The 288,358-nt window shown below is 43.0% G+C and overlaps 1 protein-coding gene and 1 pseudogene across 2 annotated transcripts; both read right to left on the bottom strand.

Moving 5' to 3' along the window:
* Positions 1 to 89,152: 89,152 nt before the first annotated feature.
* On the bottom strand, positions 89,153 to 241,016 carry OLFM3 (olfactomedin 3). 2 transcript variants are annotated; one of them, XM_045203936.2, is made up of 6 exons: positions 240,758 to 241,016; positions 116,233 to 116,379; positions 112,221 to 112,376; positions 107,160 to 107,379; positions 93,141 to 93,247; positions 89,153 to 92,051 (listed from the first exon to the last, which is right to left on the bottom strand). In XM_045203936.2, the coding sequence occupies exons 1-6, from the start codon at positions 240,824 to 240,826 to the stop codon at positions 91,374 to 91,376; spliced, it is 1,377 nt and encodes a 458-aa protein (XP_045059871.1). In that variant the 5' UTR covers positions 240,827 to 241,016; the 3' UTR covers positions 89,153 to 91,373. The 2 variants fall into 2 exon arrangements, with proteins under 2 accessions (XP_045059871.1, XP_024426100.2); XM_024570332.3 differs by lacking the exon at positions 240,758 to 241,016 and adding an exon at positions 125,748 to 125,981.
* Positions 169,729 to 170,662, bottom strand: LOC128779614 (calponin-2 pseudogene; annotated as a pseudogene).
* Positions 241,017 to 288,358: the final 47,342 nt, after the last annotated feature.

The following is a 288,358-nucleotide window of genomic DNA, read 5'->3' on the forward strand; positions in this document are numbered from 1 at the left end:
TATAAAAAAGGTAACAAGCTTGAGTGTATTTACAAAGTTTTTTTTAAATCTCAGAAATAAGTCAAAATGATAAAATAAGGCCATTTTATAGAACAGGGAAAAAAGATGGCATCGATTGGAACTGGGTTCTGTCAGAAATTTGAGTCAGAAAATAAGTGGCAAATATTTTCCAGAGCTTATTGCAAACTGCTTTTTATAAAAGACAGAATGACATGTTAGAGAAATGTTATGTTCAAATCTGAGACGATAGCCAGAATAAATAAAAAATAAGGTTTATCACATTTTAAAATTCTGCAGTTCAATTCTTATAACAGTATTGGAGTGGGCTCTGAAATAAGCCCACTATTTCGTGAGAAGCTGGGCATTGCTAAGTAACTGGAGAGTTCAGAGGAATCAGAACTTTGGAGCTGGAATGCATGCTACGAATATAATCTAGCCCACCCTCTTTATATAGTTGAAGAAACTGAGGCTCAGAGAATGACATGAATTGTCCAGGGTCACCTGGGGAATAATTAACAGGGCCAGGGCCCAGAGGCAGGACGTTAGGGCTCAGCCTGTGACAGCGTATGATGCTGGGTTCGGTGCCAGTACTTCCTTTACTAGGAATTATGTGTGGACTTGAACTGCTGCCCTGGTCCAATAGACTTCCGTTCTCGAGAGTGATGAAGTACTATTACCTTGAACAAGTCTTTATTCCGCACATCCCTGTGCTTGGCGCTCAGAAAACCTGAAATCTAGCAGAAGAGCTCGTTCCCGCTCTGGTGGTGTATGGGAGTGTGAGAACGTCATACAAGTGTGCAGTGCCCAAGGCCTGGGGCGTGTTCCGCCCAGTGGCTTCTGAGCACACACTGGACAGTCAAGGACGCCAAGTGCCTGCCTCCCTCTACCTGGAGAAACACCGTTTCTCCCAGATCGCCCAGTGGTGGCCGTGGACTGGCCCAGCAGCAGTTCTCAGCAACCACCTTAGAAGAGGTGGCCTCATCACGGGGTGGCCTGTTTGCTAAGAAATGGGGAATTTCTTCAGATCACATCCAATTCAGTGTTTACCCTCTTACAATTCTCGTAAAAGGAGGGGAACATAGTGAGCCTGGAAAAAACTCCAGCTTGCTGTCTTTGCAGGCTTGCACCACACTGGAGCAGCAGGCAGAGAGACAAGCTGTTTCCCAACAGCAAAGTGTGACAGCACAGAAGCCAGACGACGTGTGAATGACCCCTCAGAACTCATGCCAACGCGGGCAAGGGAGTGGCTTTCCCAGCCCAATACCAGGCACTGGCTGAGGGCCACGGCGGGCCGAGGGTCTGTGGCCTCCAGGGACGTCTGGCTCTCTGTGTTTGTGAGCCAGGTGATTCCAACAGCCCCAGGACACCCCTCTGAAGAGAGTCACAGGAAGGCAGCTGGAAGTAAAAGCACACAGCAGCCAGGAGGGGCACGCAGACTTGGTAAAGAAAAGGGGATCTGGGTAGAGCATTAATGACATTTATATCCCTGGACTCAGCAAACTTTCTGTAAAGGCTCAGACGGTAAATACTGAAGATGTTCCGGGCCATGTGGCCTCTGCCATAACTACTCGACTCCACCCTCACGGTGAGGAAGGAGAGAGACCCAGTAAACGAGCGAGTCTGCATCCCAGTCCAAGTTCACGGTGGACAGGGACGTGCTCGTTTCATAGAATTCCCACATGTCACAAAGTAGTATTCTTGCTTTGAGCTTTTCCCTCCCAACTGGTTAACCATGCAAAAACCATTCTGAGCTGGCAGCTCGTACGAATGGGGGCAGTAGGCCCTGGCTATGGTTTGTAACTGTACTTTGTAATTGTCAAGTAGCAACCGGTTAACCAAGTTCAAAGTATTATTCTAGGCACTATTTTTGCCACAGAGACTCAAGGAATGAAAATTTCTGGCTTCAGTGCAGGTGTTGTCACACTTTTGAAATTAAGTGTGCCTTCTATTAATGTATAAAGTACCCCCAAAGTTTTTAAGGGTATGATGCTTTTCACGATGGTATGGATGGTGTTCTCTAATGAAAGAATTTGGTTATTTGATTCAACTAGTTTTTGGCAAAGGCCAGTATTCATCCATGTCCCAGCCTTCATTTAGTTCCTGGGAGGCTGACTTTGAGGAGTTGAATCTTTCCCACATGGCAATCTCTATTGAGGGATATTCTGAAGGGAATTTAAAATGCAATAAATTCATATTTTTATCAGGAAAAAAATCCTATAGCTCTAGCTATTACAGAAATGCAAATCAAAACTATAATGAGATACCACCTTGTACCTTATACCTGTTAGAATGGCTTTTTATCAACAAGGCAAGTAATAATGAGTGTTGGAGAGGTTGTGGAGAAAATGAACCCTCACTCACTGCTGGTGGGAATGTAAATTGGTACAGCCACTGTGGAAAACAGTAAGGACATTCCTCAAAAAATTAAGGGTAGAGTTACCATATCAATCCCTCTTCTGGGTATCTGCTCCCCAAACTTGAAAAACATGTATCTGCAAAGATATGTGCACCCCTATGTTCACCGCAGCATAGTTCACAGGGGCCAAGACACGGAGACAACCAAATGCCCTCCGACAGAGGACTGGGTAAAGAAGATGTGGTCCATAATATACACAGTGGAACACTGCTCAGTCATAGAAAAGATGAAATACCGCCACCATTTGCGACAACGCGGATGGACCTTGCGAAGGTTATGCCAGGCGAAGTAGGTCAGACAGACAAAGCTAAGAATTATATGATCTCATGCCTGTGTGGGATATAAAGCTGAAACTCATGGACACAGACAGCAGTGCGGGGGTTACCGGGGAAGCGGGTGGGGGTGTGGGCATGTGTGGAGGGAGCCAAAGGTCTGGTGATGGAAGATGGGTTAGGGTTAGGGTTAGGGTACACAGTGCAACATACAGATGACGTATCATAGAAGTGTACACTTGAAACATGTATGATCCTGTTAACTAATGTCATCCTGATACATTTAATAAATTTTTTTTTAAAACAAGAAACAAAAAGCCCTTAAAAATCTAATTACATCCTGGATTTTGGGAGATGTGCCTCTGACTTTCCTGTTGAAGGCAACCCATGAAGCAGTGTTACAGCTTGAACAGAGAAAGACCGGGAGCCTAATTGGGGTCACTTTTGCTCACAAATCAATTTTAATTTTAAAGAAAGCCTGAAAATAAGCTGAAACAAAAAGTAACAGTGCAAAAGCTCATTGTTCCTTTTGCTCTATTTTTCATTGTGCTTTGGAATTTGGTTTACTTGGCTATAAAATTTCTAACAGAGTGTTTCTTGCTTTTGCTTGGGAAACTAACAAGAATATGTCACTTTAGAGGTTAGCTGATGGAAAGGAATGGAATGTCTTTAAAATGCGCCAAACCCAGGTGTACCTACCGAACTGTTCACACAAGTGATGCTTCTTTTTGGGTTGGAGGTCTTCTACGAGGCAAGGAAGGCCCCTCCCACGTATGGGTAAAACTTTGATAAAAGACAGACCTTTAGAGCCTTCCTACTCTACTAACGTTAACGGCTAACCATACTTGGAATTTGCCTAACATGGCTTCTCCAGAGGGTTCGAAGTGCTGATGTATGAAGCATTCTGCTTTATTAACCATCGGGGTCTCGGAGACCAGAAATAAATTTGTGAATATGGATAAAACAATAAGCATTCTTGGCTTTTAGTTCACTGTACCTAATCACCTCAGTCAAAATAGGGAGAAAGTTGGTTAAAAAAACCAAACCCAACATAATGTGTATGTCATTTTTATTTCATTCAAGTGAACTATGTTCCTGGAGGTCATCGGTTATAATAAAATAAACTTTTAAAACATAAGGCAAATTTTATTAGCATGTGTACATTGTTAGAATTTTTTAAAGATTCTACATTTTCTACCGCATGGTAATACAGAGGTTAGTTTCTTAACAACGGGCAAATGTTCATGTTCTCTGGTTAATGAAGACCCAGGCAGCACAGAGATAAACGCAAGGTAGGGAGGAAATCTCGTGTTCCTGGAAAGCCAGAGTCTAGATTAATGTGAAAGATTCTATATTAAAAAGGTTTATTGCATGTTTTCCGCATTTTCGCATCTGGATGATAAAAAGTGGTGCTCAGGCAGCCAAGTTTTATCGGCACGCTTCGGAGGGGAACTCAGACCATTTACATTCACGGTTATGGACTATCCGTGCTACTCTGTATATTTAAAATAAATTGCCTCTGGCGCTCTACTTCCATCTTCATGCTAAAGCTGTTGTTTTCTTCCCGTTTTCTCCCTCTTGGAAAATACGCCATGGCTTTCCAGGAGCATTTTCTCCGATTCTAAGGAAGCAGTGGTTCGGGCTTCTCCCACTATTCCTAGTCAGAGATGCTGGTTGATTTGTTTTAACTTCTCATAATGACTGAGACTTTGATATCACCCCAGTTCTAGGTGGGATTATATTACTCATAGTTTCCCTCAATTAACAAATGAGGAAACAAAGCATGGCGGCCTAGTGAAAATATAAAACTTACCGCAGCTAAGTGGCTGCGAAGTGGTGGAGTGGGGGTTTGAACCCTGACAGTATGGACACGGCAGAGAACCGGCCCCCACAAACTACCCTGTGCAGCCTCCTGGGTAATTAAACATTACTCAGATTTACAACCTGCTCAGACTCCCAGTTTCTCAGGTTCTTGCTTTCCTTATTTAGTAATTTACAGTCGACTATTTGGGTTTTTATCAGCGGGCAAATGTGTCTCTCTTTCCTCCCACCCCTGACCATCTAAGCACATATTTTAAGCAGAACCACTCTGAACTCTTGCGCTCAGAAAATTTTGATACATGAAAAGAACGTTAGCACGTATTAGATAATACACAGATTCGCTCCCCTTTCCCAGTGGGATTAACCTTTGCACTCTGTATGTATTAAAACAGAGTTTATTTTTTCCGGCATTATGATGTATTTCAAGCACATTAAAAATGATAATCATTTAAGAAGGACCCAGATTCCCACCACCTGGCTTTGCCAAATCTTATAATTTTTACCTTGTTTGTATTAAATCATTTAAAAAAAACATAATGAAACAGAAATAGCAGATGCCATCTCTCTCCCTCCCCCTCTCTCCCCCTCTCTCTCTTCCTCCCTCTTTCTCTCTCCCTCTCTCTCTCTCCCTCTCCCTCCCTCTCCCTCCCTCTCCCTCCCTCTCTCTCTCCCCCTCTCTCTCTTCCTCCCTCTTTCTCTCTCCCTCTCTCTCTCCCCCTTTCTCTTTCCCTCCCTCTCCCTCTCTCTCTCTTCCCCCCTCCCTCTCCCTCCCTCTCCCTCTCTCCCTCTCCCTCCCTCCCTCCCTCTCCCTCCCTCTCTCTCTCCCCCTCTCTCCCTCTCTCTCTGTCTGATAATCTCTCCTCTCTCCCTAGTGGCTTACACTATCTTGGATGTGGTATCTACTCCATCTATACATTTCTTCTATTGTCCACTTTTATTACAGATATAAGCAATATATATGAATAAACAATATATAGCACTCCTTGGGATGCTTTAGACTTCATAAAAATGTCATACTATATGTATTTTCTGCAACTTGATGGGTTTTTTTTTTTTTGGTCACCATTACGCTTCTGAGATTTGCCTATGTTGACAATGCAGCTGTGGTTCATTCAGTTTTGCTGTTGTTTTAAAACAACACAGTTCATTCTCTGCTCCCTTGCTGTTTGTTGCTGAACAGGCTGGTTCTCATCCTTTCGGGCAGGTGTGAACGTTCCGTTGGACCGCCACATGCCTTGGAACGGAATTACCAGGGGGGAGGAGGGCATACGCATTTTCATCGTTCTCGGGTTTTGACAACCTGCTCTTCAAATCTGGTTTTACAAATATTGTATAATTTTACATTTAGAACATGCACACTCATTAAAGAATACCTGGAAACTGTAGGCGGGGGAGCAGACTAAAAATATCTGTATTCCATCTAAAACCTTTTATTCTACGCCTTTGATTTACAAGAGCATGACCATATGGTACTTGCAACTTTTAGTCGCACTTGTTTTTTGTGTGACAAATGTACTCACACTAATGTCATTTTTAGCAACTAGACAACATTCCATGAGACCAACATACCAAAGCTTACATAACCATCTTCCCGTGGTTGGATATGTCGAATTTGCTACCACTTTGGATACCATGTATATAACGTGTATAGTTTTAAGGATGTCTTTATGTTACTTCGCGGTCTGCTTTCTTGTCTTAGTGTTACATTTTGTACATAGTCTACGCCCACCATCGAATGCTCCAAGCCACGCCATAAGGGGAGATCACACAGGTGCGTTTTCACCTTCTTAGGTGGAGAGAATTCTATACTAACACTCAGAATAACCTAAGAAATAGAGTAATTTGAATCAAATGGTTAAAGATCTTCATAGGAGCCTACTGAGTAGTTACCACAGAATTTTATCTGAATAGCTGCCCCCCAACTCCCTGCATTTTAACTGTCAGATTTTGGGGGGTTTCCCATGAGCTGCTGACTCTTGAAATGGCTGAACTGATGCTTCAGAAATGGTTGGCTACTATGTTTCTCTTCTACCACAGCAGCCTCCCGCCAAGTTTAATGTTGGCCTGTTGTGGAGACCAGGTGTGCATGTAACAGGCACAATTTCTAAACTTTTCCCTGTCCTTTGCCTCTTGTAATTTTGAACAAGCTGTCATCATAAGGTCACAGAAACGGCTCAGCTTTATGCTGACAACTTCTTGGAGCTGAGATAGAGTCCCCGGGGGGCCTCCGCAGCTGTGTGTGGCGTGTGAGCAGAAACACATCAGAAGAAAGAAACGCCCCATTTTCCTGGGGTGGGTGTGCACTCTGCCATCCAGACTCAGGAATATTAATTATAAGGAGGAAGGCAGCTGAGCCTGAAAGTCCACCCGGAACAGGAAAGTGGATTTCTAATGCTGCCAAAGCCAATTCATTTCCCCACTGGTTCCACTGACTTAAAAATAGGCCCTAGCTCTGGACATGCCTCAAGAGAGACTCCCTTCCTAGGCAATTCTTGGGATATAATAACAAATAGACTTCGGGGGAGAGAGTGCAGGGCAGGTTGGCAAACTCGGTGAATTTGGTGTCATAAGCCAGGATAGGATGGGAGAGAGACAACGGATGAAAGCAGCTAAGCTCTGCCAGGGAGAATGGAGCAGGCCCTGAGCCGCCACCCTCCCTGCGCGAACCCAAGGCACCCAGTGATCATGGAGGCTGAGTGTGGGCAGGGGGGCTGGCGTGCTGGCGACTGGAAGAAGGGAAGAGAGGTGGGGGTTTTGGGAGGCTGCATTATAAGTAAAAACATAAGCCTTCTGGGCCTTGCAGTCTCCCTGGTCATCTTTAATTTGGGGCACAGTGGACAAGTTCCACCTCTCCAAATCCCCTCCACCAGCCGGATCCCATCTCTGCTCCAAATTCGTTCTTGCGGAGCTATCTCTGCTTATTCTGATTCTCCAGCCTGGAGCACCACTGTTTTATTTACCCTTATTTACCAAACCTTACTCATCTTCAAAGATCTCGTCTGGACCTCCCTTCTGAGGATTTCTGAAAGCCCCTTTTTGGGGGAGCTGCCTATGAGAGGGGGTCACTTGTTTCTGTCCGGTTGCCTCTATCCCCGTCTATGGCTGCCACAGTTCTGAAAGTCCCGACCTCAGGAACAGCGCTGGCCCGTCTCCCCCCAAGGTCACTCTCACAGGAACTGGGATCATCAAGATGGAGAAGCCCCCTGCAGGAGGAGAAATGAAGGTAAGCAGAGAGCAAAATGGCAGACAGTAGGTCCCGGCCTTCAACGCCAAACACATACCCAAGATCAAGTCAACTGTGAGCAGCCTGCATGCATCTAGGGGAGCCCTGGGGCAAATTAGGGCCTGCGACATCCCAGAGGACACCGAGGCCCGTGACAGCCACACGGAAAGGAGTCAGAAGCATTCTGCCTTCCTCACCTCATCCCCCAGGTGGGTGTGATGCTGCGAGGAATCCCCTTGGGGATGAGTTCCGCCCACAGTAGGAGAGGGGGACGCAATAACCTTGCCATCAAGGACCCAAGGGGCCCTAGCTGCCACAAAGGACTCCTGGGGTCTCCCCTGACATGGATCCAAGCCGCCAGGGCTGCCCACAGCTAGAGCTGCTGGGTCCCCCGAAGCCAGGGTTTCCACGCACTGCCACCCTCCTAGACTGGAGGCCCCACCCTGCCCGCCACGTAGAGCCCTGAGCTCTGCCCCAGTCTGTGCCTGGACCTGTGCTTGTGGTCCCTCCACTCCCTGGATCAGCAGCCACTGCAGCGGTGTGTGCGTCCAGGTGCCCACTGGACCCAACCCCGTGCACCCTCTGCGACAGTGCCCGCATGCCCCACCCATTCCGGTCGGCCTGTACGTTCCCCGATGCTGACCTGCCACTGGGGCCACTGTGAACCTCACCCAGCAGAACACTGTTGTTTTTCCTTTGAAAATCAAAATTTTGTTTTAAGTTTCCAGGAACAGAGAAAAGTGGTGATTTGCCCAGTGCCCTGTGCCTTATAGGTAAGATATATAATGGAGATCTTGGACGTTAGAGTTGCAAGGTCTTGAACGTGACGTGTGGCGTTTCTGATGATTACCTATGGTACGGACTGATGGGAAAATGAAACCGACCTCGCGTGTTCTGCCAGAGGCAGTGCGCTTTTATTCTATGTGCCCCAAGGAGTGGTGTGAAAGGCAATGCACGTAACAACAGTGTTACTTAATGTCTTTGGTTCCTCACGGGTGCAATGGGCACAAGGATCTCATGTATGTGTTAAAGTCCTGGAGTGGTGGCGAAGGTCCAGCAGGGTAACCCAGGAGGAACATTTGCGTTGGGCTTGTCAATGAATGCACATCGGCCATTGCGAACGTTATTGTCATTTGGTAGGTGGATTAACAGTTTAAAAAAACCAAAATGTATTTTTAAGCAAAATACAGATGTAAGGCCTCCTTGCGTGTGGTTGGTAGGGCAATAATATGGGTGTAATAATTTATAGTTGTAATTTGCACATTGCACCTACAGTGTCGAACGGTGTGCTTGAGTGTGATATTGTCATGTTACAGAGTGACATGCTTATGATTGTGTCATAAAAGATTTGTAATAAGAAGGGGCGTTACTTGTGCCGGACCCTGTGAATGATGTGTGGTGGGGTCTCATTTAGAACCTATCACGCAATTCCACGTTCTAGGCTTCCCTCCAGAGTCTGTGTGATTACAGAAGGCCCCAGATGAAGGGGCTGACCCCCCCTCCGCCCCGCCCGCCCCCCCTGCCGACTCCCACTGCTGCATCCCTAAATAAGAGGCTTGGGCTGGAAGGCACATTAGAGGCATCTTCTAAATGAGAGAAAACTCTAATGCTTTTGTTTTAAAACCACCAGCGATGCGAACCTATTTATAAGCTAGGCTGCTCGACTTAATAACAGACATAATCATTAAGAAGTTTTTCCTTATATTGAAATGAAGTCTGGCTCCCAGAGAATAATCCTCATTGTTCTTTGTGTTCCTCCTGGGGGCACAAAAGAAAAAAAAGAGTCTAATTTCTCTTTGTTGTAATAGATGAGGCCAATTACGAACGAAGTCCTGCACAAGCTTTCCCTCTGCTGGGACTTTAGCCGCAGCTGGTGTGCCCTGCATTGGAGGTGGGCTCCTCCTGGATGCTCTGCTTAGCTCCTGCTCTGGTGCCCCAAAATCTTATACGTCCTAATGCCCAGAACTGCCGCCGAGTGCGTTCTGATTAGCGCAGGGTAAAGTAGGATTGATCATCCTTTTTCTTCTGATACTATATACCCAGTAATGCAGATGAAGTAGGATAATTTGGGGCAACCTCCACATTTTGAAGATGAATTAAAGTTGACCACACACTTTAGAAACATATTCCATTTCAGGATGCAAAAAGTACACATGCATTGTTGACCCTTATGAATCTTGTACAAAATTAAATCCCCAAACGGTTATGGATGTGCTCCTATACTTTTGGACTTGTGCTCTAGATTTATTTATCTGTGCTAAATTCTAGCCAGATGCAGCCCCTAATTAGATTCCATGGAATCCTTTTTGGTTCCTAAAGCTAGCATCCAGCATGTTAACTTTCTCTCTAGTTTCATGCTTCCCACCAATTTGATTTCCATGCTATCCATCTTGGCTTGGATTCGAAAGAAAGCCATATTCGTTTAGATGTTCTATTAATGTTTAAAGGCTTCGAGAAAAGAACACCAACTGAAAAAAAACAATCTAAGGTTGGGTTAAGTGACAGCTTTGGACTGGAAACCCGAGACCTTTCGGTTGACTGTGAATAAATGAAAGGGCGAATGGGGAGAGGTGCTAACGTTTTGAATACATGCATTTCATGCCAGATTCATGCTGTAAGTACCATGCACATGTTAGCTTCCAGGAGCCCTGCTACCATCGTGTGAGGTAAGCATTAAATAATATCCTGTCGTAGACGAGGGTCGTGACCCTCAGAGATGCTATCGGACACTGGGCTAACGTCGTGTAAAGAACAAACACTGCTGGGTTTTGAGCCGGGCTGGCAGCCTCGCTTCTGTCTTTATGAGGCTGAGACCCACCCCAGACACTGTGGAGGGACTCGCTGTCTCTTCCTCGAACGGTTGGACAAACAGCCTTCCTTAGCTGCAGGTAATTACTTCACTGTATTTTGGGACAGAGGAGGAAAGGCTCCAGAGAGTTCCGTTGAGTATACTTCCTGGCTGGTTTTTAATGAATACCTAGCACGTTAGAGTTAGGAAAATTACCTGACACGACCCAAGCGTTCATTTCCCACTTAATTAAGTGAAAATGCCCCAGTCAGGGAATGATTTTTTCCACTTGGACTTCGCTTGGGGAAGGCAAAGTGAGATTAGAGATTAGTCTCTCTGTTCCCAACAAGGTATTAGTGGCAGCTTTATTTCTAGAACAGGACAGTTTAGCTGAGGCCGGGTGCAGCTCCACCAGGCGAGGATGGCAGGGGCTGAGGGAGCACTTCTGACAGTTCCTGGATGACTTCCTCCCCACACCAACTAGACACAGGGACACTTAATGCTTTCTGTTGGTTCCACTCCAGGCAACATGATATGAAAGAGTTCTTCTTTGTGTTATAAATACTCTATCAACTTGCCAATGTCTCAGAAAATACTAGTGTGGCGAAAAGAAGATACTTGGGTCCTGATGCCAGACTGTGTACAAATGCCAGTCCTGCCTCTTACTAGTTGAGTCGTCCTTGGATACATTTCTGACCTTGGCCAGGCTCCAGCTGCAGTAAGGGTATCATGATGAGTACTGCATAGACTGCTGTGCGGATTAAAGTGGACCCTCTGTAGCAGGTCCTTGAATAGCATTGTTTTGTTCAACGTCACTTCATTGTGATGCTAATGAGAAAAAAATTGATCCCCCACCGGGGCGACCATCCATGTGGAGTTTGTATGTTCTCTTCCCCGTGTCTGCTTTACATCTTCACTGATGCCTGGGATTGTCAGTCTTGAACTTCATCTGTCCTGACAGGTGAGAAGTGGTTTCTTGCACTAGTTTTAACATGTGTTTCTCTGATGACTAATGAGACTGAGAACTTTTTCTTGTGGTTATACACAACTGAATATCTTCTTTCATGGAGTGTTTGTTTAGATTTTGGTTAGCTGTCTTTTTGTTACTGAGTAGAAAGTGTTCTTTATAGATTCCAGATACAAATGTTTGATCTGATATGTTTTGCTGAAAAGGGCGAAGTGGTGTGACGCAGTGCTCACACTAGGGACTCTGAACCAGACTGGCTGGGATCCAGTCTTGGGTCTACCACTTGCCAGCTGTCTCATCTTGACCTGTTCCTTTTTCCTTTTTTTAATCCTCACCCGGAGATACCTTTATTGACGTTAGAGAGATAGGAAGGGGCAGGAAGGGAGACAGAGAGAGAAGGAGAGAGAGGGAGAGGTGAGAGAGAAACATCAATTGCCTTCTCTACATTCCCTGATTGGGGATCCAACCCACAACCTACTTATGTGCCCTGACCGGGAATCAAACCTGCAACAGTGGGGTGCTTAGGATGACATTCCAACCAACTGAGTCACCTGGCCAAGGCTCACTGTGACTTGTTTCTAAACTCCTCGATGACTCAGTCCCCGCTGACAGTGATGACAATGATCATGACGATGACAATAACGGCAGCAATAATAGGACCCCCTGCGTGGAGTTATTTTGAGGATACCATGCAATAATATATTTAATATGATGACGACAGAGCCCAGCATATGGAAGTACTCAGTAAATATTTGCCATGAGTGGGAAAATATGTGACCAGCACAAAATGAACACCACAGGAGCAGAGGAAAGTTTCTGTATGCTTTGATCTCTATTGGATCTGCAGTGCCTGGGACATAAAGCTGTCCCATGAAAAATATATTGACCAAAGAAATGTAACATCACTTGCATCTAGGACTGATGGGTTGCATGTTATTGGTAGAATTAGCCCCATAACCTAGCAGTTTAATGGATTGGCCCTCGCTGGGACAATAGCCTGCTGAACTGCACAGATGGTGGGGGTGAATGCTGGTACTTGCCCTCCGACAGGTTTTTTCCAACCTGGAAATCTCATGCTTTGGTTCAGCATGATTCTGCAGAGAGCCACCATATACACTGTTACACAAACCAAACACTTGAGAACAGAAGGGGTGCCATCCATGGTACCAGGAATACAGGTGCAGGTGGGGACTGTGTTGGACCAACCAGGACATATGGCCACCCCAGTTCAAACTGTCACTGAACTGACTGGATGAGGGGTTGGTGGACTCCTCCCAGAGTAGCTGTCTATTGAGTGGACAGCAGCCCGGACGTGGCACTCTGTGCCTGCGGCAGAGACCATCTGAAGCAATAGCATTCTCTCACCTGGGCATTTGTAATGCAGAATAGCCGGGGAGTCAAGCAGTGGCCAGGGAGGTAGAAAGAGGCAGACCAGAGAATGGCTGAGCCCTCTAGAGGCCGAGCACGGCTGCAGAGGGCAGAGACCCCCGATCTCGGCAGCCGGTGCTGTGTCTGTTCTCAGGTTCACGCCGTGTTTACCCCATGACTTGGCTGTCTCGTGACTGGGTGATTTTCTGTTCCTGCTTACATCCCTGATATTACAATCAACTTCCGTTGCTTGACAGGAACTGGATACATCTTCGTGCCTTACAATCTAAAAAAGCCTAACACATATATACAACTACTAACAGTCGTTTGCAGTTCCCCGGCCCCACCTGCCCCAACCCCCTTGGCTCCCAACCCCCTTTAGCCCCAAATACCAGGATGCTCTCAAAATTCTTGTCTGCCATAAAATCAGAGTTGACTTGTGGACTAATCAAGAAGGTATTCACTAATATTAATGGCACTGCATTCAATGACCGGTTAAATGAGCTTTGAGTCTCGCCTGCGAGTCTTAGCAACATTTATACTATTATTTCCATGAGAACAAGGCATTTCTAATTCCAACCGCGAGTGCCAGGGCATTATGTTAGAAACTAAAATCCAGGACATACGGTTTGATAAATACGAGTGCATTGCAGAGGACAATAGGGCAGAGTATTTGAAATGGGGACTCTTCCGAAAAGGCAGCACAGAATGGGGACCAAAAAAGAGCAGGGGCGTGGGGTTGGGTTCCAAGTCATCGTAATGGGGGTGTGATGGTTGAAACTGTCACCGAGACCAACAGAACTGTGGGAACGTCAAATGGACCAGCAAAGGAAATACTTGTGTGCTGGTGAGGAGTCGTCAGAGGAGGGCAGGACTTTCCAGAAAGGGAAGGAGAGATCTGGAGGTCTGGAGGGAGGGCAGGGAGAGCTGCAGGTCTGGGGGATTGGTGATGGACGATCAGCAGGGACGGAGCGCCTGGACCCTCACCATAGGTGTTCAGCCGTGATCGCATCTGTTGGCTGCCCCAGCCCAGAAGGGACCCGTGTCTCCCGCCGGCCTCTGCACTACCTCCGTCCATCCTTAGCACAGAAACACGAAATTAGGTCCAGTAATTGCTGAAGCCTGAAATTACTTCAATAGGGGAACAATATAAATATTCAGATGCGAAATGGAAATTCATATCTGTAGCAATTAAATGTTCTTTTGCAATAAAATGCGATTAATCTCACATCAGCAAACATAAGCTGTTCATCAGAGACACTTCTCTGTCTTACAAAGCGCAGTGGTGGAAAAAGGTCAGACCAAGGGCACTGAGAGGCCAAGGGCGGGGTGTTGGGATGTGAGTCTAATGGAGCTCTGCAAGGCGTGGTCTAGGCAAAGAGAGGAGTTCCACCCTCAGTGTACCGTCACCTGCCCTTCACCACCGTGGACTAACAGAGTCTGCGCTGGGCGGAACTGCAGCGCGCCTCGCGCCGGGTCTGTGCACGCGACTGGGAAGTGTGCTGCGGAAGCACGTGTGTGTCGGCACCATTTCATGCGATTTAATGACGTTTCCTTTTTAAACTCAGCTGACTTTTTTTTTTTTTTGACAAGCAGGGTCATTTCAGAATTTTCAATAATTCTCTTTATATAGTCTTTATGTGCTTCGTATGTGTGGCCTCTAAGCAAACATAACTAAATTAAACTAAACAAGTGACAACTTTGAAGTTCTAAGACCACATCTTTTAGTCCTGAAGCCATTTTGAACAAATCCACCACTTTAATGTGCTTCGTTAGGGTGAGGAAAGGTCGCTGGCTCTTTGAAAGTTTGGTCTAAATCTGTTTTAAAGACTCAGGTCTATCCCATCCCAATTATTTAAATTGATGTGAAATCTAAGATAATTAAAAAGCTGATTTTCCTGAATAGCCTTTTAAAATAGTTGGCAACGCCACTGAGGTCAGATGCAGCGAGATGTTTAATTCTGAAGTGAGAGGACGGTAATTAGAAAAATTACAGCCATCACAGTGAGGATGAACTGTGAGGGCTCCAGAGCCTTGCAGGTCTGCTGACCATTTACAGAGAGAGAACCAAATCCCAGCCGTACACATTTCTTTGCCTCTTTAATTGTTTTCTCAGTTTCCTTCTCTTTGTTAAATGAATTCAGGGGAAATCCCATCAAACTGTACTGTAGCCTTAACGTGAAAGTGGACTTTGCTAAAAGTCCTTGAGAAACTTAATTTTTTCCCCCATAGGTTTTATTGGTGTTTCTCTCCACATGTGTGATGTCACGTAAAGTATATTTGTAATATATGTTATGAGGGGTTTTTGAAATCTATAGTTTAATGTAACAGTAGACTCTGATATAAACATAAATGCCCAGTTAGTTTAGTCAGTTTTTAAGGGAAGTAGTCATTCCTCCAAGTCCTCAATATTTATGGCCATTCTATAAATACATGAATTTTTTTTTGCCCACAGAGAAATCCTGAGAGCCCTCTAGCCTCTAACATTCCTTTAATTCATGGCTAAAACCTAATGCAAAGTAAACTTAGACAAACACAATTTCCTATGTTTCCATACATCAAACATTAATAGTAGATATAAACTCAACCGTGTTACGAGTTTTAAAAAGCTAAGGTGTGATGCTGTGATATAGTAAGAAATAAATATTTTCATCTTCAGCCAAGGTGATTCCAGGAGCACAGCTCCTAAAACCCTTGGAGCGTGAAGGACTGTGCCTCTTCCGATGCTACCTGCCAGAGGGTGACAGGTGGCCAGGCTGCTGAGGGGCCTCAGGGCTGGGCTGGTTGCTGGGGGCAACCAGCCTCCGGATTAGAGGGCTGGAATTTTAGCCACAACTTGCTTCTCCTTAGGAGTGGAGGGGGTTGGAGATAATTGCATCACCCATGGCCTAGGATTTAATCAGTCCTGCCTATACAGCGCAGCCTCCTTAGGAATCCCGAAGAACAGGGCTCCCAGCACTTCCAGGTTGCTGAATTCTTGGAGGTGCTGGGAGCACGGGGCTCCCTGGCACCATGGAAGCTTGGTGCCTGTTCCTTCTCCCTTCCCCGATGTCATTCTTCCAACTGGCTGTTCCCAAGTTGTATCTCTTTATGATGAATGAATAATAGTGAAGCACTTTCTTTTCCTGAGTTCTGTGAGCCTCCCTAACACATCACTGAGCCCGAGGAGGGATTGCTGGGAACCTCCAACGTCTGGCCACTCGGTCCCAAGCACAGGTGAGAACCTGGACTGGCAGCGGGCGTCTGGAGTCGGGGAGGGGCAGTCCCGTGGGACTGAGCCCTCGGTCTGTAGGACCTGAACTCATCTCCAGGTAGATGGTGTCAGAATTGTGTTACATTGTGAGACAGCCCGCTAGCATCTGTGGAGGACTGGAAAATCAGTGGGTGAGAGAAAAACACGCAAATACTTGGTGACCCAAAGTGAAATATTGAGTGACTAGTGAGCAGAGCGTGTTGAAAACAGCGTGTTTTCCCCAGTGCACAAGGCAAGGCTGGCTTCACTTCAGATGCTTCTGTGCAGATAATTAGGGTGAATGCAGACACTGAGTACTGTTGGTCACCTCGAAATAAAGTCTCCCACCTGCCGTGTGAGGAGGGACATGCTGAATCAGCACAGTAACTCTCAAAGCCGTTCAGTTTTTCACTAAAAATTTCCCTTTTTTGTGATCAGAAATCCAAAGCGATATGGCTAACTTAGACATTTAAAAAACTCTGAAAAATAAAGTGTTGGGGAATCAAACAGAAGACATTTATAGGTACAGGTGCACCTGATTTACCTTTTAGCCAGAGGTGATTCAAAAATAAATGTGACATATTAATAAAAAATGTTTACTGGACTTATTTTAGAAGCGTGATGCTGAAGCCCAGGGTTTCTAACTTTACGGCTCTGCCTGCCACAGCAGACTTCTCTCGAGTTCATTATACCGTGTATTCTGCTTAAATAAAGGGTACGTTTACTTGAGACCAGTGTGGGGGCAAGATCTGCTTCCACTCTTCCTCCTGGAATAGGATCCTTCTGGGCTGTGATAAGTCATTCTGTTTTCCTCCATCTCCAATTGCAGCTGGCTGCTGTGGAGGGGTATCTGCTCTTTGGCACCTGGGCTGAGATTCGGTCAACGCTTGGGCTGCTGGCCCTGGGATCCAATTCTGCCCGCAGATGTTCTATGCCCTGTTTGGAGAACCACTTTCTGAATACCGTGGTTCAGAAGCAGCCTTCATGTTGCCTTCTTAATCTATATTTTTACTCTAATTTATCTTCAGGCTCTGCTGCTTCACATTATCTCTTGAGAAAACGTGTCCATAAACCTTGGAGCTAGAAATGCAGCAATGGAGCGACATGATTGGCTTCCCAGTGAACTCAATTTTGTCTGAGTCCCTGTCTGCAGCCCCACTTTTACCATCTGCGCTCTGATCTTGGAACTTCTCCTGCTGGACTGACAGGAGGTCTTTTGCAGAAGTTATCGCTTAAGAAACGGGTACAATCTCCAGGCACGCAGTTTGCCTGCTCTAGTTCGTGGCCAGCATCCTCTGCAACCAGCCAATGGTTAAGCAAGACTTGTTGTGTTGGTGCTTTTAATCTGCAGCTGATAGCATGAAGGCTTTCTTTTGCTCAAGGAAACTTTAATGTGTGATAACTCCTTCTCTATCTTGTTTGAATGGCAATTCCCAAATTCTTGCAAGTCTTGCTTTTTCCCTTTGATATAAGAAGAATGATAATAGTGGCCCCATATTTTTCTACATAGAGCTAGTAATGTAGTTATACTGAGCTCTAGTATAATTAATTTTGAACCACAGTCAAAGAGTATGAGCAAAACATCTCTTCAGGTAATTTCTAAATCACTCCTAAGATATTGCATGCAATTTTTAAAAATAATTTCCCATTCATTAAATATCATTCAGTCTGATTTTATATTATGTTAAATGGTACAATGGATTTTGAAGATTTAATTAAGGTCCCAAAAATCAATTGACCTTCAGATATGGAGATTATCCATGTGGGCTTGGTCTAACTGCACGTGTCTTTTAAACGTGGGTCTTGAAGTCAGAGATGGAGTGGGTCAGAGATTCAAAGAGGCTCAGAAAGATTGCCATTGGTAGCTTCATGATGGGCGAGGAAGGGGGGGGGGCATGTGGCAAAGAACGTGAGAGGCCTCTCATTGCTGAAAGCAGCCCTTGACTGAGACAGCAAGGAAACAGGACCTCAGTCCTACAAACAGAAGGAACCGAACTCTGCCAGTGCCAAGATTGAGCTTGGAAGAGGCATTTCCTTCAGAACCTCCAGAGAAGAATTCAACTAGTCTGACACTTTGATTCAGCCTTGCGGTTCTCTGAGCAGGGAGCCCAGCCATGCCAACCAGGCTTCAGATCTGCAAAACTGACAGCTAACTGAAGTTTGTGGTGACGCAAACTTAGGACATTTTATAAGCTTAACACAAGTTCAGAGTTTTTGGAACCCTGGTTTATTTGCAATAATAATGATTTGCTCACTTCATGATCCTATACTTTTTAACTTACATATTTATTAGCAGTGTAAAATATTTCTGTTCTAAATTGCGGAGTATTCTATGTACTAGAAACTTCAAAGTCCTAGATGGAGAAGATTAAAAATCAACCTCCTTCAATTTAGTTTATTAAATATAGGTTTTTCCTAAGGATTTAATTTTTCTCCAGATTCCCATGTACTGTAGAAAGAATGGAGGGGAAATGGTAAATGCCCAACCTTCTCTACCTATAGCTTCTAGACCCACATTTAAGGGACACATGCAGTTGAGTCAGGGCCCACATGGATGGTCCCCGTGTAGAGACCACAGGAGCAGTTCCAGAGGTCAGGATTAATAAGCTGTTTCCTATACATGTGTGCACACATGTGCACAAGCACACACATACAGAATCTGCTCACACTTGCAGGCCTCATAAAACGTGGGCCATCTCCTTCTATTCACTTGTAGATGGGAAGGGAATCTAAGCCAAAGAGCTCAATTAAGAGAAATGATTAGGCATCTGTGTTGCTGTGGCTCTTCAGTTCTCTCTGGCCTCGGTTTGCAGTGCCGCTGCGATGAAAGAATGGAGAACATTGGACGTGAACATGGGAAAATCAGCAAGAAAAGATGGCCAAGGAAGAATATGAAAACAAAAAAGAGAATATGGAACAAGCGTTGAAATTTTACATGTCTGTTTCATTGATATTCCAATGAAAAGAGCAGCATTTTGTCTTTTGCACTAATCAGGGTAGCGCTCACTTTTTAAGTGAGTCCCTTATTTAGAAGGTAGCAGGAAGTAGGTCAAAAGCAGGTAAAGAAAAGGGTTAGTTAAATGGCAAATGGCAGGGCAGAGATCCCACAGCATCCAATGTGATAGGTTCTCTGCACACCAGGTGCAGGGAAGAAGCCCGGGGACATCTGAGATAACAATCAGTCTCCAGGAAAGATCATGGAGCAAGGACACAGTGCTAGGGGCCCGAGGGCCTGCAGTTTCTCAGTTCCTACTCTGCAGTGCTAGGGGAGGCTCGGAAGCAGTCTTCCCCAACAGTTTTCAGTCTGCAAATCACTTAAAAAACCCCAAGAGGAAGATATACGATGGTGAAATATCGCCGGTGCTTGCAGCCAGACACGCTAGGAGCTCTTGGCATAGGCACAGCACAAAGTAGCTTTAAAAAATACTGCGGTCCTTTACAGCTCCCTGTTGATTTACAGAGTGGTGCTTCCTTCAAAGTTTTGCTCATTTACATCTCCTGTGTGTGTGTTTTGTGCCTGGAGTAGCTTGGCATGATGAGAGCTGGTGTCGGGTCAGGGGACAAGGTGACCTGATGATTTCCTGGATTCACAAGGTGGAGAACAGAGACAGCTGGCAATGGTGCGGGCCAACACGAAGTAGTCCCCAGAGCTTTCTGACTGCTGCCACTGTGCCGTTTTCTGTATCCGTTGTGGGGGCTCAGTTATGAATGGAATGACTGACGTGTAGGCTACGAACTGCTGGAGAGCTACGGCACCTCCAATAAGCTCAGAAGGGCCAAGGACTCAAAGCTATTTCTGGAGAGTCCAGTTCTAATGAGTGTGACTTTGCACCTCACCCGGATAGAGTAGGGATTGGATTTTCTATTTCCTGAAGGCAGAGCTGGTGTTATGTGTAGGTGGAGTAAGCAGCTGCCTCTGTACTGGGATTTGAGGGGTAAAAATATCTTTTCTCTATCTTGGAAGCTGAGGTGCATATTTTTTCTATCTGAGTGTTCACAATTAAGGAAGGAAAGAAATCTGGGTATTTTGTAATCCGATTTTCAAGTTCTGGAATGGAGAAACAGATCCAGGGAGGCCAAGTAATTTGTCCAATATGGAGTTTTCCCTAGAAGTTTATAAAGTTACATAAAATAAATGTAACAGTGAATCTATAAAGCCTGGGGCAAAAAAAATCAGAAAAAAATGTCAACATGTAGACTATAATGACCTGTTTAAGTATTTTTTTAGCCCAAAATATATTGGAATTTTAACAGCTTAAGCAAAAAGGAAAATCCTTGAGTCACTGGATTCATAGCAGTTGTAAGAAAAAAATCATTTATCCTGTAAAAGTGCAATTAGCAGGCAATATTAATATTCTGGTCAGACAGAAATCTCTCCTGGGAAGTATTTCATGAGAAGGACCACTGATGATGTAGGAAAGAACCTCCCTCACCGATCCCGAAAATGGATGTAACTGTGAATTTCAGAGAACCGTTTCATAGAATCACCGTTGACATTGATTGATGACCATACACCGAAGTGCAATTAAGTGAAAGTAATTCTGTTGGGGACCAGGATGATGGTATCCTGCTCTCAGCTGCTCTGTCTGGATTTTGGAAACACAATAAGATATGTGCTTAGCGCAGCTGAAAATGATTTTCTCTAGAATCAATAAAATATTAACAGTGGTTGGCATGTTTGACAAGCTGTGACCTTCTCACATCCTGGTGTAAGTCAAATGCTTCTCTGAAAATGGCTAATTTTAAAATCCATTTTCAACAGTTACATGCATTGTATACAAAGAAGAATAGGAATTCAGCAGCTAGAGCAAAAAGCTCAAGAGAAAATGAAGATAGATCATTTTCGCCAGCCAAGAATCTGGAGATTAGTTTTATGATGAAATCAGTGAAGAATTGGACATCGAGAATCAAATATGTTCCCATATATGTTGGGTGGGGGGTTGCATTTGCATTTAATGCCACAAGATGAAGCAGATGAAAACTTCCAGTAAATTTCATTTTGGAAGAGTTTGAAAGCTGTCTCTCATAGACTGACCTCCACTTGGCTTGTACAGAGATCTCTAAGTGTAATTCTTTTTCTGACTACATGTCTTTGACATATGGTCCTTATAAAGATTTCAAACAATAGAAAAGGGTGTAAGTGGAAAATGGAAATCACCTGCATCTGCCAGCTGAGATTGCGGTCACTGATGTTTTTGACCATCCTTCCGTTCACCTCTCTAGACATGCCTGAAGACACCTACCTCATTTGACGTGAATGATTGTATAAGAAGCATGTATTTCGCACAATAATTCTTTTTGAATAAGAGAAAATAAGAAAGGCAATGGCTTCTTTGGAACTTTCTACTCTGGCTGTCAGTGTTAACTTTTGATGTTCTATTTGCTGATCCTGCTTTTTTTTCTTTCATCTTTTAAAAATTTTCTAAGCTACAGACACGTTGATTATACTTTTTCTTAACTCTTAGCAATACAAAACAAGAAGAAAACTCACATCACTACGTTCCTCCATTCCATCCATGGGTACATCCTTTTTTCTCGCTAGAAGTAGCTCAGTGACCAGCTCAGCGAGTACTTTATGGCCTGGGGCAGCTGCTTATGTGATAGGGTGCAGTTTCTGTAACATCCCATATGTAATCCATCAAGAAGTCTTATTGGTGCTCTCTTGAACGATTTCCCAAATCTGATCACTTCTCAACATCTTTACTGTGCTGGCGAAGTTCCATCAACTCTCACTTTTACTCCCTCAGATGTCTCCTAACTGATCTTTCATCCACCATTCCTGTTTCCACCCCAACCCCCAAGGCCTTTTTCCAATCAGCGGCCAAAAAGATTCTCCTAAAATGTGTGTCAAATTCTTATGATTCCTTTTCGTAGGAACCTTCCAAGACTTTCTCCTCATTATAATTTAGTCCCCAGTTCCTACCTGTCCCAATGCTGGAGCATTTCCCATGGATCTTTGCTCCTCTCCTTCTCTGTCTCTACATTGTCCTTCTCTCTTCCCTGGGAAGGCCAAGTGTTAGCTTTCCCAGAGCCTTTGCAACTGCAGTTATCTGTATCTGGAACCCTCTTCAACTTCAGGTGTCAAACTGTTTTACCATTCGGGTCCCAGTTGGATTGCCAGCTTCTTGGAGAGGCCTCTACTACAGCATCAGGGACTTGCAACGTTTTTTATAACCCTATTGTGTTTGCCTCTGAAGTTTTATCATTTGTGCATACGGGAGGGCTGTCTGCCTCCTCCTTCTAGAATATAAAACTCATGAGTTCAGGGGTTGTATCCTGCTCATGCCTTTGTATACTGTGAAGCAGGGCCTTGCACCAGTTGATAACTGTCAAATGAATATGTGGACAAGAAATGATGCTCTTGTTATATAGCCCTAATTCTGTTGATTTAGAATTAGTAGGATATGTGCAAGGTGGAATTATTAAGAAATAATCATAACAACAACTTCTGACTGGGTTTTGTTGTCACCTAAGGGAAATATTTCAAAGTGGTTTGGGAGAGAAGACAATCGAGCCATCGAGGGGTGTAGTCCGTGGACTTGGAATCGCATTCACGATTCTCTGCTCAGTGGGCTAGTTGCTGGAAAATGCACCTAGAATTGGCAAGTTTGCTGGGACATTGAATACCGTATATTGGGATGGCCAAAAAGTCCATTTAGTTTTTTCTGTAAAATCAAAGACACATTTTTCATTTTCACCAATACCTTTATTGATCTGAATATTTTGAATATGTCGGCTATCTCCCACGTGATAAAATGTTGATTGTTGTCAATTAATGTCTCAGTTTCGCTATCAGCTTCAACTGGTCCACCTGACCGTGGAGCATCGTCCAGCGAAAAATCTCCGCACGGAACTTCGCAAACCACTGTGGACACGTTCTGTCAGTCACAACACCCTCTCCACACACTGCACACGTCTTTTATTTTGTGTTTCAGTTGCCTTTTTACCTTTCTTGAAATAATAAAGCACAATATGTCAAAAATGTTGTGTATTTTTCCATCTTCATTATTAAAATGGCTACACAAAAATTCACCATTTTTGATAATTTTTTTAAAAAACGCACACTGATAGGACAGCTGTCACAACATAATCTAACAAAACTGTTTCAAACGAAGTGAAAGGTAACTAAGTGCTGCCAGAGCCATCTTACAGAAAAAACCAAATGAACTTTTTGGTCAACGCAATATTTAAATTTCTGGCCAGCTCACCTGATTACAGAACATATTATCAATGCAGAGTAATAATAAAACTTTCTCAACATTGCTTCATATCAGGGTTCAAGACCAACACGACTATGTTGGTCTGTACCGGGACCAGAGACCTGCTGAAGTTGTACTTGGCTCCTGGTCTCCTCCCTGATGATCTTCTGTTCTTTCTTCCTGAGGAAGGAGGTTCTTGGGTCCTGGGATGTGAGGCTAGCGTGGTTCTGATGCTGATTTACACAGCTCCGAGATTTGTAAACCACTTAGGAAAACTGTGAAGCTCATTAGAATCCAGCTTTAAATAGCTCTGCTTTGTTGACATGAAAATAGAGTATTCTTTAATCCATGCACAGCTTATTTCTGATAAAGCATTTGTCAACAACCTGGCATTAACCTTTGAAAAAAAATAGGACATTTTTTAGCACTTAAAATTTACATGTGTGGAGATGTCAGGGTATAATAAATGTTTACTAGCTCTAACTACAGCCTTTAACAGAGATAACAGAACGTTTATAAAAAATGATTACCCTACACTTATTTAGCACTTTCTAAAATGGATTAGGTTACAGACTAATAAATTATCAGTTGAGGATGCTTTTTGTTAGTCTAAAATGCAGCAGAGCCTGCTCAGAGCTGCTGGGAAGGAATGCTGAGCGAAGACCCTGAGGGAAGATCCCAGGTGGTCTCGGACACCCTGCCTTCCTGAATGTGGGCCTGGGGGGTGCAGATGTGCCAAAGTGACTCCAAGGAGACCCTGTGCCCGGGACAAAACTGCAAAGTCACTACGGTGGTGATGTGATGCCTCTAGGCTCTTTTTCCTGTGTCATTTGCTCCTTCCCTGATGCTTGCTGGTCTTCGTTTCACAATTTGTGTTTCCTCCCTCCCCGTCAGCTGTGTCTTCTCCTGTCCCTCAGCAAAAGCTCAGGGGAGGCTCCCTGTGAACATGCGCGGCAGAGATTCGAACACCAGACTGTCCATATGCAAATCTCAGGTCCCCCACTCCCAGTGTGGACATGCTAGGCTTGTCACTGATCCTCTCTCTGCCTCGGTTCCCTTGTGTGTAAACTGGAATACTAGCAGCTTGTCTGTCTGAGGTTTGTGGTTTTGGTTAAATGAGCTAAAGCCCGAAAGGCAAGAAAGTCGCTGTCACGTAACAGGTGCTCAATCAATGTGAGCTGTCTCAGGTGTTTCCGCTTTAATTATGGAAGGAATAATCTTGCTTTTTGTTGAGAGAATTTTCGACATCCTTGCATGGTAGGAGTTATAAATCTGTGTAGTGATTTAGGGAATTTTGCATTTTCTGAAGTGAAAAGAAAGAAAAACCAATACAGAAGCAGTACTTTACTTTCTCGGACTAGAAAAGAGTAGAACGATCTGACCGGCCCGATTAGGATTACAGTGCGGTTTCCAGACGGGGAAGCCTGCTGGTTAGACCCCGCCAGGCTACCCAGAGTGCTTCCGAGAACTCTTCCCTTGAATATGTTCACTCTTTTCACACATGGTGTTCTTAACAGTCCCTTGTCATCCTATCACTCCAGGGGTGTGCTGGGGAAGGGGTGTCACTTGGTGCACTGTGATTCTCAAACTACGGTCAACACACGTGACACAGAGTGGCCTCTGGTGGGTCTTCACCCACAAATCAACGTAAATACCTGCCCTGTCGTAGCCAGAGGAAACACTGTCTCTTCTCCACTGATGCCCCTGCAACACGGTCTTTTATTATTTTTTAAATTAATTTGAGGATAGAGGGGGAGGGAGAGAGAGAGAGAGGGAGAAAGAGATTTGTTGTTCCACTTATTTGTGCGTTCACTGATTGCTTCTTGTATGTGCCCTGACTAGGGATTGAACCCTCGGTCTCGGCATATCGGGATGATGCTCTAACCCACTGAGCTACCTGGCCAGGGCTGCAATATGGCCTTAACTATGATTTCTAAAGAGGAAACCAACATATGACAGAAGTTTCAGAAAATATATCTTTCGATATTACCTACCTTTCTATGTCATCTGTGTATCTACATGTCTATGTGCTCATGTTCATGTGTACGTGTATGTACCTGTCACTTTCCGGCCACCCATGTCCATCTAGCTACTGATACGCAACCCTGAGGAGGTAAGTGACTACATGCAACATGATGTGGAATGTTTTTTCTCTCCTTTGAACACACTCTACTATCAGACTAAAAAAATACCGTTTCATGAGAACGGCGAGTCCTGTCCTGGGTTCTCCTGCATAATTAAAATCACAATTCACGGAAGAAAGTCTATAAGAAACTTTAGAAATATTTTATCACAATCTCTAATTTTGCCTTTCTAGACTATCATCTTCAACCTGCCTCTCTCCTCACCCTATTCTCGCATCACATCAAACTCACACCATAGCCTGAAGTTTCCACCTCTTCTTATGATTCTGCGATTTCCTTATGCTGTGTTTATAATTAGAAACCACGCTTTCCTTGCTTCCTTATGAAACCTCCTCCCTCAAATCCTAAATAAAGTGTCCTGTCCCCATACGCCCCTCCTCCGCCAGACTCATCCCGTTGACTTTCAATTTATTCCTTGCTTCTTCCACCTGAGCGACCTGGCCGTGGGTACTGTGCCTTAGTTTCCTTTGTACCTGTCGTGACTGATACCTTTTGCTGTAGAAAGTACTGTGTTGAAAGGTGGCACTAAGGTTTTAAGGTTTCTTCGCAGTCCTCCACTTGTTTGTAGTTCGGCTTGGATTCTCGAGTCCTCGGGTCCTTCTCCTTTCCTCCCATCCTCTTCTGGCCCAGCTGACAAGCCCTCATCCTCCTCCCAGGAAAAATAGAGTGGGACTCACTGAGTTCGCGTCCTCACTGCTATTCCAGCATTCACTCCCACCTTATACAAGCACCTTCGTGTTGCTCCCTTCCAAGGCCAAGCCTTTTTTTACCTTGTATTATCTGCCATTCTCACACCTACTCTCGTAACCACTCAGTGCTTTCTGTTATCTGTTTTTCTCTCCCTTTCCATCTTCAATACTACTTCCTTTCTCCATTTCTAAGAGAAAATAAAACAAAAACAAGTCTTTAGAATGAAAACAAAGATCAAATGAAAATCCAAACCATTAACTGAGCGTCACCTCCTGCGTTCTTCCCCATCTCCCTCCTTCCTTTCTGCACCATTTTTAAACACAACCTGTCCCCACCGCCTTCACTTCCTCAAGTTCCCCATCCCCTTCTGAACCTGTTGCATCTGGCTTCTGTTCTCATGAAGTTCTCTTGATTAGGTCGACAGTAGCCTGATTCCGGTGACCTTGGACTTCTTGCCCTCTCTTCTGCCATTTTTCCTTTCTGTTCATCTCTGAGTGAATGAGCAGAAAAGAGAGCCTTTTTGTCTCTATTTTTGCGTCCTTCTCTGCTTGCCCCTGGATGCTGCTGCACTGAGAGTTCTGTCTTACCCTTATCAGCCACTCCCGTGGCTTCCACATGCCATCTGTCTGAGAATGGCTCCCAAAGTGGGATCTCTGTTCCAGACTTTTCTTCTTAGGCACAATCCACATTTCCATTACTTACTGAAATTCTACAAGCAAAAACATGCCTTTATTTTTCTATAACCAAATTTGCTGTCTAGTGGCAGAAACTCTCAGATTGGTTTCAGTTGATCCAGAGTCAACTGGGATTGTCTGTCTGCTCCAGCGGCCTAAGTAGGCCTGTTGGGTGGGTGGGGGTGGCAGGCTTTGTCTGATCGGTGCCTATTCTCTCTGGTGTCTGCTTTGCAGCCTCATTCACATTGGTTCAAGGTCATCAGAGTCTGTCCTCATAGGCTTCTGCTGAGATGGCTACATCTCTGTTTGGTCTCCAGGACTCACCAGACAGATCACGCTCCAGCTGTTTGGAACACAAAACAGATTGCTTAGCCCTTTGTCCTTGACTTCTGCGACCTTCCCAATGAAGACATGGAAATTTTCGGAGGCTCTTTCCTGCCAATCTGGAGACATGGAAGGTCGACGCCTTCATTTGTATTCGGCTAATGCTAAGCCAACCTGGCATGGGTCTTTTGGTCCTCCCTGCTCAACAGTGCCCCCTCTGGGTGGTATATTGTCCTCACTGCACTCCCTGTCTAAGGTTTCAATCTGGGGTAGAGATAGGGGGTGTACTGCTCTCGGTCTCACATGGGTATATAACTATTAGTTTCTTGTCTGAACATTTTCGTCTTCAACGGCCCCCCAAAATCATACTCCTCTCTGGTAGGTGGAAAAGATTGGCTGTGACAGAGCTCAGGTTTTTCTGTGTTTGTTTTTCAAGGCGTAAACGTTCCATCCTTCATCTGGCTTGCTTTTGAGCCTCCAAATTTAGGATCTCACAGTTTAAAAGCCTTTCCATCAAAAACTATCAGACTAAAGTATTAGTCTGATACTAATACTTTGCAATACTTCAATACTTCAATACTTTGTATTGCATATTTCAAAATTCTATTTTGGAATAAGAAGTGAACTCTTCCCCCACCCCTCCCCTTGCCTATTTGCTGGACTGCTCCAACTCTGCGTGGGGTGGTGTCCAGTGCCCTGACCAGAGCTGAGCACAGGAGAGAGGCAGGCTCGTCGCTTCAGCATCTCAGCCCATCCCTGTTCCGTTCCTGAATGTTCAGAACGTCTTGGTCTCCCGCGTTCTTCAATAACGGCATTGCCTTTTGCCTTGTCTTACTGTTCTATCGCTCCTCCTTTCCCCCCTCCCACTCTTTCTGGGGAGGAAATGTGACGATTCTTATAAGAAATGTTCCTCCATTTGGCCCTTGTTTCCATACCCTATTGTCACCAGTTCAATAAAGCTTTCATTACCTCCCTCTTGGGTTACTGCAACAGAATCTTAATAGGTTACGAGTTTCAATTCACTCCAGCCTGTCCTCTGGCTTACTGTAAATGATGTTTCTAGAACACAAAATCATTCCTGATTAGAAACCTCTGTTGGACACCACTGACATTGAAAACAATGCAAATTTCTGGGGTTGTCATGGGAATTCTTTTACGATATGACTTGCATGTATATATTTGCACATACTTTTCTTTGCTCTCTGTGTTCCACCTCTCTCAATATTATCTCTCTGTTCCCCAGAACACTGGGCTCTTTCATGCCTCGGGGCTCCAGGGAAGAGTTGTTTATTTTGCTAGGGCTGCCCTATTCTCTGCCTCTACCCTCTGTCGTCTTAGTCTTTTAAACACTCTTTCTAATTCTGAATTCCAATACACCTGTCATCGTTCTTATGCTCTGTTCTAAATGCCTGATTATTTTAAATCTGATTAGACTACGTTGGTCAGGGCAGGTACTTTTTCCGTCTTTTTTTTTTTTTTTACTATGATGCTCCTAACATTGACTGCAGCATCTGCTCCATAAATATGCATTAAGCGAATCATCAGAGGCCCTCCTATCACACTCTTTCTATTTCTCGTCCAACACTGTTTTGTATTATTGTTTATCTCTATACCATTTCTTGAAAAACACAGTGCTTCTCTTTGTCTAAGATCCACTGTGATTTAGTGGTAAGACTCCCTGCTTGTCTCTTATAGGTATGTAGTCCCAGAAGGAGTTGGTGAGACCGTAGCAATCCTGACCTCAGAGACCTTGTACTTGAACCTGTTTGTGTGTGTGCACACGCCCGAGTGCACACCTAGTTTCTCCTTCCTCTGGGGCACACAGTGAAGGGGAAGGGGAAGGGGGACACAGAAGAAGGGACATTAGGTGGGTCAGACTGTCAAGGACTCAGCCTGTAAGTATTATACACTATTAAAAATCAGTTGTAACCATTGGAAAATATTTTTTCTGTCTGGCAATAATAAGTTTATTGTTATGATTGGTACTTGAATTTATGTGAGAATTCTTTTAGACCTTGAGGATAAAAGGAATAGCATTGTACTTTTACAGTTGCATTATAAAACCAAGAGTTTTTTTCATTTCCATGCTGTGTTAGCAATTTAAAGCAGTAGCACATACAATGTTAACAGAAATAAAGAAAAAAGGTAGTAATAGAAAATAACCTAGATAGCATAAAACAATGTGGAGCTCATAAAGAGCTTGATCAAGGAGCATCCACCTTTGTCCAGAGAAAAGAGCGTGTCCCTAGGGTCACAATAATTCATGTCTTCTCTTCCCCTTGCCAGGATTATCCCAATAGTGAGTAAGACTCCCGAATGTGTCTTATTTGGAGAATTGCTATTAAGACCATTCAAATGCTTTAAGTTCTAATTCTATCTGCTTGGGGTTACAATAGCTTCCTTTTAAAATTGGATTATAAGGGAAAGAATGCTGTGGGTGCATTCTCTGAAGTTCAGGTTTTATAGCAATTGTGTTTCTCTTGGTCAATCAATAAATTACAGTCTGGTGTCTGCCTCAATCTTTAATGCATTTTAGTTGGTTTCATAATCCCAGGGACGGACAAAAATCCCGGGGACCTTTAGAGCACAGAACTCGTTTTTAGAATCAAGCAACCTAATTAATGTGCTTCCTAGTTTTAGTTGTCTTTCTCTGACTCAGTGATCCATATCATTTTGAGGGTCAAGGTCTTTACTCTGACAACCTGATGAAGACTGTGGGGCCTCTCCCTGAACACACCTGTGCACGCTTGCACACACTTACACACACCATATTTCTATATAGTCCATTTTTATGTACAATTTCAAAGGGACGCTGGGGCCCTGAAGCTCCTTCACAGATGGGAACATTAGGAACTGCTTTCTGGTGTTAGTTTGTGCTTAAGCCTGTGAGCAACGCTCAGGCCTTGATTTCACGCCCAGCCATGCCCAAGGGGGGCTTGCGCCTCCTCACTGGTCCACAGTGGATTCTTTCCTTAGTCTTCCTCACATGGAGGAGGAAGAGCATCTCTTCTCTTTCTCTGGTCAGAACTGGGAAAGACAGGCTGGCTCCATTGCCTTACTCATCAGGTGCTTAGTTGTTAGGCCATTTCGTCTCTGGCTGTCTTTTGCTCTTTTTCTCTGATTCTTTTTATCAGTTGCCCCGGGCATCCCCTTCTCACCGTGTTTTTCTCTTTTACTGCAGATGTATGTAACCATAAATAAGAGCAAACAGTTACAGTGATACTATGCCCATCATTTTTCTGGGTGAGCATGCGCACGCATGCTCATCACAATTTAATCTTCACAACCACCCTTTAAGATAGATACCATCAATCTCTCCAGCTTATTAGAAAACGGAAGCGCAAAAATGTTATTACTTGGCCAAAATCACACAGCTAGGAGGTGTGCTGTTTATTAATATGTTGAATTGCTCATTCATAACAGCATGGACGATGGTTTTGTCTTCCCTGAAATATTTTCTTTAACAATTCTTATAGTTCAGGTCGGCTGGTGATGAATTCTTTCAGCTTTTGTATGTCTGAAAATATATTTTTTTGCTTTTGTTTTTTCCAAGTATACTCTCTGGGCACAGAACTAAAGACTGAACTAAAGAACTGAAGCATTTTTACCCCCAGTCCTTTAAAATATGGCCTCACTGTCTTCTCACTTGTATTGTTTCTGGTGGGGACTCTGAACGAAACCCCAGGCCCGTTCCTCTCCACTCACATGTCCTTTTTCTCTGACTGCTCTTAAGATTTCCTCTTCATCACTGATTTTGGACCCATTGCCATTAGCATTATTGGACAAGTTCGGTCTCTAAGGGGTTCCGGTTTCTAAGCTGTCGGAGTTGACGTCAGCGGCGGCGTGGCAGGAGGATTACCTGATGTGTCTCACGCTGGCCACGTGGAGCAAGGCTCACAGGGGACACTCACTAATACTGAACGTGTTCTAACTTGTTTATCTCTTCCTTTTCCTGGTATCTTCTCATTCCTCTGCTAGTTTTCTCCTTTACCTTGCCTTTGTTGATTCATCCCCAGATTAACGGCTATATTAAAACAATCAAACAATTACACGTTGGACAGTAGTTGTGATATAAGCTTTTTATGACATCAGCAGGAGAGAGAATGAATGTGAAGCCAAATAGTTGGGTTGACTGACCTTTTTAGCCTTTAAAGTTTCGGTTGCCTGGGACTCAGCTCTTCTCCTAGCAGCAGGAATCATGAGGAAGACCCAAGGCAGAGGCCACGGCAGTCATTCAAAGCATTTAAGTTCCTTGGAGAGGTTAGAAAGCAGGACCCCAACTCACACAGCCAAGCGGAGCCGAGACTGCCTTTGTCTGTATCTGCCTTCTCTGCGCCTGCAGAAAGGAATTCTTGTTACATTTGGAAACAAATGCTCCATGGACCAACTGTGCTTTTTTCTGACACCCTCTCCCTTTTATTTTCTAGACTTCATTAAAAATGTCTGAAATCAGACCCAAGGGAAACTGATCCTTTGCGCAAAGCCACACAACTAGGAGCGCTACCTGAGGAGTTCCCCCACGCCCACCTCATCTTCCTAAAGCGAACCTCGCAGACAAGGGTGGTTCCCCACTGACCCATGAAGCGAGCACCAGAGCCTCAAGCATCTTTTAAGACTCTTCCAGTGTGATCTATAAGACGTCTTTCCATATTTATGCCTTAGGGCTGTGCTTTCTGTACGCTGCATTTCAACTAAATGGGACTGTTCATCCAGAGTGTTAGAAAAGCAGGAAGGATAAGGGAGCTGACAAGCGGCCTGTACTCCTGTCTAGCTCAAAGCTTTTGGGGCTGTGTCTGCTCAGTGGGGTGCCTTTTTCTAATTTGCACAAAAATGAGATAAGCTAGAGATGGGTCCCTTAATATTCATGGAACACACCTTGCTATTTCCTAGTCTGTGTCTTGGCTATGCTTATTATCTTCTGCAAATTCCTCACCTCTTTTTCAGCCCAGTAAAATTCTTTCCATTGAAGCCACTGAAGCTGTCAGACTCGATGGGAGACCTCCCACTAGTCCCAGTGTTTTTAATGTTTTCTGTGGTCTCTTCTGTGTTGAGCCTCCTCTGAAGTCTCTCTTCTTGTGGTTTCTATGCCCCATCCACTTCTTTCACTTTTCTTCCAAATATCTGATGAGTCATATTTAGGCTTTTTCTGAGTTTCTTCCACCCCACCTCATAGCTTGCCCCTTACATATTATTACTTCTCAGGTTTCTCATCGTGGCCTTTTCCTGCAATGGTCTCTATGTTGTGCCTGGTGGATCCCATTTGTCAGCGTGCCTCCAAGGCTCATAAACGTCTCCACTTTAAAATCTAAACAAACAATCCTGGAATCTTTCTTGAGCTCTAGACCTTTGTCTCCAACTGCCTACAGCTCTTCTCAACAAGCATTCCTAAACCAACCTGTCTAAAAGAGGAAACTATCCGCCTCTTGCCCACCCTCTCGCCCACCATCTCAAACCATCTCGCCCACCTGGATTCCCTGTCTCAGGTCCTGGCAGCACCATAAACCCTTTTCCCAAATTATTCATTGTTGGGTTACCCTGCCCTCCTCTCTCCACTCCTGACAGCCCCCCCGTCATCAAGGCACTTCTACTTTTGAATGTTTCTCGTAAATCTTCCCTCTTTCTATCCCAACTGCTGTTGCCTTAGTTCCAAGTTCATTATCTTTTGGCTAGACTACTGCAAAGCCCGCATGACTATCTCACATTTCTTGGGCTTCTTAATATTTGAGTCCATCCTCCACATTACTGCCTTCGTTATTTTTCTGAAACATCAATTTGCCATGTCATCCCCCTACCCCAGCACCAGGTCGAGAAAACCAAACCCTGGTTAGCTGAGTGCCCACTCTTCTAAGCACAGTGCTAGACACTTCACGAGTACTTCTTATTTCACATAAAGCGTGCAGCCATCTCGACGCGGGGACAATCTAAGGTTGCAGGCCAGGAAGCCGAGACTCAGAAAGGGTCAATTATGTTCTCACCTGGCAGTGGGCAGAGCTGTGTTTCAGAGACAGGGTGCTCTGATCACAAAGCCCTCTCTCCTTCCAAGCTTTACTGCCCCTTCAGAGATGAGCTGTAATCCTAGCCTTTCACGTCCTCAATGGCCTTGTCGAATCACATAAGGTAGTATAATAATAATAGTGACAATATAAAACTCAGAGGGATTTTTTTCTCAAGAGAAATGAAATACATATCAAAGCGCTCCTGAATAAGGGCTGCCTAGATGTGTGATTAGGACAGGTCCTTCAGGCCCTGGCGATGGCTATTTTAGAAAGCTTTCTTGATTCACCAAGTTCAATGGATTCTTACCTCCTCACTGCCTCCATTGCCCTTGGTGCATATCTCAGAGTTTACTGTATTTGCTTTTAAATTTTACCTCCACAAACTGTGAGTTTTCAGGGGAAAGGCTGTGCCTCAGTCATTACTACATTCCCAGCACTTAACCAAGTGCCTCACAGGGTAAACAGGCCACCTGCCCCCACCCCAAAGGAAAATAAAACCTTGAGTCAAAAGCAATGCATTGGCAGGAAAGGTATTTAAATCCAGAAAAATATCTCGTTCACTTTCAAAGCCGTTAAAGGTTCATAGTTAATAAAACCGTATTGGATACTTGAAATCTGCTAAGCGACTAGTTTGTTTGTTCTTGTCATGCACAGATGGTAACTTCCGTGGTGATAGACGTGTTAATCAACTTGATTGTGGTCATTATTGTACAATGTGTGTGTGTAGATATATACAGAGATGTCAAATTATCACATTGCATACCTTAAATATGTACAATTTTATTTATTGATATTGATTATAGCTGGGGGTGGTGGAATTCAGTTGGGTAGTGTCCCCGGTTAGAATCTCCAGCACAACACTGGATAGAAGTGGCAGAAAAGGACATCCTTGTCATCTGCTGGTCTGATGAGGGCAAAGAGCTCAGTCTTTGACTATTAAGCCTGACGTTAGCCTAAGGTCTTTTTTGTAGGTGCTTTTTATCAAGAGGGAGAGCTCTTTTATTCCAATTTTTCCTAGGGTTTCTTTTTTAATCATGAATAAGTAATGAATTCTGTCAAGTGCTTTTAATGTATCAATTGACATGATGATGTGAATTTTCTAGCTAGTGGCTCACATTCATTTTTCAAATATTGAATCGGTCTTGCTTGCACCCCTGGAATAAACTTCCTTGGTCACGGCAGGGGAGAAAGAGGACATGGGAGAACTTTAAATGTGTATTATTAAGGGAAAGAAGTCAATCTGAAGAGTGTGTGCTGTATAATTCCAGCTGTGTGACGTTCTAGAAAAGCAAAACCATGGAGACAGTGGAAAGCTGAGTGGTGGCCCGTGGCTAGGACTGGGGGAGGGATGAACAGGTGGGGCACAGAGGATTTTTAGGGCAGTGAGACTATTTCATGCAATAGGATAATGGTGGGTACATGTCATTAAACATCTGTCAAAACTCTGAATGTACAACGTCAGGAGCGAGCCCTGAAGTAAATGCGGACTTTGAGTGCTGATGGTGTGTCAATGTCGGCTCGTCCTTGTAACAAATGCTCTACTCTGGTGTGGGATGTCAGTAATGCGGGAGCTTGTGCCTACGTTGAGAGAGAGAGAGGCTGTACGGGAACTCTGCACTCTCTGCTCAGTTTTGCCATGAACCTACAATTTCTATAAAAATAATGCTTTTTTTACTTTATTTTTATTGTTTACACTATTATAGATGTCCCCATTTCCCACCCCCCCTTGCCCACCTCCCCTCCACGCTTGCACCCTCTTCCCTCTGGCCATCACCACACTGTTGTGTGCCTCTGGGTCACGCATGCGTGTTCTCTGGCCAACCCCTTCCCCATCTTTCACCCCTTCCCCCACCCCTGACAGCTGTCAGTCTGTTCCATGCATCTGTAAGACAACAAAATGAGTAAGTACAGGATGAAGATATGATTTCATTCTATAGCAGTTTTATATAAAATACCCTGAGGTTTTTCATTGACCACAAATTCAATGCAAACAAAAAATACAATGAAGCTGCTAACAAAAAAAATAGATCTGTCTATCCTTGATTAAACAATAATTGAGGAAATAACAGATATATTTTAATAAGCTTTGACCCCATTGCATCTGGCATTCAGTACTAGACCCTGCATTTTAAGACGGATCATTCATTTTCATGTAAATGAGATTATTGCTAAATTGTGGAAGATTCTTGAGCCTTGCCACTTTGGAAACATTTGAGGGAGTTGAAAATGTTATCTCCCACAGAACTGATACCTAAAGAAGGGTGGAATGTCTGAATCTCAAGATGCCACACCAGCATGTGAGGTCGTATCCACTGTGGCTTCAGATGCCGGCATTTGCATCAATTCGCAGAAGTTAGAAGGGGGTCTTTTCAGCCTGTTTCCCCGGAAGAGCTTTCAGCAAGTGTTGTCGTTTTAGGAAGTGTTGGGAAATCTGTCAAGGAATACATACAAACCAAGCTCAAATCAGCCTGTGCCGGAATGGGTGTAGCGAGCATTTCTTTTTGAGTTAGTTAGATCATGTGATCCCCGAGGCAGTGGTTCCCAACCTGGCGACGTCTTGGCACAAAAGGTGATGATATCTGTGTCACACAGTGTCAGGAACTGATGAGACCGCTTGAGGCTGGAGACAACTGGCTGGAGGTGAGGCCACCATGTTCCCTGTTGTTGGGGACACTCTGTCTCCATCTTCCTCTGATCTGTCCCGGGAGCACCACGTGCTGGGGCACACGAGTTTAATGAATGTTGTCAAAAGTCACATTCAGCTGTAACACTTCGGGATTCCCCATTAGAGGAAGGAAGGATCTGAAATACAGTTTTGTTTCTTCGGCAAGAAACGGCTCCCATATTAGAAATCAAGTGATAGGAAACAGCACAAATGTAGATTAAGGATTCTTCTCTGACCCTGCTGCTCTGATCCGCAATGCTGGCACTGGGCAAAGTATTCTGGACGCTGGTCATTCTGGGAATTTGTCTCCAAAATCAGGCTACTACCTCATGAAGAGTCGATTGTTTTATGTTGAAATCAGTATAAAGAAGCAAGGAGAAGCCAATCAGAATATTTGGTCTGTAGCAAAAAATTCAGGGCTTCTGCAGATAAAAACATGTTGAATGCAATTCCAGAATAACAAGTGGTAATGCTTTTAGCAGAAGGAGTAGGATGAGCTGCAAGAGCTTGGAGTTGTTCATATTTACTTCTTTATTTCCGTTCCAATTTTTAGCTATTTAGATCTACGTTTCATTTCAGCTGGGAGGGTGATGACTGTTTACGCCACGTTCAAGACATCAAGTCTGGTAACCGCCTGGTGGCTGGACCCCAGGTGAATTACATATTCAACCATAAACTTAACCTTAATCCCCTAAAAAGTCTTCCTGGCTAAAAGCACCTCTCGCCTTTTCAAAAAAACCCCATGGCTTTTTGGATTTCAGTTCTTTTGTGGAATCTTTTAAAGGGAGGAGAGGAGAGGAAGAATCTCGTCAGAAAGAGAAAACAGCACTCTCATGCCCAGTGCATCTTTGCTCTGGATTCTCACCCATGTAAACGTTGTTATTTTACAAAAAAAGAATGCAAATTAGCAAGCCTGTCTTAACAACGTTATGGTTGTTTCTTATTTTCCTGTAACAGTTACTACAGTTTTGATGTCTATTGAATGACCATTCATTCATTCATCAAGCACTTTTTCAGAACTTATTCTGTGCCCAGCTGTGAGATGAACGAGAGGAAATCCTTCCCCTGAGACAGGTTAGGTGAGTAGATATTCATACCAATGTTTTCCACCGAATGTAGCAAATACCCTGACCCTGTGTCTCTGGGATCCTGCCCAGGGTGATCAGGGCCTTCCAGACTCAGCTGGGGGCTCAGCCCAGGTGTGACACTGTTCCTCGGAATCATCCTTCCATCTCATCTTCTAAGCCTTCAGGGCCAGGGCTCCTTTTGCTTGATTGCCGGTATCTTTTCAGAAATCTCCCGACCTCTGTCCGCCTCAGCCACTGACCTAGGAACAGAAATTTTCCCTTTTCCAGCAGGTGGGTGGGTCACAGATCTAGTGTCCTTGCCTCTTTCCACGTCCACTGACCTGCTGGTGTCCAGTCCTAACAGGCACCTTTGTGACTTCCCCAGTAGGGCGTAGCACTGGTGACCTTCACCGGCCAAGACTGTCCTGGAGGCATTTTGGCTTCAGCCCTGGGCGTCCTGTCTCGGTGAGGGAGTAGCGTTCCACCCGCAGCCCCTCCTTTCGGGTGAGGGGTGTGAGAGCAGCCCCTGCTACTCCGTGCAGCCCCGCCCAGCCTTTCCTTGTCCGGCCACCCGGACCTGCCCTCACGTCCCTTCTCACACCCGAAGCCACTAAGCGCACCCTGTGGGCTCCAACTGTGCCCTGTATGCCTTCCTGGGAAACCCTGCACTCCACCCACTCCGCAGAGGCCCCACCTGGGGCTGCTGTCCCAATGGTGTTCAGAAGAGGAGACCCTTTCCAGCAGAGAGGCTCGGGTGCGGAGGCCAGGTGCCCCAGGGCAGGGCGGCGGCAGGTGGGTGAGGGCTGGAGAGAGCAATGCCCTGGGGCTGCTCTCCAGGAGAAGGGCTCCCGGAATAGCCGGCCGCGGTTTCCTGGGATGAATTCTAGACACTGCGCTGCAGCTGGAAGGAGCAGTTGGCCCCGGGTCAGTGGAACAGCGTGTTCTGGTCACTGCCCCCTGGACCCTGGCAGCCGAATCCGGGGTCCTTGCACCGACTTGCAGCCTGTGAACGCGAAGTTCACAACCCTTCTGGCCTAGGGCCGTCCTGCCCCTGCAAGGGCCTTAGGCCAGGGTTCCATCCCCTACAGTTAACTGGGCCCCTGGGACAAGGCGCCGCAGAACCGGGGCGCCAGGGGACCTGTCGACAAGGGCTAGGGTTTGTTTGGTAGGTGGTGTCAGCCAGACTCCCCTCGGATGAGGGGGCCTCTGGCACCTGGAGTACCCAGGTGGTTCTCATCCCAGGCCTCCCCGGGTCAGCCCCATAAAGCTCCTGAGATCGCGCGAGATCTTGCTTCCTCTGGCAAGAGTGGCTGTACCCCAGCCTGCAGTCAGTACCTCCGGCCTCCGGGTTGCTCTGTGCGAGGCAGCCCCTCCTGTCTCTTCGCCTCCATGGGGACGAGGGACCCACGCGTCCTTCTCCCCACACACCAGAGTCCAGCAGGTGCACCACCCTGCAGGCTCCAGCTGCACCCTGTTTGCCTTCGTGGGGAGCCCCACTCCACCCACCTGGACTCGACCCCGGCCCCGGGAGCAGGTGTCCAACATTTGAAAAGGTAAGTTACCAGTGCTTCTGTCTTTGCTTCCAATGCTTTTCCTTACGCTAACAGCGCCTCGTTTCTCACACTGTATCTTGAGAGTTTTGGCTTTGTGTGGCTTTAAAGGGAACGGAGCTGATGGGTTGCCTGGCTCATAATGTCGTGCAGTTGAGGCAGCTCCTTTGTCTATGGGAACTGTACCCCCCGCACCCCAGAATTAGTGCCGTACGGCTGGAGTCATAACGTTTTCTCTCGTGGTTTTCGGGCTTTCTGCGTCCCGGCGAGGTGCGTGGGATAGGTGCGCGGCCGTGGGGTCCTCATCCGCGTGCCCTGAATGTTGCCATTAGTGAAAGCGGGGCTCGAGCGAAATGTGGCGTTTGTAAAGCTTTGATTTGTGATGCCATTGCAAGCTCTTGTCTTTTCACGCACCTTTGTGGATTGTTAGCGTGCCTTCTTCTCGCCGGACGCCTGTTAACCTGCGGCCTTGTCCTTTCATCCCTGTGCCCAGTCTGATTCTGTATATATGTAGCCTATTCTGTGAGGTATGTAGGACCCCAAGCGCGCGGGAATGTGTCTGGAGAACAATGGGGTGTGTGCTGTTGCTCAATGCCTTTCTCCGCCTATCTGGCATCAGGAGTTTCACGGCCTTTTAAGTTGTAGGGAAGGGCAGGTGAAACGGGGGGAAACCAACCCCCACGTGGTGCTAGGAGAACGATTAGAAGTTTAATCTTAAACGAGCATTTATTAACCACCTGCTGTGCCTGGGCACTGTGCTGAACCTTTGCACATGTGGTTTCATGCTACCTTCCCAACAGGACCATAAAATTAAAAAAATTTCATTGTACAGCTGAGAAACCTGCCTGTGGTCCAGCTTAATTAAGTTAATTAGCCAAATTCTTGCTGTGAATGACAGAGTTCCATGATGAGGGTGGAGAGCAGGTCTGAACCCCGCTCTGGGTCTGTAATTCACACACGTCCAGCAATGAGAGCGTGAGGGGGATAGGGCCGTCCTCAGACAGACCCTGCAGCCAGACTGCCTGAGTTCAAGTCCCACCTGGCCAGCTTTCAGCTGCGTACCTTGCAACAGGATCCTTAAGCATTCTGCACCTCCCTGTCCTCTTTAATGAAAAAGAAGGAAACAATGGTACCTGCCTGGTGAGGTTGGGTTTTGAAGTTTAAATGAGTATGTGTATGTGTGTGTCATGTCTATATCATGCATATACATGAATGTGTGTTCATGTTATATACCTATCACACAAACCCAGTTTTTGGCAAGTGTCTGCTATTATTGTTATTGATGTTATTCTGTTAATGCTATGATATGTGTGTTTAAGGTGAAATTGTTTCTTGGAGACTTAGAGACACACGTGTAGAGGCCAAGAAAAAAAGGACAGATTATCCACGATAATGTAGGTCATAATTAGAGTCACCGGGTGAGAGGGATGCTGTGTTCTTTTTGGGTTTAAAAGTGATTTTGAATATCTAAAAATCTGAACTTCTGGAGGAAAGCTTTCATTATGAAATGTCTTATGTTTCTAATACAATAATAATTTCTCCAAAGAATATACTTCAGAAATCTTCACTCATGCTTTTCTTATAATATGTTAAAATCCCCTTTGGTGTCTTTGATAAATTAAGTTTATCTGGGTTTTTCTAGAAATGCTTTAGGGACTTGGGGGAGGAGGGCAGGAAAAAAGCAGTTTTTATATGTGAGCGTCAAGCATAAAGCAATCTCTTAATGTAATAAGAGATTTGCTGAGGTCCTCATGGATTCAAGCTTCAGTTCTCCGCAGTATTTCAGAAGAGAATGGTGATAAAGGGGAAGCGTGAGCATCACAGATATACGCACCAGGGATTTGCTTTCAAAATCATCTGATGTGGGGCTGGAACTGGTAATTCTAACCCTCTGTCCACCCTGTTATTACAATAATCCTAGCAACTCTTCCTTTTGTTAATTTAGTACTTGGTGTATCAGCTGTCTCTGGGTCCCCTTTCTGTGTAAAGGGTTCAAAGACGTGGTTGACCAAGGGACTGCTGTCGTGGTCCCAGTCACATGGGAGACACAGATATGAAATGCATCCCTAAGCGTGCAGTACTGTGGAATACAGCGGCCTCCACGTCACAGCATTTTGTTCAATGTACTTTTCTTTGTAATGTTGATGAGATGCCTTAGGAACTTAACTTGTTCCCGCCAGTCAGCCTGTGGTAAAATTGGTGTCTGAATCTACCCAGGAATCTAAGTGAGGACTTAGGGTACAAAGTAAGACCTGTTGCGGGTAAGAAAGCTTTCTCAGAGGACATGCCAGTGGGTGGAATCTTCAAGGACACGCAGGGATAATCGGGTGCAATGGGGGAGAGGAGGGCACGATGGTTTAGTTAAGGGGAGGCAGCGTGATTAAGGTCACACAGGTGAGATGCGGCCTGGTAACGGCAGGAAACTCAGCCCTCCGGTGTTGCTGAAAGTGAGGCCTGGCCGTGGCCCCCCAGGAAGAAGGGGGACCTGGGTCAGACCAGTGGCAGGAAAATTTGAGGCAACAAACATGGCTACATTCTTGTACTCTTTACTCTTCCATGAAGAAGACTTTGTCAGCTAGATACAAAATGCAGAAGACTAAAAAAAAAAAAAGAGAGAGAGAGAGAAACAACCATGTAAATGTATTTTTAATCAAAATGTTTTGTTTAGCAAAAGTCATAAGCCACATACAAGTGACAGAAAAGATCTAAACTTCTTGGCATATATGCTGCTGTTAAAAACCACTAAGGAATACTCAGGCAAAAATGACTCAAAATGACTCTTATTCATCCTGCACCTGGCAGGAAGGGGTCTTAGCTTTCAAAAACTCAGACCCTGGAGAGGGCATCTCTGCGTGATGTGGCCAGAATCCGCTTTCTCGCCTGCTAGCAGCTACGTGGTATCTGCTGGGTAAGATCCTAACTTTCACAAGGAGCATCCCACCCATAATAGAGAGCAGCAAGGAAATAATAGAAAGTCACCCCTTAGCTTACCTTGCCCTCTGAGCAGAGTGATACATGGAGATGATGATGTAGATGACGACTATCCATTTAAATAACAGCAACTACGGGGTAGGCTAACTAAGAAATATGTGCGGGGTGATGAAGAGAGTAACGATACATTAGCCAGAGGGACTAGTAACCTTATCTCTAACCTAGAAAGACTCCTTCTTAGAATAATAATCTTCCTCTCATAGAACCAGAGTTTTCTTTCTTTTTTTATTAAATATTTTATTGTTACTCTATTACAGTGTCTCAGTTTTTCCCCTTTTGCCCTCCTCCACTCAGGCCACCCCCCACTCCCACAGTCAATCCCCACCCTGTTGCCCATGGCCGTGGGTCATTCACGCAGGTTCCTTGACTAGTTCCTTCCCCTTCTTCCCTCTCTCACCCCTCTCCCCTCTGGTCACTGTCCGTCTGTTCCTTATTTCCATGTCTCTGGTTCTGTTTCTCTCATTAGTTTATTTTGCTCATTAACTTCCTCTTATAGGTGAGATCATATGGTATTTGTCTTTTGCCAACTGGCTGATCTCACTTAGCATAATGCTCTCCAGTTCCATTCATGCTGTCGCGAAGGGTAGGAGCTCCTTTCTTTCTGCTGCATCGTATTCCATTGTGTAAACATACCACAGTTTTTTGATCCACATATTTACTGATGGGCACTTGGGGTGTTTCCAGTACTTGGCTATTGTAAATAGTTCTGCTATGAACATTGGGGTGTATAAGTTCTTTTGAATTGGTGTTTCAGATTCTTAGGGTATATTCCCAGCAGTGGAATTGCTGAGTCAAAAGGCAGTTCCATTTTTAGTTTCTTAAGGAAATCCCATACTATTTTCCACAGTGGCTGCACCAGTCTGCATTCCTACCCACAGCGCATAAGGGTTCCCTTTCCTCCACATCCTCATCTGCACTTGTTATTTGTGGGTTTATTGATGACGGCCATTCTGACAGGTGTGAGGTGCTATCTCATTGTGGTTTTAATTTGCATCTCTATGATGGCTACTGATGTTGAGCATCCTTCCATATGTCTATATTTAAGAAGGAGGGTAATGTTCTTTACAGGTTCAATTAATCTTGCAAACTGATGCTAGCTGACTTGTTAAATTTCCAAAATGAAAGTTTTGTTTAAGCCTCGCAGAGGTGTTCTGATTCTCACCCATTCCTATGTGTAACCAGAAGGGAGGAAGGTGCATCCCCGTCCTTAAACCCAGCGCAGGCTCCAGTTCCCCCATCTCTCTTCTGGGAGAAGAGGCAGCGCCCTCTTCCTTCCTGGTCCTGAGATCGGCCTGTTCTTCTGTTTTCCATAGACAAGGCAGTGTACTGGATCTTTGTGACAAGCGTTTTTCGCCAGAACTTTATTTCTATTTACTTTGGTTCCCTTTTGTAAGATAGTAGATACACTTTAATAAAGGAGATAAATTAGAAAGGGATATAAAAGGGAACAATGCTCCATTTTCTATTGCACATATAGTGTAAGGTTCCAATATCTTCTTGTTTCCAATAGGGGATCGAGTTCCCAGGTCCTATTAGTGAATACAGATTGGGTTTGTAAACTGAAAGGCCCTGGAAATAAGTTTGTAGTTTGTGAGTTTAACTTGTTTGTGAATTTTCTCAACTACAATCAATTCCATTCTTAGCATCCACAACGCTCAAAGTGAACATGTATTTAAAGTCTTACTCGCTTGCCATATTTTACACAGGCTCCATCGAAGTGGTCAAATTTGCATATAAAAACAGGGCTTCTAGTGGAAAAAGGAAATAAAACAACAGAAAACAGACAGACAGCCTCAGCAACCGTTTCTCAGCCAGACCCTGCTTAAAAATTCAGGAGATTGTCTCCGGAATACTCGGTACATGTTGCTAAAAGAAGATGCTGTAGCTAATATAGTTACAGAGGAGAAACAGCTGCTCTTAAATGTCATCTCCTTGCCGGACCTGAACTGGGTGAGGACTCAGGTTTGATTCATTCAATTACTGTTCCCAGCGGTGTTCTCACCAGCCTATTGCTTTTTTGGCTGTTTGAGGAGGCCGGAATCAGATTGGGCTGTGTGGAGGCAAGACTGCGGGGGAAGAAAGAGGGTTGCTGGCTTTAAAGACTACCGACAGTCCATTTTATACCTTGTGATGTTTGAACGAATTGAGATAGAAGGTGTTTTCTTTTAACCTCGGAAAACAAGGTTTATAGAAAGAATCATAAAATGGACATGAAAGTCAACACATAAGTCTAAAATTTTGTCTTGTGTATTTCAAAATACAACATTCTAGTTTTATGATACATGTGTATACGCTGTATCATGTGATGTAGAAAATATACAGAAATTAAAAATCAGAGTTAGGTAGACATATTTTCCATCATTATTATGCTCATTTTTTTCCTTGTAAGTCAGATATCTGTAAAATGACTCAGGCATCAAGGCTGTTTTTTAAATAGTTTGCTCCGCTCCTAAAGGGATCTTGCGTGTTAATTTTTATAGCAAGCCTTGTCTCGTATAATCCTAACACTGTAGTAAGCTCTCAGTAAAGGTGCACTGAACTGGAAACATTTGAAAGCTTCCCGACTTTAGACATCTATTCATGCTGAATTTAAAACTAGCACCCTATTCAAATGTTCTTGAACATTATTTACAAATTAAACAATTACCTATTGTGAAATGCTTCCTTTCATTTAAGACACAGACAAATAATTATGTGGCACATTTTCCTCTTCTCCACTGAAATATTTATTTTAAAAGAATTATTCACCGGTGGCTCTAGAACTGTAATTAGAGGGTATTTGTTTCCAACTGGCGCTCACTGAAGTGCAGTGTTAGAGCTGATTGAGTGAATCACACCGAAGCATCGAAGTCACGCGCTCGCTGAATCTTGTTTTCAAGACGGCGCAGACATATGTGGGAAGTATATTTTGAAGGAAGCTGAACCTCTGTGCATGACAAAATACTTCCCATGAGTCATTTGCTATTATATTTTCTTGTAGTGAGTTTTGGAATTTCATCATTTTAATGAATTGGGTTATGTGTGCATATATTCCCAGAGGGTCATTAGTAATATATAAGAATTCTACCACTTTTAACAAATTGAGTTTGAAAAATAAATGTGAGTAAAATGTGGTATTGTTTACAGATTTTTTTCTGCTTGTGATTTTAATTGGGGTGCCACTTTTCTAACTCAGTCATAGTTTCTTATTACCTACAGAATACAGACTTGTCCCTTGTTCTGATTTATCTTATTGCATATCTTCTGATGGATTGCAGATAGAATTACATCTATTAAAACCAAACAGGGCTCAGGAAAAGCCTTTATAAATTGCAGACAGACCATGGAGCGACTGTTAATCTTTCTTCCTCAACAACCATCTTATAGAGGTGTTCCTCTGGGTGGGGGATTAGGTAGAAAAAGACAGACACGTGACCAGGGATATTTTCCCATCAAGTTCTCGGGGAAGATGCCCGCTGACCTTCCACGACCAGCCCTCACGGAGCACATTGCTGCTGCTTTACCTTGACCCCCAAGTTCACCAACCCATCACTGATTATTGTGACTCTCTTTTGACTTGTAATTTCCCAGCATTCCACAGTGTACTGCATGAACTCAATTATACAGAATAGAAGATCAATAGATTTTATTGATCTGAAAGAGCTACTTAGTAGTGACAGGCACACCTCTTTTATTGTACTTTAGAATAATACATTGTAATTCACAGGTGTTGCATTTTATTTTCACATGGAAGGCAAGACCCTCCACCAGCCAAAAGTTTACGACGAGCTGTATCACAACGACTCTGTTTATGATGGTGCTCGGTTTATCGCAGCGGTCTGGGGCTGCAGTATCTCTCAGCCCTGCCTAAAAAGCACGCGCCCAAAGCAAGTGCAGTGCCCAAAGCGAGCCGGCTTTAGGAGACTGGGGAGTTGCTTCAGCTCTTTAAGACCATTGACCTAGAATTCAATAACAATTTAAAGTCTTAATTTTACAGCTTTCCAGGCCATCGAACACACTCACAGACTGGACGCGAGTCTCTATCAGTAGTCATAGTGACTCTACATCTATGATTTTACAGGACAAACACAATCACAGATAGCTGATCCTCACAAACGTCTTCTAAATGTGTTCCAAAGTCATAACGTTAACTGAGATTCTGAGGTCAAATGATTTTGTTGTTGGTGGTTGTTTGCATATTGTATCAAACATGTGGTGTGAGGGCTTTATTGTGTTTCTATACATTATGATTCTCCAAGGCTTACCTGACTGTAGATCTTTATTTATTTATTTTTAAATCTTATTTAGTGCGTACTTGAGGTCAGTCACTTACTTTGGAAGGTAATCTATAAATATTCTTTGCTACTTTTCATGTGAGAAATGGGGTGGCTGTCTACATAGCCCATTTTCTTCACTACAGATTCCCGAGGCATCAGAAATACAGAATTCCAGAGCCCGCACAGTGACAGAGCAAAGCCTGGGCACCCGTGTTCTAAGCGTTGCAAACCCCAGGGCTAGCAATGGGCTTTCCCTATTAAAGAGTGTTCTAGTAACGAACTGTGGGGTGCAGAATATTGCTACAGTGCTGTCTTTGTAATTCTCTCTTACAGCTTTGGCTTTATTCTCTCCAGAAGGCCAAACACTCAACCTGAGATTTGCAAAATATCCTCATGATGCGAGGCTGTAACTGTTCTTTCAGTTGTATGAAGAGGCAGCAAACCTTGCCAAGGATCAAGATAACTATTGTGTAGGGTTCTGCCAGCGCCACAGAGGTCAGCGGCAGCCAGAAGAACAGGTCCTGTAGGAACAGAAACCTTTGACTTAAACACTGAAAACAGCTATAACGTCTCCAGGGAGCTGACCCGCTCTGTAAAGTTGTTTTAAAATAAAAGGCATATTTTCTGGTGGGAATGATCTTTTCTGCCAAATAGTGCTGTAAAATTTTAAATGAGCTTCGACCCAAAGCCTTACATAACAAATGGGTTTGTAATACTCCTGACTCTCTGGCTCCCAGTTCACCTTTGCAGAGGCTGCTGGGAAAGCACATTTGCTGCGCTCGCGGCCGGGCCTGGCTGACTCTGCCAGACTTCAAGGGAAGCTTCTCTCCTGCCTCCCAGAGCGCTGGCCTCCTCCTGTCCTAGAACATCTTCACTCCCCTGCTGATGGTAGCGTTGCCAGCTCATTATAAGACAAGGATGGAGATACTTGGGAGCTGAAGGCCTGACCAGTGTTTCAAACATCACATTGCATAGGCCACCACCTTGTCAGTCTATCGGGAGGTGGGCCTGAGCGAGGGGCCGCCTGGCCCACTTTGAATGGAAAGCTGGGCCATGTCCCCAGGTACCATTCCAGCAGCAGCCTCATAGTCACTTAACTGTGCTAACGGAGTTCATTCCCTTTATTAGACTAAAGTGCTAATGAACCTATTTAAGGTGTCTCACCTGCCTTGTTAGGTCTTCCAGGTGAAGTGGAGGTGAATGAGGAAAGGAGGGACAGGGGACCCAGGAATGCTAAGACGACTTGACATCGGAACACAGCCCAGCAGGTAAAGCAGAGATACTTGCCATGACCCTCTCCCTCTTCTCTCTGGCACCCATGAATGCCACCTGTACTCGTGGGGGCTCTGGGCCTCTGTGTTGCTTCTCTCTGCTTCATAGGAGCCAACGAGAGTTACAGAGGAGAGAGTGTCGAGGGGACCCACAGTCCTAGTTTGCCCAGAACTGAGGACTTTCCTGGGAGGCCAGGAAACCTGGATGGTCTGGGGCAAGCTGGGTGGTCCGCCACTGGAGATAGTGAGCAGCTCCATGTTCTAGATCAAAGCTCCCTCTCCCTCCCGCTGAGGGCTGTGGGAGAGCCACTCTGCACTGGGATAGACTGTAGACCAGCATTCGGATAACCTATGATAGAAGTCCTGTGATGTCTTTTTCTTGCCTCTTTTTCTCGTCTACCTGGAAGCCCGTAACTTACAGGGAATCTATGTAGTTTGCATTTGAATGACTTCAATACACTTCCGTTCCTTTTTTATCTGACCCAGGGAAGTGCTAGTAAGTCTTGAGTGTTGTTGTGTTTTAGAAGCCTGAAGTTGGTAAGATGAAGCCCACATCAAGAATTAGAAGCAAGTAACTTGTGCAGGGGTGGTTCGGCTCGAGCATGATTATAGCATGGTGTATTAACTAGATTCTCTAGTTCTCAAAAATTTAAATTATACAATTTTTTTCATGTGCTATTTCAATTCTGGAGAGAGTGTGGCTTCTAAAAATGAAAAGTCATCACTGACCCTTGTTTGTGACTAACCAAAACAGTGAACAGTTTTGACCCTCCGTTTTTATGTCTGTAAAACCAGGAGGATAATGTTTATCTCCCAGGAGAAAGTACTAAGTACATGTCAGCTTCCTCTCAAGTTCCCAGGGGACTTGGTACGTGAAGCTGTCAGACACTATTGTTTATAAATGCCATGAAAGTCCAATTTCCACGGTCACGCTGACCTCCCCCTGCCCTGAAAACTGGGAGTGATGCCGGAGTCTTGTACTTAAGGGCTATTTTACAGCCCTTCCATATATTCGAACGGAGACCTTTGCCATGTTATATTACATTACATGAACATTTTTTTTTTTCCTAACGAAGTTGTCTACGTAGCATCAGATAACTTTGGTTTGGTTAGTTCCGTAGGAAAAAGTCAATTGCTGCTTAAGTTGACCTCTGGCTTTCTTGATTTCACTGGTAACTTTTGTCACGGTGGTAGATCTGGAAACTCTAGGAATTGCAGAGCGGCTCTGGGTTCAATGTGGCACATGTCAGCCAAGACATACCATTTTATCTCGCTTCCACGCTCCTCAACTTCCCGGGACTGGGCCAGACTCACGGAGTCTGAAAGCATCGCACCTTTCTGGCATGGAAAACAGACACATCTGCTCTGTGACTCTTAACAATGCTCGGTCACATATGTACGGCTCTGACATTGTGGATCCCCCGCCCCTCCTACTCTTGTTGATCATGGATTTTGAGGCGACTTTTATACATAATTAAAAATCTTAAACTAGAAATAAAATCAGGTTTGAGTTCGTCACTAAAAAATCAATGGCCTTTGTCATTCTTTTAATATCTTTTTTTTTCTTTTGGATCCTATTCACATACTTACTTCTCAAAAGTCAACAGAGATCTTACTATTTTCCACAGGCCAGAGACAGGAAAAACTTTGTATAAATCTGTGTAATATGGGAGCCTGGCGTACAGCACTGGCTGCATCGCTCTCCAAAACTCTACTCTTCTCCTGCTCATCACTGCCTCTCTGCTTTTTTCCAGAAATGTCCACACTACAGTGTCTCCGTTACGCGGCAAATTTCTATTGATTGGTCCATACGTAGCTCAAATGATCACCAGTGTCAAGCTTTCTCCAAGAAAATGTAACGTGTGACTTTGTGTTCACACCTGTTTCCTCAATGGACTGTGGTCTCTCTCTGTAGCCTCATTCATTTCTGGCCTTCCAGATCCTTGTTAGAGTTCTGGGGATGCATTAAAAGTAAAATAGGACTTTGGTGAAAGATCAAGCAACTAGGTGAAAGATGTGAGTTTTGGGTTTAGTTCTGCCGTCAACTCACCGGATAAACTTGGGTGGAGTCGTGAACCTCTCTGAGCCTCAGATTCCTTACCTGGAACTATAATGTATAGGTATTGGGACAAGTTGCTCTTTGAGCATACTGTGTCACTGTCCCCAATCAGGTGTCCCTCTTCTCTGCCCCAGAAGTGCCAGGCAGCAACCAGGGCTTCCACAGGGGAGGTGACTGTCCACCATGTTCAGAATGCCAATGGAAGACACAGTGTTCCAGCTTTGAGCAAACACTGCATCAGGCATCCGGTATCCCCCAGTGCTTCTGGTCCATCCCACTGTCCCCAGGATGGAGCGTTCCAAATGAGCGCAGCTGTCGTTTGCCTCCTGCATGAAGCCTCATGGAGCTGAGCTAGAACCTGAGCTACAGCCATAGCTGGGCTGTGACGGACATGTATCATGCTTGAGTGGCATTATCAACTGTTTGATTCACTCCCTAAACTTTACCTTTTGCTCTGTTTTTCATAGTATTCACTAGCAGCCACCGAAACCTTTCTACTACTAGTTATTACTGCTCAGATATTTTAAATGCATTTAGACAAGGTGAATGGAAGACAAGGGGCAAGGCCACTTCCACCCGTAAAGTAGGCCTTCTAACCAGTCTGTCACACAACTTTTAGGCTGGCCCGTACCACTCATATGCACTTGACAACCAGTAGAAACTCATCGAAGATGTTCCAGCCCACGTCCTGATACACAACTTGTTACAACAGGTAGACTCTCAGTTGATCTCCAGCTAATCCCTGCCTCCTGCTATTCATGGCCGGTGTAAGTCACTTCCTGTGGGTCACTTGCACCTAACCAAGCACTGTACCTCAGTGTTGAAGGGGCTCCGTTTCTGTTATTAGATTTCAGAAGATTCTCACTTTGTCTCGGTATCCAACTCTCTGCTGGCTTTGAAGAAGTCATGGGAGAGCTTCCACAGGGCAGGAATGGAGGCTGGTGTCTGGCCAACAGCCAGTGAGGAACTAAGGCTGTCAGTCCATCAACCCATGGGAACGGACTCATGCTACAACCACATGGTCTTAGAAGCTCATGCTTGACAGGCTTTCAGCAGAGATGGCACCAGCCACGGCTGCCTCCTTGGTGGTAGTGATGTGACAGAGCAGTGCTGACCCAGCAAGGCTGTGCCTGCTTGCTTGACCCCCAGAAGCTAGAACATAATCCTTGGGTGTGGTTTTAATCCTCTATGTCTGTGCAAGTTTTTCCCGCAGAAATGTTTGACGGATATACCTCTGATTTATTCATTCAACCATCTGTTCGTTTGACAATGTGGATGAAGTACTGATTATGGGTGAGGATCCTGCTGGAGGTGAGGCTGTGCCAGGGAACAAAGCAGCCGTGGTCACTGTGTCTTGCAGCTTATTGTTGGTTAGTGAGGAAAGCATATCATTAAAGCGTGATAGGAGCTTACAGAACGGGGAGCGTGGGGCACCGTGGGCCTTTATGATAGGCAAACCTGACCAGTAGTGTTGGTGCTGGGCGCCTTTATCTAAGACAGGCACCTTTCATATGAGGTCTGAGGAATAAGAAATGTAGTAGATGGAACATGGGGGGAATGCTCCCGGGAAGAGGGGGTGCACTCCATGACCCAGGGATGAGAGAGTGTTTGAGGAAAGGGTAGAAATTCTCTGTGTTTGGACCTGAGAGCGACAGGCCCATTTAAGTAGCTGGAGACAAGATTGCGAAGGTCGGGTAAGCAATTTGCAACGTTGGGACTCTCTCCTGCAGGTTGTGGGGTGGGGTGTCCCTGACACTGTCAACAGGCAGAGAACATCTTCATTCTTTGTCCTTGGAAAGAGCACTTTGATTGGACTGGGAAGAACGGTTTGGGTACGCGTGCAGGTGAGGGGGCAGAGCAGTGAGGACTTCATGGGATAAAAGTTAGGCTACAGGAGGTGAGCCCTACACAAACAAGTGCAGGAGAAGGAGGGACAAAAAGATCTGGGACCGGAGCTTCACGCGGGAATCGGAGAAAACCTGACGGCCTCGCTCCAGGAAGGGTTTTCGGAAACTGGTCGCCTCTGTGTGGCTGCTTCCTCTGGGTTCATACATGAGAATCAGATGGGCCTGGAGGTGGGGAGAGCAGCTGGCCATTCCACTCTGTTCTCCTCCATCTGTAGTGCTCATCCCTTGCTAACCCACCATATGCTTCCTGTCCTTAGGTTTGTTGTCTGTCTGCCCTGTGGTTGGAGACGCAAGCTGCATGAGTGTAGGGGTACTCAACTGTGTTGTTTATGCACGTCTCCTAAGTCCTCTAGACACAGCCCACGATGGTGCCTGGTTCATAAGAGAAAAATCACAAATAGTAAAATTATATGATTTCAATTTTAGAGTGTATGTGGCGGTTTTGTACATGATCATTCTCCAAATTCATTAATTAGCTCTATTTTACTTATGTTAAAATGAAAAACAGTTGTCTTTCACATAATTACATATATTTAAATATTCATGTCCCAGGGTTGAAAGCATTGTACCCTGCTTCTTAATTTACTGTCTTACTCTACAGTTAATAATCAACTTAACTTGTCAAAAGGATTTTTTTTTAACTTCCAAAATTCAGGTGGTGATGATGATCACATATATTAGAATGAGAGGAAATTATAGTCCTGACTTAGTAGTTATGGGTGAACACAGATCATTTCTCTTTCTGTAACATTTATCTTCAGTTCCTAAGTGATGAATTTATTTTGGGTGATTCACTTTCCAAAACAGGAAGTTCTCCCCGCGGTTCTACATTTCCATGTTATTAGATTGTTTCAGCGATGGCAATTTCCCTAATCTGTAATTCTTGTGAGACTGCTGTGCATGTTCTGCATATTGGGACTTAGATCGGAAAGTAGAATATTTCTGTTTCCATTAGAGATAATGTCTTGTTAAGATAGAATCAATTTCAATAACTTGTTCTCCTGAGATAAAGTCCCTTTGAAGTTTTTTGAATAACTTGCCTTTGCATTTCTCATTATTGGTACTCAACAATTTCTCTGCCTTGGATGCCTCTTACATATGCCGGGTTTTGATTGGTAGATTGAGGCTTGGTGGTTTACTCCCTGCCCCCAGGAGAGCCCCATAGAAAAGGCCTTTGGGCGTATGAGCTGGTTTTCATCATGTGTAGTGATCACCAGGGGCCGCGTTTGTGAAGTGAGTGCAGGCATCGCGGGGTGGGGCTGAGGCATCACACCCAGAACACGGATTCTACTTATGTTTCGTATCTTTTTCATTTGGCTGTTTCTCCTCCACCCCTTACCTCCCACCTTGCTTCATCTAGTCCTGAAGCACAACCCAGTGTGCTGGACTGCCACTGTAGGAAGAGGCTTTGAGACGAGACGACGTTTGGGTCAAATCACATCTCTGCCACCTTTGCCGTTGGCATACTACGTGCCTGAGGGCATTTCACTTCGTTTCATGGACCTCAAGTTTTCTTGTCATGTCCTCTGCACAGCCCAGCACTGACCCAGCTCTTTCTGTGAATTCCGTGCCACTAAACCCAGTGGACATTTGACGTGATTAAATGGCCTCTCCTTCATGAAGCGCCCTCTTTCCCGGGCCTGGAGTTCTTCCTACCTCTTTGGTTATTTTCCATCTTCCTTGCAAGCTCATCTTCTTCCAGCCAACCATGAAATATTATATTGCTTCCAGGCTCCATCCCGGGCTCCGTTCTTCTTTCACACGGGACGTTGCCCTGGGCAGTCTCATTCCTGTGTGTGACATTAGTTATTACAAGGACATGTAATGAGTGCGGGAGGGTGACAACGATGGCTCCCCTATTGCTCAGCTCAGATGACACCTCATTGCTGCCGATGGGCTCCAGGCCAGCCATACTTGTCCGAGTTACTATGACTCACAGATGTGCAGCAGCTGGGATTGGCCTCCGGCACTCATTCTCCCCCGTCTCCTCCTTGAAAACACGGGGGCCAGAGTCACGTTTCTGAGAGGCAAAGCTGAGTTCTTCTCGCCCCTGTCCCGTCAAATCACTTTTCCAGCTTTGCATAGCTGTTCGGATGAAGAACAGACTCCGCCGCATTTCTGCACAGCCTCGCTCGGGGTGGGTCATCTGAGGACTTCTTCAGACCACACTGCCACCGCATTTCCTCGCATTCCATCTGGAGCAGCCACACCAGCCTTAAGCACAATTGTTTCAAGTGCAGGTTTTCTCCTTCCATCTGGTACACTGGCCCTGCCCTCCTCTGCTGTTGCGCAGCTAACGTCCTTTCTGCAGTTCTCCAGAGAAGCAGTCCCTGGCCTACTGGCCACAGCCGTTGTCCCAATTGGAAGTCCTTGCAGTGCCGTGTACATCAGAACACTGGTGGCTGCAGTAAACCCACAGTGGCATGGTGGAGTCTTCCACTGAACATCGGTGCCACTTTAAGCAAGGCTTTGCCTCAACTCATCTTGAAAAGGGAAATAAGGACGATAATAACAAGGCTACCTTTGTGAAGAGTTTACTGTATGAGCCAAGCACCTGACTAAATTCCATGTACAGGCCTCTTCACAATTCATCTTCAGAACCCCTAGGAGATACAGATTAATTTGAAAATAAGAACTATAGCATGTAATTGTCAGATATAGCAGTATGTGCTCAGCAGTCTTTAAACAGGTTGCGTATATTATTTCTTTCACTCTTACTTAGGTTAGCAGGATCACATGAAATATTCACGTCAAACGCTGTGCAGAACATCCATCAGAATACAATGCTCAGGTAAATAGTTGTATCTGTAAAATCCAATTAGAAAGTACATTATGATACAATACGGAGATTAGTTATGCTGTGTGCTTCTTTTGATTTACGTATACAGAATTCGTTCTAAGTTCTTGAAAGTTTCTTGGCTAGGAGTATATTCCTTTCATGCCCTATTTTACTATAATCCACAGCTACTCAGTTTTCACTTGGGAGAATTTTGGCATTTTTGACATTGCGTATTTAGTATTCACTACTCTTTAACGCTGCCTGGTTAGAGGGAAATACTGCTTTACATTCCTACGGTGTGTGATAACTGCAGAGTTAGTAAGTTATTTTTATACACTGGAGGCCCATAAAATTATATTTTAAATGGGTTCACAGGCTTAGAAATCAGAGCTATTGGCATATCATAAACAGGTTTCTTTTACATGTATGCTTGAGATATTTCACTAAATGAAAAATAATTATTCATTTCACAGAACTCTTTGAAGATAGGAGACAAATGACCCATGGTCATTTTCAGCGATTGCGGAAAATAACGGAAGTAGCGGCATCTTTTCTTGGACTATCTAGAATACTACTTTCAACTTGAACGTATTTCCCTATCACAGACTAAGCAGCATCTGCATAAAACCTTGTAGGACATCACAATGGAGGGGAAGTATTTAAATTATGTTTTCCATGAGGACTGCTTTTCTGTTTTTCTTTAAGTCGGAGGCACGCAGAGCTTTCTTCAAGGCACAGGACCATATTTGTGCTAGTCAATCAGCCTGTTAATTAGCTCCAAATATTTCTCCTCTGTCCGTTACAATTTATTTTCCTTGCAAAATTTTTGCAGTCTCCAGTAGCCAGTGGCAGTAATAAGAATGTATAAAATTACACTGAGTTTGCTTCCCAAATAAGGACAATCTGGGAACAGAGACCTAGGTTGCGGTTCAGCTATGTGCGTAATGGGGCGTTTTATATTTCCGTCATGTGTAAAGCAAGAACTTGGCCCTGGAATTTGAATTATTCATGATTTAAACCAAGCAATAGCTAGTGAGTATTACTAGGCACTGGTCACTATTCTAGATGCAGGAGAAAGACAAAGTTCCTCACGAAGCTTACTTTCCAGTGGAAAGATAGACAGCGATAATAATTACATATGTACATTTTAATTTATACAATTTTCAAAAAATAAATGAGGAGCAAAGTCTCAAAGTCCCTATAATCTAATTTTTGAATTCTAGGTACTCCTTAAACTGTCTCTTTACTGTAAAATAAATCATCACTATATGCTTTGTGATTCCTCAAAATCTCACAAACCACCATTTTTTACATGAATATGTTACTTATCCTGTTTCCCCATATTGATTGGTCGTAACCACTTTTTTGGCGATATGAATGTAAAAGACTGAGACATTATATAACCCTGATAAATACTAGTGTGTGACACGTGATGAGTCTTGTATACTTTCTCTCTGAATGTGAAGATCTTTATCTTTTTCTTCTACAGTCTTTATATGATGCTTCTAGATGAAAATTTTACTTCCTGGCCCTGGTGATTTTTGTATTCATTAATTCTCGAAACCTTAATACCTGTAGAAAACATTCTATTGAAGTAGAACATGCGTGCAGAAAAGTTCGGTGACTTTTTACGGACCACATATTGATCTAACCAGACTACCAATCAGGAGACACAATACGTGTAGAACTCCAGTTCTCCCCTCGGGTTGCCTTCAGGTCACTACCTCGCTCCAAACGCGACTGCTGTCTGGTGTTCTACAACCGCAGATGAGTGTGGTCAGTTTCCGGACTCCACATAGGTGCAAGTGCACAGCCCGCGTTCTCTGGTGTCTGACTTCCCTTGCCCCGCATTTACTCCTATTTGTGAGCAGCAGTCCACTGAGCAAGTCCAGCCATTGTCTCCTCACCTCCCTCAACCTCCTCCTCACGTTCTTCTTGAAATCCAATAACATGCATGTTAGACTTCCTCATTTTGGCTTCTTAATCTTCTATGTTACAGTGTATTGTTTTTCTGGCCTGTGTTACCAGTGATTTCTTCTATATATGTCTCAATTCATTAATTTTGTGCGACTGTTTATAATATTATGTTTGATGAGAGCACTTATTGTAACCTATGTGTTTAATTTTTTAAACATTTTTCTAGATTTGTTATTACCTTGTTTTAAAATGTCTTACCTTTTAAAAATAATTATCTTATTGCTCTGAGTTTTTGTTCTATTTTAGTATACTTAAATATTTTAAAATATTCTTTGGCAGTCTGAATCTTATGTTATATGATGTTACGGGATGGCTAAATCTGCTAATGGTGGTTTCTGCTAACTCTCACTGATGCTATCGTATTTTCCTAAGGTGTTTGGAGTCTCAGGTGTTGGTTAATATGTAGCGTGGGTATTTTTCCTCTAAGAATAAAGAGCCCTTGATTATTTTTGCTTCTCCTGAGAAAGTTTGCCTTTGATTCTTCAGAATGCCACCATTTTAAGTTAATTTTATATTGGACCTTGTAAAGAGTAAGAATTTGAATTTCAAGCTTAGATGTGACTTGAAGAAAGTTCCAAGATTTTTATTTTTGCACCTAGATTCCACCTGAAACCTAAAATTTCCTTGAGGTTTTCTCTTCTGCACCATGTTCCCCCCTCACCTGCAGCTTTACTAAGGCCATAGGCCTCTGAGACTTTCAGCTTTATGGACAGATCTCGTTTCGAACATTCCGCCTTTTGCAAGACCCAAGGTTTTGCTATTTGTACCATAAATGGCCCCAAACCTGAAGACTGCTTTGCTGATACCAGTGAATCATCTTGAGCCGTTTTACTTTAGAGTAACGTACATTCTTGTTTCTCCTTTATTTTGCCTCTGGAAGTTTTCTTATTTTCTTAAGAATTCAGCTATGTCTTCATAGTGACATTTGTTATACTTTACAGGTCATTTCAAAATTCTTTCTGTTGAGAGTTTTTGAAGGTATCTATTGTATAACCTATCTACAATACAGGGTTGTCTACATGCTTTAGAATATTCTGTGTAGGTAGCTTCTTCAGTATTACCTGAGTGATCTCGGGGAAATTGCTTAACTTTTTTTTTTTGTACCTTGTTTTTGTTTTACATCAGTGAGATAGAGATGATGAAATTATTTATGTCTTATGAGGCTGTCCGTTTTTAGGGGCACATGGTGTCATGCATGCAAAGTGCTTCCGATGGTGCTGGGTAGACCCCGAGCTGTCAGGAATCAGGCGTGACCACTAGACCCCGAGCTGTCAGGAATCAGGCGTGACCACGGCTGTCTCCACTGTTACTGTTACTGACCCTTTGGGGAGCTTAATTTCCAGGCAGTCACTTATTACATTGACAATAGTATTTGATAATGGATCGAATACATATTAACAATTATTGATAGCTTTTCTATGTCACACTTTTCATGAGACCTTCAGCCCATGTGCCTGCCAGCTTGTCCTCGAATCGTGTTTTTCTCAGAGCTCGAAGGGATCCAAACGGTCATTTATTCCAAAGCCCAATTCATTTATGTGACTATCAAACAGATGGCCACCCAGCCTGAACCGACACATCCAGGGATGATGGGAAAGTCCAGAACCATAGATGGTTTGTGGTTATCTCTTCCTGATAATCTGCCGGTGCCTCTCCTCTCCCCCGGCTGCTGGAAGTGATACGTACCGCAGTGAAAGGAGCCATGTGTGAAGAAAAAGGATGTGATTGCGGATGTGGACCCTTGGAGCCTGACCCAACGTTTCTCAGAGAAGGGAGAAGGAGCCTGGCGAACAAAACCTAGTGGGCTGGTTCAGGTGCTGCTGTTTCTGTCATTTGTCTTTGGCATCTTGCGAGCGGCAGTTCGGAATAGTTTCTTAGACCCCGTGAGACTGCCCACAGCTCCCGGGCTTGTGAAAGGTCAAAGAGTGTTTCTGTTTATTCACTTATGACTTTTTTTTTTTTTTAATTCAGTGCTGTGCTGCAGACCAGGATTAAATATCCTTCGGGATTATGCTCATATAGATGTGGCATGTTTTACTGATTTACTCTTCCCAGGCTGACCCAGTAAACAGGTGGCATTTTAAGGCTGGCAACTTTAGGTTGGTTATAACGTCTGATATTTCTGCTGCTTCTTGTGCTACCTGCTTTGTTTGTGCAAGTGAGAATGAGGAGCACAGATTTTGTTTTATGCCTGTGCTTCCGCATAGTTTAAAAACCCTCCTAAAATAATCAGGGCCATTGTCTCCGTGGACAATTACGAAAAAAGCTATTCAAGCTAACTGCCTCTAAGTGAGGCTTCGAGAATGATGTTCATTAGTTATACGACACATTTCTGATGAGAATTATTATCGAGGAAGGAAGAAAGGCGTACCGGAGTTCTAAAAGCCCTGAAGAAGTAGAAAGGCACTCATGGAACTGCTGCTTAATCTTTTCTCGCCCTCCGTCAAAGGTTTGAATGGAAGCTACAGAAGGCCTCCCATTTTCGCTGGTTGTGTTTGGAATGGGCATGCTCAGATGCAGCCTGGCTCTTGGCTGACGCACTGCCATTCACCATTGCCCCGGAGAGGAAGTGGCTCCCCTTCCTCCACGTTCAGCCCATGGAGAGAATCTACATTTTTCACACCAGCGCTTCGACATTTCTATTCCCTGCTGTAATTTTCTGTAATTTTTTCAAGGACTAGCAACACTATGGGTACTGTTAAAAAATAGTGTTTTTCTCCAATAAATTGCAATCATGTTCTCTGGAGAAATCCCATTGATTACCATTTATTCAGGAATGATTAAAAACCTTTAATTTTGGAACTGCAAAGCTGTCCATATAATGACCTGGCTTCCTACGAGAGTTCCACAGACGGCGTGTCCGCATGTGAATTCTTTGTCCATCCTTGTCTTGTCTCACTGAACTGAGAGCGGCCCTTCTCATGCTGAATGAAGGTTTCCAAGCTGGACACTCCCACCAGCTTCCTGTAGTGAAGAATTGTATTTGCTCCCCGCCTTCCCTGTCACCCTCACCTCCTCTCCATGTTACCTGCTCCCCGTTCCTGCTACAGCTTCTGGGTGTCCCACCTGCCTGCCCTTCACCCCTCCTCCCCCAGCCTGGAACACGGGCCATCGTCTGGGCCCCGTTACGTCTCCTGCCCGTCCTTTTGGATTCCCAACTCTCTTAGGAAATGATGACAACAAGCTCTCCATCCAGAAGGAGGGACAGGCTTATAAACGGGCACTTTAACATAGAGAGACGTGATGTCAGAAGCTCTTACATGATGTTAGAAGCTTATGTCCCTCTACCCTTCACGTTGTGAACTTTTTGAGGTCATGGGCTGTGCCTATTTTCGTATCTGTGTAACTCCGATGTTTTGTTTTCCTTATATCCTTTTTCTTACAGCTGATTTGTGTAAAAAAATCATCGGTTCCCTTCAGAAGGTGAAATGGCAGAAGATCACAGATGACTATGCTCTGGAGTTTTCCCCTCGTACCTGCTTAATATCTGTGTGCAGGCAGGAAGGGCCTGTATTCTTGAAACCAGAAAAGACACTGGCATTCCGGCTTACTGTCACTGCCAAACCCAATCAGCAATGACAGCGACTGAATCTTTATGGGCGCTTTATTCAGATGGCCGGCGATCCGAGAAGATGGCGGGATCATACCCTAACAAACCATCTTTCCTTCTCTTTCCAGGCCAGACTTTTTATAACTGGGAATAAACAAGGTGCAGTGAGGGCTTCGAGATTCAGGGAGGATTAGGTGAAAGAAGCTGCAACATTCCTGTCCTGGGCAGTTAGCTGTTCCCAGGGGCAGGTGGTCATCTGTCTCTCCCTGGAACATAAAGGCCCGGGTGCCTCCACTTGTCCCCAGGTGGTAACCTTTAGCGGTGCCCCAGGAGGTCAGCTGTTTTCCCAGGAGCCAGGACGGGCCTTATCTGTAGTCTCTGAAACAAAAGCTTTAACACACACATTACTTACTAGGCTCAAAACCTTTTACCTTAAACTGAAATTTTCCAACTCTTGAGTCCCCTTATCATTCTGTTCACTGCTGAGCTGTGTGATGGCAGCACACCATGGAGCCACAGCAACACACCGGTAGTAGCTATGTGAGTACACGGAATTTCTCTACGAATCGTCTGGAACTCCAGAACTCTACCTGGGGCAGAATAAAACACCATGCAGGCCTTCCTACTTAGATACATGAAAAATGTCCCTCATTCATTTCTTCTGAGCATCAAGGGCTCTTCCAGATATGCTAGCTAAATGTTCATGTTTTTTACTTTGTTAGCCTTGGTGACTAATATGTTTATTGGTTTTTGTCAGCGAATTCTAGAGACAGCGGTCTGAGCAGGTTGCTTTTCTTGTCGTTACACATGAAGACGCTAAGTCTGGCAGGGACCTCCGCGTACAAGAAGCAGTGTGGCTGGAAGTTTTCAGAGAATGGACGTGACTGTTGAATCCTTGGAAGCAGGAAATAACCTTCCAAGATGCCTGAGTCATTGTGACTGGCCATCCAGTTTTTCAGCAGGTTACTACACAACCAAAGGTGGACACAGCAGCCTAAGTTACTCCATGAGGCCACCAGGTGGCGACCAGGCTGAAGACTGCCTGACTCCAAGACCATCCATCTCTAAAAGGAGCTCTCTGCTGAGGACACAATTTGGAAATGTCTCTTTAATTGTGCACCTTTTTAACCCCGGCCATTTATCCTGGTTCTTTTGTGATTTTTTTTCCTCCATCGCACCTTCTAAGTGTTCGCTTGTTTCAATTATTCATTCAGTCATTCCTTCCATTAACTTTAACGAATGCCTGCACTTTTGGGAGTAGATGCAGAGCCCGGTGAAATAAAGCCTCTGCTCTCCAGGAGGCCACAGCCTGTTGGTGGCCAGGAGAAGTGGTGAGGATTGTAAGTAACGAGAACACAGTTTAAAATGTGGTGCCTGGAGTGGAAATGTGAATACAGGGTTTAAATGCCAAAAGGAGTAAGTGTCTGTCCTGTTTCGAATAATACTAGCTGATGATTAATTAGCCCGTATCCTGCTTCATTTGTTTCCGCCTGACAACTCAGGAAGGGCAGAGCACCCGCAAGCCTCTCCGTGTGGGGTGGAGCAGATGGAAGCCCGGCAGAGGAGGCTCTCCACGAGATTCTAGCCCTCCGTCTCCTTGAAAGCGTCCTTCTACGTGGGGCGAACAGTCTACTAAGGGGGTCAAAGTTGTGTCCTTAGGCCGGTGGGTGTGGTTTCATTATCAGTGGCTCTTTCAGTGTGGCACGGCTAATCTTACCTAAGGAAAATCGCTGCCAACCAATCGGATCACTGGGATGATGAGAACGGTTACTCAGAAATGATTGGTTTAAACCACAAGTTTGTTCGAAAAAGGCTGTAGAGGGAATAACAATTCCAAACGACACGCATGGACGCTGATAATTTTCAAAATGGGTCTGGAAGGCTGGGTTAGTTTGTCTTGGGAATTTCACTAGGTGAAATATTGTCAGGGCTTTGGTAAACTATCTTCTTTTTCAAACACTGCTGCTGTTACTCAGGTGCCAGGGTGCTGGGTACCACCGGCTGGTGCTTGCCCCACACACTCAGTTCACGCACACAGAAGGTGCTTTTCACTTTATAACGGCATCCCTGTCGCCCAGAGAGCAACCGTCTGGGCGAGCCCAGTAGCTTTAAGCACATTAGTTTTCTTTTATTGACATACTATTTAAAATGAAAACTCAGTTTTGTTCTATTTAAAAAAATAGAAGCAAGATTTTTATGGCACTTGCCTGTAGGACAATCCCCAGATTCCTGATATTTTTTCCACAGGACATTTTTCACAGGACAGCATGTCAATTTTGAATCCACAGAAACCTTCATAGGTCCTACTCAAAGCTGACTCCAGATGCAAATATAGACAGTCTCTGTCACATCAGGTTGCCATGAGGCTGTAGAGTCCCCGAGGACAGGGGATCACGGAATGGCTGTTACCTCACGGTCCTGACCTCAGTGGGACCAATGGTTAAATGTGGGGAGCCTCCACCCACAGCCGCCCCCCCCCCCCCCCCCCCCCCCCGCCGCCGCCCACCGGCCGCCACAGATGAGAATAAGTCTACCAAGACATGATCTGCTTGGGGAGGAAAGGTGGCCAATCTCTCAAAGGGGAAGGGCCAAAAGCCTTTTCCTCAATGGGCTTTTATTGGGTTCAATTTGCACAGGAATACAGGTAAAGCTCATCAATCATTGTCAGGCAGTAAGGATCAAACAGTAGATAACAAACAAAGAACTCTGAGGGCTTATTCTGAGTCAGGGTCAGTTAGCTAAAGGGCTATAAGACTTTGGGAAACAAACTCACAGGATTGGACCCTTATCATTTAAATTGAGGGTATTAGCAAAGCAGGTTTCACAGAGTTTTATGCATTCTTTCTTAGGCCTGATCTCCCCAAGGAACCTGCCCTTTTGAGCACAGGGCCGCACCCACCTCAGGCATTGTTTCAGGCTTAAGTCAAGCAGGGGAAGTAAGGCAGCCAAGAGATTAGCAGACTTCTTGCAGACAGAATGAGGACTCAGGCTATGTCAAAGCCAAGGGGCAAGGGTCCGTCACCCCCTTTTTCTATAGCCCCTAAGTCCTTCCCTGTGGGCCTCTTCGTTACCATGCCTGTCTTAGGTCATCCCTCCCTTGAGGAATCTTACCCGTCATTGGCTAAGGGGTCAGATTTAGGGCCAAGCAGGGTAAAGTAAAGTGGGAAGAGGCAGTGCCCCTGCCAGGGAGATAAACTTTGTCTCCTTAGTGGCTTATGGTTCCAAGGTCTCTGACTCAGCCTTAGCCCTGGGGGTTTATAGCTTCTGAAACTAGGCAGGGTGGTTCCCAACAGTTAAACACATACTAGGCTGTGTTAGACAACTGATTTCTCTTGCTATGGGAATATTAAATGCATATCTTATATTGCTTAAGCATTTATGTGTGAAGGAGACCATTGACTAGTAAGAATAATTTATTACTTTGGTGTTAATTTTTAATTTTCTGGATGTTTTATAAGTACAAAAACAAATTTTAGATCTTGAGCCCTTTGCACGTGTAAGTTGAGAGAAAGGAGTGCCTGACTCGAAGCCCTGGACTGCCTGCGTGTGTCTGTTTATACCCATAGGGTGGGCGTGATCACACGCACCACTGCCCATCCCGTCCCTTCACCACTGGACGCTGGTTGACTTCACTCCTTAGGTCTTCTTGTTCCGCCACTATGTTTCAAGGTGTTTCTTTTTTTAAAATCACAATTTACGCTCCATGTTTTCATTTCCCAGCCTCGGAGGTACAGAATAGTGTCCAGACAATCATGTGTGTTACAGAGCACCCCCCTGCCCCCCCATTATTTCAAGTACCCACCTGGCCCTGTACGCAGTCATTACAAAATTGTTGACTCTCTTCCCTATGTCATAATCTACATCTCTGTGACAATTCTGTAGCCCCCAATTTGTATTTCTTAATCCCGTCACCTTTTGTACCCAGTCCCCCATCCTACTGCAGTTATGGGATATCATAATAGCAGTAGTAAACCCAATATCATATGCCTATACAGTGTTAAAATTGTTTTCTCTAGAAAGAAACATCTTAGAGCAAGGTCCTCAATACTACCTTACACCTATTTGGGGATAACTTTTTGAAGTCAATAAGTTATTTTTTTTGGAGCAGAATAAACCAACAGGCATGGGTTACTTACCTTGCGTTACTTACATACAATCCCTGTGGTCTCGTCTACTTGTTGATGCAAAGATTCTATATGTACGTCTGGGTGGAGAGTTATAGATGATTGAGAGAAAACAGAATTTAATGGTGTTAAGTGACAATTTCATTCAGAAGCCTGAAGTCAGGCCAGGAGATCTGATGGGAATTCCTTCCAAGAGATATATTTAATTGGGATTTGAACCTGTTTTAACAGCTGAGATGAACAATTCTCCAAAGGAAAAAAAAATGCGTCTAATAGATAAAATTACTAATTGAACTGCAATGCTGACCTTTCAAATAACATACGGCATTACATGCGTGTTGTCAGACTAGTCTTCCTGTCTAGATACAAGGCTCGTGAGTGTTCGTTCCTCTCTGCTTATTGACTTCGGCTAATGTATTCTGTGGATTTACACTTGATGTCTTCAGGAAAGTAGAAAATAATTAACCACTACTTAGGTTCTTGTCAGGATGATGATGAAGTAAGAGATCCCAGGCTCCCACGGGCCGCTGGCCTCGCACCATTTAAGTCTTCGGGGTCTCGTCAGCAATGCCTGCAGCACAGCGTCTTTGAGAAGGAGTCTCATTTCCACATTATGAAAAGGACACATGTGTCTTGTAAATTCAGCCTGACAGGAACCTGTTTCAACAAAGGTAGGATTTGATTGACAGGTGCCAGCTAAGCCCTTGAGAGATACAAATGTCTGAACCTGAAGATGTGAATGGTCGATAGGACAGCACAATTTTGGGAAACCAATTTTTGGAGAAAGAGGGTCTCATTATTGTCTGTGGAAAGTGAGTTGACTACTGCTGTTTGTAAGAAGGATGCGCTGTGTACTGGGGATGTGCGTGTAGCAAACAGCATCCTCATAACAACCCTATGAAGTAGCATCTATTATTTTTCACATTTGACAGCTGCAAAACCCTTGGCTTGCTGGGTGAGGTTAAATAACTTCCCCAAAGTCGCCATGCTGGAAATCAAATATAGGCCTGTGTGCTCCAAACTGAACTCAGTTCAAGACTCTTAGGCAAACTCAGCAATAAATTGTAACAGATGAGAAAGGACAGGGTTGTCACTTGGGGAACAGAAAATGTGGGGAGTAAAGGGATAATAAGAAGGAACAACTTCGACAAGAATAATGTGAGGTAGGAAGGCTTTGCCCCCTGAGATGTTTCGAGGCTCAAATAGAGTGAGGTCTAGTCGGTGAAGAGCCAAGACGCACATTTCACATTTCCAGCGATGTGCAATTTTAAAAATACAAAAAAAAAAAAATTGGAATAGCTGCTTTCATTTTCTCCTTTGTGTTCTAAGAAGAGCTGTGATTCAAGTCAGGCTGAAATGCGTTCAGTCATTTCCTACCCAGTGCGTGACTGAGCGTTTCTTCTTCTTACATAATTCCGATGGGATTCACTATGGAGCCCCGACAACGGGCACCGTCAGCTGTTTATTAAGATGTCATTCAAGGGAGAATGGGGAGACTTGGATGCTGAGTCACTTCTCATCTTGTAAAGCCCACCCGAATGGACATAAACCAAGCTGTGACCTATTTCAAGTGGGTTGTGCAAGAGAATTATCTGGAAAACAATGACGGTTTGGTGTTCAGTTCAGCCCAATCCACACCGCCCTGAGAACTGGTTTGGGGGTCACAGTACATGTCCCAGGCACTTCCTGGTGGTTTCAGCCTCAATGACTTGCTGCGAATTTGTTATTTGTTTGCTCTGATACTTGCTGTTTAAGTGAAAGTGGAAGAAATGATCGTGAACATGGCCTCAGCCATACATTTTATTCATGGGCTCGCAATTTACTCATATTTGGAGACAGTATTAGTGAAAATAAAAAAAAATGTTTACTGTCACTGAGATGAGGGAACAGCAGCCTTTCCTGTAAAAGGCCAGACTGTAGCTGCTTTCCGCTTTCCCATGATGGGTTTCTGCCAGGACCACCAGACTCTGTCACTGGGGGTGGGAAGTGGCCCTAGGCAAGACATACACACATGGGTGTGACCACGTTCCGATAAAACTTGCATTTGGTCTCCAGGATATCATCTGCCAATTTTGAACTTAGGCCAACAGCCTATTTACTGAAAAGGTGGGGTTCATAGAACCCAGAATTGTAGAAATATAAGGAATTTTATGTTTTTCTGACGTCCCCCTAGTCATTTCTCAGTGAGAAAACTGAGGCCTGCGAAGGAGGAAGGGCAGCACCGACACTCACTCAGTCACAAGAAGAGAAGGTTCCTGTCCCCGCATCATCCACACCTGGTTGCCCAGGCAGCCACGGAGGAAAACGCCCTCCCTGAAAGTGTGGGAGGACACCTTTGGTAGTCTAGCAGTGCATCTTTCTGTCAACATATGCAAATATATGCAAATTTAAACGGGACATTTGGCAGGCCTCAGGGAACCCCATTTAGCTGCTACTAAGGAGGTTATCCCCAAAGAATACAAACTAGAATACAATTGTTCCAAAGCCTGATGAGCTTTTTGAGGTCTGCCTTGAGCTGCCTGCTCATTTATCCGAGTCCCTGAGTGGGGTCTCCTCTGTGATTGTCTCTTCATTTTTGCAAAGATTACACAGAACACGTGCTCAGGCTCACCCCTTTATGTGACCACGCAGCCTCCACGGCTCGCCTGGGGTGTCGTGGTCCCTGGTGGGGGCTCAGATGCCAGAGCTCCTTTCAAGTGGGAACTTTCCATGTCTGGAGATTGGAGTTAAGTGATTTTTAACGTGGAATGAGTTCTGGGGATGAAAGCAGGTGGTTGAGTTTGGAAATAGACTTATTTTAGAGTAGGAAACTGAAAGTTGGAACAATTGTTCTGAAATCTGCCTTTTGCAAAGGAAATGCCTTGAAGATACCAAAGGCGAACTCAATGTTTTGGTCACTTGAATATGAATGTAAATAAGTCAGTCCAACATGAAGCAGAAATCCTCATAAAAGGAACAGTAAATTACATGGTTCCAATAAAGATGTTGATGATGATAATTGATAACGGACAATTATAGAGGGATTACTGTGTGACAGATACAGTGCTAATGCTTTAATATGTGTTGAATGGTTTGTATTACTTTTAACCGAAAAATAAAAAAAGCCAAAATGGGAAGCAATAAGCGTTTACTTGGGGTTAAAAAGAAGTGCAACTGCGTAAGCACAGATTCAGGCAGAAACCCAATAGTGCCCCAGTTACAAGGTGAGAGCAAGGGGTTTCTAGGAGAAAAGGCAGGGAATAGAATAGAGAAATTTCTGTCGGGGCTAACAAGCTGAGTTACTCTTTGGCAATACACGGCTGGTTACAGAGTCTGTCCTCAGAGAGAGAGTCAATAGTCATCAGTCACGTGGTCAGGGTGGAGGCTTTCCTGGCAGCTTTGCAAACAGTTGTGTAGAAAACGCTTTGCAGAAGGTTGGCTTGGCCCCGTCGGAAGACCACGTTGCCCTGTTCAAAGGGTCAGGGAACAGATGCCTGTCTGCTTCTCCCATTTTGTTCCCTACAAAACCCCTCAAAGCTCGCCCCGACGCACAGAACAAACCCACGGTTCTTAACCAGATTCCCGCACATACATTTTTAGTGCTTTTATCTTTCTCTTGCATATACCATATGCCGTAGACATTTGGACTACTTGCTATTTTTAAAAAACTTTTTATTATCTCCCCTGGGCCAGACACAGCTTAGGTGCTGTGAATACAAAACGCAAGAACTACTTTTCACTTTGGAGGGGCTGACTGTCCAGCAGGGGAAGTAGCACTTAGCTGTCCTAGACCCCCTGAAATCAGCTGGAAGGGATGGAGGTTGATAAGGCCTGCATTATGCCCTCAAATGGTTAACTGTCAATCAGAGTGACTACATTTATTACACATTTGATCCTCCCACTTAAATCTTAGATTTCACTTATTTCTTGAATGCTCTCCAAGGTACCATTCAATAAAAGAATACATGTTAGAAGATACTAGCTTTTTAGCTTATCCCCATTTGGAGAAAAGGAGCAATAAGTACATAAGGAGAAGCTATTCCAAATGCAGACGAAAACCCAGGTTGAGGACTTGCATAGACCAAAGGGGAACTATAAGAATACAAATATCTTTTAAAAAGTAGGCTATTGAAGAGGGTCAAGGAGAGTGAGGACAGAGAAAAGCCCCCTTAATTAGTCAAGAAAAATCATCAAGAACGCATGTTTTTAATAGGTTGGTAGTTATAGGAGACGCATGGCTGTGGCCGCAGAGGAAAGGAGGGAGCGTTGAATGCAACTCGCCCAACAGCAGCTGGAGGAGCAGGAGAGAAGGGTGTGTAGACTTTGTTTCCATCAGGAGTCTGTGTTATCCACAGAAAGATCAGAAGCCTCTGTTTATGTCAGTGTTTCTGTGTGAACCATTTGTATTTTTACAATTTCTTACTTTTATATTATAAAGACACTATGGTCAACAGATAGAGTATATATACATTTTTTAAGGAAAATGTACCTTACAGAACTCTTAAAATCATTTTGACATTTGGATTGATGATCCAAAGCCAGCTATCTTTGGAGATATACATGGGTTTGAAGCAGTCTATAGAAAACAGAGAAGAAATGGTGGGATGATGATGATTATATTTTTTTAATCCTCACCTGAGGACATGCTTATTGATTCTGGAGAGAAGGGAAGGGAGGGAGAGAGCAGGACAGAAACATCAATGTGAGAGAGAAACGTTGGTTGCCTCTCACATGCCCTGACTGGGGATCTGGCTTGCAACCCAGGCATGTGCCCTGACTGGGAATTGAACTGGCAACTCTTTGGTTCACAGGATGATGCTCCAACCAACTGAACCACATCAGCCAGGGCAAATGGTGGGATCATTTTGAAGCTCAACCCTGGCTCCTTTTTCAATGGTTAACATACCAATAAATTCTTTGTACTAATTTTCAGTTATAAATATCATATTTAATAAAAGGATGTTTGGACTTCATTTTAAAAAGCATCGGAATTCTAATACCTTTTTTACTTACCAACCACAGAGAACATACAGGTTTCAAGCAATATTATGTCTCTAATTGGAACACCTTTGTTCATCTTCAGTGCAGCCTCATTTAGGAGCAGGGTAGCGTGGTGGCAGAGTATTTTTCTCTCCTTTATTCTCCCAATTGTGATATGAGTATATTAAAATTTAGCTCACAGACAGTAATGTTTTTAATATCTGAGTTGCCTTTGTACTTCAGAATTTAGGGAGGGGGAATTTAGTGGATGTGCTTAGCTATTAGTAATGGAAAGTTGCATTTTGAACTGTCTAAATAGCTGAGAACAAAGCAGGCAACGTCGCACTATTTGCTGCTTGGAATTCCAAAGATTCTCGTGTGACTGACTACTCTGTAGGCGTAATGAAAGTGTACTCATTATCATAACATCAACCTAGCACTTTCTAGCTTGGGGGGTTTGAGGGTGTTCTAGGCTTTTTCAAAAAGTCGGGAAACTGATAGAGCGTTGTCAAGGTGTTATTTTGGCAAGACTAGTGGGTGGCTGATATTTTTGCTTAACTCACTTATTCACTTCCTCTGTGTTAATAGCATCCTGATTTTGTTTGTGGGGGGGCGCCTCTTCCTCAGGGTTACTTTGTTCAGGAGGGTCCGAGCTGCACTTATGGATGGGCCATCAGACCATTGCATCCTCTGGCTACGATAATGATTGGTTCAGGTTTGGTCATGTGACTTAACCACACCCAGGAATACTTTTCTGCAGCTAGTAAAAAGAGAAATTATTTTCCCAGTGGTAGGGCTAACAGTAAGCATTATGTAAACTTGAACCTTCTGAGGCTGTCGCAAAATATGAGAAGAAAGCCTATAAAATATAAAGCAGAGCCAAGAGATGGAGGGGAGAACAGGTTTTGAAAATACCGTTTGAATCCTGGATTCAGCCACATCAGAACCTATGACCATGGACATGTTGTTTTTAATTCCATGAGCCAATAAATTCTCTAACACTCTTTTAATCCCCACCTAAGGATATTTTCACTGATTTTAGAGTGAGAGGAAGGGAAAGAGAGAGAGAGAAAAAACATCAATCAGTTGCCTCCCTTATGTGCCCTGACTTGGGATCCAACCTGCAACCTAGGTATGTGCCCTGACCAGGAATCGAACCCACAACCTTTTGGTGTACTCTCACAGACAGTAATGTTTTCGCCCTAGCCACCCGGCCAGAGCTAAAGTCTCTGTTCAGCTTAAACTGGTCTGAGTGAGACTTAGTTGTGTGCAACTGAGGGAGTTCTGACTGGTGCACCAGGAAAGGTTGCTTACAAATGTAAACAGCTACCATTTTTGTCATCATCATTTTGTTTTTAAAAAAATATTTTCACAAAAAAATAGGACAAATAACAGGCACTTCATTAAAAGAAAAATGATTTACTTTCATAAAATAATGGCTGGTAACATTCTTATTTCTTAATAGACAGGTGAAAAACCTTACATCTTATGGCAGGGCGTCTAGGAACAGATGGCCCAGTCGTCTAGTAACAGAATGGAGACTTGGGAGACAGAGATTATGATTCACTTCTGAGAGTAAGTGTGGCAGAGTATCAGGAAGCCCCTTAAATTGTCTGTGTCTGTGGCCCCTCGGTGTTTAACTGGAACAAATGATTCCTGCACAGCCCACCCCTGTGTGCTAGTTTGTAGCATCACGTTCAAAAGTTCGAAGTCATCGTGATACACATTGATTTCTTGTCTGTCTATGATTATGACTTCAGCCGCCTGAATTAATTTAGTATCTAGTGACTTTGGCCAACTAACTTGTGCCTCTGCATTCACGCAGGATCTTTCAAGATGAAAACATTTGTAGCCGTCACTGCAATATATGGTTCCAATTTTTTACTGACATTTGGGTGCAGTTTGATTTGGATGTTATAAAATGCACATCCACTGAGCGTGTTCGAGTCAACTGAAATAAAGTGATTTTTTTTTTCAAGAATGCTCACATTGTGTGAAGAAATGAACATCTGTTTTATGGGCTAATTACGTGATGCGTAGAAAGCTTTCGTTGTTGTTCGTGGCTGTGTTTTGAAGGATTGGCCAATGAGGCATGTCATAAACACTGTTAAAATGGGATTTTGGTGCACGAATAAATCAAGTTCTTTTCTACACTCTCAGCAGATTTTTTTTTTTTTTTTTTTTAAAGACAGACTGGTTTTTAAATGAGTTTTATTACCAGAATAAAAGCAGTGGCTTTAAATAATTTCAACAGGCAAAATGTCTGATGCTGGGAATTCAGGGTTTTGTTTTGTTGTTCTTCCCCCTCCCCCCCAAAGGTTTGGGCAGGAAACTGAGTTTCCGTGAATTTGGGGCCACAGGCTAGAGATGCAGGTGTGTTTCTGTGAAGGAGAACCTGCTTCCCAGGGAGGGATTTGCGTCACATCCGGTCACACCTGGCAGGAGAAAGGGGAAGAACAGGGAGGCCAGGCCAACAAAGCAATAGCTCAGAGTGGCCCTCTCCTCCCTGGCCCTGCCCCCATCTCCCTTTCCATCCTCAGAGGCTGGCAGGCAGGTTGCCCTTCAGACGAGTGTTTCTCTTTGCCTTTGAAGTTTCCTGTCACAGGGAACAGGGGTAATGGGCCATTTTGCACAATTTATAGAAACAAAATGAAAGCAGCAATTTTTCCTTCAGAGAGCTCCTGAAATCACCTGCCGAGAGCTGCCTTGTTTTGGCAACAAGGTCGTGTACTAGGCCATTGAAACAGCTGGATCAAAACCGAAAGGCCCAGCTTTTCGGAAGGGCTGCAGTGTCGGGGGCAGGGTTGGAGGGTTGTCATGAGTTAGCCCACCCAGGTCAGCGGGGCACAATTTCCTTGAAATAGTTCCCTAGCTGTGGCCTTGCTTGGTGACACAAGAGTCAGCTGCTTTTAGGCCTGTGATGAGCAGAGCAGTCGATCAAGTTCATGGACTCTGAGGCAGACTGTCATGAGGTTCAAATCCTACCACTGTCACTTGTGTGCTGTGCGGCTCCTGGAATTTACCGAATGTATTCGTTCCTCAGTTTCCTTACGTATAAAATGGCGGCAAAGGCGGGTTGGAGGGTTAAACAAATGAACACACGTGTCAGGGCCTGACGCTGTGAGCCCTTCATCTGAACGATCAGTGTTCCTGATGTCATTATCAGTTCTAATTAAACTTGGATACCTTACTCCATCCTTATTTTGCTGATCCAGGAAAATTAATATAATCACAGTGATTGAATGTGGCGTACCTGTTGAATATACATTCTATGTCCATATCGTTGCGATAGGTGCCGTCGCAGGTGATAAACCAGACAATTAGCTCTTGAATAGATATATATAGAATATATATAGAATATATATAGAATATATAGAATATATATCTATTCAAGAGCTAATCGTCTGGTTTATAGATTAATATATCTATTAATAGATTAATATATCTATATTAGATATATTAGTCTATCTATAATAGATTAATATATCTATTCAAGAGCTAATCTATTGACGCCTGGCAGCGGGTTACTGATGACACGGAATAAACACTGGCTGTTTTCGAGGCACCTTTACCATCAGTTCAGTAAAGAAACGAAACATGAGGCCACGTTGAAGACACTGGCAGGTCAGAGGGGTAAGTTAGGGGCTCTCTTGGGTTGAACGAAGCACACCGAAGCTCTGCATCTCATCTCTGCACATGGGGGTTTCACACAGCAATGCCCTGGTTTCGTGGACCATGCCTGACACGTCATGAACGTCTGGTGAACGTCTGCACCTGCCATCTCAGGCACGGCCCCTCACTCTGGACTTTTCGCGGCCAGGTCATCCTCTGTTGTGAGGGCTGTCCTGTGCAGGTGAGAGGTTCAGTGGCATCCCTGGTCTCTGTCTGTCAGACCCAGCCCTTCCCTCCGCTGTGGGAGCCGAAGATGTCTCCAGGCATTGCACAACGTCCTGCGGGGCGGGATGGAGGAGTCAAAATCACCTGTTTGAGAGCCCCTGATCTCGCTTTATCCTCAGACTTCCTTGTGGGAGGGATGGTCTCTCAGGGTTCCAGTTCACAGCTGAGAGGACTGCACTTCAGTGTGTGAGTGGCTTAGGCAGTGCCCTCCAGCTAGTGAGCTGCAGGATGTGGACTCGAATCCTGTGCCGTACAGGTGACAGAAGCAGGTAGAGCTGACATGGCTCCGAGGCCGGGCTGTGTCAGCTGGGCTTTCTGGAGTCGTGGCCACACAGGAACTCTTCAGCTGGGATTCTGTTCTCAGGGTCATCTTTGGGAAGAATAAAAAATGGCCACCGTGGGAGTTCCTGGGGATACTCCCCATGGGAACAGCCTGTCTGCTTTGTTACAGGTCAGCACAGTGTTGGTCTTACTTAGGTGGGAACAGCGGCTCATGACGTTTTCCTGGTGATGAATGCAGCTTCTTGATGTGGCGGGTCATTCTGATTTTGTCTCTGTTTGGCATGGTCCAAGTTCATTTCCTTTTCCTTCTCTTAAGAACAAAATAGTTCAACCTTTCCTGGGGGTTGAGGGGGAAGGGGCTGGTAAGGAAAAGAGCGCCTGGTGCAGACCTGCCTGGGGATACAGTGGCCGCTGCTTCTGGGCCGGGTTACAGCCACAGAGGTCTGAATTTCACACCACTGTGGAAGTGAATTAGGGCATTCTCCAGATGACGCTCCCTGAGCCATACATCTCCTGTGCGGTTTCTAATTCTATCCGAACAACGTGGCAGTAAAATTCATTCCCGAAGATGAGGCGGGCTAGAGCTGTGTCATCAATGGTCACGACTAATACAAAGGCGAGAGAGAGGAAGTGGAAACAAAAGGAGTGGAATGAGGAAGCTGCAGAGAGAGGACACCATGAACATAAACACATGAGAATGATTCATAGGAAGAATTTGGTTGAAACAAGAGATGAGAGCTCTGGATTTTCAGGAAGACCTCTCTATAGGAACCACGGTGAGTGAGCGTAAAGGCACTGAAGACAGATTTTTGGCTAAGGACGTAGACACTGACAGAAGAACAGTTGGCAGAGGTTTATCACTGTTTCCAAAGTTGTTATTAGTGGCATCAGTGAGTGCTTATTTATTGCACCAATACCAGAAGCAAGGTGCTTGAAGCACAGATGTGACTCAAAGCATTCAGACCAAGGCTTTTCCATCAGCTGACCCTCCGAACTCAGAGTGGTGCTTCTTGGGATCCAGCCAACATTGAAGCCTATGGGAGGGCCCTGGAAGCACACAGATTCCAGTTCCCGACCCACGGTTTCTGACTCAGTAGGTGTGGGGTGAGGGCCCAGGATTTGCCTGTATGACAAGTTCTCAGGAGACGGAGGGCCATGCTTTGTGAACCACAGGCTTAGGTCATTATTGGGACCCATGTGGGCCTCATAGAACATGAGCGAAGACTGTCTACCGTGGTGATATTTGTGTATAAGAAGCCTTTTGAAAGTATAGTTAGGAAAGATTCTTCCAGCTACACTCTAGAGTTATCCCACTGGTTTGGCCTACTCGACTGGGAACGCAGTATGATTATTCTAGCACAGCAAGACTGTCAGTGGCACGTTCGATTGCCTTGCTGGGTATTTTGTGTCAAAAACTGGACATGAATTTTATTTGTTTTTTTGAAGGCAGAATGTTGGCTCTCATGCCTTTTAAGATGGCCTATCTCTAGATTTGCTTTTTTCTTGCTTTCTGATAGCTTTTGACAGTTGGTAAGATGGGGAGCACTTACTCTTATAACAGGCAAATTCTGGAAATAACACTTTCATAGAGCATGGATAATCCATTTTCCAACTTCTCAGAACTTCTGGTCACCAACAAAAACTATCCCTCTACATAGTTTTATGTTTTATACTTACATACTAATTTGTAAGCCCAAACACTTTACAAAAGATCCATGGAGACTGCTAATTTAGAGAGTAGCTACCCTGAATTCTAAGAAATTCTAAGGGACCATGATGTTACTAATTAAAAAGTAATAGTGATTTAAATGTTTTATAATCCACCCCTTGATCCTCTGTGTAGTTACATAAAGAAGAAGGGGCACTTCACTTTTCTGGGGAAATCAAATTATTAGTTGCAATTTTGGAGGAATCTCCTACATGTTTAAACAAACATACTGAGCCCTGGCTGGGGTTGCTCAGTGGATTGAGCATGGGCTGTGAACCAAAGGGTCGCTGGTTTGATTCCCAGTGGGGGCACATGCCTGGGTTTTGGGCCAGGTCCCCGGTGGAGGCCACATGAGAGGCAACCACACATTGATGTTTCTCTCCCTCTCTTTCTCCCTCCCTTCCCCTCTCTCTAAAAATAAATAAATAAATTTAAAAAACCCTTATTGAATCATACTTTGTTCTAGGTACCATACCAACTGCTGAGGAAGCACATTTAAATGAATGATTGATCTCAGTTTTTAAGAAGCCAAAAATATATGAGGAAGATAATCTATAAATAACTAATTACATGTAATACAATGAGAAATCTGTGGCAGGGGGATTATGTACAAAATAGTCTGAGAATGGATAAAAGGGAGGAAAAGTACAATGTCTGTGGGAAACTATTTCCAAAAAGACACATCTCATAAATTACCAAGTAAGCTTCTAAAACTTCTTAGGCTATTCAAAGCCACCAAGACTATTACTTTTGGGAGTGCTAGGTGGCAGAAAGAAGAAACTGCCAGAAATTTCTAAGGTATGCTTGTTTTGTGTATCACTCATGCCTAAAGAAGGGTACTCATACGTAAATACTTCATTACCATGTCCTTTCACCCATGCTTCCACCCTTCTAAATGATTCAGAATGGCTCCCTGTGTTTGAAATAACGGCCATGTTTGCTGATGAGAAAAGACCTACCCTGAGGCCGACTATAACTTCTAATTTACCTACATTCCTTAAGTACATACACTGCAGTCTCAGAATCTGTCACTCGTAGATGCTTTGGACTCTGGATTCGATGTTGAGAATTGAAGCTGCAGGGGAAAGAGGTTAAATGTAGTCCTTGAGATGACCATGTCTGAATGTCAGGGACAGGGCGAAATTTCAGATCACTTGGTTTATGTCATGAATGAAATTTCCGCTCTGTGTCTGTGCTTCCTTTTGGCAGTTGGAAGGGAGCTGAGTTTTGAACAGACTCAAAGAGGAGCAGGCTTCGGAGGAGGGTCCCGCGCCCTGGAGTGGCAGTTGTGCTGGGGAGTGGGTCTGGGTGGAGGGGGAGATAAACTGTTTGAAAAGTGAAACTTCAATTAAAGTTTAGCAGCAAATCACGGAATTAACTTCCTTTTAAGGAAGCAAAGACATTTTGTATACATGTACACACATGTGTACACGTGTGCATGTGGGTACATTTCAGTGATGTTCTTCCGGCTCGGGTTACCCCTGTGTGTGGGGGTCCCTGGACACGGCAATGGTCTTTCTCTCCTGCTTCATTGACCAAGGTGGGAGTCACTCATCGTGGACTGGATTTTGTCCCCACCAAATCACCGGTGGAAGCCCTGACCTCTAATCCTCTGATAGGACTATTTGGAGGCAGAGTCTTCACGGTTAAATGGGGCCTAAGGTTGGGCCCTAATCTGATAAAACTGGTCTCCTGACAAGAAGAGGAGGAAAGCTCTCTCTCTCTTCCTGGGTGTGCAGAGGAAAGACCTCACTCGGGAGGACACGGCAAGAAGATGGCCTTCGGTAAGCCAAGGCCAGAGACCTCACCGGACACCAGCCCTGCTGGCACCTTGGTCTTGGACTTCACAGCTCCAGAATTATGAGAAAATGAATATTTGTTATTTAACTCACCCAGGCTCTGGGATTCTGTTAGGGCAGCCTGAGCTGACTAATATGTCACTTAACTGTAAGAAATAGCGCATCTTGATTTCATCCACTTGACCTTATTGGTCTCAGCATCTATACATGATATGACTACCTAAGACTGAAAATTACTTGTCTCTAAATAGATTTCTCTAAAAGTGTTATTTTTTGAAAGGGCTCATGGGCTGCTTGGTTAAAAGGTTAGAAAATAATGGTAAAAAAACTACTTTTGACAAAGATGGGATGATTCTATATAGTAATTTAATAGGCTGGTGACTTTTTGCCCTTGAAAATGTCTAAATATACTTCCTGGCATATTTCAACCTTGTTTGCTCAATATCCTTCCTCAGCCGTGCACCGTAATTGCTGTGACTGATGGGAACAGAGCAGACATCAGCTACATTTCATTAAGAAAAGATTAGACAGAGGAAGGTTCTGAAAATTTCCCATGAAACTTCGATGCACAATTCATTCCTTAATGAAAAACAAATAGCCCTCCTGTTTGGGATTAGGCCACCTAATTATGTAAAAAGAGAGAGAGAGAATATGTTGACAAAGAGTGTTTGAGTAAAAAGGGAAGAAGACACCACCAGCATTTGCCCCAAATGAGTGCCTCCCTAGAAAGTGGGATACAAGGGTGAAAATCAGAAGCATTTTTGAATAATATGTGCCACAGAACCCACCGACAGCACTGAAGTTGTCAGTGGTCCAGCTATAGGCAGGAGTCGAGATGATGAGACTTCGTGAAAGATGCAGCTGCGGAGCGATGATCGATCCGGGCTGCAGAGAACACCCGCCCGAGGTTTCAGATTTATTCTGGCCCCCACCACGGAATCCCTGTGTGACTCAATCTTTTTGTGCCTTCATTTATACCTTTGTCAAATGGCAACAACACCAACTTCGTGGGAGTATTTGAGGCTTTAATTAAATCAGTGCTTTGAGCTTCTTCAATAAAAGTTACTGTAGAAATGCAAAGGGCGATGATTGAAGTCATTTTTCCTTCTGAGTGCAGCGTGATGACTGAAACACATTTATTTTAATTGGAAAATTGACTAATTGCCTTCCTCAATGGCGTGCGATACAAGGGCCAATAGGCCAAACCTCTTTATAATAAATTGGATCAGAATCTAATGCTTTACTTAACAATGCAAAAAAAATCTAATCTCTGGCAAATTTTATTTCAGGAGTCATTCAATATGTAAAAATTCTAATACCCTGATGTAACAGGAATGGAATCCAGCCCAGAACTATGGTGTCTCTTGCAGCACCACCTGCAGGGTTGATTCAGCTCCCCAGTTCTTTTCCGATGAATTGATTTCTTTTTGCTTCTCTCTTTTTTTTTTTTGAAAAAAAAATTAAAAGCAGTGTATTTAAGCAAGGATTATGCCATCTTTCTGAAGAGAGGCCGTTTCCCTAGAAAAATGTTTGGTGTTCATATACTGTTGTGTGGTGGCCCTGTGAGCCCATTGCCCAGGACGAGGTCACTGGGAGAGAGGAGGTCATGGGCCGGAGAGGTGCCAGCATTGGAAGGTCTTCTACAGTAGTTGCGTTGAGAGAGTGAGGCGGAGTCAGGATGCAGAATTCTGGAAAAGAAAGTGGCACCCGGGGGTCACTTTGTAGATGATTCTACAAAGAGACGCACTGGGTGGTAGGGCCCAAGGTCAGCGACTCATCACTGCGTGTGGCCCTGCTGGGATGGGTGGGCAGTGAGGAGCAGAGAGGGCTCAGACTCACCTCTGGACCCAGGTGTCCAAGGGCCACTGGGGGAGGAAACAGCCCTCGTTTGAAAGTGGAAGCTGTGACATTCAGGGAGAGCCAGGTTTCTATTAGGCTCCGCAGAGAGTCTCAGCTGAGAGCACTGATTGTGTGCTCGAATCTTCTCAGAAACCCAGAAAGCAATGCTGCTACTGGGCCCCATTTCATGGCAATTAAATCAGGATCTGTGGGTGTGGGTCCAGAGAACAGAATACAAAAGCCAGCCGAAAACCCAGCACACGTCTCTAGAAGAAACTGATCCAGGTGGAAGAGCTACTATGAGGTCAGGTTTTGTGAGGGTCCAGAAGGTCGGGAAGGGGAAGGCACATTGAGAGCAGAGGTTAGAAAGGGAGGAGGCTTCCCTTCCCTAGGAATATGTCAGCAAATATATATTGCTATGTGAGATGCCTGAATTTTTCCTGCCTATGTTTTCCTCCAGGAGTTTTATGGCTTCGTGACTTACATTTAAATCTTTTATCCATTTTGAGTTTATTTTTGTATGTGGTGTGGGTTGGTTGGTTAGTTTCATTTTTTTGCATATACATATCTGATTTTTCCCAATACCATTTATTTAAGAGACTGTTTTTACTCCATTGTATATTCTTGCCTCCTTTGTCAAATATCGATGGACTGTAGATATATGGGTTGATTTCTGGGCTCTCTGTTCTGTTCCATTGGTCTATATGCCTGTTCTTGTGCCACTACCAGGCTGTTTTGATTACAACGGCTTTGTAGTATAGTTTGATCTGGTATTATGAACCTTCCAAATACCATATCCTCCCACTCTTTTGTGGAATCTAATGAACAAAATAAACTGACAAACAAAATAGGACTAGAGGCATGAATATACATGGAACTGACTGACCAGTCTCAGAGCGGAGGGGTTTGGGGAGGGCCAGAAGAGATTAGCCAAAGAACATACATGCGTATATGCATAGTCCATGGACACAGACAACAATTTGGTGAAGGCCAGGTTGGGGGGACGAGGGCTGGGTGGAAGAGGGCAAAGAGGGGAAAAATAAGGGACATCTGTAATAGTGGCAACAATAGAAAAAGGAAGGTAGATTTTGTGTATGAAGGTGTTGAGTTCTAGGGGACTCTCTGAGTGGGAGTCGGGGGTCTGAAAGTAGATACAACAGGTCATAGCAGACTAGAGTGGCCTGTGGTCCTGGGCTTCGTGGGCTGTAAAGAGTTCAGACTCGATGACCGCAGGCGGTGACCGTTGACAGCAGGGTGAGTGGGCGGGGGGTCCTCGCCAGGGCACATGGTTCTCTGGGTGTCCCTTCACTCTTTACCATCAGTCACAAGGAGGATAGGGGAGGGAAAACTTCCTTCATGCCAGTGGGGAGTCGTGATGAGGATAACCTAAACTCCAGATTTCCTCTTCTGTGTGCTGTGTTTTTGATTACTAGTTTTGGATAGATACCCAAAATATAAGCCTTGCTGTGTATCTGTTTTTATTCAATAGCATTGATTAGAACACCTGGTAAAGAATCGTGAATTCTTGTGCCACGGTCTCTTTTGGGCTTTGAAAACCTGAATCAGATGCAGGTGAGCACCTGGCTCTGACGCATGTGGTCCCAGTCCTAGCTCATTTGTAGATGCCGCTCAGGAAAAGTACGATTCTCTTGGCACAGCCTGCCCGTCCGTGACAGGACAGGCAGAAGCAGATCTAGAACTGAGCCTGGAACTCAGCACAGTTCTTCTGAGGATTAAATTTGCAGTCTAGCTACTGGAATATCCGTAAGTTGCGGGTACAGGGAGACTTCACAACTCCTGTGGCTGTGGGGGTCCATGCTGGATAGAGCAGGAGACCCTGCAATGCCCGCGTGAACCGCGGACTCTGTGGCTTGATGGAGGAATTTGGCAAGTCAATAAAGTGAACGTAGCGTTTAGAAGCAGAGGATGGCTTTTTGGAAATTAGCCTCCCAATACTTACCCTCTTTTGATGCTGCAGTGCTATGCTGGCATTTAGGGAAAATAGAACTTCCATGGAATGTAGCGTCAGCAGATGGCCCAGGACAGGTGCCCGAGTCAGCATCTGTGCCAGCGTCCCACGGAGCACTGAAACGGGTGTCTTCGTCACCAGGCGGCGTTCTGCCCCCACCCTTCCAACACTCTCACAGGGCGTTTCCTTTAGTTTCTGGCTGGAGTGCTGGGTGTAGGCACAGCTCTGCAGGGTGTTCTGGGGAGTCTCTGAAGGCAAGTTACTTAGGACTGCAACAGATGTTGACGGTTTTCAGGGAACTGCGAGCTCGATGTTGAGAATCTGTGTCTCTCTCATGAAAAAATAAGGCATTTCCACTCGCCTGCTGCCTAGAACAGAAGGGCTAAATAGCCGACTACAATAAAGTGGAACACTGAAGTTCTGACAAGGAAAAAAGTACTGAAGACACTTCAGTTCTTATTAGAAAGCAAATTTCTCTCAGTAGCTCATTATTTGGTTATGGCTCCACAGATATGTTTTAAGGAAGAGAGAAAAAAACTTAACCCTAAATCCAAAAATACTTGTCTCTGTTATCTTATTAAAAGAAAAGCTGACCACAGAAGTGTAAATAGACAGTATTAATTAATCTTCCCTACTATTGTTGGTCTAGCATTGCTATTATTGTTACTAGTAGTGGTAAGAGTAGTTACAGAAATTCTTATAATAAGCATACTTTCAACTGTTTCCTCTTGAAAAGTAAAAAACTGAGGTTTTTGACTTGTGTTATTATTGCAGACTCAAGACTTGGAATTTCTCCTAATCACTGTGTTTAAAGAAATAACTATTTAATTCTATTCTGAATATAAATGTAGAACTATCTAGAGCAAATTAAAAGCTAATGAGGAAATAAACAGCTAAACAACATCAGAGGTTAAGGTATATGATCCAGAGTTCTGACTGAGATAATTGTTGATTTTTTAACAATTTATTGTGTCATTCATTCATCCATCCATCCATCCGTTATTTACTGGGAAACCATTGTATATCAGGTGCTAATTTAGGCACTGCAGGTAAAACCATGAGTCAGACAGCTGCGACCCCTCCCACGGTGGAGCTCACTTGCTGTTTGGCAATGTGTGAACAGCAGAGAAAACGAGCAGATTCAGTGACACGAAATCGAATCTTGCAGCTGAGTCTGATCAAGAGGCATTTAACAAAGGGACCAATGTCTACCTCCTGCTCTCGTGAAATTCAAAGCACAGCCAGTCAAGCCCTGTGGACTGCGGAGCTCAGAGCAGTTCCCAAGTCTGCCTTTAATTAATTTCTGTGTCCACAGCAACTAGCCTGGTGTACTTAATGGATCCACCTGGTATTTCATAGACACACTGTAAATATTTGCCAAACGAAGGAATGGATTGTCTTAGCTCAGAATAAACTTTCGTATAACCTGAATTTCTTGTCTTCTTAGTGAAAGCTTTATTCGGTCTTCTCACATTGCTGGGTTTCTTGCCTCCCTTGTTTGGGTGGAACTGAAATACTAGGTTTTCAAGCAGCTTTCATTGAACATAAGACTTTTGAAAATCAGCCCAAAGAAAGACCCAGGGAGCTTAAGGGCTCTAAGGAGGAATTTCAGTCTAGTCTGAACCTGTTTATACTGTAGTAGATACTCCAATTTCCTTTGGGGATTCATTAAAAAAGGTGTTCCCTCTATTTCTCAGGACCATTAGAAAACTGTATCACTCCTCCAGCATAACATACTCAGTGGGAGTTGATGCAGTGAAATGCGGGTTCCAATAGGGGGTTTATTTGATGAGGCTTTTGTAGCACCCTTGGTTAGCTTCTGACAGAGGCTGGTCTAACAAAACAGCTCCCACAGGTTTGGAAAAGTAATTAATTGGACTGTCAGGTCAAGGGCAAGGCTTTGTGTCTGTTTTATCAATGTGTGAACTAGTCTTTTCCTGGAAATCATTTCACCAAAATCACTGTATACTTGTGCAGAGTCAAAACCCTCACGCTCCTTTGCACATCCCTGGGCTGCCTTCTTCCTTCCTTTTTAAAGTTGATGCCCCTCAATCGAATTATTTGGACTGCATGGGTTTCACACTGGACTAAGGAGCGTACATAAAGGTTTTAATAACAAGAGAGGAAAGAGGACATTCAAAACAAAGGCATAAACTTAGAAGGAAGAAGGACTCCTTGTGCACGTAGACCAGGAAGAGGACTCACGAGTGGACTGGGGAGTTGGCTGGGTAATCGTGGACAGTCCAGTTGTGAATGTCAGGTGAATTCAGTCAGAGCAGCCTGAAATTCGTGTGATGGGAAAGAAGAAGCTGTGTTCTTTTGACAACAAGATGTGTCATAATGCTTTATCTAGGTGGGCCTGGCGCGAGAAGGCAGGTTCGATTTTTGTAGGAGAGATTGGAGACAGAGACATCTGCCAGCAACATTTATCGGTACATCGGGCAGATAGAAGAGGGTGAGACTTTTATCACCTGTGCATTAGGGAGTCAGGAAGATGGAGGAGAAAATCGTTTGAAAGAAGAAACAACAGATTTTTGTATTCCAGCGAGAGTTTGGACATTGGGAATGAAAGTGAGGGAAGAGAAATATGTCTGGAAAAGCAGCGATATTAATGAAATATAACGGTTTGGCAGGTCAAGCCGGCAACACAGGGAAGCTGCAGTTTCCCAGGGAATGCTGGGTAACACGGGGGCCCAGGAGATGCTTCATCCTCATCAGGAGGCAGACACATAAGCAAGTACTTACTTGTAGTGAAAGTGCTGTGATGGAGGCAAGTGCAGAATAAAGTAACAGCACAAAAGGGGGGCAAATACCAAGGCTGAGGAAAGACTTAGAAAAGCTCTCCAGAAGAAGGAAAATCTAAGCTCATTCCTGGAACACGGGCAAGAATCAACCAGACAAGAAAGACATGACGGACAGCGCTGTCAGCAAGGCATAGCAGGGGAGGAGGGAGGAGGAGCAGAGCCTGAGGACCAGGAGGTTAGCTCCATCCCCCAGGGCAGGTGAGTTCATTGCTGAATATGCCGCCTTTACACCACAGGGACACTGGCAGGCAAGTATGGCTTAGATGGCTTCAGAGTCCGAACGTGGAGCCGTGACCTGGATTTGGAAGGCATTCAGCATTAGTTGAAGCCACGGGGGAGGATACATTCTTAAAAATGAGTGTAAAAGATAAAAAAAAACAAACCATGAATTTTGAACTGAGTTATGTGAGTGGAATATCCCTAGGGAGGTAGTGAGTTTCAGTCAGGGAAGAGCGAACAATGTGAAATGTTTGCCTCGGCTTTAACATAATGTAGGGAAGTCCCTAGAAACCACTTGCAAACTTCGGGAAGCTGACTTAGGGAACTTTCATTTCCCTCTCTCCTCTCCCTGTGGTATCTTCCCTTTTATCCAGAGCTATGCAAGCAAGCAAGCCCCGTGCAGACACGTCCATTATTGATCTTCAGAACGGCAGATCAGGAGAAGTTAGAGCTGCAAGGACCTTGGGGGCCACCTAGTTAAGGGGTTTTTATACGTAAAAGCACGACAAAAATGTATTCTGACAATAAAAGCATACGACACAGAAGCATTTTAAAAAGTAGATGAAAGTGAGTTTGCTCTTATTGGAGGTGCCAAGGGACAGTGGGCGGTCCTTGTCCCACCTCCGTTGAGTCACTCTGTCCCTTCGTGGCAGACTCTGAGGGCCCCCCTGAGAGACCTCAGGCTCTAAAGGGAACCTTTGAAAACTCCACACTGAGCCGATGCTTTCAGTTACAGAAAGCAAGACACGTGCTCCGAGACGGAGTTGGGCCTATTTTAGAGCAGATGTGCTGCCGTCTGGAAGAGTGGCTTGCGCTGTGTAAGAAGCGATCTTACTAATGCTGCAGAGAAGGCATGACAAGATGCGTTTACTTAGCATCCCTGACTCACTCAGTGAACATCAGGTTTCTTACGGGTGCACCCCTTGCAGACGCAGGATAAGGAAGGAGGGGTAACACCTGAGAGGCCAGTTAGCACACGCCCCTTGGATAAAACCTGTCTGATCTACCAAGGACGAGGTGTACACCTAAGCAAAGTCTTTACTTACAGGGGAAAGAGGCAAAATAAGGAACCCAAAATTGAGTGGGCAAAAATTTAAATGCTTCCTCCTTTAAATGGAGACAACTGTACTTGAACAACAATAAAAAAAATAAAAATAAAAATAGGTACTACAACACAAATAATGATGGCAGGCCTATAAGCTACTTTGTTCTGAAATAAAAACTGACTGTATCACAGAGAGACCAATTCATCTGAGAGTGCAGAGGAAGCCCATTTTTATCTTCTTGACAGTCCAGGAATCTTACCTTAGTAAAAGAGGAAAATTTATTTCCAATAAAATAAATGTGGAAGAGTTAGTTGCTCGTGTTGTTCTCAGAATGGAACAACGTTTTTGGTGTTTTTAGAAACGGGAAGGTGGGTACTTCACAACTCACTCTTACACTTCCGTGGTTAGTAACATTTACTGTGGGATTATTCTGTGTCAGGCGCTGTGCCAAGACATATAAGGAAAATAACTCATTGCCCCTGCTTGTGAGGAGTGCACCCTAATGTGGAGGAAACAAATACTTACAATGTGATGTGCAATGTTTTACGGCACAAGATCAATACTTTGGGAACACAGAAAGATGACTTTTTTATAGGCTTCAGAAATAAGACGGTACTTCAAATGAATTCTGAAGGATAAATAGGAATTTAATGGAAGGCAGTAAGAGGTCAGTCTTAAATATAAATTATGAAGGAAGGTGTCAACCCTTACTTTGACTTGGAATGCGGGGAGCTTGCTTGGTTAGGGAGCAACCCCTAAAGCTGTAGCTGGTGGAAGTCGACCTTAGCCAAAGCAGAAAGTACAACTGATGACAGGGGAGAGGATCAGGGGTCAGGAAGCAAAAGAAGCGTTTCCCAACGGGTCGCCTCTTTCTGGGCATGGGAGATGGAGGTCAAGCAGGGAGCAATGTGCGAACTGAGTGCATTGGAAGATAATTGTTGAGAGCAAATATCTGGGCTAGACATTGATTTAGATTTTAGCATGATTAGATTTTACTTATATATCATAGAAATCTGATAATGGGATTGGAAGGTGCATGTAAAGAGCCAAAGATGTGGTAGAAAGCGAGGCCATGGATAGCCTGGTATTTTTGTTAGCTGAGGTAGAAAGGTAAAGGATTTTGCTTTGGGATGTACTGCATGTAAAATTACCTGTGGAATGGCTCTGGAGAAATATAAGTATTGAGCCATCCCTGGCAGGTGTAGCTCAGTGGATTGAGCACAGGCCTGGGAACCAAAAGGTCACCAGTTCGATTCCCAGTCAGGGCACATGCCTGGGTTGCAGCCAGGTACCCGGTAGGTAGCATGTAAGAGGCAAGCACGCATTGATGTTTTTCTCCCTCTCTTTCTCCTTCCCTTTCCCCTCTCCAAAAATAAATAAATAAAATCTTTAAAAAAGTGTTGAGCCATAAATGTTCTGTTTCCTTATGTAAATCGGGGGTGTTGATGTTCGCCCCCCGTTTCCACTGGGCCGCGTTGCAAGGCCCTACACGGAATGAGAGAAGGGGAATAGCCTTAACAGCTAGAGAGCGGTTGCACTGGATAGGCTTCCTTCGGTGATGTTTGTCTGGTGCACATTTACTGGGGAACAATGGCAAGAAGGCTAATCACAAATTATATATGCTTTTTAACCACTCAGGTGGGCCAAGCTTTACCTGAGAGGCAAGAACTGGAATGTAAGAATTCATTATTTATGGAAGGACGTGGTCAACTTCTCTCTCAATGCATACTTCATCTTCCAAGAGTAGCTTCTAGTGGAGGTTAATGAAGACACTGAGAGAAATTGAAAACACTTATTTTTATTGGTTTTGACTCATGTTGTAGTGGATGCTAATGGGTATCTTCTCAAGGCTTTCGGGCGAGGGAAATGAAAACATGACGGAGAGAAGCAGCCGCAGCACTCTGCTCAGCATGATTTTATCTGCTTAAATGTGAGTCTGCTTCTATAAGTGTAATAAGAAATGCTTTTGCCCTGACTGGTGTGGCTCAGTGGATTGAGCGCAGGCCTGTGAATCAATGGGTCACAGTTCAATTCCCAGTCAGGGCACATGCCTGGGTTGCAGGCCAGGTCCCCAGTAGGGGGTGTGTGAGAGGCAACCATACAATGATGTTTCCCTCTAGAAAGAAAAAAAAAAAAACCTTTTATTTTCTGGAGGGTAGATTACACGCCTATCAACTACAGTAGCTCCCAAACCAAGGCAAGAGTTACCGCCTTTCTTTTTGCTGTTTTTGTGTGGCCGGGGCAGCTAACTTCAGAAGAGGGGATTGCAGTTACACTTGATGAAGCACACCACGTCTGCTCAGTTCCATGTTGATTCCATTGGTGCTGCCCAAAGGCTGCGTTAGAATCATAGGAGAGAATGTTCTCCAGCCTCGTTGTAGAGACTCCGGGTCATCAGCTCTGGCAAGACTGTGCCTTGGAGGCCTGATCACAGAAAAGTAATTGGATTTAGTTCAAATATTAAAAAAAAAAAATCCCTTTAGAGTGTTTGAGTGCTTCTAAAGAAAATAATTACTAATAATTACTAATAATTAAATAATTACTAATAATTAAAAATAATTACTTATAATAAATGTGGTGCTGCTTTCTTTTCTTTTTGAAACCAGCAGGACTTTTGGAGAATTGCAAGACAGATGGCAGACTTTCAGTGCGTTCTTGGAGATGTTTAACACGTTGCGGATTGAATGGGGTCACCTGGACTCGGGCGATCTTTGGGGTCCCAGCTGTCTTTGAGAGTGTGATGGAAGAGTAAATCCCCTGGATGGAAGAACATGTGACCACATGTGCACACCACATTTAGCATGTTGTCAGGTTGCAGTCCCCCCCGCCCCGACCCCAGAAGTGTACCCTGAGCTCCAAGTTAAGAAGAAAATACCACTGCCGTAACAGAGACGTATTGAGAATTATCTGATCCAAGAATTTCTAGGAACAGAAAGGAAGAGGTCACATTTTTTATTTAGGGAGGCATTCTTTGATTATTCCTCTTAACATCACATCCTACCCCTCCCCTGCCCCTAGCAAATACCGTATTTTTCGGACTATATGACGTACCGGACCGTAAGACACACCTAGGTTTTAGAGGAGGAAAATAGGAAAAAAAAATTGAAGCAAAAAATGTGATCCTGTTCCTGCTTCCTGTGACCCCGCTCCACCGCCACCCCACCCCCAGTGAGCCAGATAAGCTACATTCAGGCTATAAGATGTACCCCCACTTTCCTCCCAAATTTGGGAGAAAAAAGTGCATCTTATTGTCTGAAAAATATGGTACCCAATCCCTCTTTTGACAAGACTCGTTTATTTCCTTTACACCAGTTCGTACAGTCAGAACTTACTTCCACTTGGTAATTTTGTTGCAGCGCACGGGCAGTAGACTGTAAGCCCACGCAGGTGCTGCTTATCTGTGGACAGCTAGCCCTGGCCTCCAGAAATTGTCTGGCACGTAGTTCTGCTCAGGGATTATACTTTGAATAAATGAATAAAAATGCCATTTTAACTAGTCAGAAAGCTTATGAAGTACACATTGGTAACATATAGGAATTCATATGATCAACAATGGTATAGAGAAAGAGCTGCTTGGATGCTCATTATTAAGTCCAGCGGTGTGGTATGTTTCTATAACATGCTTGCGTTTAAAATGGCCAATGCTTCTTTTAGTCAGCTCATCCTCTGCTCTAATCTCAAGAACTTTGTCACATAATATCCATTTTCTGGGAATGTCTGATGATAGGCGATATTTTCCAGGGATTTGTGGTAGGGAATGATATGTTACAGCAATACTTTTTTGTAACGCGTGCAAGCTGTTCTGGGAAGACGATACTTTGGTGGTGAGGCAGCGTGGGTCTGAGCTGCGTACGTGTGTGTGGTTCACCAACACACTTCTTGTAGCACTGAGATATTCCTGAGAAGTCTCCCACGGTCCCCATATTGCTTCACATCTCTAGGTAGGAGTCATGTTTTCAGCGGGTTATACTTACGAAAGGTACCAGATGCTCTTGGCAAGGTAAAACTTCCTGTACGCCTTTTATATTATTTTCAAGTCATGCCTGATAATAATTTAGACTTATAAAACTTATTTGGCAATCGACAAACTGAGCTTCAAAGTGGATAAGTTTTTCACCAACCGGTTTGACATTTTGGAGACAAGGGAGTCTCCAAACATGATTAAAATTTCTCTAAGCCAGATGGAATAGTTCAGCCAAAAGAGATACACTGTATAACGTAATTTTAAGATGTGAGTCAGAGAAATCAGCGCGGTAAAGTGAATCGGGCAGGATTTCTTCCTGGTTGGTTAAACAGTGTAATAATTCAAGGGATTGTTATCAACTTCATTCACTATTTCATGGACAAATAAAAGATTTCGATGAAGTTGGTTTTTCTTCCATAACCTAATGCTTTCCTTGAACTTTTTTTTTCCTAGGACGAGTCCAACAATTCAATAGAACATATTTTATTCAGCTCTAGACCCTCTCTGAAAAGCCACTGATTGTGACCCATTATGGGCTAAGAGATTTATGCTGAGCTTACTTGATTTGAGAACCAGAAACTAACCCGTGAGCTTGATTTCCGTGTGGGTTCAGCCCACTGAATTGAGTCGCAGTGGCTCTGAGCCCTTCTAGAAACACTGTTTCTAGCTGTGAGTAGTGAGAGATGAAGGCTTTGGATCATCTTGTAGCTTCTAAATTCTAACGAATGCCCCCTGCCTATATAGCTCTTCTCACAGGCCACGGGCCCTGTGGGGGCGGAGGAGATGAAGTGTGTTTTGTCTGCAAAGAACCATTCTTTTATGTCACAGGAATTGACGTTGTCCGTTAGTAAAGGCTACAACGTCCCTACGGTGTCCTCAGCAAGATGCCACTTTTAATTCTGTTTCCAAAAGTGTATTCTAGATGGATTGGGTTTTAAAAAACTCTGCAATGTCTACATTTTTATATTTTCACTAACTTGAAGGGATAATTTTAATTTTCTGTCAAGTGTATTCAAATTTAGCATTCATAGAAAAAAACTGTGGTAATCCTGAATATTAAGGAGACCAGATAGATTTAAAAAAAAATCTATTCTCTTAAGGACAATGAAGCTGGAGGATTATGATTTATAAAATTTACCTTAGTAGAAAAGTAACTGGTTTTGTTGTTAGATGAACATAACTATGATTTTATATAGTTATATTTTCAAAATAATTCTTCTGTTTGAATGATTTGTACTTGGCTGTACTGATGGGATTATGGGGATGATCTTAAAATATTCATTATTCCCCTCATAAAACTCATTTTGTTTGAGATTTAAAAAAAAACAACAGTGATTAGAGTAAGTTCTTATTTATTTCAGGCACAAAACTGATAACTTATTAAGAAAAATGCTTTTAAACAGTCACTGGTTAATGCAAGTCACATTTTTAGACTCGGGGTGCTCGTTCCAGTGACAGGCGTGGAGTCCAGGCTTGCGCTGGCTGGCACGACACCGGGAGTCGGAGACAGAGACAAAAACCTCACACAGGAGACGAGGAAGTGCTTTACAAGCTGCACATCTCACAAAAGCTGTGACATCCGGCTTTGAATGTACATGACACCACGTCACATCATTTTAAAAGCAGCAAGTAATGAAGACCCAGCTATTCATGAGAGGCCATCGACTTAGAGTCATTCATTTCTGGAGGTGACTTTCTTTTCTTCATACAAACTCTTGATATACACAGTATTTGGCTGATGAGTTCTGTGGCGTGTACAATGACAAGTGAGTCCCCTAAAGTTTCTAACGCTCAAAAGCAGAGAACTGAGACAAATGTTTCCATAGAGAAGAAAGACAACAGTGTAAGAGCACCCAGGAGGCGAGAGAGAGAGAGAGAGAGAGAAGGAAAAGGGGAGAGAGGGAGCTATTTTCAAGACTGGATTATTTCATCCTACCTTTTTGACAGTGAGCTATTCGAGAATGATGCTTTTACTTGTGACAGCTGAAATGAATTACTCTTAAGTATTAGCATTTCTTTACACAGTGCTTTATCAGAATTGTTACATCCTTACTTTACAAAGGAAATTGCAATAGGATGTATGTGTGAAACTAAACATTTACAACAATTTAAGTTATATATTATTTATTATATTCTATACTTTTTAAATTATAAAACCAACCCATACTAGTTTCTGTAAAACTGCGTTAGGTTAAGTGTTTTTAATATATGGAAAGTACATCCAAACTCAGTGATGTGTTTGCATATACTGATTATATGTTTTTGGAGTAATTAACCTAAAATATTTTTAAAGCTGTGTTTTTTGGTTACGTTATTTCTGCACACACAGTGAATCAGGGAAACCAGGAGTTGCCTTCCAGCTTGGCTATTTGCACACTTAAACCACCCACACAACTCCCAGGTCTTCCCATCATTTTCTTTTGCCCAAATCTTGCCGATAACTCCCCAAAGTCGATCACGTAAATCCAGATGATGTGACAGAAACCCTTTTACGACTTTTCCCATGCGCTTCCTGTACTTGTAGACTCCTGACACAAGGCATTACAGTAGTATTGCAAGTTGTGTAACCAAACACTATTTTTAATTATGAAGAACAAACTTTGTTTGGTTGTATCAAGTACGGTCAACTCCCACCTGACTTTTGTGACTCACTGAAACTTTGCGATCCCCTCTGAGGGTGGCCTTCAGGTGGGTGGACAGAGGAACTGCCCCCTCCTCGCCCCATGCCGAATCTGTTTTGCATCCCCTGTCAGCGGATCAGAAAACATGGGGTAAAAGAAAGACTCTGTGTAAGGGACCTGGTTAGACTTTCTTTTTAGCTTATAATAAATACTATGTAAAGGGGTAAGCCGAGAAGATACTTCCTTCTTGACTCCACTTGAAAGTTGATCCATAATAGTTACGGAGATTAAACTTCCGTGTGTTTTATTAAAAATATTACTTTCACAGAAGTGAAGAGCCACAACTGCACAATGGTGGTTGCAATGGTAGAAAGACGTATTGCCGATAAAATGTGAGCAAGAGATTTAAAAATGACTGGAGAGCACCGCATTGGAAGATTGAGGAACCGCAAGGGGATTCATATTATTTTCCCCTATAAATAAAACCCTAGCTTTTTAAAGAAATGAAGAGGGAGAAAGTGGTTTTCCTTTTTTTTTTTTTTTTTTTTCCTGATTCCTACAAGAATGTTTCCTGATGTGGAGCTAGAGACAGTAAAAAAAAATGACAGAGGTTAAAAAAAAAAGAGAGAGAGAGACGTTCATGCATTTAAGCTACCATTAATCTCTGACTCTAATATAAGGCAGACCATTACTCTTTTGTAAAACTACGACTGTAGCCACGTAAGCCTTTTTAGTGCTTTTTATGACCAGGATGTGATAGGCCTTGTAAATGTAAGAATTAAGGTGTGCCTCCAACAGGTTAACTCAGACAGGCTCAGCTGCTGTTTGAAACGCCAGCGTGATCATACAAATGCTTTGGAGAAATGGTGGAAAGTTAGAACAAAGAAAAAACACGAGGGGTCCTATAGAGTTTTCACGAATGACACTGGAGATCAACGAACTCAAGTTACGTTGGCTTATGTGTCATCCTCCGTCTTAATGATGTGGAAAAGGGTGACATTGAACAGGACCTGGTGACCATTGTTCCAGGCATAAAGAGCTCTATCCCTGGCATTGTAGTCGAGCATGGAGATGTGAAAGTATTGGTTATGGAAGGGGATGTCTGTGTACTCGTATGTGGAGGTTTTGGTGGAATAGGAATAATACACCTTGGCTCCGGTTAAGTGTGAGTTGGTGACATAGAGCGTCCCACAGATCATGAACGACTCCCCTGCACTCCTCTTGGGGTAGCCGGTGTTCCAGCTCTTCGTCACCTCCAAGGTGTCTTGGTTCAGCTGACTGATGACAATGTTGCCTGCATTCTGGTTAGTGGCATACACGGCCCACAGCCCGATTTCGTCCGCCATGAGGTCGATGTCGGAGAAACCCCCCCACGTGTAGGGGTAGACGTTCTGAAAGCCGGCGTACTCCAGGCTTCGCTGGGCGAGCACCCTGCCCAGGTCAAAGCTGTATTTGATGATGATGTTACTCTGATACTTGTTGAAATAGAGGGAGCCATTGTACACCACGTGGTTAGTTCCTGCCCATTTGAAAGGGAGGTTGTATGTCCTGGACTCCGCCCCACTGACAAAGTCCGCCATCGATTTGTACTCGCGGACAATTTTGTTGTTAGTGTAACTGTCCATGTACCAGACCTGGGAAGAAGGAAGAAGAAGTAATAAATGGGGTCCGTAAATTCTGTACTTTTCTGAGCATTCCAGACAAGACAGTAAGCGTCAACACTTATTCGTATTGCTATGCTCAGGCTCCCGAAACCACTTCGTCTTAGCGCTGATGCTACCACAGGCTTTTGCAAAAATCACAGTGGCCTGGCCCATGTGGAAAGGAAACAACAGAATGTACTGCCTTGAAGTTGATGTCTTTCTTGCCCCTTTTTTTGACCACTCAGTGCATATGACTGAGTGAACCGAACGTGTATCAGCGCGGATCACGCCACTTCGTTTAGTTACTATGGATCAGTGCGATCAGTAACTGCAAAAATACCGCCTTCAGCAAACTTATCTCTTCTGTAACTTGCTCTGGAAAATGTGTGGTCTAGCTTTGTAGCATTTATTTCTCCTCTATGGACACCACAGAACCTTCTAGAAACCAACATTTGTTCATAGGACCAGCTTATAAGTACAACCACCTTTTCATACAGCCATTTTACTAATCTGCTAGGCTAATCTCATTTGGATCTAGACGTTTGAGAATCTTAATGTACCCTGAGCTCTGCGACAGAACATACACAAAGCTATGATAAGGTTCCAGTATACTGATGTATATAATGCCGGTATTGCCAACTTATGAAAATGCCCCACCCCCAAAGTTTCAGTGCTGTTTCCTTTAAAATTACCTCTAGACTCCAGGATATTGAACTTTGTTTTGTGAATTGGTTAGCTCTTGAGTTTTTCACTTTTTTTTTTTTTTGACATTAAGGAGCAGGTTTTAATAGAAATATATAGAGAGAATTTTGTGTTCTTGTAATTAGCTCTTTAACGTGGAAAGAGTAAAACAAATAAAAGTTAGACTCACCATATTGGTGAATTATAGGGTGGAACATTTTACTAAAATAAGTTGCCATGTATCTGTAGCTGTGTTAATATTATCACACTGAAAATATTTGCAGTGACATAACAGTTTTCAGTTTGAATCCATATCCCTAAGGAAAATGAGTAGCTCGGTAGACAAAGCATATCAATAAAACATTGTTCTAAGCAAAGGCGTTTACGGAGGCAACATACTCTGTTGTTTTTCTCAGATGCTAGAGGGTCAGTCATCCAGGCACCAAAGCGGGTTCCGGATGTCTTGATGGTAATCGGGCCTGTGATTTTCATCAGTTTGCCACATGCTGAAATTAGAGAAACATAAACATGGTAGTGACCACAGCAACGATTCCAATGTACAAGTGAAAAAAAAAATGGCTCCTAAATCACGGGGTTAACATCATGTATTCTGAACGGATGATCCTTCGTGCCGGCAGTCATACAGTTAAGTTTAATGCGAACCATAAAGGGTTGCTTTCTCAATGCTCTAAATCTCAAATATGGCGTTTATTTTTATTTATCTGTATTGTTGACAGCATTACAGATGTTCCCTATTTCCCCCGCTTTGCCCCCATCCACCGCCTCTCCCCCACCAGAGATTAGAGATAGGTGGGGATCTGTACAACCTGCAAAGAAACAAGTGAGGAGAGCCACTATCGTTACACCAGTGCAGCAACTGTATCTTCTAGGAACCAGGAAAGTTAAACAAATTGTTGATGGACCCGTCCACCTCCCCAGAAGCTCCTCCCCTCCCCGCCCCTGGGCTTCAAGACTTTGCACAACTTCTTTGAGTCAGAAACAGCTCTGTAAGCAGGCTTTCAGTTTGTACTGAAGAATCTGCAGTTCCCATGAAGATGTCGTTGTAGGGTATAACAACAGAAGTTCAACCACAGTGGGCCGGCCTGAGAGAGGGTTTTGAAGTGCAAATGCCTGGTGCAGAAGACAGGGCCTGAAGGAGCAGAGGGCCATGGACAAACAGCTCACAGGGCTCCAGCCCTGCACCCTGGAGTCACGTGCTGTGAAAGATACAGAGTATCTACCACTGCAACAGACACCAGGAAAACTAATAGCTTTATGCAAATTTGTAATATTTTTATCAAATAAGATTTTAGGAAGATCCTGGACTGCAAAAATGTCAAAACCCTTGCCATTTCTCTTGGTACTTGAACAACAATAAAATTTAAAAAAGTCAAAACCTAAACCTTACCGAAACCCAGGTGTTCTGTGAGATTTTTAAACAGTGAAATTTAAAAGTGATGGATCGTACCATTGTGAAAGGCAGTGTGAGTGTCTGTGTGGTCTAAACCCAGGAATAGTCTTTCCTATCCATGTACACCCTTTTTTCCTTTCTGCTTTTTCTTACTTGAAATGTTTTGTCCTTTTTGTTCCATGTTTCTTCCATTATCCTCTGCCTATCCTTAGAATTGATACATTTCGAGTTTGTTTCTGTTGGTTCCTGTGTGTTTGGAAGAGAAAGAGCAGATCTCCAAAGCAAATCAAGAACCACAACTAACCCCAGCTTGGAGCTTCCTTGTGTGATTAATTTGTAACTGGCAGAACACTAAATTGTGCAGTTACAAAGATGATGAACAGTAACAGTATATTTTGTACTATTACTTCAGTGATATCTGCAAAGTTGAGTATATCCTCTGAATATTACAAGTGAATGTAATATAACCAACTTAATATTTCTAATATCACAGATGGAAATTATATGAAATTTCAAGTATATTGAAATAGGAATACACCCACCCCCTGAAAATCACCACAAAGCAAAATGTATATTTTCATTTTCCTTAGGCACGAATAATAAATTCAACAAAATAAAAATAGCAAAATTAGAGGGTAAGAGATGCAAAGTGGCTCTGGTTTCAGATGCTAAGGAATTTTCCTGGTTTCAAAACCTAAATATTCCAATTATTAAAAAATCACTGTGAGATTTAGAGGATTCGTAATAAAGAGAAGACACTGGAACTTTTCAGGGAAAGAGTGTGAGTGGATGCAGACGGATAAGATTAGGCTGGCCTCGGGCTTCCCACCATCGACGCATGAGCTGGAAGACAGTCATCAGCGCCTTTACAGTTCAGGGGGAACATCAGAGAGAGGTGGAATAAATCATTCTCTGACACACAACCTTTCCGAAGTTTCACACTTTCTGAAGAAGTTACTTGGAATATATTGTAGCAAAATAAGGGAGTGAACTAAGACAGGGCGAGACACGAGGCCAGGCAGCAGTGACTAGCTGTGCCCGAATGACAGCTGAGCAGGTCTTGTCAGCAATTAGTGCAGAAGGAACAGAGACACCTCCAGGAGGGAGGTCTCAGCAGTGAGAGGAATTGACCTTGGAAATCCTGTATGAGACCCTCCAGGGAGGACTGGGTGTGGCGAAGGCACGTTTGGAAGTACCCGCAAGGAGAATTCCCTGGAACTTGACCCTAGTCATATTCTCCTTGGAAGGACACCGATGCTGAGACCTTGGAGAACATCCGAGTCCACCACTCAGCTCCTAAAGGTCCAGGTGAGCATGGCCACACCCACATAAATGCTTCACTTGTAGAGCCAGCCCCTGAGTAATGACAGAAAACAGATGTTTCATCTGCTGTGCGGTTGTAGAAAAGGTAAGACGCCTCCAACCAAGATGGCAGGTAGGTAAAGGGCGCACTGTGAGAGAATTAAAATGTAGGAGAAGAGATGAGGGAAAGATGGGGTGTAACCAGCTCACATTTAAAAACACGGTGTTGAGAGTTTTCCTGCAGCTGATGAAAAATAATAAAGGTTTCCCTAGGAGGCTTGAAGTTACACAAGTTAAGGGTCGAACAGTGACTCAGCATAGTCATATTATGAGGAGACAAGAAAGAAATTGGCTTTGGCTCGGTGACCGAAATCCTCATTTTGTGGAGCAGAAAGTCGGTAAACAATCGATAAAACTGATTTTAAAAAGAGGGGGGAAATAAGCATATGTTAGAGATAAGATTTAACCATGTCGAGCCCTGAAAGTAAACTTAAATGCGGCTTCCTCTGGGGAGCAGAGCCTGACCGGGAGAGGTTGCTCGGTAGTCTGAGCTCTTAGTCTACACGTATCATTTCTAGCCCTGTGCATACAGTACTTATAATTTTAAGAGTTATAGGAGCTGCTACACGTAATATCCGCCATCGAATGTAAAAAGCAAAAAATCACTTTATATATTGCCTATTGGAAGTCATTTTCAGGTTTTTACATGCCCGGTGAACATTGCAGATGTGAGCAGTCTCCAGAAATGGAAGCTGCGAATATTCTGCATTTTAATTTGGCTTCAGTCCTTCAAGGTCTGGATTGAAACCATGGCCTTTCAACTTCCAGCTCGATCTTATATTGACATGGCAATTTTCCCCCTGCCCCCCCCCATTCTTCAGCCTTTAAAAAATTAGATTCCTTATGATGGATTGTAACATTCCCCCGTTACTTTCTCTGTGTGTTATGAAAAGCTAATAGGTGATTGCTTGGTTAGCCCACATGTAGGAGCTGTACTAACATATTATTTTATGCATGTGACTCGGGCAGAAATGTTGGGCATTTTATTTCAACGAAGTAAGTGATTATGACCTTGGAAAAATAGGCTCCTGTTGAAGATCCACTTTCCATAGCAGAAAAAATTAGTCTAAAATTTCCTGAAAACTGTCTTAAAAGGTGAATGATCTTTCACAATTGTCTGAACAAAAAACAGATACATGGAATCCTAGAAGTCCATTTGAATTTGTTCTGGAAATAGATCAGTATAATATCCCCAAAATGATACGTAAACATAACAAAAGGTTTGCCCCCATAAACTTTACACCCAGAGCTAAGGGCCAAGACGACACGTAGTCAGGAAGAAATTATGGGGACCGCAAGTCGTTTTTGATACCGAGAGTGAATGCTTTGTTGTCTTACAGTTGGACTTAACATTTTAGATGGAGAAACTACACCGCTAACCCTCAAAGGGAGGGTTTGAACCTGCCTTTCAGCACAACCAGTCCCTCTGCCGTCGGGAGCCCCTGCCCCACTGCATAAAGCACAGTTTGGACAAGGCAAGAAGACACGAGGCTCATATTTTCCTCCCATGTGTGCACATTTCAGATGTTAATTCATTCTCTGGGCTTAAATGCCCTTCTAGATTCAGTTTATGCAGACATAATGTTAACAGGAATCGAGTTGGATGGATGAGTTAAAATCTGCCCTGGAATCATCTTTTCCATGAATCTCATGCAATCAACATTTCCAAACAGTGACAGCTTGTGGGGGCATGGGCGTCTCCATTTCTGCGGTGTTTGGATCTAACCCAGCGTTGTGTCCACAGGACAGGTGGGCGCTGCTGAGTCTTAGACTGTGCTGACCAGGAATTGAGACAGAAATTATACGAGGAGTTAAAGGCTTCTGATGCCTAAGTGGAAAATGACGTTGCTTTCTTCTTATAGCAATGGGCATTTTCTCTGAAAAATGTTAGAGGGTAAAACCAATAGTTACTATTGAAATATAAAATACCCAATTTAGTCATCGATCAATATCAATCATTGACTGAGAAGTTACTACGTGCTGGCACTATGCTGGGTGTTGGTGGATGTAGAAATAGGGAGACAACATAGGTTTACATATTGTAGCTTCTCAAAAGCTACATTTGCTGTGGCCATCCTTCCCTTTCTTTCTTTCTGCTTTTCCTTTTTGACTCAGCTGGCAGGGCAAGTGAAGTGAGGCGGTTATTTCAGACCAAATGGATGATGGGAAGGAAAGGATGTAGCATTGAGGGCACTGAGTATCTGTTGCTATTACAATAAATAAATGTTATGGAAATGCAGCCCTGAGTACTCCGATATATGATAGCCTCTCTTCCATTAAGTTAGCCTTCTTAAGGAACTTGAAATTTATCTTATTTCAAGCCACATTTACCCCTACTCATCTACAAAGCAGACCCATAAACTGTCAAATACAGAAGGAAACCAGCAAATGCAGCTTATCTTTCATGTGTAGTTTTCTATAAAAAATAAGTGTGAGGGCCTGCAAAGGGCAAGTTCAATGCACTTATATATTTTTATCAGGTCCTTGCTATGTACCTTAATGGCACTTCTCCGGGCGAAGGAAACTTAGCTCTGTACCCTAGTAAATCAATATAATTCTGCAAAATTTAACTCTGTGAGATTTCAGTAAGGGGCTTTTAAGTTAGATGTAACCATTTCAAAATATGAAAACCATTTTCAAAATATGCATGTGAAACTATGAGAACTTTCATTCCAAATAAAGATGTTTCATATCCAGTCTCTGGCCAGGAAGGTCCTGTGGTCGTTTATGAACCTGTGCTTCACGTTCTTTAATTCTCCCGTGTGTATTCCTCTTTCCCTCGTTTTCCCCTAGGTCTGCCACCCACCAGCTCTCTCCCACCTGCCCAGTAACTCACAGTGTGCAATGCCAGCCTTTGTCTTCCTGTCACCAGCCTGGGTTGACCCTCAGTACACACCATAAGTGGACTTTTTCATCCCCAAAGTCCCATCCTCTGAGTAGCCACTTTTTGTAGTATTCACCTAAGAAGCTCACTTGAAGTGAAGAGTTAATAATCCAAAATATCAACAATTTAAAAATAAGATACATATCTTAAATGAGTCCCTCAGTCTCTTAATCTGAAATAGTATATAGAGAATTTTGAACTACGTGGCAATAAACTTGCTTAAAAACCCCAAATAGGTCTGCGGTAATTGCGTATGGAAATGTCCTTTTCTCTTCGCTGAGTCGTGGATAAGGTGCTGCACATGGTCCCTCCACACTGGGTGATCGTGGTGATTGGGTGGTCATGGTGGGGTGGTCTATTAGCTAATCAACTCTTTTACCAGCTATCTTGTTCGGTGGGCGTATTTCATTCTAATTCCAGTCAGTTCTGCCTCGGAACACTTTGGGTGCTAAAGAAAGGCTTTTGTATGTTGTCTGCAGATGGGGTTCATTTGTTCACTCGTTCATGCATGTATGCACACATGCAAGTGTGCGTCCACCCGCTCATCTAGCTAAGGTTTAATGAGCACCACGCACCACTCTAGGTATTAGCGTTACAGTGGTGAGCAAGACACGAGACCTCTTTTCCGGTGAAGCTTACATTTTGATGAAAGAGCAAGGAATCCACAAATAAGCAAATAAGCTAGACACATCAGGTGGGAATCCATTTAACGCAGGTATTTAAGCAGGGTGGTCTGATAAAGAGCGACTAAGGAGCTGCTTCAGGCCGGGTCAGCAGGGAAGACCTCTCGGAGAATGGGGTGTTTAGTCCGAGATCAGCCATGGACCCAGCAGCGGAAAGGAAGGCCATCCGGGCAGTGGATTGGTTAGGGGTGGAGAAGTCTCATGTCCCAGGTGGGGACCCTGATCTATCACTTATTCTCTGGGCGCTTGGGCAGTATTTACCTCTCAGCGTCTCGTGGGTACAGTCACCGAGATCTGTGTCTCACAGGGATAGACAAGAGCATGGGATGACCGGAGGGAGAGGAGGAGAGGGGGGATGGAGGAGGGTCACAGGAGGATAGATGGTGATGGGAGGAGACTTGACTTGGGGTGGCAAACACACACTACAACACACAGGTGATGTAGCAGGGGTGTCTGGCCTTTGGGCGTCTCTGGGCCACACTGGAAGAAGAGTTGTCTTGGGCCACACATTAAATACCCAAATGCTAACGGAAACTGATGAGCAAGAAAAGATTTTAGGTAAATTTACGATTTTGTGTTGGGCCACATTCATAGACATCCTGGGTTGGACACCCCTGCATGTAAACTAAAGCAGGAGCTGTAGGAGAGACTCTTTCAGGGGAGAAGTGGGGGTGGGGGGGTGGGGTGGGGTGGAGAAATATGGGGTTATGGGAAATTTCTATTGTGCTGATCTCATTGCTTAAGGGAAGACTGTTTGGGAGTAATCTAATAGTGAGGGAGAAACCAATGAGAGAAAAGAAAGAAATAAATGAAGCCTTGAGTAGATGGTAATTTAATCTATTTAGTAACCATGAGGAACCATGAATCTATCTGTCCTTTTAGATGGTCCGTTTTGTCTGTCTCTTCTCCCATAAGTCCCCAGGAAATATTCTCTGTGTAGTACGTTCTGTCCAGGTTAGAATGCTCAGGTGGATGTTAGGGGAGCTGATTTCAAATTTAAGCCACCACATTGCATCATCATATAATATTGGATAGTGCAGTTATTTTCTGGGATGGTTTCTTCCTCTACAAGATGGACGGTCTGAGCTTGATATTTTGTGAATCTAACTAGGAGAATGTCCAATGAATACAAGATCAACAAACTTTTAGATGGCGTTGGGGAGAAGGCAGTATTTGTGGTTGTGGTAAAACACCCACATCGGGATGATAAAGTCACCGTTTTCTTCTTCATCATCAGCAGCAGCAGCAGCATCGTCGTCAGCATCATCGTCATGTATGCTTATTCTCAGGAAGCAAAATGAACAAAGGGCTCCCGTTGTTGGTCTCATCCCAGTAGACGTTTGTCTTACAAACCCTTATTGGATTTCTAAGCTAAAATTCATCTTGTTAAATGCAATTGATAAAAATTAAAGTTGCAGGAATTGATAAACATTGGCTGTTTTTGTAGTTAAAATTTGGGGGATCTTTATGCTAAGTAAACACAGGTACTTTTAGATTTGGATGGAGGGCAGAAATTGTAAACATAAAGTAAAATAAACAGTAAACATCATTTCTATTTCATGGCTCCCTCTGCAAATGAGCTTTTGTTCAAGTAAATAATTATCTTTCTCACTTCACTCTCACTTTCCATGAGGACACAGGATGCCAGGCAGAAAGGACAATTTTCCCAAATGCCTGCAAGACAAATGTTCCTGCAAAAGGGGAAGGCACAGGAAGAAGTTCAGGGTTTTGCTTCATTGATTTCTTCCGCTATGCTCTTGTCTGCGGAGAGACATATGAGAACATTAGCATTTTGTAATACATTTTGTGTGTATGGTTCTGTATAGTCAGAAAATATACTGAGTAGGTAGTGGAAGAATGTGACCTTCCTACTTTCTGATGCTTTTTAGACTCCACAATATCAATTACAATCCATATTTATCAATATGTAGCTCAGGAAAACATGTCTTTTGGAATTCAGCAGGAAGATCAGTTTGGAGCAATGAAGCATTAACAACATCTGTCTTCTCTTTTGTTTATTTCTTTAATATATATTTGTACTCTGTAATGTCCTGGATTAACAGCTTCTGGATTTGAATCCTAAGGCCATGATCATATAAGTAAGTTAAATAGAATGCTGAGTATTTTTTTTTTATGACAGAATGTTATTTCTTTTTACTTAGGGCCATTGAAGAACTCATATAGCAAGAAGTAGATGTGATCTGATTTTTAAAGTCTTATCTATTGAAGTTACTTATAATAAGTTTACCTCTTCCATACATTTGATGATAAAATCTATTTATTAATTTTCTTAAATTTATTGATTTGAGGGAAGGAGTGAGGGAGGAAGAAAGAGAGAGGGAAAGAGAGAGACATCAGTGTGTTGTTCCACTTATTTATGCATTCATTGGTTGACTCCTGTTTGTGCCCTGATTGGGGATTGAACCTGCTACCTTGGTATATCAGGATGATGCTCTATCCAACTGAGCTATCTGGCCAGGGCAACTGTTTCTATTACTGAACCTTTTATTTTCGTGTCTAATCTGACCCACTGTGGTGCTGAAGGAAAGGTTGTGATCAGACTGAATAGAGTAGTTGCCAAACTAGATCGGACCTAGAACGAGTTTGCACTGGGGTGTTTGGTCAACGGGACCAAGAGTAATGGATGTCAAAATACCTCTGTGTTCCAGAGTTAACACAGCTTTACCCCTATTATATTTTTAAAAACTGCCTCAAACATTTTTGGGATCAAGCTTATATTATGAATATATCTTTAAGGCAAAGCTTATTTCTTATCCAAACTGAATGGAGAACTGTATTATGAAATCCCAAATAATCTGGCAATGTATGCCTGCCTCTGAAAACACAGGTTTTAGATCCTTCAAAGGCTTACAATTTAGTTGTAATCTAGGAAAACATAGGATAAAAAGAATGATGTTATAAATCAATTTATAGTAAAATATCCCATTATCTCCAAATGGGCTAAAATAAGAGTTCCAAGGTTCCAGAAGCATAAATCCTCATGAAGCTGGTGGGCACGGGGAACATTGCATCGTATGTCACAGTGCAGAATTCGGGGAGAGCAGACCTGTCTGTGGTACAGGACTCATCTGCAGGTCTTCTGAATGTAACAGGAGACCTATTTTTATTTTCTTCTTTTGTTGGTGTTTTCCCCTATCATATTTGCAAGGTACGTCTCGCCTCTCTCCACGCCGGGCACACTGTTTGAGTTTTAATTCCCATTTGCACTGAGATTTCCGCTGTTTCTTGCTCTAAGTGCTAAGCTGAGCCACGTAGCAGGTGTTTCGGAACAGAACGCTGCACTGGCCTTGCAGAAAGAACAGACGGCCACCAAATCAAAGGGGAAAAGGGCTTCACTTTTGTCATCTTTATCCCCACTCCACCCACTTTTCGTTTTGTAAAAGACAAAGATGTTTTATGTTTGACATGCACTGATTTATTTCTTGAAAGCAACATAAAGCTTTTCAATTTGAAAGTAATGTTTGCTCTCAAAGACCGCAGAGACATTTATTTTTTGCCTATTGCGTTTCAGATGTTTTAGGAGAGTCTACAGAGATTTGGCTGGAACAACATGCAGGGGGCCCTGACCTCTCAGAGCAAGGACAACTTGGCCGTAAGGGGGTAAAGATTAAAAAAAAGAAACACTGTCATTTCCAGTTTTTAGGAGACCACGCGAGGGATATCCAACAACGCTCAAGAGCCGTCTGGGAAGGCCCGTGGACAAGTGGGTGTCTGGTGTGTAACACGGAAACTGGTTAGAATTTGGGTGGGTGAGTGGGAGGAAGTGCTCCCTGCAAGGGGGAGAGGGAGTTCCCAGTCCAGGAGGTGGTGAAAGTACAGATTCACCATGGAGGAACTGAAAGGATAGAACTGCCCAAGTTCAGAGTCAGTGTGTGGTAAGAACTTGAGAGAAAAGCGCTGCAGAGTTAGGCAGAATCCATGTCATCGGGACAAACCACACAAACCTATTTGGATTTCATTTCAAAGGAAAATCACTTAAACACAGGTGTCGTCTGAGTATATGTGCATCTGCAAAGATGACTGTAGGTGCCCAGGGTGGTGGAGAGGAAAGGACTCCAGGTGAGGGCAGTGGGGGTGGGGCTGTCCCAACTGAGCAGGGTGGAGCACGATCCTGGGATTAGGGTTGTGGAGGTGAGGATGCCCTGAAAGGGGGTTTGGGAGATTGCTGGGGGTGTGGGGTGAGGGGACCACGCGGTGCCTGCATGAGAATGAAGTTCAGAGAAGAGTCAGAACAGACTCTGACTTCTTGCTACAGCACTTGGGTTCCGTGGACTGAGCCAATCTTACTGAGGTGTACCGGGAGTTGCTCTGTTACTGTACGCACCCAAGAAAAGACACCTGTGTGGGGAACCATCTCTGCCTTCCAATGGGGGACGATTTGGGTTTAAAGTTGCTGCCTCTACGTGCCTCTGGCAAATGAGTTTCAACTGAGCCATCTGTTTCCAAAAAATGGCCAACATGAGACCTAACCCAGAGTTCTCGTGGCGATTGGAACGATCGCACGTGAGAGCGCTGTGAGCACTGCTCCTCTTTCCCGTGCTTGTTGTCCCCACTAAAGACGAGCTCCGTGGCCGTGGAGAGACCCAGGCTGCTGCTCACCTGTGCAGCCCCAGCACCTGGCAGAGTGCCTGCACACACTGGGGACTCATTGCGTAGGTGTTGAATGTGCAGATATGACAATGACCACATCGCCATCACACTCCCCTTTAACACTAATTCGGCATGAACACGGTACAGGCGAGAACTCAAGGCTCATTACTTGGAACCTTGAGTTTTGAATGTTACTGTCACTGCAGTTGGACGTGAAGCCTCAAAGCCACAGCGTTGGTGGAAAGGTGTGCCCTGCGTTTCACTGGATGGCGCCAACCTTGGTCCCAAGACAGAGCTCACGGGAGGCAGAGGGTGCAGGGTGGGGACTGGAAAGCGGACTGCAGTCTACACCAAATGCCTATGGGTGGCCCCAGGGGGTGCAGGCGCTTTCACTGTGTTTCCAGTTAAATTCTCACATGTGTATCCTTACATTTTGCTTGTCCGGGAATATGGTAGGATTTAATTAAGCATGGGGAACTTTATTTTATTTAGTCTCTCGTAGTGGGAAGCTAAGCTTTTTGGAAAGAGCACTACCGTCCTTCACTCAGGCCACTAGGGTGCATTGTGGTTGAAGCATTTTTTCTAACTTCTATTTTCACCCCAACTTTAATTCTCCAGTAGAAATAAGCGGAATGGTGCTCTTGTCGTCTCAGTCACTTGTGATTCCTCCCCCGTGGGAGGAACTGAGACTTTGTAGGCAATGAGTCTCGTTTGTTTTTTAGTGACCTTAAAATTCATGTGACGTGCACTGTGACATTTTCCCAAAAGGCCAACCCACTGACAAGGTGAGGAGAAATGCATTCATCACGATTGCAGTTTTACTTTCTCTCCCAATCCTTCCCCACTGTGCTGAGCGGTTTTTGTGGAGAAGGAAGAGGTGCGTTTGATGAATGCGCCCTGCTTCTGTGGCTGTGTTGCCGACACCGTGATTACCCAAAGTCCTGCTCAAGATCTCAGCAGCAGAGCGCCTGGGTGTGCGTAGACCCTTTGGGACGCTGGCCCTCTGATATGTTTTCATTTTCCCACATTCCCTGTAAATGGCCCTCATGTTGATTAGCACTGATTGTCTGAGGCCATGTGTTCTGATATTTTGATATTTGGGCACTTACCTATGAGATGATACTAGGCATGGAGTAAAAGGGTTCACAGAGATGATTTGGTTTAATCTGTACCAATTTGCAGGGAGTGTAAATCCTAAGAAAGTGTGAATGAAACTAAAACTTAGTGTTACACTCGAAATGATACGCTTGTGTTTTCTTCTGCAAATATATATAATGTATATTATGTATATTCAAATGCCTTCTTTCAAATTGTGTCAATCTTTTTTTAAGGGAAAATAGGAAGATTCCTTTATTTATTTTCTCAGGGATCACGTGGCTTTGGGTTTCCCGTTATTAGGGCCGTATGTCTTTATCTGGACACATTGTCTACGTTGTAACTAAGGTTAGGGGTTCAGTTGATGAACAGTCTCTCTGCTCAGGAGAATCTCAGTAATAATCTGGATTAACTGACACAGACTCGGTGCAATGGCGGGAAACAGTCAGCCCTTGGGACAGAAAGCCCGCACGCGTTAGAATCTCTGAGGCACTGGCCTCTCTGCTGAGTGAACAGGGATCTGTGGGCTGCTAATGACCTAGAGAGACTTTATGGTGTGTGACGACTATTTTCAGTACTTTGCAAGGTCAGATCAATTAACTCAAATAGCAGCTATCTCATTAAATGAGAAAGTTAAATACTAGTTTTATTGCGGTTTGGTATCTATATTGGTTGCTGGACATTTTTGATTAGTAAAAATAAAAACAAATATTAACTAATTAATGCAGTTTATTTGACAGTCACATTCTTTCAAACTTACTGGCCTATGGGGAAAATTAATAAAAAGATATATATTGCAGGTCACAGTCGTAAGGCCTAAGAACACAGCAGAAACAGTTTTCCTTGTCTAGTAGGAAGAACTAGGATGAATCTGTGTTTACTTAGATTAACCCTCTTTGTCCCAGATATCACTTTCACTAGTGGAGGAGATTGAATGCGGGGCGTTACATGTGGATTAGAGGAGGCGCACTGGGGGTTTAGGGTTCCCAGCTGCAGTAGTCGGTACGTCCAGCTGTGTAAACACAGAGACAGTGCATGGTGGGGCAAAAGTAGGTTTGCAGTTGGGAGTGAGCAAAACACAGAGTTCATTCTTGTATCATTTATTAATGACGGTATTATTTTTCATACAAACCACTGTCAACCTACTTTTGTCGATGTTAGAAGTGAAGTTCTTTTCTAACATTGAGCAAATTCCAAGAGTTTCCCATGTTAATCCCTCAAAAACATCACCAACATGTTAGGTCAGATTCACGGTGTTGATAGGTACAAGCTTTCTGTCGCCCGTCCTTGCTTTGATGGAGTCCGTTTGTACTTCACAGCCCATGGGAGAAGACCCATGCGCCCGGCACAAGCCTGGTCTCAGCGTCCAAGCCTATTTCTCAGGTTTATGGGGCGACGCTAGGAATGGCAGAGTGAATTGATGGGTCTTTGAAATGTTCTTGGAACTCATTCAAAATTTATTTTAAAACACTTACATTTACCCTGTGAAACTTTCTTTACTGGAAATTGTTTTTCTTAAATTCTTTACTCCTCTCCCATATTTATTTCCTGCTCCAGAATGTTTTCTTTACCTCGAGAGAACACTTTTCTGTGGTCATTAAGCTGCTCCCTGTCCCCCTCGCCCCCATTGTCATGTCACATGTCAACAACTAAAATACTGTCCCTAAGTGGGCTCACCACCCCCATTTATCCACTTCCTTACCACTTACTACTCTGCAGTAAGTTGCAGATTCGTTCCATGATGGCTTCAGTTGAAAAAGTCACCCACGGACGCAATGAAGAGTTTGTAAACTCCGTCCAGGTTGGGTCAAGAATTGCAGTCCAAGACCTAGGTCCCCTGATGCTTGGCTCCTCACAGAACAGCGCCTGCCTGTGTTGCCTGGTGATTTCTTACACCGATGGGAGCAGCTGTGGGCGGCTCTGCAGGGTATGGGGGTTGTTTGGGTGGGCTTTAATCACTGCTGTTTTACATCTCCCCCCAGGGCAGCTTCCTCCTCTGTGTTCTCCAACTTTCTCCACAACCAGAATTATCTCCCCTCTCCCCTGGCCAAGCAGTGATTGATCATCACACCCCGTTTGTCTGTATTAAACTTATTTCCATCAGTGTAGCTGAGAGAATCGGCGGTCTTTGCCAGACGGCTTATTTCGAATGTAACAGGGCGATCTGCAAGTCAGGCCCCTGTTCATCAAATACCACTCCGTTCCCAGGGACGGAACGCTTAAGCCATTAAGGAGCACTTACCTTACACTTAGAAAGCAGGCCCTGGTTGCTCTCTAATCAGGCGTTTCTGACTGTTTGCCAAACGTACGAATGCCGTTTTCACGGAAACCACAGAAAACACACGCGAGACGCACGCGGCCGGCCTACTCACTCAGCTTCTTCATGCAGTCGCGGAGCCTGGTCTCCAGGCTGAGCACCCGCTGGTGCAGCTCCTCGTAGTCGTAGGCTCCGATCTCCTCCTGGATGCCCGTGAGGACGGCGGACAGGTTCCGGATCTCCTCCTTGAACTGGGTGATGAGCCTGGCGTCCGTTTTGTACTGCTCCAGCACGGGGACCAAGGGCAGCAGCTCGTCCATCTTCTCCTTCAGCTCCTGCGGAAAGCAGCGCAGTGTTCCCGAGAGCCGTTCCAGCGGCCGTGCGTTTGGTCTGATATACCGAGAGGGGATGATTGAAATGGATTCAAAACGCCTTATTGATTTTTGGTTGCAATTAGGGGTTTTGTGAAAATGTGAAGTGGCCGTGTGGTCATTAGTAGTAAGTCCACTTATCCTTTCAATAGAAGAACCTCTCCTTAAATGGTTACAGGCTTTTCTAGGACACAAATCGATCTTTACCGTAATTACAGAAGCTTCCCATGGTAGCAATTAAGTATGTATGCATCATCTCAGTTTCTGGTAGCGTTTCAGGAAGTCCACCGTGCATTATTTAGTTAGGACGTAGAAGGCGGGTCCACCTTCTACGTATGAATTATTAGAAATAGATCTAATGTCCTTGCCTGATTAGTTATGTCTAATCATTCCTTTACCGATTATTCGTTTTATAGGAAATCTGGGATCCTGGAACAGCTTTTCCCTAGTGGAACTTTCCAGTGGTGGCCTTTTCCCCACCCTGCCTTCCCATGTCGCCCAAGCCTCCCTCACCCTCTTTAGAATCTATCTTAGCAGAGCGTCCTTGGGAAGGTAAGTTCAGCAAGCGAGATCACTCCTGCACTGCTTCTCTAAGCACCAAGAAATGTTTGCTGCTGTTTATTACCATTTTGAATTCTCACCCCCGCTCTTACTTCATTTGCCTTAGCGGAGACCGTATTTTAGAGCTCTTTATGTAGGTGAGGCGGCTGGCTTACCCAGGTGGTGAACTGACCCTTTCGGGGACCGAGATGCTCCTGGGTTAGGGAACAAAGTCAGCTGCCCTGCTGCATAGTTGTTAGAAACTGGTGTGTTGGTTTTTGTCTAGAGGGGAATACGTGCAAGTTGCTGAGACACTGCCCCTTCCTCCCAGCATCACGGGACAGAGGCACCCCTGGGACAGAGCCACACCTGCAGCTCTACGTTCAGCTTCTAGGAGTGTCACCTCCTCGTCTTTTCCTCAAACTTGCTGGTGGGGGTGGGGGAGAGCATTTCCTGCCTTTGATTCAGTTGTGAGTTTACTGCAGACGATCTCATTGGTGGAAAGAGCGGTCACTGCCGCGACCATTTGGGAATACTCCGCAGGTGCTGTCAGAAACCATGCTGCACACCGGCCAATTTAAGGGGCTGAAAACTGCACGTTAAAGTGACATCGAGGAGATACCATTGCTATAAGTGCATCAAAATAGCAGCAGCTCCCATCGCCGCCCTGACATACGGGCTTTTGTTTCCGGTGGGGCCATTTCTACCTGCTCTGTAAGCTCGGGACTCTTTGGATTTGCCTGTGTGGCCGTGTTGAGTGGGAGGAGACAGAGCCTGAGTTAATGAGACAGGTTCATAAATATTACAGTCGAAAGGCAGACTGCAAGGCTTTGCTCCTGTCGGTGGCTCACCTGAAATAAACACTGCTGTGAGCACCTGTGGCGCCCCTAACGGGAGGCACCCGCGCTTCATTAGGGTTTCGAGGAGAGTTAGCTCTGTGGGTACGGTCGGCTGCACATTACATATAGCAACTGTTTCAGGGAAGAGTTTTAGGGTGTACTGAGGGGATATTGAAAAGAGAACAATACTGTGTCACAATTTGGGTGGCAGTTTTTTTCCTCCTGAACTAAAAAATAAATGGTTATTTATATTTTGGGACCTTTTCAAAAGTTCGTAATTTGATTATTGGCAGTCAATTTTGGAACTCTGGATACTTGTCAGAGAGCAATGGAAAGTGCCACCAATGTGCATATCAAGTATTTAAAAAGGTTACAATCGAATAGCACAGACCTGCGTTTCCTAGCCCCTTCTAGAATTTCGCTTTCCGCTGTGCTGCTGATACGGCAGAGGCTACACTTGGCTGCCTTGTCCAACCGTGCTCTCTTCATGGAAGACTGATGGTCTCTCGTACGATAACGAGAACAAACTTACCATCTGAAGAGTGCAGAAGAGTAAACCTACTTAGTGTTTTCTAAATTGAATTTATTGGGGTGATATTGGTTAATAAAGTTACATAGGTCAGGTGTACAGTTCTATAACATATCACCTGTATATTGTCTTGTGTGTTCACCACCCCAAGTCAAGTCTCCTTCCATCACCATTTATCCCCCCTGTACCCTCTGCTACCTCCCCCTTCCCCCCACCCCCCATAATCTTTTGTACTATTGTCTGTATCTGTAAGTTTTGTATGCTTTTTTCTTTTTTTTGCTTAATGCATTCACCTTTTTGGGTAAATTGAAAATGGTATGCCAAAGGTGGACTTCCTTCAATTAAAAGTATTTTTCCATGTTAAACTTACTTTTGGGATGGTCCATTTCTTCTCAAAGATAGCATCTCAGCCCTTAGAGCAGGGGTGTCAGACTCATTTTCACCAGGGGCCACATCAGCCTCGTGGTTGCCTTCAAAGGGCCGAATGTAATTTAAGGGCTATATATATGTAACTCCTCCTTAACGAGGGGCAAGGAGCTCCGCATTCGGCCCTTTGAATGCAACCACGAGGCTGGTGTGTTCCTCGGTGAAGATGAGTTTGAAACCCCTGCCTTAGAGCAAGATCTGACTCATGGTTGGAGGACTCAGTGAGTAAATAAATTCAAAAAACATGTATCGATATCTGATTATTCTTAAATAGGATTTACACAGCTGTGATCTACTTGGAGAGGTGCCTTGGTAATGATAGTAGATGTGACCCAAGAGCTGGCATGGGTGAGGTGTGTGACCCCGGACAGATCGCCCAGCTTCACTGGGCATTATTCTCTTCACCTGCATGGTGGGGACGGAAACAGTGCCTAAGGGATGGGATGGTGGTGAGGGTTACATTAGTTAACAAACAATGTATTTAAATTGCTCAGAGCTCTGTGCCGAGTAATTGTAATTCTTCAGAAACACAATGTTATCATCACTATTGCTATTTGGACTTTGACGTACAACTTCACTCTCTGCTTGGATTACACGAACTAGGAAAAATAAAAATCATTACGTCATGAGGTGCTGCCTGAAAATTAAATTTTTTTATTGGTCACCGGGCTATTGCCAGCCAAATTGATGGAACGGGCCAATTATTTCCTTGTGTGTCTCTCAGCTTTGCATCTTTTTGTTTCTGTTTTCCTGTCTTCTCCCAGGAGTTCCCATAGATGTACCTATGTCATCCATCCTGTGTCCCTGGCAGCCTCAAGCTGTTCCTTGGCGTCACAGAGCTCCGCACTGCCCACCTGAGCTCGGACGATGTCTCTGTGCCTGACACCCCAAGCACCTCTCCTTCTGTCGTCCTTCCTGGGAGTGCTCTGTGGTGGGCTGCCCACTGCTGGCCCTGCTGGTGGCCCTGGACGGGCTCACGTTGCTGCCCCACAGTCCACACTCCCACCCTGAGCAAGGGAAATTGACATGGAAAACCTTTTGGTTTTCTTGATCTCCTCTGGGGTTTAATACATTTCTTTTGCGGGGAGGGGCACTAGTCCAAAATGGTGTTCTGGAATATTGCCAAACCTAACTCTTCTGATCGCTAAACAGAATTAAACAAAATTCCTCTTCCCTTTGTGCTGTTAAGTAATGTTTACACCTCTGTTACTCTCAGTTTTACCTGCCTGTTAGCGGTATTGTATGTGCAGCAGAGGGCCCACCCTGCCTTGCACGCAGTACGTGCTCAATAAATACCAGTGAAAATTAATTCATTTGCTCCTCAGCCTGATGTCCTTCCTGTTTACCATCCCCTCGTGCATTCCCTACTCTTCCAGCTCACTCATTCTCTGATTTCCAATAGTCTTTGAATTTACTATACCTTCTACACTTTGCTTTAATTTGTTTTGATTTCTTAACCTCCCGGCCTTGCTTCCATCTTTCTTCAGCTTAAACCTCATCATTCATCACTTGAGCCCTCTTGTCCTTTTGGGTAAAAATTTAAAAGTGGTTCATCGTAAGCTGTTTTCTGTACTTCTCTACTCAGGCTCCTGAGCACCACGGAAGAACATGACAAAGCCACAGAGTCTCTGCCACCGTAAAATGCGCTCTGCAGAGATCTTGTTGCATGTCCCTGGTAGCCTCTGCCACCACAATTGTGTGTGAGAAGTGCTTCGGATGCTTGACCCGGAACTTGAGTCTGACCCACTCCCTCCCCTTCAGCAGTGGGTCTCACTTCCTCACGGGCAGGGAAAGCCCAGGCCATTATGTTTATAAAACCAGAGTGTGCTTTGTAAATGATGTGCTCTGTCTTTGCAAGGCAGACTCTTTCTTTCTAATAGAGGTTTAGATGGCATCTTTATAGTCAGGTTTTATCTTAATCTGTGATACAAACATATGTAGTTAATAAAATTCCATACAGCATGCTTAAAAGCACCATTTCTCCATTTTCAGTGTTTCTTAATAATTGCCAACAAACCACTTAAAGTCTAAAAAAAGACTTTTTTGTATCAAATCATGAAGCAACCCTCTTCCTATGGCTATTAATAATGGTATTATTGCCTCTTTTAATTATTCATATTCTTGATATTTCTCATATTAGCAGGGCCTAAAGTCATTGGGGAAAAAAAACCTCCGATAAATTTAATTATTAATTTTCCATTAGATTTAACCCTTGCCATCAATACTGAAGTGCAAATCTATCCAGAATCTCCACCTAGCTCTTGGAGGATGAGACGCCTTTTGGTAGCCAGTCCTCTGTGCTTGCCCACCAGCTCACGGTCCGTTTCAGTGGACAGGGGACTGACACCCCCAGGGAGTCTTGCCCCAGCTCATACGGGCCAGCGCAGTTATTTCTAGCTGAGTGCCATGCTGGCTGTTCATCATGGCCCATGTTTCATTTGGATTGACAAGATGGCAGAAGTCAAACCTACTTGAAAATGCTTGGTCATTAGTGTCTTCCGATCATCTTCAATCTGCCGAAACTTGGCCTTCAGCCCTTTCATTTGGGTTTCCATTTTTAGAACGTATTGGAAATCTCTCTGCGTTCTCAAGTTTAAGACTTCAATAGACTGGGACATATTCTGAACCTGTTAAACAAGAACATTGGCTGTCAATTGTTGTCTGTGTACAGGTAGTACAATCACGGCTGACATGGCAAAAGTGGCATTAACAGGGAGAACTTGAAATACCAAGGCCGTAATTGTATTTCCACATGACGTATTTTTAGGACAATTCTTTATGATTAAACATTTGAAGAATTCAGCCAGAGAAAATTATACCTAGGCAGGAAATAATAAAATGGACATCCTTGGATTAGAAATGACTGCATATAAATAAAAATTTAATATATCAGAAAAATGCATTTTAAAAAACCAGAATTTTTATTCTAGGGCTCTGTAAGCTTATCAATGCCCGTTCTGTTAAAAGTTAAAATAAGTTGTTTCTGTAGGTACTAACTCTGACTTCTTCAGAATCTGCGACGCGTGGGGATTGTGAATAGTGGAAATGCACGTCTAACAGACCTATCACGCATTCACTCCAGGACAGTTACTTCAAGCTGCCCTGGAGGTGCCCCCAGAGATGAGGCTGAGTCGACCAAGACAGGTGGTGGCGGTCCTCAGGTCCTCAGACACCTGATGAAACACCTCCTACCTCGCAGAGCCTGCCGTCCTAGAAGCCTGAGAAACGGCATCTGTGCGGGGTGTTTGGTGGGCGGGCAGTGGACACGGGACAAGCTCACAGCACCATCCCAGCCTCGGTGAGCTGCAGGCTATTTAGAGGTAAGAAATAGATGACCCAAGAAGCATGTGGAAACGAGCACAGGCCTCTTTAACTGTGTGGCAGCAAAATTCTCACAATGCAATGAAAGCCTCTAACAGGAGACCTGTTAGAGGACCTGAGGAATGGAATAGGGCACATTGTTTTAAAGGACAAGACAGCTCTCTGTGCCTGTGCTGCTCCTGGTATTGTCTGCAGAGCAGTGACCTGCACCTCCTCCTGGGAGTGTCTGCAACAGGCAGCATCTTGTCCCAAAATCAGAATCTGCATTTTACTGAGACCCCCCGTGACCCCTTTGTTACATTTTGAGAAGCGATGCTTCACATGGAGGGAGTTCCATGAGAAAAGCAAGTAAGAAAAGCAAATGTAAAAAGTGATGTAACTTGGTTTTTAAATTGTAATCAAATTCTCCGTCATGCACCCTGATGCCTGCACATATTTAAAGAAAATGGAGCAGATAAGCAAACACTCATGGGGAAAGGTAGGGAAGGTGTAGAAGGATACATGTTGGGCTGTTAACACTAGTTTCTGGGGGGGCGTGAGGTGTGGGTAAGAAGGAATACATATTGTAGAAAGAGGTCCTGGTAAACATAATATGTATAAATCCTTCTGCAAAGAAGTTTTTGCATAAACAAAAAAATGAAATCATGGACAGCAAAAATATGGTAGTGGGATTTCAGGTGATTTTTACTTGGTTTCATACATATTTTAGTTATTCCATTTATTTTTAATACATATGTATATCATATTTATTATATACATATAAATATTATATGTATATAATAAATATATAAATATTGTATATGCATATTGTATAGCAACATATATATAATGAGTAAAAAGTCATTTTCATTGCAAAAATTGTGACTTACAAATAAGGGAGGGATAATATGTTCAGAGACAGATTTTTGTCATCCAGTAAAGTCGCAATGCTTAGGCCAGCCCACCTTGTGACTTGACAGGATTGACAATGTGCCTCGGAACTGGGACTTGCAGAAAAGCTCAGAGTTCTTCCACCATGGCTGGCGGCAGTTCCTCCGCCCCTCTTCTTAGAGACGATCAGATTTCTCCATTTCTGTTTCTGCTGTGGTGATCCATAGCTCTGCCCTATCTTGTGCGGACTTAGGAACTACAGTCTCGCTTATACTAAAACTAATTGGATAATGAGTGTGTTGGGCGGGGACAGAGAAGTGGCTGCTGTCCTGTGAGCTCCATGAGGTCAGGAGCTGTGTCTTCCTCGTATCTTTTATTTCCAAGGCCTTTCACAGGACCAGGCACAGAATAATTGCTCAGTAAATATGTACTGGGTAAAATTAACTTAGGTTTCCAATGGTAGCAAGTGTGTAATTAGCATTTTAATACTTTAAGGAAAGTTTCCTCCTTTCTTTAGCTAGGTCACAGCATTGCCTGACCCCCAAACCTATATTAATTTCATGTCATTCCTATACTGAGAAAGCATCATTTAAAAAAATCTCTAGTGTGGTGCAAAATTACTGAGATGGCATCAAAAGCACAGTAACTGCCTCTTAGATAAATGTAGTGTTTTCAAAATACTTTTCAGTAGAGAAGTAAAAGAAGATTGAAACTGAGAAATCAGTAATCTGAGGAGAAACACATTTTAATTGAAAAGCAAAATTGGATTAAAGGAGTAAATATTTTTACCAATGTAATTAATTTCCCTAGTAACTAAATAGTGTTAAACTATATATTTGAGATTTTTTTTCATACTGCCTTCATATTGTCTTTCATATATATTTGAGATTTTTTTTTTCATATTGGGATAAAAACCCCTACTTTGTGTCAATCACGTAAAGTCACAAAGTGGGCTGGTCTAAGCTTTGTGACTTTACTGGATGAAAAAAGTCTGTCTCTGAACAAGATTGAAGACAATACTCAAGATGAATCATAGCTCATGTCGTGATTTCTAACAGTTGAGAGGCACATTAACTAGGGTCATCAATTTGAATGAAATGACATTCACTCTTGCCTGGAGCACAGATACCGAAGGGGCAGGGACAATGGGATCTTATCATAAAAAGAGACTTAAGATAGAATCAATATGTGATGATAGCTCTGAGGAGGGAGGAAGAAAAACAGACTAATCTTTCTATAAAAACATGAAAAAAAGTTTTAACATCTAAGGCATCAGTAGACTTCCAATAATGTATGCAGAGGGACCTGATTTTCACATAGGGCAGTGGGAGGAAGCCACTGTGTGGCTCGAGACTGCGGAAGCTCGGAGTGTCTGTAATCATAGCAGATTCGATGCTTTCCTTTTTCTAGCTTCTCTTAGTTTTCTATAAAAAGTTCCCACCCAATGCCATCACTGCATAGAGGGTCGTGGAAAGGAGAGCGCAGGGCGTGAATTGCAGATCGTGAGTCCCCCTAAAAGCACGTGCTACCTGATTTATCTTACTATCCCTGACGGTGTTGAAAACTCTAAGATGCTGTTGTCTTCCACCTATCAGCCTGGCCACCCTGGCTGGCCTACGGTACTCAGAGCCCAACACTGTAGGAGGCGGAATGAGAATAATCGAAAGAACAATGTATTGATTGCTTTGTTTAGGTCTGTTCTCCCCACACTAAACACAAATAACTTTTCATGAGCTGACTTTTATCTGGAAAAGAGAATAAATCAAGGGCATTCTGCATTTGATTGTTAGGGACCCAGCTTAAGTAAATTATATGGAGAGAATGCTCTTGAATGAAATTGAAGAGCTTAATGTTCTAAGGCAGGACTTAGAGAATGATGATAAATACTTGGAATTATTCATTATCTGTCCTGAGAGCTTGCACAGCACATGCCATTATTTTAACCTCCTTGCAAGCTTGATAACGGGATCCAGAGTCTGAGCGCAAAGAGCCTGGTGCAATCCTGAGAGGGGAGGCTCAATTTCTGGCATCAGAATAAGACTTCCTGTTTTTCCTTCTCTTTTCTTAAGGAGACAGTAACTGGATATTAAGATACATGATAGAGAGCCAGTCTTAAGAAAACAAGGTTGAAAAAGTAAAAAGTCACATAAATAGAATACAGTGGGGTGGGAGGTGTTGTTTATTTGAGGAGGGCACATGTTGGGGGGACCCTGATCCCCACTTCCTGCCTTCCCACACTTCCTGTGGTGGACTGCAATAAGAGTATGCCCAGGGGACACCTGGGACACCTACCTTTTCGAGCAGTTGGCGGAGCTGCCTGCTTTTGGCATCCCGGGAACACAGGTTCTGCTCCGGAGCGACCACGGTGCAGATGCACCGCCCGTCGGGGTCCTGTGCAGAGCTGTACACTTGCCATCCTTCCTTGGGACTAATCTGAGTCTGTGGAAAGCAACGGAAGCACACAGAACACAGACCCCATTACAGGATGAAGAGAAGGCGGCTTTGGAGTATTTTAAGCAAAGCATCTTTTTGATAATTCAAGTTTTGCTCCCTTTCATTGAATGTGTTGGGATGCCACTGGTCGATCAACGTATACAGGCTTTGGGCGCACGATTCCACAATGCATCTGTACACTGCATGGTGTGTTCACCACCCAAGTCAAGTCTCTGTCCATCACCCCGTGTCCTCCCTCTACCTTTGTTTCTGCTCTTCTGCGTTAAAAAGAAAGCGAGTGGACAGTTAGCATGGACAGCCCAGCTTCACTGAGTCACACCTTCCTTATCAGTGCTCAGAAGCAGCAGCTCGCTCTGTCTTTAGGCTCCATGTTAATAATTTTGCATCGATCCCACTCCACTCCCTAATGCTTTTGCTGTATTTGGACGTAGTGATGCAACGTCAGAAGCATCTGATAACCACTTAAACACATATGACCAATCTTTCTACAGAAGATCTGTTAGCTTGTCTTTCTCAACCATACATGATATCCGTAATTTACTTTCCTGATTATTAGTCGTGTGTGATATTCTGAAGCAGACCTTTTTCCCAAGGAGCTTCCCGTGAATTGAAAGGCCAATTATTAACATGGCTGGAAAGATATCCTGTGGGAATAGAGGGTAAAAATCAGGAGGCTCGCCATGCGAAGGGTCCAGCGTCCCAGAGCAGCTGATCTCCCCATTCTGTGCAGTTACCCCCCTTCCTCCCTAGGACCTCGGCATCAAGTGGCCTTCTGCTTCCATTGGTCTGCCTCCTATCTGTTGTTAATGTTGCCTCCTGTATCTTCCTACAGGAAACTTCTCTCCAACTAGGTCAGCCTGGTTGTGTCCTGAAAGCATGCCACCCTGCTTCGTACGTGACTTACTCTCCTTCTCCTGCTTTATAAAACTCCTGTTAACTCGGCCCTTGGGGTTTCCACTTCTTCAGAAGGATTGTCTGTATTTCACGAAGCGTTTCCTGTGTGTTGTCTAGTATTGTTAGTTGCCTTTCATATGTCTTATTTCAACAATTTTTTAATATCCAGCATAGAGCGGGTATTTCCTGTCTGCATTCTCACATGTATTGTCCAGAACAAAGATAAGTTGCCTCATTTTTTATCTAGTCATTTCCTGGGGATGGGGGTGGGGAACTGCACTCTCCCTAGACAAAGAGCGGTTGTTAGGGGTGCCCTGGGGCACCCCTTGGCCACCGCTCTTGCTCCGAGCATTCAGGCACTGTGCCTCTCCACCGAGTGGCCCTTTGGGGGTTGCCTGGGCTGAGGAGTGCTACCCAGTCAAGGCCAGGCCCTATTCCAAGCAGTGTCCCCCCATCCATTGCCTTGCCGGTGTGATCGGGGATTGTCGTTATTCCCACTTCACAGGAGAGAACACGATGGCCCTGCCAGGGGGCACACAGCTTGTAGGTAGCAACACTGAGCATGAAGCCAGCTGTGTGCTCCTGAGCAATACTTCCCAATAGAGACATCGTGAGAGCCACGTGTCATTTACAGTTTTCTGGTAGTCACATTTAAGAAGGGAGAGTGAAACAGGTAAATTAATTATAATAATATATGCTATTTAACTCAATATATCCCAAATATTTTAATTTCAACATGATGAATCCATGTAAAAATTATTCACGTGATGCTTTGCATCCCACATCTCCCTTTTTTGGACTAAGTGTGTGACACTGAGTGTGCATTTTCACTTAGGGCGCAGCTCGGTCTGGACTGGCCACGTCTTCAGTGCTCCATAGCCATGTGGCCTCCATAGTGGACCGTGCGGTGCTGTGACTGAACGGCATGATGCTGAACATCCAGATCATGTTATGATGATGTTATAGATCATCAGTCACACGGATGTAGAAGAACTACCTAACAGATGCTACCTGCACACACCATCCAGAGTGCATTGGAATTTGTTTTTCCCATGGAAATAGATGACTCTGTGGGCCACCTGCTCGCAAGTGCTGGCTCACTTCTGCACCTGGGGCCTGATAGCCTTCAGCTGCCTGTGAAGGTGCCAGGGATTCAGCAGAGAGGTGTTTCCTTTTCAATTGGGAGAGGAGACAACGGATTTGGTCTAGCAAAGATGGCGTGCAGTGAGTTAGACTGGAGGGTGAGACAAGAACGGGACGTGAATGGCAGCCGGCAGATCACTGTCTGGCAAAGTGGCCAGAAACACCAGGCTGCTCGGTTTGCCTGCAGACCGGCTGGACACAAACCTGTAAAAGGACCAAACCAGGCTGACGTCTCTCTCCCCAGATCTGCCCTAGTCTGGGACTGACTGTCTCTGGGGTTAGCAGCCAGACATCATATACCAGCAACCAACACACAGAAAAGTTTCTTTTCCTCTCAAGGGCTTTAGCCATAGTCACTAGGGGTAGTGGTAGGCGTTCCACCGTAGCTGTGAACACATATGGAGGAAGCTATAAATTACACACTCAGGTAACTCATAAAGATGTCACAGTCCTTGTCATCGGTCTGTAGTGAAAAGCAAATGGTGCCAAGCCTATCTTTCTAGGCTCCTTCCACCAACTCGGTTTTTGGACAGTGCATAGAAGTCTTTTCTGCCTCTGTTTCCGGGGCGTTGGGTTCATCATCATCTCTTTTTCATCCTCCCTCACCCCTTCCTCCTAGGATTTATACCTGAATAGCCAGGTATATCCAGTTGGTCTAGAAAGATGTATTCAGAATTATATATTATTAGATCAGGTTGAATCTTAAAGATTTTTTTTTTAAAGAAGAAAAAAATGCAAACACTTTATCTACAGAATGGAGATGGAAACAGCTTAGCTGGGTAGTTTCGGTGATATAATTAAAGGGTGAAGCTTAGTAACGGAATGGGATTAATATCTAGTCATAAGTTCTGTAGATGAAACGAGGCTTCTCCTAACATTGGACACAAATCTCAAAAATGTCCAAAAATACTGCTGTCTGTGTCTATGAGGTGCGTGCATGTGTGTGCATGTGTGTGTATGTGAGATTACAAGAGGGACAGGGGAGATGGAAGAGGGCTAAAAGGGGTAAATGGTGATGAAGGAGACTTAACCTGAGGTGGGGAACACACAATACAGTATACAGATGATATATTATCGAATTGCATACTTGAAAACTATATTTTTATTAACCAATGTCACTCCAATAAAGTCAAATAAAAATATTCCATGTAGTAAGTTTTTCTACTCAACAGAATTAAAATTTTTCCATTTAAAAAAAAGGTCAGAAAAATTAAGGCTTGTCACTAGAATACATTTAGCTTTTGGATAAAGGAGCCAGGGCCACTGAATTATAATATTAAAATACCTTTAACGCCAGTGCAAACGGCAGTTATTAAACCTGGGGCATCACTACTGATGCTCACCTGCCAGGCGTTGGCTAACTAGTGAGGAGCTTGTCCTGACAGTGCAGGGTGTCGGTGGGGAGGAGGAAGGAGGGAAAGGTGAATCGGGTTTGATGTTCATTTAGCATCTGCACCCTCACCCCTACCGCCCCAAGTGTCAGCTTCATAAAGTAAAGATTTGTGTGTGCTTCCCTTGTCTCCCTGGGAGAATCACAGACAAGAGTCACGACCTTCTTTGCTACAGAGTTAGTGTGAATGATCTCGACTATAACCAGGCAAACCTCTCGGGCAAGAAAACTGTAACTCAAGAGAGAAAAAAGCCAATATAGGAGCTGAGTGCCTGGCGGCCCCATGGGCTTTGATATAAACCTCTGTTTCAGGGCTCGTGTGAACCGAGGGAGTTTTTTCGAGTGTCTCTAGTGTTGTCTTGTAGGGCACCCACACAGGCTTTAAAAGGAGGATCGAAATAAAACCAGCTTAGACCTGCGGTGGAAGGAAAGTTAGATGGTTTGGGATGCCGATGAGGAAAGACTGGCTTCCGTTTTAACTTGTAAGCACAAGTATCTGGGTGTCAGCAAAACTCGTGGGACCATAGCAAACATTTATGGAGCTCTAGCCATGGCTTGGCTGCTCGCTGTCATTGCCCTTGAATATTGCAGTGGCCCTGTGGACGAGGGGTTGCATTCTGGCCACTTGATGGGCGCAGAAACTGAGACCGAGAGACAGTGAGGAACTCTCTGAGGTCATGGGGTTCATCCGCAGAGCTGCGATTGGTGCCGGCACAGCCTGAGTTCAGATGGGCCCCGGTTACCTGGACTTCTCCTCTGCGACAGGAGGATGACCCTGCTGGCGTTTCCGGAGCGGTCTCAAAGCCCTGCACTTGGACCTGGGGGGGCAGGGGGGGAGGGGCGGCGGGTGTGTAGTTCATTACCATCGAAACACCACTAATCACACTGATTACTGGTGTGGTCCCTTTGAATCTTTCGTGTTAATTAGAAGAATGAAGTGAACTATTTAACAGGTTTTAATATTACAAAATTCATGAAATATTTAAGAGTACTCTAAATAAGAGGAAACAATTTTAACAATTGGATTTCAAGTCTGCATTCTTGGCTTATAATTTAATTGCATAACTGTGCTGTATAAATATAAAGCTACTGTGCTAGAGTAATCCTAGCATCTCAGGGGCTTTGCGCTGGACAAGAAGGATCCTGAGGACTTAGGTCAAAGCAAAAATTAATAAAACAGCTTGCACTTCAGTAAGTTTTTCTGTTTAGAAAATGTCCTGTCTTGTATAAGCCTCATTTCTTTTGAACCAACTACCCTTAGAAATAGATTACAAATAGACAGTATCTTACTTTTCTTATCAGGAAACGGAAGTTCAAAAACTTGAGTCATTTCCCCCCGAAGCCATCCATTCAGTCAATGTCCCACATGGGACTAAACCAGTTTTCTCCAGGGTCGAGCCCGTTCCCTTCATCTTCTGCAGATAAATGCGTGTAGATGGTCTGTGTCCATTTGCCAGCTGTCCAAAAATGCTGTGCTCCAGAGGAGCTGCCCGCAGGTAAGCGGAGGGCATTTTCCAAACTGTGGAGAGAGGAGCTGCTGGACACCCGGGGAGCAGTGGTGCCCGGCCGTGCGAGTGGGTGTTTCTGTGGAGGGTGTCACAGTCACATGTCAGGGCCCAGGCGGAGGGTGGGGCATGGGGACAGAGCTCTGATCCTTTGAAGAGAACAAAATCAGTGGGAGGAACATTGCCCGGTCTTTTGTTTTGTGTTGAGGCTCTGGGCATTTCATGAAAGGGCAGATTGGCGAAAAGGAATAAGGGCTTCGGTACTGGGAGTGGTGTACAAGGCAGGGGAAAGGAAAGCAGGAAAAAATCCATTTACTAAAGCCTATTCAACTTAGAGTGGAGGCATCTCAGTGATGGAAACCCCTTATAAGTGCTCAGTCTGGGAAGAGATTCCGCCTCCAAGTGAAATGTGGTTTCGTATGCTAATGGCTCTCAGTGTGGAGAGGGAAGAGAGGCAAGGACGGCAGTCAGAGAGATGTGGACCCCACACTGAAAGCAGCTACGTGCTGGAGGCCATGTTAATAAAGATGTCCCAGCCTAGCCATCGGCTTCCTGTTTCTTAGGAGACTAGCTGGAACTGAAATACAAATGTATATTCTTCACTCAGGAGAACCCTACGGCTCTAAGATAAAACAACTGTAAAAAAAAAAAAACAAAACAAAACCCTCAAAAACATCAAACTGAGGTTGGTTGGTTACCTCTGCTTGTGGTCTGGAAATTGCACTGACGTAGAGTTGCTCCTGGGTCCTTCCACTCCAGGACACCTTTCCTGTGTCTGCACTTGAACTCTGCATGCCAGGGCCATCACTGCTTCATAGCCAGCCCTTCTCATCAGTGGAAAAACTGTGCCGAATCTGAGCTTCTCTCTGTCCCTCCCCTCTTTTGGTCCTGCTTCTTCTTTAAGTATTTAAACAGGAGTAAATCCACCTTCTCAGTTGTGTCTGTTTTTCTTTAAAAGGCCCTGACCCCATTCTCTGTGGCTCTCAAGATTTACCATTCTGTTCTCTCAGCCATCTCTCCATCCTTAATTTGCTCAGTTGCTCCTTCACAAAATGGGGGGGAACAGTCCTTTCAAAACAGAGAAGCCGGGCGCCTTCCCCCAGGAGTTGCCGCTGAGAGGCTCGGAGCGTGTTGAGAGTTGGCATTAGGCGATTGTGCTTGTTCTGCAGCCCTGAAAACAGACTCACCCACTGAAGCAGGAAGTGCAGAAGAGAAGCCAGCCCGATATTTGAAAACGTAACAAGCAAATTGCTCTGCCCATGAGTCCCTTCGGGGCATTGCCCCGCCTCACCTCAGTGGGGTGGACTTCCTGAGGACACCGAGTGTCTGCTGACAGTCCCCTGTTCAGTGGCTCTTCTCCACATTCTGCCTGGAGTGCAGTCCACAGTGTGGGGGGTTTCTCAGAAGCTCAGCACATCAAGGGCAAGTTACACAGCACCAGAGGGAAGCGTCCGGGGAGCCTGAGCTTTAGTGGAGCCAGCCTGCTGCGCCAGAGGTGGATGGGCCCAGTGAAAGATCAGAGGGGGAAAAAGAAAGGAAGGAAACAGGGCCCAAGAGGAGGATGAAGGGATGTTTCAGGGTTCTAAGAAAAACAAGAGGGAGCTTAGCTCTTCATAAGGAGCTGGATTTAACTACTGACTAATAGAAATATCCTGGAAATTGAAAAACCTTTTTCAACGTTTGACACAATCAAGTTTTATACTGCTGTTTCAGACACACCTGCCTTAAAAAAATTGAATTGCCCTTTAATTATTAATGTTTTGTCTTTCTTATTCTTAAAAAAATTTTTTTTCAGGTCCTTTAAAACTACCTAAAGAAAGTTCTAAAGAAAGACTGTGCTCCTATTGGTGTAAATGTGCACATTTTTCCATGTGTTCATGTCACAAACGTGCGTGGATCCGACTTTAAGAACTACTGTGTGTGCGTGTGCTCCATTGCAGGCTCACCCCATCCATCTGGTCGAACGAGAACACAGAGCAAGAAAACCGGAAGGGCTGGACTTCATTGCTCTCCCTACCTGGAAGGAACTGCCTGCCCTTCAGTAGAAGCGAATGGGAGTCCAGGGTCACGGGAGACCCCTGAGCAGGGCAGAGAGAAGCCAGTGTGGCACCAGAGGGCGGGCCAGCAGTGGTGGCCCAGAGTGCCATCGGGTGACTTGCTTCTACCCTCGGCCCTGTCCTTAACCAGCTGGGAGAAATCTGTTCAGTCACCTACACATTTTGGGTCTGCCTTCCCACTTGTAGAATGAGGCAGTTGGGTTCAGTCAGTCAGATTTGCACCTCAGCTCTTGGGAGTGCTGAGGTTTGAGTGTGCGTACCTCGTCTGGGGCAGGGGTTGATTGTGTGGCAGGGCAGAGGGCAGAGGCCCAGTGAACGCCTCCTTCCATCATTCATTATTTGTGTGACCAGTGACCTGTTTTACAGATTGGATTTCCACTTCAAGTTTCATGCCACAAATATTATTTATTCAGCATGCTTATGTAAGATTTAATTTAAAAAAGTAGGGGGGCATTCCTGCCAAAAACAGTGTGAAAATTACTGGCTTGGATGGTTCCTAAGAGCCTTTCCAGCGTTAACATTTTATGATGTTAATCTACGAAATACAGAGTCATTCATTTTTCACCACGGGAATTCTGGAGTATGAGCGGTTATCGTGAATAATTGAGGTAGGGAAATGCCGTCGCTGGTCCATCGGTGAGGTGTGCCACTTCTCCAAGGCATGCAAAAGGAAGAAAAAGAACATCTGCCACCTGGCTTCTCCACCCATTTCAGAAAATACCACAGTGCAAACTTCCCTGAACTTCCTGGGTTTTTTTTCACCCAAAAGAATATTTGGTCGTGTTAGCACATTTCATAAGCCAGAGCAGTATTGTATATTTTTCAGCCAACAGATTACCAACCAGAGAGTAAAGAAAATAAGTTTACTCTAAAATGACAAGATAGCTAGAAGTCCTAGAGGAATCACGCACCATTTTGGAACTTTGATTCTTCTCCATCAACAATAGGAAGTAAACCAAACCAACCTCTGTCTGCACACAGAATATCTGCCTCAGAGGCAAGGTGCCACGTTCGACAGGGAACTCAGTCCTGGATTTCATTTCTTGAAAGAGTTCATTCAACAACTCAGTTGTTCCAAACCATCAGGCATTTGAACATAGAGGAAATTTGAACATTGAGAAAGTCTCAGTAAATATTAAACATTGTGAGTTTCTTGGTTTTGTCATTGTTTATTGATGACACATTCTGCCTTCACAGGAGGGATGGAAAATATTCCATCGGTCCACCCACACGTGAGCCATGCAGAGAGGCACGGAGCTTTCCTAAGTGACTCAGGGGCTGCCAAACCCTCCGGAGGGGGCCAACGTGCACCTCCAGGGGCCTCTGCTGACGCCCTCAGCGCTGGGTGAATCTGGGAAATTATGTAATTAACTTGACCCGAAGCTACTCAGTTAATTACACATAGATTGATAGATTAATTTTATCAGTGACTGCACTCAAGTCTTGAAAATAGAACATTCCTTTCCTTTTAGTAGCTGGCTTTTTCTGATTCACCGGGGAAATCTTGGGGTTAAAATCAGATAAGACACAAAGGTGAAGACCACCAAGTACTAATTGTTTCTGTGCCTTTTATTTGATGGCGGGGAAATTGCCTTTCTAGGATAGTCCTTCTGTTCGAATTTATAAACCTCTACTGGAAAAACCAATAGTTTTCATTTGAAAGGTTCTAGAGTATTGCTCACTACACCCTGCTCAAACTATCAGACGAGGCTTTGCTGTAATTGGGCAAGGGTTAAAAAACACTGCCAATTTTAGGTGAAGAAGACTACAAGAGTTACACTTGTAATAGGAAAAGTCTGTATAAAAAACTAAACAATGCAGAGAGATGATTTTTGTCAAGCGAGTTATCTATTCTTACTGTTTTTTAGCTTCTTAGGGACTTTCTGAAAGGCTTTAAACTGCTGAGGTTTTGTTCATTTATGTTTAAAAGAGGTTGCTTTCTCTGACTGAATGCATTGCAAAGAACTGTAGGAATTCAATTCCAAGGAAGAACCTGCCACAGCACAACTAGATTAGACAGAAGAGCCTGTTTAGGGAAAATTACAGGGATATTACAGACATTAAAAGAAGAATTAAAATAATTAGAAAGAAAACAAATTTCTTTAAGAATCCTTCCAAACCTCAGGTTAATATAGTTAAATTAAAACTTTTGATGATTAAGAGTTTAATGAGTATTTCCTTTCACAGGTAATATCTTGGGAAGTCTATTTATTTTTTTGATGTAATGTTTAAGGGTTCATTAAAAATATGCCTAAAGTTACCACATAAAGAAGCAAAATCTGAGCCTTTGCAATTTACCAAATCAAGCCCACTGGTTTAATGCACCTACTTCCCGAGATGGCCAAACCCACCCGAGTGACTTACTAAGGTGTCTGGCGTCCACAGCCTCGTGCCGTTCAGTCCTACCCGGGAAGGGAGCATTTGGGACATCCAGTTAGAGATCATGGCCAAGGAGCTCAGCACAGCACCAAGCTTCAGCAGTGGAGGGCTCATGGCGGTGGAGCTAATGAGTTTTCACAGAGGCTGATGGAGATCCCCGGGCAGGGCCAGCAGCGGGAGGCGGGACTGCAGCGGCCACATCTACACATGAAAGGAGATCCACTCTCCAGCTCTAATCCCTGGGAGGAGCCCCCTAAACCTCCGCCCCCACCCACACTGGAAGTGCTCTGCCCTGCCTTGGTCTCTCTTCCCAGATGCTTTGCTCATTCATTCCAGGGATATTCTGGGAAGGGCTTGGTTGGTAAGCCTCAGAGCAGAGGTTGGCGGGAGGGGGAACCTGGGGCTGCTCCTACCCCACTGGAGGCAGTGAGCACCCACAGAGCCCATTTCCTCCAGGGCCTGCAGGAGTGCAATCCACTCTTCGCCCTTCATTAAAAACACACCTTTGGGTGGAGGTCTCTGCTTACTCACACATTTCAGACAGCGGGCTTCTTGCCTGCACGTGTCTCCAGGCACACACAGATCACGGAAGCAAAAGTCTCCACAGAATTCCCAAGAGGAGAGTAAGAGACTTTTAAAAATAGGAACCTAAAATTAGCTTCCTGGCCTCTAAGGAACAGCTCAAAGATGCACAGCTGCTGCCTGTGGGGAACCGGGCACCTTGCAGGTGGACAGGCAGGAAAGGCGCCTCGGAGAAGAGCTTCTCTTACAGAAACTGCATGTGTTTCAGTAGTTGCTCAGGCACCTGGCAAATGCACCTAGCTCTGCTTCCTCCTTGTGAGAAACGGCAGAGGATACCCGATTCCAGAGGTCTGTCTCAGGAGAGAGCGTGTGACTTATGGAAAGAGCACAGAATTGGAATCAGGGGGCCTGAGGGGCTTGTTCTTGTTCTCCTGTAGTTAGTCATGTGACTGGCCAGTGGCATCCGAATTCCTTGGCTTCAAGTTGTTTTCCCCTTTTCTACAAAATATGGGGTTTGGACTCCCTGCTCTCCAAGGTTTCCTTCAGCTGTAAAATTCAATGAATGACCTGTTTATTAGATATTTTTTGTTGGCAAATGTATACATTGCATTGGAGCTCATGGGTAACTTTATTATATTCTTTGCACATACTGCAGATTGCCCCACATCCAAATCCCAGATCCCCATGGAATAAATCAGAGGCCATTGTCTGGTATAACATACATGGCTGCAAATAAAAATTAGAGATAAGACATAAAGGGAAATGTGGCTGAATGAAAATTAAACGAAAAGGAAACTGTTATAAAAAGAAAAAAAAATATTGTTTTGATTCCTTAGGAGAATTCTGAAATTGTTTGTAATTGGAATTTTCAGCCAAAAATATATATTTTTCTTAAACAGTTTAGGCAGGAGAAATAAAGAAATGGCTGCCATAAAATTGAAAGAGATAGATATTTATAGAAACGTGTGCCTCATCTAGTCTGAAAAACAGCCTTAAACCAGGGTGAATACTGAGATACTCCTCAAATCTTCCTTGCATCTATTACCTGGGAACCAGGCTATTGTTTTCCCTTTAAATTATATCCAAAGGATTTCAGTTGACTTTTATTTTTTAACCAAGTGTCCAGAAAATCAGATGTTACTTATTTTTGTCTTTCAATAATCACATCATATGATTAACCAATAAGGATAAAAGCACAATAGTTTATATACTAAACTTGGCATTAAATAACAGAGTATTCATAGAAAGGACTGAATTTTATTTTGGAAATAACAAAAAGCAAAGTGGATTTACAAATCTGATTGTTTAGAAATACACCTGTAACTCTGACTTTCCTAAGGGAGGGGAGTGTCTTTTCAAGAGCTTAATTTCCAAAATTGAAAACAAATATACATGCAATTACTGGATAATTTAAGATGCAACATGGCAGATAGTAATTATGCTTATTAATGAAACTGTCAGTTGACAAAATAATAGTCTCTTTGGAAGAATATAGGTTTGAATGTCAGAGGAAACCAGGCTCTTAATTGTAAATCCAAGAGAAAAGAAGAAATAAAAACCCAGTACAAATGGAATGCTTCTTGTAATTTCCCAGAGATGCAAATAGCCACACTAAAGGCTGAAAGAGAACAATAGTGAACGTTTATGATTCGATGATGTTTATGAACAACATAAAAGCTACAATGTGTTGTTTTTAGAGCAGGTTTAAATGGCACATATTGAAATAGGAAAGCTTTCATTCTAATGATTATTAGTTGTGGGAAATAAACATAACTAGCATTTGTAAAGACCTAAATAGTTTGTGGTGCTCTCATATTCCCGTGAAGTGATTATCATTACGATTTCCATTTTAGACGCTCTAGTTGCAGATGGGGAGGTGATTCTTCTGTGTAGCACTAGCAGCCTGTCTGCAGGGCAGGGAACACAGTGGTTAGAGAAGTTTTACAAGGAAAGTATGAATGGTGGTGGAGCCAATGGAAAAAGACCATGCTGGAAATATTCACAGTGACCAGATGCCCGGTTCTGGGCCCCCCTGGAGGGGTCTGGATATTACCTTGTTAGTAACTCAAGGAACTTAAGCAGAGCAGTGAAATCATTAGTGGTATGTCTCAAATGCTTCCGTTGGCATTTTCATGATGCAGGTTAGATAGGTGGGGACTGCAGGAACAGCGGAACATCAGAGACAGGAGGATCACTTAGGGACATATTCTCCTAGTGGAGGTGAGATGTGACAAGGTCCTGGGGTGTGGAACTGGCAGTAGGGTTCCAAAGGATGGATTCCACAGAGGTTTCAGGTAGCACCCAGTGATTGAATAGATGGGAAAAGTCAGAGAGAGAAAGTTACCTGGGGAAATTTTCAGGTTCGGGGCTTGGGTGGGGAGTGGTGTGCATCAGGATAAGAAGTACACGTAGAAGAAGTATGACTTTAGGGAAAATGTAGAGTTTATTGTCACCCTGGATGTGAGTTGCTGGTGGCAGATGGAGTCCCTGGATCCCTGGATGGTAATGTACCCACACATGGGATTCAGAGAAGGGTCACTCTCACTAGACCACACAACCACCATAGCCTAGCAAAAATCACGTGTCCTAACAGAGATGACAAAAATGTTTAATTTAGCAACAGTCTTAAGACTACTTACCAATGACTTTATTTAGACTTAATTCAAGATAATCTCTAGATTTAGTTACCTATACATAATTACCTATACGCTTTTGTTTAAAGCAACAAAAACAATGTATGTCACTAGTAAATGGTGAAAATATTAGTAACTCTGGTAATTTCACAGAAAATGTGACCTGAGTACGTACTTTCTTTTTACAATCTCAATGTGGATCGATACCTATAAAACCTACAAAGTGTGTTATGGCTAATGGAACGCTGAACGATGCTGATTAATATATTTATTCATTAGATGTTTTGTGATAGCCTGTCTTGCCATTATTCAGAAAGGATTTAATGATAAACCTATGTAATAAATAATTGCTAAGCAAATAAATAATGACCCAAAAGATTTATAGGTGGCTTATGTAATGTCGGCATGTCCTGTCCTTGGAATTTTATTTTTTTTCCCCTTAATCTGGAGCACAACAGTTTATATTGCTTCAATGCTCGATGCACTTTCTAGTTTGGGGGCCCTGTTGGTAGGTCTGTAGGGCTTTCCGCTGAACTCAGCTCAGGCAGATCAGAAAAAGTCAAATGCATAGAAAGACCCTGGTGATCACACAAAATATGGTAGAAAACCCAAAAGTCTGACCTTGAGCAAAATGAGAAAAGAGGCTGTGATTATTTGTGAAACCATAGAAAAATTAAAGGAGAAACAGTCTACATGTACTTCACTGTCATTTAAAACACTTAAACTTGGCAGAAGGTCTGAGGAAGAGAGGAAAGAGGCGCAGGAGACGGGGTTGCCGAGACCAGTGAAGAACATACTGGTGGAGGAGGAGCAGAGGAAGAGCCTGGCTGCCGGGTAGAATGATGACACCTGAACCGTGTGGCTGGCGCAGAGCACAGTTAAACCAAGCGACCCCTAGAGAACAGCCAAGTGGGCTCTTGTTAGCGGGTTAAGCAGGGATGGTAGGAAGCGTGGTGTGAAAGGAGGAAGGTGGGGGACACTGCTTGCATTGCAGTCACTTTGGGGGTGCTGTGGACCCCGGATGGAGGCATGGTCTGTGAATGGTCAGGTAAAAAAAGAGCAGCTCCATGTATGAGTCTCCATTCTCTTGTCTGTAAAATAAGAGATGTATGCAGCTGTGTGGAAGGATTCTCAGAAAGACCAAATGAGAGACTCTATCTGAATGTGCCTGTAGTGTGTCAGGTGCTCTGTGAGAGGCAGCCCTACGCTTGGTGAGAAACGGCATGACTGGGGCAGGGCCCGAAGGTGTAGATCAGCTCAGGCCCTGAGAAGATGGGAAGTTCTATGGTTTCACTAGGGGAAGTGGAGCTGAGCTTGGGCTATACACTGGCTTTCTGCTCGGTCATGGTGGGTGAAGAGAATAATACAATGTTGCTGAGTGACTCAAGTCACTCTGGGTTCCTGGAGTGAAGAGTCCAACTCAAGGTGGAGAAGAAGAGCTGTTGGCCTTGCCTCTCCTTCACTGAAAAGTCAAGGCAATTGCAAGAGAGCTCCCTACAGTCCCGCTGCCACGTGCACTCCCCCAGCACCCCCCAATCCCCCTGGACCCACGCGCCCCTCCTTCCTCCTCCTGCCACGGATCGATCCTTGGTGCCTAGGCAAGGCCGACCCCTCCCCTGTGTGCTGTCCCTTCCAGACACCTTGCAGAAGAGTCACCTGCAAGCTTCTTAAGACCCAGGGTTCTAGGTCCCCCCTGAGAATCTGACATCAGCTCCAGCATCAGGCCAAATAGCTTGTGTTTCCGAAAGTCTCCTAGCTGGTGCTCTGCTGCCACTTTTGGAGCACCCTCTGGGTAGACTGTCCTCAGCCAAGTCCACCTCCCCCTCAAAGATGGCTGTCTTGATTCTGTCCTTTCTTTCTGACAAAAACCCTTTCTTTTTTTAATGGATTATTCCCAGCAGTATACACACACTCCCTGTATCTCTTATCTTAAATACAGATAAATACATAGTATTTTCTTTATACCTCTTTCTCTCTACTTGTTCCTTCATTTCTCACTGTTTTTTTCAGAGCATGCCTTCTTGAAAGAATGGTCTGTACTCATCATCTTTGGCTTTTCTCTTCCTAATCAAGTTTTTCTCAACACTTCTCTACCGATAAGTACTGCTTTTATCAAGACGAGCAGTGACCCACGTTGCCAAATTTAGCAGCCAGTTCTCCGCCCTCAGCTTTCCCGACTTATGAGTCGTATTCATCAGGCCTTGACTTTCTCCTCCTTGAAATGATTTCTTCACGTGGCTTCCAGGATACCTCATTCACCTAGTTTTCCTCCGACTTGACTTTCTGACTCATCTTTCTCAGTTTCTTTTGTTGATTTTTCCCTCATCTATATGCTAATGACTCCCAAATTCATTTCTTCCCCTCAGACCTGCTCTATCAATTCAGGCCTCTTATCCAATTATTTACTTGACATCCCCACTTGGGTGTTTAATAGACATCTTAAATTGAACACGTTAACAAATGGGCTCCTAGTATGCCTTCCCCATCTCCAGCAAACAGAACAAAACCTCAAAGAAATAAGCAAAAAACATACATGGGCATCCATTCCTACAGTCCTATAGTCTTTCCCATTTCAACTCTGTGCTGTAGCTGGTCAGTCCAAAAGGTCAGGTTTCCACCTTAACTTTTTCTTTTATTTTAAACTTTACATCTCTTATTGATTCCATCAGGTCTCCTGGTCTCTACTTTCAAAACACCTCTGGCATGTAACCACTTATTCCCAGCCCCACTGCCACTATGTTGCTCCAAGCCACTTGTCCTGTCCCATTGGGTTTGTCACAGAAGCCAGCAGTGACTGGCCTTGTACCACTTCAGTCTATTCTTCATCCCCCAATCAGAGGCGTCCTGTTAAAATTTAAGTCAGATTATGTTCTGTCTATGTTTAAAACTCTTTCATGGACCCCCCATCTCACTCCTGGTAAGAGTCGAAATATTTAGCATGCACTGGAAGGGTCTACACAGTCTGGACTCCTCATTTCTCACCGATCTCATTTCTTACTACTCCTCACTGGAGTCCTTCTGTCTCCTCAGAGATGCGAGATACTGTTCCAACGCAGGGTCTCTGAGCTTTCTCTCCTCTGGTGAAATTCCAGTCCCCAAATATCTTCTCACTGCCTTTTTGTTTGAATTCCAAGATCGCCTTCTCAGAAGGCCCACGCAGATCACGCCATCTCAAATTTCTACTCTTTTCATCTGCTTGCTTCGTATTGCCCCCGGCTGCTTTGCTTTTTTCTCCTTAGAACTTGTTACAAGTGAGCATTTTCTGTGTGCTATTTATTTATGGTGTTTACTGTTTGTTTCCTCCACCGGAAATAAAGGTCCACGGAGGCAGGGACTTTGCCTGGCTTGTTCACTGGGGTATTCTCAATACTTAGGGGAGCACCTAGCACATAGTAGGTTCTCCATAAATATTTATTAAATGAGTGACTAAATGAATATGCTACTGTTTCATTCTGCCCTCAGTTGAAGAATGAGACCATTCTCAGTGTGGAATTACCATATACCCTCCTTATTTATTTTTGCATAACAAGCCAGGGTAATATATTGCATTTCTCACGTGTGTTTGTGTGTGTGTCTGATGTATGTACTCGTGACTAGGAGACAGTGTAAAATAGTGAAACATTATGCTTGTGGTTAGAAGTGCTTTTTCCTTCCACATTTTGGAGTTAGAATGCGAACACCTCGGGCCTACGCCTTGAAGTACTGCCTGCAAGTTGTTCTGTGTTTCCTCGATAAGCCTCAAGTCTCTAAAACCTCAGCTACACAGGAAGTGATCGTCTCCTCCTCTCGCCTTTGGCTGATGCAGTTTGTCTCTGGTAACAGAGGGAAGCCGGAAGAGGCTGTAGGCTACAGCAAGCACGAGTTTAAATCAAACCAATTAGGGAAGACAGACATCTGGGTGTCCAATCACCAGCTCCCCTTCCTCTGGCCCTTGGCCATTAATTAGCGACCCCTTACAGCTCCTAGAATTCAGTGCTTTGCCATTCCTGCCTGGAGGTTGCAGGGTTATCTTAAAAGTTTCCACTAATGAAAGAATGAATTTAGCGGGGATTTCTGTCTTCTCATCTCTGCCTCCATCTGAGAAGCCCCAGGGATCCTCCCTCGGCAGCGGCTGTTGCTGTTTCAAAGGAGGAAAACTGGATGTGTGGGGGAGGAGTACATTCAGGGCGCACATGCTTTTTCTTCTTCCCCTGACACACCAAACTGGAGAAGTGGGAAAATGTAAATTCAGGATTAGGCCAGGGGAAAGGAGGGGGCAGAGGGTTGGGGCTCTCAGACGATAAGGCAAAAGACTTCAATTTTGTATTAGCTTCGTCACCCTGGGTTCTCCCACTGGGAAATGATGATATGAAACTGAGTTCCATATAGAGTCCCTTCCATACTATAGTGTCCCACTGAGGAGCTCAGCTTTGTCCCCGCACACATGCCAACACCCGCGCACCCTGCTCTGACACACCGCTAGCCTGCAGCCTCCCGGAGCCTTGGGGTTCTGCGTGGAAATTGGGGTTAATAGGAGAACCTACTTCCTCAGGCATGTGTGAGGACGGGATAAACTTCTACATACACAGCACTTATCATAGGACCAGCCGGTAAGGAGCTCTCGATCCGTGGCAGTCATTTTTCCAGTGCCAAAGAGGTCCTGTATCATTTCCTCATCTTTGTGGCAGATTGGGGGGGGGAGATGGAAATTGTGATAAAGAAGTAAAGATCATCAAACTTTGGGGCAACTTACTAATATAAAGGGTTTTCTCTAAGTCTTGAAAGTGCAACATATTCTTGATTCTACTGTGGTTGCTTTGCAGGGACTCACTGCTAAGAGCATCCTAGGAAGGCAGGGTCTAACATGTCCATCCCACAGAGCCCTGGGGAGCTGCCTACCAAAGCCTGTCTCCCCGGTGCTGGTCTGAGAACTTTATTTGCTTGAACTCATTTCATCCTCATGCAGACCCTAGGCGTCGGTGTTGTTACTGCATCCCATGCGTAGGTGAGGACCTGAGGCCAGAAGCTGTAGTATATGGAAGAAAGCAGAATACACATGATACGACTTCATCTCTTGAGGTGAAGTGAGCTAGTCGAGGTAATAAACGGCGAGGCCGGTATTTGAACCCCAACAACCGCACTCTCAGAATGCCTCCCTGTGCGTGCATGCACGTGCGCATATGCCCAAACAACAGTAATCATATTATGGCAAATACTGATTTCAGACGCCATCTTTTAAAAACAACTGGAGTCATGTGGGGGAAGATTAAGGGTGAGTCATTGGCATCTTTTCAGTCAACGAATGCTTCGGGCTGAGCCCAGAACTGAAAGGTAACGTGTTTCCCGTCTTTGAGTTCATCTTTGGTTGTGACAGAGCGAAGCTGTCACCCGGGAGACACTGAGTCTCAGGGAAGGGGTTGAGCCCCTGCTTCATTCTCATCAGGGTCTATGTTCAGATATTTCCAACTCACCCACATCGCCAGGGCAGACTGAAGTGTTCACTTATCACCAAAAGCTTTTCCAAAAGAAATTGTTTAGGAAGAGACATTGCAAAGCAAAGCGGTGGGGAGATTCCCCGGGGCATCTGAAAGAAGATGTTTCAGTGGCAGCGTGAAAGAATACAATCGGATCTTCAAATGGGCAATTTTCTGAAACCTTGTTGCTAGTTGTTTCATCAGGCTTATCTCCCTCATGCAATTCGAAATGTATGTTTAGCAGGAATCCCAAATCTGGTGGAAGTAAATAACCCCAAGCACCAAAGAACGAAAGCATATGACATTTGCAGCCTGCTTTGTACAAAGGCACCTAAATGGCAGAAGGCCTGCAGAGGTGCGTTTACGCAGCAGCAGCAGCGGCAGCAGCTGCACTATTTGTCCACATCGGCCTGCACCAGTAAGTGCCTCGTGATTGAAAAGCTCTGGGCAGGCAAACGTAGTGAAACACGAGTGTCCAAAGGTCTGGATTCAAAGTAAAGCAGCCATGCTTTGTCGTTGGAAGTGTCATGAGAATCATATAGTTTTATAAGAGGGAGTCAGGAAAACAGGTAAGAACCGGGTCGTGAAAACCACCCTCACGTAGAGGAAGCTGTGCGAGTGTATCGCCTCCTTTCCGTGGCCTTTTTGTTTCTCTGCAGTTAAGGACTATCAACCTAAAGAGAAGGGTTGTAGGAGGAGCTGAGGAACAACATCTGGAAGAGGTCCAAGGACCCACAGAATTATGGGCTCGACAGTGGATAAGTAACGGAAAACTGTTTGACAAAGGCTGTCTCTTGTTATTGACAGTACATAGATGATTTTTTTGTTTAACATTTTTTGTTCTCTCCACACTTTTCAGCCTAAGTATGTATTATGTGGTGGTGTTTGAAAAACATAAGCAGAAGTATGTTATTACCCTCTCATCGACCTTTAAAGGCGCTGATCTATTAAACATTTATTAAGTTCATTCGCTGGGCCAGAAGCTGTACTATATGGAAGAAAGCAGAATACACGTGATACGGCTTCATCTCTTGAGTCATCTCTCTGTCTGGAACTGGAAGAGAATGTAAGCAACCATGTACATGTGAGCCAAGAGCTGCATGTGGAGAGGGACAGTGGAGGCTGGAAGAAGGCGGGATTAGTGCCGTTGGCTGAAACGGTTGGCAAGAATTTCATTAGGGAAGGTGCTGAGCTCATTTTAAAAGTTCAGCTCTTCAGAATCTTAACTGTTAACTTGCTCAGGGCCGTGGACAGTGTAATTTCCTCTGGGTCCTAAAACGAGGCAGAATTCAGGTTGTGAGGAGTTTGGTTCTGTGCGTGGGTGGTAGTAGAGCCCTTTTTGGTCAATGTGCGTGTTTTGTCCCAGTGCTTTACGCTTCAACCTTTTTTACTGATCAGATAAAATCAGGATGTGGGTCTGAGCCACACTCTAGGGCTGCTGAGTGTGGCAGGGCTGTGAAAGGACGTGACCGTGACTGAGAAAAGAGGATTTGCCTTGAGGAGGAGCGGAGCCACGTAGGAATATCAGAGCTCTTGAAGGACCGTGCGTTGACCGAGAAAATCATATTCAAAACCACGTGTACATGCCAACAAGGAGAAGTTTGAATTCTAATATCTATCTGTAATCTGGGACACAGGTGTACAGCCACAGATGAATTCCAGCAGAGAGGCTTCTGGCAGGTTTCTGCATGGAGGTGTGCAAACATTCTCACAGAGGAGCGCTGCGATGCTGCCCTTGTTAGAGGTGGAGCGTCTGTGCAATGCACCCTCTCTCCCTCCCCTCCTCCCTTCCTCCCCTTTTCTTTCTCCCTCCTCTCTCCCTTCCTTTCTTCTCCTCTACCCTTTCTTCCATCCTTCTTTCCTCTTCTCTCTCTCCTTCTCCCCTCTCCATCTCTTTCACTTTGAGCACCCTTGATCGAGCCTTTCTGGGGGACCTGCTCTGACGTCAGAGGGGAGAATGGTTTGCGGGGGTTCCCCGGTGACTTTGGCATAGTGCCTGAGCAGCCCGACTGCGATCCAAGCCTGGAAAATCCTCACAGTTTGTACTTCACTCTTTCTGTCTTTCCTCTCCACTCTTTCCAGGCTTTTAAAAACAAAATCAAACTAACAAAAGTTCCCAACCCTCTGTCTCCTCCTTATTCTCTTCCCAATGAGTCTGGAATCAATCACTCCCCTTCCCACAACTCTTTTCATTTTTTAAGATTTATTTTTAGAGAGGGGAAGGGAGGGAGAGAAACATCAATGGGTGGTTGCCTCTTGCACGCCCCTTACTGGGGACCTGGACTGCAACCCAGGCATGTGCCCTGACTGGGAATTGAACCAGCAATTCTTTGGCTCACAGGCCAACACTCAGTCCACTGAGCCACACCAGCCAGGGCCCCTTCCCGCAACTTTTGAAAGAATCGTTGTGGTACAATGTACTCTCCTGGGGAGTCACAGGAGTCGGCTGGTTCCTGCTACCTCTCCACCCGGTCCCCTCTGTGCCATCCCCACCACGCGCTCCTGACTGGCTCCACCCCAAGCAACTTCGAGTTCCTGAAAGAACCAGCGATCCCTCTCACCTCAGTGGTACCTGTCGACATGCTATCCCCAGGGCAGAATGGCCTTTCCTTCCCGATCTATTTGGGAAATTCTACTGACTCCCCCAAAACCACTGTCCCGGAAGCCTTTTCTATCCCACCGAGACGGAACGAACTGCTAACCTGTTTACATCCCACTGCCTCCGGCTCCCACTGCACATCGCCAGCTAGGGGAACTGTGCTCCCAGGTGGATTCCTGCCTCGTGTCCATCCGTGCCCCACTAGAACGTGAGGTCTTGAGTGAGAGTGGACCCCATCAATCTTTGATGGCCTGCATCGGGTGTCCTGCATTCAGAGAAGGGTCAGCAAATCCTACGGAATGCATGTGTGATCCAGCAGGAAACAACCCTTCATCTGCAAATAGTAATTCTAAATATAATTTTTGTAGGAAAATACTGACTTACATATTACTAAAAGGCAAAACGTACGAGAGCAAAGTTATTTTTCATCACTGGCATATTTATAAATCAGTCCTGGAAGAAAAGACACTAATAAGATTCACACGAATGAGGGACCCCCATTATCAGACAGCAGTTATGAGCACTCCCCAGTTTTAAACCCAATAACTTGAAAACCTTAGGGACTGCAGTATGAGGTACACTGTAGCCTAAGCATGCATGCTGGAGAGCAGGTAGGGGGCTTTTTGGTGCCTTAGTAAGAATAAAGAAAAAGATGAGGAATGTAGGGGCTGGACACCTTATGTGGAACTTTGTGAATGATTGGGTATGGAGGTGAGAGAGAGAGAGGGAGGGGAAGACCAGGGTGGCCGCTAGACTTCACAGCGCACAATACTGCAGCATAGTATTACAGGGCAGAGTTGCAGGACAGGGCTTCTTAAACATAAAGGTGCAGGGCCTGACATCCTGCATTTTTAGCAAGTGCTCAGGAGGAGCACACCTGGCTGGTGTTCAGACCACACTTGGAGTAGAAGGAGCTGGGAAGCCAAGTCATGGAGACTAGAACTAAGCGCAGGGCTGACGTGTGTGGACACATGCCGTGTGACGAAGGAGGCACAGCCAAGAAAAGAACAAAGATGTGACACTTGGCACGAAAAGCGAGAGCGAGGACTCCCAAACACACCTGTTTCTCCCCAGGAAACCTCCCCATCCAGAGACCGTTGTTGACAGAACGCAGACACTTAAACTTGACCCACTTTGAATGGCCCTAGAATCGCATAGAAGTAAAGTTGTAGTTGAAATTTTATCTTGAAAAAAAATAAGCACAAATATAATGTGTTATCTTACAACTGTGAGGATGCATTTGCAGATAGAGACTTGTTTTTGCAAACCTCTTTAAGGGCTTCCTTCATTTCCTCAGGGACTCGCGTACTCCTTTGCCGTTCACATGACTGGGTTCAGAAGAGCCGGTTCTGTACCTTCTCTCCCCAGTTGTTTAAGGAGGCCAGTGTACTGGCTGCCCTTGAGTAATCCATTTGGATTTCATCAGAGCACTTCTCCCCACCTCCCATCAATTTTATGGAGTCTTTTGCACGATTCTGCTTCTCGGTCACTATATTTGCATTGAACACCATTAGGTAAGTTGCCACATCCAAACATCACTGGCTTGAGGCAGATGCTACTCTTAGGCACTGAGGGCTATTTTAATGGGATTTGAGGGGATTCATTGAATAAGTGGCTGTAATTAGTAAATTCAGTGCTTCTGAGTTTTCGACGGTTGTTGCCGCTTCCCCAACTTCCCACTGGCAGGACTTGGGTCACCATACTTGGATAACTGTCACTCAGGGTTGACTAGAGGTGCAGAATAGGCAGTCAACCATATGCTCTGACTTTGGGGGGTGGGGTGGAAGAGGATGACAAGGAGGATGCTTTCGCATCATCCACTCACTTTAGGGAAGTCTTCTATTAACTGTATCTAGGAAGGTTGATCCATTATGTCTTGGCAGCTATGGAAATTGAAATACATTAACTTGATTTGGTTATACTCTCATCTGTGAGGAAGGGGCAATCCAGAACTATCTGGAGTTCTGGGTACTTCCCAGAGTTGCCTGTGGGAGTCCCAGTGAAGGCTCTGGGTATCCCAGAAGCCCCATGAACACACTGGGCTACGGAAGGGAAAGCCTGAATAGTTACTGATTGGCTGTTGAATAAGAACAAAAGGGCCCTGTGATGGGGTGAGGAGGTCAGGATACCTGGATGCCAGTCCTATTTCTTCGTTTAAATTTAGCAGCATGACATACCTTGGTTTCCTTTTCATGTGCAACATTCTCTGACTCTCTGTGCTCGGTGTTGAGAGCGTGGGTTTGAAGTCGTACAGGCCTGGGTTGGGACCTCATTCTGGAACTTACTCTGTGATCCTGCATGAGTTCTTCCCTGAACCTTTTTCTACCACTCTTCACATGAAGGAACAGGACACCTGCTGATACGGCCCGGCTGATGGAGAGCCCCGAGGGCGTGCCTGCAGTCCAGCAGGGTTAGACGCATTCATTTATTGCCTCTGGAAAACCGCACACCAGAGGACCCACGGAGCATCTCACCGAACAAAGGAACAGGCAGGCTTAAAGATAGGATGTGGGGGAAGGGTGCAGCTTAGACAATATTTATACAGAGCAGACTTTTGACAATGCCAAAAAAGAGGACGTCTGTAATGTGAAAAAGTTAACACCAGGACTGAGTCCAGTAGAGTCTGCATTCGGTTTCCTTGGAAACTACAGAGTTAAGATAAGTGGCGAACGTTTCCCCGAAAAGTCCTTATCTGAGGTTCTGCACTCAGGTTGAAGACGGAGGCTGCTGCTCAGGGTCACAGTGACTGGGCAGGAGTAGGCTTCCCATTTCCACTCATCTGATTTCAAACAGCCACGTTTCTGATAATTTATGCCTTCAGAGAACAAAGTGTCTCACCTTCCTCTGGTAGAGCAACAAAAGCCTTATTTAGAGGATGACCCCATAGGTTCGTCCTCATAAAATTTGACAATGCACGGGAGGTGCTGAGCATCGCACCTGTCCTACAAGCGATCATTGCTGACCCTTCTACTGTCAGCTGCTGCAGTAGTAATATTGCTTCACTGTCCTTGCACAAGTAAGCCTTCCCTAAGCAAATGGGCTATTGAGTTAAGTACCCCAACTTTACTCACTAAAGAGAACAAGTTTGGGAACCTAACCAGCCAACAAAGGGATGAAACCCATTGTCTTGACTTAAGGGGCTCCATCCTCTGAACAGTGGCCCGGATTCAAGACCATCACCTGTTGCCTTTGAAAACATAGGTTTCCTGCCCCCACTGGACCAGGAATGCCAGTCAAGGGGCTTGGAGTAGAACGCTATTTTCACTTTTTGAAAGCTCCTGATTTTGACATGCAACCAAATTCCAGAAACAGGTGTGTAACCATATGAGTGTGAGAAAGCACTATCACAGTGTACATGTGACTCCCAAGTGGTTGGAAGTAAAGGTTTCAACCACCCGGAACAGGGCATGAAGGTCCGCTAGTCCATGTCTCCCTCTGCAGTGAGGGGCACTGTGCCATGTCCCGAAAGGTTGATTTTGCAGCTTGGATACCTCCGGCATTGCTAAAATCAATGCTGTGCACCTAGACGCTTTGACATCAGACGTTTCCAAACATGAGTGGATCCATGTAGTTACCCATACTTTGCTTCCTGCCGTCGTTCTGCCTCTGAGGCACCAGCTGGGAGGCCTACTGTTCTCAGTTACGTAACAGCCCTTTCAAATATCAAGCTCCCTGCAGCTGTGTTTTTCCAAGAAGGCTGGTTGACTGTTCCTCTTACCACATGCTTTCAGCTCCTCCTCTGTCCCGGTCACTCTCATCTGGGCACCCTCTTGTTGGTCTGCCTCGCCCTGCTCAGAACAGAATGGAACTCTCTGGAACACTCCAGCTTGGTCCGATCATGCCAGATCAGAAAACAGTCAAAAGGCTGGCTGATAAAAATGATGACACATTTTTTCCTTTGTAAGGTTAATGAAATTTATCACAATTTAAAGGATCCTTTCTGTGAAAATAATATGATTATAAATGACATAAAAAAACATTTTCCACTTTTGAAAGTTAAAATCCTGTCTTGACCGAAGTGTTTCCTTATTTATTAGAGTCTCATATATGTTTTTAACTGTTAGTGTGCCAGCAGTGATTGGTTAGCTCTCTAGCCCAATCACGTTGGTTGAAGTGGTCTGACGTTGGTCATTTCCCCCTCACCCTTCTTGTTTTTAAGGCATAATCTTGGAGAACATGATGTTTTCTTTAGAAATGGAGAGTTTACACTTTATTTTCAGGGTGACCGGGACTCCCCCAACCAGAAGTGGTATCAGGACTGTGTGGTTAGAGAGCTTTTCTGGGCCAGGGTCCACTGAACCTCACCCAACTTAATGCCTGTACCTCATCCAACTCAAACGTTTGGGGTCCCTTCAACTTCGGTTCTCATAGGCCCCCCTAAATATGGAAACTAGTGGCTGAGTAAATGATGCATTTCTTTCAGGAGAGGTTAGCCGCCCTGTGCCACCACACTCGGAGGCTGGCCCATGCACAGAGTCCCTCGTGGTTCCCACATTTCTGTCCCAGCTCAGTGACCACTAGCCCATTTCGCCTGGCCCCATCCAATATGATTTTGCTTTCTCGTCTTCTCTCCTTGGCTCCAGTTTCTTGCCTCTCCTCAAGTGTGTGCGTCGTGGACCTTCTGCGCGGTTCCTTGTTTATTTTAGCTTCCCTGCTCCGGTTCCAGGCAGTGTGGAGCCCGCTCCCCCAGGATGATTTTTCAGCAGTGTCTCTGGTTGGAGCAGCCCCAACCAGGCCTGAGGAAGAAGTTGATTTAATAGAAAGTCTCTGTCACCGGAGCACATTTTTGATCGTGCGGGACTTTCAGAATCACTGTCACTTTCCAACGAGGCTGTGCCTTTCCAACTCCATACGAGCCAAAGCGGCCTGTATACTAGCACAAGCCCACAGTGGGTTCCAGTCTGCACTGCAGACCTCTAAGCTTTCGGTGCTTCTATTGTAATGTCTTTTATATTCTGGTAGGTGCTCTGAGGATGTGATATCATTCTGCATGTGGGCAGATATCGGCACTGAAGGCAGAAGCACATTAATTCTCTCGGCTTAGCAGCAGGTCACCAGGGCGTGTTTGGTGCCAGGGTGCCATAGGACACCTCACCCTGAAGTCATCAGTGTTTCCCCCTGAGTCCCAGCCTGGGCAGGTGCTGGGAGCCCCTGGCTAAGGGCTAAGAATGCACATGTGGACTCAGGGTGGGCAAGTTCAAGGTCTAGTAGGTCAGAACACAAAGCTCTGAAACACTCAAGTCTACCAGATTTGCTTTTAAAAAGAAAGTGGAGAGTTTATATGAAAGTCTTTAAGAAGTCATACAACATTTCTAGTTGGCTCGATGTTTATTTGGTCAGAATCTCAAAGAGAAAGTTGGTCCAGTGATTTGCCAAAAGAAGAAGACAGCAATCATATTTCATCAGCTGAAGAAATCTATCAATACATAGAGCACTAATTTGTTTACTTAAAATATAGGCAGATGAAACAAAGTGTCCCTAATTCCCAGACAATTGTTTCATCAGCCAAATGTATTTAAGGAAACACTATTAATAGGTTGGATAACTATAAATAAATATGATAAAGTGATTTCAACTTTGAAAATGTAACTCCTCTTTTGGAAGTGGAAGCTTTTCTGCCCTAGTCAATAGAATCATTGATTTGGATTAATATGTACTTTTGTGTGGGTCTTCACCTGAATAAAATTTCTTTAATTATATTCTATCTTTACCAAAATTAAATACTTTCAATATCACTATTCACATACTGTAATTTGCATGTTGAATCAATAAATAATAAACATAATACCACATCTCTTTAACTTACAGTGATTAGTACCTTAATTTGAATGTTTGGCTTCATAAAATCTTAAGTAGTTTGTTAAATGTCATAGTATATTAGGAATGCAATCAGCAATTTGAGATCTGGGTAATGGTAATTCTTAAAAATAGCTATAAAAGAACATGGTGAATTAGAGAGCATTTAATAGTACTTAATGTAAACTAAGTTAGCTTATGCAAATAAACATTTATTCATATTAATGTTTTTAGATATGCATTCTGCATAAAACATTTTTGTAAGTTCGGTAATCATTAAAATGCAATATGTAATGATCACTTATCATTTAAATATTTGAAGTTTTTTATAAATAGTAAACATAGCTCAGTACTGGAATATAGCTTCACTAATTTTAACTTGTCTGTGTGTATGCGTGATTTAAAATACCCATTTGCCTTTAGTGTGTGTTGTGGCTTAGAGACAACAAGCAGGAATGTTACGTTTTGATGATGTTAGAGATGATGGCCATTCTTGATCATTCAAGCCCTCGGCCCTGGGCACATCAGGTCGGCGGTGACTTGCTGGTCTGTCCCTCCCGCAGTCGCGGAGGGCAGTAGCATTGACGAGCCCTCGCTAGCAGCTGGACTGCGGATCCTTTACGGTGCTTATCATGCTTGGTCCGTGTGGTTAAACCTATGTCAGCGATGAGCAAGTGGAGGCCGAGCGAGGTTAAAAACACGGTCACCCAGCAAGGCGGCAGAAAAAGCCAGACCTCTGATTCTTCAAATCCAGAAATTATGGCTGCTGGTAATGTTATTCTCTGTGATCATCTACAGCGAAAACATTCGGCTGTCAGGACTCCATCACTAACCGAAAACTGGTAGACCGCCATTTCCGTACTGTGCAGGCGGTGGTGTTCTTCACATTCACGCGGAGTGCTGCTGGTGGCCCCGCGGGCTCACCGGGGTATGCAGGCCAGACTCTCGGCCCATGCCCTGGTGGTTTGCCTGCCAGGCAGCATCCCACTCTTTGAAGAAGCGGAAGAGTGGGCTTCAGTATGTAACTCCGTAGTTAAGAGCTCATAGTGCAGATGCAGCGGGGCCTGGCTCTGAATTCTGCCGTGTGACCTAACAACTGTCTACCTTAAGGAAGTTATTTCCCTTACAGAAACCTCAGGTGCCTTATCTCTATCATAGGAGTAAATACTAGAACTTAGCAGATAAAGTTACCGTCAGGATTATTAGAAAATAACGGACCAGCTATAATGCTTATTGTAGTGTATTAAGCCGTGTTAGCTATTACTGATGCTAATGTTCCCATCTGATATTTGGACAAGTGTTCCCAATTAATAGCATGTAGTCAGTGAGTACTCCTGACATTTTACTTGCTCAGTGACAAACAATTGCTTCACCTTCCCCACGTAATATGGATATTCTCTCTCTGCACCTACATATTTATAGATCTTGGGGATGTCAGTAGCTCAGGGATGTTGCTCATTCCCTTACAACTTCTCTGTGGTTGACCAAGAGCACTGTGCCTCTCTTTGCCCCTCACAACCTTCCCGACAATGGACTGGAGCTGCAGTGCCCACCCACCAGTGACCGCATTTGCCCCAGTGAAGCCGCTTAGAGCAGTGAGCGAATGTGACGTCACCCACGCTGGGTCAGCTACCAACCACACACTTGCCTTGTCACCTGCCACACCCGTGTGGGATTCTCACTTTTTCATAAGGCATATGAAGCCCCCGCCTGGCTTTCCGATGGCTCGTTCCATTTCATCCTCACATGTCTCACTAGAAGCTTCCCCAGTGACTGAGTTTCTGGTTCCTCTGTGCCCTTACAAATGATACCCTTCTAGAATGCTGGTGGACTTCCACCCATAAAGATCCAGCTCAATGATCGTCTCTCTCTGAAGGATTCCTCAGCTCTTTCCCTGCAGCAAACTTAGGGGGAGCTGGGGTTCTCTTCTTCCTCACAGTGGTGCCCCATGGAGGTGGAGGGAGAACAGGCCAGAATTACCTGGGGAGATTTTTTTGTTTGTTTTGGTTTTATGCCTCTGATACTGCTTGGTTAGGGTGCAGACACATTGTTCTACACTTGCCTATCGCTACAGTCATCACCCCCCCCCCAAGTTTCAGCAGGCTTCTCACTTTTTTAATCCCAAGAGAGTGCTACATGCCTTATGAACATTAATCAGTATGCTTTTATTCTGATACATGAATAGATATATTTTAGGATCATATTGCTTGTTTCACTGTCACTTGAGTAGATACCTCAAACAGCATAACGGAATGAATCTTAACTTCTATCTTTTTAGACCCAAACAGAGAAGGAACAGCCTAAGCATGACACTGCACATACAGTTTGTTTCCCGAGAACGCCCCAGGGCGGCGTCAGCGTCTGCACGCAGAGTCCTAACCAGTGCGGCTGCTGTTGGTGTCTTCCTTCCAGTCATTTGAATAAAAAATGTGGTTGAAATTTTCTGCGGAAAGATGCACCATGACCCACGAGAACTGGTGGTCTACCAGGCCATCCATAGACGCCAACCCTAAAATAGATGCTCTGTAGTAGCTGGAAAAATGCGGGGTGTTTTAATTCGATAACAGACACCTCTATCGGTGTGCCACTCAGGAATAATAAAAAGAAAACAAAACAACTGCACATTTATAATCATTCTAAGGTGCCTGAAAATGTTAATTTTGTCATAATACATTGAAAATAAAATGTACACGAATATGCATCAATGCATGTTAAATATAAATTGAAATATATGTTGAAAATAGAATTTACATGAAAATGTAAAGAAGTACTCAGAACACGTAACATTTGAGCAGCACAGAGAGAAGCGAGGTGGCCATGTGTGTACAATATAACGTGTGAACTGTCGCCACAGAAGGAGGAGCCATGCCTGTGAGACCACAGCAGAGCTGTCCCCTTGGAGGTGAAGAGCTATGAATGCATTAGAGAGAGACAGTCATTAAGCTGGAGCTTCAAGAGCAGGCAGCTTCCTGGGTGGCATTTCACACAAGTAAATTCAGAAGGTCAATGGCAGAGCCTCAGTGTTTGGCAGAGGGGGTGAGGAGTCCAGGTAGCTGCACCATGGGGAGGTGAGGGTTAGGGAGGAGTTGGGAGAAGCTAGGAAGAGGTAGAAGGACTCCATAGCACCCCCCCACCCCCCAACAAGGAGGCCTCCACCCCACCATTGGCTAGCAGGAAATAGCAGAGGTTTTTAGCAAGGTAGTACATGACTAGATTTATTTGTTTGCTTGTTTCGTTAACATGTAAAAGGGAGACGAGATTTGAAAATTCCCTGAGGTGACAAAACCAGTTAATCCACAAAAGTGAAACCTAAATTACCTGATCCTGCAACCCAAGAGAACTCCACTTGGTTCATTTCTTGGATGTGCCTCTGACATCATAAAGAAAATCTAAATTGTCTAAATTGACAAGACAGTGGCTTTTCCCCATTCCCCATCATTTGGAGAAACGCCACTGTCACGACCAATCACCACAAAGGATGAGCAGCCTCTGCGTTTTCAAGCTTAAGCCTCCCTGTAGCAGCAGGTCTGTGAGCTGCATTCCACGGTCGGCGTGAACACCCCCGGCCATGCGCCCTCCTTTTCTGCCATTGAACTCTGATTAACACAGTCCCATTGATCTGCTTTCATTGTTGATAGTTTCTGGGTCATGATGCTTTGTTTTTGTCAGAGAACTCCAGTGAAGTAACGGGGAGTGGATTTGGTAGAGTGACAGAAGGTGAGAAAAGGTGTTTTTAAGGGCCAGAAAAGAACTAAGCTGAGATGCTACTGAAAAGTGAGGGAGGGCTGACTTGCATGGAGAAAACCAAGAGATGGACACATCTCCTGAAGGTGAGCCCTAGTGGCCACAGAGCGGTCTCCACGGGGCCTAGGTGTGGGCTGAGACGAACTCACTCACGTGCCACGTGTGGAGGCCATGCACGTGGGCGATCCGAGGGGCAATGTTTCGTAAGCAGAAATAGCAACTGGAGGTTCGGAAATTTGTTGGAGCAGGAGATTCAGATTCAATCGGTGTCACTCACAGCAGTGCACGGGCGCCACCAAGAAAGCTGGTGACCACACAGCTCTGAGATGGATGGCATCATTTAGAGAAGAGCAAGGAGACGGGCGAGCCAGGGTCGGAACAAGCAGCGTTGGGAAGCCCTGGAAGAGCAACAGGAGAGAGGTCGGCCCTGTGTGCCAAGGAGGCACGTCATGGCGGCAGTGGTGTCCTGGGTTGAGCAGAAATGGAGTAGAAAGAGGTCATTCCCTCAAAAGTGGAGAAGCCACATTTGGCTCACTTGGATCAGCTTCAGCCCACAGAAGTGTGGGGATGGAGGAGTATTGGGAGCCCCCAAATATGAGCCGATCTGACCACAGAGGAGCTCGGTGGGGGGGAGCTCAGGTGAAGTTAAATGAGGTGCATGAGTATTCTTTTGACATAATCAGGCTTTTGAGTGATTCTGAAATTTGAGGGTTTTCAACAAAGTTCCTTATGCTGCAGTTCATTCCAATGTAATAAGTATATGTCTGCTTGAAGTAAGGGCTATACTTCTCCTGAGAGGGGATTCGATGTTTAAAATGGAAATTGCAGCTTACTTTTCACCTTTTAAAAATAGTCTGTGTCTGCAAAAGCAATTTATCTCTCTTCTCTGGAAAGATATCACTTGTTCTAGTTTAATTTCATTTTCCTCAGAAGTTGGACTTTCCAAGTTAAATGATGATGGATGATAAATATTCTTAATGAAATCTCAGCCTGGCATCCGCAATCTGGGGAGCGTGGAGTGGTGTTAAAAAATGTTGTATCTGATTATTCTGCTTTAGTGATTCAGAGGAACATGTTGGTACTTTTTAGAATTCGAAAGCCTTATTCTGTCATTTTTGCTTCAACTCTCTTGGTGATTGTCTCTAGATTCTTAATGGGTACATTATAAAATATAAATTCCAGAAAGTGTAGAAAGGGTTCAGAATCCTTCTTTTCTCAATAAGGCTTATTTTAATGGCCACAGAGCCATGGGCTCTGCAGCTGAAGGTGTACGTGGGTAACGCAGTCATAGGACCCTGGGAAGCTCATCACTGGAAAGTCAGGCTTCAGTGAATCCTGGAAAAATTCTTAGATTTTCACAAGCTAAGAGGACTGCCATAATAAATGAGGTCTGTCAGAATGGCACTCTAAGGCAGAATGCTTTTGGTATGAATAGACTTGAAGCAGGGCTGAATGATACAGGGGGATAAGACAGACCTGCATAAAGCAGGGTGTCCAGCACCCTCTGAGGTTGGCGGCCAGCTCCCCAGCAGGGGCCCTGCCTTTGGCAGCTGTGAGTTTGGATTTGAATCTTCAAAGGGGAGACAGAGCCTTGGAACCCACCCCCCGCCGCCCGGTGCTGGTCCAGTGTCGTATCTGTTCGGTTTTGCACGGCACTATTTATTTGGTTGTGGGGGTGATTAGTCTCTGATCTGTCAAGTTCAGGCTTGTGAAATGATAGGCTGATAAAAATATAAGCTCTTACATTAAAAAGAAAAGAAAAACTATAAATATTGTAATCACAGAAGCCATTTGTGGGAGTTCTATGCTTTACCCCAGCAAGATATCTTAATGATGAATGTTAAATTAGAACCTTTCCTGGCACTGTATCTGTACATTCAAAACGAGTAATTCCTACAGGCTATTGTGCACACACACACACACACACACTCATGTGTAGAGATGCAACTCACAGTAACTTTTCAGCCTGTTATACTCTAAAACATAAGCACACAGCAGACTAGCCCGGGAGGAAACCAGGAGAAGCATCTCATGGGGCCCCTTGATTTAAAACAACAGCAATGCTAATACCTTATTATTTCCTCCTGTGGCTTTCAGAATCTGCTCATTCTGTCCTCAGAGCCGCCTGTGTGGTCTGTCTACCCCACGTTAAGGACAAGTGTGTTAGGAGGTTGTGGCTTCTCCGTGGCCATAGAGAGAATATACTAGATCTCGATGTTCTGTTTAATTCTTCTGATTCCTAGTGTATTCTTCTTTTCTAATATAAAGGGATAGTTGAGTACGAGCTCTTTGGAACCAAGTGTCCTGGGTCCAAATTCTTTTCCCACAGTCTACTGGCTTTGTCAAGTTACCAGGTCTTTCTCAGTTTTCTCTGATGTGGGACGGAGAGAATAATGGCACACAGGGAGGTACTGCTGAGTTGTAGTGATGATGTAGTGATTCCACGTTTTAATTTTGTCAGACCGATTAAAAAACCTGTAAATATCAACTATTATTATTCCTACGTGGTTCACATTTTATTTACTAAAATGAATTGTCTCCAAATTTACGATCTAGCAAAGAGACAGTATCTGGACTTCAAAATGTAATTTGGCTTCTCCAAACTTCAGTCTTTCACTTCTTCCTCTTACGGACACCGATTAATACGTGTGAACTGTCCTGAAAGCCGGGGTAATCACCATGCCACACTAGCCCCCTAATTCTCTTAGTTGGGAAAAAAATGGAAGTTTTTCAATATACTTTTTACCAACAACAGTTGTTTTTGAAAATGCCTCTTTCTGCCTGGGAACCATGTAGTTTTCAAAGACTAATTATAGCTTTTGAACTATTTTGCCTTATCAGACTAATCCAGGAGGAAGCCAGGAGAAATTCTAGTAAATATTTTTAAATCTAATGCTGTCCCTGCCTCTAATGTGCTCCGTCACATTGGATTTACAAGCTGACACTGTCCCTGTCTGGGAGGCGAGTTCAGATACACGTCTGATCATTTTTGCCTGCCCTACAGGCAACTGATTCATTTTTTCTTGGCTCTCCAGTGTAAAATAAAAATTCTACTAATGATGATACCAATGGTGACAGATATCATTGAGTGCCTGTCAAATAGCAGGGGCACTGTACTAGGAATTCTGATATATGCTAAGTATTGTGACCACTGCAGAAACTGTGGCAAGTGCTGATATGGTATTTGGCAAACAAGGAACTCGAGGCTCTGTAATATTCAGCCCCTCCCCACCTGTCGCCCCCTCACCCCAGGGTCCCCCAGCACAACCGGCAGTACTTCCTGTCCAGTTTTAGGACTGCTGTTCTGGGCTGTGACACTGTATGTCTGGGGCAAGAATTCGAGGAGACAGGGACCCAGTCTTTCCTCCCCAACTGCCTGTGTCGTTTCCAACCAGCTGATGTAATCAAGCTGATGTAACTAATGAGCCGCCATTATGTCGGAAGTCGCTCCAAGTCCCCATTTCTCTTTTTTGTGGATTAGACCTTCTGAGTCACAGGGACTGCGAATTCCCTCATGACTAACAGTTTCTTGAAGGAGAATTATTTCTGACATCATAGTCTTGGGCGAAATCCATTTAAAGCAATTAGTGTATAAAACAAAGCAGGTAATTAAATTCAGTACCAGTGAAGAAAAATGGAATGACTCTGCATACAGCAGAATTTTTAAATAGATAATCTCCCCAGGCTGAAAGAAAAAGTAGTATGGCAGTTGGTGGACAACCTGAAAAATACATAGCATATCAGGGCAGTGTGATTCTGTAATGGTGGGTACATGGCATTGCACATTCGTCAAAACCCACGAAAGCACCACATATCGGGAACTGGGACATAGACTGTGAACTTCAGTTAATACTAATGTATCAATATTGGATCATCAATTGTAACAAATGCATCACATGGTATCAGTCAGCTTGGGCTGCCACGATGGCTGGGTGTATAAAACAGCAGGACTTTGTTTCTCACGGCTCTGGAGGGGCTGGCAGTCGGGGAGCAGGGTGCCGGCATAGCTCTGGGCTCCGGTGACAGCGCTTGTCCAGCTGGCAGGCCACTGCTGTCTCGTCGCGTCCTCACGTGTCAGAGCGAGCGAGCTCTGGTGTGTCTTCCTCTTCTTATAAGGGCACCGATCCCAGCAGGAGGGCCCCATCCTCACGACCTCATCTGACCTCATTATCTGCCAAAGACCACCCCACTGAGGGCTAGGGCTTCAGCATGTAAATGCCAAGCGGGACACAAGTCAGTCCCCAGCGTATGTGCATGCAAGCTGTGAAGAATAGGGGACGCCGGGCATATGTGTGTGAGCCGAGATGTACAGGGGAACTTTCTGCTCAGCATGTCCATAAACATAAAGCTGCTCTGAAAAGTAAAGTCTACTAATTTAAAAGTTTGAAGTGCACAGTCTGGGACACAGGAACAATGTAAAGTGTACACAAGAAGTGACCATTTATAATCTTTATACTGGTTTTTATAAAGCAATATTATTTGATTTGCTTTTTCTGTCATTAGACCATTTCCCCCCATTTTGAAGCTATAACAAGACCCCCCAAATTGTTTGCCTGAAAGGGAGTTGGAGTGTATCATCAATTCTCATAGCCAGCTTCCAGTAATCTAGCAAAAACAGTTCTGCCAACTTGGAAATAACGACAAGGAAAATCTTCAACACCATCATTTAAATGGGTGTCACGAACTGGATTTTAGTTGGAGGGCAAAACGATTTCACTTCGCTTGAAAAATAATTTGTGCGAACATGAGGACACGCCTTACATACACGACTGGTTTCCCCACACCAAGGCGAAGTTTTCAGAACTCGCTGGCATCCTCAGCATCGCTCCCCTAATTTATTTACTGTGTTTCAGATTAAAGGGTTCCAGAAGGAACACAAGGAAGTTGTAAATATTTAAAAGAGGGTGCCTTAGATCAGCAATTCCTAAGCTGCTCTGTGTGTAAAATTAATTTCCCCTTACACTTGAAATGAAGATTGGGATTGCTCATAAATATTTCACGAAGATCTTTCCCCCACTCCCCTCCTGCTGCAGAAGCCACCTGCTCTGAGCAACGTCCCAGCGCAGAGCATCTGAGAGAGAACTGGCAAATGCCAGAAGGCTGTGGTGCTGAGTGCTGAATGGATTCTCAACTCCCCCCTCTGCACATCAGTGCCCAAGGCACCTGGGCGGTGAACACTGAGAGGCATGAGGTCTGCGGGCCCTCTGGCTCGACGGCACACCCTCTAAAATGCTTTGACAAACGTCCATCCACTAAGGCACTTCTGTATTCTCTGGGATGAAGAGTGGCTAAAAAGTGAAGGTGATACCGTCAGCAGTTCGGGGTAGTCCGTTCCATGACTCTGGCTCTGTTGTTTTGTTTGTATTTGTTTAAGGATGAAAAGTGTAAGCCCGGTCAAAGAAAGAAATTCTGTTAACCTTACAATTCCAAATTGAACGTTGTCATTGAGAAGGTTTATCAAATGTTTTAATATATTGATCTCCCAGTTTTTTTCCATGACTATCCTACTTTGGCTGTGTATGTCGGAATCGTCTAGGAGACAGCGTGGTTCGTCTGAGGGCTGCAGCGTCGGCCACACACCTCATCACATCACGAAATTGCTTCTGTGTCGCCTTGCCCAGCGCAGCATCCGGCAGTGGGGTACCCACGGGAGGGAATCACCATAACCAGATTCCATGCCCAGCTCTCTCATCCTCTTGGGTGTGTGACTTGGTTAAGGTTGCAGATCCTCAACACACCTGTGTACACGTTATCTCAAGCATATTTGTCGGTGGCTGGATGCTTCCTTCAGCCATTGTGGAGAACAAAGGAGCTTGCGGGTGAAACGTTCTCGAAGAACAGTAAAGTGGTTCGCAAAGATGAGTTATTAAATATAGAGATAATTGAAATATTTGACAAATGATCAAAGGTATGGGCTATTTTAATTTGTTGATACTTTGGAGCAGTCTAGAGTTGAGCCGAAACCTTGAATATAGTCCCATCAGCAGGGCACAGTTAAGCAAACTACCAGCCAGGACTGTGGAAGCCCTGAGTGATGTCCCCAAGGAGGGCAGGGTTGGGGAGGGGCCCGGAAGGAGCTGAGCGTCCCCTTGGCCTTGGGGTTCTGAGAGTTGAAGGAGAGCTGTAAAACCTCTTCAGAAGGCATCACGGCATCTCATTGTCAAAGACTAATGAGAGTCCGTTTTGGTCTAAAACTCAATGTATGGCTTAAGATTCAGCTCTCAATCCCTGTGTCTTCCTTTCAGTTTTTAGTTTCATAGTTGTACTTGTGTGCTGCTGACTGAGCAACGTTTGAGTGGTGACCTTCCAAAGTGGTTCTTATTTCTTCCTGTTCTTGATGCTATACTCTACCTTACGTAGATAAAAAAGCATTCCTTAAAATAGTCTTTCAATTCACTATGTTCGCGGTTTTGCTGTATCTTAAGTTATTTGATGCTGTGCTCTATATTATTTCATTTTCTCTTTGTGAAAGATTATTTGATATTTGTTGGACATTTTATATGTCTTTCTTGGGTTTAATGAGCTGTTTTGCTTTTGGAGGCGACAGACTATGTCTTGTTCCAAAACCCTTTTCTCCTATCTTTTATCATGGTTGGAATATTATCAATTCACATAATAAAAGTGGGTGTATATCGAAGCCTAGATTTAGCTATGGGTTGACTAAATGTAATTTTAGGTAAACACCATTCGTAATAGAAAATAGCCAAATATCTTCTATGTCATATTCAGAAAAGTTTAATTTATAGAAGACTGGTACAAAGACTACTTGGTACTTGTATTTTCTGAATTTCTTAAATATTCAGAGTCAGCAGTAGCGTGAATCTGCAAGAGGCGAAAATCAAGTTCCTCTTCAATTACATCTTTATTGGAAGGAAAAAATAATATGTAGTAGATGACAAAAACTCCATTTTCAAGGATGTATTGCATCCCCTAAATTTGGGATGATAAAGAGAGCAGTTGGTACAACAAACATTCAGGCTTTTTCTGTCAGAAACCCCATGCGCCCTCTGTACCCTTGCCCGGACATTTAACATTGCGTCTAGCTTTCCGATGAAAAAAGGTAGCGATTATTAACTATTTCTTCACTGGTGCGGCTTTAGCCATGAACCTTCAGAAAGTGCATGGGGAGTCGGTCATATGAAATATATATATATATTATATATATGTAATTGACTTGATTTTAAGATTCTATTGAGTGTAAGATGCAACATTAAGAGTAATAGTATTTTTTAAGACCATGTTATTAAACAAATATAGATTGTAAAATAATCCAATTTTCAGAAATGGTATAGCCAAAAATGTATGGATGTTAGGCTCAACAAAATATACTATATTATTTTTCCTCTTAATCGTGCAGCACATGTACATATATTTTAAGAGTAGAGGCACTCTGCCCGTTCCGATAGGATTATGTAATCCCGTAGTGAATGTCCATCCATATGCATAATGTGTATGTTGGAAGACACTGAGCAGGCCTTCAGCCCAGCCTCACGGGCGTCTCTGTGTCCCCAGTGAGTAGCGACTCCTAAGCCTGCAGCCACACTGCCTGCTACATGATCTGGCATCGCGCGAGCTCTTGCAGGGAAAACACCGAGGTCCAGTGCATCCAAGACAACAGAGCAAGTGGTCACTGTTGAAATCAATTAATCTTTAAGAAGCAAAATTTTTCATTATTCAGCTGATGGCAAGGCTCTTTCAGACTATATGCAATACAGCGCAGTTGTCATCTAACCAGATATTCAGGTAATCTGAGAATCCGATTTAATGCAACAGCCTCTGTTCCAGGAAGTTAGTAATAATACATTTGATTTCACGGCAGTGTAGCAAATTTAGCTTCCTAACTATTCTGCTTGAACTCACGTCAGCCTGTAGACAGTTTTTGGTGGGAGAGCATATTACTTGCACCCAGCTCTGAGGGCTTATTTTTTATTTTTATTTTTAAGGATATTTTATTGATTATGCTATTACAGTGGTCCCACTTTTCTCCCCTTTGTCCCCCTCTGCCTAGTACCCGCTTCCCTCCAGCAATCCCCCACCCTTAGTTCATGTCCATGGGTCATACATATAAGTTCTTTGGCTTCTCCACTTCCTATACTATTCTTAACCTCCTCCTGTCTACTTTGTACCCACCATTTATGCTTCTTAGTTCCTGTACATTTTCCCCTACTCTCCCCCTTCCCCCTCCCAGCTGATAACCCTTCAAATGATCTCCATACCTATGATTGTATTCCTGTCCTAGTTGTTTGCTTAGTTTGTTTTTGTTTTTTAGATTCAGTTGTTGATAGTTGTGAGTTTGTTGTCATTTTACTGTTCATAGTTTTGATCTTCTTTTTCTTAAATAAGTCCCTTTAATATTTCATAAAATAATGGCTTGGTGATGATGAATTCCTTTAGCTTTACCTTTTCTGGGAAGCACTTTATCTGCCCTTCCATTCTAAATGATAGCTTTGCTGGATAGAGCAATCTTGATTGTAGGTCCTTGCTATTCATCACGTTGAATACTTCTTGCCAGGCCCTTCTTGCCTGCAAAGTTTCTTTTGAGAAATCAGCTGACAGTCTTATGGGAACCCCTTTGCAGGTAACTCTCTGCTTTTGTCTTGCTACTTTTAAGATTCTCTCTTTATCTTTAACCTTTGAAATTTTAATTATGATGTGTTTTGGTGTGGTTCTTTGGGTCCAGCTTCTTTGTGACTCTGTGCTTCCTGGACTGGCATGTCTATTTCCTTTGCCAGATTAGCGAAGTTTTCTTCATTATTTTTTCAAATAAGTTTTCAATTTCTCGGTCTTCCTCTTCTCCTGCCATCCCTATGATTTGGATGTTGGCATGTTTGGAGATGTCCCAGAGGCTCCTTATCCTCTCCTCATTTTTTTTTGAATTCTTGTTTCTTTATTCTGTTCTGGTTAAATGTTTATTTCTTCCTTATGTTCCAAATCACTGATATGAATCCTGGCTTCCTTCCCTTCACTGTTGGTTCCCTGTGGATTTTTCTTTATTTCACTTAGTGTAACCTCATTTCTTCCCTTATGTTTTTGCCATGCTCAGTGAGTTCTCTGAGCATCCTGATCACCAGTGTTTTGAATTCTGCATCTGCTGGGTTGGCTCTCCCTCTTTTGTTCAGTCGTTTGCTGGGGTTTTGTTCTGTTCTTTCATTTGGGGCGTATTTCTTTGTCTCTTCAATTTGACAGCCCTCCATGCTTGTTCCTGTGTATTAGGTGGAGGTGCTTTGACTCCCTGTCCTAGCTCACCTGTTAAGTTATATGGAGTGGAGCCTTAGGTATTTGCCAGGGCAGGGCAACCTGCTTCACCACTTTGTGGCTCTCTGTGGTAGAGGGGTCGGAGAGGGGACAATGCCCCTGCCTGGCTTCTGGATGTTTGCCTGACACTTGCCCCATTTCCAGTCATTTTACCCACTTCCTGTACGTGACTGGCATCATTCTAGCTGTTGTCCTGGTGGTGATTCCCAGAGCAGGTGGGTTTGTGTAAGTTCCCAGTCCATTTGGGCCCTTTAAATGGACTCTCCTGAGAAACCAGCAGTTTCTTCCACCACTGCCACCCTCACTGGATTTTGCAGCCAGAAGGTATGAGGCTTTATCTTCCTGGCACTGGACCCCTGGGCTGTGTGGTCTGATCTGGGGCTGAGATCGCTCACTCCCATGGTATCCCTCCCGATTTTCATCCAGCCCATGTGAATGTGGGACCACCATTCCACCACAGCCACCCCTGCCACCTCTACCTGCCACACTGCATCCCCTCCATCCCAGCTCTGTGACTCCGTCCCTTCTACCTGTCTGGATGAATGTGGCTTCTTTAAATCTTTGGTTGTCAGACTTCTATACAGTTCAGTTTTCTGGCAGTTCTAGGTGTTTTTTGGTTTTGAGGTTAGTTGTAATTCTTTAGGTTGTGCAAGGAGGTGAAGTGTGTCTACCTATACCTCCATCTTAGCCAGAAGCCTACTCTGTGGGTTTAGAAGGAGTTAGCTAGAGGGTTAAAATTTGCATGTAATCCACCCCATGATTCAGTAGTTTAGTATGCAAAATGTGCAGTTCCTTCTTCTTGGAGTTAAGCGTGACAATTTATTTTTTAAAGATTTTATTTATTTATCTATGAGAGAGGGGAAGGGAAACAGAAAGAGAGGGAGAGAAACATCAATATATGGTTGCCTCTCAGCGCCCCCAACTGGGGACCTGGCCCACAACCCAGGCATGTACCCTGATTGGGAATCAAACTGGTGACCCTTTGGTTCCCAGGCCTGTGCTCAATCCACTGAGCCACACCAGCCACGGCAAGCATGGCAATTTAAATCTTTTGCAGACATGCAAAGAGGAGAGATTTTTAAATGTTCATTCATTTTGAAAGAAATAATACCATACTTTATCAAGTATTGCATATAAGAAGATAGATACAGTATGAATAACATGCTGCTTATTACTGGGTGACTATATTAAAATAAAAGCAGGAATAATAACCCATAAGCACCAGAGGAAAAGAACAAAAACCCTGATGACACCCTGACCACTGTTACCCATAGAACACACAGTTGTTTTCCTTAACATTCGGATTGATTTCTGGAATCTTGTTCCCATTTTAAATGGATTTGTCTTTTTTCACTTAGATTTACATGCCCATTCAGTGTCTTTGTGGTGTGATAAAGAATAAAGACTAGTCTTTATATGCATTAGATCATCTACACTATTGTCAATTTCATTTTTGTAAAGCCAGGCATTGTGCTTAGGCATTAAATACAATAGAGGTTACTGGAAAAATTGCTGATGGGTACATGCAGAGCTGTGAACATTTCATATTCATTACCAGTGTCAAAACCACCAGGTTTGGCATGGACATTATTTACTGTGAAAAACATGAAATGCAGTGATATTTTACTATGCGTTCATTAGGACCATAAGAAATTGCCATTTTTGAAAGATATAAATGTTGAATGTGGTCAATTTCATATGGTTTAACCTAATCCTTATTTCTCCCCCATTCGTAAATTTGCCATTACATGCACTGTGGGTAGTAAAATTAAGCACATTAGGACAACGTATTTTTTCCTAATGTGTAACTGAGTTAATCGCACAAAGTTTACATTTCCTTATTACCTCAAGCTTTCTATTTTCTATGTCCCTTCTGGGAAAGAATGAGACTCCACCCTGAATGAGACTCATTGCTGATCACAAAGGATTCTGCGAGTTATTTTTCCTGCCTAAACCATACAGGTGTGCCAAGCAAGAGAGGTGCCGGGCCTGCCGTCCTCTCTGCACCGGAATGCCTGGAGAGGCCTGGGGAGGTGACAAAAATGTGTGCCTTTTCCCCTACTCTTCTAATGATAGGCTGGTGAATGTGAGACCCTCAGCAGGTACCTGGTCACATTTCTCGTTCTGTTCAAAGACTTCGTCCACACAGGCTTGGGGACAGCAGCAACGGAACGACAGGCTGAACTGAAAGTCACACAGGAACTAACAGTCACCCATCCCCAAATTCCTTTTCCAAAATACAACCTTTGTAGAAAAACCGTGGTCGCCTTTTTATGCTAGGTAATTGAAAAATGTTCCCTGGAAAAGTTTGGTTCATAGTGTGTTCACGTATCTTTTCTCTTAGCGCCCCCTCCCCCTGCCGCTTCTTTTTTACTTTAATGTCTAAGGTTATTGAAAGAAACCAAATAATTTCACCTACTCATGTCTTCTTAAATATTTTAAAATTGCGGTTGACATACAACATCGTATTAGTTTCAGGCGGACATCCGCGTGAGTACACGCTTTGGTTGTTTCCATGGCTTGTTTACTGAATGCTGCTGTGAGCTAGGGGAGTATGTATCTTTGTGAATCAATGTTTTCGAGTTTTTTGGGGTAGATACCCTGAAGAGAGAGTCCTGGGTCACATGGTAGCTTTATTCTCAATTTTTTTGAGGAACCGCCAGACTATTTCCCACAGTGGCTGTGCCAGTGTACATTCCCACCAGCAGTGAATGAGGGTTCCTTTTTCTTCACAGCCTCCCCAACAGAAAAACAGATCCACAGACCAATGGAACAGAATTGAAAACCCAGAAATGAAACCATATGTATAGGGACAAACAATTTTGACAAAGGAACCAAAAACACGCAATAGAGAAAATGAAGACTCTTCCCTAAATGGTTCTGGGAGAACTGAAAAGCCACATGCAAAAGAATAAAACCAGATTATGGTTTGTTCCCGTGTACAAACATTGACTCAGAAGAGATCAAAGACCTAACTATAATATCTGAAACAAGAAATTACATAGAAGAAAACATGGGTGCTAAACTTAGGGACTTGGTCGTAGAGAACATTTTATGAATTTGACCCCAAAGGCAAGGGAAGTAAAGGCAAAAATAAGTGAATGGGACTATATCAGACTAAAAAGCTTCCACACAGCAAAAGGAACTGGCAACAGAACAAAACTGTGTATAAACTCAGACGGGCACTTGCTCAGAATGCCTCTTCATATTTTCTATTTTAAAGGGAAATAGAGCTCATAGCACAATAAGTGACTATTTAAATATTTGTCTCTGTCATACTTGAATTCTCCTTTTAAAATTCATTGAAATGTATATCACAGTCCAGTGAATATAACAATACAGATTGTAACTGCATTTCAACAATGTAAGCTATTTGTTCTGTAACCGTGTAACTTCAAGCATCTTCCATAATGATTGCACGCACTCACAGGCCAGCAGCCTTCTGCAAGCTCCCCGCTAGTGCTAGCGGTTGGGAAGTATTTCCCCCACGTGGAGATGCAAATGCCCTGTCTGATGTGGAGGCACGTGGGAGATGTCCCGTACTCAGAATGCTCAGGACCTGCAGGGCATGACCCGGGACTGAGCTGTTTGCCTTGCACAGAAAGAACAAATAGCAATAGCAGCAAATGCAAACACTCGCTTTCAGGATGGTTGGGGTGGGGTGACTAAGCAAGACGAATGGACTCAGGGCGTCAGTCAACATGTTTGTCTGGAAGCCCTTTTACGGGCGTCATTATGCCCTTGCGTGCACTGTTAACCTTTATTGCCAACCTCAATGAATGGGATTTATTTCTTCTCCTGTCTGACCCTGGCCCTGGACGAAGTTACTCCATTTGCTTGCTTCTTTGCAATCTATTGTCTAGTTGCTGGTAATTCTGCTACAACCCCAAACCTCCAATTCATTTGCTGGAGATAAATTATGAGTATTAGTACATGCTGACCAAATCACTTTTTATGCAAGCTAGGATTTTTAACCTTAGATTATGTGCTATTCTACCTTGGAAAGCCTCAAAGAGATTTAAAAACAATTTTTTTGTTAAAGTAGACTTAAAATCCATTTTTCAAGAGTCTTATACTAACATTATACACTAATGAGAATTAACTGTTTCTTCTGTTGCAACCTCTCCTCCTACTGGGCCCGATTCTGAGCCTTCGACCCCTATCAAGACAGCTCCTGGGGAGGGTCGAACGGTTTTGCAAAGTCCCTGGGGCAGTGGGTTACAAATGATATGGTTTTACTGTTGCGCATTAATTAAGTTAATGGGTTATGAACAGCCTTTGAACTTGAAATGGCACAGAACGGAGTATCAGATTGAAATTCGTAGATGCAGGAACTGTGAGGTTTCAGCGTGTGTGTATGTTCTTGTGGTAAGTGTATTACTTACTCCGGCTTGTGTTTATCGCAAGCCTAGAGAAGGGTTTTTTGGTTTTTTTGTTTTTTCATTTTTTAGGTTAGAGTCATCAAACGGATTCAATTTAAAAAGTAGGTGATAATAATAATAAAACAATAACAGTTGTGGATAACATTGCTTACTTAGATTGACTTTTGTAATATAACATATAAAATGTGCAATACACATGTATAAGGAATAAATTTAGTATTCATTTTACTCTTACATAACTAAGAAGCCAAAAATATGTATAAGTAAAAGTTTAAAGTTAATACAATTTAAATCGATAACATTCAGTGGCGTGCATACCTGCTTTCTTGAATTTAAAATGATGAGGTTGGGTTGGTTTAATTGCATAAAGAGATATTGTAAATGAGTGGATCCAAAAACTATGGTACATTTACACAATGGAATTCTACACAGTAGAGAGAAAGAAGGAGCTTATACCCTTTGCAACAGCATGGATGGAACTGGAGAGCATTATGCTAAGTGAAATAAGTCATGTGGTGAGGGACAAAAACCATATGATCTCACCTTTAACTGGAACATAATCAACAAAAGAAAACAAACAAAATATAACCAAAGACATTGAAATTAAGAACAATGTAACAATAGCCAGAGGGGAGTGGGGAGGGGATAGTGGGGAGAGGGATCTACAGGAGCTACTATAAAGGACACAAGGATAAAATCAAGGGGGAGGGTGGAGGTGGCGGAGGGAGGTGGGATTGGCTAGGGAGGGGTGGAGGGATGGGGAAAAAATGCAGACAATTGTAACTAAATAACAATAAAAATTAAAAAAATAAAAATGAGAGATATTGGCATCATCGAATATTCATTTGCTATGGACTTCATCTTTAAATTTTGAGAATGTTATATAGTCCTGAATCGGCTTCCAGGTCAGGGTGGTTATTTTGTGCACTTCCCATGACACGCATAGCTGCTGGTGACCTGCGGTCAGCTGATTTGGTGTGGACACAGGGGCTGTGGTTTGTGCGGTCACCTTCTGTATCTGGTCCCACGGGCCTTTACCAAAGTTGTGAACCTATTTTTTTTCAGATGTCTATGTACTCTGTAGCCATAATGTGTGTTCATTCTCTGATCTCTTTGGAAACCTTTGTTTTCTATTATTCTTCGACTTCATCTGACCTTCCCTGAGAGCAAATACAATAGTAAATAAAAACAAAGGCGCGTGCAAGCCAGAAAATCCCAGATGAAAACTAGAATAAAAGGCGGCCACAAGATGATGCAGAACGGGATTGGATTTAATCCCTGTTAAATTTAGCTTTGAAAGAAAGAACAGGAAACTGAAAACCTGTCACAGAGCTCCGAGCATGGAGCTCAAGAAGTCCTTAGCTCCCAATGTGGAAAACTTGACTTAGAGAATTTCTCCAGCATTTTGTGTGTCTCCAGGTGTGTGTATCCATGACCTTTAGCAAACTGATCTGTGATAACAAAAATATTGAAAAGCAAAATGATAACAATGCATGAATTTGCATGTTCAAATTTAACATCACTATCGGTTATTTTAAAAATATACTAATCACTGTAAAAATAGGCACTAATAGATGCTACTACCAGTGCAGATAGCAATCATAATGTCTTTGTAAAAATATTCTTTCTAAAACTTATTAGAATTCCAACAACTTGCATTTATATATGTACACAATGGACTTTGTAAAGTGGTTAACTACTTAGTGGCAGGTGAACACTGTGTTACAATGCTAAGTAAGTTCTACTCCCTAATTTTAATTTGTGGGTGACAAAATATAATTTCTGTTCAATGTTTTAAGAAGTTTCTAGTACAGCCCCTAAGTGAGTGTGAACCTGAAAACCAACAGAAAGAATGAAACAAAAGTCTGTACCTTTAAAAATTAGTTTGTAACCATAGGGTAGAACTATACATTATGAAACACTGTGCTAAACGTTTAAATATAATATTAAAAATAGTTATAAATTTGCCACCTTTAAGAGGTGAAAAGAGTGTTCCACATTAAAACATAAAATTGGCCTATAGTTAATTAGTTCTAGAATGTACAGCTAAAGAAATAGATTAACACAAGTCAGGCAAATAGGAAGGTCATTATTTCTAGGTAAGCATAAGATTATGATTAGGAGTACAGTTCATAGAATCACAAAAGGAAAAAGTACTCTCCTGTTTTGAAGTCAACTTTCTGAATTTTTTGAGATAAATTATATTAACAAATAATACATTTCAACTGAGTACTGACTCAGCTTGGAAAAACTATTATGTGTGTGAAAGAAAAAACTTGTTTTCCTTCTAGCCATTTTTAAGTTTTAGTTTTTAGGTAGGAAAATGTTTCAGAGAAAATGAACCACACCCCATTATTATTTATCCATCTTGGAAATATCCTTAGTTCACTGAACAAAAGCATTTTACAGAGGTTACTCCATATTTTCAGTTTTAGGAGGATAGGGTGATTTTAAAATACTTAATATCTTTTTGTTGTTACGCAGGGGTTAGCATCAGGTGGAATATCTCACTTCCTGGTGTGTTAAGAGATTTTCATCCTGAGCCGCCTTGCATCCCGTCCTTGGGATGCAGGACTTGACTTGGAAAAGAGCATATTGACTTTTCAAGAAGGCTTTTCCCCTCAGGTTCACAGTTGAGAAATAATGGGCCCTATTCCAAGAGCAAAATCACTTTTTAACTCTGTAATGTGTTTGGGGATGATGCAGGCTATGGGGGGAATAACAGAAGAGTTAAATATAGTTACTTGGCATTTTCAAATTGAATCACAGTTTCAAAATGACCCTTTAAGGAAAGGACTCGATGGGTAAGGACATTCCAGGTGGTAAAATTAATGGCAGTTCTGTGTTCCTTGGCATTTCTGCATGCTAGACACAAAGAAATCTGTTTTTCCATTTCGTAAAGCTTCAAGGACCATAAACAAGCAACACACTCAAAATGAATGATTTAAAAATGTTTCATGACAATTCAACCTCTGAGTTCTAACCCAAGCTAGAGTTTCTTTGGTTATAATTTTTTCAAGTGGAGTTAATATGACCTGGGCCAAACCCACTTCAGAGCACAAGAGAAGGTGAAACATTCAATGTAGGTCGCAGGGTTTTGAAAAATAATTTTTTTCAGGATGTCTTATTGGAGCCAAATTATAATAACAACATTTTTGCTTATGATTGGTCAAACACATCAAATTTAATCTACATAAAAACCTTCTCAGGTGCATAATATCTTTTCTTTTGACCTATTTGGAAACTCAGAAAGTTTAGTAAAGTTAAGTTACTCATCGAAGTCCTATAATTAGTAAATAGCAGACCCAGGATTTGATTTTTGATTGATTCCAAACACATCAAAGAACAGCAGCTTTACTTATGAAGTGATTAAAAGTTTTGCAATCACAGTAAGTGATGAAATATAATTCTAAATGATGTCTAGATCTGGCCTCTGGATGTTTTCATAATTACATTTAATACTGAGTGATTTGGGGACCTAATTTATATCAGCAAGTATGCATTTCCACTGAAAGAAAGAAACCAGAATTGATGGCGACAGTAGAAAATCCTGATCGTTTACTTAATCCTTTCATCCAACAAGCATTCAGAGGGGTGCCATAGAGCTCATGAAGGGAAAGGTGTTTATTGTGTATAATGAGCCCCCCAAACCAAGTTGCTTTAAACAACAACTGTTTATGATCTCAGGGTCTGTGCCTTAGGAATCTGGGTGCAGCTCAACAGGGTGCCTCTGTCTTAGTGTGTCTCATGAGGCCACCACTGAGCCCAGAGCTGTGCCCCCATCTAAAGACTGTCCTGGGAAAGGCTGCTTCTGAGCTTGCTTGTACTGGCTGGTGGGACTCCGCTCCTCGCTCGTTGTTTAGCTGACATATCCCTTCCTCACGGGCTGTGGCTGAGGCTGCCCTCAGTGCCTCGCCAGGCAGGCCTGTCACCAGGGCGAGTTGCAACAAGGTGGAGGGAGAGGGAGAGAAAAGTGGGAGACAGATTAAGAACAGGTAAAGAAGAGGCTGGGGGGACAAGACTGTAAGTCTCTTTGTAACCTCATGCTGAAAGTGTAACCCTACCCCTTTTGCCTGTTCCTTTCTTTAGATGAAGTCACTAGATGGGGGCCATATTTCTGTAGGTAGGATGACATAAAAGCCCGGATACCAGGTAGGGGTCTTTGGAAACAATGTAGAAACTACCCACCACAGCAATCAGCATTTTATTCATTGCTGGTTAACATTCGGCACGTGAATTAAGAGTCTCACAAATTAGCAGACCCTTTATTTCATGAGTTTACAGCATTTTGCCATGTAGAATGCGCACCTACATTTTTGTGCCATCATACATGGGATTATTATATTCATTATTATACCCATGGCATGTGGTCATTATACCCATGGCATGTGGTCATTATACCCATGTACAATGCATATGCCTATATTTTCCTCAAAAATTTGGGCAAAAAGTATGCATTATATATGGCAAAAACTGGTAGTCTGTTTGAATCTCCCCAAAGTAAATAATTCTATCCAAGAATTATTTTTAATTACAAAAAATATAAAAACAATTTAATTTTCAATTAAAAAATGGGTTGAATACATTTATATTTGTTCAATATGTACATGAATAATTTAAATGTGGACACTTAATTTTATGTACAATGGTACTTAACAATGAATTTTACCTCCAAAGAGAAGACTTTTCTACCCTAGAATCTTAGATTGTAGCATGGAAGTTGAATTGTCACAAAAATACTTTACATCCTCATTTGAAATAGGATAGTCCCTTACTCTGCTTTTTGCCCTGTTGCTTATCATAGCTCGATCTTACATTACCCATGATTTTCCTTGTGTGTTCGGTGTTTCCCTCACTAGAATTTAAGTTTCAGCAGACAGGAAGTCTGTCTGCTTTCTTCACTCCTGTACGCCGATCATCTAGACAAGTCCAAGGACATGGGCCTAGGAAATATTTACTGAAGAAACATCGGCAACGTGTGCACAGATTACTATTGAACCACATAAATGGCAGGTGGGTGTCTAACCAGCCTGCGAGCCCATGTGTGTTTGATGAGGAAAGTTTTCTCCGGAGGAAATCACGCTTGAGCAAAAGCACGGGGCTTAGAGGGTGGTCAGGCCCTGAATGGCAGTGGTAGCAGCCTGTGCATGTGTCTGCTCTTATCTTGAAGCTCGAGACCTGGGTGGTGCATTTCGTCTGTGGGGACACAGAGGGGGAGAAACACATTGAATGTAAAGGCAAGAAAGTGTCTGGTGTGGGAAAACCAGGGGTCAAAGCTACAGAGTGAAGGACGCGAGGCCAGGAGGGGGCTGATCATAAGCGACAAAATGGGAGTCAGTGCCTCGGACAGCTCAATGAGTTCAAAGACGGGAAAGAGAGGGTTGAGTTTTGGAGATTACGATCGAGACGTAGAGCACGCTACTTGTGTTGACAGAGTCAGAGTAGGTCATGGGTGGGGGTCGCTGCAGTGGGTTGTTTGAAGGTTACTAGAATCTATTTTGAGGACTGTTTAAAATATTAACTTTATGGTGGGGGAAAATGGAGACAACTGTACTTGAATAACAATTTTTAAAAAGTTAAATTTTTTAAAAATAGGTAAGGAAAAGAAAGATAATATTGAATGTAACTGTAATTGAAAAATAAAATTAAAAAAGAAAATAAATATTAACTTTGTAGATTTAGTGAAAATTTAGAAATTCCTTTCCGAAGTGAATGCCTATATGTAAATGAATCGTTAAACATGTTTCAAAAATAAGGTGACAAGCAGTGGGTGTTCATGAGATTATTGGATTCCCCACGTCTTTGACTTCTATTTGTCTTTGACCACATTCCCATATAGAAGTTCATTTCACCAATTCAGCGTATTACTATTCCTCAGAACCTATCGTATGGTGTGAGAGATACAAAGATAAATGCAAAGAAATCCCTTTTTTGATCAGCTGGGGAAGATGAACACTAGTTAAGACAGGCAAACAACTTTATAAGAAGTTTACATTGTTTTGAACATGCAAGAGAAGCAGTTGGGAGAACCAGAGAAGGCTTCGGGAAAGTTATATTTGAGCAGCATCTTGAAGAATCCATAGAATTTCATCCATCCCATGAGGTGAAGTGGAAGTTCGGAAGAAGACAAAATCCGAGAGAAAGCAGTGGAGACCATCAAATGTGGGCAAGCACTTTGGGAAACAACTGAGCAGTCTCCATGGAGACGAGATGACCTTCTATACAGAGTGTGGAGATGTCCGGTTGGAAAGGGGAAGTGAATAGAGAATCTGGTGACAGGAATAGGAGTTTGGACTTGAGTCCCTGGAGGTTTTCAAGATGGTTAGTCCCGTGATCAGCAAAATATATACACTGGATAAGGAAGCAAATTAGAAGCAGGAAAACCAACTGGGGGGTTATTGTAATAGTCCCACAAAGAATGAGAATAAAAGCCTAAAGTAGAATAACAGACTTTTGAGTGGAGGAAGGTATAGATATGAGAAATATATGATGGACTGTAGACCTTATAGATATTTCATTTGGGGATATCTGGACAGAAGGACATTAAACATGCCTTCTCGATTTCAGCTGGGCGGTTGTGGTGCTTCTGCAGAAATAGAAAAATCATTGGAAAGGTAATAGGCAGAACTAGGCTGACTCTGCTGATTCAGTTTAAAATGCTGCAGATAAATGAACGTGGGAACGTACCATACTGCAATTTAAATGTTGGGCTTGGAATTGAGGAGTGTGGCCATAATTAGGGATTCAGATCCAGGAATCAGCTTCATAGAGAGGAGAGTCGAAAACTTCAGAATGATTGAAATCAATTAGTAGAGAGCAGAGAAAGCTAAAAAGAGAACATGTCTTTGACAAGAGAGGTTACCGTTGGCAGGTTGAAGGAGGAAGAGGAGCCAGTACTGGAGACAACCAAGGAATGTTTGGAAAGAACAGGTGGAAGATGCTGATACCTGGATCTTGAAGTCAAACAGGGAGAGATTTCAAGAGAGAAGGCGTGATTGGTGATTGAGAGGTCAGTAGAGGTTTGGAGAGAATAATTTCCATATAATAGTCAGTAGATCTATTCACTAGAACAGGATTCACTTGTTGAATCCTGGCCACAAGGGATAAATTTGAGGAGTGAATGAGTGCTGAGAAACTAGAGGCATCGAGATATGCTCCAGCCCTAAATGGTGTGGTTCAGTTGGCTGGGCATCACCCTGCAAGGCAAAAAGTTGCCTGTTCAGTTTCCAGCTGGGGCACGTGCCTGGGTTGCAGGTTTGGTCCTAGATCGGGGAGTGTCCAAGAGGCCACTGACCGATGTTTCTCTTTCACATTTAGGACAGAGGTCAAGAGTACAGGTTAAAGGGGAGACTGTTGCAGGAAAGAATGTCTCCATCATCCACTGTACAAAGAGAGAACGGAAAAGGCCAGAAAGAATCGGTACACTGAGGAGCCCCTCTGGTTGTTTGGTCCTGGTAGCAGTAATCAATAAAAAGATAACACTGACTATTTATTTACTGGAATCTCTTTTCCAGGAACTATGCTTACTGGTTTCCGTGAACTTATTTCATCTTCCCAACAGCTCAGTGCACCGTGCGCTGTGAATGCTCTCATTTTAATGTAGAAAATGGGATCTTTAGAGAACATTACTTGTTCAAGGCCCACAGTGAGAGGCAGGCCGGTGACTCACACCTGGGACTCTCTGGCTCCCAAGCCCATGCCCTTGACCACCACACTCGGTGCGTGGATTGAGAATGGGAGGGTGCAAGGGGTTTCCCAGCAGCCGTGTGATTCACTCAGACAGTCTGGCTCTGGAATGTATTTAGTCTCATTTTGTGGCATCTTCCAGCAGAATTTGGCAGCCTGAGGACTGAGAAGATAGTAGAGAATTTCAAGAATTGCAAGGCAAATATTACAAACGGACAAAGGAGATGAAAATTGGGAAGTGAGTGTTGACATATTTGAAGCAGCTGACACTGCCTTCCCATCTGGGGAGAGAAAGAAGAGAGCTCCAGCGAGACGCGCTAATTGGAAGCTCAGGGAATTACCACAGGCTTGAACTTCACAAGAAGGGCAAGGACAGAATTAACAGGTGTGAGAGAAGGAAAAACTGGGTTCGAAGAGGAATTTCATTCCTTCCAAAATATCGGGGTGTCAAATAGGTGGCAATGTGCTAAGCCCAGGATATCCAAAGGTTAACTAGACGTAGCTGTGCCTGACGGACAAGGTTTAACACGCCTGAAATCGAGTAGAGATGAGGCTTGGAGACCGAGGGTAGCCATGGCCCGTGGTCTGGAAAGGTTGGCCATGATACAGTTTCTTGCTTTTGCTTTTTTACTCTTGGTGATTAGCGATGCTTAAGGACTATTTGTTTACACTCCTGTTAAGCAAAGAAAATAAAAACCCTCATAGATGCAGACAACAGTATGGTGATGACCAGAGGGAAGGGGGGGGGAGGTAGGAGAGAGTACAGGGGGATAAAGGGTGATGGAAAGAGACTTGACTTGGGGTGGTGAACACACGATACAATATACAGATGACGTGTTATAGAATTGTACCCCTGAAACCTGTATAATGTTATTAACTAATGTCAGCCCCGATAAACTCAATAAAACTTTCTAAAAATCTATGAAATCTCTTGTGTCCTGTCAAGGAAAAACAAGTCTTGAAACTTTTGTGAACTTAGAGTTTTATATATTTTGATACATGCCCTTCATAAGAGAATGTTATGTCTGAAGAACTCTTTGAAACAAAATATTAAAATAATTTTAAATGAAGAAAAAGTTTTTTCACAATAATAATTCTTAGAATAATAATTCTTATGTGTCATGTTATTTCTAGTTATTTTAAAATCCTGATTACAGTAAAGAAATATGATTGTTTTATTTATTAATATACTGTTGGACATATCTACCTTTTCCTCCACATTTATTTTTCTTTTTAAGAAGAGGTTTTTGTTGTCTTTGGTTCTCAGGTGGTATTTCACATTGGCTCTTGGGCCCAGGGCGGGCCTCCTGCTGGGGGTCCCTGGGCAGTACTTGGCCAGGGAGAGGGGACAAGTATGGAAGTGGGGTCTGGCTGAGCCTCAACCACTCAGAACCCATTGTCCTGCCTGGGCCGCAGGTTCGTCACTGGGCCCCTGGGAGGGTCCTGGGGCAATCCAGTGCCTCATGATGCCTAAAATATCTGGGGACCGTGGCCTGTCCCTCTCCCAGTAGACTTCTATCCTAGCACCCCCTCCACTACCTCCACCATATTCCCCATTTGTTTTGTTAAAACTGTCTAAAACCCCTGTGGGTACAGAAACCACATACTGATCAGCAGAGAAAGGGGAAGAGTGGTGGAAGCAAAACAAGCCATTGGGGCCAGTTCTCTTCCTTACACAGGTTTCTTCTTCCCCCCACAGCTTGTCCCAAGGCCTGCTGGGAAATCTGCTACCTGGATATGTCCTGGTGGGGACCCCCACCCCACAGCATCTGGGGCTGGCCTTCACAGACCCTCAGCTGGAAGCACATGAACACATAGAAAAACAAGATGAAAACACAGGAAAACCCAAAATCCCAGATGGGGAGATGATATGGGGAGACACCCCACAAGGGGGCCTCAGTAGCCTGCCTCCCCTTGTTAGTAGGGGGTGGTACTCTGGGGCCTTCCCTGGGCTTGGGCAGCGGCCAGCTGATCCTGGAACTCTGTCGGCCACTGGGCCTTGTGGGCAGTACTTGGGATCGTGTACCTTCCAGTCCAGGCCACAGACCTGGCCACTCTGGTTGGCACCCTGCATGCAGCCCATCTGCAGAGACATGGAGGGGTTGTCACGCCTGTTGGTTCCCAGCATCGTGTCACAGATGTGCCACCGGGTCCCAGGAGCCATCATGCCCACCTGGCTGCCACACCTGTTGCCACACGCATTTGCAGGCTGATGGTTGAGTGGCCCATGGATGGCAGGATATGGCTCCTGGGGCCGTACAGGTGGCTTCTCGTGCCATCTGCCATCATGCCCGACTGGCTGGCACACATGCTGGTGCCCATCTGGAGCCTGATGATGCACTGGCCCACCTTCATGGTGGGCCATCGAAGCCCTACTCCTGTTTCTCTGTGTACTTGAGGCCAATGGCAGGCCACTCTATAGCCCTTTGTCTTGTCCTTCCCTGCCAGAGCCAGGAGACACCTGCCCCTGCTTCATGTCCCCACTCAAACAGGCTACTGGCCTCAAGCAGCTCCACAGAGTTCATGTCGTGGCTGACCATAACCTTGACAAAGGGGGAGAGGTTTTCTAGCTGGTGCCAGTTAGAGTCTGGCTGCCCCTGACACATGAGCGTGTACAGGACAACTCTGTCCTTCAGACTGTCCTGGACCAATAGATGGGTTCATCAGTCTGTACATCCCTCCAGCTGCAGAGTTCTGCCTCCTTCTGAGAGTCATATGGAGACAGGAGCTGGTTCTTGACCTTGACCGAAAGCCCACACAAGGGCCCCTTTTCGAACTGCCTGGGACTCAAGCTGGTGGTGGGGACAGCAGGACAGACCTTAGTCCACATGATGGGACTTGAATTCCTTTGCTATTCAGAGGGCTCTGGATACAAGACATCTCCTCAATTTCAATAAAACTGTTCCAAACCTTCCCTTTTCTATACCAACTATTATTTACTAGAGAATACGGGTTAACTGTGCAGTATTTTTACTGTTGATTCAGGCATCACTGTAGTTTTTCAAGTTATTATTCTTTATGTTGTGAGGTCCACCTATGAACTTGCTTGAAGAAACCATTAATATCATCAAAAAATAAATAGAAGAAGTTAGAGAAAGGAATGTTCTTGAGTGATTGAAGACAGGAAGGGATGTGGTTGGCGCAAATTGGAACAGAGCTTTAAAACTAACCATGTGAAGCAGGAGAAAACAATCTTGTCTTTACTGTTAGAGACCAGTCAGAAGCTATCTGTGACATGTAGCAAGGTGGAAGAAGGAGGGGACATTCCAGGGTTCATTTCTGAAGGTGCACCTGCAGGCTGCTTGTCCTAGACTGAAACACGGTCCACAGTTCTGTAGAAAGGGCGGACAAGGATGAATTTGCCCATGTCTGACTTTGGAGTCACTTGGACGCTATTGCTTATCCTTTACCATGTGGGGGAAAGCTGAGTCTGGTGTAGCCTGGAATACCTGGTTGGTACATACAGGAAAACAGTATCACACCAAGCGGTGAAACAGAACTGCCCAAAGCTGGTAGCCGACAACACCATTCAATGATGACAAATGCCTCTTTCCCAGAGCAATTTTCTTCTTGGAAGGTGAAAGTTGATGGCAAACAAATCAAGGCAAGTAACTTTCTCTCTATGATGGAAAATAACTTACAATTTCGGAGACCAGCCATCCAGAAAAAATGAAACTGCTGACATCTGTCCCTCCTACCTGTGTACCTCTGAACCCCACGGTCTCCCCGACCACCTCCACCACCAGCACTTGGCCACGTTGCAAATAACTCGCTGTCAGCCAGTGCTGGACACACAGAACTCGTCGTCTGTGGACATGAGGGAATGTAAAACATGAGGCGGCCTCAGGAAGTGTTTGTTAAAAATCCCAGCGCTATAGTAAGATAAAAGGAACCTTTCCAAAGATTTCCTGAAGACAGGTTTGGTGGTGAGGTTATAGAAATAAGGGATTTCATGGTGTGCATACATTGGAAGTACTTGACATATTTTGGGGCTTTTGGTTTTCATTGGTAAGCCTTCAGTCCTCTACATCCTTCCATTCTTCAGGTCATATTTCCTTCTATATTGTAACACTTGAACACAACAATGGAGGAAAACACGGTCCCCCGTGTTTAACCAGTGAGGGTAATCCGAAGACCCCCAAACATTCACTGGATTGCAGCTGACTCCAGCTAAACTTCCTGGAACATCAACATCTCATTAAAAGCAGCCACTGAATGAGAATATCACTTAAAATACACCCAACGATGGACTCAGGCCAAATGTAACAATCCAGACCGGGTGTGGGGAACTCTTAACTCCTACCGGTGTTAGATTGCCCCAAGAGCTATTTTACTTTAGCTGACTTCTTGGAGAAAGGCTACCTTTTGCTCTGTTGGGGTTCCCCTGCAGGTTTAAGAAAGGTGCACAGTGAGTTTCTCTGTGGGGGGTGGTCATCAAACTAACAGCCCATTCCAGGGAGTGAAAGAAGCCTCTGAAACGAGCATCAGGGACCACCAGGAGGAAGCACTGTAAACACCCGTGGCTGCTGGCTTTCCAGCCCCTGACGCTGGAGCTGCAGTCAGTGTTTTCAAGAAGGAGCTACTGGCAGCAGCCAGGATCTGTGGGAACCCCCGGCCGATGTCTGACATTGCCTCTAAGGATCAATGAATAATTCAGAACCAGAAATAATCTGTCTCTGACTTGGGCAGAGGACTACAACCAGGAGATGATGTATTGGGATCATATTAACTTTCTATGGGCTGCTTTTGCCTTTACTGTCTCATCGAATCAACAGTAGCCAGTGAGGATCAAGGGAAACCCACTCTGACTCATCTCTTCTGTTTTCTGAGTGGAAGTGGGGATAGGGCTGAATTTAGGACACCTTCTCCTTGAGCAGCCAGGGGAGGAATCGCTGTCTTGCCTGCTACAACCTGGAGGTGTTCCCTTCACTTGTAAATCAGTGTGCCGAAAGCAGGGGCTAGGCTGTCTTGGAGAAACGACTTTTACAGCCACATTTCCTCTTAATACTTTGGTGTTCAGTACACAGATAACATGCGTCTGATTTCTGATACCATCACTGAACTATTGGTGGAAACAAACGTACATTTACAAATGACATGGGCAACGTTTAATTCAGAGCCCAGCAGTGGTGGCGAAATTCAAGTATCTGCGTACACATTGCAGGTTTCAGTATTTCCAGCCGTGCACTGCCCAGTCAAGTGTGCTCATCGTTCGTCTCACGTGTTTTGTATTACCAAGGAGATTGTTCTAGAGGTCATTTCTTTTCCTGTCCCTATGACATACGTAAGGCACCTGAGGCCTCAATGAGGTGAGATAGTTTCATCTATGATGAAAAAGGTAAGAAATGGAAAGCTTGTTTTAGGATGTACGAGCCTTTGATTTTAGCGTAATAATCTTTTATAATTATAAGTGACTCCTGCCATATTTACAACAGATCAATAAAATCACGGAAAAAAGCCTCACTTTTCAGACCCAGCAAACTACAGCCAGCGTAAATCTCTCTCTTAAGCAATGTCAGGTTATAGGTGGAGATTACACAAGCCTCCTGACAAAAGCCAAGCTTTTGACAGGAGCAATGAATGTCTGCTTTGGAATTGGACAGCTAGGCTCACTTCAAGGATCTTCCCCGCCGTCAGCGACCACACTTCGAGTATGACATAGATATGTGAGTATATACTCTCTCTCTCTCTCACACACACACACACACACACACACACACTATGACTCGTACCCATGAATTCAGAATACGTGACATACACCTACACATACACGTGGACATGTTGTTTTTAAACCAAACTGGCACAGGTCTTTGATTGGGGCACTCATTCATTATCTTTTTATGTTCCATTTTTTTTAGATTTTACATTCTTCATTTTGAAATAGAAATGTTCAGTTTTCTAAGCATATTCTGTGACAAAAAAGATGAAAAACTGAGCTAAATGATACATGTGACTGACATGTGACCTTGATACAATTATAGTAGGAACTGAAGCTTTCAGTTTAAAAAAAAAAATTTGCTATGGGATCCAGATAAAATCATAACCTTATTGAAGTATTTAGACAATAACGTAAATATGGTAAAAAGGGGGAATGTCAAAGGAATTTTAAGTTTTTCATCTCTGCAAAGACTAGAGTTAAAATTTACCTGCTCATATACACACTTGCCGATCACACGACAATTATTAGATTCGTTTATTAGGAATATTTCTATATACACAACATAGAATCATCCCAAGGAAATGCATTCTCTGCCAGGTAGTACTAACTGCACACAGCGGAGCGTGGATTTCAACAGTTTCCGGACTCCTGCTAACTGCTTGACCTGACTTGATCTTATCTGTGCAGACTACCGAGAAAAATAACCCAGGTCACTGTGACTTTGATAGTTCTTTCTGCAGTTTTAATTAGCAGAATTGCAGAAGGGACCCAGCGAACCCAGCAGAGCCAGCAAAGGGCAGTCCCCAGATGGGTTACGCACAACACATTTATACATATTCATTCTGAAGGCCTTTCTTCCTTTCTTCCTTTCTCCCTTTCTCTCTCTCCCTCCCTCCCTCCCTCTCCTCTCCCTTCCTTCCTTCCTTTCTTTTTCTTTCTCATTTTTTACAGCACATGTCATTGACATGCTGTGCTGTCAAAGCTTTTTCAGAACTTGTACCATTGTCTCTCAGGCTAAATTCTAATGAAAAGGGGCAGAGGCCCCTGGTCAGTCTGGCGCATTTTATGGTTATCTAGTTTGAGCTCAGAAGGCTCCTTTTGCAAAAGGAGGGAGGTTTTGGGGATCTCTAGAAACGAGATGGAAAATGATATGTGCTCAGAGTTGCTGAGTAGCTTTGCACCTTTGGGTGGAAGAAGATAAAGACAGAAGAGCTAGTGTAGGCGGCTCTTAATGGGGCAGCACAGCAAACACAGGTGTGTTGCTGGGTATCTGTAGAGGGGTTTTTTGTTGACATGGTGAGGAATGGCAGGACCACAGTCTAGAATGGAGGGAGGCTGCAGTGCGTTGAACGGTGGCTCCCCAAAGGTAGGTCCACATCTTATGCTCTGGAACCCGTTGATGTTTCCTTATTTGGAAAAAGGATCTTTGTAACTGCAATTAAGTGAAGATCCATCTTAGATGCGATCATCCTGGATTATCCAGGTGGACCCTAAGTCCAATGACAAGTGTCCATATATGAGAAACCCAGAAGGACACAGAGAAGAGGAGGAAGCCATAGGAGCAGGGAAGCAGGGACTGGAGTGAAGCAGCCCTAAGCCAAGCATGCCAGGAGACATTAGGAGCAAGCATTTCCACTAGAGGTTTCCGAGGGGACGTGGCCCAGCTACACCTTGACTTCAGGCTTCTGGCTCCTAGAACTGTGAGGGATGCAGTTCTGTTATTTCCAGCTATGAAGTTCACGGTATTTGTGACAATAGCCCCTGGAAGCTAATATTGGAGTGTATTGGACAGATTTGGGTCCCATTTCCACTTTGCCTACCTCTTTCCCAGCTGTCATGGTTGATTTGTGGCCCCCGTTCCGCTGTCCCATACCTGTCTCTCTGCCCTGGCGTTTCCCTGCTGCCGTTGGCAGGGACACACGCCTCACTCTGATGGCCTCAAGTGGCTGCCCAGCAGGTGGGCCACAGGTCTTACAGATTGAGGACCGTCCAGAAGATTTAAAAAAATTCCTGGATCCCTCAAGATATTTAAACCTTTATAAACATAATATAGGCAAAACAAAACAGAACAAAAACAAACCTCTGTTTGTGATTAGTTGATCCTAGAGAGCACACTATTTTTTATATAAATGGAAAATGCTTTGGCATCCTTTTAATACAAACTGAGTTCTCCAGGAATATATTCACCATGTATACTGAAGGAAGAATGCATTTATTTGGGTTGGAACTTTACCAAGACTATTTTGTCCTGTTTTAAATTGCCCACTAGCTAATCCAATGTGTGGTGTTGGCAACAATATGTGAGTGTCCACACCACACGTTCGATGGGTCTTCATTTGCAATTTTCCTACTTAGGAATATCCTATCTATGGGACCAAGCACTTGGTTACTTAATCATGTCTTCTAGTATTAAAACACCTGGTATTCCACTACTGTTACTTGTCTCCACCTCAATTATAATACAGTTAGGTCATTATATTGAGTTTTTAAATGTGTCAGTAGGTTGTTATTTTGTGTGTAGGTTGATAGGTTATAGTTTTCAAACAATTGCTTTGGGGGCATTAGAAATGTTTCTAATAAGAAGAGTGTATATGGGTTTGGAAAATGTTAAGATCCTGGGTGAGATAGACATTTTTAAAGGCAGGGCTGATGTCCAGGTAAAATACAGGATCATCCAACAAAGTTCTCTGTACCAGAGAAGCATGGCACTGTGGGAGGAAGACTAGGGCGTGTCTGATCTCGATGCATCTTATTAAGATTCTGTTTTTCTTTTTATCCTTTGTCCCAAAGAAGCTTCAACTGCAATTAAATAATCCTCTTTATCATCACTAGATATTTACTGAGTACCTGTCGTGTAAAAATACATTCTGAACAGACTCTAGCAGCGATTTTCAACCTTTTTCATCTTATGGCACATATAAACTAATTACTAAAATTTGGGGGCACACCAAAAGTATATTTTTTGCCAATCTGACAAAAATATAGGTAACATTTTGATTGACTTACCAAAAAATAATAATAGCAACTGCCTACGCAAAGTGACTTCTAAAAAAATCAGGTGCCTATACTTGTACATAAGGATTTCTGGTACCAAGAACTAACCAGTCAGGCGCAACCTTATGCAACATCGCCAATGAGATGCAACTCTATTATATGACCTACACATTATGGTTCGAGACAGGGCATCCCTGGACAGCTAGTGTTGTGTTGACCGCTGTCTTTTTTTTATGTGACGATCTAAGAGAAAAGAGGTCAGTGCCCCTGTCTAAATAATCAGGGATTGCAGTAAGTTTGTGGCACACCAGTTGAAAGTGGCTGGACTAGTATATGTTGAGTCTTCTGTTCTCGAATATTTCCCAACAGCACGAACTGTAAAACATGTAGCACAAAGTAGACTAAATTCATAGTCGCTTGTATCACTTTCCAGGCTCTGTTCTCTGGTTAATATTTTACATGTCTTTTTCTGTTTTCTCTTCCCAGTGTTTTCTTAGAATGTGGAGCCCCGAGGGCTTGTGACCACATTTAAATAATTCTCTTTGTACAAACCCTGAAATAGCACAATGCAGAATTAATACTTTAAAATTCTTTTTGATGAGGGAGTGGAATTATGCCTAAATCTCTGATAGAAATCACCACTGCTTCTAAATTACATAACTGCTGTACTTAAAGCTTCTCAAATGGGGCAATTAGTAAAAACTAAGATTCAGTGATGCCTTTGGGGACTTTCAGTCCAGGGTGTGATTTTCTTTTTTGAGTCACTACCCAGAAAGGATGTTTAGTCTACAGAATTATTGGCATTGTCGCGCTAAAACATTTGAAAGGAATACAGTACAATGGCAGAGCCACTGCTGATGGTAATATTTTATGGATCTCATTATTTCCTGTGTAGCTGCCCTGCGAGGAGAGGCATTATAAATCTAGTCAATGATTTACGAGGGAACTCGGGGGGTATTCTTTGAACAAAATGGAAGCAAATATCTGCCAAGGCAAAGGCGACTTAAAATAAATAAGATTCTATTTGCTGAGTGGCAATGGAAGATAGGGGAAAGGATGGTACGATTTAGAACGGGATTTTTATTTTTTTAATTTTTATTTATTTATTTTTAGAGAGAGGGGAAAGGAAGGAAAAAGAGAGGGAGAGAAGCATCAATGCGTGGTTGCCTCTTGCGTGACCCCCACTGAGGACTCGGCCTGCAACCCAGGCATGTGCCCTGACTGGGAATCGAACCAGCAACCCTTTGTTCACAGGCCTATACTCAATCCACTGAGCTACACCAGCCAGGGCAAGAATGGGGTTTTTAATATAAACACAGAAAATTAATTTCGGAAACCAGGGTAGTTCAATCCGAAATCTGGAACTGTGTGTTAACGCCTTATGGCAGGTTCAGGTTGGATGTGTGCGAATGTATCATTGTTCCTTGGGAGGAAGGAAAGGGACTTACTTCAGGGACCCTGATGGCATCCCCTTATTTAACCATGGCACAGTGGAAGGAAAGGAAGTGAAACGAACATGCTCTGGGTTCTTCTACTTGTTACCCAGCGTAAGCTCACCACCTTCCTGCAGATTGCCAGGTGGGCACTAATGGTAGTTGGCCACTAACTGTGCAGAGGCAGTGATGATCTCTACAGACATCATTACTACTTTGAGGAGCAAATGCAGTGAAGAAATGTACTTGCCCAACTCTCAGAGAGGAGGCCATGCTGAGACAAGACCGCCCATCTACGACTTGCAGAGAGAGGATTTAATTTGAGTCTAGCATTTTATTCAAGTCGGCACACCCCCCTAAAATTATGAGACTTCACGTGGCTTCTTTGAACTCTCTCCCACATTTTGACTTTCTCCCCTTGCTTAAACTAGGTGATTTCATAAAGATGTTTTATTTAAAAGTTAAAGGTGTATTGTTATTTTCATATAGAAAACTTCAGTTATTCACATTACAAATATCACCAGTAGTGAAGCTTTGGCAATGAGGCACGGCAGGAGGGAAAGAGGGGTGATTAGACATCTCTTTGTTCTGCTGACGTTCTCTTGGCCCACGTATTTATTCTAATTATTACTCTGGCAATGAGCTGTGCAGGTATAATGAGACAGCACCTCGCCTGAGCTGTACCACATGGTTTTCATGGTTTCTCTGCTTTGGGCTTCTCTACTCCTCTCTTTTGGAATGCCTACGGGAACCCAATCAGACAGTTGCTCTCACATATGTGCAAATCCAAACCAACGGGAGACCCGAGCCACAGGATCGATCGTCCTTTCTCCATCCCTTGTAAGCTTTTTTTTTTTTTAAGGTTTTATTTATTTATTTTTAGAGAGAAGGGAAAGGAGGCAGAAAGAGAAGGAGAGAAACATCAATGTGAGAAACAATGATGGGTTGCCTCTTCTATGTGCTCCAACTGGGGAGCTCCAAACCCACAACCCGGGCACGTGCCCTAACTAGGAATAGAACCTGTGACCTTTCACTTTGTGGGATGATGCTCAATCAACTGAGCTGTACCAGTCAGAGCCCTTGGAAGCTTTTGAGGTGCATTCAACATGGCTTCGCAGAGGGGCTCTAGCAAGTTGAAGCCTCAGTCGCCATCCATTTTATCTTTACCACAATCCTATGAAGTAAGTTATACTATGATCCCTACTTTAAAGATGAAGAGACTGAAGTTTAGGGATGTAAAGCAATATGCAAAAGTCGCAGTTTCTTAATGGAGTATCTGGATTTGAACCCATTACCACCTGATTTCACAGTAAACCTTCATCCACTGAAGCAATGCAGGGCTGAATCTTTTGACTAGAGTGCTTTAGGGCAGAGGTCAAGAAAGCCTTGGGATGCCCACAGTGAGAGAGAAGTGTACACCTGAGGTACGTCAGACCTCATTTCGAATCTTCTACATTGGTGTAATTTGAAGAATATCCAAGTGCTACCTTTTACCCACAATTTTCCCATCTGCCACCTTCCATGATAATACATACCTCCTCCATTAAATATTTATTCGATCTTCAAGATCTATTAAAATGCCAGTACCTTTTGTAAAGTCATTATGAATGAAACCCTAAGAAGCTCGCTGTCAGCTGTCTGAGAGCAGTAGTGCAGCGAGAGCAGAGCCCTTCAGGGAATGATGTCGGACACCAAGACACAGTGCGGGGCTGAAACTCAGAGCCAGGCAGAAGCTGCAGTCCAAGTTCAGTTTCATTCATTTTCTTTACGGTTCGTCCAGCCAGTGACTGTAGGGGAATGAAACTTCGGAGCCAAGATTCCGTGGACAGTGCCACCTCTCCCTCCTAGCACATACTAATGCCAATCTGAGGACTCATTAGTAGGAAGGCCCTCCCACCTGAACAGCCTTGAAAGTGTTGGAGCAAAGCGATCTCTAAGTCAGCGCTCCTAGTTTAGCTCTCTAACTTTAGTGAGACTGTGAAGAAATAATTATATACCTGGCGTAGTCATAAACGCACCATCTTCCCTATCAGGAATGGCTATAGATTACGTAACTGCAGATATTGATTTTTCCACATTAGACACTTTAATAGAAAGGTTAAGAGGAAGCTGGATCAGCATAGTTTGAGGTCACTCATATGGCATTAAATGATTCGGAACTCAAACTCCCCTCGGTGAAGAAGAGGCCAAGAATTTTATAAGAACAATTTTACTTCTTGGAAAAGGAGCATTACTATTACCAATCAACAGAAGGTATTTACAGCCTGGATGAAAAAAAAAGACATGAAGTTTGGGTAACATCAGCTTTTGAATGGGATATTCTGGCATTATTGCTTTGACTGATTGTTTGCGATTAGGACTACAAAAGACCCTAGACTGCCACTTTACAGCTGGCATTGTTTTGCATTGACATTGAAGATGACATTGGGGTACTCAGGTGGAGAAAACTAGGCAGGATAATCGTGTAGTCACTATTGGCATCCAGAGGTTACAAGTTCAATCCTTAATTCTAAAAATCCTGCAGAAAGTAAGATCAATACCAATAAGATCAATACTAGTCTCCTAAAAACAACAACAAAAACAAAAACCCTGACACTCCCAGACCATTAAGCGGCAGTAGAAACAGTAACTTCCATCATCATCAGGATTAGAGCTCATCTGAAAATTTACCACCAGAATAAAATGATGTAAATGCTTCACGAGAAGAAATGAATTGGATAAATAAATTAGAATCAAAGGGACTAGGACAGGTCAAAGGTGACTCAGTCTAGACATTGCGCACAAGCTTCGTTGTGAAACTCCAGATGTGTTCCCAGTGTATTGAGCTAATTAATGCTGCACTTGAGGCACAAAACTGAAAAGCGAATGGATAAAGTTAAATATTCACAGTGAGACCCTCATAAAAGTTCTAGTTCTGTTTTGTCACTATTTCACCAGTACACTGTATATCACCTATATCCTTTCCTTTCCAGAAAAAAACTGGGATATACATGCAGAGTAAAATAAATCACTATTATACATCATGGCGAATGGACATCGAACATCTCTAAGTCATTGCTCTTTCTGCCCCACCGAGGCATCATCGTGACGCCATTCTTGATACTGGGCCCGGGTTGGGCATTCCACCTCTCGCTCCACAGCATGCTGCTGTACGCAGTTTCTTAGATCGACCACATGGTTTTCAAAAGCATACTTTTAACGTCAGTCTCCTCCAGCACACTGGGCACATACCTGAGGGTAACGACCGTGTGCTCTACACCTTGGACCTACACGGGCGTCTCAGTGTTGCTTGCCAGGTGGCAGTGTCTGACACCCCACAATAATTATGGAACCAGGCTGAGTCACACATCCAGGGTTTAACCCAAGCAGTTTTCCCTTCCTGACTACCCTGCTTTCAGAATACTGTGTCGATAGGATTGGGTTAGCTCATTGTGGTGGAGCGATATTCCTGTGACCTGCGCCACCACGGTACCACTTCTAGTGATGCTAGGGTGCCCAGCATTGCTCAGGGGTGAGAGTGCGCTGAAGCAGGGATCCAGTGACAGGATTTAATACGGTGGAGGCGTCTGAAGCATGGGAACTGGCACGGGACTCCTGCCAACCTTCAATCCATTGCAGTGGTCAAAACAATAGAAGAGTTTCAAATGACCTGGAGGAAAAGCATTGAGTTTATATGCATATGTACTCATGGAGTTGAGATATAAAAGCACATTCGACGGAAAGATGAGATTGGCAGATTTCCTTATAAGCCAGTCATTTCAACGTTTGGCTAACGTTTGCATTATTCATCACGGTGTAATGAATGAGGGCACTTCTCTTTCATCTGATTTTATTCCTCACTTGGTTACGAAAGTATATGTATTTCAAGCAAGGCTGGTAAACATTAATGATTTTAAGAGCCCCAAATATCAGACACATCCCGACATCACATAAACGAGGGCCGTTGTGCCTGGTACACTGTGCGCATTCTATGTCCACGACACATGTTCTTGACGAAGTGATAGAACTGTAAGAATACAAAGTACAGTGTTGCTTAAAAGAAAGCTAATTTGATTTTTAAGTGGCAAGAAATGAAAGTGAATGCCAATATTTCATGTACAATTGGGACAGTACGTTATCAGAATATAGAAAATACTTGTATTTTTTTCTGTTTTTGATGGCCTTCATTAAAATACCTGAAATCATTATTTTAAAAAATGATGCCTAGTTTAGCTTTTTAAAATTTGTTTTGAATAATTTTGACCCTGTAATTCTCTTAGGATTTGAACTGTCCAAAAGGGAGCATCTTTGAAACAAGTAAGTGCTACTGATAAGGAGACTGTTACCCTGATGTAAATGATAAAGTCTGCAATTGAAACGATGTGGCCTTTTATCCTAACACTTGTGCTTATTTTTTAAAGCTTGATTCTCTATTCTTAAAGAACTTAGCACTAATGATCGTACTCATTTGATAGAGCTGAAAATACGATGACTCTCTTCTCTTTGAAATAGCTCAGACCCCCTCTGAGAAAGCACGCTGGCAAATACTCAGAACAGGGAGAAACTGGTGGGCGTGCACAGAAAGCAATGCCAGTCTTGCGAGGTAGAATGGCTTCACTTCCTACGGCTGGAGGCTGCCAGCCTTGGAACCCCTTCAGAAGTCTGTTTCTAGGTGCCTGCCAATGCACTGGGCACTTTCTCTCCGGAAAACAGATTACGGAAGTGTCTTCAGTAAAACCACCCATTGTTGTGACTTGAGGCCAGACTTATCTGTGCTGGGAAAATTATTGGGAGTACTAGCACAGCTACTGATATCCGCCCCTCCCCCACCTTTGTAGTTTTCTAAGGGCTTTCTTCTGTATCGCTCATTTAATTCTGTGAGCAACTCTTGAGAGGCGGAAAGGACTGGTTATTATCATCCTCACTGTATATGCGGGAAACTGAGTCATCAGGGCTGAACTGACTTAGGCGGGGACACCACTAGACACTGGGGTCCATAGGTCAAGAGTGTTCATAATGAAAAAAGGGATGGGAGTGTCCACTGCACACCGGGTCTGGGCCGTTCCTCTCACCTCCCGATACTGACCGCCAGGTACACGGTGCCTTTCTTGTTTCAGATGCTGCAACATATTTGTTTTTTAAAGTTCAAGTTTTGAAGGCAGATATTGCCATCCTCTTCCAGGTAAAGGTGCAGGGCCCCAAAGAGGTGATGACGTCCTGGTTTTTAAATTTAGGCCTCCATGACCTCCAAGTTCAAGCGCTTCCCTCTGAGATAGGGCTTCCTGTAACCCCCTCTCCATCCCCCTGCGGCTGGGGAAGTGCACCTCCCTTTTTGTAATTCTGGGGCTGGCCTCAGGCAGCTAGCGCCCAGCAGGAGGCTGGCCAGGAACTGGAGTTCTGGCCCGCCGAATGTGCAGTTTTCATGACTGTTGACAATACTTTTGAGATTTCCTGCTTTACTAGATATATTGAGAGCCACTGGGGTTTTTGTTGACGATGATGACTTTCAAATCCTAAAGACTATTGTTTGTACTTTGCATTATTTTTGTATAAGATAGCAAAGGGAGTAAATTGGCTTGCACCTCTACTGACTGAATGTTGTTTTTGAGAATAAATTATTAATGTTGAAGACTTTTTATGACTGAGAGACCTGGGCCATTGGTTTATTATGAAGCACCAACTATGAGCCAGATATTAAGCTACATACTGGGTGTACCTATAAACCAAGTGTATACTGACTGCGCCTATAGGAAACATGCTAATAAACTGAACACGTAAATGCCACACATTTCACGATAGCAGGAGCAGCCAGAACTCTGAGAAAGATCACATGAAACCGTGCATACATCTTAAGTGCCGTGTGAAGAAAAACGCTTCGCTGAACTAAGAACGATTAATATTGGAATGATATGTATGAAGGTATCACACACAAAAGCATTTCAATAGATTTATATTCTTTGTTAGATATAAAATAATCATCCAGACAACTTTGTTTTTAGCTATTTATGTTATTTGTGATCGGATAGTGCAATATTCTGTTATGTGTACTTCTTGCTCTTCCCCTGGAACACCTAATAAAAAAGCAAACATGCAGATGTTTTGGGGGGTTTTGTGTGTGTGTGTGTGCTTGTGTTTAGCATCTGACTCCAAAGGAATTCGCAGTCTGGGCATCGGGAGGTAGTCAATGACTTGCTTGTATCTTCCCAGTGAAGGAGGTCTGGGGTCAAGGGCACTTCTGCCCCAGTCAGGGCTCTGGCGTCCACTGCCCACGGTGCGTCAGTGCACAGCAGAGACCCCGAGCCCCTCCCCTGTACCCTGTCACTAGTCGGCCTGTTGCTGACAGTAGCCAGGTGGGTCCCGGTGTGTGTTTGTAGGCATGTTCTCTGTGTGTATTTAAGGCCTCACACATCTAAAAACCACTAGTTTGTTTTTCTCAAGGGTGCGTTTTCTTCTTTGTGTTTCTCTTACTGCTACTGTTTTCTTAATCAGGTTATTCCTCCACCTCCCACCTGGTACCCTGCTGAGAACCCGCTGTTTGCCCCCATAGAAAGGCCTCTGTGGCTTCTCTCATTCCCGTCACGACCCTTTAGTATTTTAGAGATGCTCAGTGTAAGTAACTCAGGGAAACACTAAGATGCTCAGGGAAAGTATGAAGTAACAGTTGATAATAAAATGCGATAATAAAGTGCCTGATAACGTCTTAAATTAGATATGTGATAATGAAGATATGACATAAGTAATTGTTAATAATCATTCTTAGTAAGTTCCATTTGTATAAATACTAATGCTCATTTTGTTCCATCAGCTCCTGGGAAGGCCGGTGGCCTGATGACCCCTCAGTTCAGAGCCCATTTCTTATAGCAGAACGACACTAAAAGATTGACTCTGAGATATAAAATCGAAGTTCCAGATGCAAAGGAAGCCTGTTTGGGAAAACAGGGGCTGTTGAAAGCATCTTTGTCTCTTTCCAACGCAAAGCTCCACTGGACAGGAGAGAGGGGGACCACCGTGGGAAAGTGTGGTAACAATTGGCGTCTTGGAGCGGGGGCTCACCCTGGGCCCCCGGGGGGTGGAGGGGCACTGGAATCTCAGGGAGGCTTGGAGCAGAGACCCCTGGGCTCATTTTCTTCTGGGATCAGTGAGTCAGCAAGCCTTAGGCTTCTCCCATCCAACCACAGTGGGCAAACCTTTCATAAGGTACAATGATAAACAACACAATTTGCTGAGCATGATAAAGCACTGAGGACGTTATCTAAGTTATCTCTGCAAGAGGCCTCTAGGAACTGATGAAGACACTGATGTTCGGGGAGTTTAAGAAACCTGCCTAAAACAGAGCTGCAAGGGAGGCTGTGGTCTCCCCTCCGACTGCCGGGTGTGACTCCAGGCTCCACTCCCCCCCGGGTGTGTCCCTGGGGAAAGTTACTTAATGCCTCCGTGCCTCGTTACTTTACGTTACTGTGAATAGTCTGTCTGGTGTACATAGTTGTTATTAGGATTAAATGAGTGAACACACGCAAAGTGCTTGAGTCTTAGTAAGTGCTTAATAAATACTGGCTCTAATTTATTCTCATGGTTAGGATCGAAGAGGAATGAGGTAGATAGACCGTCAAGTACCCCGTTTTCCTGATTCTGGCAAAGCGGGGCTGGCTGGGGTTCATGCCGATAGGTTAGGCTTTTTCTGCACGAGGCTCTTCCTCTGCTTGACTTGACCTCCTCATGTGCCCCTCTTTTCTTCGGGTCACCCTGGAGCCACGTAGAACCGATCATCCCAGTGAACACCTGTCAGGCATCTCATGTATTTGCTTTCTCTAGTAAGAGATATTAAAATTTTTGAACTGAAAGCTCCACCCCCCCCCCCCAAAAAAAAACCAGGTTGTTTCCTGGGATATTTTCCCCTCAGCGATATCAAAGGCACTTATGGATATGTAAACCATCCTTTAAATCAAAACTTGTGAAAATGTGAAGAGTAATTTGGGGATGAGATGAAAACACTAACTAATATATTTAGAGCTTATGATTTGGGAGGCACCATTCCAAGAAGGGGACATTCAGTCACTTGTGTGGTCCCCACAGAAACCCCAGGAAGCGGTTCCCATAATTTCTCCCCACTGACAGAGGAGGAAACCACAGGGCTGAAGGTAACCGGCCCAGACTGGTAAAGTCAGAAAGCCTGACTGCGATTCAGGCAACGCGACCGCAGAGCCTCGAGGCTCAACCGTGAACCTCGGAGGACTCTGTCTAGACGGTTCCTGGATGCCAGGCAGTCGGATGTAGCCGACAGTGCCCTTTAGTTCTCAGGCGTGTTTCTGTGTGATGCCTGGCTGTAACCTGATTTGGCTCCAACGAATGCTAATTTTAAAATTTACCCAAGGATACACTGCTTCCTCCAAGACTGTTCCTTTGCTTTTGAATATTTGCTCCTGAATATAGTATTAGGGGATTTGGTGGAATTTATAAATATTTTAAGATTCTCCTGGGGCCATATCCTTTTAAATCGGTGTATTTATAATCTCAATTCTAATTACTGATTTTTAACGTGTATTTTTGCACTAAATTCTGCAGGGGAATGTCAGCGTTCCTGAGCTCTGCCCATGCTGGCAATAGGATGTCTGAAATATATTCTTAGCCTCATTTTATTTATTTAAAAATTTGTAAACTATGTTTTTATTGTTTGACCTCATTTTATGCGTGGAGTAATTAAAACATGACTAGATCGGTTTAAAGTTTATGTAATAAGCAAAGCTTGGGGGAGAAGTCCTATTTAAATTTAACAAATGAAAGTGTATATTTTTACTTATTCATAACAAAAAGAAAAGTGCCCTGGCTGGTATGGCTCAGTGGATTAAGCGCCAGTCTGAGAACCAAAGGGTTGCCAGTTCAATTCCCAGTCAGGGCACATGCCTGGGTTGCGGCCCAGGTCCCCAGTATGGGGTTTGCAAGAGGCAACCACACACTGATGTTCTTTCCCTCTCTCCCTCCTTTCCCTTCTGTCTAAAAATAAATAAATAACATCATTTAAAAAAATAAAAATTGAGTCACCAGAAAGATCTAAGCCTGTAAACGTCCTTTACTTAATTATCTGGGTCTTCTCTACCTACCCTTCTCTCGATAGTTCCTTTGGTTTTCTAATTCAGTTTATGTACTTAAGTGCGGCCCTTAGTTCTAGTTCTAGTGGTTTCTCTCCCAAGTAAGGCTGGGCCTGTGTTACCGGGCTGTTATACACAAAACATTTTCTCTCTCAACATTTTAATACATACTTAAAAAAATCTACAAATTTGTTCTTTTCTTTTTTCCACTTAAAGGTAAAACTAACAAGAGAAATTCTGAAAAACACTGGTAGAGTTTAACTTATGTAAAATCAAAATTTTCCACTTGCTATCGTTAATGTTACCCCCACCTGTGAGGCCAGAGCCTTGTTCCAGGCACAGTAAAGGAATGTTTCGGACTGAAAATGATTTCCATGACCTCAGAAACATACCAGAGGAGACATGTAATATCTGGTAAGATATTTTCATTGCACATATTTAACTTAGAAAGTCAACTAGCTTCATTCAATTCAAACAGAATGGACAGGAATCTATCACTTTTGCCTTGATTATCAAAATATGTACAGTGAACTCTTTGCATAGTAGTGGGTCCCGCATATCTACATTGACTTTTCAGCAAACGCCAACTCTCAAAACCAAAGAGGAATTCACAATTCTGCTAGCTTTTCTCTCAGTTCAGCCGAACACGTGGCTTAGCCCTGGTGGATGTTGGGTAAATATTTGGTGAATACATTTAATCACCTTCTTTAGGACAATAATTCTGACCCAAGTGTCAAGGATGCAGAGAGGTGAGACAGTGGTCAAGGAAGTGGCAAAGTCTGGATTTGAACCTGAGGGATTATTTTAAAGTAGGGGGTAATAAATATATTGTGCTCTTGCTCATAATAAATAGTTCAATAGTCAAAGCCTTAGGTTCGTTCAATTGAACCACACCATAAAAATATTAGAATTTTCTAGCTACTGGCTTAAGCCAGTTAAACCATATATTCAACCACATTGAACTATTTGATCACAAACCTTCTCTCTGTGGCAAAAAAGGTGGCACTAAAAGAGAGGGGGCCTCTACTGCGTAAGGGTAGTCTACATCACAGACAAAATCCTACTTACAGTAGCCGGCCTTAAGTCTCTTATTTTTGGCAGTAGGGTTTAGTCCCCCAAACTGTTTCTGTGCAGGCTGTCACTCTACCAGGTGGGGCAGAAGTAGATGTACTTTGGTGGGCATGCAAAACACAGAGCTTATTCTTCTATTATTGCTTATTAACCATTGTATCATTTTCTGTGCAGACAGCTGTAAACCTACTTCTGCCCCACGTGTATTCCTGGAAGCCTTTGATCAGTCAGTGATGCGAGGCGGCCTGGTGTGGCAGGAAGAGCTCTGTGTTAAGATGGAAGTCTCTGGGTGTACAGAACGGACGATGCTTCAACCAACTGAGCCACCGGGCCAGGAAACAGACTCATAGTCAGAGAGCAGGCTGACATCTGGGGGCAGCGGGGAGTGGTTGAAAGGGTGGAGGGGTGGAGCCAAAAAGGAAATGAGCTCACGGATTCAGACAACAGTGTGGTGATTGCAGGGGGAGGGGGATGGATGGAGGTAGAAGAAGGTATCGGGGATAATGGTAATGGAAAAAGTATAATAAAAAATGAACTATTAAAAAAATAAAATCTTAAATAAGATTTAAGAAGTCTCTGGCAAAGGCCTCCGTTAAATCACCTGGTGACTTGGGACAAAGCCATCCCCCACTGGGCCCACGCCTCCGATTGTAAGTCAGTCATCAGACTGAATGAGGTAAAGCAGGTAAAGCCGCTGGTAGAACAGCTGCCATGTTCGAGGCACCGGCCTCCTCCCGTCACCTCCCTGCCTTTCTGTGCTCATTCAGATACGAGGATTGGTCTGGACCACTGTGGAGTCCTCATGAGTCTCCCAGTCTATGAATTAGGGCCTTAAAACCAGCCGCCTCCATTTCACACACGAGAGACATCTCTCTCCACTACGGTAGAACATGAAAAATAAAAACCGAACCAAGTTTTCCAACTTTGGATTAAAAGGAAGTTCACTTTTACTGCATTTTTAAAAGGAAGCTCTTAAAGTCCAACCTTGCCTTCTGAACAATGAAAACAGTAATAGAAAGGAAATTGGAAACACACTATAATCACTTTGGCCTATTGCTTAGTGAAGGCCACAGCATTCCTTGGGATTGAAAAGCATTTGAGAGGCCTGCTTAGCTTGAAATCTTTAAATCATTATTTAGCCTTATTTCAAAGGAAACAGGGCTTTCATTTCTTTTACATATAACCACTTCTGTTTTTTTAATAAAAATAGAAGGACTGAAAATGACAGTCCCCTCTAACCCGATGCTGTAAAAGCCTGGAGAGGACTTGTGAAGAAAGAGGTAACTACTGCCTGAAAGGACCTGATAGGAAATGGCATTTTTTCCCCTAAAATGATTCTGACTTGTCTTTCAATTTTTTTTTGAATGAAACAGAAAGGAACTAGTCTAGAGTGGGCTTTTAAAAAACGCTTCTTTAAAAACTAATCCATTCGTGCATTTCTTGGCAAGCAGGAGGAAGATTGATCACATCACTGGAAACTTTCTGTAAGAAGCCCTGTCTGACGAAATGGGCCTGTCTTGCAAGGTTTGGGGAATAATGACCCTCTTTGTAGGAGGGTAATCAGGTTAAAGCTGGCAGCTCTATATAAAATTTCATTTTATGACTCTGCAAAGACAATTTGACTTTTTAAAAGTCTTGTCCGCAACCCCCGTTGTTTCAAATTAAAGTTAATTCAGAGCCTGCAAGCTTTATTAAAAGGAAATATATTGAATAACTACCATGACTTAGTCATTATGCTAAATATTAAAGATTTTATAATACAATACCAGTTTTGAAAAAGTAATGATAAATGAATATAGATAGAAATTAGGAAAAGTGGATAAAAACACATACCAGACTACGGATGGGGGGTGGATTATGCAGAGAACAGGATGATAAAGTTTTCATTCTATTCCCTATCTTTTGAATTTTGTATGAAAATATAATTGTCTTCGGTAATTAGAAAAAGATGTCATTAAAAAATTAGCCGTAGGCCAACACAAGCGGAGTAAGATATGGAGGAGAAGGTATAAACCCCGAAGGCAGGTCTGTTTCTATGGTGTTCAGGGTGTGTCTCACAGCACCTGCCACACTGGAGGCACTTAATAGATATTTCTTGAATGAATAAATAAAACACTAAAGGCAGCTGCCGCAACTAATTCTGAGGCTGCCTTCGGAGACCACATTAAATCTGTGCTCGTGGGGGGGCATTTGCATTGTTAGACTGCGAGAGCACAACTTTGGCTGTTGCCATGGGAAATCAACACTTCCCAAACACCTCCAGGTGTGAGCCTCTGGAAGTGTCGTCCTTCCGTCCTTCCGTGGGGAAAACAAACAGAAAGCGTGTTTGTTACGTTTGCCAGAACGGCCCCTTTTGCAGGATTATAGAGCTTTACTGTGTACGACTGCACACACCCTGGATTTGGCCAGACCCCCTGGCTCCTCCCCATCCTCCACGTCTTCCTTTTCTGGGAGAACGTTTCACCAGCGCGTCCACCCAGGAGCCTCTGCACAAGATGTGTATTGGCTTTTCCTTCAATTCCTAAGCGCTTTTCCACCTTCTCATGGAGAACACTTGAGGAAATCCATGGAGTGTCAGAATTTCACAGTCATTCCTGGTGCTTTCTTCTGGCTCGGGAACCCATAAGGGGGGGGGGGTTGTTTAGGTGCATCTATGCCTGTCATGCAGCAGCAGACACCATGTTCTGAAGCCCCATCCTATGCTTGTCCCTATATTCACTTCCTAATGTACTTATTCTGAAACCCTCCCGAAGGGGAGCATGATGGCATCCACCTTCAGATGGTGAAGCTGAGGCTCGAAGGTCTTGAATTTGCTCACACAAGCCCGTGTGGAGAGGGCTGAACTGAGGTTCTAATTCTGGCGGGTCTAGAGCCAAACGTTTTGCTTTTGTTGTTGTTTTGTTTTACATTTTAATCATAATCCACTGTCCTCATGCCTTCACTTGCCAGCTACCCCTTCTCGGTAAAGATCATGCACACCCTGAGATATTCGGAGGGACCTTAGAGGACGATGCTGAAATATCAGGCCTTGGATGGCACTCGAACCTGTCACATGCTTCCTTGCTATGACGCATGGGCCGGCCCTCATTAGTGACGGATTCTTAGCAGCAGCAACTGCGCAGGTAAAACGCCTTCACGAAGCAGACAGTCCACCATCCTGGCATGGAGAAATGTCATTCAGTGCTCCCGATGTAATCATCTTTTCGTTTTTTACCTTTGGATAAGCAAAACTGGGAAGCCTTAGGGTCATGGCACACCCCACCACTCGGAGAGTCCAAACGCACAGGCGTCTTGGGAAACCGATTCCTTGCATCGCACTAAGGTTTCTGTGATCCCGATTATTTGATGCCGAAAGACTAGCTGAATTGCAGTCTTGTTCACGTGAGTGTGGGAGAAGGAAGCGGGCTGAGATCTTGGAGGTTTACCTTTGGTTCTGGCCTCAGCACAGTAGCTGTCCCTCATCTGTCTCTACCCCACGGGCTCCAGGCCTCCGGGAGCTTGGCACTTCGCCCGCAGTCAGCTCCTGAGACAGCCTAATGAAAGTTAATGGACCTCCAGTTCAGGTAATTCCGATGAATTAAAAATAACTTATGAAACCATTTAGGGTTCTGTGAAATCAAATTTAAACTGCTAGCTCCCTGCAGGGGTCATCATAGTACAGTGCAAACTTTCTGCCACACAAGAGAAATCAAGTTTATCTGAAATTCACCTGAAATACCACAAAAATATCAGCACCTCAGAGAGAATAGAATTTTTAGATGTCTTTTGGAAGATAATCCCAATAATGCTTTCTTTCTTGGCTTGTTCTACATGTTCTATGATTGATTATAGGCCAAGATTCCTTATAAATTATATTGGTACATGTAGAAAAGACCTTCAGCAGAGGATAAATTTATGAGAAATTGTTTCATAGTTTCTAATAATTCTTCAAAAATTACGAGGCAAATGGAATATACAAATTATCGCGGGAAAAGGTAGCATTTGTGCAGAAACTACATAGAACTTTATGGCGGATGTAAGAGAATGGAAGGGGCCGTCAATTTGCTGGACAAGAGGCATCACCACGCTACTGCTGAAAATCATTAAATCCTTTCCTTTGTTGCAGACAGAGCCACAGTTAAACCAGCCCAGGGGGATTGCTGGAACATCTTTAGGAAGCTAAATTTCTCAATTCCACAAATATTTATTAAACTAGGCATTATGAATTCAGATACACAGACCAGTAGTGTGAGGTTTTGTCCTTAAGGGATCCTGAATTGAGTTCACGGGTAAGGCAGCAACTGGCAGCACGCAGCACAAGAGGGGATGTAACAGTGGCCAGGGGCGAGGCGTAAAGGCTCCATGAGCTTCCCGAATGCAAACTACATCCTGCCGAAGTCTGCAGGGTGGAGCGAGAGAATGCAGGCTGAGGTGCAAATCCGGGCTTTTCCTCCTTCTAATTCCAGATCCCAGGCAGATTGTTTAACCTTTTGTAGCTCAGCTTCGTGTTCCGGAAAGCGGCGGCAGCAGAGTGTACTCCGCCAGTGTCTTGCACAAGACTCTTCTCATTGATTCCTACAACAGCGTGTCCCGAGCGTTCCTGGGTGGCCTGGTTGTACAGAGTGTGGATGGAGGGAGCAGAAAGGGTGGTGGGTCAGTTCCCCAAAAGGGAGCTCCAGAAACTCTTCACAGGGGAGGCTGCCATTATAATCCTTATTTACAGATGAGAAAATGAAAGCTTGGGGAAGGTGAATAGTTGTCCAAAGAGTGTACTGAGTTAGCAAATGGCTGATCTGGGAGCCGGGACTTCAGCATTTTTTATGCAAAGCAATCAATTCTGTGTAGCGGAGGGGCGGCCCAAGTAATGAGATTTATAGGAAGCACATATATCAATGGGAATGTGTGTATTGCACTATCTCAGAGGACTTCAGATACGTGACATTTTGTTTGTAATTACTTTTTATAATCAGTGGTGACTCTTACTAATTCAAATAGCTGCCATGTGGAGTAGCTTTCAACTAGTAAATATTTAAGAGGTCTTCTTGTTTCAGGCTACTTTCAAGGAATCTTTGTCTTGTATCCAAACCACATCAAGAAATCAACTGTCTCTGTATTTCAATAATAAGTTCTTCATGACCCTCACCAAACTCACATTGTATCCCATTCTAAGGCATTGGGCTGTTATAAAGAAAGCTACATAAGAACACCCGCCAAAGTTGTTTTTTCTATCGCTTAGGGCCTTTATACAAATCGGCGCTCCCTATAGGGAGAAATTGACCTTCCTGTACCTTCTTCCATCTCTTCCCTTGCCTGTCGCTCTCACACAGTCTAGAAGACAGTCCCCCCCCCCCCCACCCCGGCTGTGCACACCTCCTTCCTTGACTCCCTCCTCTTGCCTCCGTTGTCAGCCCACTGGTGGTTCAGGTATCGGTGCACTAGTGTTGCTCTGTGAGAACTGGGGAAAGATCAGCTGCTGCTCACGCTTGCCAGAATCCACAGGTGTTTTGACCTGTGTCCCTGATATAGCTTGGCGGGAGCTCATTAATGACATCCCCTAATAATCACTGGCAGTCCCCTCGGGTTACCCGAGTGCAGACTGTCTCAGGAAAGAAGGCTCAGGCAACTTTCTGTAGCTCTGTGGGCAGCCGGCTAAACAGATTCAAGATACTTATGGCAATTTATCTTTGCCAACGAGCACCAGGGCAGCCTGTCCCCTGGGGCCAGGCTCATCTTCCTGTTCTCACACGGTCAATGAAGGGCACCCCACAATAATGGAACAATTGTTTCCCACGGGGCACGAGTATATTAAAGAGATTGGGAGGTCTCATGGTAAAAATCTATACTGCCGGGGTTATTTTACCTACGTGAAAGGTGGAGGGAGTGATTTTTTCCCCTGCTATAAAGCTTCCAAAAAGAAAGATTGATATTTGATTTTTCTTTTGTGGGAATCCTGTATTGTCTACGTTGACTAGCTGCAGTGGTGAACACCTTCCCTGGAATCACGTGTGATCCAGACTGGAGGGCTGTTGTGAGTTTCAGGGGTTCTGACTCAGTGAGCAAAATGAAGGGCAGCCGTGCCGTCTCAGCCCCCACCACCCAGCCGGGAAGCGGCGGATGATTTGAACCTGGTCAATCAGATGCTGGATGGAGTTCCCACTTACAATTCCATACACATGTTTGCTTCGCACCCCTCTTTTCACTGTTGTGCCTTTGCTCTATGTCCTGGTGGCCCGCTTTGTGACAGCCTTTCCCTGGCCCCTGAGCGGTGACGTACCTGCTGCTAGGCCCATCCAGGCCATCAGCACAGTAGTCCCTTCCCGTTCTGCACGTCGCAGCACAAGGTGCTTTTGCTGAGGAGGGAGAGAAGCTTTGGCCCACTTATGTTGAAAGTTATTAGGGTCCCTGCTGGGCTTTCCCATTCACTGCTTCTCATAATGCTCCCTGGAATGCATTAGAGAAACTTGTATTGGGCCCACATTCAGTCTCTTACAGCTGCCTCTCAAGGTATTTATAACAAGTTCCCCTGAGGCTGGGAAGAATTGGAGTGTCTCTGTCAAGTACTTACCCAGGTCATCCTCCCCTGCTGAGAATCAATATATTTGCCAGGAGAAATCCCAGATGCCTTTTCTCTCTCCATCTAGGGTAAACTTCCCACCCACTTGGAATCCTTGTTGAGAGACTAGAACTAGAGAGAGGAATGTTCTCTCTCTGTCCCTGTTTTGTTCTATAGTCCTAATTTTAGTATTTTTTTTAACTTATAATGCCAGGGTAGGCCTCGTGTTGCAAAAATCCCCGCAATGCTTAAAAAAAACCCCAAATCTTCTTCAGAGAGTGAGCAATTCCAGACTGGCCCAAACCCCATGCAGTACTGTAGACAAATACAGATAAAGACTGCAGCTTACATCTAACCTCTTAGAATTTGTCTTCCCAAGAAACTGGTTTACTTGTTTGTTTGTTTAATTACAGGCTTCTTTGGAAACTAAAATTGGATGGAGATGCCATATTCTATAGGGAAGTAAATGGTTAAAGATAAATTATAGTACAAAGATGTTTTGAAAGTAGTTTCATTTATCTGTCCAACAAGTGTGTTCACTGCTAATTCGTGGTCAGACGAGTTAGGCCTTCAAAGATGGTTACACAGTCTATAGCCACCAGTACTCACCATCACAGATATAAATCTACACACCTAAAAACCTAATTAACAAACCTGGGTATGTTTTTATGAAGGCAATGATATGGGTAAGGCTTTTGGGATAGTTGGGGAGAAGACAGAACTCAGGAGGCACAGAATCTGCCTCTGGGTGTTTGAAGGCTGCCATGTGGCTGCCATTGAGCCACTCAACAGGGGCGGCTCAGTGGCGAGTGTGTCTTAATCATTTTAGGGCAGTAGAATATTCGGAAAGCTAAAGGAAATGGTAAACCCTTTCCCCGGAAAACTACACAGACATTCAGATATACAAGATCAGAATATTCTCTCTGAAACATTTTCAGGGATACCCTACGTATCTGAAAACCCCGAGATAACAAACGCAGACTAAGGGTTACTGGTATATCGAGGTGCTGCCAGAGTTAGCTGTAGTAAGAGGAGAGTTGATGCGAAAAAGCAGACCAAAACAACGAAAAGGATTTACACCCTTCCTCGCCTGTATTATCTCTCCCACCTCCAGATTGAAATCAGGACATGTACTTTTGCAGTTCAAGTCTCGGGTCTTGGGTTCCAGGGAGATACTGCTAAGTGTTCCCTCCTAAAGTGATTCCCGTATTCACACTGTGGCCGGGGTTTTCTGTGTAGTTCTTATTTCCCTTCTGCATATCCCCACGACCCATCCTTTATCTTTTCTCTGTCCCTGTAGCAGAAAGCCACATGTCACTCTATGGAACGGTCCTTTACAGTGCCATTACTTTATGGACCTGCTCTGGTTTTTCCAATTATGACTAGACAACTGTCATAACGGGTCACCATAGGGTGAACTGTTATTTGATGAATGTGGTATAATATGAGGACTGAAATTATTTTCCTTCCACAGTTAATGAATACATTACTGAACTGTGATCTTCGAGTAATAGCATTGCATTAAAAGTTAGAAGAAGCCACACTTCCATTTGCGCTTTGTTCTTAGAAACACAGAGAAAGAAAAATCAAGTGACCTTTAGTCTCTTAGCAATTAGACTTAATTTCCTCTTTGGTTCATAACAGTGACTGCTGCAAACAACTATTCATAACTTCGATTCTTATACAGCACCTTCGGATGGACTTAACCTACGGGTGTCTGAGCTCAGAAACATATAGGACAGGCAAACTCCTCACCGTAGTGTCCCATGGCCCCTAACAGGACACCAGAGCATTTGATGTGCTATAGATGTGTCAACTCAACTAGACCACAGTCCCCAATTTTCAGTCACTCACAAATCCAGGTGTTGCTGTGAAGACATTTTGCGGATGTGATTAGAGTTCATAATCGTTGACATTATGTTATTCCAGATAATCTGGGGGGTCCAAATCAATCAGTGTGGGAGACCTTCCTTAACAGTAGAGCTGAGGCTTAGCGGAGAGAAGAAATTCCAGCTGTGGGCGGCAGCTGCAGCCGTGCTGGGAGGGTCCGCCTGCCCTTCCTGGCAGCCTGTGCTACAGAGTTGGGGCTTGTACCGCGGTTGTGTAAGACAATTCTTTGCAATATATCTCTATATGCCTCCTATTGGTTCTATTTTCTCTGGTTAAATATTGACTGACCCTGGACCAAATGTACAAATATCAGTTGAAATAGAGCATTGACTTCAGGTAATGCCTTAGTCCTCGGGAAACACACTCAGCCTAAGGAGTGACTCCGAACTAGAGGGGAGCGTAATCCCCTTGTAGTTTTCAAAACATCGAACAGGTCTGGATTGTGGATATATTGTTTTCTATCATTCTCACTTAATTTGCAAATATGTGACTATCAGTGTTATTTATACTATTTTCTTAAGTTTAAAACTTATAGATGTCTCTATATCTGTATATCTATATATCATCTGTTATAGATCCACACACATAGCTAACCCCCCTCAACACGCATTTCCATAGGGATATCCACGGAAGAATAACTGCTATTGTATATTGCTGGATTTAATAACACCCTTTCAAGTGAAATTCATTCACATAATGTTACTACCTTAAGCTTCTGATTAACATAAGAGTTTTGCTGGGAATTGAACTTAGTCCACATCCATATTCATTGTTCTTAATTATCAAGGTTTTGTTTCCTGAAAAGCCAATTGGGCATTGTTATTTTGAGCATTCAGCTGTCTTCCAAAGGAAAAAAAAAAAAGGAAGAGGAGAAGGAGGAGGAAGTGGAGGAGAAGAGGAGGTGAATAAGAGATGATGTGATTCCTTCTTCAAATAAATGTGTTACAGAGAGAGAATTTGGTAAATGTGGTGAATGGAAGGGCGATGTGTGCTTTTCTGAAAAGTCCCAGAGACAAGGCGTATATCTTGCATAACAGGAGCAGTTTGCAAAGGTGTTAAGCAAGTCACTAATGTTAGGACTACATCTGGTGCCATAGCTTTAAATAAAGAGCCAAGCAAGTGAGTGATAAAATCGTCTTTTGAAATTACTTCATTCATTCCACCTATATTTTTAAAGTAGCTATAATTTGAGATACACAGTTATAAAGATGAAAAGTGCCCATCCTTTACTCAATTAATTATATATGCTTAGTTATAATGTTGGCTCTACTTTCAAAATGTCTTTAAAATCAGAACTTTTCTCACACTTTTCTATCTCTCTAGACAAATCTGTAGTTTTTTGGCCCCTACATCCCCTTCATACTCTATTCTCTGCAAAGAAAAAAAGAGTAATCTTTTTAGAATGAAAGTTTAGATCACGTCATTCCTTTATTAAAAGCCTCTGATGGCTGCAATTTTACTGAGAATTCAATATAAATTCTGCTTACTATATTTAAGACCCTTAGGGGTCTTGTTGCAATGACCTTCCTAATATCATCTCTGATCACTCTCTGATTCTCTCCAACCATGCGAGTTTTTTTATGTTCCTTGAACACACCAATAAGATTCACCATCAGACGCTGTTATTTTTCTTGTCTTCAAACAGGCATTCTCTTGCTTCCTTTATATTTCTGCCCAAACGTCATTTTAACAGAAAGACTCAGCATGACCTTAGTGTATAAAATCCAGACCCCCTTACCCTTCACCTTCCCCCAGATGGATATTTCATGTTATGACCCCCTGTTGCTATTGATAATGTTTAATCGTGTCTCTTTTTAACTGACTACCTCTGTCTACTACAGTGTCCTCTATAACATAACAACAAAGGCATTGTCTGGTTTGTTCAGGGCAATATCCCTCAGAAAAGGGGCAGGAAAGGAACTCAGGGAATATTTATTGACTGAGCAAAGAAATGAATTTCAGATCTGCCACTTACTGCAACGTAGTCAAGTTACCATACGTAATAGCTCTATGTTCCAGTTTATCTATTTGCCAAACAAGAAGACAGAAAATATAAATGACAGTCTATGACACGGGGAGAGTAAGGCGTGTGGGGGAAGTCTTGATAAACTCGAGTTATGTTACAATGACAGCGTGGTCAGGAAATCTTTGGATTAGCATAGCTTTTTGGCTCCTTATTTTTCCCATTCCAAGTTGCTTAGAGTGATAAGAATAATGACCACCACAAAACATATATTTTGGAAGATCGAGTGAGACAAGTGAGTCAGTTTTGAATTTGTAATTCTGACTGCTCTGTGGGAATTTGTGATTTATTTTCACTGAAGTTTGTTTATCCACACAGTAGGATACACAGAGAAAATGGAGGTGCAATCTACTTTTGGGGGCAATGTATTATTTTAAATGAAACACAATGGCTTTTTCCTATCTCAATATTCCAGGTGGATGCAGACCTCATAACAAACTAGACCCGCACTTAATGAATCATTCATGATTAATTCGAGCTAGTCTTCAGAATGACCAGACGCTGGCAGGCATTTCTGCGCTGAAAGGAAGTGATCTACCCCTCCTAAGTGCCTCAGAATTCTGGAGGGTCTTAGCGTCTTCCTTCTGTGTTCCCCCAACACTTAGCCATTCTCTGCAGCCGTTGATCTTGGGTAAGCCAAGAGGAAAGGTCAGCCAGATTCAGGACTTCAAAGGTGCTATTTCTTTAGCAAACATGCTCTATTCTTGACAGGTTTTGAAAAATTCTGCCTCTATCAAGTGTGCATTCAGAACAGTAAATTACAAGAGCTTCCAGTCTTTCAAATATAAGGGCATGTTTGGAGCTTGAGTCAGCAAAACCATTCAAACTCAATCTTCTTTGTCCCAAATAGCAAAAGGATTGTCTTTGCTGAAGCAGATATCTAAAATTTATGGGGATGAAAGTTTTCCATTTTTCTATTATTTTAGAGAAGGCAGATCGTAAAATGAGAGGTGTGGATTGGGATTGTTTCCTTGAAATAAAACTAAAATATGTAGATATTTAAATGTATTCAAATGACCAAAGATTTTAAATACCCAACATTTAGCTAGTTCCTAGTTATCTATTTTTTTAATTTTCTCTCTGGATCTCTTGATTTTAAATCATTATTTAACAGTCCCCTGGCTGTGCCATTTCCCACCATCAACAGCTGATCTGCCTAAGAAGCACTTGTTTTCGGGATGGAGCTCAGCAAAGACTGCCTCTCTGATTCCTTCCTTCCTGTTACTGAGCTGATGTTTGTACATATATTAGCTAACTCATAGAATCCTTGATTTATGTCATCTTCCTTGTTTGAATCACTTAGTACTTAATACAGATCTGTGTTAGGGCTCGATAATTTATTTTAAAGCAACACAGACATTTCTGAGAGTAGGTGGTAAATACAATGACTATCAAATTCAGCACTTACTCAAAAACAGGTATTGAGCATCTGTGTAGAATTAAATAACAAAGAGGGTAGGAGAGCTGCTGAATCACCAACATGCAATACAAACCCTGCTTTCTCAAATAACGTGCAGTCTAAAAATCATTGAAACGCTGAACAGTGAAATAGATGTAGGCAGGGATGATCCAGGCACTTAACAGTTAGCGTTCTTCCCATTGTTCATTGATTCATTTATTGGCATTTTTGGTTAGGTTCTACAAAGCTAGTAATAAGGTCTTCCCAAGCTATTTTTTAGAAAAATGCTGCCAATGAAAATCATGAGGGCTCTGGGCCTCACAGGAAACTGGCTACTCTCTCTATCTCTTTCGTGAACCAGAGCTGCAAAGCCTAATAGAGTAGCCACTGGTCAGCGTGATGATTCAGCACTTAAAACCCATCTTCTCAAAACCCAGAGACTCCCTTCTAGTCGACATGCCTAGGCTAGATTGCGAGATGCTTTAGTTGTAAAATGCACCCTGGGTGTTCAAACTTAATATAAGGAAAGAATGAAAACTTTCTCAGTAGTCTTTTTATTACTAACATGTGGAAATGATAGTGTTTTGGACAGATTTGGTTAAATAAAATATATTAATAAAATGAATTTCACCTGTTTATTTTAATTTTTGAATGCGGCTACTAGAAAAGGTCCAATTGCATCCAGGCCACATATTATCTTCCTGCTGGACCACAGGGCTCTAGAACAGGTGGGGGTGGGCAACCTGGCTTGTGGGCCAAATTCAGACCATCATCTATTGTTATAAAGAATTTCTCAGTGAAACACAGCCACATTCGTCTGTTTACACATCTGTTCAGGCCTGCTTTCTTGTTACACTGGCAGTCGGCTCTTCGCAACAGATACCCGCTGGCCTGCAAGGCCTAAAATCTTTTCTCTCTGGCCCTTTGCAGAAAACAACGTTCAGATTCCTGCTCCAGACAGTTGCTCTTTCGTGGTAACTCTGCTTCTCCCCGTGTGTTCCTTCCACCTCCACTCGCTGTGAATTAGTCAAATCCCCTTGTAACTGCTACCCTATATTCTAGAAGAGAACATGGTTTTGGCTCATCCCATTTCAACGGTTCCTGTTGATCAGGGCATCTTTGGCCAGGGCTTTTCGTCCAACCTATAGATCAGGTACCCCGTTCAGTCCAAGGAATGCCTAACCCAGGGTGAAAACTCAGCCTAATATTTTCAACCTCCACAGACATCTGTGAGCAGCAGAACAGGGTGCTGGGCCCAGGCCCTGTGACATATGTGTCCAACACATTTAGCCCTGCGTTCGTTCCTGGGTAGGAAAGATCAGCAGCGTAAGAGAGTGACAAATATAAATACAGTTAGTAGGAAACAACCAGCTCAGACTCTACATCCCGTGGGAGAAAGTCTTTGAGGAGACAGGAAGGACTGGTTGAGCAATAAGAAAATAGGAAAAATTGTTCAGCTTTCTGACTTCTTCCTCCTTTGCTCATCATAATTATAGTGTTAATATTTTATGTAAAATGGGGTTGATTCCGGGGATACATTTATATTTGAGAGTTAGTAGTAAAGTATATAGCCCAATATAAATTTAAAATGACCTTTGCATTATCCGTTTGAAATTATTTTCATGATACCACCATTTCTTTTATAATTAACAACTGACCAAATTGCCTACCCATTTGAATAGAGTTGTAGCCAAAAAGCAAATTGCTTTTCTATGTTGTGTTACAGAATGAAATAAATTTACTTGTCCATTTTCATTGTAAAAAGACCTACTTCAAATTTAGATCTAGGAATGTGTAATTTCTCCTACCTATAATTTTTGTTTTAGAAATAACATGAGTCAATGAGCAAAATTTGGTAGTATGTAGATGGGTATGTATGATTACTGTGAAATCGCTGAATTTCATTCCATTTCTAGATATGTGAAATACTGTTTCTTTCTTATAAAGAACAGGAACCCTAAAATGTTTTAATTTAGGTTTAAAACATCCCTCAATCATTTTATAGCTTTCCAGATGAGATCCTACCTTGAGTGCCAATAGCGACTTTTGCCTAAAAGCAACAACCCTACTTCCAACATTTCAAACTGAGTGTGTCACCTAACACGAAGATAAACTGAACTAAAGGGAAATACCAGCATTTCTAAAGTGTGGCAGTAGCTGATAATGGGATTCCCAATGCAGAAGCCCAGCCTCTTTCATTTCACCCTGAAGGAGAAGTGGTTACCTGGATTAATCAAAATTTACAACATGTTTTGGGGTACTGTGCTAATATTTATGTGACCCTGTCTGGTATCTCAGACAGCTAAGTGTAACTGTTTTCCAGGTCATTCCTAATGGGAATCCACCCTCTGCCAGCCATGCGTGGGGTCAGAATACACAGTGTTGAGGGGACCTTTCACCTTGCCACATGCGGGGCTCAGGGTGAACGCTGGACGTGGGCAGAGGCGAAGAGGGCCGAGCCAGCTAGCCAGCCTGCTTCCTCATGAGGTTCTGCCACTCCCCTAAATATTACATAAAGGAAGTTCTCCATCTGGTTCATGTTGGCATGCTAAAATTCTAAAAGTCTGCAGTGGAAATCTTGGCTTGTAAGAAGAATGTTAAATTGTTTTGCTGTCGTGGTACCTCTATCTCCACTGTGGATTCAAAGGAAAAGAGAAGTGTTTGGGTGAAGGAGGAACCAGGTCTCGCTCATTGTGCTGACTCATCACCACACTGCCACGGCTCTTCTGGAACTGGGGACTGGAGACCAAGCCAGTTTATAAAAATAATCTCCCATCCAAAACATGAGCACCCTGAGCTATTTCTTACTCGAGTTACGACACTCTCTCTCAGTCCTTTTCTAAGTAAGATGCTATTGAAGGCACACCTACTCGACATCTGTTTTCCATATAACCCACCTCTGCTGCTTTTTGGAAACACAGAAGTTTCCAACAAACTCATGATCACCAGCTTCGAGAACTTGTCTTCAGCACTACTTGACTTTTTTATGCAGTCTTTACTGCTATTGCCCATTTCTTACTTGTGAAATTTTTTTTTCCACTCTCAGTTTCTAAGTCCTAGCTCCCTTCTGCCTGTCTTCCTAGATTTCTGACCTTCAGAGCTCTTTTTCCCTTGCTGGAAAGCTGGAAGCTTCTTCCTATCCTGTTGGAGTTTCACAGGTTTGGGCCTTAACATTTCATTCATACATGTATAGATATATGAATGAAATGTAAATCAGTGAATGATATATCAGTGATATACATATATCACTGTCTACCATCAAGGTACAGATTAGGGTTATTAAGCTTGTATATTTCTCATACCAGTTACCAAATTCGGTTAATGTTACTTTGTGGTTCTTTCTTACATCTCCCATCTGTCAATGCAGTACCATCAGAGTTCTATACTTTCTGGGATTTTTCTTGGAATTTTCTGTTACAGATATTTTTTTTTTCTTTTTTATTCCAGTCTAAACTCCACAGTGCTTTTGTGGTAATCTTAGTAAAACAAAATCTTAAAGTCCTCTTTGAACTCTTTGATTAGAAGATGAAATTAAAGCTCTATCCTCTAATAGGCCATATAAAGCTTACAATCTGGTTGGACCTACTGAGTGAGTCCACCCTCACCTTACATCACTCACTCCAACCCACGGACCCACGGGTTTGTCTTTAGTTCCAGCTCTGCCATGGGGTCCCCAGACATCACTTGTTTTAAACTGCCATGTCTTTTCCCAGATTGTTCTCTTTCTGGTGATACTCTATCTGCCCTTGCCGTCTCTCAGGAAACATCTGTTTGCCTTCCAGTAGTCAATATTGAAACATGTTTTTCTTGGAATCCCTACCTCCAAAGAGCTCAACCTTCTTTGGAATACAGAACCCATTCAACATCAGATATAGCTGTGGCTTATGAGAGTTTGAGTCTGCAAGTGGTAGCTTATTTATTTTACCCGGGCGAACTAATATGAATAGAAGGCTGAGATATTTTGAATGGCCCTATGTAATTCTTCCATTGGTTTGGTTATTCAGTAAAAAGAGCATGTAATTACAATTAGACAGACTTTCTCAAACACAATGCATATAATTCATAAAAGATGGAGGGAAGAGAGAAGGCGTTCCCCCCACCTACAGTGTTTTGGTCTTTGACTACCGTAAGCTATTGCTCATATACAACCCTGTGATGTTGTATGATAGCAAATGCTTTCTACCTCCCTTTTGGAGACTGTCTGCCTTGGAAAATGTGGCTATGGTTTAAAATGCAGATAAAGTAATTCAATAATACCAAACAAGACTCATTGGAGGAAAAACGCAGGAATGGGCAAGTTTCAGTCTTTCTTTTTGTTCTGCCTCGCCTGCCCTGATGCCCACAGGAATTCCTCACTCCCTCCGAAGAGCAGCCTGTCCCACAGTTGGTGGGCAGGGTTTGTTGATAGGCCAAAGAGAGCCATTTGCTGTCCTTCTAAGAACATTCTCTAGGAGGGGCTATCATGAAGGACACACCTTTGGTGGCCATTCTCCTGTCTTTATAGAATCCTAATGGATAAGGAGTCTGTGATTAATACAGGGTGGGGCAAAAATAGTTTTGCAGTTGTGAGTATGCAAAACAGAGTTTATTCTTGTGTTACTCTTTATTCTCTGTTGTTTTATTTCCCATACAAACAACTGTAAACCTGCTTTTGCCCACCCTGTATTTTGTTCTTTAATTATTACCTTTAGCTCACCTTTCCTAAACCTACTTGCAGTGCCGGTGCTTTAGGTTAGGGTGGGGTGGTTGAAATAGCAAAAACTGGGAGACTCAAAGCTACACAGCAGGCAAAATCAAGAGCAGTGGAGATGGAAGGGAGCTGCAAAGGGTAGAGGAGAGGGAGGCGGTCAAGACTGATGTCTAGGTTTCTGGCTTGTCCACAGGATGGTGGTGACATTTACTGGGGCAGCAAATATTAGGGCAAGCCCATGTGGGGGACTCAGAGTCCTTGAATTTATTTTTGGACATAAGAAATTTTAGGTACTTTAGACACGTCTACAAGGAGATGTCAAGTAGCTATTGTAAACAATGGCTTAGAGCTCAGGGTAGGGTCATTAAATACGACAAATCAATTGGCTGACTAATTAAAAATATCATTATGGCACTTTAACTGATTTATTGAAAAATGATGGATGTGGATAATTTGTGAGGGTTGGGGGTACAAAGACAGCTAAAATAAGTCCATCTTTTCAAGAGCGTGTAATCTATTCAGACTCATGTGCATATATGTAAAATACGTAAGTACTTAGCCATATTAGAAGTGTCCTGTTAGAGCTATAAGCCAAATGCCATGAAGCCATATGGAAAGAAGCAAATAACTCTGTCCAGTAGATGAGTCTTGAGTACAAGGGTTAGAAAACATAATTGAAATGATGAAATTCTGGCTGGGTCTTGATAGAATAGCGGGCAGTGTCATTCTCAACTGAGGGAACAAACTGGGTGCCGTCCCTGAGCCACAAAGTCGGGCTCAGGGGAGGTCCAGCAGGCGGTCCTTCGTGGGGAATATAGTCCGGTGGGCGACACTTCTCCCGCCTCTCTCATTGCCTGGAAGAGGAACCTTTGAAAGCCCCCCCGCGTCCTTTTCCCCCTTCCCGATCACTTTCCTTTTTGCAGTTCAACCACTTCGCTCATCGTAACAACATTAGGCCGATACACCTCGAGACTCCATCATTTCTTTTCAAGCTAAGGACTTCGTAGGGATTTTGTGGTTGTGGGCCATCTGACTGTATGCGAGGCAAAAGGCCCGCGTGGGGCGTGGGGAGGCGTGACGTCAGAGCAGGTGGTTTCCAGGAGGCGACGCCGCACTCCCCATCATGGGACACGTGGGGGGCGTCCGGAGGACGGGCCGGAACCGCGGACTGCCTCCTGAGCAACTGTTTCAGGCTTGAGCTGGGTCCAGTTGTACTTTCAGACTTGGGGTTTCTACTCAAAGTGCATTAGTAAGGAAAGCCTTCTCCTGGGTGTTTAATGGCCGAAAAGTGGAAGGTGTGTGAAGAACGCCTAGACTGAATGCTCATATAATGCACTTCATCAGCGGGCCAGGGACATCAAAGGTCAGAAAGCAAGTGGAATCTAGTGAATGAACTAAGCTGACAAAATAGAAACAGAGGCAGAAACAGTGGGTAGGAGCTGGATGAAAGAAGGTGAAAGGATGAGCCAAAAGGATACGCTTGACCCACAGACACAGACCGCAGTGTGGTGACGGCCAGAGGGAAGGGGGGAGGGGGGCAAAGTGCGGGGAAATGGGGACATCTGCAATAGCGTCAACAATAAAAATAAAGCTACAAAAATAGAGAGAAACACCAAAGGGGACAGTAGGAAAGCCTCACAGCAAACTGAAGATGAATGAAAATCATCTTCACCGTCACTGTAAACCACACAGAGGAATTCATAGATTAAACATTTAAAAATCCAACCCAATCTTCTGTTACACCATAACCTAAAAATCAATTCGTTCCTAATTGTATTGCCGAATATGGCTGAAATAATATGTACGACCAGCTCTTGCTCCAATAAGTGGCTACAGAAGTTAAACAAGTTACATGCAGTCTCTCTTTTTTCCTTTGAAATTTAAGAAAATTACCAAAGTTAGATGTTACATAAATGAGGTCTCTCTGGGAAGAAACTGAATAATTAGGAAGTGAAAAGATAACATTGTGGGTTCTTAAAAGGCTAGAGACTATTAAAATTGACAAATCACCAGTTCCAAGCATCATATATCAAGGAATGGCAAGGAAGTGGGAATGGACATTAGAGAAACTTTAGACAACACTTTCTTCCTAAATGTGTTTAATTCAGACAATGTCCCAGGGGAGAGGAAAGACGGTAACGTAATGCTTGCATTTAACTGACAACCAGGCGAAAATGTGAGCTCGCAGCAGGAAGGGATATAGCCACCATGGAATTCAGCAATGATTGATGTGGCTCAATGAATGAATTTCAGGGGTGCTGCTCCATTCAGGAGAAGACATTGGGGTGTGTGTGAATGAATTACCTGTCCTGCCTTGAGTTTTGAGCCTGCTGTAGATGACCTGATTTCCCCAGAACGTTGAGAAAAACAGCATGATGAGAAAAACAGACTTTACACTTTCTTTAATACTGACCATTTGAATTCCATGTTAATTTTATGTACTGTTTTTATTAGCTTGGAATTTTTTATTGAGTTTCACATTAAAAAATCATTACAGTTTTAGTGTGGTGACATACTCGCGGGTTAATGTAGCCCTTTGTAATAGATTAAACTTGTCACAGTGGTTCTCTACTACACCGTGAAGTACTAGGTCTGACTGCCATTATTGGTCCCATCTTACTCAGAGAAAATGGTCTCAGATAGGTCTACTGCTTCTCCAAACTCAGACAATTCGTTAGTGTTAATGTCAAGATTATTGTACTAATTTGGAGTTCTCTCAACAATACTACGTTATAGATTTTGTGGTCAGAAGAGCATAAAGATCAGATGCATCTTAAGTTTTCTTCAGGACATGTAAGCTTACCATAAGTCTAGAACGACGTGGCCATATCTGCTCGCTCTGAGCAGGCAGCGAAGACTGGGTTTGGAGAAGACACAGGGAGATTCCTGGATAGAATGTGTGAGCATGGGAGTGGATTCTTGAAGCAAAGTGATTTTTCCTCTTGAGAGCAGCAGAGGTGCACAGTCTTCTAATTAACTTGGGACTGCAATTCGGGGTAAGAGGTATAAAATTTTCTACCAATGACAACGCCAGGAGGCGCTCTGGACCCCTAAGAACGACCTGAGGCTACCACACGTACAGACACGTTACTTATACTGCTTTTCCTTTCAGCAAGACTGCAGAAATAAATTTTATTTACTGTTAATTATGCTAGGAGTTAGAAATATAAAGCTGAACTAGGGAGGTCTTAGACCTCAAAACCATCTACTTCTAAATTCCCAGTACATTCTTCCTTCCCTCCCCTTTTTCTCTCCTTTTACTTTCAAAGCTCTGTTGAATCCAGAGGCATACTGGTGGGAAATGGCTGGCTCTCACAGGACGCATCGCTCACCACCAATCATACTAATAGATGTATTCATACTTTATCAAATACTTCTTCACTCCAAGCACTGTGCTGGGCTCATGAAATATTCACAGCAACCCTATGCAATGGGTGCCTAAATATCATCTTTTCTTCATGCAAAAAATGAGACTTAGAGCTAAGTTAACTGACTTGTCCAGACTTGGGGGATGGAATCAAGATCGGTTTCCACTGTGCTGCAATATGGAAGAGACTTCAGGAGCTACAGCTGCAGATCGGTCCTGGGTGAGGCCAGGTGTCTGCTGAGTCAAGATGTTCTAGGATGGTCTTAATCTGTTGATTCCTTGGAGTTGAGAATCTGCTCTTCAGTTTGTTAAGCTCAGAAAGTCAATCTCTTTGGTGCTTAGAAGTGACTGCACTGCTGTTGGCTGATAAAAGCTAACCAAATTCACAAGAGATTGACATATGTAATAAAAATGCAAATGTATAATTTGCATTTGCATTATTCCCATGAGAAATAATGACGAGTTGAATATTTGCATTGGACTGACCAGCAACTTTCAAGGGTGGCTTCAAGCAAAGGAGATCAAAGCAAGAAGACTTAGTCAACAGTGTCTGTGCCAGTAAGTCTCTCTATGGAGGTTAACAAAGGTGCTGCTGCTGTAACATGATACTTGGATTCTTGAAGAACTCTGTTCTGCAAAATTGTGTACTAAAAAATAATAGTACTTATGGGGAAAAGGGGGTTGGAAAAATGGCCCCAAACTCATGCAGTTGTATATCCAAAGTACTAACAGAAATAATCACTGGAACCATGAGAAATTACTTGTATAACTTGTTCACAGCAGCTGGGATTTGCACCATGAATTACTATACATTCCAAAAGCAGTGGAGCATCCATGCTGATTGGTGGGCCTGGGCAATGCAGACCAGTCGGTGTGGCTGCCCTTGAGCCAGGCCCGGCAGCAGCCTGCCACGGGTCCAGAACAGGGCAGGGGCTACGTCTCCCTGGGCAGGTAAGCTGGATGCAGGGGCTCATTTTCATTCTACTCTCGTCAGTCTAGCTTCACATACCTAGAAAGCAAATCATTTATAAAGCAACACATTTCTGTGGGTGTTTTCTTCGGTCTCTAACTTGATTTTATTAGTATTTACTAGACTGAAACATTTTAATAGGATTTCTTTTCAACACAGATGTTATCTAATGTTAAAAATGATTATTTATAGCTCTTTTCTTTTTGACTAACAAAGTAGGCTTGACCCGCAGGTCAAGGAATCAAGTGTTGAATGTAAAATGTACCAGGTTACTAAATATGGTGCTCATCTTAAATGTGCAATTTACAAAAGACTTAGGTCATTTGCTTTAGTCCATTTAAATTTCTCTATTTACAAAAACATATGCAAAATTAGATGTAATAAAAAATAGCTTGTCTTTCAGATTCTTTATTTAAAAAATCATCATTAAGTGCTTGGAAAGTTTATAAATTCCTATTGACACTGGTCCCTGACAGACGAAAGGACTATGTAATGAAAAGTTGTTTGTATTGTTGCTGTGATTTATAATCTTCCAGTGTTTCACAAAAGAGGAGATCAAGATTGACTGCAGACAGGGAGGAGAGACCAAGCATGAATAAAAAGCAAATTTCTGTAATAAACTGGAAGGTATATAACCAATATAGTTTCACGACTGAAAGCTATAACTTCTGAAGTGATCCAGGAAACTGGGCGTAAGAACTCACACAAGTGTTCAGTTTTAGAGGTCTGTCCAGAAAGTATCCATCCACTGACCTAGAGAAATAGACATTTATTGAGGAAGATACAAGATATAAGGAACACTCTACACAGGACAATGATGCCTCAGTCCCCTTCACAGTGGGCACTGTGGGACCTCATGCAGTTCTCCCAACTGCAGCATGATGCTGCTTCGGCTCTGGTAGCAGAAGCCGTGGAACAAATTTTGCCATGATGCATTCCATGCCAAGATTCTGCGTCAAAATCTGAGACGCAGTAGATTTTGGGATCCCCAGATGAGCTTCTAGTTCTCGCACTGTCAGTCGCTGATCTTTGTTGATTGCAGCCCGTACATGTTCAACATTCTCAGGTGTTCCGCTTGTTTCAGGCCTTCCAGAACATGGATCTCTTTCAACACATTCTCAACCATCTTTGAAGCGTTTGTGCCACACTTTTATTTGAGCTGCACTCATTGCATCATCCCCAAAAGCCTTCTGAATCAATGTGAATAGTTTCCACGGAGGATTGTTCAAGCTTAATACAAAATTTGATGCATATTTGTTGCTCTACTCACTCAGTCATTTTGAATGCAAAGGCCACACAGTACACATGCTCACTCAATGGCGTCTACCACCCTCACTGACTAGTACAGTGAAGTCATCATTGTTCATGCATGTGCATTCCAGTCCATTCTCCTTGGCTGCCAGGTGACATCCATGTCGCGCAACTATTCTCTTTATTTTAACAATGGCTGGATTTTTCCAGGCAGACCTCGTATTACAAAAAACTCTAAAGAAAACTCAACAGAAATCCATTTATTGAGGAGTGTGGCAGTTCTGAGAAGACCTCTGCTTAGCTTCCTTTCACCTCGTGTTGCCTTCTTTTCTAACACTTGTAATAGCCTCACTTTCATCTATCCATGCCCCTGTCAATTTTTTAATTTATTTTCCAAGACTGTCAAATTACCCATTCTTTTCTTTATTTTTTAGCACCATTTATGCTTTCTACATAATCGATGCAGAAGTGTTTTATGAAGTTGAACAACATATTAGACTGTTAGACACATCAATTACAGCAAAGTCTTGTTTTTGTTTTTTTGGTTTTTTTTAAGGGTCAGCGTTGGAAGAGGGAGGAGGGGTGGTTAGAAATGCAGGGACTCTAAGGTTTGTAGAGATTCACAATCCAGTGCCATAAGCCTGTATGGAATTTTATTAGATATAATACAGGTGTCTCCCACCCCTTCTTTTCTTGCTTTTCAGTAGCAAAGCACCTTCCTTCTAGTAGGGACTTAGGCAAATGATTAATTAGTGTGAGTTATGATTGGTGAAGTCAGCTGTGTTGTTTTGATTTCCTTTTTTAAAATACAGAAGCACCAAACAAAAGAAAAAAAATACCCACGATGATCTTTGGAGAATTAATTGTGCTGCCCTCTAACTGATTTGTTGACTGTAAAGGATGTACAGATTATGCTCAAATGGAACTTTTTTCTTGACTTTTATTGCTCCTCCCTACTTTAGTCAATGGGGGTGAACATCTCTGTCCCAGAGTAAAGGCTCTAGTAGGTTCCAGGGCTTTTAGATTTTGGACAAAATCTAAGAGGCAGCTCTAAAGTTACTTCAAGTCACACACAGCCTTGATTCAGAAGGCAGCATGTCCTTGGTCATGATCAAAGAACAAAACGTCTGTGTGTTAATATTCTTCTCTCCCCCATCTGGATCTCACTTCAAGCTGGAAACCAATAGCATGGTCATCAGCTCTTCTTCAGCCTTTCAGCCGGTTCGTCCTCACCCTTCTGGGCTGGTTAACTCCCTGCCAAAGTCAGCATTTGGAGGTGGCGCACAGAGAGGCAGCATTGGCCCGGGATAAGCCAGTTCCTACTTAGCTTGGTGTCTTTGTACTCACTGGGCTGCTAGTTAAGTTGGGTTCCCCTGTGTGGGGCTGCAGTGGATTCCGCTGACTGTCTCATGTCAGAAGGTTGCATCACATGTATGTGGAGAGAGAGACATGAGTCTGTCATCAGTTTGGGGTATTTTTTTTGCCGTTGTCACTGTTTTGCCATTTTTTCTCTCAGATACCTTTTATATTCTTGAGCTAAATGAGGAGTCTGGGAGATGTAAGCAGGTTTCTTTTTGCCCCCTTTTATCCGTCCTTTCATAGTCTTTTTATATGCTTGATTGTGAGGGGGTCCAAGAGGTAGGGAGAGAGTTTAATTCATCCCTTCCGGACAGGCCTCATATGAGGGATTGGAAGTCTCCTCTGTCATCTGTCTCACTGGTTTCTCAGTTGAAACAGGAAAAGAAAGAGATTCATTATATATCCTTTTAAACTCTCGACAGAACAGTTATTAAATGTGTTGTAAATATTGATTTACAAATGGGTTTGTTCTACCTAGCATAACCATGTCCTAGAGGGCACGGGCTCTTTCTACCCTGGTTATATTACCAATATCTGGCACAGTGCCTGAGGTGTGCGGATATTCTGAAGTGGTAGTAAAAACAGAAGTTATGCCCACATTGCGTGGTGTTCGCTTTCATTGACATAAGTCCGATCCTTGATTGTTGATGAGCTAACACTGAGCAAAGTGCTGTAGAAGGAACTGCTGGGTTAGTCTTGAAGCAGCTTGTAGGTGGCGGTGGTAAGTGTATGTGGAAGCAGCTTGGGGAGGGGCAAGGCACGCATTTCAGTCAAAGAGCAGAGAAAGTACCAAAACGTGAGGGTGTGAGGGAGGTCAGGTCTGGACCTGTGGGGGTTGCTGGAGCGTGGGGCCCAATGAGAAAGACAAGTGGTGAGATCAGGTAACAGTCTGGGGGTTACACACCGCTTTGAAGAGTGCGCATTTTATCTTTAGGGCTGTGAGGGGCTTTGAAGGCGTTATAAATGGAGAACATGTTGAATGTTGAATGTTGTCATCAACTTATAGAGGAAGTAGAAAATTTACTGAAAGTGTAACTTAAGGTGGTGAATACACAATACAATATAGAGATGATATAGTACAGAATTGTACCCATGAAACGTATATAATTTTATTAGCCAATGTCACCCCAATAAATTCAATAGAAATAAAATAAATAAACATGTATAGAATGAAAACAAGAAAGTTCAATATGTCTTGGAAACATTCATTATTCAAAGGCTCGTGTTTCTGTCGGTTAGATACGTAAAACCTTGAATGGGCCCTTCACCGTTCTCAAGCACTTGTAACTTTCTGACCTTCAGTTTTAGGGAAAAACTAATGAGATACCTGCTTAAAATACAGACATGTTTGCTCTTTTCCCTCCTCATCATGAAGGGAGGGACCTGGGAATTTTGCTCTTCACTCCTTGAAAGCTGATCCTTTGTCCAAACCCTGATTTAATTCTGAGAAAAAGGAGATAAAATTCAACACAGGAACATCAACACGTCAGTATGCAGGAGACATGCATTTTTATTTTAAAGAAGTTGGTAGAAGCCCAGGATTGGAATTTCCTTATACTCAGGAAACTCAGTACTCACTTCTGTCATTCGTGGCAAAAAGTACCTTGAAATCTTCCGAGCAAATGCACAATAGCACATATACGCCCGGGGAGTTAGGAACTACCACTTCCGGGCAGGAAAATGAGCAAAAGAAGGGCGAAGGTTGTAGGATAAAAATGTGAGCTGCTGAAACGTGGCAAAGATTTTGAAGGGAGGCAAAAATAACAAAGCAGTATTTCTGGAGAATTACCTATGAAATCACGCACGTTTGTTACAGCCCGACTTGGCAGTACAATTCCTGGTAAAGGCATGTCAGAGGTTTCAGCATAAAGCTCCCGTTAGAAGCGGTCATTGTATAAAATTAGCTCTCCTCATCTTTGAGCGGCCCGTGCCATCTGGCAGACACGGACAAGCCCAGATGTCCCGTGTCTATTATGCAGAGTTTAGAGTCACTGGGTATCACCCCAAAACCCTTAAATATCTCATTCCGGGGAAAAGCTAAGGCACTGTTGATAGTTTCAACTTACTCTACTTTCTCATTAGTTCAACTAACACAACGGGGTTCTTCAGAGCACTTTCTTACTCCACTCTAACCCAGACTCATGTACTGTAGAGGCACCTGTTTTTAATGCGCACCTCCACCTCCATGCTGCAGCTCCCCCTCCGGCTATGTGTTTGGGGGAGGGGGCTGATCGTTGCCTTCTGGCTGGTCAGTGGGAAGCTGGTAGGACACCCAGAGGCAGGAGGAAAGTGAAGTCGATACGTTTATTCTTCTGACTCTCTGCCGTTACCCAAAGTCTTCATTTATTTTGGGTGAACCTCTCCCACAGATATGTACCTCTCCAGCTCAGGTAACTGCTCCCTCCCCTTCTCCCTTTAAGCTTGGGGCAGTAGTGGCGAGCTTCAGTTACTAGCCCTGAGGCGATGTACCATCTCTTGGCTTCCCTTGGCCTTCTCATCCTTTGGTAAATGAGTCTTTCACTACAGTTCCTCATGTGAATTTGCCAAATCTTTCCTTCCCGGATTCTGATGGCTAGGTAGCCACTCACAGACAGGCTAAGGGCTGAGCTAGTCTGGGAATATGCTCATGAGGTCTACTGATCCATGTGGGAAACCTATAAAAGGTGGCAGAGGCCAGTTAGAGCAAGGGAACAGAGAGTGTGCCTTTGAGACCAGCAGACCTCAGCGCTCGGGTTTAGGGGTTAGATCACGGGAGATGTAGGGATAGGCTGTCACTCAATGAGTCAGTTACTTTGGTTGCCATGTAGCTGGTAGACGAAGAGAGCAGGTTAGTCACGTTCTGAAAGCCTGCCTGAATAGCAAGTTCCAGGGCAAACGTGGACGAGTACACTTTGCTTGAGAGAAGAGAAAACAGAGCTGGTTAAGCACAAGACAAGGATAGCTTAAACCCCAGGTGGCAAACACAAGGCCCACAGGCCCAATCCGGCCCTCTACCTTGTTTCATCCGGCGGCACCACCGAGCTCTCACTTAACTGTTAAGGATTAGTTACATGTATACAGTCCTAAAATTACATTCGGCCCTTTGAAGGCAACAGTGAGGCTGATGTGGCCCCCGGTGACAATGAGTTTGGCACCCCTGTCTTAGTGCTGGGGGTCACAAGATGTCTGGTTGCTGCTTTTTGCTTAAAGATAATGTCATTGATACACAATTCGGAGATACTTCACAGAATCTTGGTTCTTCCACCCAGCAGCCCTCGTGCTCACAATAGAATTTTAAGATGCCGCTGCACCATTTCTGTATGTCAGAGGAGCGCACACCATCTGTGCTTTCAGGACATGGCCTGGAAGCGGATGAGGGATGAACAGAAAACAGGAACCCTGGTATGCCAGGCCCATGAAAGCAGGACTCCTCCCCATCCTAGACTGTGTTTTTCCATCTGGGTGATGGAAGGCTGTTTTTAGAGGAGTTTGGGTGGATCTGTGGCAGCTGTTCTTCAGAGCATCCTCCCCTTCAGCAACCAGGATCTTCTCTGTTTTTTTCCTCTCATACTATAAATCTTTTTCCTTAAAGGTTAGGATGCCTGTTGTTTTTGGATCAAGCAGGTCAAGAGGGCCTTTAACTTCCTCTTTGTGTGTTTCCAGTTTCAGAAAGCTAAGTAGCCCATTGGTTTACCATTTTCATTTAGCACTAGTTTCGTGGTGGTGGAAGTTGCTTTCAACAAGGTGGCTTGCCTTCCTGTCTCATTGTTAGGAGCCTGGATCCTGGAAAGGATGACATATGCCTTTGTGTGATTCTGCATATTTTAAGAATCTTCTATTCCTGTAAGTTGACACCTTCTCTGTCTCCATTATATATTTGGCACCAGCTTAAAAGGGCTTGTGACATTTTTTTCCCACAATGACTTTACTCATACAGAGGAAAATACCACAAAGAATTATGTTCTAAGAGATTTCTAAGTGAGTTGCTTGGAACTCAGAGAACATAGCTTTCATAAAAATAAGGATCCAATGGGAGCTTAGGTAGTCTCCTGAACGCACAGAATTCTATTAAATCCACAGCGTAGCTCAGGCAGGGGACTAACCTCGATTCCAGATCTTAGGAGAGTGTCGTTGAGTAAAAGAAACTTATGAGGTAAGAGAGGACTTCCTCTCTTGCTGTCTAGGAAAAGAAACCAGTTTTAGAACCCCTCCCTCATCTGCATGCATAGCCAGCGGTAGACCATGCTCCAGCTCACCACTGAGTCCTCACACTCCCCTCAAATTAGCCACGCCTCCTATGTCAAAGGGGACCAATCTCTGAAGGGGTTCAGTCTGATAGGTAGAATGTCACAGGACTGAATAAACTCAACTGGTGTGTGAACAAAACGTAATAGCTCCTAAACATTCTTGGAGATAATTGTAGTTTTTAAAGGATGACGATTTTATCTTGACTTTTCGTGATTAGTAGAATTTTAGTAAGGATAACAAGGAAGTTGAGTGAAATCAGGAAGACTAGAGACTAGAAATGAAGATAGAAAAGGAGCGGTTAGCACTTGCTGCCTTCTTATTGCCTCTCCTGCTACGAAGTTTACAGACTCTGAGGTTTTCAGTTGCTCCCTTGGCAATGGTAGCAATGGGTCATGGTGAGCGGCCTTTGTGGGGCAGAGCCAGGACTGTCTGTATTGTTATTTCACGTATCTGGATTGTGAAACAGGTAACCCATGTCTCACATTCCCAATTTTTCTCGTAAAGGCCAAACACAATGACCTTTACAAAGATGTACTCCATAAAGATTTACAGAGTGGTTACATCAAAGTACATATTATTCATTCCCTTCCTGTCTTAGTCAGACTTCAGTTACATGCAGCCAATTCTAACATCGTAGACGGGATATTCCATTTCTAGGTCCCCCAATCCCAAATGTCATCCTTCAGCATAAATATTTCTTGGACTTGCCTCCTTATTGATTTTGCCTCCTTTGGGCTGTGTTTTAATTCTCTGCTCCATCACTAGGCTATGTCTGTGTGGAAGCCCGGCGGGAGGTGTCAGTCTCAGAATGATGGTGATAATGAATGAATTGGAGCTCTGAGAAGGTGCTGGGGCTGGCATGGAGGAAGTGGTATTTCTAGACGGAAAATGGAATGGAAGTAGGAGCTTCTTACCCCTGCCAGCAAGTCCATGAGGGAAGGCTGAAGGATCAGTTAATACCCAGGTTCCTGCAGGGGCTCCTCACACACCCTGCAGGCTGTGGGTTGCCATTTTTGTCATTGTTCTCTCTCTCTCTCTCTATGTATATATAAATAAATAGATATGCATACATGTGTATACACATGCACATACATGTATGTATACACACATGTATATGTACATATATACATGTAGAGAGAATATATATAAAACATATATATCTCAGTTTACAGTTGTGAGTACATGAAACACAATTTATTCTTATATTATGATTTATTAATTATTATATTATTTTCCATACAAACAACTATAAATCTACTTTTGCCCCACCCTGTGTGTGTATATATTTTCATTTTAAGATTGTTCTTGGCATTTATTTACTTTGGGAATCACTATGAAAAAATATTGGATAGGTTGTTAGGGAGAAATGGGGAGAAGACGAAGACAAAGTGTTTTGTGTAAACACTACTCCCTGTTAAAGAATTCCTTATTTCCTTTCTCTCTTCCATTTCTCCCGGCTTCCTCTCCTCCTCCCTTCCTCCCTTCCATGCTGCCAGGCTCTGGAATGCCAGTAATGAAGATGGGTCACTGATTTGTGTTTTTAAGATTCTCACATCTCATGGGGAGACAAACACAAACAGGAAAGTTATAATAAAATTAGCTTTTATAATGATTTCCCCAAATACAAAGGGGGGAAAGGAGTACCCCACATTTTTCTGCTCGAGGAAGCCTCACACAGAGGAATCCTTTAAACTGACCAATGGGTAAGAATTCATGGGCTGAATAGCTTGGGGAGGAGGGATTCCCATCAGCAGCAATGGCTATGCATGTACGTATGAGGCGGCAGGGCGTACAATCGTGTTTTGAATTTTAAAGTGCGTTACTGCTAGGCCTACCTTATGGGGTAGCTGAGCGATGGGAGATGAACGGTGTATAGAAAGCCAAATACGAAGCCCTTTGTGTGCACGTAAAGGAGTTTAGATTTTATTGGGAGATAATGCAAATGTTTTGAAGATTTCAGAGTAGGGTTCTGGATAATCACGTTTCAGCCATTGTCCAAAAGATTATACTGAGAATGACGCTGAGGATGTGCTAAGAAAATAGAGTTTGGGAGACAAGCAGGCATATGAAAGAGAGAAACACTGATTTGTTGTTCCACTTTTCTGTGCATTCATTGGTTGCTTCCTGTACGTGCCCTGACTGGGGATCAAACCTGCCACCATGGCATATTGGGACGATGCTCTAACCAACTGAGCGACTCAGCCAGGGCAAGACTCTTAGTATTATTTTTTCCTTCTTTAGGTAAAATGACTTCCATGTTGCTAATTAGAGAATTGCCACACCCCTCGACAACCCTGTGCTGGCTGAACTGCATTCTGAATAGTTTACAAAGATGCAAAAATTCCAAGAGGAAGTTGCAAAAAGTTGGTGGAAGTAAAGCAAAACTTCTACATCCAATTTAAATGCTCGTGGAATTGAATGGGAGAAGTGATATTTAATTAGAGTACATGTCATCATTTTCAATATTAAAGTTATTTCTGAAGCCCAACCAGACCAGCCTTTATTGTAACCTGGAGACGCTGGGAGACAGTCAAGGTGAAACCAGAGTCCGAGCAAAGAGCTGACAGAAAAACTCAATTTGATTAATCATTTTTATTTATATTTTTTGTTTATTATAAAGCAAATTGTTAGGAGTATGGGTAATATCCCAAAGAGAAATAGAAGAATACCTATCTTTTATGTAAGTTTACATGCCAGTATGTTAATAATCAAATTTTGTTTGGCTCTAAGTATTTTAGAGTGTGCGCATGTGATGTGTGTGTGTGTGAGTATATTCCTAAACTTTTAAGATAATTTTTAAAAGTCAACTTTGAGTTCATAATTCAGTACTATTTTTTAAATTGGAGTTTTCTCTCTGTGCAGATTTCTGACAGTATGGCATAACTGGGTTTTTCTTTTTAAGTTCAATTTGTTTCAAGTTCCTGACATTTAATTTCACTGAGCTCACATTTCTTTAGATAGTAATGGTGATGTGGCACCTCCTGCTCCTTGGCAGATGGGTGTTTCTGTCCCGTTTGAGGACAGTCCTGTGACATTTCCAGAAGGACATTAGTAACCTCACTTTATGTTGGGAATTGTGCCTTTTTGAATTCCAAATATCCTTATGATAATGCCATGGGTTCGGCTATTCTTCATGCATTTAAGTGGCAAACCCGGGAAATTAGGGTGTTGATCTTTATAGGAAAAATGCATTCCTTTTGCTACTTGATGGAGAACGTTTCCGAGCAGATTAGCTTTATGGGCTGAAATGCTTACCAGCTTTCATTGGCTCAGTCTTGAGATTCACCTTGAGGAAGCTAGTCTGGAAAACATAGTAGAGAGGGCTGAGTCCAACCGCTTTGATTTGAGTTGAAGCCACCGGGCTCCTAGAGCTCTGAGAGCTCCTTGTGTCTCAGCAGACTCTGCCAACCCAGGGCCGGGCTGTCGGTGCTCGGAGGGCGGGGCACCCTCACAGCACTCGGAGAGTTCTCTTCGTGTTTCCATCAACTGTGACTGCCTGGACCACAGGAAGGGAGTTCACAGACCTCTTAGCCTCAGTTCCTTCCCCAGCCACTGACAGAGTGTGTGCCTTCTCCCAGGCATGTGCAGAAATACAGAAGAGTGAATTTCTGGGCTGTGAGGGAATCTCACACAAGCACATATGACTCTAAAAAATTAGGGTGTTGACATGTTAGGGCGCAGACTGAAGCCAGGAAGGAGCTGTCAGTTTGACAGGTAGAGAGTAGCGCTATGGGTCTGCTAAGCAAAATAAATATAAAACAAAGGGACAGAGACTCCAAAAGGCACAGATGTTTTTGCAGGGCACAGCTTTGACGGGGCTGTGGCAGAGGCTGTGGAGGAGGAGAAAGAGAGATGAATGGACGGTGTGAAGGGCTTTACGTGGAAGGCCATCGCTTTCTCTGAAGAAAATTTGGGATTACTGAAGGTTTTGATAAGAGGAGTAGGTGTGAAGTAGACGTGCTTGGATTTCATGTTTTCCCACCATTCCTGCAATTGTACAGCTACACTGTCCACCTTTAGGAAGATCGCGGGAGTCCAGGGGGTTCTGTGCCCTTTCCGCTCAGCTTCGAGGCCCGGTTTTGACCACATCGATGTGACGTCTTTCTTGACCCTCTGAGGGCCAGGCCTTTCCCACTTCTGCAACTTTCAGGAGAGGTTCTGTCTAACTAATGAAGAATGTCGTGCCTGGAACATATGGATGCTCAAAAAGTATTTGACAGAAGTCGCAAATATTGCTCAGATACTGGGTCTTTTTTGAAAGCCTCTTCGCCAATGACTAGCGTTTTACTCATTGATGGTTTGTGAAATAAATTAGTGCATGAATGCACGAGTTAATAAGTTTTGAGTATTTCCATACAAAGTATGTTGTTTTCCATCAGCCTGCCCATAGCTACTTCTAGGAGCTGTGACTGGACTGTAAATATTGGGTGTCACCCCGCTCTTCAATTTTGGCGATCGAGAAGGAGAGCTACAGGGTTCGGACACCTCCAGTGAGCCCATGTGCTCCGTTTGTCCCTCAGTGTTTGTTCCTCATGCTCCCTTTCACAAGAGCACGTGCCATAGCAGGACCGCACCTTTTTGTCGTCTGTGGTTGAGGCCATCGCCGACGGCATCAGGAGAGCTCTTGCTCAGACACCCTGAGCGTAGAGCTTGCCCAGGGAGTTCATTATGACTTTAACCCAACAGACGGGAGGCCACGGGAGGTTATCAACATGTGCTCCACGGAGGGATGTGCCTGACAAAAAAAGTAAAGCATGAAGTTCTGCCCGCTCAACAGGAAGCAGGTCTTTTCAATGATCCAAATGCATTTCCTGTCCAGGTTTCTCCCAGGCAAACAGTTGCTGTTCGGGACCGTGGTGCGGATACTGTCAGCTGACATCGAGATGAGTTGTTAGAGTGACACCCCACGCCGCTACCGTCCCAGGGCGGGGCAGTGATTATCGGGCTCCATCACACACGTGGTTCTGATCTGCACGTGCAGGAAGCAACTAGTGAGTGTGTGAGTGGGTGGAGCATCACCTAGATGTTTCTCTGTCTCTGTCTCTCTCTCTCTGTCTCCCTTACTGCCTCTCTAACATCAATAAATAAAAAAGTATAGAACTAGAGATTTTTAAAATGCATTTGAGCTTATCTGTGCATGGGTGCTATTACCTGTATGCACCTACGTGCCATAGCCTCTGGGTAGTAAAGGATTCACAGTAAAAGCATTTCAAAGCTTTTCTGGTTTTGAAATATGTCATTTTTGCCGTAGATAAGGGAATTCACAAGGTAGCTGAAATAATGTGTTTTTTCTGGTGGCTGACTTACAGCCAGTCCTTTTTTTTTTGCCAAATATCGAGATTTCTCGAGGATAAAAATAGCCCATTTCAGCTAGCAAAATGTCATTTAGAACTAACTGCAAGTGGCCACTGGCACAGAAAAATGCAAACCACTGATTATTAATCTTTGCACGACAACAAGTAACACAAAGATTTGGTAAGAGATTGCTATTTACATAGAAATGGAGGTTACCAAACAGAGAGGCAAGAGAGGAATGGGGTGGCTCATTGCACAGAGGGTCCGATCTCAGGCAAAAATATGTAGCAGGGCACAGGAAGCAGTTCAATATACAAATAAAGAGTTGGGAAGGAGGGAGCACAGGATATAAACGTGGCAGGATGAAAGTGCGTTAGAAAAGCGTGGTAGGAAGGAGAGTACTGGAGGGATGAGAAGCAAGCTCTAAGGATTTGCTACAAGTTAGCAAAAGCACAGTTGCAGTTCGGTGGATACTATGAAATTCCCATGGGGCACTTTAAGCTGCGTGAACAATGAATAAGGAGAGGACAGAAAAGAACCTAAGATTGAGATGGAAGGCCCCAGAACACTATGATGCAATGTAGTCGATTTGCAATTAGTGATCTATGTTTGTTTAGCTTTTTCATTAGCCTTGTAAAATAACTTCACCTGATACATAATTAGAGAATTCCGTATGAGTCCCTCTCACGGTTAAATCTCAGGCGAGGGACTCTGACCCGGAGTTTTGTGCAGGAGAGTCACAGTGTCCAGGGGCACTGTTGCGGCCACCTGGCCACTGGATGGATGCCCAGGACTGGAGAGACTATGACTGATTCTTAGCTGTGCCCACGCCTTTTCCATCTTGTAAAAAAGCACCAAGGGAGAGGGCTTACATAACTGGTAACCTAAAAAGAGACAATTGCACACAGACAAAAATACTAATATCAACAATAGATTAGCTTTCAGGCTATAATTGGTATTAGTGTCTCTATTGACTGGCCCTCTCTTACTGTGTTCCAGATACTCCCGGAAAATATTACCTCTCACGCTCCCACAACCGTCTTCTGCTTCCTCTTGTCCTGAACGTATATAAAATCAAGGCTTGCAGACGTTGGCTCCTGCAGTGTCCGTCCTTAGCTCCTGGGCAGTCTGACTTGACGTGCTGTATATTTAAACAGCCTTCCCCGACTTATTTGCTCTGAACAGTACTTTCCATTAAAATTGGGTAATAGCAAACTAGAAATTTTATTTTCTGGAAAGCTCAGTGGTAGTTATACAAACTGTGTGTATTAACCATTGTTCTTGGGCTAGAACTAGCACCTTTTACTGAAATGCAAGCATCAAAAGCCTTGGTAACTAAATAATCTTCATTTGGGAGTTTCAGTCAAGGGGGTTCCTCATTCTCAATGCCTTTCCTGTAACAGTTGGGGAAAGTTCTCCAGTGATTGACTGACCACTTCTATTCTATTCTGGCATCTCTAATGAACCCTAAATTCTTTGAGATACTCTATTTTGCTGAAGAACTGGACCCTAGTTAACTGAACTTTAGATCTGTTTGAATTTCTCTTTTCCTTGAACACTTACTATGATTCTGGATCAATATCAAATGGGGTATGATTACAAAAAGCGTAGGGAAATGGAACACACTGAAAATTATGGCATCAGGGGACCTGAACCGACCATGTGCTCAGCAAAGATTTCTCGAATTGTAAAACATCTCTGAAGTGGAAGGGACTTTAGGGGCCACTTGTTAGTCCAGTTCTATCCTTCTTTTTGCAAAAGAACTTTCAACACCAACCCGCAATGTTCAGGAGATCAGAACTGACCTGTGAGTAAAGACAGAACTTACGAAGGTGCCTCCGTTCATCCTCCTTTGTTAACCCGTAAGGCACTTCACTGGTTTTCTTCTTTTTTGAAAACTAGTTGGGTTCTTGATTTATTTCCACAGACATAACCTTTTCTGTGTTGAGGGGTCATTTTCCTTTTCTTTTTTTTTTTTGGTTCTCTAAACATAAAAACGTTCACATCACTCTTCAAAAGATTATCAAAAATGTACAACTTTATGAGGATGGGGTCAGGAGCAGGTAGACGGTTCTGAAAGAAATACATCTTTTCTTTTTTCCCTAAGGCATCCTGGGAACCACATGAAATTGGAAAAGATGAACTGAATCAGTGATTTTATGTTACAGAATTAGCACATTAGTTAAGAAGTAGGGTGCACAGCACAAGTGATATTTTTTGAACACTCATTTGACTGAAAAATAAGCTGCCCTTTATTCAGGACTTACTAAATGCCAGGCAGGGAACTTGGTGCTTCAAACTATTATCTTATTTCAACTTCACATACACTCATGAGGGAAGTAGTATTTTCCCCAATACATTCCTGAGAATGGCGTGATATTAGACAGAAGTAACATGCTTCAAGCAAATTAAGTAGTTTATTACCATGTCAATCAAGAAATGCTGTTTATTGCAATTTCTCATCATTTGGACTATACGCTAATGGTGACAGAGATAAACGTGGCTTTTTTTTTATGGCATAAAAGCCAAAATGGAAGAAAAGAAGCAAGCAAGGGAGGAAACAATCTTTCTCAGTGTAAACTGAGTTTTCATGGGGAATTTAAATCACCCATGTTCGTTTCATTGACAGGATAATTGGAAAGTCATCCCATCTATTTTTACAATGAGTTCTGATGATCTCTACCTACTGGGTTCTCATTTCCAATAACTTTGTAGGACTAACTTAAGTTATTATGTGAGTTGGAAATAAGCTGTATTTAAAAGTATTGTGTACTCAGACGCCATTCACTTATTTCTATAATTAACATAATTAGTTGTAATGGTTGAGGTTTACTCTGGTTGTTCTCTTGCGCACACACACAGGTGCACACTTTAACTGTTCCATTTCCAGATTCTTAGTTCAATGCCAACGTTAGACTACCCCACACATTCCTTTTACTCTACGATGATGTCATCCCACAGCAAGGAAAATGAGAACGTCAGTCACATGGATCTTTTTATTCTTCCTTTAGTCACATAAAACTAAACTTAACACTTTTCATCTTTTATGTCTGTTGGTTGATTACAAAGACCTCATATAACAGAATAAGAGCCATACCTGAGCTGTGTCTCCTTAGGCCTATTCTAGACACAAGTAAATTGCTAAATATAACAAAGTGCAAATTCCTTTTCATTAACCTAGCACATTGAGGTAAGATTTTTATTTCGGTCTTGGGACTAGTGGGAAAAACACACACGGGCCCGTTTTCCTGCATGTGTGTGCTGGGACTGAAACAGTACCTTCTGTTGGACGTGGGCAATTGCTATTTGGCACTGACAGCCTCATACCTGTCGGCACCAACTTTCTTATATGGCTTTAAATTGTTCCAAGGGACTTTTCAGAGTAGATTTTTTGACCTAATATGGTTAAAATATACAATCCCACTGGCTGTCAGCTCTGACCTTCTTTCTTCACTATATAACATTGACCTCTAGGACTCAATGGGTGAGTCTTCTCTTGAGTACGACGTGACATCTTAGATAAACTGGGCCCAGACTGCGAGGAAGGGGAGTGATAGATCTTTCCACTGTCTATTGTAATCTGTGTTCAATGGCCTCCAACTACTTTATTGCTTGGAATAGTTTCCATATCAGGAGAGATTTCGGCTGGCTAACCCTTTGCCTAGAGTCCCTGAAAAGCCCTGGGAAAAACTCACACATGTCTTTCAATGAGCACGGAAGAGTCATTACCAAGTTAATACAGATGGCAACAGGGGACACACTCCAAATCCACCCTTAGTGCATTTCCTCATGCCCACTGCTTCCTGAAAATTTCTTCCATTTTATTACTTTTATTAAAATCTGGTTCTTCCCTGAGGACACAGCTGCTTCTAATCCTCTCTCCAGCGCTTTGCCACACCCTCTGTCACTAAGCCTGCCGGTGGAAAATCTGTCCCCTTTGCACCTAATTGCAGTTTTCAGGACCTTCTTATTTTCTTTTCTGCACCGATAACCCATCCTCACTCTCCTGCTCCAATAAGGAGGTGAAAGCAATGGCAAGGGAGCATCCATGCGTCTGCACCCCCATCTCTGAACTACCACCAGCCTCTGGCCACATACCCCTCACTTTCCCACCTGTCCCCTAGACATGTGCCTGTTTACAACCACCCCCCATGGATGACTCCAGTCAGCATCACCACCTGCTGTGTTCTCATCCGTCTTAGACATCGACAACCACAACCTGCCTGATGCCCACCTCCTCTCAGCGGACCCCCCTTCTCTTCTCCTGTCTATATCTGCGTTTGGCCTCCAATTGCGGTGGTTTCCATTTCTAAGGACAATGATTCATTTTCAGTTTTCCTATCGGCCCATGTGGAGCATGTGGTCCTTTAATAAATCTTGCTCCTAGGGGCATCCTGTTGGTGTTGTTTTCAGGACAGCACCTCCCCCTGGTTTCCTCCCATCTCATGGATTCTGTCTCAGTCCATATTGCTGGTTTGCCCTCAGCTTTTACTTCTAAATATGTGAGGCTTAGTGTTCAGGCGGCTTCCCTGGGTGACCACCTCCATGTCATGGGCTTGAATACTCTCTACATTCTGATGATTCCCCAAATGATACATTCACTCCAGACCTCCCCACGGAACTCCAATCACCAGCTGCCTACCCAACAACGCCACCTGGCCGCCTGATAGACATTGCAAGCTCATCAAGTTCAAAATCAAACTCCTCCTCTCCTCTCCCAGTGTTCTTTGCTTTTCAAGAGACATATTTTCCTCCAGTTGCTCAAATCAAAAACCTTCCACCATCAATTTCCAATTCATTGACAAATTCTTTTAGCCACCATCAACACAAACTTAGTTTTTTTTTTGCTACCTGGTCTCTCTTCCTTTTGGAGTAAGTACGTTCTCCCTCCGCTCAGCAGCCAAAGCGACCCCTTGAGGACATAAATCCTGTCATCTCACGTCCGTGCTTACAGCCCACAGCATCTTCCCATCCCGCTCAGCACCCGTCAAACAACTTCCAAGAGTCACATGATTGGGCCTCCTGCTGAATTGCTGCCCTTATTTTCTACTAGTCTTCTCCTCGTCGTTTCTCTTGTTCACCCGCCTTCTTGTCTTTTCTCAGACCTGCCGTGCATGCCTCTCGCTTCCTTGGACTTGTACAAAAATGTTCTCTGCTTGGAACTCTCTTTACCCAGACATGTGTGCAGCTCACTCGCTCACCTGCTTCGTGTCACCGCTCAAGTATCACCTTTACTGCGTGACCTGTTTCATCTGTCCCTAACCCCGCGTCATGCCAGTCCTCTCACTTCTGTTTGTTTTGTTGTCAATCCACAGCATATGTTACCATATGACATACATTTTGCTTGTTTGTTTATTGTTTATTAGATTGGAAGAACTTTTGTTAGTCACTGCTAATCCTTAGTTTCCAGCCAGTCTTGGGTGCATGGCAGACAGTCTAAAAGTCCCTAGTGATGTGGATGCCATATAATTAATTGGTGATTGGCCCCAGACTCCATCACAGGCTTATAGTAATCATTTTGTAATCTGGGTTGTAACATGGCTCTCCATTTTACATGGTTTGAACTTTTGGGCTCCAATTTTAACATTGTGTTGGAATTTCATTATTTTTTGAATGAATAGAAGAAAGAAAATAAGTGAGCAAGGAAAGAAGAAAGGAAAAGAAAAAACAAGAAAGGCAAAAGGGAAATTTCTCTTAATTCAAAATGAATAAATTTACATCATAAAAAAAACTTGTCAATAAAATTTGAGATTGCCACCTTACTAAAAGTTTTAAGTGATGTCGAATTTCAGGGCAATTTAAGCAAGCCAGAAGCATCTTGCAACTAGGTGAAAACATAGCAGAAGGTCTTTTATTTGGAGAAGACCATTCCAACAACAAACTTGTTATCAAAGGATAGCAATAATTTTAAAAATTGAGTAATAATGGTAATTGTCATGTATGATGGTAGCAATGCAATCCACCATGCAAAAAATCTTCAGGTGTGATTTTTACGGGAGCCTGGTCAACTGGTATGGACGAGGCAGGGACACATAACCACAAGGAAATCATACAGGCCTTGTGTTAGGATAGGTGTGGGGATTCTTCTCAGTAATTTGTTTTGATTATTAAAATAGGTACAAAGCTAGCCAGGTAGATAGAGATGAGACCAGATAGGTACATAGGTAGAGAGATGATAGACTACAGAGATACTTAGACATGTAACTATGTATCTAACACACACATATATACATATTATATACATGTATATATTACTACTCTGATGGTAATGTTATGTGTCAACTTGAGTGGGCTATGGGGTGCCAGAATTTGGTCCAGCGTTACTTTGAGAGTGTCGGTGAGGATGTTTTGCATGACGTTGACATTTGAGTCATCGGTAGACTGAGCAGATGCCCTTCCTGATGTAGACAGGCCTCCATCAGTTGAAGTTCTGAATAGGACAAATGTCTGAGTAAGAGAAAATTCCCTCTGCCCAACTGCCTTTGAACCAGAGCATCAATTTTTTCCCTCTCTTTGGGCTCCAACTGAAACACTGGCTCTTGTTAGGTCTCCATCCTGCAGGCTTTGGACTGGACCTGCATCATCTGCCTATTGGTTGGCTGGCTTTCATACCCGTACCAGAACTATAGCATCGGCTTTCTTGGGCCTCCAGCTTGCTGACTATGGCTCTGGGGAATTATCGGCCTCGATAATCATATGAGCCAATTCCCTATAAAAAAGCTTTTTATGTATGATACGTGATATGAGGGGGGACCCCAAAACCCTGCAATTTATTTATAAAAATTCTGTACTTATTCTTACATGTTTAATTTTAGTCACCTTCTAAGTACTCTCCATCCTATGCAATACACATATTGACACTTTTTTCCACTGCTCAAAATGGCTTTAGAAGTCATCGATTTTGATGCCTTGTAAGTGCTTCTGCCATTTTTTTTTTGTTGCACCTCTTCCACACCAGCAAAACATTTCCCTCTGAGGCCCTGTTTCTTCCAGGGAAACAAAAAAAAAGTTACTTGGGGTGAGATCAGGTGAGTAGGGAGCTGGGGGGTGGGGGTCATACCATTTTTGCTCAAAAACTGCTGAACACTCAGTGTAATGTGGTCAGGTGTGCTTTTAAATCACCCATCATGAAATGGGCGAACGTGACAAAAGTATCTTCACAAACAATTCACTGAAGCCGAATGCATCCTCTCACAACAACACCAGCTGGTCCACTGATCCAGATGGGTTCCTAGAACACTCACCTAGTGGGGAAGCCTGTACCACAAGGGGCCTGCACTCCACAAGATAATTCCACTTTTTTGGTCCCCCCTCATATTTAGGATATGATGTGCATGTATCACATATCTAGAACACATACATGTAATTGGTTTTGTTTCTCCGAAGAACTCTGACTACAGCTACATTGTATTTTGTTCACTTATTTTTGGGTTAAGGTAACTGAAGTCCAGAAATATTTTTAAGTCCAGAAATATTTTTAAGTCCAGGGGCAGGTCAATTCTTGAGCCCTTTAGGTAAACCTTTTCTTAACATTTCAAGACCACCAATAGCCCTCTTTGTTTTTCATCTGCATCAGCTTCTCCTACCTCCTGTATAATTAACAGTAAAAGGACTCAAGTCACATGAAAAAGCTATTTGATGTCCCTGTGACTTCATGCAGGCTGCTGCCTTTAATGGAATGCCCCTTCTTCCTGTCACTGCCTAGCAATCATCCTTTAAGCCTCCCCTCCCCCAGGAAACGTCCTTTATGCCCCATCAGCGGTGGGAGGCCATTGCCAATTCCATACTTGTCTCCTAGACAGGTCTCTGCTCCAGGATGTGTCACAGCACTGCAATGATTAGTACGCCTGGGTGGGTCTCCCAGTAGAAAGCACTAAGGGCCTCTGAGAGTAATAACTATACCTTTTAAAAAATTTATTTTATCTCCAACTCCTAGGATAGTGCCAGACATGACTATTTGTTGAAAAATGACTGCTATATGATGTCAATAAACTACTCTATCACCTGATAATTATGACCACTGAGAATTATCCACTTGTGGACTAATAATTTTCTTCACATTGCAAATCATTGTAAAGCTAAGAACAAATCTCATTTATTTAAAATTAAATAAGTAGACTCAACAATATGATCTTATTTCCCTCTTCCACACATGAGAGGGGTGGCTCCTATTTCATGGAGTGTCACTAAGCCATCACTGTGTTTGACGGCGACTTTACTGGGCATCACGCACTGGTTCTCTAAACAAAATCACTCTCCTCCGCAGGCATGCCAGTGCCTTCCATGGATCAGATTTGACTGATGAGGAAGAGGGAGCCATCGTCGTCATTTTACTGAGTAAATCAAGGCTGCCAATTTATTTGTATTTTCACTGTAGATTACAAATCCAATATAAAAAGTTGACATTAAGTGCTTTTAAAAGTCTAATGCTGGCAAAGAAATGCTATGACAACCATTTAATTCTTAGACTGAGGGTGAGACTCTCCAGGAAGACTTTACCTGACAGAAACAAAAAGAACCACTTTGTGTTCGAACACCATAACCCATCATGTCGTTCAATTAAAATTATGTGAAATCTAATTAGTCTTCTTTAATGAGCACTTTTTTGTTTCCATGGTACCTACCTTTATAATTTTTAAACCTCACTGCAATTTCCATGTATGGTCTAGTAAATCTTAATCTTTAAAATCTTAAAACCTTAATAACATCTTAATCATTTACAGGCTGTAAATTATTTGGCGGACTTCCATTCTGCACTTGTTTACGTATTAATTACCATCATCTAGACTAATGGTTTTCTTTTGCTGCTGTAACAAATGACCATAAACTTAGTGGTTTGAAGCCACACAAGTTACTCACTCCTGATCTAGTACTCTGTCCACCACGCTGAGCTTTCCTGTTTCCTCGTGATCGCATAGTTCTCTCTGATTGGCTGTGGTTTCTCCCCTTATTTACCTTCATTTTACATGTTAAGTTAATATTAATTAGGTTGAGTCCACAAACAGTGACTACATACGAATGGATAATGCAATCATGTTTCTATGGCCTCCCCATGTGCAAAATTAAGATGCAAGTCCAGAAAGGAACAGGGACCTATTGATGCTTCTACGCCTTTCCCTTCCTTCTATTTCTTCTTGGTAACAGGCATTAAAGATGAGCTGAACTAAGTTAGAGACCTTGTTCTAAAAGTGAGTGCCAATGGTTAGCAACAGAAAGGTAGCCAGTCTCAGACTAATGAATACAGTGTGTGTGTGTGTATGTGTGGTGTTGGTAGGGAGAATAGACTTCTCTCGAAATGCTTAAACACACACTGCCCAATGTGTGCCTCATCTCCAAAGACTTCAATCCATCCATGATGTGTGAGCACTGATCTCCTCTCAACCCTTATTTTTAAATCATATTTGAATGTGTTCATCTCCATGCTACACATACGTTCATTTAGAATTTCACCATTTCTTAAAGTTTTGTTCCACTTCTCCTTTAGGACAAATAGATGGACCTGGAATGTTTTCTGGCTTTGACAGACAGGGGGCGGGGGCATGACACTTTGCTGCCAATGAGAGACACTCTGAGTGAATGTATTCCACCCCCTGGATTCCTTACTCTCAACTCTCTCATGCCCAGTTCTGAGTCATCACATGACAAGAGCTACCTCTTCGGCATGAGCTTCAAACTCTCCACACATCTGCTGCTGCCAGAGTGCTGTGAGGTCGATGCCAATCAACCCACGGTCATTTTACTCTCTGACGCTGTCTAGCAGGCAACTTGTTGTCAGGAGTGGAATATATCTGTAGCATGGTATAAATAATAAATGATCACTCTAATGAAAAGTCTTCAGTGGGTTTTGAGCCATAATATTTCAGTTTGTTTAGCTCTATAGTGATAGGTCTCAGAGGCAGTCATCATGCCACTAACTACACGGAGGTGCAGAAATGCCCACCGTTGGTGCTCATTCGGATACACAATTCCCCGGCAGCTGTGCACGCAGATCGTTCCCAGGAGGGATGGCGTCTTTCTAAGGCAATATTTCATCAGCGACACCTTGGTGCCGGTGCATCGACATTTCCAACACCGATGCTCTCTTTGAAGCAATCCTGACACCTGGAATTGTTCCCTCTAGTCATGGTCTTTCATCATCATGGGCTAATGCTTCTTAATCACCTTCAACTTAGTTTGAAAAATAAAAAGAATTGTCTATTCATTTATGCCCTCCCTTTAGGGTTATCTGGATAGCTGTTCACTTGTGCTGTTGAAACAATATTATTGCTGACATTTCTTTTCAGAGCATTTTAAGCTACAAAGTTAAGTTTGAAAATTTTGAATTTCTGATTATATTTAGGAGCTGTAATTTAGACAACTCTAACTTCACGACACCTATATTTGCTTTTAGCCATTGGATGTTATTCTATAAGGTGGTGTGCTCATACAGTAATGTAATACAGATAGAGAATCAGTATTATGTTTTTACATGGTAATATAAGAATAGATAGTAAGAGAATAATTTCAACAGAATATTTTAACATCCTAAAAGAAATAACTCAGTTCCCCAAAAGAGATAAATACAGACAATATACTAATTTTTCAAATAAGGCAAGATATTACATCAACTAAAGATTGTCAAAACAGTAAGTACACATGAATAAAATATTCAGACTTACAAAGCTGTGCAAAGAAAGTGGACGCAGACATACAGCAAAAAGTAAGGGGATGTACTAATATTGCCACAGAGTATCATGAGACACAGCACATGATTCACAAGAGCACGGAGGTTCTAGCATCCCTGGGAGTTGCCGATGTCAGCAACTGAGTTCAGAATGGCGGGGTAAGACATGAAATTAATCAAAAATCTAAGAAGATGTAGTCTTGCAGCATTCTTCAAGATAAATGGCCTGATATATACCTTTTAAGTACTTGACACCGAGGTTCTTAAAAACCTGTCTCACTTCCCTTCCCTTGCTATGTTGTCTGACGGGATCCTGGACCAAAACCACAGCTTCTATTCATGCATCATTCAGCTCAGGATTTTACATTGTTTAGGTGTTTTTGATTGTTTCTGTTCTTCATCTATTCATCTGTTCATTCGACATTATTTGTTAAAAATCTTGCCTGAACGGACACTGTGCTAGTTGCTAGGTAGGAAAGAATAAGATGATGACCAAGACCCCAAAGAGCTTGCCCTCGGCTGCCTTATAAACTAGTAGGGAAGACACAACCCACTATGAGAAATATCCAATTAAAAGTAACACGGGGTAAGTACAATAAGAGTGATGAACTAGAGTAATGTGCAAATTTGGGGGAAGAAGAAATCCGATTCCGTCTGTGTTCACTGAACACCTGTTGGTGTCAGACACAGTGCAGAGGCTGTAGTTATAAATAGAACATGACTCTTTCCTTGTAGGAGTTCTTAGTTTATCACAACCACCTCCTGGGATGTGAGGAGCGTCAGGGAAGGATGGGTGGAAGAAGCGACATTGGAATTGCATCTTAAAATATATGTACAATTCTGACACATGGAGGAGAGGGAACGGGCTTTCCAGGGAGAGGCCAAGGCATGAACACCGCACATCTGCCGGGACCCTCTTTCTGAACTTACTTTCATGCTGCTGAACGCTTTGTATGAGGATGGCAGAGGCACAGCTTTCTGATACATGCTTTATAACACCTTGTTTTAAAGCACAAAAGATAGATGTCCTTAGAAGACTCTATTTTTAATAGTCTCAACAACATTTTTGAGTATTTTTATCAGCAAAATGATTGGCAGTATCGATGGAGATGGTGTTAAGCTATTCCTGTATCTTTGGGGGATGCCAGCCCCCCACCAGATTGTAGTGAGTAACAAGGATAAGGTGAGCCTCTCTATAGTGTGACCAGTATTTCTGAAATGATACAGTTCTTAAATATTAGTTGTTCACGGGTAGGGTCTGTCCTAGGTATTATTATAAAGTGCTCTCACCTATTTTTTCCCCTTCATGTTATTTGCATGGGTTGAACTCAGAAAAGAATCAACTCATGAGTGACTCAGGTGGACATACTTTTGGATAAGTGACCTCAGAAGAAATTGTTGCTGGAGGCTGTAAAGGGTCAGATCTTTTCAAGCACTTTGCCGAACTCTTTATTGAGAAGGGCAGGAAAACCAGTACAAGCAAGAGACTGAGAATGAAACCCAAGAAAATTATGTTCACAGAAGTGGCCATTTCTCCATAAGCACTATGGTCCAAATGTTTGTGTCCCTCCCTGCCCTGAATCCATATGTTAATCTCCTAATCCCCTGTGTGATGGCATTAGGAGGCGGAGCCTTTGGGAGGTGATTAAGTCCTGGGGGTGGAGCTCTCAGGAAGGAGATTAGTGCCCTTTTATATAAAAGATCCCCCAGAGCTTCCTGGTCACTGCTGTTGTGTGAGAGGGACCAGTGAGAAGGCGCCAGCTGTGAACCAGGATGAGGGGTGCCTTGACCTTGGACTTCCCAGACTCTAGCACTGAGGTCAATAAATACCTCTTACTGATAAACTACCCAGTCTGAAAGAACTAAGACAGTGACCCTCTGCCTAAACACTTTTAGAGTAATTTGAGCAAATCCCATTGGAAAACGTCTTTCTTTAATATTTTTAAATCTTAGCGAGGACTGCAACCACTTTATCATGGATATACTTTGGAGAGACACAAGGTGCCCACACCCTGCACGCTGGTCAAAAAAGTAGCTTAATCCATTGGTAGATTCTTTGTTCCAAGACATTCCATCCATCCTACCCGTGATCTGCTCTCCATGATTAATTAAAAATCTCTTTTCTTGATGTGGTTTGGCTCCAATATTATGGAACCATTTTTCATGTCTTATATTTTTTCTAACAAACTTGGAAGAGATGCCCTTGTGGATGTAAGTATGATGTAAAGTTTTGAGGTGGCATGTTGAAATTGGAGCCCTGACCACAGCTTGGGGCTGGTGCTGCCAAGCCTTGCTTATAATTTTATAGGAGTCTTACCTGAAAGCTGAGAAGAAGGAACAGCAAGATATTATGACCTTAATGTGGTACACAACAGACTTGAGGCTTGCTTATAGGTTGAGTGATGTTGGTGGAATATTTACACAGAACCTTATGCTTCAAAATGGATTCATATGTTATATTAATATCATTAATAACTGTATAAATTCCATTGCTATTCCATGTATTCCATACTTAATATAAAATGCACTTCAGTGAGATTGTCTTACTTACTGAAAATTGGCACAGTTAGGAGTTAGAAACAATTCTTATGATTTCATGCCCATCTTCCCCTTTTCCACTGCCATTAGCTTGGAATGCAATTTTAAGAATTATGTTTGAACATTGTCATGATAATGTTAGCTTCATAGAAACATCCTTCAAGATTTTTAACTGAGAAGTGGCATAGACTGAGGAGGTGGTTGACCAGTTTCAATCTCATGTTTTAGATTTAAACCTGAGGTCCAGGGAGTGAGTGTTTAAATAGCTCTCGACGTCACCTTCCTGTCTGAACGCCACGCTGAAATAATTTGCTCACGCACATGCATACGCTCCCCTCACCTCGAACGCACAGGTAAATCCCAGGCCTCAGCTAAGCCTTCAAGACGGCTCTCTGCTTCTGTATCTCCTTTGTTAATGGCACAACTGCCAGTTTTTTAAAAGTAAAATAATACTTAAATAGTTAAGTAAATCAAATGCCAAGTCTTGTCTCCTATGCTGCAGCTTTCTCCAGTCTCGTTTTTCCCCCCTTTGTATGTATTGTTATTACAAAAAAATTGAGGGTTTTCTAATAACTGCAAGGCTAAAATCCTTTAGGAAGTTCCTGCGTGGGAAGAGTCCGCGATGAACACGCCGGAGCTTTTATATTATATCCTCCCAATACCTCCTTCGTCTCTTCTGTATGCCAGCAATTCCTTTTGTGTGAAAATAAGTAAGTCTTCACTCGAGATTTTTTCATCAAATAAAGGACAGCATCTGAAGCAAGGGACATGGTGGCTTTCAGATCCACTGGACTAATGAGCAATCCTGTGAGGGGAGCAAAGTTTGATGGGCAAATGCAGAAAAGGCTGAGGCCGTGACCCATGAACGTGGGGACAGGCAGGAAGGGCGGGTGATGAGTGGGGAAGGAGGTGAAGGCTTCACAATATCACCTGGGCAGGCTGACGGCCACGTCTCACCAAGTTTTATCATCTTACGTAGCAGAGCCCACGAAAGAATTAGCGAATTGTCAAGAAGTGACCAAATGTTAAGAAGAGTATCATCGTCTGTTTGGGCTGCGGTAACAAAATACCCCAGACTGGGTTGCCTATACACAGATATTTACTTCTCACAATTCTAGGGGTAGGCGTGCAAGTTCAGGGTGCTGGCATGGTCAGGGGAGGGCCATCTGCCAGGTCCCAGACTTCTCCTTGTATCCTCACGCGGAGCGAAGGGTGAGCTAGCTCTCGGGGCCTCTCATACAAAGGTGCTAGTCCCGTTCACGAGGACTCCATCCTCGGCACCTAGTCACCCCCAAAGGTCTCCTATCTCAATATGGTCACCTTGGACATTAGGGCCACATATGGACTGTGGGGGAGGGAGGTCGCAAGCCTGCAGACCATAGCAGAGTCAGCCATTCTAAAGCTGAGCAAAGAGTTCTAAGAACATGTAGACACCCATTTTGCAGGTGAGGGCACTGAGAACACGCCTGCCCCAGCATCTTTCTTAGATATGTCATATATCGGTGGCAACATGGGCGTGAGAGATGAGGGGCCCTAAATCCTGCCCCCTGTGTTCCTCTGGTCTGCCTTCCCTCTCAACAGAGCGCCAACCGGTTGTCACAACAGCCTTTGTCTTATTGAATTTATTGGGATGGCATTGGTTAATAAAATTATATAGGTTTCAGGTGTGCAATTCTGCAGTACAGCATCTGTGCATCGTATTGTGTGTTCACCACCCCAAGTCACGTCTCCTTCCATCACCATTTATGCCCCCTTCACCCTCTTCTACCACCCCCGCCCCCCTTCCCTCTGGTAATCAGCATGCTGCTACTTGTGTCTGTGAGGGTTTTTTTCCCCTTAATCCCTTTACCTTTTCACCCAGTGCCCCAGCCCCCCAGCTCTCTGACAGCTGTCAGATGGTTCTCTGAATCTATGAGTCTGTTTCTGTTTTGTTTGTTTAAAGAATAGTTGTAAAATACAGGGCATAGTAATTTTTTAAAAATAAAGGAAAGCAGAACAATTTTAACCTTTTCAAGTTGCCAAGAGAAAGACTTGAGAAAGAAATATTTTCTGCAAAATAAAAATGTAATTGGCTGAAGGAGGACGGGATACAAGGAGAGTAGAAAAGGCATTGTTCTTTCAAACACGATTGGGCTGCCTCGAACTTCTCACTTCCTGCCTTGCCGGGGCTTGCTGTGCCCAATCACGAGCCCTGGCTTCATGCCATCGATCTGCATTTGCCGTTCTAATTTGCGTGGGTCCTGCAGTAGAGAGGATGTCTCTGGTATCCAGTGGATACAGGAGAAGATAGATGACTTAAGGTGTATGTTAAAGCAGAGTATACCAATCTCAGTCTATTTCTCTTCTTGTTTTTGCTTTTTGTCAATTTCATTTAAAATTGTAGGAATATTAACCAATCTTTGTCCAAAAGTCACCTCTAGCCAATTTAAGTCTTTGATGACTTTCTTTGCAATACTAAAACACAAAGGCACTTATACGTGGTGTACTGTGCTCAGAAACCTTTAGCAGTACAATTACTGAAATTCGTTTAGTTGCTATCATGTTTACGTGGCTCGAAAGCAACTGTCTCTTTTAAGGTGAGTTGTAAGTGGCTGGGTTCCTTTGGACAGAAAGCATAGTTTGGTGTGGAAGATTATTGCTGAATCATTGTTACAGTTCAGGTCTTAGTGTGAGCAGCACCGTGCTGATGATTCTGTAGTGTATTTCTAGGTAACAAGATAACGCTTTCTCAGTCTGAGCCTGCGAGGGCATTCGGCAATGTATTTATCACACAAGTATGACCTCTTTCAAGTTCACGGTCACTGTCCTGTGTCACGGTGGCCACACCACCTCTTTTAACTGTTACTCCAGTGTCTGACTCCAGTGTAAATGCTCTGCTCAAAACCTGCACAGTCTCAGGTTCACCCTCCTGTCTTCTTAATCCAGCAGTGCCGAGCAGAGAAACGCATGGTTCTGATTCTCAGCCACTGCTCTTTTGTTATTACATTCAAATGATGGTCAGCCAAAAATCCTGTAAAGGGAAAAGGTTCACTTTCGGACTATCAAGGTCATTACTGAACTCACTTCCTTCCGTGTAGAAGCACAGAGATGCCCTCTAGCAGCCGCCCTCAGGAACTTCCTACACAGAAAATGTCCTTTCTCTCTAAAACTGAGCAATGATTGAATTTCTACAAGCTTCCAGTTTTTTAAAAAACTGACTGAATGAGTGATGATTTGGCATATTGCCTATACTTCAGACACTCCATTACAGATGAAATTAATTAATATCTCTTAAAATAGGTGAAGTGATATACCCATGAGTTTTAAATGGAACTGGAAACTTGTTAATAAGATTTTAATTAAGGAAAATAATTCTCATAATTTTCCTGAGAGGAAAATTGATAATCCATCTCTATAAAAATACAAATAATTAGTTAGCGGTAAATTGCTTTCCTTTGCCAAAAGAGAATACTGATCTTGCTAATTTTCTGATGCATTAAATGAGAGAAAAGAAGGAAATAAGTACGTGCTGAAAGTAAGTTCATCTTATTAACATAGAAGTTTGGGCTCTTTTTAATTTCTTTTACAATTTAAAGATAAAACTGAGTTTCAAGTAACTTATCTTACCATAAGGTGGCGATACTTAAGTACTTTATCAAATGTCATATAAGCTCTGCAAGTTTCGATCTCAGGAAAAATTATCACAAACATAAGCATTACACAGTGTTCTCTGAAGTGGGGTTGATGCTGTTGTTAGAAAGTCTTCTTGCTTTCAGGTAAGTTATGATGCAATATGCTCTCTCTAAGATTTAGATTGATAATATTTGGTTGTGCAGCAACCCGACACCTGAAAAAAAAATCGATTCAATTTTAAGAGCCCTCCTGGTTTGCCAGAACTTCCATGTGTGGTTAGAAATGTGCTCACCGTAAACACACACTACAATAACATAGAAGGCTCCTTAACTACACTTATTTTAACATGTTTTAACGTGAACTGTATCAGTCCTAATGTGTCAGTATTCACAAGCAGCTGTTTAAAACTACTGTACATTCAAGGGTCATCACTGAATTATTACTTATTTGTCCCGAAACTCTGCTCTTGTGTGGTGATCTATTATTGGATTTTTAATTTGTTTCACTAACCATAATTTACAGTATGAATGCTAATTTTACTAAGTAAACCCTTAAGTAGTTAGTACAACAATAAAATTTGAGAAAAATCCCTAGTTTATAACCTAATGGACAATTAATTGGGACTCGAATGGTGCCATTTGTGATTGGGGGCGGGGTGATTGACTTTGGTGATCAACAATAGTTTGCTAAAACATACACAAGTAACTCTTCTTTACTTTTCAAGCAATATTTTGTCCCCCAGTCCAAAAACTTTTTACAGCATGGAAATCACTTGCTATGAACATGCTCACGTTCTCTCTAATGTCACATGTGGTGTGGGACGAATGGCCGTCTTCTGCTCTTTGCAAGCGGTGTGGCAGTGTCTGCAGCTGGGAAGGGGCAGTTAGGAAAGTTCACGTGTGCGCCTTCCCTCCCTGGGTGTCTCAGCTCTGTTACACCCAACAGCCACAGTGAAGTCTCAGGGAAGTTTTATATTGCTGAATACCCAGAAATAAATGTATCAGTACCAGAAAAGGTCATATCGCTAAAAATGGGTCATTTATTTGGAGGACCTATCTCCATATTTAACAGAAGCCCCTCTTTGTTTACATATATTTGGGAAATAACAGAGTGTTAAAAAGTAAAGATATTTATGCATTAAAGATATCAATAAATCACAATGCAGTCCTTTGTAAAGTTCTACATTGTCTGAATTCATTTTGATGAATGACAAGATTCATTTTAAGAGATCTTTTTCTGTAGTAACTCAGCGATTAGGTTTGTTTTTTTAAAATGTTTTACCAAGAATATTCCAAATGAGGTACATCATGGAATTTGTTGAAAAGTTTTAGCCAACCTAATGCAATAATAGTGACTGCAGAATGCGTACTGTAGATTGAGAGGCAAGAAGAAAAATAAGATTTAGAAAATATAAAAATAAAAAACAACACTTTTTACCTTGATGTAAATGCTTTAAAGCTGTCCCTTAGCATGTAAAATGTCCCAATAAGATCATTAAGATGGCATTCGCACTGAAGATTTCAGTGACAATATCAGCACGCTTGCAGCTTTAAAATAAAATGATTCTATTCCCATCAGGTCTCTCTGACCACAGAAAGGGCACAGGAATAATTACAAGTATGTATGTGTGATTCTGAGTTTTCGCTGTATACTGTATGAGGCCTAGAAATACTCAGTCAGCTACAGTATTAGATTATGCTTGGCTACACCTTAATTAGTTCTATTCAATTATGAAAAGAAACTTAATTTCTCTCCACCACAGAGATGATGTAAAGCTTTAAAAATAACTTCACAATATCCCCAAATACAGCTTTACATGGTTTGGTAACATGGCATCATTTGGTCCTGCTGTGTCAGACTGCTCTGGACCAGTTAAACAAGTAACATCATTTTAAAAATTGTAACTCATACTCTTTTTTACCAGACGCCTTCGCTCTTATTCTGGATAATTAAGATTTTCTTACAACGCCGAAGCTGTCAAACGATCTCACTTCATCATCAAGACTTTTCTCACACACCGCAGAAAACATTTCTCCTGATTTTCCTGCCTTTTTACAAAAAAGAGCTTAGCGTGCACTTGAATTTGCCAGGGCTGCTGGATGCTCTTCAGAGTTCAGCAGCCCGAGACACCTTAGCCTTCCCCTGGCTCTCCGGCTTGGAGAGGGTTCTCACTTCCTGTCTCCTATCACTGCTAAGGAGAACTTCCCCAGTGCCCCCCAATTTCCTTAATGCAAAGAAAGAAGCAGAGACACACAAGCCCCTTTCAGCCGCTGCCAGCCCCCTCTCAGCGGTGGCGGAGAGGGCGGCTCTGCCTCTCTGCCGTGTGCGTTCCCAGCAGCATCCCCACTGTTTTGGACCCAGCCCGCAGCACGTCTGCCCGGGGAGTATTCCTGAGCAGGGTCCGCGGGCTGGGGGTGGGGAGGGGGGCGGGGGGGGGGGTTAGGGAAGAAAAAAGAAAAACCAAAACAAAAAAAAGCCAACGCTCCTCTGCTTTCAACAAAGAAACGGTTCACCATCTCCTGATCCGTGTTTACAAATTGCATTGTTTCCGCCGCGAACTCCTTTGCATTATTACCCGAGCGACTTCAGAAGAGCACACGAAGCACTTGGACCCAGAAAGAGCCCCGTTCCCCCGAGAGCCGCATTGCCCGCTGCCCATGCACATTGTGTTCGCTCCTGGTCCCCCCTCCAACCGCGCCCCCCCACCTCCAGGACTCTACCTTGAGGAGCTATTCCTCCGGTAGGTAGTTCACCGTGTTAACGCCAAGCAGGGCGAATACGCCAGGCGTCTTTCGTGCCGTCTGGGAGGTCTGTTTATTTGCATTTTCGGTCGGTCTGTCTGCTAACGCACATCTATTTCAAACAAGAGTTAAAACCTCGCCCGTACCTTGGAAGGGTCTAATCCGGCGAGCAGAGACAGCAGCAGCAGATTGAGTAGGCTGGACGTCGCCTGCATTCTGATCCGGCCGTGTGCGCCCTCTTCACTCGCTTGGTTGTGGCCACTCCAGTGTCACTGCAGACACCTTCCCCTCGCCAGTTGCACTTTCTGCCCGCCAGCCGGAGCGGAGCGGAGACGGAGGAGGCGGCGGCAGGAGCAGCAGCCGCGGCAGCCGCCCTGGGGGGCGATCATTCCGCAGGCATCTCGCAGCGAGCGGAGCGCGAGTCGGAGTGGCGCGCTCCCGCGGGGTGGGCTGCAGCGGGCGCTGGCCGCGGTGCTGAAGCGCCTCCGCCCCGCGCGCCCCGGCCCGCCCTCTCTCCCGCGGCGGTGGGGCCCGTCCACCTCAAAAGTTTTGACCCGGGGAACGGAGACAGGGAGTAAGCGCTGCGAGAGGTGTGGAGACCTGGACAACGGATATGACATCACTACGGCTCCTGGGGGCTTGGGGGGATATTTTGCGGGGAATTTGTTAACCAAACAAGGATCGAGTCTCCAGCTCCCGTTCAGCCTTGGCTGGCAACGTGAGCTGCAGAGAAAGAGTCAGCTAGATACAGGATTAGGGAACGAACAGTGCCTGGAACCTTCTGCTGTCATTGACAGAGGACTTGATATCATATTTATTGCTTTAAACAAAGTTTGCAGGGCAGACGATCAATGTGTATTTTCTGTCCAAGGCACAAAGTCTATCCCTGGTTTATGTGCATTATATGCTCTGTCATTTTTGAATAGCCTATTGAAACAATCTGTTTGGTTAATGTTAATGCATATTTATCTACCTAGAGCTTTTGATCATCTGAAAATATTATGCATAAATAAATGGGGAGGCTTCCCTTTTTCTTATAAATGGGATATTCCATTAGTGACACCCCACAGGTGAAATCTTTCCCTCTCACACAGAGTAATGCCCAGAAACATAAATTCCCTGTCAATTTGACCCCTGTTGGTGCCTGAGGAAGAATTCAGTGATGGATGGACAGTGGGGTGGGAAAAGCGATTATTCCACGCTTCCAAATACTTCTGTTTTCTAGAGCTCAAGAAACAAGGCGGAATAGCTGCCTCAGCAGGGAAGAGAAAGAGTAAATGATTAACCCTTACCCCCTGCATCATTTAACTACTCTCAGGCCACCTGAATTCTTTGAAGCCGGACAAGGTAAATGTTTTGTAAGGTAAAAAGGTGGGGAGGCATTGGCCACCACCTCGTAGTCTCCCTGGTGTTGACTGTTCCAGAAATGATATTTCCTAAGGATTCAAATATGTGATCTGGAGCTATGAGCCTTGCTTCCACATTAAAAAGGTGATAAGTTGTTTTAGATATCAGACACATAGTGTGTGTAAAATCTCTGCCAGTCTTTAACTGACAATTCCATATTTTTTAATACAATACACTCTCGATTAGGATTCAAATACTTTTGAAGGTTATAATTGCCAAGGATTTGCATCCCATTGCATCTATGTTACCCTGGTATTATATGTATGAGTGAATAAGAGGACAAATTCTATGAAACTTGGCCAGAGAGATGTGATGAATGATAACACTTACATATTGAAGTGAGCAATGTATGGCAATTATGTTACAAATGAAAACAGATGATCTTAGAATACTGGCAACATACTTGACATAAGAGAAGCTTAGTCATTTGTACAGAACAATCAAGTTTAGTAATAAACCAAAACTCTTTTGCACATGCCACTGAAAACAAAAGCTATAACTAAACAATGCAAATTCACCAAGACCCTAATACTTCCTTTATTGCTCTTAAAATAAATACAATAAAATTGCATAGTTTTTCTGAAACATAATTCTGACAGGGTTTGTAGTTAGCCATTGGTTTTATAGTAAATCCCTCTTAAGTATAAGGCACAATCAACTTGATGATACCATGGGCGACATCGTATCTTATCTGTGTACAGCAGTTTATACGGCATTTCTCCTTGGAAGAAAGTCCATGAAGCTCCTTGGGGCTTCTGTCCTGTATTAGCTCTTCCAAAGGATTCTCATACAGAAAGGAAACGGTGAATCTACTTTTGTTTTCACAGTCACTTCAGACAGATTACTGTAACTTAAATTGGTGATTGGAACTTAGAACAAAATGAAAAAAAAAACAGTTTGCCTAGTATAGATTTAGAAATACTGTGTTTTCCCACACATGCATAAGAAAATAGTGTATATCTAAGTAGGGCAATAAAGGTAGCCTGGGTGCCAACAATGGGCACAAAATTGCTTTGAACTTCATGTAGTGCCGCGTAAATTCAGCCAGCGCTGTTTAGAGAGGCATGCCTACAAATAGACCTACCGAAATGGCGCACAGGTACAATGCCTCGAACAAAGAATGCAACTTTTAAAACATTTATGCCTCGTATTAGAAAAGGAAGTTCCTATTATATAAGGCATTATATTTGAGCTGTTTTGTGTGTGGTAGTCTCCTTTTGATAAAAGACTGTGACGTGCTTCTCTCAGACATGTTACACCGCACCAGCATTCCAGGGATGTTCCGTTGTGTTGGAAAATGCTGTTACTTATTTTGATTTTCAACAATCGTTTAGCGTTGGTGGACGTAGTTTCTTTAGAAAAAACAAGATGATGCAGCAGGTTATATAAACCTCGAGTGAGTTGCGGCCTTTGGTTGTGTAAGTGAGGGTAGTGTTGGATGCATTTTGTAATGTCCCTGCCCTGCCGGAGTCCCACCACACTGTCCTTCCCCCTCTGGTCTCTGCTCTCACTTGAGGGGGCTTTTTCCTTTGCTGGCTTTTAAGCCTTGCCTCTCCAGGTCCCATACTTCTCTGCACTACCCTGTCTAAAATAGCACCCCAATCATTCTCTATTTACTTACTATTTTTAATTAGGTTGGTTATTTACTATCTGCCTCCTTTATTAGAATCTATTCTCCATGAGGAAGCCTCTTTGTCTGTTTGCTGTTCTCTGTAATCTAATCACCCAGAGTAGTGCCTGGCACCTGGCAGTCACTTAATCAATAATGATTTAATGAATGAATGAATGAGTGAATTTCCAACCCTAATTCCTTCATGCCTGATATTTATATACCCAAGGTTTGCTGGATGTCACTCTCTCAATTTCTTCCAGGCACCTCAAACTCAATATTTCAAATCAATATTTTCCCCTCAGTCATATTAGTTTGTAGCACATTTTTTTTTCTCCATTGCAAAGCAAGAAGCAGGAAAGTTATACTTTATCCCTGTGTTCAATCCATCAACAATTCTGTTAACTATTTCTCTGTAATACCTCTAAATCCATCTACTTCCCCAGGTATACCTAGATCAGAACCTCCTTTGGCATCATCTGAATTATTACAATGGTTTTCTCCCCTGGCCTGACCCCCAGTTTTTCTCACACTTCTGCTGTCAACCTTCAATTTAAAGGCTAATTGAGCCATGTTGCTGTTTAGATGGAAGGCCTTCAGTGTCTCCCTGTCTCCTACCTGACCAGGTGCAGAATCCTTAAGAGGGCTTACCTGGGGCCTGAACAAGATGGCCTCAGGCAGGCTTTTCTCTTCCATCTCATTTCTAACCATTGTCTCCCCCTACTTTGAATCCAGTAAAGTTTTAATGCCTGTCGTTCCCTTATCACCATTCTCCTTTGTCATTACTAGCTTTTCGTTTGCCCGGACAAGTTTGTATTCTCCCTTTAAGTTTCATTTTAAATGTCATCTTATGTAGAAATTCTTTCCTGTGCCCCCGATCTATCTCTCAAGGTTTCTCTTCTCAGTTTCTGCATAACATGTTGTGTACACTTTTATCATTGCATCTTTACTATATTCGATTATTAAAATCTACTTTGTGCCTTTCTTCTTCACTTGATTGTACAGCTTGAGGATGTTGAAGTTATCAGTTGCAACGTAACTAACCCTTCCAGATGGTGGTGGTTTAAAACACAGAACATGGCATCAGCTCTCACGGTTCTGTGATAGGTCTTACTTGCAGTTTCTTATGCAGCCTCAGCCATCTCCCACCTAGGCCCGGCTAGATGTCCATATGGTTCACTCACAAGGCCACAGTTGATGCTGGCTGTCAGCTCGTTGCTCAAGGGGGGTTGTTGGCCAGGTCATCTCATGCCCTCACTCTCTGTGGCTTGTGTTTCCTGGAGCATCACAGTGAGATTCTCAGGGAGCAGCCCGAGAGCTGGTCTTCTAAGTGACCTAGGCAGAAACTGCAAGCATGCTCCACGAGCCCCGTAAAGAGAAAAACATGATAGCTCAAAACAGCGACTTATCCAAGACACCATGTCTGCTTTGAGTTTGGTATTTTTTCTTGTGTGTGTGTGTGTGTCGACAATGGAAAATCATTGTAGAAATCCGGTTCAAGACAGCAGATTGAATGTCCGTGTTTATTGCTTCTCCCTTTAGTGATATTCTGAAATATAAAAAAGAATTTTTAAGGATGTTGTATAAAGTCAGGGGAGCAAAGATATCAAAGGAAATGAGGTTTCAGTAAAATTATGCAAAGGAAGAGTTAGAGAGAAGAGTGTTAATGATGGAAAACAGAGGAGAGAAAGCTGCAATTTTCGAGAGAGGGAACCGGGAACATTCCCTTGTTGACTGAGGGAGTTGTGCGCGTTGGAGCTGCAGCAGGGGGTGAATACAAGGGGAAGAGGGATTAATTAAAGACCTGGGTAGAGGATGGCTTGTTTCCTATTCCTCACGCATATCCCTGACCCGCCTGAGAAGCCTGATGGGTACCCCCAGGAACACAAACAAAAAAACAAGATTGTTTTCTTACACGTCCACCGAGCATCTTGGGAGAAAGAAGAGGAAGTCAATGAGAGTGTTGGCCAATCAGTTGGAGCCTCCCCCATTTAGCCCTGCCCCACCCCCACCTCCTCCCCCCAGAACACAACCGCCCGCTCTCGCCCTGCCCTGGGAACTGGCACACACAGAACGCCCAGGTCTTGTATTTCCCTATTATTTTTCAGAATGGTTTTATTTCCATGGACTATTTGACGTGTGCAAAATGATAAATACAGTGCAGATAAATAAGGTACGAGAAATAACATCAGAACCTGAAACGCACACAGCGATGTAACTGTCTGGGCTTTTCATCGCTCACTCCTGTCCTCTCTGCCCCGGAGGTCATCCCCATTCTGAATTTATCTTGTTATAGGTCAGATTTACCTTAGCAGTTACACCAATGCATCGGGAATTCTCCTTTACGTACTGTGATAATTCCTTTAATTTGAACGGTAGTATTCCATAGCATGACTATGTTGTCAAGTTGTCATTTACCTACGGTAGACATTTGTATCTTTGAAGTGTCTGTTGTTACAACTTGCTACTGAATGCGTCTGTATGTGTCTCCTGGTGTGTTTGTGCGTGTGCAAGATACACGAAGTTCCTGGCCCGTGTGCAGTGAGTACTGCCAGCCGTACAATCCAAAGTCAAAATGCATTGACATGTGCTTCTTTCGGTTATTCAAGGTGAAAGTCATGTTTATGAAGCGTCATGCTGTGCAGGCATTACTCTCATTCCTGGGGTAGGTAAGTCAGCGAACAAAACAAACGAAAACCATCCGTGCCTTTGCTGGTGCGCAGGTTCTATTGCCCAAACTGTCATATCTAAAAGCTTCTATTACCACGAAATTTTCTGTCTTTACTTCTTTGCCAATACGATTGCTATAAAATACTATTAAGCTGTGTGTGTTTTCAAATTGCTTTTAAAAATAGCTTTATTCAGAAACAAGTAACATGCACTCAACTGCACATATTTGAAGTGTACAATTTAATATGCTTTGACATCGATGAAGCCCATGACAGCGTCACCACAAATATGATAATGAGCATGCCCTTGCCCCCAAAGTCCTCATTGTGCGCTTCTGCAGTCTGTTCAGGCCACCACTCATTTCCCTTCATTTTACGTACAGCCGTTGATCAGCCTCACTGTCCATTAACGTGCATATCCTGGAAAGTTACATAAATGGAATCATGCAATGTGGACTCTTTTCCACCTGTATCTTTCCCTCAGCGTCATGATTTTGAAAGCTACACATACAGTAGCATGTGAGTGTCTGTGTTCACTGACCTCAGGCTCCACGCTCCATGTGGATGTGAACTTCTAGATACCCACTGAAGTCCAATCAATTACCCCAGGTTTGCCTTGACATTTGGCTTGGTTTTGCTCCATATCTCTCTTCTTCCTACTCCAGAGTTGGCCAAGAATGTACTTCAATAATGGGGCCAGTCATATACAAAAGAGAGGTAAATGAGGACCCTTAGGGATAAAAATCACATGGACCGAATTTATGCCCAAACAGGTCCACGTGGGAAGCAGGGTACATAAACTGGAAACTTTGTCCTTTATCAAAATAGACAGTCCTCAATTATGATGGCTGTTCTCGCAGGCGGGGAGTGAGTCATTTAGTGCAGCAGGAGTTTATTGCACTGCAGTTAAAGAGGCTGCGGGCCCAGGGACGCGGATAAGTCTCCTGTCCCCGGGCTTCACCAACATCTGTCTCACTCCGAGCGTCTTCTGACTTCCATGCGGTTGAGTTCTTAGCAGCACTACGCCTTGTTTTGTGTGTGTGTGTTTGAGGCTGAAATTGAGAATCGTTATGTCGGTCGAACCCTGTTAATACCACATAAAATAAGTAAAGATTGAAGTACAAAGAAAAGAACTAACTACACATAATACAGGCTATTCTGCTTTCTCCCTGTGAAACCCCTCTTTTACAACTCAGCATTCTGAAGATTAAGTGCTATTATAACCCTTTTTGCTCATGCCCATTAATGTTGCCATTGGTGCTGAATGGTGATGATTACCTGTTGACCTTGACTGGGCCCAACTGCAGGAGACTGTCGTGCTGTGGGCCAGTTAAGCTGGAAACCCTGGATATTGTACAAGTTGGGGTGCAAACGCTCACAATGACATTAGAATGAACTATAAAGTGGCAGAGACCAAGAAAGAAGAAATTCATTAACACACAGAATAGCAAAGGGCATGTTATAATATAGGTATTTTCATTGGAACAAGTCACTTAATATTTGAATTCCTCCTCCATTTCTGCTGATTAGTTTTGCAATGTGGTCTTCAAATAATGGCAAGTGGAGTATTATCTGACCAGCCATATAGACATTGTACATTTTTAGTTAGGGGGAGAGGGGGGCCTGTTGAACTAATTGAGAAGACAACAGAATATTAAACTGTGTCCCTATCATTTCGTTTGGAAGTACACTAGCACCCAACAAATTACGACCGCTCTAACCTGTAGCTCTAATTTGTGCAATGCAGTTGACATTTTCCTGGCGACACGGAGGTGCTGATTCAGAAGTAGAGAACATGCACAAAGTTTTTCAGAGATATTTACTTTTTATTTAAACTTAAATGATAATTAACTGATTTTTTTCCTCAGTAAAAAAAGCAGTAAATACACAAAAGTACAGAAAATATAGCAACGGTCATATGAAAACAAAACAAAAACGTTACCATGAAAAGATCACTGCTTTTAACATATCAGCACAGTTCGAATGCCTTGTCTGTAAGAACTTTTTCCACATCACACACAGACTTAGGTATGCTAATTGTATATGGATAACAGTAAGTTGCTATTATTGACTGATGTTTGTGTCAGGCACGCTGTAATCACTTTATATGCAATATTGCATTCTTTGCTCACAACCACCCAGTGAGGTAAATCATAGGATTTTCCTCATTTTACAGATAAGGAACCTGAGATGCGGAGCAGTTAATTATCCACCCAGGCAGCCTCCCCTGGGCGATCAGTGGTTTGGGGAACTGGGAGTCTGCTCCAAAGACCAGGTGTAGAGCTATTGTTTAAGCTACATTATATCATCTCCTATTTAAGTAACTTTTAAAATACTTCAAAAACATTTTTTCATGTACTTGGTGTAATGTGTTACTGTAAGTATATCACAACTTACCTAGCTGTAGGTTTGTTATTGAATATTTAGGCTATTTTCAATTTACCTCTATTATATGCAATTTCAACCAAAATAATTGGGCAAAGAGTTTTGTTGGCATTTTATGTTATATTTTAGGATCAATTGCAAGGGTATAAACATGCTTAGAGTTTTAAAAACATATTGATGAATTGCTTTTCAAGTATATTTTACTGATTTAGGATCCCACCAGCAAGGTGTGTGATTGCCTATTTCTCAACAGCCTAGTCAGCACCTCGATGCTGTTGGAAGGAGCTGGAGATCTTTCTGCTTCTGCTTTGTGGTGAGATGGCCTGGTTTGGAGGTGTAAAAAATGTGTTTCATAATTTTTAAAAAGATTTTTATGTATTTATTTTTAGAGAGAGGGGGAGGCAAGAAGAGAGGGAGAGAAATATCAATGTGTGGTTGCCTCTCCCTACTGGGGACCTGGCCTGCAACCCAGGCATGTGCCCTGACTAGGAATCTAACGGGCGGCCCTTTGTTTCGCAGGCCAGTGCTCAATCCACTGAGCACACCAGCCAGGGCTGTTTCATAAATCTTCAATCTGCAAAAATACAAATAAAATAAAAGCTTAGAAAAGAAAGGACATGCAAAACACTCAGGAGTACATTCTATTTAGGAGACTGGCAACTAGATGAAAAAAATTTGTTTGGATAAAGTCTGATTTGCAGAGGAAAAAAGAGGCTTATGTTAATAGGTACTGATCCCACAACATTCATTACTCTTTGACATGTAGTGTGAGATCAGCAAGGAAAGTCAGTAATTAGTGAAGAAGAGTCATGTTGCTTTTTGAAGCTCTGTTTTTGACATACCATCCCGCTGTAAACGGGGACTGAATTGTGCAGAAAGTAGTGACACTGAAAAGATTAGGAGCACTGGAACCTGGTTCACTGCGGTAAACCAGGTTTGAGCTTCTACGGCTCCTGGACTACGAGGTTGAGAAGACTGAATGAACTTGACCTTCCTTCCCCACCTCCACCTTGACCCTCACCAAGGATTACTCAGGAATTATGGAGCGTAGATTGGAAGATACTGACTTTTGACACAAGCACCGGTGTTCATAGCCGTGAACCTATCCTAAAGATTCAGTATAGTTTTGAGGATGTTACAGATTGTTGGGCTGTTCTGTCTTGAATAATTTTCGCATTTTAAAATCCATGCAACTAACTTTCTGTTTTGGAGTACAGTTGGACTAAAGGTAGAACCTGAAACAGAGGAACAGGTGATGAAAATAAATGATTGCCCCCAGTGTCACCAGCACAGCTTTTTATGGAGACCGCTTAGTGCCATTCACCACACTGAGAGCATCATGACGTCACCTTGGGCCCTGGCTGGAGAAGCCGACACCCAGTGCGCCCATTACCTGTGCAGAAACAGGTTCGGAATGCTGGGTGACTGACACACAGCCACATGGGCACCGAATGGCCCAGTGGAGATTCAAATATAATTTTAAATATGTTGATATTCAAACTCCCATAAGAGAAGTCATCATTTACAAAATCACCAACTAGATCTGACTTTAAAGAGCTCCTGTATGCTGAATTGCATGGGGTATGAAATACATCAATTTCATTATATACATTTTTTGAGAGTGAGCTTCAGCGATGCCATGAGCTGTCATAAAAGCCTAATAGTTACACTCCCACTGGCTCAAAGGGGAAAGAAAAATCAATAATCGTGTCCAGGATACTTTTTCCTTTGTTTAAATAATTTATATGTCCGCTTTATTTTATGTGCGACATTTTATAACTTAAGGCATCTGATTTCAGGCAGATTTTATTCTTCTTGTCTTCAGAAAATCATTTTCAATCCCAAGCTAATCATGTTTTGCTCAGCACACATGTTATGCATGGTAGACTTGTGGGTGTTCTAACAACGTTTATTTACATCTCCCTGAGTCAAAAATTAAAGGTTGCACGTCTTTACTTATTTATTTCCTGAAGGGTCTTCAAAATGACTTTCACAGAAGTCATCCTCTTTTACTAAAAATAGAAAACCATGAAGATGTGTTTGCGTTGTCACTTTCTGATGATCTCTCTTGGTAGTCTCTTCCCTAGTACGTCAGTCCACCGTGGTATTTACTCGATTAAACAGGTAATACCTATCATTTACATTTTTATTTATTTAAAATTCAAGCTAAATATAACTATGTCTATACACCAAAACAATGGTGGAAATTAGGTTTTTATCTATTTACATTGGTTAGTTTTAACTAGCTATGTTGGTTAGTGCATTGATCTATTGCTATAAAGCCAAACCAGGTAATTCACGGAACTCCAAATGTGACTATTTTTTGTAACATACAACACTCACAGATTTTAGTTTGTATTAATTCTCAATAAAATCACCTTTCTCTTCTTTAAAAGTGAGAAGTACATTTAGCATAGTAAGTACCATACAGATGGAAAAAGTTCCTGTCCTTAAGAGTTGTCTTTTATTTTCTTTTTTAAATTATATTTTGTTGATTATGCTATTACAATTGTCCTGATTTTTCTCCCTTTGCCCCCCTCCACCCTGTGCCCCCTACTCCCTCAAGCAACCCCCCACCATTGTTCATGTTCATGGGTCATGCATATAAGTTCTTTGGCTGCTCCATTTCCTGTACTGTACTTTACATCCCCATGGCTACTCTGTAACCACCTATTTGCACTCCTTAATCCCCTCACCTCTCCACCCATTCCCAGACCCCCTCCCATCTATTCCGTTATTACATGTAGAGATGTTACTGTTTAGAGTGATGTAATTAACCTAACCAGTGAGTGTTTTATTAAAGTTCCTTGAGTTGAATGTACACAGTGTACAAAACAGCATTTATAGCATTGCATTTCTGCATGGATTTGAAGGGATACCTCATGGGGTGTGTTTAAGGGAACAGCTGCTAGCTTACAGACTTGCCTGAAAATCAAATACAAAACACTGTGGGGAGAAACGAAGGAAATTCTTTTGAAATTTAGTTTGTGGCTGATTGACTTAACTCGTCTTCATATCATGGGGCTCTGGGCAAAAAGGCCTGATCTTAGATCGTTGTGGAGCTGTTGGTTTCACTCTGTCTCTGCCATGCAAGGTCCTTTTGATGAATGGGGAGACATTAAATAAGCAATGCATGTCACTGCACGCATATCTAGGGAAAAATGCAGGCTGCTTGGAGGTATTTGGAGTTTAGGTAAGGCCACACAGGAGTTCAATATTCCCGCAGAGCGATTGTCAACTGATTTTTTTAGTAGTGTCGGTACACTTGTCCATGTTTATATGTGTATAATATGTGATATGTATAATATATTGAGATATATATTATATGATGTAGTATATTTAGATTTATATTTATATCATATCAAAATCATTAGGTGCATCAGGAATAGAAGTAAAAAAAAACCAATTTCATTTACAATGGATTAAAAAAAAATACCCAGGAATAAATTTAACCAAGGAGGTGAAAGATCGGTACACTGAAAACTGTAAGACAGTGACGAAAGAAACTGAAGAAGACAAAAATAAATGGACACGGTCCTACCACCCGAAGCAATGTACAGACCCAGTGCAGTCCTGATCAAAATTCCAATGGCATGTTGAAAAGAAATGGAACAGTCCTAACATTTGTAGGGAAGGAAACAAACAGAAATAATCCTGAAGAGCCAAAGTAATCTTAAGAAAGAAGAACAAAGCTGGTAGAATCTTGCTACCTGATTTCAGACTGTATCACTAATCAATAGTAATTAACACAGGATGGTATTAGAATAAAAACAGACACAGAGATCGATGGAATAGAATAGAGCCCAGAAATAAACTCCTGTATATATGCTGAATTAATTTGTGCCAGACAAAGGAGCCAATGATACGCAGTGGGGAAAGAACAGCCGCTTTAATAAATGACGTTGGGATGGCTGGACAGCCACATGCAAATGAATGAAACCCAACCACTGTCTTACACCATAAACAAGCACGAACTCAAAGCAGATGAGAGATTCAAGTGTAAGGTCTTAAACTGTAAAAGTCCCAGAACAAAACCAGGTGGTAGCTTCCTTGACGTCGGTTCTGGTGATGATTTTTTAACTCTAAAAGCAAAAGCAAGAAAAGAGAAAATAAATAAGTGGGACTACATTGTTCACAAAAGCTTCTGCACAGCAAAGGAAACTATCAACGAAATGAAAGAGCACCCTATGAAATGGGAGGAAATATTTGCAAATCGCACATCTAATATGGGGCTGATATCCAAAATACATAAAGAACTCATACAATTCAACAGTAACAATAAATAAACATTTTTTTATTTTAAAATGGACAGAAGATATGACTAGACATTTTTCCAAAGAAGACATACAGATGGCCGAACAGGTACATGAAAAAATGCTCAACATCACTAGTGATCAGTGAAATGCCAATGAGACCACAATGAGATACTACCTCCTACCTGGCAGAATAGCTATTATCAAAAAGACAAGATTACAAGTGTGGGTGAGGACGTGGAGAAACGAGAACCCTTGTACACTGATGGTAGGAATGTAAGTTGGTGTAGCCATTATGGAAAACAGTACAGAGTTACCTAAAATTTAAATATAGAACTAGGATGTGATCCAGCAATTTTACTTCTGGGTATTTATCCAAGAAGAAACACTAACTTGAAAAGATGTATGCATCCCTACATTCATCGCAACATTATTTACAATAGCCAAGATATGAAAACAACCTAAGCATTCATTGATGGATGAATGGATAAAGACACTGTGGTGTACACACACACACACACACACACACACAATGGGGGTATTATTCAGCCATAAAAAGAATGAAATTTTGCCATCCGTGATAATGTAGATGGACCTCGAGGGTATCGTGCTAAGTGAAGTAAGTCAGACGGAGAAGGACAAACACTGTATAATTTCTCTTGTATGTGGAATAAACAAACAAACAAAAAAACCAAGCTCATAAATACGGAGAACAGATTGGTAGTTGCCAGAGACCAGGGCTGTGGGGCAAGAAGAGGGTGAAGGGGGTCAAAAAGTAAAATGAAAAAAAAAAAACAATGGCAACAGCAAAAAACAATGACAACAAAAATTTTTAAAAAGCAAGCAATTAAAACACATATTACCAAATCCATGCCCAAAAGTTCCTACTTTTCTTTAATTTACCCTTTTGATGAGTTCAGTTTGCTGGTTTCCCAAGCCGCATGGATGCGTGGTCAGCTGCCTTCATTTCTCTAGTCTATTCTGAGGCTGAACTATGTTTCAACACAGAGACACGTCTCATCTGCAGACTGAGTGCAGCAGTTTGTGGTATTCCAGTACCCCTGTAGTTGGGATCTGAGCCGTTGTAAAGCTGAATCTAGAGAACTTAACCAGAAACAAAAATACTTGTACACTATAAACTAGAATAGAAAGAGTGTGGTCAGCTCCTCCTTTGGTTTGCTTTGTCCATGCTTCACTTTGGCAGACTCAAACGGTTTAAAAACCTCAAGCCCCCAAAACCCACATGGCCAAGCTTTTAATTTCTTATGACTGTCAGTGGGAAAATGAAACTCATACCAAGTGTTCTTTCTTCCCTCCAGTAGGTCAGCCTCCTTTCTTTTCTTTCTTTTTCTTCTTAAGACGCTCATGTAACAAAGAGGACGCTCAGGGCATTTTATGAACTGGCAAACTTGAATATCTATCTGAACGTTCATTTCTGACTCACTTCTGAACACGTGTCTCCCTAGCTTCTCTCCACATCTTCATTTCCATCGGATGTTCTGGCATCTGTCTCACCCACAGGAAATCCAAGCCAAATAATTTAGGCTCGTAAAGGGTAAGAGAGCACCAAATCAAAATTCAAACCTTCCACAAGTCATGTTTTCACCCCATTACTTAAGAAAAATAGTAACATCTCAAATATTTCTAAGTATTATTTTGTATAAAACACTGTGATAAGAATTTCCACTTTAGGCCATCATGGGGCATGGGAAACTGAATTCACTCTTCCACTCATACAACTAGAAATCTGGATGAAAAGTATGAAGCGACAGTTCTCAGATGTGGAGCAGGAGGCGGCTCGGGACGGTGTTGGGGGTGAGATGGGAACCGAGGAAGCTGAGGGGACCATTGCCCGGGCTGACTGTCCAGCGGGAGACTGTAGCCAAAAATACAATGACCTTAAACAAATGTTTAATTATTAAATGGAACGCTTATTTGTAAAAAACTTGAAAATTTTCAAAGATTGATTTTCATGTTATACATTCGAAGCCTAGCTCTTTTGAAGCTAAAAATAGAAGTGGATGTTACGCTGGATAATTGTTATTAACTACAAAACATTGTGTGCATTTAAGGTCATTTAATTAGTAGAACCAAGCATATGAATCAAATCTCCTAACTCTTTCTTAGTTGCTATTTCATTTGTATGAATCTGGCCACTGTCACAACAGGTCAAAAAATATTTTTCCCACCTAAGATGAAGAAAGCCTCACAGACAAAGTTGGACAAAGACTGGGCTTTCAACAAGAAATCAGAATTCTTCAGGCAGAAGAAGGTGTACAAGGTCCCGCAAGAAAGGCACGAGGAGGAAAACCCTCCAGCTGCATTTAAGAGGCAATAGATGGTAGGGGTCTGCTGAGGGAAACATTATGAGAACGCTAGAAAAATAGATTAAACTACCTCACTGAAACCTTCGAATGCCACACAATCAAATAGGGAAACATAGGCATTTACACCTCAACTATTTGAAATCTGTCATTTAGGACATTGCAGCCCCAGGAAAACCTCTAGTCTTAAAAGTCATCCCAACAATTTCCCTGAACACCCTGAGATAATCAGGCTTCTTAGGAAGAATTTATTTATGGCTGATTTGATGACTGTATAAAAAGAAAACATGCACTCTATTTTGGAGCTTGTAAAAATTCCAACGATTTTATCTATAAACCAGAAAGGGTGGGGAAGGTAACCCTGGCAGGAGAGCCAGGTGGGCGGAATTGGAGAGGCAAGGGACTTGGGTCAGTAATGGCCTCAGTAGAGTCGTGCCTGAATCAGCATTTTATTAGAGACTGATTCGGACATAGAGGCCGTGAGCAGGGGCTGGGCTGGAGGCAGGACATGTAGTCAAGGAGCAGACATGGAAGAGAGATGGCAAATAGCTTGTCACCTGCATTTCATCCATTTCTCAATTTGTCATTGAACTTGTAAATCAGACATGGGGAAGTGTCATCACATGTCAGCTTCTTATCTCATAAAAACACCATAGAAAATTATGGCTTCCCTGGTTTCTATCCAAACTCCAAGGGAGGAAGGTCTTACTTAGGAATGATGCTTTAGACTTACCCCAATTTAGTTAATTATCCATACCACCACTAGGGGGCTACATGTGCCCACCACGATAACTTGCGTTCCAGCACAATTCCAGTCCTTACCACTAGTTCAGCTCTCTGGTGCTATTTCCTGTAGGAACCACTAGCTGGGTGGGCCCCGATGGTCTCGTCCTCCTGTTTTCCTCAAGGAAACTTCCACCACCCCTCAGTATTGAAGTAACAATATTAGCCAGTTCCTTCTCTCCTCCTTACTACCCAGCCACACAGGAGTGATTATAGAGTGACAAATTGGCAAAACTCTGCCTTTTTTAAAATTGTTGTTATAAATTCTTCTTTGGGGCAGGGTGTGAACCAGGAGTCCTCTTTTCTATTCTAACATCCTATTTTCCTTCAAAGCAGTATGCAGGTCTTTTCTCCTTGGATTAGACTCAGTCGACCAGGCCATGTTCCTGCAGTTGTCTAGCTGCCCAAGCAGCATCTGGGTGGGCAGGAAAGCCCCTCCAGAATGGTAGAGGAAGAGTTGTCAAGGCACCTGAAGGTTGTCACCCTCGTTAGACATCACTGCTAGTGACACATGGCTCCTGCTGCGCCCGCTGTGGAAGTGTGGAGGACGCTGTCCCTCCTGCCCCTCATCTGGGCTCTCCCACAGAAGGCTCTTCTTGGGGCTGGCTTAGAATTTCATAGCGAGAAGTTCAATGTTTCTCTAGAGCAAATACCATGCTGCTTCGTTCTGCTCTGTAAACAGAGCAATATACCAAATTACGTTTCTCTTCTTGCACCCCACCCCCTGACCCCCGCCGAAGCAGGGTCTGAATTTGAAATGCACCACGACAGCCATGTTGATCTGTAGTTTGGTATTGCAGTAGCCTGGCTTCCATGGTTCTGTTTTTACCTTTCTGGTTTCTTATTTCATTGTTTTTCACACTTTCGTGGTAAGTTACCTCAAATTCTTTGTGGGACGAGGAGGATGGATACAAATGTGCTCACAATCCAAACTGTATCGAGTGAAAGTCCAGTCAGGGCTTACCTGTCCTAATCACTGGCAAATTGAAATACAGAAAACCTGGACACCCATTCTACAGAACTCAGGGTGGGGAGTGGAAGTTGCTTATTGCTTAGGAAACCGGGACAGTTTTGTAGGAATAAACACATTTTATCTGAGAAGTGTAGGATGAGTTGGAGTTTTATAGGTAGAGAAAGTTGACAAATGTATTTCTTGGGAAAAAAAGACCTGTATAAAGAGAAATGTCTTTATATATTGGAAGTATCTGATGATTTAAAGATAGTATATAATTTTGATTTCTATATTGTGGGATGAGGCAAGACAGGGTTGCAAGCTACAGCCCACAGACCACATCCGGCCTGCAGCCTATTTTTAAAGGGCCATGAGTGCTAAATGGTTCAGAAGTCGTTAATTAACTAACTAAAACTAAATGTGGCAGAGACCATATGTAACTCACAAAACCTAAAATATTTGTTATTTCATATTTTATGTTTTGCAAAAAAAGTTTGTGAGACTTGGTGTAGGATAGAATTTGAAGAAAGTGAGGCCAGAGAATTTTGAAAAAGTCTCCTGAAATATGCCAAAGAGTTTGAACTTTAGCCTGAGACAGTGGTTTGTGACATGTGGTGTCTCTGTCGTGTGTCAGCTTGGCAAGGCTAAACTCATTATCTCAGAATTTCATTATCTCAGAATTTCCTTCTCCCCGCATTTCCAGGTAGGGTGGTGGGGCATCAGTGAGAAGTCCGTGCCGGGTCTGGGAGGCAGAGGTGAAGAAGCAGGCATTTCGCAGCTCAGCGGAGGTGTTTTCAGCCTGCTGGCTCACCTCCGCAGTGTGGGCATCTGTTCAACCTTCTCCTAAATCCTCCAGCGTCTCAGGTTCCTGGACAGGAGGAATCCCTGATGAAGGACTTTCAGTTTCTAAACTGACGTTGAAAGTCAGAACTAAAGAATAAGTATCACCTAGTATTAGGTATACAGAAATGTCAGCCTCTGATGATGAAAAAAATACAGATTTTGGATCAAGGTTTTCTTTTTTAACATTGAAACTATCTTTTTATTAATCTTTAGTAAGTGACATGAAAATTTTTGCTTACGTTTCATTTTTTTATTGTTGTTTAATTACAGTTGTCTCCATTCCCCTGCCCTCCCTATCCACATCTCCCACATTCAATCCTCCCCTTCCCCCATGGTCTTTGTTAAGTTTCTCTTAAGAAAATTTACCGCAGATCCTGGAAAGGGTGAGTTCCCACTTCTTCCTAACAGCGGCCAGCTGTGTTCCAGGTGACCTAGAATCATGGGTGTAGGCTCATAGGAAGGATCTGCTTTTTTACGTGAGGCGTGAAGGTCTGATGCTCCTGTGAATGGTGCTGGAGGGTTAGAGAGCATTTGAGAAAGCCATCTGGAGAAAGACAGCTTTAGCTTTTGATTTTTTAAAAAACCTGTGAATGAATACACACACACACACTACACTATAAAACTTAGGAATTCATGCAACTACGCATCCTTCAATCTTGAAGACAGAAGTAACAAAACAAAAATAAAGGTAGGTTGACATCTTTTTGAAGGAGTCAAGTTCTAGTTTTCATTGTAGCTGCCGTACTGTTAACTTCATGGACAAGACCATTGGCGCACACAGGAGTGACTAACTGTTGCTTTAGTGGCTGCACTGAATCAAAGCACAAGCTGGGTTAAACTATTTGAAGGAAAGGGAACATATAACTTACTTGTCGTCGCCAGGTACCACATCTTTAGGTATAGATTGGTACCTGTTCTTTTTTTTTAATTTATTTTTTAAAAGATTTTATTTATTTATTTTTAGAGAGAGGGGAAGGGAGGAAGAGAGGGAGAGAAACATCAATGTGTGGTTGCCTCTCACTCGCCCCCTACTGGGGAACTGGCCTACAACTCAGGCATGTGCCCTGCCTGGGAATTGAACTGGGACCCTTTGATTCTCAGACTGGCACTCAATCCACTGAACCACATCAGCCAGGGCAGTACCTGTTCTTTTCTTAGCTGGAAGTAGCATCTCCTCTGAAATCCTTTCACATTTTATCTACATCTCTTTAACAGCCCATGTCAATTTAATCCTAGATTTAATTATTTATGTACTTGTCTTCATTTTAAACTATCAGATACTTAGGGAGAAGACCCTTTTGTTCTTTATGTATATTTACATAGTGTATTTACTTTACTATATGTACATAGTAAATACACATAGAGTATAAAACATATGTTTTATGGTTTTGTGTTGAGTCTTATGCACTGTCTTCGTACAGCATATATAACACGCGTGTATTAAATTCATAGACTCAGAAACTTCAGAATTTTACCAAGTCACAACAGTGTATCTATTTCACCCTATTTTAATATAATTAGTAATTTCCTTTTTCACAAGTTTAAATGAGGCTAAGTAATAATATTGTAGATTTAGACTCAAAATGCTAGCAAGGGTTGAAACTTTCAACATTCATTGGAATGAAATTTTTACCGTAAATATCTAACAGCACAGGATATATTTTAATAGACTTAGGCATTTGCTTGCGTTTCAATGACTCAGTGGAGCAAATCAATGACTAGTCATTGAGATACAAATAGTCTATTTAAAATGCAAGTGCCCTGTTAAAAATCAAAGTGCCCTGTTAACTCCTAAAAAGAGTTCAACCTCAGGTGGCATTACTGCATCAAATTTGATATCAGTCATTATTTTATCTTCATATTTTCCATTCTTGTCCTACCACCCACTCACCCTGTGGAATTCTTATGGTTCCTGAGAACTAAAAACCCCAAGTAAAGGCATTTACCATTTTTCATCTCTGCGCTTTCTCAGTGTGGTGGAGCTAGGCAGTTTTATCTGTAGTTCTCCATTCTCGGGGATGTCGCTCTAAGGTCAGAGGTCCTCTGGAGGTCAGCGAGAGTGCTGTGTCTGGACGAATTTCCTGAGAAAAGGCAGGTTGTGGACCCTCCGCAGATCTGCTTTTCAGACAATGAGGTTGATTCTTTCCTACCCTCCGGTGAAACCAGTAAGTTGCTTGTTGGTACTCCCAAAGCAGCTCCCCTTTCCTGCAAGGTGGTCGCTCAGTAAGGTGTCATCTTGCGTGAAAGAATAGCATTTGCTGCTTGAAGTATGAAGTAAGAGAAATCGTTTTTGTTGTTCATGGATAACATGACAACTGTGTAGCTTCCCCAGGGCTCTAACAACCACGGGGCTCCTCGCTGGTTTGGACAATTTGGATTGTGAAGATGGTGATTTAATTCACAATTCTTAGAATTCCATGCTTCAATTCTCCTAACTTCAAAATAATTGCAAGGCCGCCCCATCCCCACCACAGCCGAAGTCACTTCATCCATCCTTGGCAATCCCTAACCTTCCCAAATCCTGTGGCTAAGCCAGTGGGGTGGAAGGAGCTCTAATTCCATGCTGCCACCCCCAGGATAGCCACACGGTCACACTTCCAGAGACGACCTTCGAAAAGGAAGAGTAACGTCGGAGAGAAATGCACCTGCCCTGGGGACAAGTAGACAGATTTTCAGGAGCCGGGCCTTCCCCTTATTAGCTGGCCTTGGGCATTCATTCCACTCCACTGTTCTTGAACCTCCGTCCTCAGGACAGACGGTGGTGGCAAGAACCCTGACGGTGCCAGGAGTAAATCAGATGTGACAAGTCCGCTACGTCTTCTTTCCCATTTCAGTCCTTTGGATTGGTCAAGCCCATAATCTTAGACCCCAAGTAAAATCTGTTGGCAGATCACCCTGGGTCTGCTTTTCATCTGCCCGTGGTCCGCTGACTTCCCACTGCCAGCTGGCCCAGGACACTTCTTCCCGCACTAGTGACTGGGTCGGCCTCAGTGGGTCCCCCGCTTCTGTCCTTCCCCCAAAGCTAGTCTGTTCTCCAGGTGGCGGACAAAGATGTTTGCAAAAAGCCTAAGTCAGGACATGCCACCTCTCCCCAAACCCTCTAAGAGCGTCCAATCTCAGAGCCAATTTCTCATCTCAAAGCCATACACCATATTTTACCTGCCTGATTATTCTATTTAGAACTTGCTCTCCCTTTTCCAAGTCTATCCCTCTCTGGCCTCATTTTTTTCTATAGCACTTTATCACAATCTACCAAACTGGGCATTTTATTTTGTTTTGTGTGTTGTTCACTTTTTTCCCTCTGGCAAGCACTGTGGTGCGCTATTTCAGCTTTGCTCACTTGTTTTGCATCTCCTCTGCCCCACTCCTCGCTTATAGTTCCTGGGTCATACTCCCAGGGTCATACTCCCCAACAGATTATTTATATTCAACTCCCATTTTAGGCCTTTGTTTTGTCGGGAAACTCAGGCTAAGACAGTGGCGTCCAGAGTTGCCTCCTGGGAAGCTGAAATCCTGTTGCATGGATGACGCATCAGCCACGTCACAGTCAGAAGCTGGTGTGGGAGGAGTGTTGGAACCCCCGGGGTGCACACCATCATTGTGATTCCCATAATTCCTCTTCGGTGGATGGGGTCAAAGGGAAAATGGAAGGTTCCTGGCGGCTCTGCTACTTGGGAAGTACGGAGGCAGCAATTGTTTCAAAGATCATGGCAGATGTGTAAAACACATGTATTGATTGGAGACATCTAAGCTCAGAGAAAATGGCCTTGAATGGTGTCAGCTGGGAAAAGACTAACAGCTGTGTGGAAAACAATATTTTTTAACTTTCAAAGCTTGTGAGCATTCATTCTACCACATAGCTTTTCTCTTTTCTGATAAGTCAATTGTTCGCATACAAATATCAATTTAGTTATTATGTTTATGTATCTTCCTCTGCATTAACAGGCAGAATTGACTAGGCTGACCGAGCAGAGACATCTGTATGCACATGGCAAATTTCATAAAATATGCTTCAGCGACACGGCAAAAAATACTCTCTCTCTTCAGGGTTCTAATGCTTTTCATTCTTGCAAAGTACTTGTTCTTTTTCATCTTTTTATTATGAAAACATTTTAAACATATATAAAAGTTGAAAGAAATTTGAAGTGAACATAATCTTGATTTTACAGTTATCATTTTACCATATTCTGCTTTTTTAATATCTATCCATCTTGCCATTCCTCTGTTAGTCTATCAGTCTGTCTTCCTCAAGCAGTTATAATTATGTCTTAAATTCTTTTCTGTGTAATTCTATTATTTGTTCCCTCTGGTATTGGTCTCTATTGCATTGATTTCTTTTTTTCCTCTCAAGAATGGGTCACGCTTTCTTGTTTCTTTCTATGACACATAATTTTAAAAGTCATCTTGGACATTGTAAATTCTGTGTTGTAGAAAATTTGAATTAAATTAAGTTCTGCCAAAGAATAATTTATAAAGCAGCTTCTAACTTTAATAAACAAAACTACAGTCTCTGACTTAGTTGTCTGCTTGGAGTCTGCCCTATGCATGCATGCTTCAAAGGTCAGCCAGGTATTTGGCCATTGCTGTTAGAAATGCAAGAGAGATAGAGGCAGGAGGAACCGGTTGACCTGATCCAAATGCCTTTATTTGATGCTGCGCTTACAGGCAGGCTGAGTCTGGACCGACTGCAGCCCTGGGGGGAGGCAGGAGTGGGGTATTTAAAAGAAAAAGCCTGGGGTTTGTAAGGGAAAGGGGAGGGGTTAGTCTCTTGTTCTTCCAGGTGGGGGCCTCAGGGGTTTCAGGATGTGAGACATGACAACAGGTTAAGTAAAAGGCCGGGCTGTTCCCAGGTACAGGAGGGTCAGTCTGGCCACCAGCCATTGTGACTGGTGCCAGGTGTCAATTGTGTGCGGTGGGAGAGTTTCCATTAAGCCACGGGCTACCAAGCAAGTCGAGGCAACTCAGTCATAGGCAGTCCAGTGGGTTGGAAACTGGCCTGACTGGGTCATCAGACATCTGGGGGGTGGGGATCTGGCCTCACCCTTTCAATTACCCTAATCTGAGCTTCCCTTTTCTGGTATCATCTTTTAAAGGACTTCCATCCGTTCTAGTGGCTACAGTGGTGTGACACTGTATTATGCTAAGTGCAATAAGCCAGCCTGAGAAAGACAGGTATCATATGATTTCACTTATTGTGGAATCTAATGCACAAAGTAACAAAATAGAAACAGTTCAGATACAGAGAACGATGGCTGTTAGAGGGGAGGGGCTGGGGGAGCTGGGTGAAAAAAGTGATGGGATTAAGGAAAAACTCATAGACAGAGACAACAGTATGGTGATTAGCAGAGGGAAAGTGGGGGAGGTAGAAGAGGGGAAAGGGGGGATAAATGTTGTTGGAAGGAGACTTGACTTGGGGTGGTAAGCACACAATACAATATACACATGATGTATTATAGAATTGTACCCCCTAATCCCTATGTAATTTTAGTAACCAATGCTACCCCAATACAATTAAAAAATAAATGAAATGAAAAGTTAAACACAAAACAGTCAATTAGGTCAAGGAGGTCACTTACTGATTTGTTGACTTATCATTCAGATAGCCTTACATATTGCCATGAAAACCTTTGATACTGAGGTTCTTAGGTTGGTCATGGTCTTCTCTCCCACATTCAAAGCCCAGCTCAGCTTCAGCACAAAGGAATGCTTGGTTAGGCTGTCTCTATTTGTTATGCTTTATGCTAATAGTTCCCAGCCAGAATAATGAAGCTACATTGCTGTTTTACTCTAAAGTTAAGCAAATCACTCACTAAATCATACCAAAAGCGTGTTTTGATCATTTCAATGCATGCTTATTTATTGTCATTCACGGTACTTTATTTACAGAATAGAAGTCCAATATTTTAACGAGAAATAGTTGAGGAATCCAGAGACAATGTAAAAGGTCCGGGCTGGCATGTCAGGGAAAAGCATTCATAACAATTTTGTCCATGAGGAGAAATAAGCCTTCGGACATTTCCGAAACGGGTTCTGACGGCTCTTTCAGGCTGGTTCACCGACAGCTTTCCTGAGGGTCACAAACCTCGGCACAGGTTTATTTCAGCACATTCCAACGGCGACACCTCTCCTACAGAAAACACTTTTGGTCCTGTCACCACTTTACTAATTAAATGTCAGTCCTTTCTCAAGATCTCACGTCCCATCAGCAAAGACCTCAATAAATTCGAGCTGCAGGTCCCACGACGTGAGCACCTGTGCGTGTCAGAAATGAGGACCGAGGAGCTTGGAGCAAAACGTGCCACTTCCGCTAAAAATCCAAGTGTTAGGCGCCTCCTACAAAAATTACCTAAGATGACCCAAAAGAGAACAATGATTTACATGTGCATGTTTTCAATGAAAACAGTACTCGTTTGTCATTCAGACCTATTTGAATGTTGCCCTATTATCATTTGGGGAAAAATGTGGATTATTTGCCAAGATTCCCTTCCTTTAAAATATGATTTGCCCTCTGACCTTGGAAATAGGAAGGCCTTTAAACTTGGTTCACGCTTTGTACATAATATTATGGCAAGAAATAAGATTTTGTGATCAATGACTTTTAACTCTTTTCTCCATTTACATAAATTTCAGGCTCAATTTCACCAAAACTTCCCTTTTTACTATAGGCAATTACATAGATATCTAAAAATTTTCAAACATCTTGAATTATTGGATGGCATTTTCAAAAAATGACTTTTTATGGACCACTTAAATGTATAGAGACGTGAACAGATATTTTACCTGAATTGGGAGATTTTCTGGATGAAGCAAATAAAATAAAGATGTTGAGAGATGCTCATCTTTTTATATCAAACACAAGCTTACCGTGTATTTCCTCGAATTTCTTACAGTCTAAAAATAGTCTCCTTGAATGTATAGAAACCGTGTAGGTGCCATAGAAACACTGTGACTGTAGAAAGCGTGTTTCATCTTTTAAATGTTATGATTAAAGTGTTACAAAATACTACCTGGACCCATTATTCATTCTTGTGTTTGATAATTGGCCACTTGGAAAAGAGCATCTTTTCCTGTCAAGTTTCCTATGATTAACATCTGAAAATACACAGAAAATGCATTTCTATTTTGGTGAAAAGAAACAGGGGCAAGGGACTCAGAAGCGAGGTCATGCTGTGTGGATGTCAAGCAATGTCAGATGTCTGAATTAATATACATTTTATTTGGAAGCAATGTGTGAGTCTAACAGTACATAATAATAGGTCTCTCTACTTTTATATTTCATAGTTGATGTGGAATTTGCTGCAGACCATAGTAATTCTGTAGAGAAGGCATTGTGCTCTTAAATCACATAAAATTTTTATTGCTTGTCTTGACTAATATTTCTTTTGCTCTCAAAACACTATCAGCTTGGAAACAAGAAAAGAACTCTGTACATTTCTGCCACCATGGAGGTCGACCATGGTCTCAACTAAGGGTTATAATCTCTCCTATTCCAGTAAAATGCCTTAGGTAGCTCTAATCGGAAGAAGTAAATATGCAAAGAAAATCATCAAAAGGAAGCATCTTTCAGAACTATAATTAAAAGATTGGCTGTGTGGAGTAAATTAAGAGCAAAGAAAATTAAAACCAGTATTACATAGGGGGAGCACAAAAGAATGCCAACTGTGCAATCAAAAAGATAAATGCTCTTGACCCTTTTGTTATATTAATAAACATGTATTTTTCCTAGTGAGTTGCCCTTGGAACACTTCAACACAATGGAGAGCCCCTAGCTTCCTTGGTCACGGGCAGCCCAGACGGTGATTGAAGAAGACTGTTAGGGAACACACATACCTCCACCAGTTTCCTCACTGAGGCTCGGCTGCAGAGATGGGAACACAGGTGCTCTGAGTTATTGCCATTGCTTCCTTCAGACTAGAAATTGGCTGTTGTTGCTGTGGCAAGCTTCCTTCTTTACTCGGTGTCCTTCCCGAATGCCTAGCCTGCACCAGGCATGGGGAGAGTGCAGGAAGCCATATCTTACAGATGCTTTTCCACCAGCATGATTTTTCTCCACCCTCACTCAAGGTTTTTTTGTGTGCGTATATAAAAGCATTCTTTCTTAGACTAATAGTGTATCTAGTCTTATATTTTATCTCTTGCAATAAATTCAACATATGCTTTATGGCAATAAGTATTGATCTTTTCAACTTGTGATGTCATCCTGAGAAGTGACACTTGTAAAGTTTCTAACCTCAGCTGGTTGATGCTAGGACGATAACCTATGAATTGGCCCAAGCCCTACACCACTCTTGTGTAATGCAATAAATCCGGACAATAGTATGAATTTTATTAATTATTTTAGGACGTTATTCAAATAGTTCGCCAATCACATGACAAGTGTTTGGACTTGCGTTGTACTTTCTCACACTGTTACAAGGAGGCGTTTCTAGGTTGTTGAGTTCTGGAATTGATGTACAAGTCCAAGACGTTCTTTTCTTTCTCTGCCATAAATTTATACACCACGCCATGTAACTGAGGTCTAACTATCTCTGGTGAGATTGTTAATGACATTCCATCGTGTTATTTCTGTAGAAATGTCTAGAGCACTTCTGAAATCAGGTGATACAGGGCCCATCAAAATGTTAACAATTGTGGACCCATTCTCAGCTTTATTATTTGAATGGATAGGTAGGTGGGTGGGTAGATAGGTAGGTAGATAGATAGATAGATGGTAGAGAGATAGATAGATGGTAGATAGATAGAGACAGGCAGGTGGTAGGTCTCAGTGATGTAGGCACGCATTTGGGGAAAGAATCTCCTCTAATTCCCATAGCGTCGAGTCTGTTAATCCTATTTTTGGAGAGTGTTTATTACGTGCACTATCGACGTGACTCCTCACTTCTTCTGACCCAGACAGCGTCACACAGACCTACTTCCATTGATCCAGGGCACTAGTGGCCCTTAAAAGTGTTCTTTTAAAGGTATGGATCCTGAACACACACTATTGTGAGGACGGTTTTTTCTGTCTCTCCATTCAAAACCTTTCTTATTGTATGAGGTTTTATAGTTTTTAGTTCAAAGGAAAAATATATGCCTATGTATTTTAGCTTAAACTGGCTCATTGATGATAGGAAGAAAGTCAACATGAATCTGGTTATTAGGTGTGTCCCCTGGTGCCTCAGGAGACTGACAGAGACTCTTAGAGCCAAATCATTTGCAATGGCTATAAAGACTCAATTAATTTATATTTAAATGGTAAATAACAGTTAACACACAACTGTGTGTTTATATTAAAGGCATGTCACCACAGGATGTCTAATGCTATTTGGGTATTTATTGTTTGTCTCTCTGCCTAAGTTCTTTAGTTTTTACAGCACCATGGAAACCACCGGAGGGGACTTTTTCTTGCTCCCCTGAAGCACATGCAGTGAAATATTCATGTGACCCACATAAGGACACCTAAGAGGGAAAGCTCAGGAATACTGTGGTTCAGTATCATTAAAAATACCTTTCTCATTAATTTAATTTTCTTTTGTAAAAATGTTCCCACTGCTGCGAACGTAATCGGCCTTGCAGATTTATGAGCTATTTTTATGTGACTATTGTCTTCGACGACAAAGCACCTTGATCGAATGCCAGCGAACTCCTCCAGTCTCCTTTCAACACCCCGTTAATCCAGCCTGTTCAATTATTTTTAATTAAGTAATCATATTACCATGAATCTCTCTCTTTTTTATGCAATGAGAAACATTTCTGATATTCTGTACATGGACAGACATGAGAAAGTGTGTGGGTAGGAGGTATTCCAGAGACTGCTTTTATTGATTTAAACAAAATAGACTGAGTTCATCTCACACTTGGGAAGCACATCCTCCCATTTCTAACAAGGTTCCACGCAATGGTCCTGTACTAATGACTGCAAATGTGAATCCGTTGGGTTCAGTCCAAGCAGAAACTTTTTAAAGAATTCTGTTAGAAGTTCAGCTTCAGAGAGAAGGCATAAGATAGATTCTGTAACCTTAATTGGTATGTTATTACTCTCTAGTTAAAAAGCAAAACATTAAACCAAACCAAACAAATAATCAAACACAAAACTCTTGGCTTGATGATTTGTGGTCGACAGGACAATGCTTGCTGCTCCGCAATTACCGCAGGAGAAACTAGAGTAAGAAAGTAGAGTAAAGGGTGGGGGCTCCTGAAGGGGCAAGAATCTTCTGGGTTAAGTTCTGAAATGAAGAAAAAATGGCGGTTGTGCTTTATTTGTTGTTTGGAGTGGTCCCTGCTCTTTGAGAAAATGAAAGAGTAGTAACAGTATGGGAAAGGGTAATATGAAGACGCCATCCATTTGTCAACAACACTCTAAGTTTTGCAACCGTCTTAGGCGCTAAAAGAATTATGAGAGTAAAAGAATTATCCATATGTTAAAAATAAGATAAAAAAGTTGGGCAGCACATCTCATCTTCAATGTCATAAGGGGACCAAGGCTTTATACAAGGACTGTGGGGGAAAGTGCGAAATGAATTTCTTTGTTACTGTGGATCAGAAGTCCCATATGTAGTGGAGTTATTTGTTAATGTGGAGTTATTTGTTAACGTGTAGCTTTTGTCTAGTAGAAATGAAAACAATTTCTTCCTAGTGTTATAGGTAACTCCAAATATTTATGGCCTGTGTTACATTAAACAGCAATTTTTTTAAAGATTTTATTTATTTATTTATTTTTAGAGAGAAGGAAAGGGAGGGAGAAAGAGAGGGAGAGCTATATCAGTGAGTGGTTGCCGCTCATGTGGCCCCCACTGGGGACTTGGCCCACAACCCAGGCATGTGCCCTGACTGGGAATCGAACTGGTGACCCTTTGGTTTGCAACCCATGCTCAATTCACTGAACCACACCAGCCAGGGCTTAAACAGCAATTTTGTAATGACATTTCTCTTTTGTGCTGCCCGTGAACACCCTACCTTCTTAAATGCTTTGAATCAGTGACATCTTTTTGGTTCCTTTTTTAATTAACAAATGATATCAACTCTAAAAGACTAAGAGGAAATCATAAAAGTAAAAGCATTTTTTGTTATCAAATTGAGAATATTCTGAGTAAGAATATTGATGGATTCAATATAATCTCATGACATAGAATCTTCCAAATCTAGACTACTACCGAATGGCTCGTTTGAAAAAGAAAAAAAATCCTTGTGTCCTTTATAGTAGTTCTTGTAATCCCCTTTCCCCACTGTCCCCTCCCCACTCCTCCTGGCTATTGTTAGATTGTTCTTAACTTCAGTGTGATTGAATAACAATAAAATTTTTAAAAAAATAAAGTAAAATAAAAAAATAAAGAAAAAGAAAAAATCAAAACAAAAATTGAATGTGTAATTCAAGAAATTTTAACTCAAAATGTTACAAGATTTTTCATCTTTTTCCCTGAAAGAGTGTTTATGTTCTATGAATTCTGTCAGCCCTGGCTGAGTGGCTATTGCTGGAGTATCTGCCTCCCTCACCGACAGGTTGAGAGTTAGGTCCTGGTCCGGGCGCATATGGGAGAAAACTGATCTCTCTCTCTCTCTCTCTCTCTCTCTCTTTCTCCTTCCACTCTTTCTAAAAACAATAAACATATCCTCGGGTGATAATTAAAAAAATAAATTAAAATAATTTTTAAAAGAATTATGTCAGTAAGAGACATTTCTAGAAAAAGAGCATTAGAATCCAAAACAATTAAAGGAAGTAGTTCATTGTACTTAAGACTATTTGAACATGAACTAATCTCAAGGTATATGGTGGATTATCTTCTTGGTGTATAGAATGATGGTCATGTATGTTAATAATTTCATAGCAAGAATTTTAAAAATACTTTATGATACATTGAAATGAATACCTTTACAAATGATTATCATTGATTTGTGATTTCTAACATTATCAAATTTATTTAGCATCAAATACCTGCTACTCTCTAAGGAGAAACATTTGGGATGAAGGAAACATGATTTTAAAATATCACTCTGAAAAAGCGACAAGTTATGTTTATAGGAGCAAAAGAGGCAAAAGTAATTTTGAAATAACATTCTTTTTCTTAAGAAAATACCCAGAGAATTTAATCTCCTAAGCATGCTCTACTATTCCAAAGAAGAGGTTCTGTAACAACCTTTCCTAAAACTGCTTTCACCCAAACTAAAAGTGAAAGCAGCCCTAATCATTTCACTTGACTGTTTCATGAAAACTTATTTTTCACAAAGCAACGTCATGAATATACCATGGTGTTTTTTTAAAAAATTTAATTAGGGGCATATCTGGAAGAAGATATGGCCGCTGTAATTGTTGTTCGAACCATTTGTAACTTTAAATGAAACAGAAATTTGAAAATCATCTTAAATTAATGTTTTCCGTCAAAAAGATTAAAAGATAAATTAGTTTTGCAAGAGCAGGAACTATTGAGGTAGAAATCCCTAAATGAAAGAAAGTGCCTTTAGAAGCATACTTATTTTTTTCTCTCGTATCTCTAGGGTAAAAGCATATGTATGCTTCAAAGTTCTGATCAGATGCTATCTCTTAAAGATTTCTCTGATTCCTTCCCCTTGAGGGCAGAAGGGAGAAGTAGGTCATGGACAGTCCTCTAATGAAATGCTTTCAGCAGTTACAAATTAATGTGCTGGGGCCCCGTGAACGAAGATGATGAGTACGTTGTAAAATCGTAAAGTGAGTTAAATTAGGCAAGGCGCACAGTCAGTCATCACAGCAACCCTACTGTCCCCATTTTACAGATGAGACCATCGAGACTTGGAAGCAGTGATTTTTCTAAGGGGATTTCAGTTTTGAGGTGGTGGAGAATTAAAACACAGGAGGAAATTTTTATTTTCTTCTGGAGAATGCCTATTACAAAGGAATGGGGGAAGATACACTTTTTTCTTAAAAAGTATAAATGCACCGCTGAGCCATGAGAAGAAAAGCAGAGATGTGAAAAGCTGTGCAGGCTTCCTAATCATACATGGGATGCATAGCCTAGTATGGAGATACTCTTTCCCAGCCATCAGATCTGCGGAAAACATTAAATCCGATGACATCTAACGCTGGCTTGCAAGTGGTGACAGGAAGGAGCCCCAGTGCAGGACTCAAATGCGTCAGTGAGCACAAGTCCTTCAGAAATTAATTGCCCACATCTAGTAAAATTGAAATTTATGTGTCCTGTGACCCAGAAAGTCTGTTTATTTGTAAGAGAGAAAGTTGCATTTACTGCCAAGGTGATGAGTAAAATCAGGTAACTTCTGGCACTGTGTCCCAGAATAGAAAGAGTAGAGACATGCAAATGTAACCTCTGTAAGGAATAGATAAGCAACCCATGATTCAATCATTCAGTTGAACTGGATAGTCAACTTCAATGCAGAAGTTAAAATAAAAATTCATCTACATGTATCAATATAATGCAATGGAAACACATAGCATTCAAATCAACTTTCAAATGTTTCTATACAATATTATATGGCTTATTACAATTTTATAATATTAGGTAAAAGTTCAAAAATCACATTGATCAAAACTTTGACTACAAAGTTAAATGACAATAGTATAAAATAAAACTCATTTATTTCAGTTTTCACTTTTCCCCCTAATAATCCTTCTTTAAGAATAATAGTAATTCCTAGTCTATGTCTTCTTTCTGGTGCTAATCTTCGTTGTATTCACTTGTCATATTAACTGTTGAGTAGTATATGTTTTTAAATACATACTGATACTTGTTAGTTATTTCATCTGTTGATTTAATGAAGTAGTGATGGCAGATTTGTGAGAAAGCGCCAACTCTGAGCAGTCAAATTTGGACAGGGACAACAGCACTCTCTGATTGGTTGGATGGCAGCATGGAAGAGAAGGCGGAGTCTAGGATCCAGAGTTTTCTGCTTAAGCAATGTATGTCAAAGTTGGGATTATTTACCGAAATCAGAAACACACTCAGGTGGGGAGAGGTTTCTGAGGGACAATTAATGTTTGGGTTTTGAGCGTCTCAGGTGTGATGCCCAGCAGATGTCCAAGGGTAGTTGTCCCACAGACTGTCAGATACGCAAGGCTGGAAGTAGATCTGGAGGCCATTATCATTCAGGTGGTGTTTACAATCATGAGATAGAGTTACTCACCTAGCAAATGAATCTAGGCAGAGAAGGGAAAGAAAAGCAGGAATGATGAAATCAAGTGAAGGAAATGTTTCCCACATGGGGCAGTGATTATGGTGAGTTTATTTATTCAAATGATCCTGAGCAGATGAATATTGGACACGAGGTGGGGTGACATGGAGGTTAGGGTGACAGCGAATGCAGCAGAGAAGTATAGATAAGGTCAGGATTGAAAACAGGGAGGAGCTCTAGCAGACTCCTGAAATCTCTCCCTCTCTGAGAACAACCCTCGTAACCTCAGACTGGAAAAAGCTCACTTCCTTTGACTTGCATATGTAGATGTCTTTGTGGAAGCTCAGGAGAAATTTTCTCTGCAGCCCGAGCATGCCACCGAGATGCCATCTCCTGGGGGGGGGGGAGTGGTGCTCCTGTCAGGAGCTGTCACTGTCACAGTTCCTGACCTCCTTCCACCGACAGCCCCAGACCTCCCCCACACTCAGATTCACTGAGTCTGAATTGGGTTAATTTCTGGAACTGCCATTAACCTTTGTGGCAATTTCTTATCTGTTTTATTTAGGCGTATTTTAGTCTCTAAAGGTCTCTGATTTGTTTCTCCATCAATTTCACCCATTATGCTTTCCGTGCTCATGGAACTTACCAAAATGGAATTTCCTGAAGCCATCCTTTCTCGCTATTCTGTATTTGACTAATGTATTTTTACTTATTATATTTCGTGACATTCTGAGGAATTTGGTTTAAAGGGCAGAAAAGGCCAAAATTCACCTTTAAAATAATTTTCAAAGTGAGCACCATATTTGTAACATCTTGACTTATAAAAACAGACACGACACAATTATTTTAAGTGATGAACAGATGATACCTGAAGCTTTAATCCTAATCAAAAGCCACGTAAGGGAAATTGATGAATTCACTTAAGCCGAAAAAAAAATAGGCTTCCTAATGCCGAGTCATAGGTTTTATTTAGATTGTCATTGAGAGGTCAGCGGGCTTTGCAAAGAATCACTGCATTGAATATGAGAAGCAACATTATGAGATGCCATTCTGATTATACAAATTACAATTAACATTGGTGATGAAGAAAAAGGGATGTTTTTGTTAGCTCTCTAATCAGGTCAATGTTAAGGCACCCGTTTAAAAGGCAAGCCCCAAAGTATTAGATGGAAGTTCGGTAGCCTAGAACTTATAACAACATCTGGTATTTTGGTGGTAATTCAACACTCAACACAAAGACAAGCCTGTTTTGTCACATGTAAACTCTAAGTAAGTAAAAGGGGGTCAAAGGACTATGCTTGGTTAAAAATGAAATAGGAAAAAGTGGCTTGGGGTAAAGACTTCAATGTTAATGTAAAATGGTAACCGTGATTTATATGAAGCATTATATCACATCCTTATATCTCACAACGCGTTGGGAGGTGTCCTATCATGGTTCTCATTCTCATAAAGGAAAGGGCTAAGGCACAGAGTGTTTCAGTAACTAGTACGAAGTCACACAGCTTCTTGGTGGTAGAAATAAAGTTTGAAGCATGGCTGTCTGGCTCCCGAGTCCACACTCTTCTTGCAGAGAATTTAGGATGATCCTTTATATATGTTTTCTTTTATATTTCTAATCAACATGATTCATTTTTAAAATAGAGTGATTAATGCTTCATTAAGTGATAAAGAGTAGGAGAAAGTATAGTCATGTACAAGTAGTTTATGTATTGAAACACAGATGAATCCCATCCCGGGTACCAGGAGCTTTTCAATGTTACGGTAGAACACCACCGTGTTTATCTCTGAGAAACTATAAAAAGTCAGACAGTCGTTGTGGGACTGGGGATAAGGCAATGCCTCTCCTCTGGAAAAGAAGAAGTGACAAAATTGAGACCCGTAAACTAAGAGGATGTTATGAACCTTTGGCCAAATCTAGGCTTGTGAGAGCACTCAGAAAAGAACGTAGCGTAGATGAAGGGCCATTACCCATTCACCAAGAAAAACGGTGCCAATCAAACAACATAATTGTACCATCATTTATTTTGCATTTAATACTATTGATATGTGGACCAGAGGAGCATGCCAAATCATTAGTTACCTATCTTGAATTTTATCTATTATTTAACTGGAGAACTTATGGTTATTTTTCTGGTAAAAATTATGAGATCAAACATAACCAAAATATCATGGTGGGTGAATAAGGGAATTTTGTGGTGAGCCTTCCCTTTTCAAGATTTTTATCTGTATCTTTGAGGAAGAAGATCCCCAAGTTTGCCTAAGTTTTAGAAAAATATCAACAATCAGTGCCTTTAGAGAAGTGTGTGTAACGGAAGTGGGGAGAGGAGTCCAAGATCAACACTATTCAGGACCAATGTCTGACTCTTCAGTGGTTTGGGCTGGAGGGTCAGTACTGCTGGGGACTCAGAGAGACCAGAAGGGGAGCGTTCTGGCAGCTGGGTGTAAATCTCACGTCAGCAGTGGAAAGTTGGGAGTGGGTGGTAGAGTGACAATAAAGAAGGCAGGTGTTCTTTCCCCCCAAAGGATCAGTTTCTTCCACTCTGGATGCTTTCTCCCTATATCTCGTTTGTCATAGCGATTTAACTTACTGTTTTCTTCTTTCTAGGGTAAAAATCAACCCGTTTTTCCTCCCAGGGTTCTGTCTTCTCAACTATAAAGTCATATGCATTTTCTTAGTAATATCGTTTCTTAAAGTCCCAGAAAATTAGAAGGTAGGCTGGTTCTTCTTTCAAATATTTTACTGCTAATTACCATCACCCTGGCCGAGACATCCTGAGTGCAGGACCTCAGACAAGGGGAAGGTGGAGCGCCGGTACCCGTGGGTCCGCCCTGCCCTGGGAAGGCCCTGTGAATCTGTGCCTAATGAGCACAGCCATGGGCTTAGTCAGTCGTTACCTGCTTTTCATCCTCCTAAAGCATAAGCAAATTTTGGAATCTCTCTCGGGGTTTTTATCAGGTAAAATTAGTTCCTGTCTCGTAGATATCCTAGATCTAATTAAGACGAAATGCTTAAAGAATATAGATCATGTTCTTTGTGTTTCATTTCAGCCTCATTTACTCTTTTCACTGAAAATTTCAGACACGTTATTTACATGTGGTATATACAGTACCAAATTTTCATTAATTACAGTATTTCATGCCATATTTCTCTATAATAATCACATACTTGTGCTTAAGAATGTCAGGTTTTGGGTTCAGAACTTGGTTAACAAAGAGATGCTTCGTGGGTTGTTACAGCGTTCATTAAGGCAACAAAAAGCAAACCTGAACCAGCTCAACAGTTGGAGAGCATTTGCTGCGGCCCCATAGTCAGGGTTCACAGGAACACATGTGCACATGCCTCTGTGTGTGGGGGGGCATGTATGAACAGGAACACACGTGTCTGTATGTGATGTCACTGGCACACGTGCGGATACAGGCTGCTGTTCTTCGACATTGCGAAGTATCACCGCTGATCTGATTGATAATGTAGATAACCTACCCCACTGATAACTCAGAACAGTCTTACCACGAAATGGATTTAATCACCAAATGGGTTCTTTTGTGATTTTATTACTTATTAGTATTTTCTCAGAATTCCCTCATTGTCTAAGCACCAAATGTCATGAAATGGGACTCTAGAAACTAGATGTGTCAACTCACATGGGTTATAATAATCAGCTCTTCATTAGCCGTTCAGTAAGAATTTAGTGAATGCCTACCTTGGATCAGGGCATGTGAACTGTCTCTCCAATAATTGAAGCAAGTGATTGAGTACCAGTTGCAAATTGACTTAACTCATACAGAAGATGCAGCATTATTTCTTGAACAATGTGTGTGGTAAGGTTGCTGAGATATCAAGTACCAGGCCTGCACGGGGTGTGTATCCATAATGGTGTGTCACACAGTTGAAAACATGCATTATTCCTGAGGCACCGGGGCAAATACTGGACGAGTCCTCTCTACAACATGTGACATTTGTAAGGGAGCTCCAGTGTGGATGAAGGAGAGGGTGGTGGAGTCCCACGGCTAAATAACAACCATCAGACAAAAACGCATACATGAATGAAATGAAAATCAGACAAATTTTTATGTACCTGGATTTTTCTGGCCTTACATGTCAGTGAAGAATTCTAGCTTCAATAACATCTGTAGCCACCAAATCTCTTCATTTATAGGCAAACCAAATTACTATCAGATTGACTGTTTGCCCTGTTCTCCATTGATTCTTTGAATTAATATTTATATTCACAATAAGGAAGAGAAGTAAGAGTTATTGGGCAACCGTTTTGTGCCACGCATTGTGCTAACCACTTTGCTTTCATTATCACATCGTATTTTTAATGTGATGCCACTAAACATCATTGAGAATAAAGACTTAAGTTACTGATGAGTTTACAAGTAGCTATAAAACTTGGTCTCAACTCTCAAGAGGCCTATAATACAGTCGAAACAGGAGAATATTGACATAAAACCACAAATAAAACAAATTAGTATCTGCAAAGTGCTGAAAGAATAGTAGTTAAGAAAACATCAACAACGATAAGAGTTTAAAGTTATAAATATTTACCAGGGTCAGGGAAGGATTCAAGGATCTCCTTAATGTTTGCCTTAAGTGCAGCAATAAATCTCATTTTCTCATCTGTCCCAAATTTTCTGAACATTTTTGTAGAAGTTCTTCCCTTGAATAAAATGTTTTCCTTCTTCAGGCTTTACCTACCTTTACAAACCCATTCAACTGCCCGCTTCACAGGCCCAGTAGAAGTGACTCGCAGAGTGTAGGGCTCACCTGTGATGCAGTGCCTTCTTCTTCCACTCTATACAACATCTCGAGTTCACAGTGTCCCTCCTTGTCTTGTCCTTGATTCCCAACTTGGCCAAAGGACTTGCTTTGGCCACTGCGATGCTAAAAGATACCAGGGGAGAGGAGGCTTGAAATGCGCCTGTGTGCTTGGGGTTAGCTCTGTGTGCCTGCCTTTGGCAGCGAGGCACACCTGCCTCAATCAGCCACTGATCTAAAGAGGCAGAGACAGGTAAAGCAAACCTGGACCCACTTGGCATGTTGGAGCCAATCCCAGCGGGACACAGCTTACCCATAGATGCAAGAGCCAAAAACCAATGCTTACTGTTGCATGCCACTAAAGCACTCAGGAGCAGGGTTACTGTGGCAATAGCCTACTGATGCAAACCCCCACCTGGTTTTTAAATGATTATGAACACAATTTGTCTTGATTCTATCTACATAAAATATAGTGTTCATGAGTTAATGCATGTCAAATAGATCCATCTAAATCACTCTTGAGTATTAAATGAAAAATATCCAAATGCCTATTAAGTATAACAGACATCTTGTACTCAAATTGAACCAGTTCAAAATTGAACTTTTCTCACCACTGTTACAATTTTTTTTTTTACAATTTTCCCTCCCAATTGATATAATTCCACCTATTGCCCAAGCAGAATGATGAGAGAGAGACATCACTAACTCATCCCTCCCTCCCTCATCACTCCATCTGATTGGTCTGAAAGAGCCTGGATCCTGTTTCTTAAGCATCTCTTTAATCACCCTCCTTCGTCCTCTCTGTGTCATCTCTCATGATAGATTTTCTATCTTCTTTGAGTTCTGGCCCACTCTGCGTGGCCCTCCAGGCGTTTCTCTTTATGGCTGCTCTAATCTCCTGAAAATCCGAGTCTGATGACCTCATGGTCTCTTCTGATACCCTTGGTGTCCTTCCCTCAGGTCATGCTGAGGATGCTCAGCAAGTGTAAGGCACCGTAGCCTGGCAAGCGGGTGGAATGCTGGTCACCAAGCCTACCTCTCTGCCTGCATCTCCCGCTGTTCCTCCTTTCCTGCATCACTCGCTCTAGCCATCGAGAACTGCTTACACACTTGGATTTCCTGGGCTTCTGTAACTTTTTCAAGCTTTTACATACACTTGGCCTATAGCATGCTTCTTCACAACTTGCCTTTTCGTGTGGTTAAATATTACATATTGTTTCAAAATCAATTTTCCAAAATAATCTTATTAAAATCCCTTCTCTAGAAAGATTTCTCGTGCAAACCCTTTCCCATTTCTGCAATGATTTTTCACAAAGAGTCAGAACAGGGACCTCTCTATGTTATTACCTCCCTACCTGTAATTGTTGCTTTATATCACACTTATATTTCTGCTTTGCTTTAGTATCACAACACCCAGAGTTTCCTTTACCCTGATCGCTCCGGGGCCCACAGCAGTGGTCGGCACGGAGTTGGGACCGTCAATGAATATGGAACGGGAAGTAATGTAAAAAGAGAGTTGTCAAATGCTTCCCTTCGTTTCTTCAAATAGTAGCTGTTCACATACATTTCACCTTCAGGTTCTCCTTACAATTAATTTGTCAGTTATTGGAAAAGAAAATTTAATTCCTTTTGACAGATTCTGCCATTCTGCTTCACTGTAAAGTGTCTAATATTTAGGAAAGTAAATTTTGCCTGGGACCAACACGCAATGGACGTAATGATATTGACAACCCAAGGTCAGAAAGGGAAATCACAGTTCTGCAGTGGAGGCAAATTTTCACTTTATTTTCTTAGAGTTTTTTTTCCCCCTTTTTGACTGGGCCTGAGTGTTACACTGATGTAAAACACATCCACAGGAGAGAGGCAGAGAAACTTGTTTAATGCAAGTTTTGCGTGACGTGGAATCTTTCTGAGGGATGAAGACCCAGATACGTGGTGAAACTTACTTGCACTTACATTAGTTTGAACAAAGAGAAGCAATTGTGGGAAAGAAACCAAACCATGTGGGGAGACTAAAGGAAGATGCAAATTACTTTAACAAGGTCTGTTTGTATAGAATTCCCTCTGTCTCAGCTTCTCATGGTTGATAAAGTTGTTCCTTTCTTTCTGATACTCAGCAGGCATCTCCTGCTTTTAAGAAAAAGAAGGAAGTTCAGAGTGTTTCTCTTGAATTTGCTGCTTTTTAAAGTGCTTTTAACTCTAATTGCTGATATGTTAGTGGCATATTTGGGAGTGGCGTGTTCTAAACTTCAATTTATGTATGCCGAGAATGTATGATCCTTAAATAATGTAGGATAATGTCAATCAAAGCCCAGATTCATTATAAATAGCTACTCAATATAAGAGACTGGAATGACAAGGTATTGCACAGTAAAGAATACAGAGGATTCTAAAACACACAGGAACACCAGGTGTAAAGATCAGTCACTACCCCTTGGGCCAAGACAGAGCACCCACTGAACAACCTTGCCTCCCCGGCGAGGCCAGAGATTTTGGTGGGAGTTCTGCTCCCTGAATAGCAGAGGAATTGCCCTGGTGGTATGTCGGGGAACCTGCTGGAAGTTTGTCCTTTAACGTGGTAGGAAAAGCTATTCATGGACTGGGTCTTGCCAGAGACACTTCTCTAGGGAACTGCCCGGCACACGGTGGGGGCCGGGTGCCCTGGGAAGTTGCGGGATGCCGCTGGGCCGCCGGGTGGTAGCAAAGGGGTGGGCGGAGCCAGCCCTGAATGTCCCAGCGCTGGTGCGCAGACTCTTTCTTCCTGCACTGTCTCTCCAGCGTGCTTTTCTGAGGCGCAAAGGCAAATTATTGAAAAGACCCAGAGCAGGCAATTAAGAGTGAATTTGGAGCCGAGAGGCAACACATTTATCATTAGCACAGTAGGTATGTATTATCATCTACTTTTTAAAGGCGAGGGAAATTAGTTCTAGAAAGTCTTAAAAAGGTACGATAAACACTTACGTCTTTGGAGCCAAGGAATGATTATGGTATACCAGTGGATGAATGACGAGAATGTATTCGTTTTGAGACCCCTGGATTGATTCCCCAACTGGGGAATATAGTGCTTTCAATATAAAAGATTAATTTGTTTTTCAACAAGAACCACCTTTACATAGAGATAACATATTACCTTATGTTCAAATATCTCAAAGTCTACTTACTTCCTTTGATTAATAAGTATTGCCAGAAGTGTGTAATACTAACTGTTCTAAATTAAATTTGCTTGTTCATTCGTTCAATAAAAATTCCTGATGGATGGTTATGTGACGTGGGTTATTTCAGTGTCTGGGGTTTTATTTTTGACATTATTCAAGAGAGAGAGAATTAAAAATATGAATATTGTGTTATCAACTTGAATTCCAATTCTAAAACTCAATTTAACTTTCGACACTTGATATCATCCTTTTGTTTTTTGAGTGACAGACACCCACACACACACACACAATAAAAACAAAACCCTCAAACTCCTCCCATTTATCAGGATGGCATCCAGGTGGTAGACAGGGAGTGAGGCTTACTCTGAGACTGCACGATGGGTTGATAGAGGTTCTCTGGTTTGTTTCTCACAAAGGGTTACTTTTACATTTCGATAATTCGTTTCTGCTTTGAGAATAGGAATATGTTCGAAAGAAAGTAGGTCTTTACCAGGAGGACTTTAAGAATGCCATGCACTAGAGTAAGTAAGCCCCAGAGTCCAGCAATATTCCCAGTTGGTTTAAAAGAAAACATTACCTATGGGCAAGATAAATTTCTTCATCTTAATAAGGAAAGTATTGAAGAATAAAGTAATTTTTTTCCACAACAAACCTACAGATGCTTAATAGATTAGAAATCACTGAAATTTCTTTGAAATACTCTTTTTTTTCCCATGAGCAACATAACTATTTTCTGTCATTTATAATTTTTAAAATAAGATTTTTTAAAAAACTATGTCGACATTTGGTCTCCTTTCTTGGAGGGGACATTATTTACTCAGCAAAATAACTCTTGGTTGTGCTTGCACATTTTATGTAGTTTTCTTTTCTTCTTCTTCTTTTTTTTAATCCTCACCTGAGTACATGTTTAATGATTTTAGAGAGAGGAAGGGGGAGAGGGAGAGAGAGAGGAAAACATCAAGGTGAGAGAGTGACATTGATCAGCTGCCTATGGTACCTGCCCCAACAGGGGACAGAGCCCAAAACTTAGATACATGCCCTGACCAGGGATTGAACCTGCCACTTTAGGTATATGGGACGATGCTCCAACCAACTGAGCCACCCAACAAGGGCTGTTGTGCTTGCACTTTTTAAGATAGACTAGTAACAAATGTTCCATTGAGTCAGTCTTCTTGTCCCTTGTCCAGCTGTGAGTGAGGTCACTCTGGTTCATTTGATTGAGCTAGAATTGTAATTTGAATATGTCATTTTAGAAGCAATGAGATGTTTTCTTTATTTCCCCCATTCCTGGAATTTGTCGGTCTCAGGTCACATCCCTGTAGAAAGTAAGACTCGTGAGAGCTGCAAGAAGCTACATAGTCACCTGGCCTGTGGCATTTGGTGCAATGTATCATTTATACTACCATACTTACAATCCCCGTAAAAGGCTTTGGGAACTGTAGCTACTCTGAAAGTGGCCTTTTCTAAAAGTTAATGACTTTGAAGTGTCAACATTTATAATAGAAGGTAGTATATAACATTAAGGATCATCTGAATTAGTCTACTATTGATATGATTGCAAGAACAGAATCTAGTCTGTACAACTTCACTAGGATCCTTAAATAGATCTTAAAATTTGGGACTTGTAATAACTATATATCAGCCTTTAAGAAAAGCAGTTTCCTTAGAAGCCATATATTTCATCCATATTGTGGACCTACAATATTCATCAAATTCATCAAATTCATCAAGGAGAAGTGCTTTTGCACTTCTCTTCCATTTTAAAAGCTTTCTCTGTGTCCTTTCTCCCTATTTTCACTGACTTTCCAGATATTCAGTAAAATGTTAAAAATGTTCATTACAAATGGTCTCCAGATAGAATATTTCATTGTTCAAACATGCTTGTGCTGGGTGCCTTTATTTATAAAAAACAGATCCATTTCAATTCATGTGGTTGGAATTATTTCAGTGTTTGTTGTCCTGCTTCATGACGTGTTAAATTGTATAATTAAAAATATTTGTAATACTTAATGCATCATCACACTATTCTGTACAGTATCGTCTTTGTCACAGCAATTTCCATAAAAGTTCCATAAGTGTATGTCTTTTCTAAATTTCTAACACAAAAAAGCTGTGAGCATACGTGTTTTTGTTAATTATATGTGTTTCCTGGCATTTAGCAGAGTATCTGCCCTCAAAATAAATTATCTTACAGCAATTATGTTACAGTCATTATCCACTACCAAAATTACCCAGAATGGGGCCCAGAACCTGGAGTAATAAAAAAAGTGTTTATGTAGCCCCTACACTAACTGAAAGCCCAGGTACATACAATCGTATTCTTCCTCTAACAGAAAATCTATTTAGTGATTGTGAACAGTTAATTTACTTGCAAAATCCATAGCAGAGGGAAGTAATAAATACAACTGTAGTGGGAGAGGCGGGAATTGTGGTTTAGAATCACAGGTTAAAGCCAGGAGGTACCTTTAAGATCTGCCCACCGAAGACCCTTACTTTCCTGTTCAGGAAATTCTGGCCTGTGCTGGAGGGAGGGTTCCCAAGGAAACAGGCTTTGAGATGGAGATTGGCTTTTAGGAGGCTGGCAGAGGGGTGCTCCAGGGAAGACACCTGGGAGTGAAGAAAAGGAGCAGGATTGGGCAGAGAAAGAACTTGGACAGAGATGCAATTGTCGGCAGAGGTCTAAGCCGGCCCCAAGGGGAGCTCTGGAACTGGCGAGCGAAAATAAAATGTAATAAAATCATATCATCTGCAAACAGAGATGATTTTACTTCTTCCTTTCCGATTTGGATGCCTTCCACATCTTTCTCTTGCCTGATTGCTCTGGCTAGGACTTCCAGTACCAAGTTGAATAGGCAGGGTGAAATTGGGCACCCCGGTTTCGTTTCTGATCTTCGGCCCTACAACTTAGAGGAAAAAGCTTTCAGCCTTCCATCACTGCATTGGTTGTGAGCTCGTCATACGTGGCCTTTATCACGATAAAGTAAGTTCTATATATACACATTTTTTTTTGAGTTCTTGTTGTGAAAGAATGCTGATACTGTCAAGTGCTTTTTCTGCATGTATTGGGATGCTCGTTTGGTTTCTGGTGCCTTGCATTTATTGATTCATGTGTAGTGAACCATCCTCACTTCGTAGGGATAAATCCCACTTGATTATGCGGTGTGATCTTTTTAATGTAATGTCTTACTCAGTTTGCTAATATTTTGTGGAGAATGTTTGCATCTATATTCATCAGGGATACTGATGTGTTGTTTTCTTTTCTTGTGTTTTTATCTGGCTTTGGTATCAGGATAATGCTGGCCTCATAAAATGCATTGAGAGTATTTTCTCCTCTTGGAATTTTTGGAGGAGTTTGAGAAGGATGGGTGTTAATTCTTCTTTAAATGTTTGGTAGCATTTATCGATAAAGCCATCTGGTCCTGGGGTTTGTTGGACAGTTTTGATTACTAATTCAATCTTCTTAGTTGTTACTGGTCTATTAACAGTTTCTATTTTTTCTGGATTCAATCTTAGGTTGTTGTTTATGGGAATTTATCCCTTCTAGGTTGTCCAGTTTGCTGGCATATAATTTTTCATAGTAATCTCTTATGATCCTTTTTGCTTCTGTTGTATCAAGTTTTGCATGTTCAGTAAATGGATAATTTTTAGAAGAGGGGAAGGAGGGCATGGCGGAAGAGTCAACCATCCGAATTAGAGTTACCATATTAGAGAATAATGTCAGAATTGTGCCATGAGAGATCATTTGCTCTAAGAGATCTTATTAGCGTCTGTTAGGTTGAGCCAAGTACGCAACTATGAAAATACAGAATCTGCAAAAATATATAAATAGGAAGAACTCATACAGGAAGCCAATCACTCAAAAGATTTAAAAGTAGGAATGGTAGGAATTCCAAAACATTGCAATTGACTATCTCCACTTGCAAATATCTGTCTTCTGGTCCCTAGCCGCAGGTTCACTCTGAATATTGTCATGGAAATGCCTCACTGTAATGTGACATTTCAGGAGTCCGGTAGTCTTCCTTTAAATTTTCTTTTACATTCCAACACACACTGATGAACATACCTTATGCTTACATAGAATTTAATTATATTCTTGAGCAAGTTGTTAAAATTTAAACAGTGGTTTAGAGGAGCTGGGCATTAAAGAGAGGATTCATCAGGACCAGATGTTTAGGGCTTAGATTATCGAAGTTTGGTTTTTTAAATCTTCACAATGAGTCATTTTCTCTGCAGTGTCTCACTAAATGGAAGTTGCTCTGCCCCCGTCAGCCACGTAAAAACTCCTAGCTACTCCTGTTAAGTCTCTATATTCTAACCACACCGGTCATCAGTCATCCTTCTGTTCCGAGTAAGTGCCACATCGTCCATTTTTAGCTGAGTTTTGTAAAAGAAACACTGCATTGGATGGAATGCAAGAGGCAAGAAAGATTTTATCCAAGACTTGCAACAGAGGAGGGTGATTGAACTCAGCTCTGCTGAAACAGAAGGCAAGAGGATTTTAAAAGCTGGAGGGAGCTAATGGAAGGGTGCTGGAGGAAGTGAGGTGGGAGGAAGTCCACATTCTTAGGCCATCTGTGTTTGCCCATTACCTGCTATCTCAGGTAGGCTCCTCCCTTCCCACGGAGACTGGGAGAGAGGGGTCTATCTTCTTAGATGGTCACATTTCACAGGAACGAGTCTCAGATTCCTGAGGAAGGTGTTCCTGATTTGTAAAATGGGCAACAGGCGGAGAGCAGGTTTATGTGTCATGGGAGTAGAGACATAGTTTGCAGTTGTATTTGCTAAAGTAAATGCTCCAAGGAAAGGTCAGGGGTCTAGAGTCGGGAAGAAGCGTGTCTGAAGATGAGGCAAGCCTAGGGATCTGCAGAGGCCATCTCGGTGGTTTCACATCCTTTTGTCTCTTCCTTATATACTTTTTTTTTTTTCCCTGCCTGCTTCCTAGCTACATCGTACTCATTTTTCAGGTTTCAGCCCTGAAGGCTTGTTATACCCATTTCCCAAGTTCCTCTTTCTGATCTCCAAAGCTAGGCTAGGTCTTTAGTTACGTGGTCCCATTGTATTTTTCCATTGGTTCCACAGCCCTCATTATACTCATAATTGTTCCATTGTTTTCACTATTCGATTACAGGGTTCATGAAGGCCAAACTATGTCTTCCTTAATTTCCATGGAGCCTGAGGGCCTAGCAAATTGCCCAGCATATCGTAGTCATTCAATGAAGCCATAGAAGAGTGTGTGCAAGAGGAGATTCTCTGATTCTGGTACCAGGAGCCCAATTGCCAGAGCGATGATACACTTTTTTTGCCTGGTTTATGCCTGCTCTCCTGGGCATCTTGTAAGCATAACATTTGTCCTCAGTGTGGACAATGCGTCATACAGCATCCTGACAACAGCTTTTGCTCACTCTGAGATTGTCTGTTGGATGAGAGACTAATGCTCATTCAAATCAATAACCATTGAAATTGGACAGATAACCCAGAGTGAGTTAGGGATCTCCCTACCGCTCTGCTCTTGAAGAAATCCTAAGCACGCGGCATGTATTAGACTTGTAAATGAAAATAAGCCTTCATGTCCATCTCAATATTTGGGGCACACGACCATTGTCATCTGGGGGGTACCTAGATAAGCCATGCTGAGCTTCCTAGGCAGGAGAGGGTACAAGTAAATTAATTAGCTGCAGGTGCCTGAGGGACAGAAGAGACTTCGAGGGAAAAATACCCAAACAGGCATAGAAAGTTCAGGTGCATTTTGGCTGACCACCAGAACCTAAAGCTATGTTACATGGTAAGTAACATCTAGCACGATCCTCTATAGAACAGGTAATATTTGGGTAAAGAACAACATCATGGTTTGAGACAACCTTTTCAATCACTGCAAGGATGTCTGGGACAAGAGTCCAGGGAGCAAGATTTAAACCTCCAGGAGAGAAGATTAGAAAGTGCCTGGCTGGGCATCAGTGGTATTGCTAAGGAGACTGGGTTTACGGGCTGGGATGCAGTCCAGAGGAACCATCTTAGCCCCAACAAAATATCACCGAGTAGGTGGCTTAGAAACAACAGAAAATCATTACTCACAGTTCTGTAGGAGTGACGTCCAAGGTCAGAGTGCAGGGTCTGGTGAGGGCCCTCTTCCGGCTTTCAGAGTTCTTGTATGTCACATGCAGAAGAGGAAGAGGAGCTGGCTCAGGCCTGCTTCGGAAGGCCATTAATCACCTGCCCAGTTTGCTGTCCCTCACATTGGGCATCAGGATTTCAACATAGGAGTTGTAGGGAGACGCAAACATTCAGACATGCAGGAGCGAAATTTCTGGATAAGAAAAGGGAGGAAAGATTGCCAGGTCAGAAAGAGAGGTACAGTACAGTTTTTGCCACGTTAGTCACTAAATCTAAAGCTGCCCGTTTATTTTCTAACCGTATCAGGACGGGCTGAGAACATGGCAGATTGAAAGTGTATTTGGAAGGCACCAGTAAGTCTAGATTCAAGAGTCCTGGGGACACAGGGGCTTATTCCTTCTTACGGTTCTTTAGGGATTCTTCCGGAATGCTTTCTGGAAATCCTACCTCCATCCTGTGCCTTACAGAGTTAGATTTCTTTTTGGCAATATTATACCCTGATGAAGCCTAGATGTAAAGAATCTGTTGTCCAAGGATTAAATCATATGCTCTTTTAATTGTTTCTATCTTGGGATTCCAGAATGTTTTTTCCTGAGAGTGGAGTAATTCAGGTAGCCAAGGACGAAGCCCCAGCTGCCTCCTTGGAAGGGCAAAGTGTTCTTGGCGTAGCGCCAGCTAACCAAAGTACAAACAAGCAACGTGAATATATGTTCGCCCGGGCTCTTCTCTGTGTATGAGCTGGAAGTGTGGGCTGTGTTGATCGATGAAACATTCGCAAGGAGGGATACAGATGTGAGTGTGTGTTGGGATTCATTATCTCGCCCCAGTTTGAATCTAACTTTTCATTGCCCAGAGGGTTTTTTGTAAGGGCATCGAAGCCTGGTGCTTCCACCCTTTCAGCCTGTCAGGCAAAGGTCTCGGAGTTTTATCTGATAAAAGAAGCATGATGTCACCGGACATTAATAATGTCCTAATTTCTAGATAAAAAGAAGGATACATACATTAGGAAAAAAATGGAGTCTATATTAAATATCGCTCCAGACCTCAGAGCTACTACTCACCACATTCCACTTCTTCAATCATGACTTTTATTGTACGGAATTCTGATCACCCACTATGCAGAGCATAATGGCAACTCGGGGAGGTAAAACCGTATTAATCAGGTATAATATTGCAATGGACTTTGACCCACAGGTATAAATCTAATGAATGTGTAGGGGTTTTTTTTTCCATAACATAATGAGTTCTTCCTTATAACATTACTCATGAGACCAAAGTGAAATCATAATAGGAATATTTAAGACAATTAATGAGACATAATAAATGATTGCGTGGTCTTAATATCCTGATCATTTTAAGGCCCCACATTAAAAGTACACATGAGAATACACCCATTGAAGCCTGTCAGTCACATTCCTCTGGAATATTGTGATAAAAGAGGCAAAGTAAAGGAAATCAGATAAGGCCGAGTAAAGAAAATGTTAGGCTGACTATCAGAGAAGCAATATCCAAATGATTAAATCAGGCGGATGGCGAAACAGCCTATTAAGTGAAGTGGTTAGAAGTACCTTCTCCTGGGCCAAAAGAACAGACTGCACCAGGCGTTTCCCGAGGAGGTTCCATTCGTCCACAGCTCAACTAGATAAGCGCGTGTCACTTCTGTCTCCAGTTCCAGGCGACCCTAGGACCCTAGCGCCTGCTTTTCTGGCACCCATTAATCATTTGTTCAGTGACCCAAATTCAGATCCTTGCCGATCCTTCTCTTCTGAGTCAGCCAACCTCAGCGATATAAGTAATAATGCTTTAGGTAGATGCCCCCTGCCCCACACACACTCAGGAAAAAAGGTTCTTTGGAGAGAATTATGCATTCAAAACACTTAACTGACACACAGAACTTCAAATAAGTATGGAAATGATGAAAGCAATTGAGTAACCAGGCTGTTCTATCAACTAGAAAAACTATCTTTTAAATGTTTTTGGCCTATAATATTGGTTATCCATATTTACTTCCAATGGCTCAATATATGACTTATTTTATCCAATTTTAAGAGACTTATGATTGTATTACCTTACAAATCTATAAAACAATATCCAATCATGAATTAAAAGCACAAAAGAATTATTTAAAAAAGATAAATAATTTAAAAAAGAGATACTACACTCAAACTCACACGGAACTCAATTAGGAATCCCATTTTCAGATATGAGAATGTGGAGACAAAATGGATTGCGAGCAATTCTTTGAAATTAGAAATAGCAAGAGACCTTGACTTTTCTAATAAGAATAATTTCAGGCGATAACTGTTACGAGCCTGCTCATGTGCAATTCACTAAGCTGAGTATCAGCATCAGTCGCTGTGTTGAATCCCTTTAAAGAATCAAACAATTAGTTGGCTTTGCAAATATGGCTGTTGG

This window comes from Desmodus rotundus, chromosome 12, assembly GCF_022682495.2.
Source record: "Desmodus rotundus isolate HL8 chromosome 12, HLdesRot8A.1, whole genome shotgun sequence".
In the NCBI taxonomy this organism is placed as follows: Eukaryota; Metazoa; Chordata; class Mammalia; order Chiroptera; family Phyllostomidae; genus Desmodus; species Desmodus rotundus.

Coding starts and splice junctions, on each gene's coding strand:
- OLFM3 (XM_024570332.3), bottom strand. CDS start 125,876: ATGAGCCCTCCACTGCTGAAGCTTGGTGCTGTGCTGAGCTCCTTGGCC. Junction 112,377..116,232: donor TCCGCCAACTGCTCGAAAAG/GTAGGTGTCCCA, acceptor CTTGTTTAACAG/GTTCAGAATATGTCCCAGTC. Junction 93,248..107,159: donor CGACTGCATGAAGAAGCTGA/GTGAGTAGGCCG, acceptor CTCTAATTTCAG/CATGTGGCAAACTGATGAAA.